Genomic DNA, 250,959 nt, shown 5'->3' with positions numbered 1-250,959 from the left:
CAATCAGAGGCAATGTTCCCGGAAAACGGGTACGAAAAAAATCACATACTCTTACAACACACACTGTCGCACACTTACAACACACGCTGTCGCAAACTGAAAACGTGGCGACGTCACATCTGAATGTGCCGTAATACAATGAGTAAGGGCGCAATCAGTACTTAACACCCCCACTCGCTCTTAGCTCATTGGATTACATGGAAAACAAAACAACAACAAAAAATAAGGCGTCTTCTTTACCTTGACAATGAGAACACACTCTTTGAACCTCTAATTGTCAAACATGTCTTGAACAAACCTCTTTAGCTTTAGCTTCGTGGCTGGCTTTGTCATTACATCAGCTGTGGGTGAGAATGTCTCCTCGTAGTCAGTTCCTGATTTCTGACTGTAGCCTTTTGCTACGAATCTCGCCTAGTACTTATCAGATCCATCAATGTCACACTTGAGTGTGTAGACCCATCTACCCCCCCACTGCCAGTTTATCTGGTGGCAACTGGGTGAGGCTGAAGGTCTCGTTCTCCTCCAGTGATTACTTGGGTTGCGTACGTCTCTCATCTTGACATCATTCAGTAAAATCATGCACTCACCGGATTGTGTCTGTGGCTTTGTGAGTGTCCTCGCCATATATACTGGCGTGGTGGCAGCGTTTAACGAATTTACGCTCTTGATGTTGAAGATTATTACTGCGGGAGTCCGGCGTAGTCATACTCTTGTGAGTCACACTGTAGATCATCTCTGCTGTTTAACACGAACCGGGAAGCTATCGCTGACATGGCTAACGTGCACAGAGCACCGAAGCAGTGGTGCCTAACGAAAATAGAGACTTTTGAAAACTGGCGTCAGAATCTTCTCTACAAACTGTCGCTAGATAATGAGTTTGCTCTGTAATGAATGAAAGGTCACGTGTTTAACTTGACCTACTCACGGGTGTACGTGCAGTGCGTGTGACGTATACAGGAAGGAGACGCGCATGTTATGAAGGTTGTATGTCGGATGAACGCTAGTAAAAGCTACACAGTTAAGAACCTACGAAGTCGGCTCGTTCTTGAATTATTCTTATGTCAGTAAGACAAGGCGTCTACGGACATTACATGGTGTCAGAATAGTCTGTGTATCTGAACACGAGCGGTCATGCCGAAGTTTAATCCGCCGAGTGAATTCAAGTTTGACTGCCCCGTTGAATGGCCGGAGTGGAGACAACGGTTTTCGCGCTTCAGGCTCGCGACAAAGCTGGATAAAGACGACGGGGAGATTCAAGTGAGTTCGCTGATTTATGCAATGGGCAGCGAGGCTGAAAAGATATTCAGCTCGTTTGACTTCGCGGCGGAGGGTGATAAAGTGGACTATGATATCGTACTGAAAAAGTTCGACGACTACTTTATTCCCCGCCGTAACATCATACATGAGAGGGCGTGCTTCTATCAACGTAGCCAGCAGCCAGGAGAGACAGCGGAGATGTACATCCGGACATTGTATGAGCTGTCTGAACACTGTGAGTTTGGAGACAAGAGGGATGAACATATCAGAGATCGTCTGGTAGTGGGCATAAAAGATAAGGTGCTCTCCCGTCAGTTCCAGCTCACAGCGGACCTTACTCTGGTGAAAGTCATTGAACAAGTGCGCCAGGCGGAGGCAATAACAAAGCAGCTCAGCCTCCAAGCTAACCAACCAGAGGCCCAGAGCAGCGCTACGGAGATGGTGCTTCTCATGATGATGTTGCAGCGCACATTGATGCCATCGTGTGCCAGGTGCCTGCCACACCTCAAAGGATGCAGGAGATAAAACAGAGCACGGATGGGGATCTGCAGCTCCAGACAGTGTTGGGCTTCATCAGACACGGCTGGCCTGAGTATGTCGATAAAGTGCCGGAGACAGTCAGAGACTTTTATCAGGTGAGAGGGGAGTTATCTGAGGTAGATGGTTTAGTCATCAGAGGCAGTCGTATCGTCATTCCCACAGAGATGAGGGAGGTGATCTTAGACAGAATACACGACGGGCACCAGGGGATAGCTAAGTGCAGAGAGAGAGCTAGCCAGTCAGTGTGGTGGCCCAAAATGACAGAGCACATTACAACAAAGATACAGCAATGTCAATTCTGCAGAGAACACAAGAACACACAGAGAAAAGAGCCTTTAATGTCAAGTGAGCTCCCATCCAGACCATGGCAGAAAGTTGGCATAGACCTGTGTGAGTACAAAAAGCAAAACTACTTGATAGTGTCTGACTATTATTCCAGGTTTTTGGAGATCCTAAATCTACCAACAACTACTAGCAGTCAGGTTGTAGCTAGGCTGAAGGCTACATTTGCACGTTTTGGTATCCCTGAAATTGTAGTTAGCGATAATGGGCCACAGCTAGTTTCAGAAGAGATGAGGAGGTTCAGTGAGGATTATGATTTCATCCATGTGACTTCAAGCCCACACTACCCCCAGAGTAATGGACAGGCAGAGAGGGCTGTTCAGATAGCCAAAAGCATATTAAGGCAGGAAGACCCTCTCCTCGCCCTGTTGACATACAGAGCTACACCCTCTTCTTCCACTGGAGCCAGTCCAGCGGAATTGCTCATGGGTAGGAGACTCAGAACCACCTTACCCACATTGCAGCATAACCTGAAACCGGCCTGGCCTAAAGAGGAACTGATCAAAACCGCTGACGCCGCAGCCAAATCGAGGCAGGCTTTCTACTACAACCGCAGGAACGGCGTGCGGACACTGCGCCCACTGAACTCGGGTGACGCAGTACTCACCAAACCTGATGGACAGAAAACATGGACAATGCCAGCAGTTGTTCACAGTCAGAGCTCCACTCCCAGATCCTACATAGTGGAGACAGCTCAAGGTGAACATTACAGAAGGAACAGGCGCCACCTGTTGGCCACACCCAAAACACTCACCTTTGTCAGCAGGGATCCTGACCATGTCACTCCAGGGGAGAGTGGAAACATGGATGAGTCCCGAGCAGCAGAAATGCCAACTTCCACACCATATGTTACTCGCTCTGGCAGGGTGAGCAAGCCTGCAATCCGGCTGGATTTGTGAGGCGTATGGACTTGTGTACTGTGGGGGATTTTTTATTTTTTGTGTGAAAAGGGGGGTGATATACAGGTTAGAAAATCATCTTAGAGGGGGAGATGTAATGAATGAAAGGTCACGTGTTTAACTTGACCTACTCACGGGTGTACGTGCAGTGCGTGTGACGTATACAGGAAGGAGACGCGCATGTTATGAAGGTTGTATGTCGGATGAACGCTAGTAAAAGCTACACAGTTAAGAACCTACGAAGTCGGCTCGTTCTTGAATTATTCTTATGTCAGTAAGACAAGGCGTCTACGGACATTACATGCTCCTTTTCTTGTTGAGGGCGTGCACTGGGAGAAAAAGTCTAAAGAGTCTGCGTTCAGTGGTTTCACGGACGATGGTGACGAAGTCTCAGTCGGCTCTGAGACGTACCAGACAGCAAAAGGTTAATATGCTGGAGTTAATGCAGGGGCAAATAGCCAATTATTGCCCAGTCGTCTCACGCAACGTCTGAAATTCCACATCTGTAGCTTACATGTGGCAGACTATTCGGATGCACTATGGATTCCAGTCTAGGGGTGCTCACTTTATAGACTTTGCAGCAATCACACTGGAGGCAAATTAGAGATCAGAGGGCCTGTTTCAGAGGCTTATGGCCTTTGTGGAGGATAATTTACTTTGTAAAGATTCTACTATTACTCATTTAGGCGCGTCTGTGACTGAAGATGAGGAGGTCACTCCCATTGTAGAAAATGTCATTGTCCTCACTTGGCTCCGCCTCACATACTGTGACCTACCAAAGCTGGCGAAGCAACATTATGGCACAGAGTTACGGTCACGCACATTGGCCTCAATGAAACCTGAGATTTCCCAGGCGCTTGACTTCTTGCTGGAAGAATTGCGGGCTTCTGAGGATGCGAGAGCCATGTGTGCAGCTGTGTCTGTTTTGCCCCGGCCCAAACAGGTCCTCGTACTAAGAACAAGGAGGTCCTGTCCACTGTGCAAGGAGGTGCGGAGACCCGACAACCACTTCTTAAGCAAGTGCCCATTTCTGCCACCTCAAGATAAGAGTGTTTATTGCTAAAGCCAGGCAGGTGGCTGAGGCACCAGACGACACGGGGGGTGAGCCAGATGACTGTGAGGGTGACATCACAGCCATACCCAGTCTCATGCAGCGTGTGCTTATTCCGCAGTCACCATACCTCAACGTTTTCCATGACCACACCCCCGTGAGGCTCACCATTGACAGTGGTGCCACAGGCAACATGATGAGAGCCTCATGTGCAACCAGACTGGGGGTCAGAGTTACCAGCAACACACAATCTGCCCATCAGGCTGATGGCTCTTCTCTCTTAAGAGTGGTGGGGGAAACACGCACACAGTTTAATAGAGATGGGCACAGCCTTTATTTTGAGGGCCTTGTAGTTGAAAATCTGTACTCTGATATCCTGGCTGGCATTCTCTTCATGGAGAAGAACGATGTCTCTATTTGACCAGTGAAACACCAGGTGTGTGTCCAGGAGGACATGTATCAGTATGGCTCCTGTCAGACACCCATGGACAAGCATGCTGTTCGTGGGCCCATGTCCTACGAGCCCGCGCCAGAACCACAGTGTGGCCTTGTGAATATATAAAGCTTGAGCTTCCTACTGAGCTCCGTGATGTCGACGGTGAACTGGCTGTGGAACCACACGTGGGGACACTACGTGGAGTAGACACTGCCCCCTGCTGGCCTGCTCCATCCTTGATGACCAGTGTATCAGGGAAGATTTGTGTTCCCAATCTCACAAATGAACCTCAGTATGTGAGAAAAAATGACCATGTGTGCCACGTTCGCAAAACCTTTGTCCCCGAGTACTGCGACAATTCAAAGACGTCCCCTCTCCCACTTAACGTTGTCGCTCCACCAAGATCCACACCTTTCTCCGGAGAAATTAGGCTAGACCCAGACAATATTATGCCATCTGACATAAGGAACAAAATTCAGCTACTGCACAAAGACATTGACGAGGTGTTTGACCCACGCTTCAAGGGGTACAATGGCGCCATCGGTCCGTTCCATGCAAAAGTGAATATGGGTCCTTTTCAACCACCGCAGCACAAGGGTAGAGTTCCCCAGTACTCAAGAGGCCAGTTGCAGGAGCTCCAGGCCCAGTCTGACACCACGGAACAGATGGATGTCTGCTTATGTGTGTGTGTGTGGAGTATGTCAACCCAACGTTCCTTGTAAAAAAAACAAATGGGGGTTTTCGCCTTGTCACTGCCTTTGCAGACGTGGGCAGGCATAGTAAGCCCCAGCCTTCTCTCATGCCGAACATCGACTCCACCCTGAGGATGATAGCCCAGTGGAAATACATTGTTGCAACTGACCTCACCAAGGCATTCTACCAGATACCATTACCCAAACTCAATGAAATACTGTGGGGTGGTAAAACCTTTCAAGGGTGTTCGTATATGTTTGATGCACCATGGGCATGCCTGGCTCAGAAACTGCCCTAGAGGAGCTAACATATTGGGTCTTTGGTGAACTCCTGGAACAGGGTAAAGTGGCCAAGGTCACGGATGATTTGTACTGCAGGGCAAATATGCTTGAAGATCTGCTTAGTGTCTGGAAGCGAGTGTTGTCAGCACTGCGACATTGTGGACTCAACTTATCGGCTGCAAAGACAGTTGTTGCCCCTCAACAAACAAACATCCTGGGCTGGTTGTGGTGTCATGGGACCATCCAGACCAGTCCCCACCGTGTTGCTGCATTAGCTGCATGCTCCCCTCCTAATAACGTGGCTGGCCTTCGATTATTCATTGGTGCATACAAGGTGCTTGCCCGTGTGATTAAGGGCTATGCATCCGTCCTGGCCCCACTGTATGATGTCATTGCTGGCCGTGAGTCAAAGGATGCAATAATGTGGTCAGATCAACTTCTGTTTGCCTTAAATAATGCACGGAAAGCCCTGGCCACTAACCACTCAATCACATTGCCTCAAACAGAGGACCAGCCCTGGATCGTCACTGATGGCACAGTCAGGGAGCCTGGTCTAGGAGCCACACTTTATATCACTCGTCAAGATTCAATGAAAGTTGCAGGCTACTTTAGCGCTAAACTCAGCAAGAACCAGTCGATTTGGCTACCATGTGAGGTAGAGGTCCTCTGTATTGCTGCTGCACTGAAGCACTTTAGCTCATACATAGTAATCCAGTCCTCAAAGAAAGCCTGTGTGTTAACAGACAGCAAGCCTTGCGTACATGCCTTTGAAAAGCTATGCAGAGCAGAGTTCTCAGCTAGCCCCTGTGCAACTACCTTTCTGTCTACAGCCAGTAGGTTTCCAGTCTCCGTTCGGCATGTAGCTGGTGCAGCGATATTGCCTTCTGATTTTGCCAGTCACAATGCTCCCGACTGTGACAATATCACCTGCCAGATCTGCACTTTTGTCTGCACCTTTATGGAGTCTGTTGTACGCCAGGTTACGACTGAGGGCATTCTTTAGGGGTCCCAAAAACTCCCCTTTACCAACAGATCAGCATACTTGGCTATACCGACTGAGTGCTCTGACCTCCAAAGGGCATGTGCTCACCTCTGCCAAGGCACCCGCCACTCAAAGAAGCTAACTAACATATGTGATGTTAAACATTACCTGAATGTAGCCACATTATCCAACGATAGTCTTTTGGTGGTGCATCGCCATACCCCCTTTGCTTCCTCAGCTGACTATCATAATTCCAAGGTTGGTCCTAGATGGCCTCCTTATGTCCCTTCATATAAAACTTGATCACCCTATAGCTGGCCAGCTGCGATTGGTTGTGCAATGCTATTTTTATGCTCTAGACATGGATGCTGCCATCCAATGTGTCACTGAGGGTTGTCACCAGTGTGCTGCACTTAAAGTCTCTGCCTTTGTGGTGGACCGGCCTTTGCAGCGTGTTTCAGGTTCTGTTACTGTTCTATCTATTAGTGCCTTATGCTCTGTGCCTTTTGTAATGTTTGTGTTATGCTCGCGCACCAGAACCTGACCCGTGTGGCGAAACCCAAGACAGACAGACACGAGATGACTTCCAAGTCTACAAAGGGGGGTTTTATTGTGGGAGGGAAATGTATGGTGAAAAAAGGCGTTCTGTTAGTGGGATGTGTGAATAAACTATGTGTGGTGTCCCGTGGTTTGCGTGTATAACTATGTGTGAGTGTTTTTAGCCAATGTGTGGTGCGGTATGTAAATGACCAGGAGGTGTTGAAGAAATGTGCGTGCACCTGGCGAGAAAGTCCAGTCCGTGATCCAAGAGGGGTTGTCCGAGAAAGTCCAGGTCCGAGATCCGGGAAGTCGAGTCCGAAAGGAGGGGTCCAGGTAGAGGGACAAGGGGGGAGATCGCAGGAGAGGTCCGGGGAGAAACGTGAAGGTCGCTGGGGACGAGGGAGACGCGGGGAGCCGTGGAAATCGCGGAGGGAGAGTCTTGGGAGGAAACAGAGACACGAAGATAGACACTGGGGAATAAACAGAAAGCAAGGAACGCTGGAGGGCTTATCAGAACTTCACCGCAGGGTTCAGTACGTCGAAGCACTGAGAGACGTTCTGGGAGGCTTCTTGTAGAAGGCTGCCTGATTGCCACAGGTGTGCCTGATGGATGATGGCAAACACCTGGTGCAGTGCAGCGCTCGTCTCAGAGCGCGAGCCGAGCGCTCGGATGTTTCCGGCACGTCCGAGCTGGGGGAGTGGCTTGAACGTGCCGGGGATGCAGCTCGGGGCGGTGTAACCACAACAGTTTGTGCCCTTAGTGGCTTTTTTCTACACTGTTTTTGAGTTGCCGTATGGTTGTTATGGGTGGGTTTGGTTGTACTGGAAATGAGGGCGATGCCAGGAATGTATTGTGTACTTCCGGGTTACTTGGGTTGTGTATGTCTCTCTCTTGTTACTTTGACGTCATTCAGTAACATCATCTATGCACTTACCGAATCATGTCTGTGGCTTTGTGAGTGTCCTCACCTTACACTGGCGCGGCACTTAACAGCGTACACTATATTGCTCTGTTTGTGCTGGGGACCCGATCCTTGGGGTGTACCAATTTCTGGTGCAGCGTGTTTTGGGGTTTGAAAGCAACCGAGATGCATTTGGAAAATATACGTCTCAACCGTTCCGACACTCCCGCCGCATACGGAATCACTACTGGTTTATGCTTAGGCAGCTGTTGTCCTTTTCCTCTCTTCGATTGGCTGGTGCACTGTTTGGGCATCTTCCTGGCTTTGACAAATGCTCAGTTAGGATAACCACACTTACCCAGGACCTGTTTAATGTGGGATATCTCCCCTTTGGTCCACCCCAAGGATTGGGTCCCCCAGTACAAACAGCAATATAGTGTATGCTGTTAAGCGCTGGGAGCTTGCCGTGACAGATCCTCCATCATGGGTGTCCGGGTGGTGTGGCGGGCTTTTCCGTTGCCTACCAACACGAGGATTGCCAGTTCGAATCCCCGTGTTACCCCCGGCTTGGTCAGGCGTCCCTACAGACACAATTGGCCATGTCTGCGCCCGGGTGGAAAGCTGGATGTGGGTATGTGTTCTGGTCACTGCACTAGCCCCTCCTCTGGTTGGCCTGTTCAGGGGGGTAACTGGGGGGAATAGTGTGATCCTCCCACGCGCTATGTCCCCCTGGCGAAACTCCTCACTGTCAGGTGAAAAGAAGGAAGCACTTTGTGTGTGTGTGCTAGAGCTGTGTGTCGGAGCTGCTGACATATTAAAAAATAACCCAAAAATTTGGCTGATTACAATATCATTGCGCCGTTGAAGGCCCACTGCCAGACCCCGCAGTTCGCTTGTGATTTAATGTGTGTTTCCATATTCCTTAGTCCCTTCCTCACAACGTAGTGTCCAAATTTGTCAACATCCTTCAACAATTTCATGTGGAGATGATGGCACGTGTGACCATTGGAGGCCTTCAGGGTGTGAACCGGGGTATGTCAGGGGTGCATCCTTGCTCCAGTTCTTTACAACATCTTCCTCCTGTGTGTGACATTGTTGCTCCACGAGGAAATCGGGAAGGACAGTGGGTTTACTGTGGACTTCAGACTAGATGGAAACCTATTCAACATCTGTAGGCTCCAAGCGGTCACAAAAATGACATCTGAGCACATCATCGAGCTTCGGTACGAAGATGACTGTGCAGTTGTGGCCCTCACATTAGAGGCACTGCAAGCTACCCTTGCAGCAAGGGCGAATGGTAGGCTGGGTCTCTCTATAAACGTGGCAAAGACTGAAGTAGTATGCCAGTGGGCATCTACTCCTCCATCATATTCACCAACTTTCACCATCTCCGATAAACCACTCACAACAGTGGAATCCTTCAAATACCTGGGCAGCTTCCTCTCTGACGACTGCAGCATCGACAGGGAGATACAAAACCAGATTAAGTAAGCATCATCCTCTTTTTGGCAGACTTAGGAGAAGGATCTTTCAAAACAAACATCTCCACCTCCACATCAAAATATCTGTCTACTTGGCAGTTGTCATCACGATTCTCCTCTACAGCTGTGAGGCGTGGACCCTGTACATCCACCACCTCAGGATGCTTGAGACTTTCCACATCAGATGCCTACAATGCATCCTGAGGATAACCTGGTGTGACCGAGTGCCCCATACTGAAATACTCTGCAAGACCAACTGCATCAGCATGGAGGCTACCATCACCCAGCACCAACTTCGCAGGCTCGGTCATGTCATCAGGATGCCAAAGGAGCGCTTACCACATAAAGTGCTGTATGGCCAGCTACATCTTGGCTGCTGCTTGACAGGGGGCCAGAAATGGTACAAAGACCAACTGAAGACCATCATAAAAAAGTGCGGCCTGAACCCGAGCTGGCTGGAGGACACTGCTGCCCCATGTTCCATCTGGCGGCAGCTCTGTCAACAAGGGGTGCAAAAGCTCAAGGAGGACCGAGGTGATTGACAGACCAGGAGACGTCTAAAGAGACATGAAGCCAGTACCACACCTACACCCCCAGTCAGTGCTCTCACCTGTTCTGTCTGTGGCAAACTGTGTGGATCGCGGATTGAGCTTTACAGCCATAAGAAGACTCACAAGTAACAGAAGCAGGATTGTCATCGTCAGACACAATGGACATCCTTAAGTAAGCAAGTGTCCAAATGCCACTGGAACAGCCTAGGACCAGAGCCATGTGACCACCATCAACATGTAGACCTGACAGGAGGACAGACTACACATACACACAAGAGAGAATCACATCATACCATTCACATACCTGGGAGAAGAGACAAAAAAACAAAACAAAACACACACACAGTCACACATCTGAGTGAGAAGCATATAACATTGAAACAGGGTAACAAAATTATATGGATTTATAAGCTATATAAAACGAAAATGTGATGAGGGGGATGCCAAGCAGTATCCAGATGGCGACCACCATCACCATGGAGATCTGGGAGGAGGAGACACTGCACATGCACACAAGGGAGACTCACATCACACACACACACACACACACACACACACACACACACACACATATATATATATATATATATATATATATATATATATATATATATATATAGCGTTTTTTTCCGAAACCGTCAATGGTGTTATAAGTGCTCAACTAATGAGGAGCGGAATATCAACACATAGTAGCTCAATTAAATTAAGTGTAGTTGAGAAGGGGTAGGAAAAAATAAGTGTATACGTCCTCCTACTCCTTTTCGAACTGTAACAAGTAATCTGATGTGGATTATCTGTATGTTATAGCCTGCTTGCTTACATGTTCGAAATAAACCATCATTAATACATTCAGTGGCTCTATTATGGCGTGCACCGCTAGGGGCCGCTAGACAAAAAAAAAGAAGAAGCAGCGCCGACATTTGTTCCGGGTCAAATTGTGTTTCCATCCAACTGTGGAAAATGTGGCATAGTGCTAGCAGAGAGGGAAGTTGAATGATCCACTAATGAGTTATTAGTGTCATTGCTCGTTATCTCTTAAAACGACGTTTGACAACAGTTACCGATGGCTGGTTTACCGCCAGGAGACCCGCAGTTGGTCTCTATGATCGTCAGCCATTTAAAAACGCAGGGTCTGTTCGACCAGTTCAGGAGGGAATGCCTAGCAGACGTGGACACAAAGGTAACCTGATAATCGTGTTGTAGTCAGTATAAATATGTTTTGTTTAAACACGAATTATCAAACGTAAGGTGCTTCAATACACATATACGAGTTATGTCATTTATAGCTGTCGTAATAATCGAAGGCAGTGCTCAGCATAGTTGTACACTTATTTAAAAAGGCGTTGTGAAAAAACTGTTTATTGTGAACCCTGACACTGATAAATAACTAAACGTGTGTGCGAAAATAAACCGAGTACCTCCATGTAATAATAATATATTTTATTTGTATAGTGCTTTTTAGGGTGCTCAAAGACGTTTTACATAAGATAAAAACCATCAAAGCAATACACCAAAAACACGTAACACAACGTTAATCATACATTAGAGCAATTCTGAAAAGGTTAATTTTTGATTAATGATTTGAACGTCGCGGGACTCCAGTTGGGTTAAGCGGCTTGGATAATGGATGGATGGATGGATTTGAACGTAGGCAAGATCGGTGCAATCTCTGATGTGTTTGGGGAAGCAGTTCCAGAGGGAGGGGGCAGCTATGGAGAAAGCTCTGTCGCCCCAGGTCCAGTTGGTGCTGTGTGGTGGAGACAGGAGGTTGGCATTGGAGGAGCGAAGGCTGTGGGAAGATGTATGTTAGTGGAGCAGATCTGTGAGGTAGGAGGGGGCCTGGTTTTGGAAGGTTTTGTGATTGAGGAGAAGGACTTTGAATTGAATCTATTGTGGGACAGGGAGCCAGTGGAGTTTCTGGAGGACAGCGGTGATGTGGTCAGGGGAGCGGGAGTGGGTGAGCAGCAGAGTTCTGGAACTTCTGGATGTACTGGAGTTTGTGTAGGAGTTTGGATGATAAGCCAAAGAGAATGTGTTGCAGTAGTCTATTCTGGATGTGATGAAGGCATGGATCAAAAGTTGCAGCAGCAGAGAAGGAGAGTGATGGGTGGAGACGGGCTATGTTTTTTTAGGTGGAAACCAGATTGAAATGGTTCAAACAGGTCGTTGGAGATGAGGTGCTTTGAGTTGGGAGACGACATCACGTTCAAGCATTTTTGACAAAAAGGGGAGATTTGAGATGTGCCAGAAGTTGCTCATGTTATCAGGGTTGAGTCCAGATTTTTTGAGGATGGGGTGAAAGTAGCCAGTTTGAGTGTATGGAGGACTGAACCAGAGCTGAAAGAGGCGTTAATGATTTCCGTGGTGAGTGAGGAGATAGCTGGGAGGCAGTCCTTAATAATATTGGATGGGATTTAATACAGAAGCAGGTTGGTTCATATAGATATGACCTCAACAACTGTTAGCTGTATTCACTTTTGCTACAGCCAGACACGCTAATGCATGTTTAACAGGCCTGATTTAGTTCTCCGGGGTCAGAATATTACTTGTTAGGGTTAAGGTCTGGGTTAGCTCACACCTAGGGGAATTTAGGGCTATTCTGGCATCTTAAAATGTAATCCATGTGTATGAAACTTATTTTTTTGTTGCTGTCTCCGTGATTGAGTCTTATCTGTACATCAGATGTTATTGCCTTTGAGTGTTGTTGTTGTTGTTTTTCCATGTAGATTAAGCGTTTGAAATCCTTTACAGCCGGCTTACTTGAACCTGAAACAAAGAGTGGATAACTTTGTTTCTAATCACCTTTCAAATCACACATGGAGTCCTCATTTGAACAAGAATCAACTGAGAAACAACATCAGACAGCTGGTGCTACAGTAAGTGAAAATTGAGAGCTAAATGAAGTACACCTTGTCAGCCTCGCTTACTGTGTAGAGTCCACCATCAGATTATACCTACACAAATCTGCTTTTTTGATGTTTTTTTTTTCTTTTTAATATCAGTTTATTTGCAATGATCAGATTTTAAAGAGAACTGTGTCTGTTAGGTCTGGAATGCTGGAGCAGGGAGTCGACAGGATTGTAGCTCAGGTGGTGGATCCCAAAATCAACCACATCTTCAGGCCACAGGTGGAGAGGGTGGTCCGTGAATTCCTCTCACCTGGCAGTTGTGGTGAGGAACCTCCTTTCCCACTGGCTTCAGCAGAGATGACACAAGACTGCAGTACTTTTGAGCAAGGTAATGCTGGTGATAAATTTTGTTTTCGCTTCCAACCCGCAGGGGGTCAGATCACGTCATGTATTGCAATGACAGAGCCCCTGAGATGGTAGAGATACATTGGGAATCATGCAAAAAAAAAAAAAAAGAAAAAAATCTTCTCAGTCACACGGACTGCACACCGTTGACATATTTTTGAGCAAGTGTCTATGTTTTTTCTTCTTATCTTCACTTTACGTGGAGCTGCACAGCTCATTAGACAAAGAAACAGCTGGTAAAACTACACAGAAATATTTGTAAATATGTGGTTGACCAACGAGACTGTGGTGTGTAGGAGCAGCAGTGGCTGTGGAGTTAGAGCAGGTCATCTAGTAATGGGAGGGTTGCCAGTTCAATCCCCATCTCTTCCTGGCAAAAATGTCAAGGTGTCCCCTGAGCAAGGCACCTAACTCCTAACTGCTTCCAATGAGTTGGTTGTTACCTTGCATGGTTGACACTGCCATTAGTGAGCAATGATTTTGTAAAGTGTAATATAATGACTGTGGAAAAGATTAAACCACCTATAATCTGTATCAGTCAACCTTTGACACAAATGACATGAAATGAAGAAATTATAGTCATGGTACATGTCTTAAAGAGTCACTTGCATCTGGACAAATGATTTTATCTATGTAAAAATTCAGAACTCTGTATGTAAAATTGCCACACATTTTAAGTCATGTCAATAGAGATGTGAATATTCATTATAACTAGGGTTGTCAAAGTTAACGCTTTAACTTTTGCGATTAATTTTTTAAGATTAATGCATTAGAAAAATAACAATCTACTCGACCTCTGACCCGTCACATCATACAAGTGCCACTTTTGGGATGGACTATTAGAAACAGCCAAGCTCCAATTGGCCCTCTGAAATGATTATTCAAATATAAGCCAAAAGCTGATGGAATGTTTGATATGTTTGATAGAAATATAATTGTATGTACACACTGTGGCAAAGTATTTGCCTTTCATCTAAGTATGGTAAGTTACCGCGAGGTACCACTCTTCCTGCAAGATACGGAATCATCCCGTAATCGGAAACTAAAAGACGTGTTGCCTTGTTCCATATTTTTGAGTATCAATTCAGTGCAAATCTATGGGAGAGAAATATTACAGGTTAGACCAGAGGTTGGCAACCTATAACACATGTGCCCATGGTGGCACGTGAGGCCATTAACACGTGCACATGGAACAATACAATAAAAATATTTTTTAATGCTTTTATGATTAAAAAACATTTTTAATATAAAATTTACCCTAATCCTAATGATGAACTAAGCAAACAATTTGATTTAAAATAATACTGAAATAATTAATTAGTCTCAAAACACACCATTGTTTTTGACACCATGAGCGTGCACACAATTGACGTGATCTATTATACCTCTCCTCCCCCCTCCCTCTGATCTGCAATGAGTGCAGCATTACAGCGGTAGTAAAAACCTAGAATAGCTAGCTAGCTTTTTTTTTTTTTATTATTTAAAAAATATATCTTTTTTTGGGGGGGGGGGTTTTCCCTAATTGTACCTGGCTAATTACCCCACTCTTCCAAGCCGTCCCGGTCACTGCTCCACAACCCCTGCCAATCCGGGCAGGGTTGCAGACCACCACATGCCTCCTTCGACACATATGAAGTCAACAGCTGCTTCCCCTCACCAGACAGTGAGGAGTTTCGCCAGGGGATGTAGCGCATGGGAGGATCACGCCTTTCCCCCCAGTTACCCCTCCCCCCGAACAGGTGCCCCGACCGACCAGAGGAGGCGCCAGTACAGCGACCACAACACACACCCACAACCGGCTTCCCACCAGCAGTCACAGCCAAATGTATCTGTTGGGATGCCTGACCAAGCCGGAGGTAACACGGGGATTCGAACTGGAGATCCCCTTGTTGGTAGGCAACAGAATACACTGCTACGCTACCTGGATGCCCTTTGTTTTTTGTTTTATGTCAAGAACAACTGATGATTTTTCAGCTGTCTTGGAAATTCGGATTTATTTCATGAAAGGACTGAGCTGTGTGCTCTCTCTACTGCAAAAATATTGTGTGTCGAACTTCCAAGTGTAAAACGTCATTTTGAAATAAGGTGCGAGAAAAATTTCAAAGATAAGGCTGACAGGGACACCCTGGTGACTCACCTGGTAGAGCCACATGAGGCTGAGTCCTTACCACAGTGGCTTGGGTTCAAATCTGGCCCGGGCGTGTTGCTGCATGGCATCCTTCCTCTCTACCCTGCCTTTCTTGTCTCTCTTTCAACTATCACTATCAAATAAAGGTGGAAAATACCAAAGGAAAAAAAAAGGCTGATGACGCTGAATCAATTAAGAGGGCAGTGGCCCAGTTCACAAAGCAAAGCAGTGTGTTTACAGCACTGTGCCACCAAAAACCAAGTTTCAGAGTGCAGCTATAAAGTTGCGCAGTGCATTGCTTAAGACTGGGCACCATTCTGCGATGGAGAGTATATAAAGGAGGCTTTCCTCAGCAGTTCGGAGGTTATATTTGATGGGTTACCAAACAAAGACACAATCATCAAGAGGATCAAAGAAATACCAATTTCTGCAAGAGATTTAGAGAGGTGCATTACAGATATGGGTGAAAACATAAGGCACCAGCAAACTCTTGCATTGAAAGATATGTTGGTATCCAGCAAAGCTCTTAACGAGAGTGTGGATGTAAACAACGTTCTATATCTAGCGGCGGTTACCAGATATTGTGACAAACAAGGTTCGCACTGAATTGTTAAGATTGGACTATTTACGTTTCACGGAAACCTGGCAGTCACAGAATGACTTTCTACAGCTAAATTCAGCAACTCTACCGGGATTTGTTTACATTGGCAAACCTAAGTTTTCGGGCAGAAGAGGCGGCCTCGTGCTGATATATTGCGATTGTATAGAACTAACGCCACTCTCTACCTGATCAATCTTCCTTTGAACTGCTGGCTGTTAAGCTCTATTGACCTACACACACCATTATTGCTGCTCTGTACAGACCACCCAAGGCATCGAATATTTTTATCACTGAACTCTAGACAGTTTTAACCACCCTTAGTGCAGTGTCTCCGAATATAATCCTAATGGGGGATTTAAATCTTCATTTTGATAACGCTGACAATATTTTTAATAAATATTTTAAAGCAATGTTAGATTGCTTTGATCTGTCACAATGTCAACTTTACAGCCACTGGTCCTTGACTTAGTTTGCTGTTCTGGCATTGCACCATATAACATCACCTCTGCTGAACTACCCATCTCTGACCATAAAGCTGTTATTCAACATCAACCTACTGCTCAGTAAATCAAGGGTGCACTGTACCATATCATGCCACAACATTAGACATGTTAATCCAGACAGTCTTAGCAGTTTAATTACCCTGAACCCCATTCCTGCTCCCACCTCCTCACTGCCTGATCTTATGAACTACCACAATGATAGTTTATCTTCTGCACTTGATAGTTAAGCCCCCTGAAAGGACGGGTTGTCTCATTTGCCCATACTGCTCCCTGGCACACACCTGAATTACATCAGCTCAAGGCTATAGTTCGGCACATTGAGAGGCTTTGCACCATGACTGGACTTGCTGTTCACAAACAAATGTATTCGGATCATATACAACATTGCAAAAATGCTCTTTCAACAGCTAAAACATCATATTATGCAAATATCAGTACAGGTGAAGGGAATACTAGAACTCTCTTCTCCACAGTGAAAATGTTACTCAACCCTCCTGAAACCAATATGAACAGTAACCTTTTCTAATGAACAATGCTCGCCTTTGAAGTTCTTCAACTCCAAAATTAGTACCATTCATGAGCGGCTGGCCTCTGCTAACATCATTAAGACTGACTTACCATCAGCAAGCGCCATGAAACTGTCCCCATGCACTGTCCTATGTAACTTCAGTCTTCCAACTGAAAATCACATTTTTTTTTTGTTGAAAACTTTATTTTCCAATTTTCAAGTTTTTTTGGAACAGGTATACATGGCACACGAACAACAACAACAACAACAAACATGTAGGAATCCCCCCTCCCCCCCAAGGCTAAAATTTTTTTTTTTAAAAAGGACTATGCAGGGATGTCTTATTCCAATTCCACATAATAACCATATTTTTGAAGACGATATAAAGTTGTACACATATCTATAAGTATTGTTGTTACAACCAGGTAAATAAAAAGTACATTCAATAAAAGGGAAAACCTTCAATAAAGTCTATGAAAGGACTCCAGGTCAAAGTAAAGTTTTTGCGGGTTTTACATATTTTATATCGGAGCTTTTCTAAAGGAAGAAAGGACAGCACCTCCCTAAACCACTGCAAAAATGATGGCGCTTTATTCGACTTCCAGTTAAATAGGATAAGTCTGCGTGCTAGTAATGAGGCAAATGCTAGAGCATTTATTTGCCTGCAAAGTTGTGACCTTACAGTTAGGGGGTGGTATGCCAAAGATGGCTGTGTGAAAATCAGGGTTTATGGTCTGTTTACAGATATGTGAGAATACATTAAATATCTGTCCCCAATAACTGTTGAGGGAGGGGCATGCCCAGAACATGTGTCCCACCGAGGCTGGACTATGGCTGCACCTTGGACAGCCAGGGTCTGTGGTGGGAAAGATTCTGGCAAGCTTGTCCCCCGAGTAGTGAAGACGGTGAAGCACCTTAAACTGAATTAACCCATGTCGTATACACAATGAGGACGTATGTATACGAGTTAAGCTGTCCCGCCATGCCTCTTCAGAAAGCTCTACACCCAAATCTCTCTCCCATGCAGTTTTTGTTTTGTCCCAGGATATCTGTTTCAATCTCTGTATCAGTGTGTAAATTATAGACCCGTTTTTTCCCAAAGGGATCCATCTCTAGAATAACATCTAATTGGCTCCTGGGTGGCAGATACGGAAATGAGGGAAACGCTTTCTTGGCAAAACTACGGATTTGAAGGTATCTAAAAAAATGGGATCTGGGTATGTTATGGTCTTTGGTAAGTGTTTCAAATGAGGTGAATGTTCCATCTTTAAATAGATCACAGAAAAACACCAGTCCATTTCTATTCCAATGTTGAAATGCGTTATCTAACACAGATGACGAGAATAATTGATTATTTGCTACTGGAAAAAGACCGCTAGCATGCTTTAATCCAAAATGCCTCCTAAACTGGAGCCATATCCTAAGTGAAGCTTTAACCACTGGGTTTATTATTTGTATGTTACGATTATGTGGTAATAGAGAGGTGAATATCGGTAAAGGTTTGGATAAGAGTTCCATGTGAACCCAATCTGTACCCTGTTGATTCTTATATGTTGTTTCATTTTCTCATGAATGACGCAGGGTTAGTATTCATAACCTGGTTTATTAACCAACACGACGAGGATGCAATAAGACGACATACGTGTAGCTGGCATCCAGCACCATCGCTTCGCGGGCCCTCACCCGGTAACCTGTATAACTGAGTGTTCCTCAGTACGGTGTCTGCAGTGGCTCAATAAACATCAGCAATAACACAGTCACTGATCTACATCCCCCTTTCTTAGCTCATGCTCATACCATAACAAAACCATGTTGTCAATTATCAATACTTGCTGAATAACATATATTAAATAACTGTTCAATAATCACAGAGTGAGAATTATCAAATGCAAAGAAAACAATTTGCCCTTAATGAATAATATGAAAATAGTTGTCTTAGCAAAGCATATAGTTATACTTTAACACAAAATGAAACGAAACCCAAAGACCTCAATGTCAGCTCTTAGGAAATCAGAGAATTAACTTAAATGAAATAACCTTCAAAATTTTGAGCTGACAAATTGACTCAATCTTTATACTTAGGATTTGGCTTGCTGACACGACCATAGCGTGTTGTGTACAGACTTCCGGTTGTCTTAGCAGGTAGCACAGCTGTAGGTGTTTTCATATGTGACTGTTCAGTGTCCAGCGTGTTGTGTGACACTTTTGTTGGAGTGTGCTGGTTGTTAAGTTCATGTCCACTGTCCTGACATTCACTGTCGTCTGGGTACGGCTGTGCTGGAGCAGGCTCGACAATCGGCAGAATGTGGCGCCTATTTCTCCTGTACAGCTTTCCTTCTGAGTGAATGAGATAGGATCTGGGCTCCTTGCAGATCTCCTTTACCATGCCTGCTCGATTGCAGCCTTGAGGGGTCTGCATTCTGACAACTTGTCCTTCCATCAATGGTTGAAGAGGTCGGCTCGTTCTGTCATAGTACAACTTCTGTGTCAGTCTTTTGCTAAGAAGCTGAGCCTTTACCTCCAGTGGCTTGTACACCTCTGGTTCAAGCAGCTTTCTTGAGACTGGCAAAGTGGTGCATGTTTGCCTTGACATCAGTCTTTGTGCAGGGGATCCAAGTTTTGTGTCACATGGTACATTTCTGAGATTTAACAGATTGAGAAAGACATCACTTCCATCTCTATGAGACTTTTCCATGAGCTGTTTTGCACTGCGAACAGTCCTCTCAGCTAAACCATTAGATTGAGGATACTCTGGGCTGCTCGTGACATGAGTGAAGTCCCAATGTGTAGCAAAGTCCTTAAAGCGCTGACTTGTGAACTGTCTACCATTGTCAGTTATGAGTGTGCGTGATGCCCCATGAACTGAGAAATGTCTTTTGAGTTTGGTGATGACTGTTGCCGATATAGCATCACGGAGCAGATCAATCTCATACCAGCCTGAATATGAGTCTACCAAAACTAGGTACAGCTGATTACGCCGCTCAAGATGTCTGTTGCTACAGTGGACCAGGGAAGATCTGGCACCGGGTGTAGCTGGAGTGGTTCTTTCTGCTGATGTGGTTTTGTGCTGTTACACACTGAGCATGACTGTATTTCTTTGTCGATGTCATCTGTCATTGTAAGCCAGAAAACAATCCCCCTTGCTCTCCGTTTAGTTGCTTCTGCACCAGGATGTCCTCTGTGTACAATGCTAGTGTAGTCTTTTTGTAAAGACTTTGGAATGACAGCCTTTTGACCTTTCATGATAACACCATTTTCAATAGTCAGTTCATCTCTGAAAGGATAATAGGAACGAATAGCATGAGGAAGGCTGGATGGTCTGCTAGGCCATCAATGTCTGATGATGGAGCTGAGAGCCTGCATAGTTGTGTCAGTTGCTGTGTGTTCTTTCAACTCCCAACAGCCGGGAAGAAGAGATGTAGTTGACCGTCATCACATCAAAACTGTCCTCCTCTTCAGCTTCCTGAGCAGTTGAGCTTCTGGGAGCTCGAGACAGTGTGTCTGCCACATACATAACTTGCCGCTTTTGTATACCAGTGTGAGGTCATACTTTTGCAGTCTGAGCATCATCCTTTGCAGTCTTGCTGGAGCTGCATGTATAAGCTTCTTTAGTATGGTGACTAGGGGTTGATGGTTTGTTTCTATGGTCACTGACTTGCCATAGATATAGTCATTGAATTTTGAGCATGCAAAAACTACTGCTAGCAGCTCCTTCTCAATCTGTGCGTATCTAGTTTCAGTGTCAGTTAATGTGCGTGAAGCATAGGCTACAGGTTTTCCTCCCTGCAGACATGCAGCACCAAGTCCATACTGTGAAGCATCGCATGTGAGCGTCACTGGTTTACTGACATTGTAGTATGACAGAACTGGTGGACTAGACACGTGTGTTTTTAGCTGTTCGAAAGCATTTTGCTGCTGCTCGTGCCATGTCCATGCTGTGTCCTTGAGTGTTAGTTGTCGTAGTGGAGCCGTAAGCTCACTAAAGTTGGGAATGAACTTTCCAAGGTAGTTAACCATCCCGAGAAATCGTTGTAAAGCTGGAACATCTGTTGGTGTTGGCATTTCACTGATCGTTTTTTTTTGGAGGGGTCTGCCTTGAGGCCTTCACTGGAGAAAACATGACCAACATAGCTGACCTGGTTCAGCCGGAACCTGCACTTGAGAGGATTGAGTCTCATGTTCACCTCTCTGGCACGGTTAAGCACTTTTCTCAAGTTGCATCATGTTCTTCCACAGTCTTACCACCAATGAGTACGTCATCCACTATAATTGCACAGGGATATCCAGCAAAAATCTGTTCCATGGAGCGCTGGAAGACCTCACTGGCTGAGTTGAGTCCGAAGGGCATTCACAGAAATCTGTAACGACCAAAACTGGTGCTGAAAGTGGTTAACATTGAGGATTTGTGATCAAGAGGAATCTGCCAAAATGAATTTTTTGCATCTAGAACTGAAAATACAGTTGCATTTGACATGTGTGCAGCCACTTCCTCTACAGTGCGCATGGGGTGATGTGGTCTTTTTAGAGCAGAGTTAAGGTCTCTTGGATTTATGCATATTCTGATTTCTTACTTGTCCTTTTTGTGTGTAGCAACCATTGATGACACCCAGTCAGTTGGCTCAGATACTGGGGTGATGACACCTAATTCCTGCATTCTGTTCAATTCAGCTTTGACTCTTGTCTTTCATAGCCATAGGAATGTGATGTGCAGGACGAACAGCAGGTCTCACCTCTGGATCAAGTGTCATGGAGTAAGTCACAGGTAGTTTCCCAAGCTCATCTGAAAAGAGGTCGTTGTATTCAGTCAGTGTAAATTTGCTGCGACAGATCATCATCAGTAGGACCTAACTGATGAACATCTTTGCTGAATGAGACAAGTCCCATCTCTCTACATGCACGTAGACCAAGCAGTGGCAAAACATCCTCATGAACAATGAAGAACGGCAATGTGTGTGTTTGTCCCTCTAGGTGACACTGCAGCCGAACAAGACCAACAGTTTTAATTTTGCTGCCCCCATATGCAACAAGGTTTGTGGGTTTCATATTTACTTCAAATTGATAATTTCTCTCTATCTGTTCAAATGTCCGAATTGACAGGACATTGCACTTAGCACCGGTATCAACTTTCAGCTCAACTGGACTTCCATTTACATGTACAGTAACAAAAGCTTCATCTTTTTCAATTGCGTGTACATCAGGTGAATCAACAGTTTTTTGCAGTGTTGGGCCATCAACATACAATGTATCATCAGCAATATTATCAGCTTGGTCAGGTTCAATCTGGTGAACAGCTCTCCTGAATTTTAGCTTGTTGTGGCCCTGTTGTACAGATCTACAACATCTTTTAAAGTGATTCCATTTTTTACAGGCATTGCACTGTTGACCAAAAGCTGGGCATTTGTCTCTCCTGGCCGCATGACTGCCTCCACAGTTGTTGCAGTTAGCAATGCTCTGTTTGATATATTTTTCTGATCGATTGTCCACTTTGTCTCTATCATGCTTTTTATTCTCATAAATTTAGGTTGGACTGCATCAACATTTGTAGCATAATGCTGTTGTGAGGCTAGTGTCTTGTTGTGCTCTTCCGTCATCTCATGTATTTGACAGAAAGAGACTGCTTTGGCTAGCGTCAAGTCACTATCACGCAATAGCACTTTCCTCAGATTGTCATCATTTATGCCACAGACAAATCTGTCCCGAACGAGCTCTTCACATAGATCTCCAAAGTTGCAGCTTTTTACTTTTATTCTCAAGTCACTGACATATGATTCAGTGGACTCACCAGCCCTCTGATTGCGTGTGTTGAACTTGTGTCTTTCCATTGTAATGTTGGACCGTGGGCTGCATATCTCACGAAACTTTCTTTTCAGGCATTCGGGATCCTCCTTGGATTCAGCGGGAACGAGGACTTGTCCTCCCTCGCCGGGTGCTCTCACTTCTGCTGCATACACAAAAGACCGTTCGCGTTCAATGGCCTCTGGCCCTGCTAAGTTGAGGAGAATGTATGCACGGGTGCGGGCTGGCTTGTCAGAGTGCCGCTGCCGCCGCGACGAAAATGTCATATTCCTGCTCGAAGATCTGCCAGTTTTCACTGATGTTGCCATCAAAGACGAGAGGGTCGGGCCGCCGAAATCCGTCCGCCATGTTCGCTGATTAGCTCCGTAGGCTAGGTGGCTCCGTTGTCCTCGCTAGAAAAAATAAAAAGTATCGGCCGAAAAAATGTGCGTGAAAGTTCCAAAATCTTCCGCTTCTGACACCATGTTTCGTGTTGTCATGAATGACGTAGGGTTAGTACTCATAACGTGGTTTATTAACCAACACGACGAGGATGCAATAAAACGACATACGTGAAGCTGGCATCCAGCACCATCGCTTCGCGGGCCCTCACCCGGTAACCTGTATAACTGAGTGTTCCCCAGTACGGTGTCTGCAGTGGCTCAATAAACATCAGCAATAACAGTCACTGATCTATATAGTCCATGGGCCAGACGATATTTCGGTACACTCAAGGTGGCAAAACTTACTTATAATTTTTGAAAGGATCCATGTCTGTAGATGATATTTTGGTATGATAACCATTCCTGAGTGGCAGCGGTATCACAGTTATCAGCTCATGAATTTAACCACCCGCTAAACTAAATTGCATTTTAGACGCTGGTGCATATCCTGGTTTAGCCTCATGGTCAGGACATTTTTCAATGTTCTATAATATTGTCTTTGGTATCATTTTAAAGGGGACCTTCTTAGCTTTCATTCAAGCCCTGTTGTGGATATTTCTCACAAATATAGAGGTCACTTGAGCTCTTCAACCCGCCAATAACACACATCTTTCTGCAATGTTCGCCTAAACTATATACTTTCTTTTAGCCCTGTGGCATCTAGGAATATCAGGGACACAAAACACAAAAACTGGAATACTCACAGGACTGTAAAGATTCAGGAAATGTATAATATACCCATACTATTTCATTGTGTGAGGTGATTGTGAGCCTTAAATGAGAACTAGACCAAAGCCAGTTAGGTCACAAACTGGTCTCTATACATTTGTTTAAATACACAATCAAAATACATGATAAAAAGGAATACCATAGTGAGGTAATGAACTATTTTGATATTTTAAACAACATTGACATTTACATATACTTAGTCAATGATACATGTAATCCCATATCATTAGTGGGTATATGTAATGGTAATGGGTAGGGTAATGGGTATATGTGAATATGGTTACATTATTGTTATCAAGCTCTGGGTAACCAAGTCCAGAATCAACATCCTGTGCATCAATAGACTACTACCACAGTAATACCATCAGAATCATCACACTGTCATTCATCAAACTGCTCGTTTCTCTCATCATCTGACTCCCCAAGTTCAAAGTCCAGTTCTGGACCATCCTGCTGTTTTTGGTTACTGCAGGTCTGTAACCTGCACATGTCTGTGCATGGAAGTCCATTTGACAGGCACATGCAGCTTGGCATTTTGCATGAATGCACACACTTGCATGTTAGCATTTCCAAGACCACATCTGGTGCAGGTGGGGAGCGCATCCAGTAAATGGCCAGCTTGCCTTCATCGTCTGTCCATCCATACTCAGTAGGGCTTGGCACCACAGGGTTAGCCTGCAGACAGCACTTCCATATTGCTGCCTGATAGTTGGCTCGTTGAACATGCATAAAGAGACAGTCTCTACATGGTGGCAGCTGGCTGGACTCAACCTCTCCCCTTTTGGTGCAGAAGAGCTGGTAACGCAGTTTGTTCACCTCAGCAGTGCTGCTATTAGCAACATACATCCGACAGGTGAACTGCTCAATTTTCTGGAACAGCTCATCACTCACATTCCATGTCTGTCCCAGTTGACTAAAAGTCTCTTGGCAGGAAGTGTGCTTTCTCACTATCTTCAGGGCATTCAGCTTCCCTCGACCAGCGAATGCACTGACAGTGTCGCAGCCTGTGAAGGCATGTAAGCCGATTAGGCTGTCACAGATGCTGTCTCCAAGTGAACTTGCCAGTTTGGTGATGTCGACAAACCGTGTGCGGTTCTGAGTCCCACACTTCTGGTAGATGGGACAGGTGATGTCCTTCTGGAAGCCAAGACAAAGCACCATGACATCAGTGTCCTCAGCTGTGATGATAACTGACTTTGAGCCCGCATTTGCTGCATGCAATGCATGCAGGAGCAGACGGGTGTCAGCTTCTTCATGTGTGGAGTGCAGTTCTGCTGCTTCCTCACACCCATCTTCTGTCAACTTGTAGCAGGTTTCCTCACAGGTCATGTACAACACCTTGCCATGCAGCATAGCTCTGTATCGTGGGAGTTTCCACTCTTCCACCAGAAACTTGATGAGACTGGTCTTGTTGGAGGAACTGCACAGAAATTTTCTCCACTGCTGGACGTGGTGTCCCCCTGCAAGATTCTTGTACTGGAGAGTGATGTCTCCACCCCGGTTCAGTCGTTCAGCATCTTTGATCGAAGTCTGGTGATAGACATCAAAAACAACATCAATCCTCCCACTCTGTGCTCCCTCATGGAGGACCTGGGTCAAGGCTGACTCTGCCACCTGTGCAAAGGCTTTGTTGTTGCCATTCATTTTTTGGACCAGGCTCATCCCATCAATGATGGAAGTAGATGGGATTGGGATGTCTTCTGCAGGAGATGCATTCTTTTCAAGCTCTCTGGCAAGTGCAGCCTTGTTTGTTTTTCGTAAGGACCCATCAGCATTTGCCAGTGCCCATGGTAGTGGGCCCAATGGGTAGGCAAGGACATCCTTCAGATTCACCTTCCTGCTTTCAGCCACCAGGATCATGTGACTGAAAAGGTTTCTATCTGCCTTCAGAACCACATCCTGTGCTTTCTTTCCATGAGCTTGTTTTGTGCTGACATTGGAGAATGTTTTCAGACTTTGCTTGGTCATCTTGTCGTGGAATTTCACAGGTGGTGGGTCTGCATCTAACCTTGTTTGCTGGAATGCTTGGTAGGCCTCTTCTCTTTTCTCAAGAGCTCTCAAGAGATCTATGGTCACATCAGGTGGAGCCATGTTGCCAGTGGAGAGGCTAACCAAATCAATCTCATCGGGGGACATAGGATTGAGCCAGTTATTCTCCATAAGGTCCATGAGAGACTGGACATCTGCTTCATCTCTCTTGATCCTTGGACTCTGTAGATCTGGATGAGACCATTTGCACCTGCCTTGACCTGTCAGGTCTCTCAGCTGTCTGAGGTACATGCTTCTATACTCAGCTGTGAGATAATATTTGGTCACAGCTCCTGGCTTCAAGCTGAATCCCTTTGTCCCTCCAGCTGTTTGGGTGTCTTTGTTCACCGTTTCTTCTATAGCTTGGTCAACAGGGATTCGGCCAAAGGGATTGGTGGAGCCCAGTTGGACTGAGAAGCCTCCTTCCATGAATTCTGTGTACACATCTGGGTGTGTGATGGGCAGCTCAGACATCTGGGCGTAGTAGTAGGGGAGGTAGCGTGCATAATTCATCCTGTCATAAGCAAAGCACCATGGGATCATTGCTCGAATGCTAGCCAAGTGTAGCATCCAGTCTCCCTCTCTGGATGCTCGGATGAGCCCCAACAAGATTTCAACCATGTCCAAATAGGACATCCAGAAGTTTAAGAGGCTGCCGTTTCCACCTCTAAGGAACTCACGGTAGACTTCAAATAGATCCATGATGCGTGTACAAGAGCTGTTCTCGAGGACCTCCTTCAAAGCATGTTGTGAGACTTCTTTCCCAAGGCTGTCAATGGTCTTCAGTGTCTCATTCAGGTGAACCATGTCATTCCTGTGAGTTTCTTCCAACCAGGACAGGAAACCATTCAAGGTCAGTCGCATGAGAGCCTCATACAGGAGCTTGTGTAGTCGCACTGCCCTGTTGTACTTGCGGCCATCCATAACACCAGCAATTGAGCCTTCTGCAATCATGCCAGACTCAATGCAGAGGTCTTTGAGTCCAGCATCTTGGAAACGCTTTCCTATTATTGCCAGCAGTGTGCAGATGGTGTGGAATACCCCAAGCCTAACGATGATATCATGGAACTTGTCATGGTGTTTCCATGTGATCTCGACAGCCTTCGCATACAGGGCTTGGTCAAAGACACAGACAATCTTCCTCAGGCCTAAGCACTGCATGATGCTCAGTGACTGGTTAAGCACCTCGTTGACAGTAGACATTTGTGTCGCTGGAGCATTGATGGTAGGCAGATAGCCTATATTGTCGGGGATGACCGTCATCTCTCCTCGAGTCAGGATGTTGAAGCCTGTCCAGCTGCTGACTGACTGTTCTTCTTGTTGTGACATGCGTGCTAGGACCCAAAGAAGGTTTTTCTCTCTGGCAAGCTTAGTATTGGCTGCAGTATCGGCATCTGACTTTTTGCTTTGTGGTGGCCCTACCCGTTGTCCAGCATTGTAAGTTGGTAACATTGGTGGGGGTCCATCAATGCTTCTCTTCTTTGTTTTGGGAACAGTGGGCATGGGTTGGACAGGAAGTGGGTTGACTGGCTTTGATTGCACAGCAATCCCATTGACTCTGTGAGATGTTCCCTCACCACTGACAGTTTCTTCAAGACGGTCGATATTGTCCCAGGCTACAGTTGTGAATATGCCAGGATGGATGTTAGCTGGAAGGGCAATGCCACTCCCTGATGATGAGAGTTTCTGGAGACACAGGGCAGTGTTGATCTCTTCCATCTGTGAATAGGACACACTGTGACCAAGTCGGTTGAGGATGTTTATCAACTCTACATTTCCTGTCAACGATTTGACACTGAATGGCAGAACAATGTGCTTGGAAGGCTTGGTATTTGCACATGTCACTGCATATACTATGTCATGGCCAAATGACTGCAGAAGGCACTGCACTCTCTGGGATGCATGATCAGGATCATTTGAGCCTGTGAGTAGAGAGTACAGGAAGATAATGAGCGACTCTGGAATGGTAGGACATTCTGCTTCTGGTTTGACTTCAGGCGGCCAGGTTTGAGGAACATCTTGACTTTTAATGTCTGCTCTCAATTTGATGGCTGCTTTGGCTATAACATCTTGTGCACTGACACTTTTCAGGGTCTGCAGCTCCCTTTTGAGAGACTGATTTTCTTTGGCAAGTTCCCTCATCGACAAGTTATCGGGATAGAGGAGGAATTTTCCTTTCTCATCAGGGAATATCTGCAAGGCTCCAGCAAACTCACTCTCCAGGTTTCGCCTTATGTGCTTCTTGGTTGATTCCTTGACTTGGGCAATGCCTTGGGAGTTCATTGAAGCTACCAGTCTAGAAGAGAGATCAGTCATTGTCATCACTTGAGGATTGCCAAAAAGCTCCATCCTGATGAAGAGGAACAGCTCATTGTATGCCTTATTCACAGCAGCTTCATACTGGGCTGCAGCATCATCATCTTCATTGCTGGCAACCTCTCCTTTGGAAACCTCTTCTTTGGTGTAAAGTCTATAGCATGACCTGCGGTAGTGCCCTTCAGCTGCTACAAGGTCTCTACTCACAATGGCAAGGATTCTGCTGTCCCTTTTCTTTGTGGCTTCACTCCTGATCTTTGCATCAGCTCGCAGTTCTCGACACTGCACCAGTACTTCTCTCGTATTCTGTCTCTTGGAATATTTGCTGTTTTTCTGACAAAATATACACTCTGCATCATAAGTCCTAGATGTACTTGGAGCATGTCGAGCTACTCTCTTAGATTGTTTCTTTTCAGCAGAGACACAACTTTTCTTTTCTTTTGCAAGGAGGCCATCAAGAATTTGCTTCATAGTGAAGATACTGCGACACTTTCTGTGGTAGTAGATTGCTGGAATCTGTCCCTCAGGAATGTCTTTTGCCAGTTTCAAAACTGGTGCATGATTTCGTATCTGAGCTGCCCTGAGCAGAGTTCTCCATGAGTCGACACTTTGTAGTGAAACCAGCTTATCTGTATCATCAGAACAGTGGATAATGCACTCCACCCGTGGGCGCTTTGGTATTGGGTAAAAACTTGCTTGTTCACCAGTGGCCATATTCAGTCAGTTTTCACCTGCCACATACAAACAAATACATGTAACTTAGGTGTATGAACACTACTAAAACAAAGTTTACTTTGCTTCACCAGCGTCATATTACCATTATTTATCTTACATAGCCACAAATAGATACATTACCTAGTTGCTATGCAACAGCTGTATTTTGTCCACATGAGGCCGCTAAAATCAACACAAGATGAAAGTTCCTCGTCGCCACTTTAACTAATCATATTAACATATACATTAAAAGAACATGCTAACATTATGGGAAATTAGCTTACAATCTTCTCCAGAGTGAGACAAGAAGATAGATACCAGTTTCCTCTATATGTGTTTAGTAGAAAGCTATCTGGCTGCACGTTAGCCTAGCTTAGCACAATGAATGGAAGTACACAGTACTGGTTATCCTTGGTTGTTGGCCAACTAAGAACTGTCCCAGAGTTTAAGCTAGGCTAATCAGTACCAGGGGTGTTGAAATGCTATATTTGTAAAAATCTGGGCAAATACACAATCGTGAGAGGCACAGAAACAGGTTTCCTGAAAGAAAAATGAAATAGCTGCTCATTTGGAAAGGTTATCATGTATTATTTTACTTCTGTTAGTGTACCAAATAAAATGGCACCAGTGAAGTTGTGTCACCTTGGGTGATATCGATATCTGGTCTGACCCATGGACTAACTGGCTTTGGTCTAGTTAGTTTCTTAGTAATAATGCCCTTCTAATTTAAGGCTCACAATCACCTCACACAATGAAATAGTATGGGTATATTATACATTTCCTGAATCTTTACAGTCCTGTGAGTATTCCAGTTTTTGTGTTTTGTGTCTCTGATATTCCTAGATGCCACAGGGCTAAAAGAAAGTATATAGTTTAGGCGAACATTGCAGAAAGATGTGTGTTATTGACGGGTTGAAGAGCTCAAGTGACCTCTATATTTGTGAGAAATATCCACAACAGGGCTTGAATGAAAGCTAAGAAGGTCCCCTTTAAAATGATACCAAAGACAATATTATAGAACATTGAAAAATGTCCTGACCATGAGGCTAAACCAGGATATGCACCAGCGTCTAAAATGCAATTTACTTTAGGGGGTGGTTAACTTCATGAGCTGATAACTGTGATACAGCTGCCACTCAGGAATGGTTATCATACCAAAATATCATCTACAGACATGGATCCTTTCAAAAATTATAAGTAAGTTTTGCCACCTTGAGTGTACCGAAATAGGAAATTTTGGGCTCTGGCCCATGGACTAATATATGTAAATGCCCAATATAAAAGTTTTACAATGTTCGCAGCCCAGTAGTAACAAATAAAGTTAGACAAGCCCAATCCCCCTGTCTCCTTAGGGACCTCCAAGTATATTTTCTTCATCCTGGGGTTTGAATTGTTCCAGATGAATGATGAAATTAATCTAATTGTTGAAAAGTTGTCTTAGGTATGAATATGGGAATCATTTGAAAAAGATAGAGAAATCTGGGTAAGACTGTCATTTTAACTATATTAATGCGGCCCGCTAATGAAACTGGTAGCATTGACCACTTTTTGAAATCTTGTTTTGTTCATTCTATTAGTGTTTTAAAGTTATGGTTATAAAACCTCCCCATTGTATGGGTGACTTTGATTCCTAAATATGTAAATACATTGTGTTCAAGTTTAAATGGAAAGCTAGAGTAGTCTCTATCAGTGTGGTTAATCGGAAAAAGCAAGCTCTTTGAATAGTGTCACTCCCTCCAGGAATTAGACCAGACCATGAGTTCTCTGCCACAGATGGATTTATTTGTCTACACAGCTTTTCGTCCTCAAATCCACCGCTTTTCATCCTTAAATCCACCGTCAAACTTTAAACATACAAAATGCACAGAACAACAACATATTACTATCACATAGTACAAGCTGTAAAACATAAACATAAATATGCACGATGACGAACAAAAATACAAATAAACATACCTCACTGGCTGCACCAACCTCGAGGGAATGAGTCCACTTAAGTATAAAATCTTTGAAGGAATGAACACAGAAATAAAAACTCCCACCTTTAAATGGAGTACAAAACCTCTTACATCTGTCGACTTCCTAGAGGAAAACTGTGCCACATGGAAAACATCACGTGCAACAACAATATATGTCCCCTGTGCCAACACAAACTGCACACCCAGTTCCCGTGCAGCTCCAATACAAACAAAATCAAAATTCAGGAAAATAAATCATATAATAATGTGAGAAAACAAAATATATCAAATACTGACATAAATAATATTTATGGCAGTTAAACTCCTACCAAATCACAGTTATGTTGATTTCACTTCACAATTTCACCTTCCCATCACACTTTCAGGTCACAAAGTTCAGTTTCATACAATTAACTCAATATCTATGAAAAGAACAACCATGACACTTATTCTGCTTCAAGAAGTAGAACAGTCTTTTGTACAGGTCTATAGACTGGCTTAGTGATACGTTTTCCGTTGTTGTCTAAGGTCGAGTCACTCATTAACAGTTTCACCTTTCTGACTCTTCCATCAGTGCTTGGATACACCTCTGTTATTCTTGCCAATCTCCATTGATTCCGTGGAGAACAGTCCTCACAGAGGATGAAAATGTCGTTAACTTTTGCATTTCTCTTATCCTTTTGCCATATTTGTCTTTGCTGAAGATTAAGGAGGTATTCCTTCTTCCACCTGGTCCAGAATTCATTTGTCAAGAACTGCACCTGACGCCATCTTTTGCGTAGATATAGATCCTGACTCACAAACTGACCAGGAGGGGGCGATATTATGCTGGATTTCATCATGAGGATGTGGTTAGGAGAGAGGGGTTCAAGGCTTGTTGGATCATTCAAGTGCTCTTTAGTCAGCGGTCTGCTATTTATAATAGCCATCACTTCATACAGAAAGGTTCTGAGTGAGCCACTGTCAAGTCTTTTAGCAGACTGTTACTAAGGATTGCTGGTAGAAGACTTCTGATTGTCCTTATTTGTCTTTCCCATATACCTCCCATGTGGCTTGATGATAGAGTGTTCATTATGAACTCACATCCATGTTCTTTCAACTGTTCATGATCCAAATACTTCATTAGATTCATGAACTCTCCCTTTGCGCCTACAAAGTTGGTGCCTTGATTGCACCTCAACTGTCTCACATGTCCACGCTCAACACAAAAATTATTTTGGATGAATGTAACAGCGTTTTGGTTAAATTGATCCTGACCTTCGATGGCTAGATGTTTAAGTCCAAAATTGGCACAGCCGGGTGAGGAGGCTGCTCCAAACACTTGGATTTTCATCCGAAAAATTGACGGCGGAGACACTAGATCACCTTTCTCCTACCATAAGAACCATAGGTAATCTTGGTCTTCAGGTCTTACGTGGATTTGATGAAACATTTGTTCCACGTCGCGCATAACAGCAACTGGGCCCTTGCGAAATCTACAAAGAACTCCCGCCAAGGTGTTTGTGAGCTCTGGCTCAGTGAGGAGGTGGTCATTTAATGATGTGTCTTGGAACCTTGCTGAACAATCGAAGACAACACATATCTCCCCAGGCTTTTGTGGGTGGTATACCCCATGATGGGGAATTTACCAGACTGGTTGATTGTTACGTTCCTCACCTGGGACCTTCTCTGCATCGCCATGGGCGATAATGTCTTCCATGAAGTTCACATAGTCTGAATAGTATTTCTGGTCTCTCTTGAATTTGCGTTCCAAGCCCTTTAGACGCTGAACAGCGCATGACTTATTATTGGGTAGATTTGGTCTGTCTTGTTTGAAAGGTAAGGGCATTTCATAATGACAATCTTCTTTGTGTTTAATCCCATCTATCAGCTTGGTCAAGAAGTGGAGATCTTCCTGAGAGATAGTCGTCTCTTCTCCAACTCTTTCACTGAAATCGGATTCCAGCAGCTTGATTATCTCATCTGGAGAGACCATTTCTTTGATCCGAGTCTTGCAGACGTAGTGAACTTCACCTTTGAGCTTGACTGGTGGTTTGGTTCCGGTTGTGACTTGCCTTACAATGATGAGATGATTTACTCCAATTGCATCACCTTCACATTCACATGGGTCACCACAACTCACTATGCTCCAACCTAAATCGGTTTTCTGGGCAAAAAGTTGGGTTTCCTCCCCACACACAACCTCTCGAGGCATTAGAGCTTGTGAGCAATTATAGCCAATCAGCAGACCAATCTCACATTCCATTTGCGGAGCAATGTGTTCTGCTAGATGCTCCAAATGAGGCCATGCCTTGGCAGTCTCTGGAGTTGGGATGTGTGTCCGATTAGCAGGGATGTATTCACGAGTGTAAACTGTCGGCACTGTGATCTTCTTAGAGGAGAATAGCCCTCTTGTTTGTAGGCCTTTGAGTCTTTTACAGGGTACAATCGTCCCTTTTGATGACATTGTTGACAGTTTCAGCTTCACTTCTTCTGTGTTTGTGTCTAAAACATCTGCCACTTCCTCAAGAATGAATGAGGAGTCACTTTGTGAATCTAGTAGAGCATAGACAAGTACTTCCTTGCTTGAATCACTCTGAGTTGACACATAGACAGGTATTATTGTCGAAGTCTGGGTACTATTGCCGTCTTGTACAACTCTGTTGGATGTGGTTTCATTGGTGACATCCTGTTGTAGTGTTGACTTTGGCTTTTTTTCCTTACTGTTACTTATTTCCTTAAATTGTTCTCTCTTTGGTTCTTGTTCTGGTTTTGAGCGATTTTCATGTAGGCATGTGGGGTGATGCTTTGAGCAGGTGTCACAGACCATCCGGTTACCACAGCTCTTGGAATGATGGTCAGGACTCAAACAGCTGAAACACAGTTTCTCACTCTGAATAAACTTGACTCGGTCAGCAACTGGCTTTTCAATGAATTTGCGACACTTGTGCAAGGGGTGTCCTATCTTCTTACAAAACGCACATATGACTATGTTCCTTTCACTGGTGTTGGTCGTGAAGATCTTGGCACCTACAGTTTGTTTCTTGGAGACGACTACATTTTGACTCTTAACCTTGGCTTTGTCAGGTTCACTTTGCCGTAGTGCATGGTAGGACGTTATAGGATTACACTCAATACTAGCTTCCACCGTTAGGAACGTCACAAAATAACTGAAGTTTGGGAACCTCCGGTATTCCAGTTGGTATAGCGTGGCCTTTCGGTTCCATCTGGTACTCAACCAGTCAGGTAATTGGCAGTCAGTTTCTGATTCTCAGTGACATCACTGAGAACATTTAGACTCCCATTGTGAGCCATGGCAGATTCACAACTGCGTAGAAAATCCACAAACTTTCTTAGATCAGCACTCTCCCATGAGCCTATTTTTGGCCAGGCATGGAATTTGTCTCTGAAGGCTTTGGCAATCACAAAAGGCTCACCATATCGTCCGTTTAGCAGATCCCATGCTGCGTAACACGAATCTTCTGAATCATTCAGAAAATGACCTTCTAAGGCCTCTTTAACTGCTCCTCCAACATATTTCTGAGGGAAGAAGATTTTCTCTGTTGTTGGAATATTTTTCCTCTTAATTAGTGTCTGAAAGGTTGACTTCCAGTGATTAAACTTGAGTGGATCCCCACAAAAGATTGTAGGCTCTGGTATGGGTAGTCTTGTTTCCTGATATAGCCTCAGCCAAAACCTTCACAAGCTCTTCTGCGTCAACCTGTAGCATATTTCTTGGAGCCACATTTTTTGGCGGTTGTGTGTGCTGATATGCAGGGTTCACCTGATTACTTGCTTGTGCAATTGTAGGAAGTTCAGAGTTCTGTGGTTTAAGTTCTTGGTCTGGATAGAACTCATTTTCATCATAGACTTGAAGCCTTGCTCTGGCTGCGTTCAGCTTTTTCATCTCCTCCAAATGCTCAAGCTCTCTTTTCAAATCTTCGACAGACCTTTGTCTTGCAGCATTCTCTTCTTGGTATTTCTTTTAGAGAGCAGCCTCTTGTCTCTCCTTTTCTATCCTACGTTCAAGTCTCTTCCTTTTCTGCTTGAAGATGACGAGTTAATGCAGCTGCTTCTTGTTCTGCAATTATCTGCTTATTCTCAACTTCAAGTCTTTGCAGTTTCTCTTGTTGGCTCACTTGCTCAGCCATAATCTGCAATACAGCTTTTGTAGTTGCATACTTGGCAGCAGCCTCTTGTCTTTTGACTGACGATGTATTAGAGCAAATGGAATTAGCCTTAGAACAATTGGAGGCTAGAGGTGAAACACTAGAACTTGAAGATGCGAACACAGAGCTGGAATCAGGCCAAATCAGCTCTTCCTTTGTTCCTTGAATTTGAGACTGAGCATTTTTTACAACAATGCTGGTGATTGATGTACACTTGTCCAGCTTGCGGCGCATGTCATGAGCTGGGCTATCAATTCTTTGGTAATCATCATAAACACTATTTAGTTCAGAAAATTCCTTTTCAATAGTGTTGATGTGTTCTTGTAGGATGTTACTGGGATCCTGTTTTATCACAGATTTTTTAGCCACCTTAAAGCTTTCCAGCATTCATAAATGCTGTCAAAGCGAAGCAGGAGCCCTTGTGTTTTTCCTTTTTGCAATTCCTTTCCCATTTCTGTTAATGTGCGAGCTCTTTCACTTCTACGAGGCTCTTTGAACTGTACTGCTTGTTGTACAATGTTAAGACTCGTCTGTCTGCTCTGGCTCTGCAGCTTCTTCTGTGGCAGCTGCTCCACACTGAGTCCTCTCACTTGTTTGTGACATTTCAAATTATTTGGAAATTATTTGTAGTCAGTTAACTTGTCTTGCATAAGCAGTGTAGTTAACAAAAATATTTTCACAAAATACTAAAGTGAATCGGCTACACTAAATTAGGTCACTTTTCAAAATACCCTTATAGGAAGGTCAATTATAAATGCTTGAAATTATTACAGTCACTTACAGCTGACGAAGGTCCTTCTGACAACACTTAAATGAACTTGCATAGAAAAATATAAACCCATGTATACAGACATTCCTTCAAAACATCAGCTTACTTAAATGTACACATTTTCCCACATAAATAAATAACCTTTTCCCTTTCCTTCTTTCAATTAAATGACGAATGATCAATAGACCAAGTACCGATAAATCAATTACATCAATGCCCCTTCAAATCTTATGAAACACTGTTAATGTTATTCGGCTTCACACAGTCTCTTGTAGTTTTTCCAATCCATGTGTCACCCTTCAGACATAAACTTTAATGTCTGACTTTTGGACGTTTTCATGAAAAAACTGATAAACTTCTATGTCCTTTACGCTTAACAGTGACTTATCTGTATTCCCGTCTTGACGAGCTGTTGGACACAAGCAGGTCGGGGAACGTTCAAGCGGGTCCGAGTTTGACTGTCACTCCCTCCAGGAATTAGACCAGACCATGAGTTCTCTGCCACAGATGGATTTGTCTACACCACTTTTCGTCCTTAAATCCATCGCTTTTCGTCCTCAAATCCACCGCTTTTCATCCTTAAATCCACTGTCAAACTTTAAACATCCAAATGCACAGAACAACAACATATTACTATCACATAGTACAACCTGTAAAACAAACATAAATATGCACAATGACGAACAAAAATACAAATAAACATACCTCACTGGCTGCACCAACCTCGAGGGAATGAGTCCATTTAAGTATAAATAAATAAAATCTTCGAAGGAATGAACACAGAAATAAAAACTCCCGACTTTAAATGGAGTACAAAACCTCTTACACCTGTCGACTTCCTAGAGGAAAACTGTGCCACATGGAAAACATCACGTGCAACAACAATATATGTCCCCTGTGCAACACAAACTGCACACCCAGTTCCCGTGCAGCTCCAATACAAACAAAATCAAAATTCACGAAAATAAATCATATAGATAATGTGAGAAAACAAAATATATCAAATGCTGACATAAATAATATTTATGGCAGTTAAAATAGTTTATCTTATAACCTGACAGGCGACCAAAGTTATCCAGGGTAAATAATAGTCTTGGTATAGATTCTATTGGGTTGGATATATATAACAACAGGTTATCTGCATAAAGTGATATCTTATGCAATTTACCACCTCGTGAGATACCTTTAATGCCATCCTCTGCCCTAAGAGCCATAGCGAGGGGCTCAATTGCCAAATTTAACAGGTAAGGAGAGAGGCTGCAGCCCTGTCTGCAGCCCCTATGGAGTGAAAAATAATCAGAAATAATATTATTCGTCCACACTGCGGCTGTCGGTGAGCAATACGATATTTTAACCCATGCTAGGAATGAGGAACCAAAGCCAAACCTTTCTAGAACAGCAAATAGATATTGCCATTTGATGCGGTTAAATGCCTTCTCAGCATCTAAAGAAATCACTACTTCTGTCTGTTCTACGGAATGTGGTGTGTACAGTACATTAAATAGGCGGCGCATGTTATAGAATGACTGCCTGCCTGGTATAAAACCAGTTTGATCAGGGTTAACATCCATTGGGACTACAGTTTCAATACGGGTGGCCAAGATTTTTGTAAGGATTTTGTAGTCGCAATTCAACAAGCTCACAGGGCGGTAGGAGCCACACAGTAGGGGATCTTTGTCTTTTTTAAGTAACACTAATATGATTGCCTGCATCATAATTTGGGGTAATTTCTGTTGGTTAAAAATGACCTAATACAACAGGTTAAGTATTGGTGCCAACTTGGTAGCAAATTTTTTATACATTTCAATTGCGAAACCATCTGGACCCGGTGCTTTGTTGCTCTGCATGGATTTAATTGCTTGTATCACTTCCTCTGTTGATATCTCTGCCTATCTGTGCTCTGTCTTCAAGGGCAATTTTTGGTATGGTCAGACTGTCTAAAAAAGTGAAAATATGCGACAAGTCGCTGGGCGGTTTTGAACTTTAAAGGGTAATATAAAATTGTTTAAACTGGTTATTGATGGTGTCAGGGTTGGTAGTCTTTACCCCAGCTGCTGTGCAAATTTCAGAAATAGTGTTAGCGGCTGTGGACTGTCTAACCTGATGGGCTAATAGTTTTCCAGCTTTCTCTCCATGCTCATAAAATGTCTGTTTTGATTTAAAGAATAATTGTTCTGTTTGTTTAATGGAGAGATTGTCGAATTCTGTTTTTAATAATATTTTTTTCTTATAAAGTTCAGGTGTTGGGGAATCAGCATATGAACGGTCCACTTCCGCTATACTATGGGACAGTTCTTTTAGATGTTGTTTATGTTTCTTTCTCTCATGTGCCGTGTATGAGATTATTTGGCCTCTAAGGTAGGCTTTGAGAGCCTCCCAAACAATAGTTAGTGGCATATCCGGAGTATGGTTGAATTCCATAAAGATATCCATCTGCTGGGAGAGAAAATTTTTAAAGGAGTCCCTGGACAGTAATAAAGGATCAAATCGCCAGGTGCATTGGGGTTTAGGGCAGTCTATGAAGCCTATATCTAGATGTACAGGACTATGATCCGAAATAACAATACTATTATATTGGCTCCCCCTAACCATAGGAAGGACCCTACTATCCAGGAGAAAAAAAAATCAATCCTTGAGTAAGAATGGTGCACTGGGGAAAAAAAGGAGTATTGTTTAGTAGTTGGGTTGTTTCTTCTCCAGGGATCAAAAAGAGAGTAGGATTCCATAAATTAATGGATAACAGCACCTGCCTTCGAAATTTTACTATTAAGTCTTGGGTTTGACCTGTCCAAATATGGATGTAATACACAATTAAAATCTCTCCCCAATATTAATCGGTAATTGTTTAAGTCTGGGAGGGCTGCTATGAAACTAGAGAAAAAAAGTGGGTCATCCCAGTTTGGTCCATATACATTTACTAGTGCCACACGTGTACCATACAGGTTACCCATCACTATCACATACCTTCCCATGGGGTCAGAAATAGTCAGTAGTGGAACACATGGGATACCCTTCCTGATCAAGATGGCCATGCCCCGCGTTCTATTCTCATTCCTGGAACAGAAAATTTGTCATATCCAAGCTTTCTTTAGTTTTGTGTGTTCACTTGACCGAAGATGAGTTTCCTGTAAGAACATGACATCAGCTCTCAAAGATTTTAAATGTACAAAAACCCTACTACGCTTTACTGGATTGTGAATTCCCTTTATATTCCAGCTCAAAAAACGAAGATAACCTGTATTTTGAGTGTCAGACATTTTTTCTAAAAATGAAAAGAGAAAAAAACCCAAAAAGTCCCTGCCTACTAACTACAAAACAAAAACAGAGCCTTGAGAACCCAGGCTGATCTACTAATTCCCTAGAGATCGCATCCCCCATTTATAGTATAACATGGCAAATAACCATATAAAAACCCTCTAACAAGCCCTAACCAGGGCGAACAGTGGTCTTGTTAAGATTATATTAAATCAAAAAGTATTTATATACTTAAGAACTATATATCAACACCCATATTAAATAAAAAAGGAAGGAAAATATATCAACACCCGTATAACAGCAGTTATAATACAGTTCCTTTGTATGTAAGTGACATTGACCTGGGTGTTGCCCTAGCAGGCTCTGGCAAGTCACCAAAGCACTGTTACGGGTCTCATAATAATAAGCATCCGTACACACATATACATGCACGCACACGATAATAATAAAACAGAAAAATAGCTTTTTAAATGGGCAGCAGGTATGAAACATTTGTATTAAATGAAAAAGGTAACATTATCTGTGAGTCTCAAATTACAAAAGTTAAAGTAAATAGATAAAGTTAAACTGTAACGTTACCCTGTTGTCTTGGTGTCTTAGCTAGTTACTTCCGCTAGTTGTTGGCACTTAGCAGCTAATATCAATTAGCTGCCAATACCAGTTAGCCACAAATATATTCGAGTTTATCAACATCTTACTGTACATTATCCTGAGGCTATAGATTCTCCCTGATATAATCCATCGCCTTAGATGGGTCTTCGAACCGCTTTTCTTGGCCGGACAATGAAGTGATACGAAGCACCGCCGGGAACAGGATCCCAAACTTGATGCCCTGGCAGCTCCAGAGGAGCCGCTTAGCTTCGGAGAAGGCTGCTCTCTTTTTCGCCACCGCTGTGGTGTAATCCGGGAAAATGCTCACTCTCTTGCCGTGCAGGGTCAACGGAGCTGAACGGGCAGCTTTGCGGAAAACCTCCTCTCTCTCTGAGAAATAGTGAAACTTCACCACAATTATCCTGGTGGGGTTCTCCTTCGTTGGTCGAGTGCCGCAGGCTGCAGTGAGCCTGGTCTAGGGTCGGGGTAAAGCTGAGGCCTAGTAACTCTTGCAGTAGTTTAGCGATGGTAATAGTTGGCTGCTGGCCTCTGCTGGTCTCGAATCCCTCTTTTATCCCGACAATGCGTGCATTACACCGGCATTGTCGTCCCTCCAGATCGTCTACCTTCTGGCGTAGCATAGCGACTTCAGATTTTAGCTGGCCGATGTCCTCCTCCATTTTCGTCGTCTTGTCTGAGTATGTGTTCAGGCCATCCTCCACATCTTTCAGACGGGTCTCTTGTTTCGCCATGCCGTCCTTTATAGAGTCTATTTTTGCATTCAGATCCTCTGTGAATGAATCGATCCGTGCCAAGATCTTGCTCTCGCTGCTCACGATGGCAGCCATCACCCCAGATAGATCTGTAGACTCCTCGTCCGGGGCTTTCACAGAGCCCGAGGCTTTCACAGAGCTCAAGGCTTTAGCGGCCTGGTCACTGCTTGATGTGTTTTTGCCCATCGCGTCTTCTAGATGATTGATATGCAAGTACAGGTTGTGAGTCTGGTGTGCTAGCGGTTAAGTATCATGTGTGTTGAACCTAATTTATCTGTGTTTGATCTGAAAAGTTAAAATATTAATAAAAAGTTCGCCCTGATCAGGAGCTCAATCTAAAGACGTCCTCACATGTTAATGCTCACCAGCGCCCTCCCCCCAAAAATCACATTTTTGAACTTATTACTAAGTCCAATACCTCCATATGTCACTTGGATCCAATTCCCACAACCCTAGTTAAAACATGCCTGCCCGCTCACCTCCCTGATAACCTCCATCATCAACTCCTCTCTGGTCACTGGTACAGTTCCCCATTCACTGGAGGTTGCCATAATCAGACCAACTCTGAAAAAAACTGGTGGCACAGTGGCCCAGTGGTTAGCACTGTTACCTTACAGCAAGAAGTTCCTGGGTTTGAACCCCAGGCCAACATACACTACCGTTCAAAAGTTTGGGATCACATTGAAATGTCCATATTTTTGAAGGAAAAGCACTGTACTTTTCAATGAAGATAACTTTAAACTAGTCTTAACTTTAAAGAAACACACTCTATACATTGCTAATGTGGTAAATGACTATTCTAGCTGCAAATGTCTGGTTTTTGGTGCAATATCTACATAGGTGTATAGAGGCCCATTTCAAGCAACTATCACTCCAGTGTTCTAATGGTACAATGTGTTTGCTCATTGGCTCAGAAGGCTAATTGATGATTAGAAAACCCTTGTGCAATCATGTTCACACATCTGAAAACAGTTTAGCTCGTTACAGAAGCTACAAAACTGACCTTCCTTTGAGCAGATTGAGTTTCTGGAGCATCACATTTGTGGGGTCAATTAAACGCTCAAAATGGCCAGAAAAAGAGAACTTTCATCTGAAACTCGACAGTCTATTCTTGTTCTTAGAAATGAAGGCTATTCCATGCGAGAAATTGCTAAGAAATTGAAGATTTCCTACACCGGTGTGTACTACTCCCTTCAGAGGACAGCACAAACAGGCTCTAACCAGAGTAGAAAAAGAAGTGGGAGGCCGCGTTGCACAACTGAGCAAGAAGATAAGTACATTAGAGTCTCTAGTTTGAGAAACAGACGCCTCACAGGTCCCCAACTGGTATCTTCATTAAATAGTACCCGCAAAACACCAGCGTCAACATCTACAGTGAAGAGGCGGCTGCGGGATTCTGGGCTTCAGGGGCAGAGTGGCAAAGAAAAAGCCATATCTGAGACTGACCAATAAAAGAAAAAGATTAAGATGGGCAAAAGAACACAGACATTGGACAGAGGAAGACTGGAAAAAAGTGTTGTGGACGGATGAATCCAAGTTTGAGGTGTTTGGATCACAAAGAAGAACGTTTGTGAGACGCAGAACAAATGAAAAGATGCTGGAAGAATGCCTGACGCCATCTGTTAAGCATGGTGGAGGTAATGTGATGGTCTGGGGTTGCTTTGGTGCTGGTAAGGTGGGAGATTTGTACAGGGTAAAAGGGATTCTGAATAAGGAAGGCTATCACTCCATTTTGCAACGCCATGCCATACCCAGTGGACAGCGCTTGATTGGAGCCAATTTCATCCTACAACAGGACAATGACCCTAAACACACCTCCAAATTGTGCAAGAACTATTTAGAGCAGAAGCAGGCAGCTGGTATTCTATCGGTAATGGAGTGGCCAGCGCAGTCACCAGATCTGAACCCCATTGAGCTGTTGTGGGAGCAGCTTGACCGTATGGTATGCAAGAAGTGCCCATCCAACCAATCCAACTTGTGGGAGCTGCTTCTGGAAGCGTGGGGTGCAATTTCTCCAGATTACCTCAACAAATTAACAGCTAGAATGCCAAAGGTCTGCAATGCTGTAATTGCTGCAAATGGAGGATTCTTTGACGAAAGCAAAGTTTGATGTAAAAAAAATCTTATTTCAAATACAAATCATTATTTCTAACCTTGTCAATGTCTTGACTCTATTTTCTATTCATTTCACAACATATGGTGGTGAATAAGTGTGACTTTTCATGGAAAACACAAAATTGTTTGGGTGATCCCAAACTTTTGAACGGTAGTGTAGGTCCTAGGTCCTTTCTGTGTGGAGTTTGCATGTTCTCCCCATGTCTGCGTGGGTTTCCTCCGGGTACTCTGGTTTCCTTCCACCATCGAAAAGACAAGCATGTTAGGGTTAATACTCCTGCTTGTGCCCCTGACCAGGGCAATTGAAAGAAGAACTGGAGTTGGTCCTGGGCGCTGCAGCTACCCACTGCTCCTATACAATAGGATGAGTTAAATGCAAAGAACAAATTCTTTGTAAAAATACAATTCGTTGTAAGAATGCAATGACAAAATAAGGTGTCTTTCTTTCTTTAAATTCTAATGATCAAAACAACGACTGGCCTTTATGCAATTTACCATTCATCTCCAAAATCCTTGTGAGGGTAGTTGCATCTCAACTCCAGATCTATCTTGATAACAATAATCTCTTTGAACAATTCCAGTCTGGCTTTTGCCCCAAACATAACACAGAAACAGCCCTGGTTAAGTTCACCAATAACCTTCTTTGTGCAGCCGATTCCAGTCTACTCTCTATCTTAATCCTCCTTGACCTCACCACAGCCTTTGATACTATATCCCATCAGCTCCTCATGGATCGTCTGGCTAGCACTGGAGTTGGGGCACTATGTATCAGTGGTTTACTTCCTACCTTACATTGGACAGGACACATTTTTTTTCTTTTTTTGGGGGGGAGGTTTACCCCCGTTTACTCCCCAATTGTACTTGGCCAATTACCCCACTCTTCTGAGCTGTCCCGGTTGCTGCTCCACCTCCTCTGCTGATCCGGGGAAGGCTGCAGACTACCACATGCCTCCTCCGATACATGTGGAGTCACCAGCCGCTTCTTTTCACCTGACAGTGAGGAGTTTCACCAGGGGGACGTAGCACGTGGTGGGAGGATCACATTACTCCCCCAGTTCCCCCACGCTGAACAGGCACCCCGACCAACCAGAAGAGGCGCTAGTGCAGTGACCAGGATACATACCCACATCCGGCTACCCACCCGCAGACACAGCCAATTGTGTCTGTAGGGATGCCTGACCAAGCCAGGGGTAACACGGGGATTAGAACCGGCGAGCCCCATCTTGGTATGCAATGGAATAGACTGCTACGCTACCTGGACTCCCTGAAAGGACACATTTTGTACAGATTCAGAATTACTGGTCAGAAAGTTCGATAGTTCCTCATGGAGTTCCACGGGGTTCAGTGTTGGGGCCACTCTTGTTTATTACTTACCTCCTCCCTCTTGGCAACATTTTCTGGCACTATGGTATCCATTTCCACTGTTACGCTGATGATACACAGCTTTATGTGTCCACTAAGCCCACTTCTACTCCCCCCCCCCCAGTACCGTCACTGCTTGTCTCTGTTATTTACAGATATGTATGACAAACAATTATCTGAAAATCAGCAGTAGTAATACTAATATTTGCTCACTCCCCATTGCTGGAGCCACCATACCTGTCTTCACACAGGTTAAGAGCCTTGGTGTTATCCTCGATAGTACCCTTTCTTTTTTCAGTCATATAAACAGTGTCTCCCGGATTGACTTTTTTCATCTGCGAAACATCTCTAGACTACACCCTGCTTTAACACAACACTCCACAGAAGTCGTAGTCATTGCTTTGGTCACTTCACGCATTGACTACTGCAGTGCGATCCTGGCAGCCATCTCTCCAACAAACTTATTCACCGACGTCAACCCATCCAGAATTCGGCAGCACGGATTGTTACATGTCCAAAGTCCACTGAACATGTCTCTCCTCTACTGATTCAATTACATTGGCTTCCTGTGTCACAGCAGATTAGCTTTAAAATTTTATTACTAACATTCAAAGCTCTTCATAGCCTGTCCCCAGCTTATCTCACGGACCTCCTTCAGACTTGACACTCCCTCTTGTTCCCTGCAGTCTTCATCAGCAGGTCTATTGGCACTCCCAGCCATCAACCTCAGCACAGTGGGTGCTAGGGCTTTCTCCTATGCTGCACCCAAACTTTGGATCTCTCTTCCCCATCACACCCGCACACTGGGCTCTATTACAGAATTCAAAACTGCTCTTAAAACCCACCTTTTTAAGCTAGCTTACTCACTTAACTGCATCAACGTCATCTTGATTTAACTCCTTGATGAGTAGGCTCTGTTGCTTATTGTGTTTTATTGTTGATTGTACTGATTTTTTTACTGCTTTGTTTTTTTATTTTATATGATTTAAGGTGACTGTGTTATGAAAGGCACCACTAAATAAAAATGTATTACTATTATTATTAGATTGAATTAATTTTCTTTCGAGCTTTTCATACATTTGAACAAATAAAGTATGTGTGTGTGTGTGTGTGTGTGTGTGGAGCGCAGATCTTTTGACATGCAGAATCTATGTGGGGAGACAAGCAGCAGCAGTAAATAAATAAATAGATAAATGCTCATTTGGAAAATGAACTGGCACTCGGGTCTGTGATATTATTTATTTATTTATTTTAACTTTGTAAAGAGCACAGAACATCCAAAAGGTTTCTGGCCCCTGGGTTCGACTATTAAGACAGGGCGATTTGTATGAGATCGATGGAAACCCTCCTGTTCTGTTATCCCTCAGCCTGTTATGTTCCACTACAGCGACGCAAGATTTAAAAATGGCAACCCGTAAGCGTATTCCACTGGGGAAAAAAAAGAGATTACAAAAATACATTAGGGAATCGGGAAAATGTTTACCAGTGGCTGGGATGCATGAGTGCCATTGTTGTCTCCTTGACGTGATACCATACCGTATGGTATGGATAGGACTTCCCACAACCAAATATGTGTGTATTTTTATGTTGCATCTTAAGATAAGTCTAATACTGAAGGATAATGCAGGTATAAGAGCAAGACTCCTCATTTTGGACAAAATAAGCATTGTGGAATAATCAAATATTTGTTATAGGGCCACAGTAGTCAGACCTCCTCAGTCTAAGGTCATATAGTAAACACATCTTATATGTTTCAGTTTGATTATTCAAAGCCACTGAGCAAAACTGTTAGTAAAGGTCAACCTCATAATTTTTGTGAATCTTCTGTGAATAAAAACAAACATACCTTTCCTCTGTAATGTATCTTCTTTTTACATGTTTACAGCACTATAATTTCATTAGTTCATTTAAAGGTAATGACACATCTGCCAAAAATGTTTTTAATTGTAATTAAACAAGATTAATAAATGAGATTAATCACAATCGGCCATGTGTTTAATTAGTTTTTTTTAATTGATAGACAGCCTTAATTATAACATTATTTTTATGTCTTCCCAGCCTCATTATCTACCCCAGCCACCAGCACAGCCAGTGATGCCATGTCCATCCTGGATACCATAAGCTCCCTCAACCAGGAGGCCAGCTCCAGGGCCAGCTCTGGTGCAGAGAAGGGCCGGAAGGCCCAAGCATCAGAGGAGCCCATGCAGATAGTGGAGGAGGGTGAACAGGATATGAGTCTACTTGATGAGGAAAGCAGCAACCAAGAGGGGAGGACACTGCAAGAGATGGAGGAAGCAAAACTGATGTTTGAGGTCCAAGCCATAGGGCTGAAGGCAGAGGACACTCAGGAACCAATGGACTTAACAAACGAGGGGACGACCGAGGAGGTGAAGATGGAAGAAGAGGAGCTCGGTTCTCAAGAGCAGGTGGAAGAGAGCAAAGACAAGCAAGGTAGCAAAGCATCAGGAAAACCAATGGAGGAGAAGCAGGATGATGAACAACTGAAATCTCCCAATCAGATCAGACAGAGGGCCAGAGAAAGGCTAAAGGAGGGTAAGCTGCTGTACATTTTTGTATTTGTCCTTTACAAGTAAAACAGCGTATCTGTAAGTGTGCTCAGCCTAAATGCACAAATATTTTGAAAAATAGCGCTAAAGTCCAATAAAGGTATGAGCTAATCATATATTTCAAGCACAGAGATACAGAAAATTCAAAATATTACCATCGAAACTGACCTTTCCTAGTTTATTAGACCGTAAACAGGATGGAGTGTAGGGTCTACAGATGTTTCACTGGACTGGTAATATTAGTACATCCCAGAGATGGGGACTCGAGTTTGCGACTTGGACTCAAGTTGCACACACAGCGACTTGAGACTTGACTTGAAACTCGTCCTCAAAACACTTGAGACTCAACTTGGACTCAAGATTTGGGACTCGTGAACAATCTCTATTTTATTCTTTAATTTTTGGCGCATTAACATTAAGGAAATGTCTGACGAGCTGAATGTCATTCCGTCCCTTATTATCATGCATAACTTTAAGCATGCGTGTGGCCACAGATGACTGTAAGCTGCAGCAACAGCACTGTGACCATGGCAAGCACACTTGCAGCTTAGTGCTACACAATTAATATAATTGCAATCACGATGTCAGCCTGTGCAATTATATAACCGCAAAAGACTGCAATTTAATTAAATAATAAAATGTGCTCATGTGAACGTCTGTTTGTGTGAAGTCTGCATATCTACGCCCATAATTGAGAGATGACCAATCAATCTCTGTTGAGGCAGTGAAGCATGTGCTGTCTACAGTCACATAACTATACAGTGTGCTGTGTGCAGACCAGAAAGAAAGAAAAAATGGATACCAATGACAATGAGCAGTTTCCATCCACAGTCCAAAGACATATAGGTCAGGTGAATCGGTTGTAGTAAATTGTCCCTAGGTATGAATGTGTGTGTGTGTGTGTGTGTGTGTGTGTGTGTGTGTGTGTGTGTGTGTGTGTGTGTGTGTGTGTGTGTGTGAGCGCCCTGTGATGGCCTGGCAGCCTGTCCAGGGTATCTCCCCGCCTACCGCCCAATGACTGCTGGGATAGGCTCCAGCATCCCTGAGAGCAGGATAAGTGGTTTGGATGATAGATGACAACGAACAGGTTAATGCTGATTAACTGATGGCAAAAAAAAAACACAACCTCTGTTATATGGCGACATTTTGGATTCAAGCTCAGCGATATTGAGCAGAAAGAGGTTTTGTGTAAAACATGCAAAATGAAAGTTGCTACATGTCGCGACAATACAACAAATTTGTATTATTTGTATATGTAATGACCACAGATGACGAGACTCGCTAGCCCTTGGCTAACAGGTCTTACCCTTTAATTGACTGATTAGCGCAGTCGCCCGTGGTCCGAGCTATCCGGGTTCGATTCCTGGCTGCCCCTGAATTCGCTACATTTATGTATAAATTTGTTTATTCTATTGCAATCGCAGAAAGAAAGCAACAAGAATGTAGACCGCGGCTTATCTGTCAAGGCTGAGCTCATTCACTACATCCAGGTGTCCTCTGATGAAGAAGTGGACTACCTGGATTTCTGGAAAAGGCATGCAAAGGTCTTCCCAAGGCTCTATATTGTGGCTATAAGAGTGCTCGCTGTTCCAGCCACCAGTGCACCAGTGGAGAGGATATTTAGTCACGGAGGCCTTATAATGCGACCTCATCGAGCCAGGCTTAGTGCAACGACACTGTCAAACGTGATCTTTTTGAAATGTAACCATTTGAAATGTAACCATGTTTTTTGGCCCATACCCAATGTATTAAGAGAAGAAGGTCAACCAATCTGATCTTATTGCAGTCTTTACCATTGTAATTGTTTTATTTTAATTTATATTTTATTATTTTTAAATGTTTTGTTCTTGGCAAATTATGTGTCGTAGGCATTGAGATGTTTAAGAGAGATGGCAGTGGAGTTTTTAACTAGATTGTTTAACACAATCTTGGAAAGTGAGAGGATGCCTGAGGAGTGGAGAAGAAGCATACTGGTACCAGTTTTCAAGAACAAGAGTGATGTGCAGAACTGTAGCAACTACAGAGGTATAAAGTTGATCAGCCACAGCATGATGATATGGGAAAGAGTAATAGAAGCTATGTTAACAGGAGAGGTGACGATTAGCGAGCAGGAGTATGGTTTCATACCACGAAAGAGCACCACTGATCCAATGTTTGCTTTGAGAATGTTGATTGAGAAATATAGAGAAGGCCAGAAGGAGTTACATTGTGTCTTTAGAGAAAGCATATGACAGGGTGCCGAGAGACGAGGTGTGGTATTGTGTGAGGAAGTCAGGAGTTGCAGGGAAGTATGTAGTAGTGGTGCAGGATATGTATGAAGGAAGTGTGACAATGGTGAGGTGTGCTGTTGGAATGACAGATGGGTTCAAGGTGGAGGTGGGATTACATCAAGGATCGGCTCTGAGCCCTTTCTTGTTTGCAATGGTGATGGACAGGCTGACGGTCGAGATCAGGCAGGAGTCTCCATGGACTATGATGTTTGCGGATGACATTGTGATCTGAAGCAAGAGTAGGGTGCAGGTTGAGGAGAGCCTGGAGAGGTGGAGGTATGCCCTGGAGAGAAGAGGAATGAAAGTCAGTAGGAGCAAGACGGAATACCTATGCATGAATGAGAGGGAGGACAGTGGAATAGTGAAGATGCAAGGAGTAGAGGTGATGAAGTTGTATGACTTTAAATACTTGGGGTCAACTGTCCAAAGTAACAGGGAGTGCAGGCAGGGTGGAGTGGGTGGAGAAGAGTGTCAGGAGGGATTTGCGACAGAGGGGTACCAGCAAGAGTGAAAGGGAAGGTTTACAAGATGGTTGTGAGACCAGCTATGTTATATGGTTTGGAGACAGTGGCACTGACGAAAAGACAGGAGGCGGAGCTGGAGGTGGCAGAGTTGAAGATGCTAAGATTTGCATTGGGAGTGACGAAGAAGGACAGGATTAAGAACGATTGTATTAGAGGGACCGCTCAGGTTGGACAGTTTGGAGACAAAACAAGAGAGGCAAGATTGAGATGGCTTGGACATGTGTGGAGGAGAGCTGCTGGGGGTATATCGGGAGAAGGATGCTGAATATTGAGCTGCCAGGGAAGAGGAAAAGAGGAAGGCCAAAGAGGAGGTTTATGGATGTGGTGAGGGAGGAAATGTAGGTAGCTGGTGTGAGAGATGAAGATGCAGACGACGGGAAGAAATGGAAACGGATGATCCACTGTGGCGACCCCTAATGGGGGCGCCGAAAGTAGTAGTAGGTAGTAGTAGTTTTTGTTGCACCATGGTTTGGATTAGTTCACTTTCAGTTCAGAATTTTTCATCAAAATTTAAACACTGAAAAATGTTAAGCATGAGAAGGTTGTGCTATCCAGCCAATAAGTAAATTACTGATAATTGAAGTTCTTTGGTAATTGGTGCTCAACACAGACAAACAACACCATGATCCTGGTGTGCAAAACAAGAAATAACAAAAACGTTGCAAAATACAGTTATTAACTTTAACGGAAAGCTTTCATTGTGTGTTTTTTTTATATTGCATCACAATAGCCTGTTTAAAGTGATCATATACCAAACAACTAATCAATGCTGATACTGTATGCTATTAGATAAAGGAGTGAAGATAATGCAGTACATGCTTTGAATTCCTTAGATATAGCAATGCAGTGTTCTAAGCAGACTGGATGGCATGCAGCAGTTGATAGAATGCTCATTACAACCGTAAGAGACTTGAGATTTGACTTGGACTTGTTACCAAAGACTTGAGACTTGACTTGGACCTGAAAGACTTGAGACTTGAGTTGGACTCTAGCTCAAAGACTTGAGACTTGACTTGGACTTGCATAAAATGACTTGTGAGCGTCTCTGGTACAACCTAGCTCGTATTTTCAAGCCTAATCAAATGAGAGTTTAATTTACTCCAAAACTCAATCCATGTACAAAGCCACTTTGTTAGTGTAAGCACATTACCAATTGTCAACACGTACAGTCCCTTTCATTTTACAGCAATTTGCAGCTTTGTTGAGGGAGGTAATTTATTACATGTCTCCCCTCCTGCAGAGTACTCTTTAGAGGACTCTGACTTGGAAGGCCTGAGTGACATCACAGTGAGCTCTGTCCACACCAGCGATCTGTCATCATTTGAGGAAGAAACTGACGATGAGCAGCCACCCTCTGATTCTTCAGATGACTGCGAGTTTTCAACAGATGGTAAGTGCAGATTGATGGAAGTTTTAAATTAACATCCTGTCTTAACATTACTGCCCCATCCTCATAAGATTCTGAATGATGTCCCATAAAACAGGGTCAATCTTTTTTTTCCCTGTCTGTGTATGAACCATAGGAGAGAGAGCAGAGAAGAAGCAAGCCAGTGGAGACACAGGAGAGGAGGAAAAGGAGTGCAAGCCTCGCCGCAAGGCATACGTCCACAAGCCCTTCCTCTACTCCCGTTACTATAGTGATTCAGATGATGAGGTTACCGTAGAAGAGCGTCGCAGATCTGCAGTGAGTGATTCAGGCTTGCCTATTTACCGAACAGCAGCTACTGTAGAGAAGCTAATGAATGCTGGCCTTTGAGGCACGCATAGCTGAATCGGATTTTTTTCCCCCTCAAAATTGAGTTAAAAATGAACTCAAAGCTAATACATACTTTAGTTCTACTTTTGGCTGCTTCCATTAGGGGTCGCCACCGTGGATTATCCGTTTCCATCTCTTACTGTCCTCTGCATCTTCCTCTATCACGCCAGCCCACCTGCATGTCCTCCCTCACCACATCCATAAATTTCCTTGGCCTTCCTCTTCTCTTCTTCCCTGGCAGCTCCATATTCAGCATCCTTCTCCCAATATACCCAGCATCTCTCCTCCACACATGTCCAAACCATCTCAATCTTGCCTCTCTTGCTTTGTCTCCAAACCGTCCAACCTGAGCTCTCCCTCTAATATACTCATTCCTAATCTTGTCCTTTTGTCACTCCCAATGAAAATCTTAGCATCTTCAACTCTGCCACCTCCAGTTCCGCCCGTCTTTTCATCAGTGCCACCATCTCCAAATCATACAACATAACTGGTCTGACTACCATCTTTTAAGCCTTCCCCTTCACTCTTGCTGGTACCCTTCTGTTGCAAATCACACCTGACACTGTTCTCCAATCATTCCACCTTGCCTGCACTCTCTTCTTCACCTCTCTTCTGCACTTCCCGTTACTTTGAACAGGTGACCCCAAGTATTTAAACTCATTGACCTTCATCACCTCTACTCCTTGCATCTTCACCATTCCACTGTCCTGCCTCTCATTCACGCATATGTATTCCGTCTTGCTCCTACTGACTTTAATTCCTCTTCTCTACAGTGCATACCTCCACCTCTCCAGGTTCTCCTCAACCTGCACCCTATTCTCACTACAGATCACAATGTCATCCGCGAACATCATAGTCCATGGAGACTCCTGCCTGACGTCATCCGTAAACCTGTCCATCACCATTGCAAACAAGAAAGGGCTCAGACCCAATCCTTGATGTAATCCCACCTCCACGTTGAACCTATCCGTCATTCCTACCGCACACCTTACCACTGCTACACTGGCTTCACACATATCCTGCACCACTCTAACATACTTCTCTGCCACTCCCAACTTCCTCATACAATACCACACCTCCTCTCTTGGCACCCTAGCATATGCTTTCTCTAAAACCATAAAGACACAATGTAACTACTTCTGACCTTCTCTATACTTCTCCATCAACATTCCCAAAGCAAACATTGCATCTATAGTCCTCTTTCATGGCATGAAACCATACTGCTGCTCGCTAATCATCACCTCTACCCTTAATCTAGCTTCCAGTACTCTTTCCCATATCTTCATGCTGTGGTTGATCAACTTTATACCTTTGTAGTTACTACAGCTCTGCACATCACCCTTATTCTTGAAAATCAGTACCAGTATGCTCCTTCTCCACTCGTCAGGCATCCTCTCACTTTACAAGATTGTATTAAACAATCTAGTTAAAAGCTCCACTGCCACCTTGTCTAAACACCTCCATGCCTCCACAGGTATGTCATCTGGACCAACCACCTTTCCACTCTTCATCCTCTTCATAGCTGCCCTCACTTCCTCCTTGCTAATCCACCGCACCTCCTGATTCACTATCCCCACATCATCCAATCTTCTCTCTCTCTGTCATTTTCTCCATTCATGAGCCCCTCAAAGTACTCCTTCGATGTTCTCAACACACTCTCCTTGCTTGTCAGCACATTTCCATCTCTATCCTTTACCACCCTAACCTGCTGCACATCCTTCCAAGCTCGGTCCGTCTGTCTAGCCAATTGACCCTTCGCTAAGGCCCGCCCCCCTTAGTTACTGTTGCTAAGTCCGTCAAGCTTTAACATTATTTTACGGTTAATAAAAGTAATTACTTACCTTGGAGCAGACAAAGCTGTGTTTTTTGTTGATCTTCAGGGGTTCAACTGGATTCTAGGACGTCCACATAGCTTTATCCACAGCCTACACTTTTCAGGGTTTGATTTTGGTTTTGGAAAGGGAAAAAAAACCCATACATATCCTTCCAACCTCCCCAGGTAACAAGTGTCACTGTTACAAGTGCCCCAGGCATAACATTTAACCATAACGAGCTAAAAGTCCACAAAACCAGCTCGAAAATGAAGAAAATCTGAAACTTTTGCATCGGAGTCAATGGAGCGCCGCCATGAAAGTGTCGGACCTCTGTCCTATGCTGTACTGTGACTGGCCAGTCTGCATTTCGGGGCGTGGCTTACCGAAGGGTCAATTGGTACAAGTCCTTTTCTCCTTCCTTAGTGTCCAACCTCTCATACAACACCATATGCCTTTTCCTTTGCCACCTCTCTCTTTACTTTAGACCGCATCTCCTTGTATTCTGTCTACATTCTTCATCTCTCTGACTATTCCACTTCTTCTTTGCCAACCTCTTTCTCTGTATACTTTGCTGTACTTCCCCATTCCACCACCAAGTCTCCTTGTCTGCCTTCATCTGTCCAGATGAGACAACAAGTACCTTTGTAGCTGTCTCCCTCACTATTTCTGCAGTGGTTGCCCAGCCATCTCTTCACTACCACCCAGTGCCTGTCTTAACTCCTCCCTGAACTCCACACAACAGTCTTCCTTCTTCAACTTCTACCATTTGATCCTTGGCTCTGCCTTCACTCTCTTCCTCTTCATGGTCTCCAAAGTCATCCTATAGACCACCATCCAATGCTGGTTAGCTATGTTTCTCCCCTGTCACCACCTTGCAGTCTCCAGTTCCTTTCAGATCGTGCCTCCTGCATAAAATATAGTCCACCTGTGTGCACCTTCCTCTACTCTTATATGTCACCCTGTGTTCCTCTCTCTTCTTGAAATATGTATTCACCACAGTCATTTCCATTATTTTTGCAAAATCCACCACCATCTGTCCTTCCACATTCCTCTCCTTGACACCTACCCATCACCTCCTCATCACCCTTGTTCCCTTCACCAACATGTCCATTGAAGTCCACTGCAATCACCACTCTTTCCTCCTTGGGTACACTCTCTACCACTTCATCCAACTCACTCCAGAATTCTTCTTTCTCTTCCATCTCCCACCCAACTTGCGAAGCATATGCGCTGATAACATTCATCATCAAACCTTTGATTTCTAGTTTCATACTACTCATAACTCTGTCCAACACTCTCTTCACCTCCAACACACTCTTGACTAGGGATGCCCCCCGAAGCCCGGTTCTAAACGGGAACCGGTTCTAAATTAGTAAAAACTGGAGCATTTTTAAGATCCGACGTTTTCAGTTCTGCTATCGGTAGTCGGTAGGTACTCGAGAAATCATGGAGTGAGATTTATATTGTGGCAATTGTGTTTTTCGAGGAATTTAAACGTCGCAAACATAATCTTGTTTGCTGTTTTCTCCATCTCTCTGTCTCTCTCTCTTACTGCGCGAGGGGCGGGGCTGTGTTGTGCTCCACACACTCGCTCACACACGCACAGACAGCTCTGCTCAAGTGCTCATCATGGCGGAGAGAACCAAACGTTCAAACGTTTGGGTATATTTTTCAAAAGTCGATGACAACAACGCTCGTTGCCACAAGTGCAACAAATCATTTGCCAGTAAGGGTGGCAATACAAGCAATCTGTCGAAACATCTTTTGTCGAAACATGGTATTAATCTGCAGAAACGCGGCGTTTTCGACTGCTTTGCTCGTAGTGTTCCATCCACGTCCACTGCAGGTAAGCTGTATGAGCCATAGATACGGAGTTAGCTAGGCTAATAACGAATTATTACGAATAGGCCAATAAATAAAATATAATTGCTTAGCTAATTGTTTAGCTACAAATATATAAGCCATAGATACGGAGTTAGCTAGGCTAGTAGCCGGAGACACTATAAGTCAGGAGAGATCACGACTCCTGCCGGAGAAGGCAGATATGTTGATTTTTCTGCAGAAGAACTGTTAGGATAATGTTCTAGGTTCTTGTTTGTTTGAACTTCCGTTAGCCTTTTGCTGTAAAAATTTATTTTTAATATATATATTTTTTTTCTTTATCTTTAGCTACTTTTATTTTTTATCTTATTTGTTGTTGTTGAATGCTGATTATAAAGTCTATAATTCAGACGCATTTAAAACATTGCTGCTGCTGTTGCTGCTGAATAAATAATATTTGTTTATATTTATATAAAGTTATATAATAGAATAATAAAGCAATGTCGATTCTGTTCTTAATTGAGTGCCTTTTTTCTTGCATAACAATCAAAAAGAATCGATAAGAGTATCGATAAAGTACCGAACCGATAAGCAGTACCGATAAGAGTAGTAGTATCAATAAAATCCTAACGATACCCATCCCTACTCTTGACATATTCTTCTTTCAGAATTACCCCTACCCCATTTCTCCTCCTATCCGCACCATAGTAGAAGAGTTTGAAACCAACTCCAGTGCTCCTGGCTTTACTTCCCTTCCACCTGATCTCTTATACAAACAGTATCTACCTTCTTTCTCTGCATCATATCAGCCTCTCTCCCTTTACCAGTCATAGTGCCAACATTCAACGTTTTTCTTTCCCTCCCTTTACTAGTCATAGTGCCAAAATTCAAAGTTCTGACTCTCACCTCCACACTCCTACCCTTCCTCCTCTCGCTGCCTCTGGATGTCCCTTCCCCTTCTCCTTCGCCCAACAGTAGCATAGTTTCCATTGACACCCTGCTGGCCAACAGTACTGGTGGTGATTGTTGGTAACCCGGGCTTTGACTGATCCGGTATGGAAATCTGATTTATGATCCGCATATTTGATTTGGCAAAGGTTTTACACTGGATGCCCTTTCTGATGCAACCCTCCCTATTTATCTGGGTATGGAACCGACACTAAGAATGCACTGGCTTGTGCATCCTCAGTGGCTGGGCCAGTATATACTCTACCTGATTTTAATAACACATTATTTTTACGATTTTGTTTCAGCTACTGTATTCCCAATTTGAGGACATTGTTGTCGTCTTCTAATTTAATTTGATTCTATTTGATAGGTACAAGAGAGCAATCCTGACTACATCATTTCACAGCGTGTGTCATTGCCTTTTTCACTTTGTTTTACAACACCTTTATCTGAGCTACCCAGACAGTTTAATCAAAGGCAAAGTAATGTGGATTATGTGTTTCAAAAAGGTCAAATGAATTGAACAAGGGAAAATGATTGAGCCATTCAATTTAGTTTTTCTACATTTTGTGGCAAGAGAGAAGCAGAGTGAGGTTCAGTTTAAGAAGGCAGCTTAGTGACATGGATACACGTATTAGATAAACACAAGAAAGACTGGTTAGGTGAGGATTATTGTTGTGGGAAAGTATACAGTGTATGAGAGAAAAAGTCTTTTTTTCCTCCAAGATACAACTTATTCTTGGAGGCAAACCAACACAGATCTTGTTATTAAATATTATTAAACCATTTAAATTAGAGTCCTTTATTATGATTTTTGTTTTTTATGTATAAAAAAATGAATATTTTTTTTTGCTTCTTGTTGTCCTCTTAGGCAAAAGACAAAGAGGAGAGACTGCTGAAGAGACAGCAGAACAGAGAGCGTATGGAAGAGAAACGCAGACAGAAGGCGACACAAGCTGAAGCACAAGGTACTTGTCGGTTGCTCTCTGCTCCTTTTCATTTCTCTACTATACAAGATGTTAGATTCAGAGGGAGTGTCTCATTGACTAAATGTTCTTAAGTACATACAAATATACGTATGTTTGTATATACTTAACATTTATTATATTTGTATGTAAAATCTGGATTTTAAATCTTGCTCATGACCTATGTTGCAGATCAATCCATCTCTCCTTCCCATCTTTTTGACACTCTTCCGTGTATGATGCACTGGATGTTGCAGATCAATCCATCTCTCCTTCCCACCTTTTTGACACTCTTCCGTGTATGATGCACTGGAAAGCAGATGTGACCTGAGAATAACCTTGGTCTAAGTATTGAATTAGCAATTAATTACTTTGTCATATCTTACATAGATCTGAATAAACAAAGGGGCGACTCTCCAGGGCTGGACAGCCCACAGGCCAAGGAGGCTCGCAAAGAAAGGAAAGTTCTTGAGAAAAAAATGGCTCTCAACAGGAAGAGGAAACTAGACTCAAGGTGTGTATCCTCAGTTGCAGACTTTGATTTATGTGTCTGCTGCTGAGTACAAGCTTAAGTTCATCATTGTGTGCAATATACCATATTATGTTTCATTTATATTATTTCCCTTCAGGAAAGAAGCAGATGTTCTAAGCAAAAAGAAAGGCGATCCAGGAGGAGAGGGCTCCAAGAAGGCAGTAAGTGAAAACAACCATAATCGAATAAAGCAGTTTTGTACTACAGTTAAATAGCTTGTAATTAAAATCTTTTTTTCTGTTAAAACATGAACATTTTGTTTGGCTGGCCCTTATTTAGGAAATGAAATCAGCAATCTCAAAGACCCAGCTACCAAAGCTGATCAGGAAAGTATCAGAAACATCATTATCCAGTGAGAGACACCGAAGGCAGAGCGGCAGTGTCTCTGAGGATTCCAGCGACCTGAAGAAACTGACTGACAAAATCCGAACTCACTCCTTCATCTTGGAGTTGGAACAGGGCTCCCAGGAATCCCTGAGACAGCGTTCACTTGGAAAATTTGACCGCCCACCACGCAAGGAATTGCATTCTAAGGAGCGCAAAGAGAAAGAACGCAGCCTGTCAGATGAACGCGCCAAACTTAAACAAAGGCCGGAGAAAAAAGGTGAATCCCAAGTGGAGGACTCTCAGCAGAAGGAAGGCAACAGTGTAAAAGCCACCTTTCTTGAGGAGCGAGGTGAGAAGAAAGCCAAGGTCAAAGGGGATAAGAAGATGCCAGGAACCCCAAGAGAAGGAAGGTTGTCTATGTCAGATGGCATGAATAATGAGGGTGGTCAGAAAGACACCACAGCCAAAAAGGGAAAGGCTCCATTTGTGGATGCTGCCAAAGCAGAGAAGGATAAGGAGAAAGAAAAAGACAAAATGCGAGAAAAGGATAGAGTCAAAGACAAAGAAAAGGAAAAGAGCAAAGGAGAGAAGACTTCAGCTAAAAGTGAACCCAAGCTCCCGCTACGTTCAGACTTTACTGGCTCCCTTGAGGACAGGTCAGATGTGGAGCCTGGACCAGATGGTGGCAAGAAAAAGGATAAACACCCCAAGGAAGTCTTGAAAAGATTAAAGAGCCACTCCGAAGACAGGCAAGGGGATAAGCCCAAAATGAAGTCTGATAGCAAAGACAATGAGAGGGAGAAAACCAAAGCTGACCAAGAAGGTCAGAAACCAGGCAAATCTGGCTCTGAAATGGACAAAGATCTGAGAAGGTCCAAATCCACAGAGAAAGGAAGACCCCTGGACAAACCCAAACCAAAATCCCGGGAGGAAGCGAAGACTCCGTCCTCATCAAAGACGGATAAGAAAGCTCAGAGTTCGGAAATCAAAATCAAAGATGTGTCAATTAGCAAACATGAGGCAGCAAAGGAGAAGAAAAAAGAGGGGAACATGAAGGAGCTCAAAAAGGCCTCAGAGGAGAAAGAAAAATCACAAGATTCCTCACAAGAGAAATCCGAGATGAAAAATGCAAGAAAGAAGCTGGAGAAGAGAGATAAAACCTCTGAGAAAAAAGATGAGAGCCATGAAGACAGGAAAGTGTCCAGAGGAGACGACAAATCTGACAAGTCTGAAAAGTCTTCAAGGTCTTCTTTTTCCCCCTCTCTTGAGGCAGAAGAGCCCCACAAGAAGCCAGTTTTTCCTCAAGACGTGAGCACTGACTCTGATCCCATCACTGCCACGATTACCACGTCCTTCTCCGACGATACCTACGACGCATTAAGTGACATCACTCCTGAACCGGAGGACGGTGAGACCGAGTTGCGACTCAGTGAGCTGGAGTCACGCCCCTTACCCAGCGAGGCGGATGCTCTTCTGACTCTTATGGACATCTGCACTTCGGCAGATGCAAGACTGCCCCAGGATGGCGGTCCAGAGATTGTGAACCCTGAGATGACTCTTCAGGATGCTGACATGAAGATGAAAGAAGCAGCGCTGACTCTGCTCTCTATGGACCCGGACAGTACACTATCCCCTAGTTTAATCACACCAGATGCCAGGGAGGATCCAGAGGTGAACCTGCCTGCCCAGCAAGCAGTAGATGCCACCACAGCTGTGGAGGCAGAGCAGTGTGCTTCTGAGAATGTGAATTCAGAGGTTGAAATCAAGCCACTGACTGCTGACTTGCCACCAGTTGAGTATCAGCAGATTGACCAGCATGTTGATGAAAAACCAAACCCAGCAGGTAAGTGAGAAAGCTTTGATAAAAATAAATTTGAATTGCTAGAGACCAGCCAATGTATCATTACTAAAAGGATGAAACCTGTTGTCTTCACAGATGCATCGGACAAAAATGAGAAAGAACAAAATGATTCAGAGGTGCTAACATCAGCTCTTCAGGTAAAAATGAATGGCACATGTTCAGTGTTGTCAGACTCTTTTTTTCAATAGTTTATTGGAAGGTGTTCAAAAAAACATACAAATACAATGAAAATTATTGTCCCCCCATATTTTGGTAGCCCCCCAGCCCCCTCCCACCCAACACCCATTATTGATGGAAAAAAAACCAAAACATTAATTACAGTAATAACAATTATAAGATAAATCAGAAACTACAAAATACCAATAAAATAGGTTAGAGAGCTTTATATCAACAAGATGTATTCAATCGTACCACATTCAGGAACATAAAGTGTAGAGCACCGTGTACTTACAAATGAACTGTTAACAGTCATTTCTGTTTACACAAGTCATGCTTTATGATGTCATACATTTTAGTGACTGGGGAAAAACATATCTCATATGCCATAAGTATAGCAGTCTACACTGATACACAGCATCCAATTAAAATTAAGACATATAATACAAATAATACAAGTGGTCTTAATCATAGGGAAGCACTGTCAGATGGTCAAAATAAGATGAGAGGGGCTGCCAGGTAAAGTAAAATTTCTGGGCTGATCCGTGAATGGCAAATTAAATTTTTTCTAGTTTAAGGATAATTATCATGTCCTCTATCAGGGATGATGACAAAGGGGGTGCAGGGGACTTCCAAAGTAGTATCCTTCTGCGAGCAAGAAGAGAACTGAAAGCGATAATGTTTAGCTGCATCAATGTGAAGTTTTCAACTAAGTCTGGCACTCCAAAAATAGCTATCCCTTCACCAGGTAGGACCTTCACTCCAATGACTTAAGAAATTATTTAAAAAAAGGAGGACCAGAAACTTATCAATTTAGGGCATGACCAGAACATGTGTGTTAGGTTAGCTGGGGATTGTGCACAGTGGTCACATTTGTCATCTACTTCAGGGTCAAATTTTGAAATTTTAAATTTAGAGAGATGAAGTCGATGTAGAACCTTAAACTGGATTAGACTCAGACAGGCACAGGTGGAAGAGAAGTTGACACATGCAGTGGCCCTCTCCCACCAGTCATCATCAATCTCTGTACCCAACTCTTTCTCCCAGGCACTCTTAATACAGCTAAGAGTATGGTCTGTGAAAGATATAATTTGGTTATAGATCTGTGAGATAAGTCCTCTAGGTGTGAGAGGGGTTTCAAGGAGTGTGTCCATGCCAGATTTGGGTGGTAAAATTGGAATAAATAACTATTACAAATAGACACTAGCAGGGAGGAATTTCAAAATTTCAAATGCTGATGGGTGGGATGCTGGATGTGGGTATATGTCTTGGTCGCTACACTAGTGCCTCCTCTGGTCGGTTGGGGCGCCTGTTCGGGAGAGGAGGAACTGGGGAATAGCGTGATCCTCCCACGCGCTACGTCCCCCTGGCGAATCTCCTCACTGTCAGGTGAAAAAAGCAGCTGGCAACTCCACATGTATCAGAGGAAGCATGTGATAGTCTGCAGCCTTCCCTGGATTGGCAGAGGGGGTGGAGCAGCAACTGGGAAGGCTCTGAAGATTGGGGTAATTGGCCAAATTCAATTGGGGAGAAAAATGCTGACAGAATTGTGTACAAATTTTAAGTATGGATGTATGTCGAGAGGAGGATGACGGTAAGGGGGTGCAAACAACAGCTCGAAGGGAAGATGAACAGTAGTCAGCCTCCATATGGCACCAGAACATTTCTGGATGATGTAGCCAAAAAATTATCTTTTGGATGTTTGCTGCCCAATAATAAAACAAAGTTTGGAAAACCTAAGACCTCTTTTGACCTATTTCTCTAAAGCAGAGATTTATTTATGCGTAAAACACGGCTCCTCCATATAATGGTTGAGATCAAGCTGTCAACTGGGGAAAAAAATTTTGGGCAGAAAAAGAGGCTAACGCATAAGATGAAGTCAGTGCAAAACATCCATTTTCACACATTGAACTCTGGTAGTTAAAGACAAAGGAATGACCTTCCAACTCTGAGGGTCAAAGTTTCCACTTTTTCCATGAGGGTTGTAAAATTCTCTTTATGTAGAGATTTAATGGAATGAGTGTTTTTTATACCCAGGTATTTAAAACTAGTTTTAGAAAAATGAAAAGGAAGTTCATCTTGGTTGATTATCAATGCAAAGTTGTTAATCGGAAAACATTCACTCTTTGTGAAATTTCATTTATATCCAGGAAGAAAGCGCCAAAGTTTTTCAATACATCTAATATTTCTTGTTCACAGGCAACAGGGTCAGTGACATATAATAGGTCATCTGCGTATAAGGACAAATGATGTTCAATACCCCAACGATGAATGCCGCTAATCAATGGGGATGCTTTTAGAGCTATGGAGAGGAGTTCAATGGCTAAAGCGAATAAAAGAGGAGATAGGGGGCAGCCTTAACAGGTTCCTCATGAGCGGGGGAAGTATGGAGAATGTAATTGGTACAGATGCAAGCCCATGGCGAGGAATAGAGAAGGCGGACCACTGAGGTGAAATTTTCCCCAAAACAAAATTTTTTCAAGACGGCGAATAAATAACCCCATTCCACCCTGTCGAATGCTTTTTCTGCATCTAATACGATAACTACCTCTGCCGCATCTGATGGAGATGCAGAATGAATAAATAACATTTAGGAGCCAACGTACATTAGAAAAAGAGTGGCAGCCTTTCATAAAACCTATCTGGTCCTCTGAAATAATATCCACTAAAACAGTATCCAATCGGCTTGCTAGCATTTTTGCCAGTATTTTAACATCCACGTTCAAAAGCGAAATAGGACGGTAGGAGGCACAGTTTGTAGGTTCCTTGCTGGGTTTTAATAAAAGTGAGATTGATGCTTGGGTCAATGTTGGTGGCAAAGAGCCTATAGATTTGGCATCGTCAAACATTTCCAAAAGAAGAAGGGCTAGTTTATTTGAAATGTAAAAAAATAAACTCATTAGGGTACCCATCGGGTCCTGGGGATTTGCCATTTTGCATACTTTGAATAGAGCTTACCACTTCTTCCAATAAGAAAGGTTCTAACACAGTAAAGAGTGACTTGATCGCTTCCTGAGCTGCATAAATACCATACGAGCAAACAGCTATAAGCCTGATCATCACAGATAAGATCTTTTCAGGCAATACAGGTTGCTTACTGAATGTTATCTTTGCTATCTTATTACAACGAGTAGTCTCAGTGGTAATTTCATAATAAACATAATCTCAGTGTGTGTTGGCCCTGTGAAGGCCCTCGCGGTCTGTCCAGGGTGTCTCCTCGTCTTCCGCCCAGTGACTGCTGGGATAGGCTCCAGCATCCCCGCAACCCTGAGAGCTGGATAAGCGGTTTGGATAGTGGATGGCTGTTTAACTCCAGATTTAATTCTGTACTAACAGTAGGAGTTTCTAAGTTATTAAGAAAACTATTCATGGATGTTATGTCACTAGGGGCTTCTGATGTACACAGGCTGATGTAGTAAGATGAAAATGTATTATTAATGATAGCAGAGTCTGAAGTAAAATGTTTTTTTTTTTTTTGGATTTTTTCCCCCTTTTCTCCCCAATTGTACCTGTCCAATTACCCCACTCTTACGAGCCATCCCGGTCACTGCTCCACCTCCTCTGCCGATCCGGTGAGGGCTGCAGACTAGCACATGCCTCCTCCGATACATGTGGAGCCGCTAGCCGCTTCTTTTCACCTGACAGTGAGGAGTTTGCCAGGGGGATGTAGCGCATGGGAGGATCACGCTATTCCCCAGTTCCTCCTCCCCATCTGAACAGGCGCCCCGACCGACCAGAGGAGGCACTAGTGCAGTGACACGGACCCATACCCACATCCGGCTTCCCACCCGCAGACACGACCAGTTGTGTCTGTAAGGACACCTGACCAAGCTGGAGGTAACACGGGGATTTAAACTGACAATCCCCGTGTTGATAGGCAACGGAATAGACCGCTACGCCACCCGGACACCCCCATACTTATATTTTTAACATGATATCAGTATTTAATTTTTAAGATATCACGGTTATGGTCAATACCTGTATATCACAACACCCCTAGGTATTTAGCAGGAATACCTACCTTTTCTAAGATGTTGCCATTTTGTGCTAAATCCTAATTTCTTGGTGTAGGATGATTCAACTATCTCAAATGTACCTCACATCCCTTTTGATGGGGAAAATACCATTGATGCTGAAATAACTATTGAACCAAAGCCTGTTACCAAATTGACACCACTCAATGAAAGAGAAGGTAAGAATTTTCTCATGCTTCTTCCTTTTTTGTTTAATATTTTTCATAAAGAGCTGTAATTCAGATCCACAAATCCAAATTGACCTGCAATTTTTATGGTTATTCCTTGTTACTGTATAACTGGAGGTTATTGCTTTGATGAAATGACATTAATGAGACATTCTTTGTCATGAAAAGTAGAACTTTCATTCACAATGCCAACATTTGAATTGGAAAGACATTTTCTGTGCATTTACTTGTCTGTCCTTCAGCTACAGATGATGCATTTGAAACCAAGGAAGCCAAAGAAATCATTGAAAGCACAGAAGTCATTGTTTATAACATACAATCTGAGCAACAGACAAAAATTGGTGAGACAGTGTCCAGCAAATAAAGTCAGTCATTGACAAAAATGAAAGCTGTGGTTGAGAACCAACAGCAATCTGTCTCTTTTGACCAATTTTCTTATCTTGTGAACCTTGATTTAGATGAAGTCAAGTCAGATGTTGGCGTGATGGAGACAAGTACCCAGGTGAGTTGCCATTCTTATTACTCAGCATCGCTTTAGCAGTTTTGAATCAAAAGTTTACATTACGTTTTAAGCATGTAGGGATGACATCTGTGATCTGTTTTTGAACAACAGGTTGTTGAGACGGAAGAGGACAACCAGGTTAAGATGGACATTGATAACTTAAGTAAGTGGCTAATTGATTTTTCATTGTGTAGTACCAAAATTTGCAGAATCTGGAGGACTTCCTGCCGACATTGTCCTAACTTGGTCAACATAATTTTTCTGCATGTTGGATATCATTCAAACAAATAATCAATAGCTTCCTAACAGAATTAGTCTTTTAATCTATCTGTCTCTTCACTAATAGATGAGGTTCACAATCAAACACAGGACAAAGGAAATGTTTCACAAGAAGGGTGTGATCCACAAAACGTAAGGGCTTAAGTTTTAACGTACTCAACACCAATTATTCCCAAGCCAGCTGCACCTTCTCTTTCGTCGCTCATACATTCATTCTTACTTTTATCTTTCTTTATCAAATCTGTCCGTCCAATAATCTGTTTCAACTATATTTCTATCCGTATTGTCTGTCTATCGATTTATCTTGTCTATCTTTACCTTCTGTCTTGGGATGTCCATCAATTATTTTCAGATTGAATCTGATGATCCTGACATGCCTGAGGAGGTCAGAGAAACTAAACTCGTACGTCAGTCTACACTAGTCAAACAAACAAGTGAGTCATGTGACCTCTTTTGTAACCTCCACAGTTCAATTTAACTGACTGCTACAGCTGCTGTGTTTAGTCATGTAGTATAACTATTAGCCCTTTGAAAACGGACCTCCCTGCCGCCTGCGGACCTGCTGGCCACTTGGGCAGCCCACGAAGACCTGAAGAAATATTTCTATTGCAGATGAAATTATCAAAACGCCTTTGCACTCTGCTGATAAAAATGCATATTTCAAAGACTAAAAAATGTACACTACCGTTCAAAAGTTTGGGATCACCCAAACAATTTTGTGTTTTCCATGAAAAGTCACACTTATTCACCACCATATGTTGTGAAATGAATAGAAAATAGAGTCAAGACATTGACAAGGTTAGAAATAATGATTTGTATTTGAAATAAGATTTTTTTTACATCAAACTTTGCTTTCGTCAAAGAATCCTCCATTTGCAGCAATTACAGCATTGCAGACCTTTGGCATTCTAGCTGTTAATTTGTTGAGGTAATCTGGAGAAATTGCACCCCACGCTTCCAGAAGCAGCTCCCACAAGTTGGATTGGTTGGATGGGCACTTCTTTGAGCAGATTGAGTTTCTGGAGCATCACATTTGTGGGGTCAATTAAACGCTCAAAATGGCCAGAAAAAGAGAACTTTCATCTGAAACTCGACAGTCTATTGTTGTTCTTAGAAATGAAGGCTATTCCATGCGAGAAATTGCTAAGAAATTGAAGATTTCCTACACCGGTGTGTACTACTCCCTTCAGAGGACAGCACAAACAGGCTCTAACCAGAGTAGAAAAAGAAGTGGGAGGCCGCGTTGCACAACTGAGCAAGAAGATAAGTACATTAGAGTCTCTAGTTTGAGAAACAGACGCCTCACAGGTCCCCAACTGGCATCTTCATTAAATAGTACCTGTTAGAGCCTGTTTGTGCTGTCCTCTGAAGGGAGTAGTACACACCGGTGTAGGAAATCTTCAATTTCTTAGCAATTTCTCGCATGGAATAGCCTTCATTTCTAAGAACAACAATAGACTGTCGAGTTTCAGATGAAAGTTCTCTTTTTCTGGCCATTTTGAGCGTTTAATTGACCCCACAAATGTGATGCTCCAGAAACTCAATCTGCTCAAAGAAGTGCCCATCCAACCAATCCAACTTGTGGGAGCTGCTTCTGGAAGCGTGGGGTGCAATTTCTCCAGATTACCTCAACAAATTAACAGCTAGAATGCCAAAGGTCTGCAATGCTGTAATTGCTGCAAATGGAGGATTCTTTGACGAAAGCAAAGTTTGATGTAAAAAAAATCTTATTTCAAATACAAATCATTATTTCTAACCTTCTCAATGTCTTGACTCTATTTTCTATTCATTTCACAACATATGGTGGTGAATAAGTGTGACTTTTCATGGAAAACACGAAATTGTTTGGGTGATCCCAAACTTTTGAACGGTAGTGTACATAGTTCAAAAACTTATGGAGGGTTAAAAATATTTTGTTCAATTTTATACATTCAGAATTCACAGAAAGTTCAGTCAGTTCATCTGGACACAATGTTTATTGGGAGAAACGTTTCATCACTTATCTAAGTGACTTCTTCAGTCTCAACTGACTGGCGGTATCCCCCAGCGTTATAAATAGCACAGTTGCATAATGACCGAAAACAACAATCAGTTTCATATGCAAATTCCCATGACCATTAACTGAAGTTATAATGGCCATATATACTGTTTAGAGGATTTGGGAATAGTTGCAATTACAGCATTGTAAGATGGAGACAGATGTATTCTTACCTCCCCCCTTGGTTCAGGGATGGCCGTTCCCTCTTCGCATAGATGGCCTCTTTGACTCCCCATTCAAACCAGCGTTCTTCCCTATCAAGGATGTGCACATCCTCATCCTTGCCTCGATTATTGAGCATGCACCAATGCATTCAGAATTGTTTTGGATCAATATTTTTGGTGTTTATCTGGTAAAATTTGATGAAAAAAACATTCGATTTTGGATTTTTAAAAAAATTTAGAACACAATTTTAATACTTTTATCAGTTATTATGGTTTATTGACTTACATAACCTTTAGATTAGGTTGTACAGATTTTTGGGATATGAAGTATTTGAAGATATTCCAAAAAATTACATCCATCACAGTAAGCAAAATTACCAATGTAGACACTGGCGGACTATTTCTATTGAGTTAAATGGTCTAAGATCAACTATTAGTTTTATTCCAAAATGTTATACTTTATTAAAGTCTTGGTATACTCTAAAGATATTAGGTGCATTGGCTGTAAATCAGGTTGGGGTTTAGGTATACTATTATTTATTTTCTACCATGAGTTTTTAATATCAGAAACGGTGATATTTTAGGTGATCAAAAGAAGTTTGGTTTTAAATGTTGAACAATTGAACACTGTCGAATAATTTTTTCAGTAAGTGGATACAGAGTGCTTTAGCTTGAATCCGTTTGTTTTATTTATTTATGTTTTTATTTATTTATTTTTCCTGTTTGACATTCTTGTTTTTTGTTGGCATTTGTTAAAAGTTGAATTATTGTTGGATGGATTTTATCTTTCAGGTAGTGCCTCTGATTCAGACAGACATGATGATGAAAAGGTATCTGACCTGTCGGAAAAGGTAACTGTTGCAGATTTTCTTTAGAACTCCACAAAGCCTGTTAAAAAAGCCTGTTTGTGTGGGTGGCACGGTGGCCCAGTGGTTAACGCTGTCGGCACACAGCAAGGAGGTCCTGGGTTCGAACCCCGGGGTTATTCAACCTTGGGGGTCATCCCAGGTCCTTTCTGTGTGGAGTTTGCATGTTCTCCCCGTGTCTGCGCCGGGTTTTCTCCGAGTGCACCGGTTTACCCCACCATCAAAAGAAACATGCATGTTAGGGTTAATACTCTGTGCCCCTGACCAAGGCAATGGGAAAACAACTGGAGTTGGTCCCTGGGTGCAGCATGAAGGTGGCAACCCACTGCTCCTAGCTACACAAATCACAGCTAGGATGGGTTAATTTGCAGTAAATGAATTTCACCAAGGGGATTGATAAAGGAAACTTAAAAGTGAAGTGGCAAATGGTTATGTTATGTAAAGTGAGACCACAAAGTAAAATTATATTGACAGCTTCCTTTATTGATACCGCTCTTGTTTTCCAGGAGGAGAAAACAGAGGGAAGAGCAACCCGCAAACGAAAGCATTCCAGTCAGAAAGCTGCAACGACCAATGACTCTGGTAATGTTGTTAAAATTCATGTTCCCCTTCTCATATCTATATTTGAATATGTTCATCCTAAAATGAGACATGTGCTTTTTCATTTAAACTTGATAACTGCCATGTATACCAAAATAAAAGCTATTTTTGTCCTGATAGTTAGCTTAAGCCTTAGGTCACATAATCGGTTGTCATTTTTAACAGTGACGTAATGAACATGATGTGACTTTTTCCTTGAATGGACTTAAACCATTTTGATTCACATTCTGGTTTTCAACCTCTTAGTTATCAAGGGAAGGTCTGTTGGCCATGTAGGCTCTTTCGCCACCAATATTCCACTTAACTAGTTATGCATATTCACACCTGAGAGTTGGCCCGTACAACCACAGCCTTTAACTGTCAGCAATTGAAGCAGTTTTAGGTAAAGTGGCCTTGCCTCAGGTACCTTGTAATAAGATGATGACAAAGAAAAAAGTGTTTCCAATTCACCTCTCCAGATTTCAACTGGCAACCTTTTGGTTACCAGCGTACATCTCTGACCTTCAGGCAGTTTGCTTTCTCTTATTGAAATCATTAATAGGCTTCCATACTCATGTCATTGGCATGGTGTGAAAGACGGGCACAACAGCTCTCTGACATGTTTATTTGTGTGAAATTGTATTTGATTTCTTAAATGGATCAGGTGAGGAGAAGGATGACAAGGAGAGCCAAGAGCAGCCATCTGCTGAGGTCAGTGGAGCTTGTTATCCCTATTCTCATGAGAAAAACAAATGAGTTGTTTTTTCTTTTTTTGTTTTATAATCCTAATTTTACGTGGTTGTTAATGTGATTGTGATTGGTCAACAAAACTTGTTCAAACCTATTTTATAACTTCAAAAATGGACATAGTAGCTTTGAGAGAGAATCTTAGTAGTTGGTGCTGCAGTTTCACAGCAAGAAGGTGCAATGCTGAATCCCTGCTTTCTGTGTTAACTCTATATATTCTACCCTGGTTCACATGAGTTTACCTCAGTTACTCTGGTTTCATCTCTCAGTCCAAAAACATGCAGATTAGTTAGTTGTATTGGAGAATCCAAACTGCATAGTTATGAACAGTGTGTCAGTGATTGTGTGTTTGTGCCCTGTGATGGACTTGTGACATGTCGAGCACAAGCAAGACATTGAAAACATGTTCTTGATCCGATTTGATAGAGTTTGTTTTGCCATCTTGTTGCTTGCTCAGACCATTGTTTTGTCTTTCTTAAGGAGACAGATTGGGAGAACATTCAGGAAGCCAAAACGCCACGCAGGGGACGATCATCATCCAAAACCACTGAGGTGGAAGAGGACCAACCTAAAGGGCCTGAGAAGTCAGAGGAGACTCCTACCCGCCGGGGTAGATGCACAGGAGCCCAGGTCAAAGATACTGCGGCTGGTAGGCTGGTCTCTTTAAGTTAGGCACAAGGGTACCTACATAGGTAGGCAAAGTATTGAAAATGAGTGAGACATTTGTCACATCTCTTTGAAGAAAAGTTATGGAAATATGTGTCTTTTCAGTCCCCCAAAACACATTTGTAGATACAAATTTCAAAAAAATGTGATGAATTTATTCTGATCAGTTATAGTGAAAACTGTGCTTATATCCTTACATATCACATCAATAACGGTAGGTTGACACAAAAATTGGTATATTGTCTTAACTTCAGGTAAAAAGAAAGATGAAAAGGATGAAGCGAAAGAAGAGAAACCCTCATTAGGGCAACAAGAAGTATGTTATCCCCTTGTTGTTCTATTATACTATTATTCATAAATGTGTGTCTTTGTGTGTGTGTGTGTGTGTGTGTGTGTGTCTGTACATACATGTGTTTTTTTTCCCAAAGTGAGTATGATATTCTACTATTACTTTGTTAGAGCATGTACATTGGTCCACATTCCTGAGTTATGTGCTAATATTAACTGGTGGGCTATTTGTTTAGCTGTGGTCCCCAGGCCTAAAGATTGAAATACTTTAAAAACAAATTTTTTTATATGTCATTGTGGCCATGAGCTTAGCAGTGACAATATATTTACATGCTTTGTCTTATGTAATTTTCACAACCTCCCACTCCACAGACAGAAAAAGAGGAGAATGGTCAGAGGAAAGACGGTTGGCAACGAAGCCAGGCCAGGTCACCGTCTCCACAACCAGAGGGAATCACAGATGCAGCAAGCTCCAAGTCCAAAGAGAGCACTAATTCAAGTGAGTTCATTTTCAATTTCATGGAAGTCCATAGCAGGGTGAGGGCCTGGTGCCTGACAGTCTATACACTTATCTCTCATAGATAGCTTCCAATCCAAACTGTACATTTTTGATCATCTGTAAACTAAATCTTAGTTGTATGTGCGAATTGTATGTTGGTTAGCTTCTCGTGATTATAGTTATGCTATCAACTCTTTTGCTGTGCCTGTAGTATAATTAGCAACTTGACTAGACCACTTAAGGACATTGTTGGTTCATGTTTGTCATTGTGAAAGATGACATACTAAAGTTATTTTGCGATTTTTGTTCAATCATATCTCCATTCTAGGTGAACCCTCTCTGAAGCGGAAGCAGTCAGATGAGGTGGAGGAATCAGTTGAGGTGAGATTTAACCTCATTGCAGATAAAAAATTAGACTGACTTGGACTGCTCTTGCTCCATTTCAGCCAGATATCCCTCCTCTTGGATATTGATGCCAAAGTGGAACAGTATTTATATCTTTAAATCTTTGCATTGGTATTTTTGATACTATTTAGTTGATGTTATCTTACAGGAGACTCAGGCCAAGGAGGTGGTGGAAGACAAGGAAAACACTCAGCAAGAACAAGAAGAGAGGCAACCCAGTGAAGACCATGGTCGGGGAAAGACACACACACACACACACACACACACAGACACACACACACTACTGAATTAGACAGATAGATAAGATTTTTCATTAGGTTTACTACTGTATTGGACATTTACAGATTAAAAAAACCATTATCATATCTTTACTACACAATCTGGGTACATATTACTTCATATAAACAATGAATGGAATTTCGTTAATATGAGATTTTTGGATGGGTCTGTAATCCTACATTACACGTGTGTGTATGTGTCTCACACACACACACACACACACACACACACACACATGAACACATGGAGCAGTTTTCCACTAATCGGGGTGAGCGTGGATTTACCTTTTGACCCTGATTACACCCCCCCTCCACACATGTTTTCTTACAGCCAACCTGTCAGAAGACCCAGAGGGAAAAGAGGACTGCTCCAGTGAGAACAAAACTGATAACGTATGTTATTGTTATAGAAAATAATTGGAATAATTGAGTAAAAAGAATAGTTCTGTACTTGCTAAGTGGCAGCTTTTTTAAAATAAATTATTGTTCATCTGCCAAGGATGAGGAGGACCAGGGAATGGCTCCAAAGAAACCAAGCCGTAGAGGCAGACCCTCAAAGGGAGCAGCAGCTTCAACCACTGAGGATTCAGGTAATGTTCTGGTTACATACTCGACAGTAACACGTTCAATTTAGCTGTTTACAGACAAATAGATGGAGATCCTCAGCAAATCAAAACAGTGACACATTACTAAACACCCCATGACAGCATTGCATGCAGTGTTCAGACTATTTTTCTGTTTACATGATTATTCATCTGTTCTGCCCCTATCTACATTAATTTGATGCCTTTCCCTTGTTGACCTACATAAGTCAATTAAGTGTTTAAAAGCATATATGCATACACACATGTACATGTAGGGACCGGCACTGTCTGTGGACTACAGTACCCATAGCTCCCTGCTCAGCCTCACTGGTGATCATCATTATCAGGTCGAGTATCCTGGAATGGCTCTGACCCTCTCACGCCATCCGTCTCTATCATCCATAGCAGCTGGAAAATCATCAGATGGACATCCTGTGTCGTTGACAAGTTGATTGATGTAATTTCTTGCAGGCCTTCCCACACATGTCTTTCCACGTTTGGGTGACCAAAGCAGAGTGTTGCTTGCAAGTTCTTCCTTGTTCCTCCAGCAATGACCAGCAAATTGCACCCTTCATTCTCGGATAGTGTTTGATATGGCGGGTATATTGCCATAGAGACACTTCTTTGTAGGTTGCTTCTTCCAGGATACATTTAGTGCAGCACGCAGCATTCTGGTGATAGCCCCATCAAGTTTGGATTCAAGCCGTTTAGTAAGGGTCCAAGAAGATGATCCATAAGTGAGAATGGACTCAATTATTGCTCAAAAAAACTCCCGCTTCAGTTTGTCTGGTAACGTGGACTTTCAAATGATGTTAAGTCCCTTACTGGCACCCCAAGCCTTTCCAATTCGGAGCTGCACATCTCTTTTGGTGGATTTGATGTCGCTTCCCAAGTAAATGAATTCCGAGACAGATTTGATGTTATGGCCATCTGATGAGGAGATGATTCCTTCTTGGTTGTAGCTGGTGAATCAGTTTTCCTAGCCCAATTTCTCACCTTATACTGTAATCACATTGGTTATAGTCATACTGTATCCAGTGACGCAATTTCGCCCTTAAAATAGTGGCAGAATTGAAATTCGCTCTCTCGCTGTGGACCGTGCACACCACACACATCTAGAGATACCCTCTCCAGCAGAAGAACAAAGGACCACGTGTCTTCACATTACCACGGTTTTATTGGAAGATAACCTAGTCCTGTTCATCCATTAATCAGCTGTTATAACCGGTTAATTTTTACTGCGAGCCACGCAGTTTTTTTTTTTTTTGGATTTTTTTTTTTTTTTTTTTTACAGAAAGAAGGCAACTGGATTCCTTTTGCTTTCTTAAACGTCAGTGCAGTTGTAACTTTGACTCCTTCGGCATCATCAGACTATCAGAGCATGGGGGATCTTTTCAGCCAACAGGCTGTAAAGAAAAAGAGACTTTGTTTCCCATGGAGCCGCCCCTCACCGCTGGATCCGACACAGGATGCACTGCTGATGGCTGTGGACAAGCAATCTCAAATAAGGCTGGTACCTGGGCATAGTTAGTCTTAACGGTGTAGTTGCAGAGTTAATTTAATAGTTGGTTTAATCATCTCACATGAGAAAAGTGTTGTTAGTGGAGATGATCCCTGATCTAGATACACACTGTGATTCATGTAGGGAGTGTTACATAGGCCAATTGTTAGTTTTTTTTTAATTTTAACTTTTCTTTTGTTTGAATCTTCCCGGGTTACTTGAAAAAAGTTTTATTGAAAACATACATTTGTCAGACCACTTCTTTATTCAATTTACGGCCTCCTTACTGGAACATCCTCACGTTCCTCCACAAAGGGTCTCCTTCCAGTCCGTTACACCAACCCAGCTCTCTTATGGGTTTTTGGCTTCTATGACTCCTCATAACGAATTCTCCTCACTCCCTGTCAACGAGGCTACAGACACACTCTGTTCCCCACTAGCCTCCTCTCTTAACAATCTCTGCCCTCTAGCGTCCAAACCTGCTCATAATGCCCCCCTAGTCCATGGCTCACTGAGGTCATCAGAGAGCACAGGGCGGGGCTCAGAGCGGGAGAGTGAAAATGGTGTAAAACCAGAGTCCACTGACCTCAGTGACTATCAGCGTCTCCTAGCATGATTCTCTACCAGCTTAAAAACAGCTAAGACCACTTACTATCAGAACAAGATCTGTGGTGCGACTACTACTACTACTACTACTTCTTTCGGCTGCTCCCATTAGGGGTTGCGACAGCAGATCATCCGTTTCCATTTCTTCCTGTCCTCTGCATTTTCCTCTGTCACACCAGCCACCTGCATGTCCTCTCACACCAGATCCATAAACCTCCTCTTTGGCCTTCCTCTTTTCCTGTTCCCTGGCAGCTCCATATTCAGCATCCTTCTCCCACTATAACCAGCATCTCTCCTCCACACATGTCCAAGCCATCTCAATCTTGCCTCTCTTGCTTTGTCTCCAAACCATCCAACCTGAGCTCTCCCTTTAATATACTCATTCCCAATCTTGTCCTTCTTTGTCACTCCCAATGAAAATCTTAGCATCTTCAATTCTGCCACCTCCAGCTCTGCCTCCTGTCTCTTCGTCAGTGCCACTGTCTCCAAACCATATAACATAGCTAGTCTCACAATCATCTAGTAAACCTTCCCTTTAACTCTTGCTGTTACCCTTCTGTCGCAAATCACTCCTGACATTCTTCTCCACCCTGCCTGCACTCTCTTCTTCACCTCTCTTCTTCACTTCCCATTGCTTTGGAAAGTTATAGATCACAATGTCATCCGCGAACATCATAGTCCATGGAGACTCCTGCCTGATCTCGATCGTCAGCCTGTCCATCACCATTGCAAACAGGAAAGGGCTCAGAGCCGATCCTTGATGTAATCCCACCTCCACCTTGAACCCATCTGTCATTCCAACCGCACACCTCACCACTGTCACACTTCCCTCATACATATCCTGCACCCCTCCTACATACTTCTCTGCAACTCCCGACTTCCTCATACAATACCACACCTCCTCTCTCGGCACCCTATCATATGCCTTCTCTAAATCCACAAAGACACAATGCAACTCCTTCTGGCCTTCTCTATACTTCTCAGTCAACATTCTCAAAGGAAGCATCGCATCTGTAGTGCTCTTTCGTGACATGAAACCATACCGCTGCATGCTAATCGTCACCTCACCTAGGTTCTATTACTCTTTCCCATATCATCATGCTGTGGCTGATCAACTTTATACCTCTGTAGTTGCTACAGTTCTGCACATCGCCCTTATTCTTGAAAATCGGTACCAGTATGCTTCTGCTCCACTCCTCAGGCATCCTCTCACTCTGCAAGATTGTGTTAAACAATCTAGTAAAAAACTCCACTGCCATCTCTCCTAAACCGCTCCATGCCTCCACAGGTATTTCATCAGGACTAACTGCCTTACCACTCTTCATCCACTTCATACAGGGGCGGCTCTAGAGAAATCTTCATGGCGTGGCAAGAGGGTGGCATAGAGACTTTGAGGGGTGGCAGAAATATATATATGCTGATTTAATTGCAAACGATCACTTATATCCGTATTTGCTTGGAAAAGCCCCCAAATTGAGATATTTGAACTCAAAAACATTATGGTGGCACAATTAAAACATTGAATAGAAATAGCTGAAGTTAGCATTAGAAATCTTTTTTTTTTTTCTTGTTTTCTTAACCAAATCTTTAGAAATTTTTAGATGTTCCCAAACTAAAACTGATAAAAGGATGAGGACAAAACCAACAAAATTGAGAAACTAAAAGTTAAGGCCACCTTTAATCTCTCTGCAGCGTAAAAACTAGGCAAAAGCAGCAAAAACCCATTATTGCACTATATATAAAAAAAGCTGACTTGCCTATCCCCAAAGTTCTTTCTTTTGCACTATTAGTTGCACTATTATTTGATGACCCCAGCAGGGGTCATCAAATTTATGCATGACTGCTGCAATAGGTCTGTTAAACTAGTAAATCTCATTTGTATTCATAGCCTACACTATGTAGCCACATATTTAGTGTTACCAACAAACCAAAATATCCAGTGTTTAACCAGTAATGCTGACTGCACAGCAAAAATCATTTTTTCCGAGCTTCAATTCGAAAATATAAAATTGCAACCTCTCAGGTAACTTGCTAAGCTTTGAATTGACAGACATTGCATTGCTATGTAACTTTTTGTTTAGGAAGAGTGATTTAAGTGCTGTGTAAACTGGGTGCTTTTGTATAACTTAATACACTTATATGACTAGTCCACAGAATGAGCAGTTCCAGAGATGCTGGTAACGTTAGCTGCCTGCCCCAAAACCAGAGACACTCAGAAGCACTGGTGGATATTTACGTTAGTTTTAGTCAGGTTTAATCCATCCCAGAAACACGAGTTATTATTACCAAACAAAACACGCTTCAACAAAACGACTCCACCACTATCCTTCTGCAGCGGTTCTGTAACATAATGTTGTTACCGTACACACACAGTTAAGTTGGCACAGTTAGCTTGGTTGCAAACGTGGCTAATGGCTAACAGTTAGCTAGCAAACGTGGTGAAAGACTCACTTGAAACCGTGGCTTGTCTCGCAAGCAAACACTTTATGTGGGCTTCGGCACCACTAGTGTTACACTTTTATGATTTCTCTAATTTCTTAATAAATCATGTATAGTAGTATTACTGTATGGTCTGCCGAGTCTGACTGCTGTTCTCCTTCCCCTCATCATTTTCTGCAAGCCAAGTCGAGCAGCCCCTGTTGAGGGAGGATCGGGTTGCCCCAAAGTAGAATCAAGGAGTAGCGTCATGTCTTGGTGCATTCACTTGCACGCGGACATCAGAGTTTCGCTCTTGCTTCCTCTTCTTTGGGGACTTTCGCTCTTTCCAGCCAGCCACAACTTTTCATATATGTTTTTTTGAATTAGATTGTTCGGAACTGGGGTGGCAGCTGGGGTGGCAAGGCATTTTCTAGGGGTGGCAGCTGCCCCCCCATGTCATCCAGGTAAAGCTGCCCCTGTCTTCATAGCTGCCCTCACTTCCTCCTTGTTAATCCACCGAACTTCCTGATTCACTATCCTGATGTCATTCAACTTCTCTCTCTCTCATTTTCTTCATTCATCAGCCCCTCAAAGTACTCCTTCCACCTTCTCACTCCCCTCACTTGTCAGCACATTTCCATCTCTATCCTTAATTGCTCTTACCTGCTGCATATCCTTCCCGTGATCTTCACAGATCACGGGGATGCTCGAAAAACGTTTTTTGCTTTTAACTCACTCCTCAATCCACTGCCTCCTCCGACCTCCACTCTGCTCACTCCTGACATGTTCGCCTCATACTTTACTGATAACGTTTCTGCCGTCAGTAACCAGTTCTCTGAGCCTGACCAACTCTGTCTTCCACTGCCAGCTAACAGTGCCTTACTCACCTCATTCTCCCCCCTGACCAGGGAGGAAGTCTCCAAACTTCTGCTGGACTCTCATCTCACTACCTGTCTGTTGGACTTGATATCATCCAATCTCCAACAGACCATTTACCCTGCACTTAACCTCACAGTCACACACATCATCAACTCCTCACTTACAACAGGTGTGTTCCCCACTGTATTAAGCAAGCTCGGGTCACCCCGCTGCTCAAAAAACCTACACTCAACCCAGCCCAGGTTGAAAACTACAGACTGGTTTCACTCCCTACCCTTTCTTTCAAAAATACTTGAGCGCACGGTCTTTAACCAAGTCTCTGAATTCCTTTCTGAGAACAATCTGTATGATCCGAATCAGTCTGGCTTTAAGCGGGGTTACTCTACCGAGACTGCACTCCTGTCTGTAATAGAGTCACTGCATTTGGCTAGAGCTGCTGGTCAGTCCTCAGCTTTATTGTTGCTAGATCTGTCAGCTGCCTTTGACATGGTTAACCATCAAATCCTCCTCTCCACACTCACTGAGCTTGGTATCTCAGGATCTGCCCTCTGCTGGTTCATGTCCTACCTCTTAGGGAGATCTTTTAGAATATCTTGGAGGGGAGAAGTGTTCAAACCGCACAGCTTATCCACAGGGGTACCTGAAGGGTTAGTGCTTGGTCCATTTTGCTTCTCAATATACACCGCCTCACTTGGTGCAATCATTCACTCCCTTGGTTTCTCATACTATTCCTATGCTGATGATACCCAGCTTTTCCTATCATTCCCGCCAGATGACCTCACAGTCATGGCACGGATATCATCATGCCTTGCTGATATCTCTGCATGGATGGTAGAACGCCACCTTCAGCTTAACCTATCTAAGACTGAGCTCCTTGTCATCCCAGCCAGTCCATCCTCACAACAGCAGATAACTATCCAGCTCAGATCAACCCAAATCATGTCTACAAAGTCTGCTCGAAACCTGGGTGTCATGATTGATGACCAACTAACCTTTAAGGTTCATGTGGCCTCGATTGCTTGGTCATGCCAATTTGCTCTGTACAACATCAGGAAAATTAGACCCTACCTGTCTGAGCATGCAGCACAAATCCTGGTACAGGTTGTTGTTATATCGCACATTGACTACTACAACTCCTTACTGGCAGGTTACCCTGCATGTACTTTAAAACCATTGCAAATGATTCAGAACGTGGCAACTTGTCTGGTCTTCAACCAACCCAGAACAGCACATCACCCTGCTGTTCATATCCCTCCACGGGCTCCCAGTTGCTGCCCGCATCAAATTCAAAACCTTAAAGAGATACTTGCATCAAAATCCGACTTTTCCTGTTGTTAATCGATGTAAGGAGTGTGGATGTGATCGATGAGACAAATAGTAGCCCTAAAATCACATTTATGGCCAGACGAGAGATATCGGCGGCCAAGTAACTGATTTCCAGCTGGCGAAAATGTGGTAACTTGCCGCGTCACGAATTACCATTAGCATAGAGGGCGTGTCCATAGCGGGACGCTATAAAAGCGGAGACGCACCCTTTTGGCTCAAAGGAATACGGCTGTATTGGCTGAGCAATATATTCGTGAGGCGAGTAGTCAACTTCCACTGAGAAAGAGGAATCGTCTTCCACATCCTCAACCTCAAAGCTGCTGTTGGTGGTCACGTCGCTCGCCTTTTTTTTTTTTTTTTTGTAAAGTGACGACAGAGCAGGAAGGGGGCTGTCACCAGTGAATTTCTCATTTTTCTACAGCAAGCAGCAAGCGGTTTAGCCCAGTGTTTAGCCACCCAGCCACACCCACACAACCACCCTGAATTTCAGTAGCCGATAGCTATGAGATCATAAAACCAAACCTACCTTTCGGTTGTAATTCAAACCACCTGTGTGGTTAGTGAGATGACTGAGAGTGGAGTCGTTATCAGGAATATCTATACTGCTGTTTCCCCATTGTCAGTTCCCTCTACCAGAATCACATTGTCGGGTGTTCTGCCGTTTATCTACAATGAACTGTTGGAAAATGAGATGTGGAGGTTTGGTAAATTTGCCAGTGCTTTCAAAACTGTCAATGTTGGATGTACAGATCTGAAGATAAAACATGTTCATTTACTCAGGAGACAGGTATTTAGAATAGAATAGAATAGAACTTTGTTATTGTACAAGTACAATGACATTTCAAAGTGCAGTTCTTATCAGTGCAAAGATCAGTATAAAAAGAATTAAAAACATAAAACACACACACATTAATTTCTACATTCTACTGGACACCAAAATATTGCACAAAAAGTCAGGAATCAAGACTTGGCAGCATTTGGTGCGGTTATGGCTCAGGGGTTAGAAACTGTTCTTTAGTCTGTTTGTCCGAGCTCTTATTGTCCTGTAACGTCTGCCCGAGGACAGCAGTTCAAACAGATGGTGTCCTGGGTGGGATGGGTCCTTGAGGATGCCATCGGCTTTTTTGAGGCAGCGGGAACTGTATAGGTCTTCCCGTTGTTAATCGATATAAGGAGTGTGGATGTGATCGATGAGACAAATGGTAGCCCTAAAATCATATTTTTTGCCAGACGAGAGATATCGGCGGCCAAGTAACTGATTTCCAGTTGGCGAAAATGTGGTAACTTGCCGCGTCACGAATTACCATTAGCATAGAGGGCGTGTCCATAGCGGGACGCTATAAGAGCGGAGACGCACCCTTTTGGCTCAAAGGAATACGGCTGTATTGGCTGAGCAATATATTCGTGAGGCGAGTAGTCAACTTCCACTGAGAAAGAGGAATCGTCTTCCACATCCTCAACCTCAAAGCTGCTGTTGGTGGTCACGTCGCTCGCCTTTTTTTTTTTTTTTTTTTGTAAAGTGACGACAGAGCAGGAAGGGGGCTGTCACCAGTGAATTTCTCATTTTTCTACAGCAAGCGGTTTAGCCCCAGTGTTTAGCCACCCAGACACCCACACAACCACCCTGAATTTCAGTAGCCAATAGCTATGAAATCATAAAACCACACCTACCTTTCGGTTGTAATTCAAACCAATCGGGTTAAAAATGTGCTCGGAAACAGCATGAAAGTTTCTCTTTAATTCTCGTTGCTATTCATATTTATATTCAGCAACTAAAACGCTCCTGCCTACCTGAACTCTACACTCAGTTCCGCTCACTACACTCTGCCAATGAAAGGCGCCTGGCACTTCTGCCATAACGGGGCCCTAAGTCACGAGCCAAACTCTTTTCTTCTGTAGTTCCCCGTTGGTGGAACAAGTTAGCAAACTCCATTCGATCCACTGAGTCCCTCTCCATCTTTAAGAAGAAGCTAAAGATCTAGCTCTTTCTAGAACACCTCCAAAAAAAAGAAGTTTTTTTTTTCATTTCTATGCACCCTGTGCATTGCCTTTGTGCACTGCCTGTTGACTTCTATGTCCTATCGTACTTGAACCTAGTTTTTTGGCACTTGTTTGCATTATCGCCTCCTGACTAGATCCTTGCTTGTGTTGTATTAACTCTCACCTGTACGTCGCTTTGGATAAAGCGTCTGCAAAATGAAATTGTAAATTGCAAATCTTTTCAGCCAACAGGCTGTGAAGAAAAAGAAACTGTTTCCGCGCTTCACTGCTGGATTGAACACAGATTGCAATGCTGATCGTCGTGGACAAGTGATCTCAAATAAGGCTGCTATCTGGGCATAGTTAGTCTTAACGGTGTAGTTGCAGTTAGTTTAATAGTTTATCTAATTATCTCATGTTGCTAGAAGAAATCATCCGTGATCTAGATACACACTGTTATTCACGTAGGAAATATTACAGACCGATTGTAATTTTTTAAAACTTTTCTTTTGTTTGAATCTTCTTGGGTTACTTGAGAAAAGTACTATTGATTGAATTCATTTTGCTATTCTGTTGCGCACACTGAACCAAATAGAGTTTGATAGACAGACCGTTTACCTTTCTTTTGTTTGTTTGCTAATTTGATTTTTGTTTCTTTGTTTACAAAATTATTTTCAGGTAGATTGTGCACATGCGCTGCCCTCTCTCTCTCTTTCTCTGCACTGCATGCAGGGAGGTTGGGTGTGTGAGCATGAGTGAGGGTGCTGAATGTGAGGTTGGCGTGGAGTTTGAATTGTTTGCTGTATTTTTTTTCCAGGTTTTCCGCTGTATTTTTCATCTGTCCTATATGCATGATCAGATAAACTTTAATACTTTTTACTGTTTGGTGATTTTGTCAGGTTGTTTTTAGGAGGGATGGCGTCCTAAAATGGCCTCCATCCATCCGTCACGGGATTCGGGTAGTACCGCTGGAGTCCAGCGTGATGTTAGAGGAGGTTTTGTTGGCTGTAAGAGAGCATGTTGATCATGGCAATCTACTGTTTGCTTCCAGTATGAACAAGGCTGTGGTGATATTTTTGCAGGAGGAGTATCATGTTAGTGAGATGATTGAGAGTGGAGTCATTATTAGGAATATCTATACTGCTGTTTCCCCATTGTCGGTTCCCTCTACCAGAATCACATTGTTGGGTGTTCTGCCGTTTATCTACAATGAACTGTTGGAAAATGAGCAGTGGAGGTTTAGTAAATTTGCCAGTGCTTTCAAAACTGTCAATGTCGGATGTACAGATCTGAAGATAAAACATGTTCAGTCACTCAGGAGACAGGTATTTAGAATAGAATAGAACTTTGTCATTGTACAAGTACAATGACATTTGAAAGTGCAGTTCTTATCAGTGCAAAAATCAGTATAAAAAGAATTGAAAACATAAAACACACATTAATTTCTACATTCTACTGGACACCAACATATTGCACAAAAAGTCAGGAATCAAGACTTAGCGGCATTTAGTACGGTTATGGCTCGGGGATAGAAACTGTTCTTTAGTTTGTTTGTCCAAGCTCTAATTGTCCTGTAACGTCTGCCCGAGGGCAGCAGTTCAAACAGATGTCTTGGGTGGGATGGGTCCTTGAGGATGCCATGGGCATTTTTGAGGCAGCGGGAACTGTATAGGTCTTCCAGGGAGGGGAGTGGGCGTCCGATAATCTTCTGAGCGGTGGCGATGACCCTCTGGAGCGCTTTCCTCTCCGCTACTGTGCAGCTGTCAAACCAGACACAGATGCAGTAGGTCAGTATGCTCTCTATGGAGCAGCGGTAGAAGGACAGCAGTGAGGTGGTAAGGTGGTTCTTCTTGAGGATCCTCAGGCAGTAGAGTCTCTGCTGTGCCTTCTTAACCAGCGCTGTGGTGTTAACGTTCCAGGTTAGGCCCTCCTCTATGTGTATGCCCAGAAACCGGAAGGCCGAGACACTCTCCACACAGTCCCCGCCGATGAAAAGGGGATCATTATCCATTTTTTTATGTTCTTGGACTCTCCAACACAAGTTTCGAGGTTTCCTTTGTACATGGTATATGCTAGTTCGGGGCAGTTGAAATGTTTTGAGTGGCAATGTTGGCCATATGCTGCTCACATGTCCGCATAGACAGCAAGCGGAGGCAAACACCGCAGATGCTAATGTTACACTTCTCTGGCTTGAGAACATGTATACAGATAAGTATTCCTGTTAAACAGGATAAAAAGAAATAATTAGGCAATGCAGTGTTTCCTGGTTCAGCGTTCCTCAGCATTGTTTATTCGTATTCATCATATTTTGTTGAATATGTCCTCTTTATTTCAATAAATCATCAATCAAGCATATTACATGTAGTAGCAGGTTCATTCATTATCTTTACAAATGAGTAACGTAAGCATCAGGCATTAACTAGCCTACTATATAGTCATCTAGTGCAGTGTTTCTCAAACTTTTTTCAGCCAAGGCACCCTTTTTAAGTGCCTAAAATCTCAAGGCACCCCAGTGTAAAAATATAGCTAAAAACGACACTGCATCCCTCTATTAGAGCAAATATCCTTTTTTATTTTTAGGGGACGGCGTGTATCAATGAACAGATAGGCAGACAGATAATAAGGTGGGTAAAGAGATAACATCCCTCCAGAATAAAAAATAAAGTGTCAAAATAAGTCCTTCAAACTGCCATCCCCCTTCCCAGCATAATGAAGTGACAGGAACTTCACACAAAGAAATGGCAGGAACACTCCCATCTGTACTCTTCCATCCAGCCTCTGTACACACACACACACACACACACAGAGACACACCCACACACAACCCGCATTTAAAAAGTGAGATAGGCCTACATGTGCACATGAACACACACTCACGCACAAATATGCCACAACTGAGAGCCAGGAGTGCATAGGGGAGAGAGAGAGGCCGAGAGGGGGCGTGACTCACCATCAATGAGAGACATGGGCCTGGGAAGACGCACAAAGCTGCCCTATCCTGGCAGGGATGGATGAGAGGCAGACACGTAGATCCTGGTCCACAGTCCTTAGTCGCTCCCTGTACCTGTTCTTGATGTACGTCAGGCTTGAAAAACTCAGTTCACATAGATAGGTTGTGGAGAAGGGTAGTAGAATAGCAACAGCGCATCTTGAAGCCAATGGGTACTCGTTTCCCACTGATATCCAAAAGCTGTCCAGTTCCACATCACAAAATCTCATTTTCAAAGTGCGATCTTCCCTGATCTCCATCAGTTGTTCCTGTATTGAAAGTGAGCAGTCCTTTGCACTTTCCATTGCACGTGCACTCCAAGGATCACGGACCCAGTCAAACTCAGCATATGACTCAGAGGGAAAATACTGATTGAATCGCTCGTCAAGAGTGGTCAGATGCTGGGCTATTACGCCTGACAATGTGGTGTTGTTTGTATGCATATTGCACAGGGGAAACATATCCAGCCTGCCCTGGTTTACAAAGGAACGCCAGAGTGCGCGCTTGGACCTGAAGCCGCGTAGTTTGTCAGATGAGGAGAGGAGGGTTTCTTGTCTACCTTGCATTTTGATATTCAGCTCGTTTATGTGCTTAAATATGTCAGCCATATACGCGAGTTTTGCGCACCACTGCTCGTCTGCGAGTAGCTCTGCAAATGCAGGTTTCTCGTCTATCACGAAGGCCCTCAATTCTTCTCTTAACTCGTACACTCGGGTCAAAACTTTACCCCGTGAAAGCCAGCGGACAGCCGTGTGTAACAACAAGCTTTGATGCTCTGCTCCCATTTCCTCGCAAAGAATGGAAAAGAGGCGGCTCTTTAACGGGCGCGCCTTGATGTAATTAACCATGTCCACTGCTTTGTTCAGTACGTCGGAAAGTTCTTTTGGTAGCGTCTTAGCAACAAGTGCCTCTCGGTGAAGGAAGCAGTGGGTTGTTCGTATATCAGGGTTTTGCGCTTTGGCCCTGGTATTGAAACCTTTGGCACTGCCCGTCATTGCAGCTGCGCCGTCGGTGCAAATACTGATACAGTTCTTCCAGCTCAAACCACCCTTGTCAAGATACTCAGTTGTCACACGGAAGATTTCTTCTCCTGTAGTGTTGTTGGGGAGCAGTTTGCAAAATAAAAAGTTCTCTCTAATACGGCCCCCATCAACAAAGCAAACATTTGCTAAAAGCTGAGCGTGCCCGCTCACATCAGTTGACTCGTCGAGTTGTAAGGAGAAATGTCCACTGGCCTTGATTTTATCCAAAACGACATCTTCAATATCGGCAGACATGCTATTGATTCGCCTCGCTATTGTGCAGTCTGACAGCGGGACCTTGGCTACTTCTTTGGCAGCTTGTGGGCCAAGCATTTTGGTAACGATTGCCGTGCAAGCAGGTATTATGACGGACTCTGCGATTGTGTGGGGCTTCTTGGCTTTCGCTACTATTTCTGCTACGAGGTAGCTGGCCTCCAGAGCCTTCTCGGATACTTTGGCAGCTTTACACATGACTTTCTCTTGCCGCGGGAGAGGGCATGCATCATCGGTACTAATGAAGCCAAGTGCAATGTAGCTGTCGTGGTATCGCAAAATCTTTGTCTTTGTCTTTTTAGCCTTGCCCTTGCTAGTAGCCTTGCCCTTACTAACATTAGCATCTCCCGGTGGTACGACGGGTGCAGACGACTCCGAACTGGAGGATAAAAGCCGGTTGTTGCTAGAAGAAGGCTCCGGTTCACTGTCAGTGTCTGTTTAAGTATCCCCATCTGTTGGAGCTTCTGGTGGGACTTTTCTTTTTAGGAAACGATCCATGGCTTGGTTTTGGGTTTTAGCGGCATCAAAATGTCAGGACGTGTAAAATGATAACAACGATGCCCTGACCTTACGTGATCGCGCACTGCACTGACCCGTATGTAACGTGGGAGGGGAAATGGGCACGCGAGACAGTTTCTCATGAGTATGTAGGCTATTTATTTATCTGAAATGAATTTATTTATCCATTTATTTATTCATCCATTCATTTATTCAGTAACATTTTGTAAAATAAATTAGTATTTTAATTTTTGATAATTGATCTGAAAAATGTTAGATTTGCAAATTTTTTCACGGCACCCCTGACGCTGTCAGACGGCATACCAGGGTGCCGCGGCATACAGTTTGAGAAACGCTGATCTAGTGACTGAACTGTCATCGGTCCCTGCGTGACCTAAAACCAACGTAAAATCACCGGAGCACTTTTTCTAGCTACAATAAATAGCATCCATAGCATAGATAGGCTATATGAACGTCTGAGCTTCAGATTAGCTAAACCGTTTTCCTTACACAACTCAATGCAATAGTATACACAAATAAAGAATAATAAAACCGTATAAATCATAAGGGGAAATGTACTGGAATCAAGGCTATATAAAATATCTGTAAATCCTACCGCGAGCTAGCTACTAGCCATATTCACGTTAGCTAACGTTACGTTACATGACAGAAATTTATATCCTCCCAAAAAATATATTTACACAATAATCACTCTTACAAAATCGATCTGGTAATATTCACACAAGGGTAAATCAACATGTGTATAATAGATATATCAACTTGAACCGTTACAAACCTGTTAAACAGGATAAAAAGAAATAATTAGGCAATGCAGCGTTTCCTGGTTCAGCGTTCATACGCCCATTTCACGCCGCGGCCATCTTGGATTAAATAAAAAACCAAGTGGTGGGAATTTAGCCACGCCCCCTTCTTACTCAATCGGAAATCAATGCTGCTGGGGCCAGCAGCAAACATGGTTTGGACTACCAACCTCGAGCACCTACCGTCATTTACCACAATATGAAAACTAAGCTGGATCTTTTCTTTTTCGAGTACTTTCTGCCTCTCCTGTGCCAGTGAGGAGAGAGACACACACAGGGCTGTATTCAAAGAAGCTGTTTAATCACAATAAAATAAAAAATACGATTTATTTCATTTTTATCCTGTACATTCAATATTCATACATTAGATTGTCCCATCTGCAATATTTTCATTCTTTGTCCTTTAACTTTAACAAAAATGTTGGTTCATTTTAAACTAAAATATGTTCGGTCAACTGTCATTCTGTTGTAGCCATAAGCTGGAACTCGCTACCAACTCAAATCATCAATTGTTTACTAAACTAAGATAGTGGTTGCTCATCTCAAGGTGTGGGCTAAAAAATGGGACTGTACTGAAATGAAGTTAAATATGTTTCAATCTATCTAAGGTTTGTGTGCACTATTTTCTTGTCAGCTGAATTTAACAAAGGTTTAAAACAGTGGTCCCTGAAAATTTGTTAGGAGAGCACACACAGTCCACAGTTGGTTGACTGTTCCACTTAGAGAAAGGGGTATGACTCCATCAAAAATGTGGTACTCCTTTATGCGTCTCATTGACCGTTCAACGTGTATTCTCAAGCCAGCAATACTCTGTGTGTCTGTGAGCTCATCACAGCTAAACTGTCCACTTGGGCCTAAAAATGCAGGGATGACAAGTTTTACGTCTATTTCATCGAGCAGGTCTTTGATAAGGAAGCCCTTATCGGCCATGACCTCATCACCTGACTCTACGAGGTCCAGAACACCTGACCTCTTAGTTATCTCCTTACAAGAAATACATCCTGTGTATAGATTACATACCAGGCTTACTGACCCTGAGGGAGTGATCCCAATTAGGGATTTCAGTGTAATGTTACATTTATAATGGGAGTATGTCATGGTGTTCAAAACCTTCCAACTACCTGTCTCGATGCGGATCTCTGTGCAGTCTAGTATCAAGACTGTAAAGCTAGGAAGAGTGCTTTGAGGGTGTGGTATCCTTAAAACCAGTGTAAAACCTGATCAGATTGGGTGCACACTGGAAGCGTTCTAGACCAAAACGCTCACTTTTTAGCTTTTTATTTTCGTCCTCCAGGAAAGCGATGCGTTTCTTTACTGCGTCAAGCTGGTCTTCCACAGAAAGCGGCTTCACGTCGTAGTCATGATCAGGTAGAGTTGCCCAAACCTCACTGGACACATGAGGATCTGTCATACATGTGGGAAGCAATATAAATCCACACATTTTCCTGTTATCAAGATGATGTGTCAGAACAGAGCTATCCACTATTGAAAGATTAGTGAATATATATATATATATATATATATATATATATATATATATATATATTATACAATGCAGTAATCTACATGTTTGAAAAATTGTATTGTACTGATCGTAACAACTCACCTATCTCCCTCATGTTCCTCTTCATGTTCCTCTTCATCTTCTTCCGCTATCAAGTCACCAATGCGACTACAAAAAGGAGGAAACATTATTCCGCGTCAAACTTCTGTCTCCCTTCTAATGTTTTAGTCACAGTGAAACTGGTCACCCCAATATTATTTAACTGGCTGTACATGGTGCAACCTCTGCAGCTCAATGCATACAGTAACGTTAAATGTACATGCAACCTCTGCAGCTCAATGCATACAGTAGGCCTACATGTACATAATGTCTGTTGCAATAATAGCAGGAGGAGTAAACATTTAGCCATATGGCATCTTAATGTGTCAGTTGAATTTAGGATGGTACACAACAGTACGACATGTTGCTTCCGGCAGTGTTTTCAATGAAGTAAGAAGGGGCGTGGCTAAGTTCCCACCGCTTGGTTTTTTTTATAATCCAAGATGGCCGCGGCGTGAAATGGGCGTATTGAAAGGAAACCGCGAAGGTCCGTCAGTCCCTGGGGGGACAAAAGCACCACACTGCCACCTCCTGGCGAGGCTGAAACCTTACCAGTCCCTGTATTACAGCAAAGGGAGTATTATTGCCATAATGGCTCACAGTGGAATAATAAGCATATTATTAATATAATAATGATATAACCAAAGAAAATAAATAACATAACAACATACATTACATGTGACCACACATATTGTGGGCATCACACTAACATCCCACCCACCGATAATATCTCCAGGGCGGGGAGAGGAGAACGTTGTCAGTCTGAGGAAAAGCTTGCTCCACCGGTTGCAGTTGAGGAAGTAGGCTCTCAGTCTATGGCCTCGGAGCCGGGGGGGCAGAGATTACAGAAACACTCGCATCTGAACAGGTGGCTGCATCCAGCAGCTCGGCAGGGACTGAGGATGTACTCAGTGGTGAGGAACAGATTGTGAAGGGAGGAGGTAGGCCTACTGAAGGGAATACTGAAAGTGTAGAGAAGATTCCCAGTAGCCCAATAATAGGTGAGACTGAGGACATGGATTACCATTTGGAGTCTGATAGTGTGTCAGCTGGTGAAACATCAAACCGCAGCACAGATCTGTATTCTTTTGAGGACATAAATGTTTTTTTGGATGAAACTTTTTGGAAGTCAGTAAAATAAAAGATTATTTTAATAATACAGAGAAGTTCATTAGGATTGTTGGTCATCTGCTGAAGCTGGTTGTTTTTGAGCTGCTTGATGAGAGAAAAATGTTTTCCCCTGAAACACATCACAGCCTTGAGAAAGGCAGCAAAGGGGAAAACTGTAAGGACAAAAGTTGTGAAATAAATTGTGATCGTGCATCACAGGGTGCTTCATTATTTTCTGGTTCATGCTGGTCTGTTTCTGTCTCTTATGTTTAGCTCTGTTCTACCCATTTTCTGCATGGGCTCAGGGTTGGATCTTTTAACATTAATGGTGGGAGGGGCAGACTTAAAAGGACTTTAGTGGCTGAGGTTGTGAAGCAGAAAAAGATAGATGTGGTTTTTCTGTGGGAAACTCAGTGACCAAACTAATGCGATAGACTGGGAGGCGGTGGTGGGAGGGGTCATATGCACTCAGCCATGGCACCAACTTTAGTGGAGGGGGGAGGGGGGTAGCAGTGTTACTATCTAAAAGAACTTATCCAAGAATTGTATTATCTGTGGAGTTAGTTAAGGGGAGGTGTCTGATTGTAAGGATAGAAATTGAAGGGTGCCTTTTCTGTTTGGTCAGTGTATATGCCCCATATACACTGACCAAATACCCCATATACACTGACCATATACACCGACCAGGGGGCTGACAGATTAGCCTTTCTCAGTGTTTTGAGGGATGAGCTGCAGATGTATGGTCCGGAGCAGCTGATCATAGGTGGAGATTGGAACTGCACCATTGATTTCTCCATGGACAGGACAAGTGAGGAACCACACATTCAGTCATCTGGTAGCTTAGGCAGAATAGTTAATAAAATTTACTAGATGCATGGAGGTTGAAATGCCCTACTGCTAGACAGTAAACATGGGTCAGGGTGAGCAATAACAGAGTGAGTGCAGCCAGGCTGGATAGGTTCTACATTTCACAGTCACTTGCATCCAGTCTAGTTAGTAGCTCCATTACTCCAGTTGTTAAGGGATTTTTTTTTCTTTCTGGGAATTGTTCCTTATCCGATGCAAGGGTCTAAGGACGGGATGTTGTGTTGCTGTAAAGCCCCTTGAGGCAAATTTGTAATTTGTGACATTGGGCTATACAAATAAAATTGACTTGACTTGACTTGGCTTCACTGATCACCATCTCATCATCACTGTACGTTTGCTAATTTCTCCTGAGCAAAAAGTTAGGTCATATTGGCATTTAAACAACAAGTTGCTGCAGGATAGTGCTTTCTGTCGGGGCGTTGAACAATTTTGGGTCTGCTGGCAAAGTAAAAAAGCTAATTTTGATTCGCTGAGGCGGTGGTGGGAAGTGGGTAAGGCACAGACTTGCGTCTTCTGTCAAAAGTATACAGTATACATCTCACTCCACTGCTAGAATTAAAGCAACAGTCCATGAGCTGGAGGACAGTATTAAGAACATTGAGCGTGCTTTGAATAGTAATCCAGACTTTGCTGCTGATTGCCTGCTGCAAGAAAAAAGACGGGAGCTCAGGATTTTCATGCAGGAGAGAGTGAAAGGAGCCCTCGTGAGGTCTCATTTCCTCAACACCGAAGACATGGGTGCTCCAAGCTCATTTTTCTTCAGTTAGGAGAAGACTGTTGCCATGAGCAAGCTGATAACATCCCTAAAGCTTCTCGGTGGCAGGATGACAACTGATCCAAAGAAAATGAGGAGTCATGCTGTGGCTTTTTACTCTTCTCTCTTTGGAGCAGAGCAGTGTGATCAGGGCAGTGCTGCAGAGCTGCTTCCTCAGCTCAGTCCTGAGGAAAAGGCAAACCTGGACAGAGAACTCAGCTTGGAGGAGTTTACTGTAGCTGTTGGTCAGATGGCTTTGGGATGGGCTCCAGGAATAGATGGGCTCACCACTGACTTTTACAAGTGTTTCTTGTGTTCAGTTGGCCCTGACCTGCATGAAGTACTCTTGGAATGCTCCCATACAGGGATGATGCCTGTCTCTTTTAAGGGCAGTTCTCTCCTTGCTCCCTAAAAAAGGAGATTAGCATTGCTGATAAACTGGAGGCCGGTGGCCCTTTTATGCTCAGACTATAAAGTGCTTTCCAGAGCACTGTCAAACAGACTAAGAGAATATCAGGAATCGGGAACAATCAGGAACGATTTATTTGTCATTTTATCTTATGTACTGTGTACTCAAAAGAAATGAAATTCAGTTTCCCCCAGCCCACAGCAGTGCAACACAAAAGACAAAAACACATATCCAAAAACCTCCAAAAACACCACCAAAAACATGCAAAAACAGAAAAAAGCAAACACAAACAGCCAACAACACAGTCCACCCAGTTCAACACAGTCCAAAAACTCCACCGTCCAGAGAACGAATGCCAGCCAAGATGACTGTCAGAACTGCTGGTCTGCATGGGCTAGCAGTTAGCCTAGCCTGCCTCGCCTCCGCGTCCCATCAGACCGCCCTTGGTGTTACCCCCTCAGGCGCAGCGCCAGGCAGGGCTGTGATCCCTGGGCCCATCGGACACAGCAGACCAGGCTCCCTCAGCTGATCCAACACTAGCTCTCCAGCCGGACACCCTCAACACACCTCTCCCGCACTCCATATGATGACACAAATGCAGACACAGACAAAAACACTGCACAGTCAACGCGAGGCGAGGCCGCCACCAGACTGCCTCGGTATTTCCTCTCTGGCAGGGCCGTGGGCTAGCAGTTAGCTTAGTCCACCTCACCTCCACGTCCCATCAGACCGCCCCCAGTGTTTCCCCCTCAGGCCCACAGGATACAGCAGACCAAGCTTTCCCAGCTAATCCAGTGCCAGCTCTCCCAGCCAAGCGAAATCAACGATCAAAATAAAAACTTCTCATGATGGCACAAACTTAGCTGCAGACGTAGACGTGGACAAAGACACTGCGTAATCAGCACTGGGTGAGGCTGCTGCAAATGCGAGTCCGCGCCGCCATCTGAAATGTGCCACCAGATACATAGTCTTCATACAGCGTCTTCATATGTCTTCCATACATCTTCCAGATGTATCTGGCGGCCTCTTCGTACATAATCTTCATACCGCATCTTCATACATCTTCATACGTCTTCCAGATGTATCTGGCAGCATCTTCATACATGATCTTCATATGGCATCTTCATGTATCTTCATACATTTTCCAGATACATCTTCCAGATATAACAAGTATATCTGGATATACTTGTTCATATGGACCTAACATACTGTGTTAGGGCAGAACAATAATGGACAATCTTTTTCGAGATGTGATTGACCTATGAAAACTTTATGATCTTGACATTAGTATTCATTCTCGCCTTAGATCAAGAAAAAGCATTTGACAGGGTGGACTATGGGTATTTGTTTTCAGTACTTAAGGCTTTTGGTTTTGGTGACCATTTTGTGTCATGGGTGGGGTTATTGTACAATGGTTCTGAGCATTTGGTGAAGGTTGGGAGAGGGTTGAGCCAGCTAATCCCTGTGCAGAGGGGGATTAGGCAGGGTTGTCCCATCTCAGGGCAGCTTTACAGTCTGGCTGTTGAACCTTTGCTGTGCAGGCTGAGAAGCTATCTCAGCGGGCTTTCACTGTCAGGCACACAACACAACCTACCTTTGATAGTTTCTGCCTATGCGGGTGATTTAAACATGTTTGTCAGGGATCAGGGGGATGTGGAGGCACTAAAGAACAGTCTGGGCTTATATCAGCAAAAGTAAAATGGGCAAAAAGTGAGACCTTACAGGTAGGACAATGGAGAGAGAGGGCAGCACCCAGTTTGCCTGGAGGTCTGCAGTGGGGGAGAAGAGGGATAAAGGGGTTGGGGGTATTTTTCGGCTAAGAGGATTATCAGGCAGAATTGAGTGGGTGTGATGGAGAAAGTGTGTGCCAAGTTGTCTAAATGGAAATTGTTGCTACCCAAGCTGTCGTATATGGGTCGGTTTGGTTGCCAATATCTTGGTTGCCTCGATGCTGTGGGACAGACTGATTGTTCTACCTCCAGTAACAGGCCTGATTGAAAACTTTCAGTGGGCCATAGTGGACTTTTTCTGGTCAGGGCAGCACTGGATCCGAGCCCCTGCCTTATTCCCTTGCCAGTGGAAGAAGGAGGACAGGGTCTTGTGGACATTACCTCTCGAATGATGGCCTTTAGGCTGAAGACTGCACAGAGACTGCTTTACCACTGTAGTGTGCGGTGGCTAGACACAGCCAAGCTCATCCGGTAGACAGCTGGTCATCTTGGCTACTGTAAGCAACTGTTTCTGCTGAGGCTGGAGGCAGCTCTCACAGGCCTTTCTACGCCTCTGTCCTGGAAGATCCTGAAGGCCTCCAGGGAGCCTGCTGCTATGGCTGGTCTGTGGCTGTTTGAGGAGCCACTGTTTTGCAACAGCTTAATTCAGGCCTGGACCCTGTCCTCAGCCAGCATAAGATCTTCTCAGAAGGAGGCCAGATGTGTGAAACAGGGACATCTGCTGATACCCGCGGGGACCCTGCAACAATGCACCAAAATCAGACCCAGGTTGTTGAGTCATATTATTGAGGATGTGTGTGCATCACTTCCAGAGTACCTGAGGATATTTATGATGGAGAACCGTGAGCTAACTGGCCATTGGGAGGAGGATGTGGTTTATAGCTTTACAGTTGATTGTCTCTCCTAATGTTGGGAAGTGGCAGGAGGTAGAGGGCCGACTTCTTTCTTTCAAGATCCCACGACTGGACAAGTTTGAGTACCTGGGAAAAAGGCAACTTACATACTGTGTGTGAAGGTGAGGCACTTTCAGTCTCTGCAGGCCATGAAAGTGTCGAGGTGGTCTGAGTTTATTGGCCCAGGCTTTTCCCCGAAAGCCTTCTGGCAGTTCCTGTACAAGCTATTGGTTGAAAAACGGTCAGCTGACCTCCAGTGGAGGATTGTGCATGGAGCGATAGCCACAAACAGATACAGAGCACACCTGGATCCTGATCAAAGGGAGGTGTGTCTATTTTGTTCACAGTATGAAACTCTAATGCATTTGTCCAGTGTCCTAAGTTGGTGGGTGTGTTTGCTTTGTTAAGGGGCTGGTTTTTGGGCTTGGGGGAGGCGTTTTCTTTTCAGTTATTTGTATATGGTCTCAAGTACTTAGCCAGGCAGAAAAGTATGCACAAACTTATAAATTTCATATCAGCTACTGCCAAATTAGCCATCTGGCTGAGCCGTAAGAAACGGGCCCGGGCGGTGGGCTGGCTGGACCCTGTGCAGGTTCTTATAGGACTGCTGAAGGCTTGGCTCAGGGTGGAGTATGCCTACTACAAAATGGTAGACAATTTAGAGGTGTTCAGCCTTAAATGGGCAATAGGGGGAGTATTGTGCTCAGTGGAAGATTGTGAAGAGCTCATTTTCTTTTTCTAATTTGTGTAACAAGGGAAAGTCCTGGCTGTATTGTTGGCGAATGTTCTATTTATTTCCCTCTTCACTTTCACTATTGTAGTTGATGTCCTTTTGTCAATATACGAATTGTAGTTCTAATTATGGGTTTTGTAAATCTCTCTCTCATTCTGTCTCTAAGACACTCTCCCACTCACTCTCTCATTCTGTCTCTGTCATATAGGTCTATCCTTCTCTTTCTCTCTCTCTCTCTCCAATGTTTATCCTTCTGCGGGGCAATAGAAAAAAACTATAATTTTGCAGTGTGGATGATTTGAAAACCTGTTTGTTGTTATAAATACTCTGAACTACTCAATGAGACATTTTCTGAAACTGCTTTTCGTTTTATAAACTGGATTACAATAAGATGAATAAATTTGAATATCAGCTGTTGGACTGGAATGTCAACTAAATAAATGTACTTTTGAAAATCAAATCTCTCTCACTCTCTTTCTCTCTCTCTGTCTCTCTCTGTGTCTGACCTCCCTTTGTTCTTTTAGCGCCATTTCCTCGCCGTGTGCGACAGTACTCACACACACACACACATACACACACGCGCGCGCATCCGCGTGCTCCCACTTCAGTACACACATACAAACACACACACACCCACATATACGTATATATATATATATATATATATACAGGAAAAAAGATTTTTATATATTGCAGTACAGGCCTGTTTTGTGCATCTCACATTCATCAGCTGCTACTGTTTTATTTACATATATATACACTACCGTTCAAAAGTTTGGGATCACCCAAACAATTTTGTGTTTTCCATGAAAAGTCACACTTATTCACCACCATATGTTGTGAAATGAATAGAAAATAGAGTCAAGACATTGACAAGGTTAGAAATAATGATTTGTATTTGAAATAAGATTTTTTTTACATCAAACTTTGCTTTCGTCAAAGAATCCTCCATTTGCAGCAATTACAGCATTGCAGACCTTTGGCATTCTAGCTGTTAATTTGTTGAGGTAATCTGGAGAAATTGCACCCCACGCTTCCAGAAGCAGCTCCCACAAGTTGGATTGGTTGGATGGGCACTTCTTGCGTACCGTACGGTCAAGCTGCTCCCACAACAGCTCAATGGGGTTCAGATCTGGTGACTGCGCTGGCCACTCCATTACCGATAGAATACCAGCTGCCTGCTTCTGCTCTAAATAGTTCTTGCACAATTTGGAGGTGTGTTTAGGGTCATTGTCCTGTTGTAGGATGAAATTGGCTCCAATCAAGCGCTGTCCACTGGGTATGGCATGGCGTTGCAAAATGGAGTGATAGCCTTCCTTATTCAGAATCCCTTTTACCCTGTACAAATCTCCCACCTTACCAGCACCAAAGCAACCCCAGACCATCACATTACCTCCACCATGCTTAACAGATGGCGTCAGGCATTCGTCCAGCATCTTTTCATTTGTTCTGCGTCTCACAAACGTTCTTCTTTGTGATCCAAACACCTCAAACTTGGATTCATCCGTCCACAACACTTTTTTCCAGTCTTCCTCTGTCCAATGTATGTGTTCTTTTGCCCATCTTAATCTTTTTCTTTTATTGGTCAGTCTCAGATATGGCTTTTTCTTTGCCACTCTGCCCTGAAGCCCAGAATCCCGCAGCCACCTCTTCACTGTAGATGTTGACACTGGTGTTTTGCGGGTACTATTTAATGAAGATGCCAGTTGGGGACCTGTGAGGCGTCTGTTTCTCAAACTAGAGACTCTAATGTACTTATCTTCTTGCTCAGTTGTGCAACGCGGCCTCCCACTTCTTTTTCTACTCTGGTTAGAGCCTGTTTGTGCTGTCCTCTGAAGGGAGTAGTACACACCGGTGTAGGAAATCTTCAATTTCTTAGCAATTTCTCGCATGGAATAGCCTTCATTTCTAAGAACAAGAATAGACTGTCGAGTTTCAGATGAAAGTTGTCTTTTTCTGGCCATTTTGAGCGTTTAATTGACCCCACAAATGTGATGCTCCAGAAACTCAATCTGCTCAAAGGAAGGTCAGTTTTGTAGCTTCTGTAACGAGCTAAACTGTTTTCAGATGTGTGAACATGATTGCACAAGGGTTTTCTAATCATCAATTAGCCTTCTGAGCCAATGAGCAAACACATTGTACCATTAGAACACTGGAGTGATAGTTGCTTGAAATGGGCCTCTATACACCTATGTAGATATTGCACCAAAAACCAGACATTTGCAGCTAGAATAGTCATTTACCACATTAGCAATGTATAGAGTGTATTTCTTTAAAGTTAAGACTAGTTTAAAGTTATCTTCATTGAAAAGTACAGTGCTTTTCCTTCAAAAATATGGACATTTCAATGTGATCCCAAACTTTTGAACGGTAGTGTATATTTTCACAAAGATATATATATATATACACACACACACACTCCCACGTGCACCCTTACTTTCAGTGCACACACACACACACTAGTCACACAGCCTCACTACCTCGTATCATCCTTTGGCCTTTTCCAATGTTGCTTGTTATAGAATGTACCTGATTAGTCTTAGTTTATACTTAGTGTTGATTAACATAAGTCGATTTATTCTTTTGATTGATTGTTCTAATAAATGGTTTTCACTGAAGTAAGTAGTTGTCCTGCCTGTTTTATGACAGCATTTACTGAAGCCATCCTCTGCCAAGTAAAGTACTCCAGTTGGTGCAACATTGATTATTCCATCAATTTGAATGGTTCAATTATACATTTTGGGGCAACTGAAATTAATGGTTAATGAGTTTTTGAGACTGATTTGATTATTCCACAAATTTAGTAGTTTAAGAGCATCCGGGTTGTGTAGCCGTGTACTCCGTTGCCTACCAACACGGGGATCGCCAGTTTGAATCCCTGTGTTACCTCCGGCTTGGTTGGGCATCCCTACAGACACAATTGGCCGTGTCTGTGGGTGGGAAACTGGATGTCTGTGTGTCCTGGTCACTGCACAAGTGCCTCCTCTGGTCGGTTGGGGCGCCTGTTCGGGAGGGAGGGGGAACTGGGGAGAATAGCGTGATCCTCCCACGTGCTACGTCCCCCTGGCGAAACTCCTCACTGTCAGGTGAGGTGCTCCACCGGGTGGAACAGTGACCGGGACGGCTTGGAAGAGTGGGGTAATCGGCCAGATACAATTGGGGAGAAAAAGGGGGAAATCCCCCCCCCAAAAAAAAAATTTAGTAGTTTAATTGTAATATATTAAACACCAAAGTTATTATTAAATTTATGAGAATGATTTGATAACCTTGTTGCACCATATATATATATATATATATATATATATATATATATATATATATATATATATATATAACCATTAATGTAGGCTGATCACAACAAAGGTTGTAATTGAGTGTGTGTTTACATACGATGGGTTATGATGGCTCCTGTGAGAATGATGCAGATGAAAAACAAATCAGCTCTTGGTAGCTAAAATCAGATAATGACAGACTGATAAATGTTGATACAAGAAGCAAATGGAAAATCAAGCCCATATTGGATACATCCCATAATGACTTTTTCAGTTTGGCCTTAATGTAGCTTATGCACCATACAACAATGAAGTTGGGCCTTTCTTCTGCTTTCATTTTCTTGGTTACCACAAAAATGTTTTGTTTTGTTCTCCTCACAGAAGAGAAGAAAGACAATAGGTCAGATGAGAAAGAGAGCGAGCAGAACAATGAGGAGGAGGATGATGAGAAGGAAGAAGAGGACACCAAGACCAGAACGACGACGCGGTCAGCGTCTCGTCTGGAGGCGGAGAGGTGATTTTTACAGGATACACAAAGTCATATGGATAACTTATTGTAGGTTCTTATTGATGTAATGCTCATTACAATACTGACATTGATTAATAATAATATAAAGAAAAATACACTGGTCAGTGCAACCCATGGATGATGATGTTCGCGGATGACATTGTGATTTGTAGCGAGAGTAGGGTGCAGGTTGAGGAGAGCCTGGAGAAGTGGAGGTATGCACTGGAGAAGAGGAATGAAAGTCAGTAGGAGCAAGATGGAATCTCTATGTGTGAATGAGAGGGAGGACAGTGGAGTGGTCAGCATGCAAGTAGTGGAGGTGACGAAGGCATATGAGTTTAAATACTTGGGGTCAACTGTCCAAAGTAACGGGGAGTGCAGTAGAGAGGTGAAGAAGAGGGTGCAGGCAGGGTGGAGTGGGTGGAGAAGAGTGTCAGGAGTGATTAGCGACAGAAGGGTACCAGCAAGAGTTAAAGGGAAGGTTTACAGGATGGTTGTGAGACCAGCTATGTTATATGGTTTGGAGACAGTGGCACTGACGAAAAGACAGGAGGCGGAGCTGGAGGTGGCAGAGTTGAAGATGCTAAGATTTTCACTGGGAGTGACAAAGAAGGACAAGATTAGGAATGAGTATATTAGAGGGACCGCTCAAGTTGGACAGTTTGGAGACAAAGCAAGAGAGGCAAGATTGAGATGGCTTGGACATGTGTGGAGGAGAGATGCTGGTTATAGTGGGAGAAGGATGCTGAATATGGAGCTGCCAAGGAACAGGAAAAGAGGAAGGCCAAAGAGGAGGTTTATGGATGTGGTGAGAGAAGACATGCAGGTGGCTGGTGTGACAGAGGAAGATGCAGAGGACAGGAAGAAATGGAAATGGATGATCTGCTGTGGCGACCCCTAACGGGAGCAGCCAAAAGTAGTAGTAGTAGTAGTAGACACTGGTCAGTGCAATAAAGGCTGCTCAGCTGCGCAAAATGCAAATACAAAAGCAATACATGACACAGTTTCATATGCAAACTGAACAGTTTAACTGCAGTAGGAATAACCAAGTCCCAGGTTTCTGTGCTGTTTTGAGTTTCATCATTCAGACCCACAGAGCATCATCGGTGTCACGTTCAGTTAAATTATGGAGGCTGAGATTTAGTACTGAAGTAACAACTGTTGTTTCTTTTATGTTTTTGTTTCTTTTAGAAATAAGCCAAGTAAACCTTCCACCCGGGCAAGCAGACAGAACGGGAAAGAGGAGGCCACGGTTGGCACACGGTAAGTTTATTTCTGTGAGTTACAGTAAGACCTTGTTTACCTGAAGTTGATACTTTGTGATCCGACTGGTGTGCCACACAGTCTTAAAGTAGAAATTTCAACAAAAATGTGTTTCAGCTTCATTACTTTGCAGATGTAGACACATCTGTCTATCTTTATGTGTATATATATATATATATAACATTTTATTTTTAGTATTTTTGTTTTTTTCTCCGATGTTTTCAATTATTAGCTGTCAAGATCAAGGAAAATGCAAACCCTATGACATCATTGGATTGCTTTGCCTAACATGGCTGAGAGAAAACTTTATTGACAGTAGTCTGCCATACCCCATATTAAACATCTGGAATCATTAAAAAAAAAGAAAAGATGTTTCTTATAGGTATGTGAACATTACTGGCCATTAAATTGTCCTTCAACCATATGAGGCAATGCAACTAGATGATGTAATGTGATTGCATTTCCTTTTAGCTTGTGAACAAGGTATTGGTCCAGTTTTTCAGTTATGCAAACTAGATATTGAAAAAAAGGAGACATGATAATATATTCTATTTTGTATAGATAAATACATTAATTGTGCATAAATGTTAAATATCATAGCATTCATATGACCATACATTGTATTTTACATTGCTTATATGTGCATGCTTTACATGTTAATGAAGCTTTGATGCTGTATTTCAGTATGAATCAGTCTTGCAGACATCTTCTTCACGCTAACATCCTCCATACCTGTGAGGAAGAATAAAATCAGCTCTATGTGCATCTTTATTAATGTGCAGTTAGTTCACATGTAATGCAGAAGTGCTTGTTAGAGAGATTTTTATTAATAACTTTAGTTTAGTGCCTCAACGTGACACCTTAAACTTGCAGTGTCAAATCTACTGACACTCAGTCCTTGTTGTCCTCCGTAGCGGAACGAGGGGCCAGGCAGGAGCAACGAAGGGAGGTCGTAAACGGGAGGCCAGCCCTCCTGCAGTGCGCACTCGGGGGGCACAGAAATCAGAGGAGCCCCCTTCCAAGAGAGCCAAACGCTGAAAAACCTGATCGCAGCAGACTAATTTCTGCAGTTACTTTCCCCAGCAGTGGACTGCTTTTCCCACTCAGTTACCCAAGATCATCCCCACCACCACCTGTGTTATATTGCTGTTGTGAAAGTCTTCTTTTAATGTCAAAGTCATACTGGTGATCAAAATGGAAACCCATTTCTACTTGAAGGTGAACCCCTTCGTTTATTTTTGTATGAATTAGCAAGTCTCACCCTTCAATCTGCAAGTTAGCTCATAGAACTAGAGCGAGTTGGTGTTCACTAACTGGTTATTTTAGAAAGCCCTGTATGGTATTATACACTTTACCTGAGTGCTTGGGCCTGCACCTGACAGTTTGTGTAGCAACCCCTCTGAATACCCTATACTACACAACGCCCATATGGTTTTGATCAGGCTGCTTTCATCCTTTCATTTATTCAGTAATAACTACTGAACTAGGGTATTTGGGGCCAATCAAAGGCCTTATGTGTAGTTAAACTGCATTTAAGGAGAGGTTGAGTTGAGATTAACTGTTGCTCAGAAGCTGACTTGCTTCGATCAAGACCGTTTTACCTTCGCAAGTAGATCTGTTATTCATTGAAATGTTTTTTTCTACATCTAACTTGTAAATCCGCGCACATGTATATATAGACATTAGTGTGAATCACATGGCTGTCATTGTGAACGTAATTATTCATTCTGTGAATGTAATGGAGGCATTATCCTCCCTCTATTTTAAAGTTTTGATTTTTATACTCAATTAGCCATAAAGTGATTTTTTTTAATGTTTTTGCTTTTGTAACGTCATTGCAGTATGGAAAATCAGTATTGCTCATGGGGAAAAGAAAACCAGACATGTATGTAAGCGTAAATACATCCACATGCTTTTATTCTGTATAAACCACGCCTGTTCCTGAAGTACTGCTCCTCATTGTTTTAAGTAGCACGTTACAGCCAAAGTAGTTCTTGGTACCGTGTTAGAGCTAAATGTTGTTTGCTTAATGGTGCTGAACGACTTACCCTAATGCTCTTATCTGTTAACATAAAAAAATGTACATCTGTACATCCATTTTATACTTCATTGCTTGTATTAGTTTTTGCTTCTTAAAATAGTCAATATAGTAATTTCTATTTTTGTAACAAGATGACCAGGCTGTGGTGACAGTATGGAAAGCAAATGAAAGCTTTGAAAATGAGTATTGTTGATGGTTCTGAGTTTTGTGTGTGTGTGTGTTTTTTTGTTTTTTTTAATATTTCTCACTTTATATGACTGGTGATGAGTATAATCAGTAACTCAGAGTTTACAAGTGTATATCCAGCATGTACTAGAAACAAATGACAATTTCTTATATCTTTAACATGACCATTAAGCCAAATGTTCCACAGGAACACCCAAAATACTGTGATTCTGTTTGGCAAGCGTGAAAACACTGAGGGAGTGTATTATTCACAAAATGAAATAGTTTGCTGAACTGAGTATATGGATTTTTATTGATTTGCCCCTGTTATGTCTCAAATGCTATCGCTTCCATTTCTTCTTAAATGGGTGTGCTGTCTGTGATGTGTAAATAGCAAAGACACGAACCAATCCCTTCAGAGCAGGCGAGAGGAGAGGACATTTCTGCCTGCTAATGGAGGATAAAACTGACAAACTAAGAATGAAATATTCCACTGTCATTAACATGTTAGGGGACTTAAATCGCTGCACCTGAGCTCACAGGGTTCACTAAAGCGTGGAGAACAGGCTGTGGCGAGCCCAGGTCGTCTGAGAGAGGCAGGTTGGAAGTTTTCCGACCATTCCTGTGGAGTGCTAAATTTGATTCTTTTAAGGTGCTCTCCTCAGGTATTTCCTGGTACTGGAAACCAGGCCCTAAATATTAGTCTCACACTTCTTATTTCAAGGTTTGGATCAGTTTCTGTTTAGCCACTGTGTGCTTGGCAGACAAACAGCACTCCTTTCAGTGTCTGATACCATTGCAGGGACCTGCGGCTGTCATTTTGGTCATTTTTTACTGTGATGCTGCATATTGTGTTTTTAATGAAGTCAAAAAAACAATTTTATTATTTATTTTAGTTCCACTGAGCAGGTATGTACAAGCCAGCTGTATCAGCTATCCTTTTGTCTGAGAGACAACTAGCATGTATATGTATGCTATAGAGAACAGCGGGGTGTTTGTCTGTAACTTTGAAGCTGCTTATTTGGCACAGGGTAACCAGACACCGACTTAAGAAGATAATAATGACATTCAGTTGTGTGGTAGAGGAAGTGGCAGTACATGCTACCAACTTCCTGAAACTGTCCTAACAGATAACTGTCGGTCAACACTGTCGACGGTTATGTTTGGGCCACTTCAGGTGTCAAGAGGGGTGTACTGTAATATGGACTAGTTCAATGGCTGCCATGAAGTTTAAAGCTCTGCATCTCACCAAGGTCTCCAGCGGCACCATGTCTCAAAGTGGGCAGAGTAAAGGCCAGCATGCGATGTAACGCCTTGTGCTTGACTTGTAAAAATGAAATAAATGCATCACAATAAGGTTCAAAAATGACATTCACAAAGCACAAAAAATGTCAGAATCAAAATAGCAACTCAATATCCCTCATAGCTGCTGCAAAGCAAACGATCAAAAACAAAAGAAAGGGGGAAAAAAGCTCTGACAAAAAATAAAAAATGACGGAGACAATTGAGATCTACTCTGCATGGCAACTGTGGCACATTAACAGTCCCATGAGCCCCGGCACACAGCCGCCGACAGTCGGAGCGACCGCCTCCCCCGGTTGCTACATAGCGCACACCTGAGGGGTCAGTCGTCCTCGACGACCCCATCACCCAAGACATAGTCCCTCAAATGTCCAAGGGGCGATGGGCGGTGGCAGGCAGTGCGTGTTCCCCGGCGTTGGTCCTCCTGGCCTCCAGCTGGCGGTGGAGCAGCGGTGCATTGGAGCATCAGATCGGGATGGAAAACCTCCGGTCTCTGGCGGGCTTCGTCTTTGGCACGCCAGATTTTCTAAACGCCAAAGGGTCTGCTCAATGTCCCGCTCCAGTCTCTGGAGCTCCCTCGCCATTCTTTCGCTCAATCCCACTTCTGACACCGATGTTGCAAGTCGGCGTGGAAGAATGGAGAGATCGAGATCTCTCTCGTGTCCCATACACCGCACGACCCCGAGGGTGCTATATAATCTTAAGGACGTGAGATCCGCGTACTTCTCTGAACTAATATCAATAAATAACCACAATCCTAAAGTTCTTTTTAGGGTAATTGATTCTGTTATTAATGGTCTCTCCACTTCACTTTTTGAACCCGATGTTGAGTTGTCTGAAAAATTTCTCACTCATTTTGTAAATAAGGTGGAGAATATCAGGTCCCAAATCCAGCCAGGCTCTTGCATGCATTCCATTCCCCATGTTAATTCTGCCTCTTTTACCCACTTTCAACCAACTGCAATTTCAGTGTTAGAGAGTACAGTCTCCATTATGAACTCCTCCTCCTCCTGCATCGTAGACATCATTCCCAGCTGCTCAAGGAAGTATTTTTCAACTATCAACTAGTCTGCAAATTCTTAATAATTCTCTGGCCTCTAGTTCTTTTCCAGACAGCCCCCCCCCCCAATTTTTCTCAACAATTGTATCCGGCCAATTACCCCACTCTTCCGAGCCGTCCCGATCTCTACTCCAGCCCATCTGCCGATCTGGGGAAGGCTGCAGACTACCACATGCCTCTTCCGATACATGTGAAGTCACCAGCTGCTTCTTTTCACCTGACAGTGAGGAGTTTCGCCAGGGGGACGTAGCACGTGGGAGGATCACGCTATTCCCCCCAGCCCCCCCCCCGAACAGGTGCCCCGACCGACCAGGAGGCGGTAGTGCAACGACCAGGACACATACACATACCCACATCCGGCTTCCCACCCGCAGACAAGACCAATTGTGTCTGTAAGACGCCCGACCAAGCCGGAGGTAACGCAGGGATTCGAACCGCCGATCCCTTTGTTGGTAGGCAACGGAATAGACAGTTCCAGACAGTTTTAAGCATGCCATTGTTCACCCATTGCTGAAGAAACCTAATTTAAATCCCCTGTTCCTAAGTAACTACAGACCCATCTCCAAATTGTCTTTTCTATCCAAGGTTCTGGAGAGAGTAATTTCTTCTCAGTTGATTTCTTTTATGAACACTAATAGTGTTTTTAACAGTTTTCAGTCTGGTTTTACAGCGCTTCATAGTACCGAGCTCTAATTAAGGTAACTAATTACCTACTACTGACTGGAGACAGAGGTGACTGCTCGATTTTAGTTCTTTTAGAGTTAAATGCTGCCTTTGACACAGTCGACCACAACTTCCTCTTACGTCACTTAGAGCAGGGATTGGCAATATGATCCAGAACGGGCCAGTGTGTATGCAGGTCTTTGTTCCAACCAAGCAGTTAGCAGTTACACACCTGAGTCTACAAATCAAGGTCCTTGGCAAAGACTATTGGTTGGCTAATAGAATCAGGTGTGTAACTGCTTGGTTGGAACAAAGACCTGCACCCACACCGGCCTTTTCTGGGTCATGTTGCCTATCCCTTGCTTAGAGACTTGGGTTGGCGTCGAGGGCTTGGTTCTTAGCTTATTATGCTCTTACCTCACCAACAGAACTTTTTCTATTGTTCTGAGTAACTCTACTTCCTCGATGGCTCAGTTGACTTGTGGTGTCCGCCAAGGCTCAGATCTTGCCCCCTTCTCTTTTCTATATACATGCTGCCCCTTGGCCAGGTCATTCAAAATCATGATGTGCTTAAACTCCGCCCAACCTGACCTCCAACCCTTGTTTGTACTTGTCACTCAGAAAGGTCAGCTCATGAAAATTAATGAGGAATAGACCACTCCCTCGCAGTTGTCGAGATGATAAAGGTATAATAAAAACACAATATTAGTCATTTGTGAATGATAATAGATATGATATAACATGTCTATTATACCATGCTCAAGGTTTTTAGACATGAAAAGATAAGTTTTATTACTGATTTTGGTCCCATTTTTAGACACTAAAGTTGTTTTCTTCTCGGATTTGGTTGTAAGAGATTGTCATTATCAACCACAATCAGTCCTTCCCCTCCCACTATTTTTCAATCTTGAATGTGAAGAACTCCTTTCATCCTTCCATTAGGCAAGTTATGAAAATCAGAGCCCATGTTTGCCCTTCAACTACATTTGTATATTATTTGCATATTTGTATATAGATATTCATCAGTGTGTACCTTCTGTGTACTCCTGGGATTTTTTACTTTTTTAATTTCATTCCTGTTTATTTGTGTTCTTCTTTTTGTTGCACAATTTTGGAATTGCCAATAAGCATTTCACTGCACTTGTACGTGACATGGGTGACAAATAAACCTTTGAATCTTGAATTCTTTGAACCCACCTGTTCGGGTCATTTGCATGACTCCCTAAAACCCAGGTGTGTTTGATAGTTTCGAACTTGTGTCCATTTGGATTCTGAAATACGCCGTTCCATGCATGAAGCCAACTACCTGCCTGCTAGACGTGCTACCTCTGGACTCCTCCAGACTCTGGAGGTCCTGGTGTCTGTCCCGTCTCATTAATAGCTCAGTAGCTACTGATACTTTTTGCTCCTGCTTCACGCACATGTTTGTATGACCCCTCCTTAAAAAGTCAGCCTACATCCTGTAGACCCTGTAAACCACTCATTAGTTGGTTTAGTTGTATGGGATATGAGATTTTGCATTAGTGCTGACATGAAGACATAGAGAACGCCAACTTTCATAATCCGTGCACGGGCCTCACATCTCTTTTACATCCCCTGTCAAGTAAGTGTGGCTATCAAAATTCAGGGCAATTTAGTGATTGTCTCACCAAGATGGACATACAACAACGAGTGGTAGGAATATGTAGATGTGTATGGTCACACTGTTAACGGTTTCTAGGGAATGACTCTGGGACCCTCTTGTCATGGGACAGTTTCCCTATAATCCAAACCAATCTGCCGCCTGACATAGTTTATCACAGGGAGAACTGTGGAGAGATGCGGTTTCACACAACTGTCAAACAGAATGGAGGACCTATCAGATTTGAGCCGAGGGGAGCCATACCAGGCCGTCTGGGATGAGGGCCTCCACATGGGGAGTGGTCTTTCCTCTTCTGGGGATTTGGCCGAGGCGACTGGCACTGAATATAATGGCTTCCCATTCAGCCACTCCTCTCACAGCACATAAAAGTTAACAGGTGTTAAACGTCAGAAGTGTTTCATATGAGAGTCACAGAAATAAAGACAGGCAGCAGGGAGGGGTAGCGGCTTAACTTTTACTTTTTTCTTTTTCATTCTTTTGCAGTATTAAAATAATCTTGTGGCTGAGGTAAAAGTTGAGGCCACTCACTGACTGACTGGATTGACTTGTGGTGTCGAAAGGCTGCAACAAAAGCATGCCAGAGAAAACCCTGAGATGTGAATGTTTAGTGACCAGTACTTTGTTATTAAAGTCTCGTTATTGTGTATCAGCATACTAGTATGTAAGTGTATACAGCACAAATGTAAAGACTTTCATTTAGTGCTATATAGCCCCCCTCTCTCTCTAACCCCCTCACTCCCTCTCTCTCTTTAACTCTCTCTCTCCCTCTAAGTTGCTCTCTCTCTCTAACCCCCTCTCTCTAACCCCCCCTCCAACTCTCTCCCTCTCTCTCTCTAGCCCTCTCAAATTCAGATTCAAATTCAAATGGCTTTATTGGCATGACGTAACACTGTACATAGTATTGCTACTCTCTCTCTCCCTCTAAGTTTCCTTCTCCCTCTCTTTGTCTCTCTCTCTCTCTTTTTCTCTCTCTTTCTCACTCCCTCTCTCTAACTCCCCCCTCTCTCCCTCTCTCTCTGTATCTAACGCTCCCTCTCTCTAACTCTCTCTCTCTGTAATGTATATCAATATATCCATATATTGAGAAAAATTCACGTCACCTCTTCATTGCTTGATTTTTCCCAGTTTAACAATATCCTCTTTAAGGACCTCGTTTTGTAAGCAAAGATTTTGATGTAGATGATGCCCAGAATAATATGCAGTACTTCAAAAGCATTGTAACTGTCTGCGTGGTTTTTATTTACACGGCCATAGTTGTTGCAGTTGTAAAATGGAGTATCTCAGATGGGTACCACGCAGTCAAATGAGAGTCTTTACACATCTGTGAAGGGGGTGGGGGGAGGTCCGGCGGCACCTCTGCCCCACGTGCGACATACACCAGGGCTCATCTTTATGAGACAGCTTAAAGCACTACAGTCAGCGTCGTCCACTTTAAAGCCTGAAAAGTAGAGGCCCATAATATCTCAAGAATTTCTAAATGGTACTTGGGGTTTTCACGAGCGTGTCAACTCGTAACCTATACGCACGCACCACAACTGGTCGTTTCAAATCGGACTTTGCACCCACGTGAAGGGCCCGCTCTTCGGAAGGACGTCTTTATTTAGGCGAGAGTAATAGTCACACAGCACACTGCCCTTCAACAGCAGAAGCCGTTTAAGACCCGAAAATAAATTATATATCATGTCCATGGCTATCTCCACAAATTGGACCGTAACAGGGGGCTAAACCCCTTCCTGCGCGCGCGTACACGCGCACACATAACAACACCCGTCTCGGGCTCCCGTTCTTCGTGGTCCCGGTAATGTAGCCGGCGCTGAGATGTTTTGATCGGCTTCCAAGAGGATGAGGGCCTTTCGACCGACCGCTCCCTCCTCGTCTCTGGGTTCCACAGTATTAAGTGAGCTGTCCCAACAGTTCTTCCATTTAGTGGTTCATCGCATGCGAGGATAATTTTTCTCTGGGAATGGAAAAAAAAGAGAAAGAGATTTGGGGGCGTTCTATCGTTACTTGTGGGACTAAAACGCATACTTAAGACTAGTATAGTACCCCATCTCCTTTCCCCCTCCAGTTTTTCCCCCCTTTTTTTCCCAGCGCTGAGGGTGATTAAGGGTGCTATCATGGTGAATCTTGCATTCGATGGGAAATTTAGAGGACAGCTCTTTGGGGGCGTTTATTGCAAATGGCTTCTGGCAGTGCCGTCTCATGTATTGCTCCATCTGAACACAATTTGGCAGCCATTCTTGCATCAGACTGGGGGTGGGGTGGGGGACTGGCATGCTGTGAGCCTCCTTTCCTCATACCGACACGCAAAGGCTGGAGGCCTGTCATAAACACGCCATGTAGCGGAGGAGGGGAAACAGAGACGTTACCATGGCTGCATCAAGCAGAATTTCTGTTTCAAACATAGTATAGCGTTAATGTCATGAGGCAGGAGGAAAAGGCACCACCATTACCTTTATCATCTTTATCACCGAGTACTGGGCAGGGGCTGGGAATCTCTCCCTCCGACAGTATGGACACATAGGAGAAAATGTGTGAATGTTGGTAAACAATCCCTTTACTCCCTTCCTCGTATAAGGAAAAGCTCATAACCAGCTTGATGCAACAAAAAAAATACAATAGGGTTCCACCAGCTTCGCTGCTTGGACCCCTAAAAAGTCATGTAAACAGTGAGCTACATGGGATATATCCCTCTCACCCTGTTCTGTGAAGCACTTTGTAACCTTGTTCAGAAAAGTGCTGCATAAATAAAGTTTATTATTATCATTTCCCCTATTTGGTCATCCTAAATATGCAGATACCTTGAGATTATTTGCATTTCCTTAGTACGCGCAGCCATTTTTAAGGATGTTGCCTCGTATCTTTGTGTGTGTGTGTGTGTGTGTGTGTGTGTGTGTGTGTGTGTGTGTGTGTGTGTGTGTGTGTTTTTAAGTGAGCACCCCTGCAAGTCAAATTCCTTGCATATGCAAACTTATATGGCAAAGCAGTAAAACCTGACACGATGCATCTGATCACACACATTCATTGTTCGATTTAAACTTTATTTAACCAGGAAAGCCACGTTGAGATTAAAAACCTCCTTTCCAGCTGCAGCTAAAACAGGCAGCAAAAAAACAGCAAAATATCGTAACGTAAAAATCATAAAAAAACAGATAAATGAAAAAAACAACCGGGGTGGAGCTGAATTAATTAAAGGAGCTGTATCCTGCAGATATAACAGCTCTCTCGCTCTCTCTCTCTCTCTCTCTCTCTCTCTCTCTCTCTCTCTCTCTCTCTCTCTCTCTCTCTCTCTCTCTCTCTCTCTCTCTCTCTCTCTCTTTCTCTCTCGCTCTCATCCAGCAGAGGGACCCTCGTGTACACTTGGCATCAGGATGATCCTGCAGATGTCATTTTCATCGTGATGTTGAATATGAACAACACCTATAGTATGTATTCATGCTGTAGGTAGGGACCCTTTTCCTTTTGGTATATGGCGACACATTGGTCTATTTGCCATTAGCCTTTTCAGTTCCTGATGGCCTCCCTGCACGTTTGCATTTGCACATGTAAAGGACGGCGTGGCTTGTGATGTCTGTAAAGGTATTTGCAGTGATTTGGCTGGATTCTTTTTTTTACCTGTTTGAGTTTTCTAATCTGTCTGTTTTTAACCTGTTTTCAACCAACCAAAGGCAAATCTCCACATCTGTAATATGCATTTTTTTTAAAAACATCAAATGGCATTTACATACAAAGACTGTGGAAAAACAATGAAATAATTTGTCAAATCAAATGATGCAGAACCTGTGGCACAACGAAACGTGTACTTTCTATAAAATTGAGACTTAGTTTTACTCAACTGTATCCCGAGAGAGAGATGATCAATTCTGCATGGATCTGCAGGCTCCAATCACATGCAACCATGAGCTGGTTTATTTTGACACTTCCAGTCACTCAGCACCAGCTTATCGCTGCTGCTGTTTATATGTTTCCTCCCACTTGCAGCTACTCACTGTGTCCAGCCTCCCGGGCCCAATGGGCTTATCAAAACACAGTGGGGCACATGGGGCTCTGCTGGACACCACATCATGTCAGACCACTCCGCCAGCTGTTTTGCTTCTTTCTCACTTTTCCAGACACTTGGTATAATCTTTGTTGCTATCCCAGATTTGACGTATCACACGATAATATTCCACTTATGTGTGTGCGTATGTGAGCGTGCGTGCGTGTGTTTCCCATTTAATTTGTATAGGCTGTTAGTACATTGTGTCATTGCACGTGCTGTGTTTCCCCTCCCGTGAATGTTACTGGTTACACGTGCACTGGTGCACAACATGCACACAGACCCTGCTCGCGCGCAGGCTGCCGTTTCACAATGCGTGTGCTTAATATACATCTACTCTGCTCGAGCCATGTTTCCATTTCTCTCTTCTCTTCCGTTTAATCTATTTTGATTCTTCCACGGTTTAACCTGCTCCCGCACTGCTCATGTCCATCTTCCCCCGTATCGGCACCAGTGAAAGCTTCGTCTGATCTAGAAACAATTCACCAAGGTGATCACGGGCCAGCAGTGTTGTATGAGAAGACATAAATGGCTGTTTTCTCTCCATGTGGAGTCTAGTAAGGGAGAGAGGCCAAAGCTATTTCTTCACAGCACCAATAACAAAGCCAGGTACCACCACCATGAAGTCCATGGACAGTCGAGACCTGCACAGCAGTCAGCCGTTTGTCTTATTCCCTCCTAGATGACACTGCATGGTCCACATGACACAAATGCAAAACAGACAAACAAATAAATAAATAATGATAATAATAATTCACCATCATTCAATTAAGTAATGACCCTGTTAGACTGTAATTCAGATTTAGCTAGTTGACATTGTAGAAACAAATACCAGCAGCTGGAGAAAAAAAAACAATGAAAGAAAGAAAGGATTTTACAGCCGTAGAAACAGGTAGGTATAACTCTGGGCTATCTAAAGCATTTCCTCTGTTTCTGAATATCAGCTTCCACTCTTAACCCAATCACACTTTCTCTGCAAAACTCAAAAACAACTCCATGTACAACATACAAACAAGAAACGGACATGTCATGTATAAAGGTATAGTGTGTACATGTAGATGGACACTGAGTAGTTTTAGAGTATATATATATATATACATATATAATATTTATCCGCTGTGTGCTGCAGTGGGAGAGAAACGCAAGGTGTCATAAGTCACATGACAAGCTGGTCTGTTCAGCGGCCACTAGATGGTATAATGTATGCATGCAACAGGTTTATCACATGCATGCTGCTATCTGCAGCAGTCAGGGTGACCGTTATGCAGCTGGCCACACACAACCCTGCATTACTTTCTCTATCGTGGTTGATCACGATACAGCAACACGTTTAGTCCAACACAGGATTCACTTGACCCTGTCTGTCAACCAGGACTCTGAAAATGCATCAACATTCACGGCACCTATGTCTAATATATAATATAATATATATTGTATATATATATATGTGTGTGTGTGTGTGTGTGTGTGTGTGTGTGTGTGTGTGTGTGTGTGTTAATTTGCTGGCGTTCGCTGTAGTGACGCTGCTTTTAGATAAATCACAGTCATATATAGTACTTTTTTTGTAGAGGGGAACTGAGATGGAAAATGATTTGGGGAAGAAGAAAACAAGATGGTGTTTTCAAATATTTTCTTTTTAATCCCAACAAAGTTTGACGAGCATCAGAGTCAAGCGCTTTGAGTGGCAGCTGCAGCTAGAAAAGCGCTACAGAAAATGTATCTTGAAGGTCAGCCCATCCTAACAGTGACTTATGGTCGGTGTGGGTCAGGCCTTATAACCCAACAACCCCCCCTCCCCAAAAAAAGAAAACTGAAATAACGATGACATGGTTGTTTATTTGATGTAAATCAGCTCAGGCTCACGCCCTGTTTACCATCGCATGGACGTATTGGGGAACAGCAAACTCACAACAAGAATAAATCTCTTATGAGTCCATTTTCACATTTTCAAGAATTAATAGTTAATTAATAATAATAATAATGATAACAATATTAAATAACAAATAACTTGTTATATTTTGTTTGCCAAATGAACCAAGTTAATAGCCTGATGATACTAATATACATAATACCGCAAACAACAATCATACTACCAATAATAATAATGATAATAATAATAATAACGGTTATGCTCAACCATAAATTATATTACCATGTATAACTTGTTTTTTGTTTTTTTTTTGCTTCGGTATTCGTCATTAGCTACTCTGTTTAATTAAATTATCCATAGTGAATTAATAATACAAGCTGATCCTATCAATTATAGACAATTATATAAAAACCAGTTGGGCAAAACGACTCGGTCAACGAGGAGAGTTAACCCACATATGTCCTAATATATACAATATACCATATATTAAATTAATTAAGGATGAACGAAAACATTTAAACATGTTTATTACAAATATGCATATAAGACTTGACCCTACAACTTGATTATTATTATTATTATTATTGTAATGGATAGGCTTGTGCAAAACCAGTTTCCCAGGAACATGTACAATAAGCCGTATGTTGGGTCAGTAGAATAAGACCTGTCGCCTTAGACATAAAGCCATTCATGTAGGAGACTAGTTATAACAATAGGCGATGTCCATGTAAATACTGGTGATGTTTGGACCACACATTAAGTTAACTGGTACCCGTTAACAGTCGAGTACAGCTGAAAATGATGTGCGCAAGAACTTGAACAACGACAAAAGGCCATGAGCCCGATCCAAACCTATACGACTGCCAACACAGATTTGTGCCCCCAGACCCGCTCCAAAAACCCACAGCGAAACGAGACAGAATAATTCCCATTCCGATCACATCAGCCCCATATTTATGGCTATCATGGATCAACACCGCGTCAGGAGAACACGCGTTTCCATTTGCCTTTTAACCTTGGCGCGCACACGAGCTTACCTGGTGATGATTCATAGCGCGATCCAGTCAAGAAACGATAAATGAGCACTTACACGTGCCTTTATGTTGTGGCTTAATGAAATCTCAATTGGGTTCAGGCCCGTTTGCTCATCTCAATCTGACGCCATTGGTTTGCTTCCCAGGTGATACAAACGAAAAGAAAAAAGTGCATCATTTTACGCATTACGCGCTGGCTGTCTGTCAGCCCTGTTTGGCTGGTGAGGGGTTAACACGTTTTTAAGAAGACATTTATTGCCCTGCCATGCCTCGAGTGGGACGTCGCTTACAGTGGCCAATCATGGAGGAGTTTTCCTCTCCTTTCAGCCAATCGGGAAGGGAGAGGAGTCCCTGTCAGTCACAGGTGAGGGTGGATTGTAGGACTTTGTGAAAAGGGCAGGAAACGGGAACGAGCCTGGGCTGATGGCAGAGCTATGCAGAGGAGAAGAAGCATCGTTTCTCGGGATATGCGAGAAAATTCCATCGCTCCTCCGGCGGGAATGCAATTAAAGACCAACACCGGAGGAGAAACAACGGCAATCGCAGCGTTTGGCGGGAAATGAAATGTGGATGAAGTGACGCCGCTCCACATCCCGGCTAGTTAATCTTATTCACTTGAAGACGAACAACTTCGCTTTTGAAAATGGCCGTTCGCGGCAACGCGTTGATGCCATTCTCAATTCAAGCAATTCTGAACAAAAAAGAGGAGAGCAGACACTTGTCAGACTTGGATATGTGCTTTTCCAAAACCGCGTGTTGGAAAATATTCGGAAAAGTGAATAACGCCTCGGCGGACTTTCCCGCGGCTTGCAGAAGCGACGGGGGGACGCGGGAGTCCGGCGACCCGAAAAGCTACGACTCGGACTCGGGTCTCAGCGAGGACAATGACAGCAAGACGCTGGCCGTTTGCAAGTCAGAGAAAGACGGAGACCCTGCCTCAGACGTGCTGGAGGAGAGTCTGCAGGAGGAAACAGACCACGAATCTGGAGCTGTAGAGAATCACGCAAAGGGGCTCAGCGACTGCGAACCCACCGTTTCGGGTAAGAGGATTTTGAGACAGTTGGAAACCATATCACAATAGGTCCACGACTCTCAGTAGCCTGTCATTTGTACGTTTTAACAAACGCACTGACAACGTATTAACCGTATACGCTTCCACGACGACCATTTCGGACGTCGCGAGCGGTTTTACGCACCAATTAGCCCCGATTAACGTTTATGAATGCACGCATTTTTCGCCAGCCTTTGCTTTGTCCATTTGTTATCTACAAGCCTATAACACTTTCTTTTTTTTTTTAAACGTCATCTCGATATCTTGATGGGGTTGTTTGACTTGTCAGCATTGTGCGCGGTGGAATAATTTGTGTTTGCGCAGACACGACTTCCCACTGGAGTCAAGTTCTACATGTTATGAGAAGTTGTGAAAGACAGTCCATTACGGTCTACCATAGAGCTGGAGAAAACTTAACCCCCCCCCCCCACACACACACACACACGCACACACACACACACACATATAAAGGCTATATATCTATCTTGTCTCCTTCCTCGGCTCGTTTCAGACTCCAACCACGCGGACGAGGCGAGCTGTGAGAAAGGTTCCGACCAGCCCAAACAGAGGAAGAAACGGTCGCGGGCCGCCTTCTCCCACGCACAGGTCTTCGAGCTCGAACGGCGCTTCAACCACCAGCGGTACCTGTCCGGGCCCGAGAGGGCGGACCTGGCGGCGTCGCTGAAGCTGACAGAGACCCAGGTCAAGATATGGTTTCAGAACCGCCGGTACAAAACGAAACGTCGTCAGATGGCGGCCGACCTGATGGCGTCGGCACCGACAGCCAAGAAAGTGGCGGTGAAGGTTTTGGTCCGCGATGACCAGAGACAGTACAACCCCGGGGAGCTGCTGCGGCCCCCGCTGCTCTCCCTCCAGCCCTCCTACTATTATCCTTACGCCTACTGCCTTCCGGCGTGGACGCTCTCCGCCTGCGCTGGGAACCAATGACAGTCTCGTGGTCCTCGTGTATTTATTTGTGTTTTCCAGGAAATCAAAGCAATTCCTCTGTATGAGTCATACGAAGAAAATAAAGGGAGGAGGAGTAGGAGGGGGGTGGGGTGGGGGGCTGAGTGGACTGATACCAGCTCAATGTCACCAACTGAACTGCCTCATGGTATTTTCTAGACTTCAAAATATCACATTTGTTGTTTTAGTGCTGACACTTCAGGCCGTTGTTGCAGAATAACGTGTTGGGGCCTCGGTGACATGCGTCTTCCTACCTCTGCAGTGATTGGACCATTTTGCATATAGGCTACTCCGTTTAAATTTTTTTTCAAGTGACTTAACTTTTGTTACAGTTTATTTCCCCTTTTTTTTTTGCTAACGGTAAGCTATTTTCAGCACTTTTGAGCATATAGTGTGAGCATGTACATTATCTGTCTAAAAAGAAAAGAAAAGAAAAAAATCCAGGTTTGTTGTTGTTGTTGTTGTTGTATTCTCGACATGAAAGGTGGCCGTGGCAGTAGCAGGCAAACAAAATCCTTCATAACTTCTTTTTGAAATGTACCCTTTTTTCTATTGTGTAAATTGTTGATTGTCTAGATCGAAAACCAACATTAAAACATATCAGGCCTTATATAAAATTGGATGCCATCTTGTTTTAACATTTGATTATAGGCTACAACGTTAAATAGTATAGGCTTGCCCACTCATGTTTCCTTCTCATTTGGCATTGCAATAACAATATATACAGGCCTGCTGCTCTATCTGTAATGGGATGCCACACTTTGACGAAAACGAAAAAGTGAGGTAGCGCATTAATCCAGAATTAGACTGAGCTAAGTTTTTTAACATGTACATTTATAATAACATTTCTATCTCACACAGTCTGCGTAAAAATGCATTACTTCTGCACATATCTTTTTTTTAATCAAACATTTTGTCAATTTGAGCAAGGTCTAGGGATAATTCTTCTCTTCTGGAGTAAGCTTGACCACATCTTATGGACTTTTTAAAACTTCCTGAATAGAAAATATGAAGAAAATAAAAAAAATACAGCCTATGCGCATATGATAAAATATGTAAAATGAATCCAGAGAGCAGCAGTAAGCTGTGGACGCTTCACTGTCTTCATCTCTCTACCTTGATGTATTGCTCCTCTCCCTTGCACTTGGCCCAGTTTGCAGCTAAGTTGTCATTTAAGGCCACTATATGGCTTTCCTTTCCAAACACAACCTGTCAAACAATGATTAATAGCTCTGTGAATCCCAGACAGGGTAAACTGACAGGTACCTTAGGGGTGTATGTCAACACAACGAGAGGACTACTGGAGGGTTAAGGAGGCCTAAGTCCCATATACTGGCATAGGGGAGGAAAAAATATCCGTATTGCGGGGCTGTTGGTGAACTCATTGGATGACACAATGGACAACAGAGGTACTTAGATAACAACAAAATACCAGTTTAAAACCTTATTTTCCTTCTAAGGGGGTGATATTATAGCCCTTCTGCTCTTGCCAAGGTGAACGGGATGTTCGCTGCCAAACAAGGCCATGAACCGATGACTGTCTAATGGGCAGCAGGCGGTAGCTGACTGTACAGACTGGGCTTGTCTTCACACATAGGGGTGACATGGAGGATGTCTGAACCTGGATGACATTCACTCGTGTAGCTGTAAGAACCAGAAGCTTGCAATCAAAGACTACGCCTGGAGACTTCACCTATAAAAAGATCAGCTTTGAAAATGAGCAAAGACGTCGAGATTTGTGGACAATGAAGCCATCAAGAAAAATCTTGGGTTATATTGTAGTGATATGTTTACAATGCTCTTAACCGGATCTATAGAGTTTGGGTTAATCAACATCCCGTCTTGCAATTCTCCTAAAATGAGCATATATATATATATGCACGTACCTTAAAATCTGAGCTCCTACAGATGCTGGTACCACCCCATCCATCCTCCTCCATCCCTATACTCAAGGCCTCTGTGAGGGACAATGATGCTCTCCGGCGGAGCTTAAAGAACTGAGGGACACTGAAGACTGGACCCGTCCCACATGCATCCCTGACACGACGTGTCCCCCTTTTCATACCTGCATGTACAAAGATATCTGATATAGAGAGAAATATCCCGGGAGCTTTTCTTTTCATCCCCGTGATCGTTGAAATGCAAACACCCCCATTGGTGTGCATTAACCCCATTCCACTGTCAGCCTATACTCTTGACTCGTTTGCATGCAGCTCGGTGGGAAAAACTGCCTTCTAACCTTATAATAATGTGCAGTGCCGGAATTAGACATGTAAATGGGTATGCGCACATTTCAGAGGTGACTTACCCCCTGAGACACCACATTTCAAATGAAACTCCTAATTTTAACACGTAAGAGAATATCTCGATCTCTTTAGCTTTTGTGCGAGCCCTTCACGCGCCATCGTTACGCGCCACGATGGGAACGCCTGAAGACGTATCTCACGGCATTGAATAAAAAAAAACCCCACTCACATCTTAACTAAAAAAAAAAGTCACAATATAGTTTCAAGCCCACTTTAAACCTTGTCTTAACAGACATAATATAGCCTCATATCCGTTTTTAAACATTGTCCTGAACCGTGGCCTTTTCTCTCATTCTACAAACACTGCGCGCACTCCCCGCTGCGCGTAAAACAAAAAACAACTTATGTTGGCATTTTCATCATCAATCAGCGATTCCCTATATAGCTCATTACCTCAATCCCACACTCGTATGAACAACAACTCACTGTCATTTCTCTCACCGTTCCTCAGTTTATTGCTCGACAACCAACAACACTTGTAAGTCCGCACGGATCTTCGTGATCTTGTGCGTCACGCACGATTCTGCCAAATGCACCTGACGTATATAATGAGCCGTAATCACGGACATTATTTTCTCTCGCCGAGACACGTTCCAGTTGTTGTTCTAGATCACGTTGCAGCATTAATGATAGAAAATTGACATTTATTACCACATTCTTTGACATTTTATCCACAGGCCACATGACTCCGTAATAGGCATAAATGATTGTATATATATAGCGTCCCGACTTATAATTGAATTAAAGGCTATCCAGACAAAGCACAATAGCAGAAGAGCCAGTGCTGTCGTGTCAACGAGAGTCTCCGCTTGCCCTCAGCAATAAATAATGATGCATGCCGGGAAGAGCCGACCGCGACGATGAGATTCATCCTGTGCAAGGCGGTTAAAATCAGACAGCGCTCATTTAATCCAAGATAAAGTAGGCTGGAGAGGACCAAGTGGTTCTTCTTAGTGTCAGAAACACCTTGTAAAGGGCTTGTTCTGCGCGGTGTACGTTATATACAGCTGCGTAGCTCATTAGGTGAGGACGCGGCTTCCCCGCCGGAGATCGGGGGTTTAAACCCCGGTTGGGGCGAGGCTCCGGTAACGGTCCGTGGCCAAGTCTCTTAATGCTTTACAAGCTAACTACCTGTCAGATACACGACGCTTTGGATAAAAGTGTCCGCTAATTGTGAAGTGTAATTATAAATCCGATCCCTCGTTATTCATTGAGGCCAATCTGAAAATAAAAAGTAATCATCATACGAGAGCAGGTTCTTGCTCATTTTGTCACACTTGATCTTAATGAATTGAAGCCCATGTTAATGTGTTGGGTTTTAAGGCGGTGTCCTCAGACGGCAGACTGTTGCCATGTATGAAGCCACAAAGACTATGGGTCCATAAAGAAAGCACCGAACTCATGTCCATTGTGACGCCTACAGACATCTCAAAATTGTATGACAATATCACACCATCTGTATTTAATCTATTCTCATATATATATATATATATATATACATATATATATACATAAATATGTACAAATGATTTGAACTTCCTTGGGGGTAAATAAAAAAAAGCCTGTTCTGTTTAAAGTAGCAGGACACGGTATCGGTAAGTTGTTTCAGTGGAAAATACAGATAGATTGAGGGAAAGTATTAAAATTTTGCTCAAGCAAAGTAACATCAGGCCTACCCTGATGTGTGTGTATTTTGAAGCCTGGTTGATCAAATTGAAATGAATAATAAAAAAAAAAAACATCGGGGGTAAACTTGAAGAAAAACTCAATTTATCACGAGCCCAAATAATAGACAATGATATTCCCTTGTATATAAAAACGAAATTTTCCAAATGAAAAAGAAAAAAGAAAAAAGAGATTAGGTTAGAGCTAACGCACCGGAATGGACTTCTAGTCTCAGTAACAGAGCTCCGGATCTCTGTATAGACCTGCCCGTTAGCTACTGTTAATTACTAGTACAGTGTAGGCCTGTGTACACGGAATCAACTTAAGTCACTGTTTGTCATTATGTCACATTTATTTTGCCCTACTTGGTAAACTGTTTGACGGCGATCACACACTCCAACATATCCCCACGTGTTATTGTTCACCTTCATTTTCTATAGACTCCGGCTTCACACTTCTTGATTATACATGAGAATAACGTATACAGGCAGCCACGGTAGACACGTTATTAGCTAAACGAGGCAGTCTTCATTATGAACAGGCCTTCCAACACATCCGCCATTTAACAGGCTGCCTGCCGCGCGACCGTAACACACATTCACATAACAGCAACAGGCGGAATAAGACAGTTGGAAGGTGTTATGTATGTAATTTCGTTGCACTATATATATTTTTTTCTCTGCGTAACTGCGCATTGATACCTGTTGTGATGTGGGCTATTGTAACCTTTGAGTGAGCAGACATCAAAGCAAGCCAGACCATTAGTCTGAATTAGAAGCATCAGTTTCATCAGCGACATACACATTTTGGTTTTTATTTTAGCTATTTGTGAAACTTTTTCTCTTTTATTTTCACTTCGCACATTTTCTGAATGTGACCTGGTTTCTGACATTGTCCACACTCTGTCTACACCGACAGTCAGCTGGAGTGTGTGAGAGTAATAAGAATGTACACGATAGAAGGCTCCCGTCAATTTTGGACATTGGTCTCCTTCACATTTAAGACACCGTCAACGATTTTCACGTTGCGTTGAGTGTGAAGTGTGGCTTTCATGTTTTGGGCCATGTACGTCGAACACAGATTGCAGCGATTTTGCAACGATTGGCGACAAAACTCGTCTCTTGCTGAGTCTTTTTGTCCAGTTGGGAAGTTGTCAATCGCACCCTCATACAGATTTTGGACTATACTGACCTGACACTCATTGCCACCTGCTTCAAAGTGGTCCAGGTGCGAATTCCTCCTCATCCCCGCATGTAGCTGCACACCATGTTCCTTCCTTGGCAATAAAAGGATTGTGAAAGATGAGGCCCACGACACAACGTTTCATTTTTTGAAAATACTAGAAACTCAGTGCAGCTACACACAACCACAACGCCAGCTACACTGCACAACGTGTGGACGATAATCTGAAAAAAAAATTCCTCCCTGATTTGAATAAAATACAGGCCTACGTTTAAAATCTATAGAGGCATAAAACCATACAGGTTATTTATTACCAAATGACAGCCCCCGCGATTGCTCTTTTTATGATCAACCGCGCAAATGCAAGTCATGTTATTTTCCTTTTCTTGTTTTTGCTCAGAAAAGGTTTTGGGTAGAACCATGTTCATAGCATAATAGGCTACTTTTATATTTAAAGATAAACAGATCAGCCAAAGAAGTCTGGTGACGTAAAGAGTCATTTCTTTACACATCTATGTGTGAAGAAGCTTTTCGGGGGGAAAAATGTGTTTCTGAGCAATAACAAATTTAAGCATGTTAAGCTTTTTTATTTTAATGCCCAGTCATTGATTATTCCACTGAATAGCAAGGCTATGATACAGGTTATACTGTAGATTTTTGATGAGTGGATTTCCCCTCTTGCAGAAGTTTTATTCCATTCACCATAGCCTATACATTTATTTTACAAGTTCTTAGCCTAGAGACAGAACACGTATTTAACTCAATTTTACCGGTTAATAGGGGCCTGTCAAAAATGTCATTTAAGAGCACGTGTTTAATTCCCATATTCGACATTGTGCTGATCTAAATCTGATTTGGCGCTGTCACTGCAGAGAAATATCTAAAGTTTTGAAGAAAATAGGCCCGTGTTGTTCATTATAGCCTATTAACAAAAACTGGATTTCAATTTGCCAGTGTGGGCAACGTTTGGTAAATCAATGTGAACTCCAGAAAAGCAGCCTAAAATGATTGCCGTAGACTACTGTAACTGCAGGTTCCTGAAAATGGACAGCAGTTCCACATAAGTGAAGTAAGCTAAAAATCAGCTGAAATGTTAACTGACTTCTGAAAACACCACGCTTCTCGTTACAGTTGTAAGAAAATTGCATTTAGTAACACTTTTCACCCTATTTACAGGTGAGATAATTTTCTGGTGCAAAAAGAATACTTAGCCTCAATGTCAGCTAGGAGGTAGGCTTGTCTTAGGCTACTCTTCATGACAAATTAGATTGTCCTGAATTCTTAACAGTCTATCTATGGATATGGATAACATTCAGTCTGATGTCGATCTAAGGTCACAAAATTGTTTCTACAAAGCCTGCGCTAGTGCCAATATGCCTACATATTTGTACACATATGCCTTTTTTTACATACATATTTTATTTTCATGGCTTGCAGTCCGCATGAGAGTTTTTTTCTTTAAAAAAGCAAATACTGCCAATAATTAATTAATTAATTAATTAAATAGATCTATGCCAGTCAAAGAAAACCCCATTCAAACAGCGCAGCCTATTCTTTGATACGTTTGGCTGTACAACATCCACAACGTCACAGAGAGGTCTACAATAAACACAACATATTTTCTAATTGACACGACATATTTCCAAATGACCCATTTATATGAAGTTATGTTTCCGTTGCAGCGATCGCGTTGTTAAAGTCAACTTTGACCCCTTGTTACCATGGCAACGGAACGCGTCACACGTAGGACGCGTCCATAGCGTCCCTGTCATCCAAATTATTCTCTTTTTTCGTTAAAGTCAAAGTTTGACGATAGATTTCGTACTAATTGCATACTCGAACGCCACACCATAGTTATTTGCCTTGCACCCCGGTGAATACCCGCCTGTCGCTGGAAAGTGATGCATTTTTATCGGGCTGTCAATGGACCAAACCAAGCAGGAGCCTAGAGTCAAAATGGCGTCGGTTTGCCCATTCTGTCTAGATGTAACCTATCTGATTAACTAGATAAAATCAAATAGCCTGTGTCTATTTTTCGCAGAGTGATCGGTTTTTTTTTCTACTATAGAAACACTGTCGGAACATAGGTTAACGACATGTCGGACTCAGAGGAGGAAAGTCAGGACCGGCAACTTAAAATAGTGATAATCGGAGACGGTGCATCTGGGAAGGTGAGGACGCAGCACACACGCAACGCTACCGAAAATCGAGACTTAGTTTTAAATCTAGAAATTCTGCTGTTATATCCGCCCGTCACTGATGCCACTGCCTTGAAATGTACACCAAACATTCGCGTCGCTGGCTAATGCTGACCGCATAGTTAGCCGCGGTGACCAATGCTAGCTAAATTCTCTGGTTTTAGCTAACGTCGCCCATGGCGTGTTTACACCGAAAGTAACGTTGTAATAAAACTCCCACCGTATCCATCAACACCACTCCACTATCTTACGGTTAAACTGTGGAGAGTTGAAACTACCGAGCGTCGCTCTTATCCATCTATTTTTTCTATGTAATTGGTGCAGCGTACACCGAAATCTGCGCAAACGTGGAGGTTTGGCGTTTTCTCGTGTTGTTAATGCTGATGGCTAGTGTCTTTCTTTTACATGTGGACGTGTGGTCGACTCATAGTTTGGTTAATTCTTTGGGGAAGAAAGTGACATAAGACTGTGGAGCACGAGGCTTTTCAAAGGGAGCACAACGACCGTCGGCTACGATAGAAGAGACGAGACTGAGAATGGGGAACTGTTTCATGCAAATAGTAGTAATTTTGAAGCACAAGAAAAGAACTGGCTGAACCCTCCTTTTGTGAACTGGACAGTCCCAGCAGTTGTTCACAGCTGGGTGGAGTAAGCCCTAAGAGCCATATTAATTTTCTAATGCGCAATATGTAAACAAAGTTATTGTATCAGAGTCAAGTATTCATCCGTCATAGTCATGTGCATTTAGATGCAATGGAGTTGGGAGTAATGGGCGTCCGTCCTCGATCCCCCTTCGGCCAACATTTCCCCCTCATTGCAATGAAATATTCTCAACAGGTATTTATATTGTCATTGTTCCTGTAATACAACCACCATCTGGTCACTGCTTACATTTTGTACCAAGATATTTTTCTTGAAGTTTCCCATGCTGATCGGCATTTATGTGGAAGAGCCCCTGATATTTTGTAAATGCATGAAACACTTTAAGTATATTTACAGCTATCACCTAGGGGAGGAGACGTTATTAAGTACATTTACAGCTATCACCCAGGGGAGGAGACATTGAGACCGAGGAAAAATGCTTGTTTGGACAAATAGGATTGATATTGGGTCGATGAATTGTGATTTTTGTCAGGTGTTGAGTGAGAGCCCCCCTGTGGATGTTATTAATTTTTAGTGTGAGGAGAATAGATGGGGAATAGGGGGTAGGGGACCGTGTATGGTGTGGTAAGCCAAGCTGACAGCAAACTTTATATCATGTGTTTATCCCTCCAGTTGAAAACAAGGCTACCTGGCATTTCCAGTTTTGAACTTTATCCCGACATTAACAAGCCAGTCCTTTTACTGGCTCAAATGAACTTGTGCTTAAAAACATCATTAATCTATTCAAATCTGGTTTGCTATTGTTATCATAACTGATGCGTTGGTGACCCAAAGTATGAACACGTCTGAACAACCAAATTTTCAGAATTGAGGAAAAAATGTTTTTCTTTTATAATGTTAACACTATTTTATGGGAAAAATGTAAACATGTACAGCAAATAGTTTTAGCAGCATGGACTGAAAATTGCATCTTTTCTAATATGTTCAGAATTAAATGTAGTATTCATCCAATATAATAATCTCTAGTGAAGCAGCAAACCTAAATGCATGAAAAATAATATGGATAGGATGAAGAAAAAAAAAAAAGACAACCAAATGGTACAATCCAAGGAGTCACTCCTACTATACTCTCATAAAAATGTACTGTTTGGTTATCAGTTTTATTTTCAAAGGAGAGTGAGTGTGAAATCCTTTGCCAAAGAATAAAAAGATATAATGTTGTAAAAGTGTAGTAACATTCCTTTATAGTTAAAGTACAAAATCTGTACTAAAAGTCAAAGTATCAATCTTGTAGATTCTGGTTGCGTTCTCTTTTGGCATGCCCTTTCCCAGAAGTCATTTCCAAAGCCCTGACTAGTCAGTCCACCACAACACGGGAACACATGGCATCTGCTGGGCCCATCCTCTCTGGTGGACCAGCCACTGCTGGGGACATCACACATTACTACCTGCACTACGCTTGGCACTTGGTGGGAATGTCGCCACAGACAGATTTGCATTTCTCTGTATCACTGCAAATGCAAATGCCTCCATCGGTGGCTGATAAGCTGAATCGTCATTGTGTCACAGACATTTATACAAGTTCAAATCTTTGAGACGCTTTACTTAAAATATAGGCTTAATGTTTGAGTCAATTTGATCCATCAAGAGGCCAATTGGAGAGAATTACTGTACATCTGTAATTTGATTATGTCACAAAGGCAGTATAATGGATTTAAATATGGTGCAAGTCCAATCTTTTAAACCTATTAAAGCCACTCAGCCATTGCATTCACTATTGAAGGGCTCTCCTCTAGTACTTTGATGAGTTGTATGGTTAAATGTTACAGTGCACTTTATTGGTTGACCCTTATGCTTTGATCCTGAAGAAATGTAGGAATATTATGCTTCTATTATCTTGTCTTTTTACTGGGACCTGCAAAAGTGTTAGAGCATCAAATTATTACTATGGGTCTACAGTATGTAGAGATATGAATCTGTGTTGAGGGCCAAGGCTAAAATAATTTGAGACAAGATTTATTTTCTGACATCCCTCCCTGGGGTCTGTTGTCACAGTTGATGTTACAACAAGCAATCAGTTAGTTTAAACCTGCCAACAGACATTTTCAGTTTGTTATTAAAGGAGAGCCAGCCTGTTTGATACTCAAATTAATCCATCCAGCAAGAATTTAAACATTTTGTGAGGTTTTCTATCAACCTTATATGATTTCTGAACATTTCGGGGCTGCTGCTGCTTGTCAACAAACAAGACCGAATTTCCACTGCACAATACCAAATATGATGATTTATTTGAAAAAAGGCTAAAGGTTGCTTATCCTGACTCTTGTAGCTGATGCCTGTTTTCTGCTGGTGTGCCCCTCTTCTACCCAAGGCCTCCCAAATGCATTTGGTTAGGGATCCAGGCATCATCTATAAAAGTTAGAAACTTGCAATTTTCTAATTTTATGGAGCACAAAAACACAGATCTTCTCTTATGAATCCTTAACTTGGAATGAGCACCGACTCTCCTGGGATTGTTTGTGTTTTCTTATTAAGCTATATTAGATATTTGTGAGTTGGTCTGCTCCTATAGTACGCTGTTGCTTGAGACCCCCAAGGATGCTCTCAGGGACACCTGGTGGTCCACTGACTTTTGACAACCAATGTGATAACTAACAGAGGGGAAAAAAGAGAGGCAAAAGATGAAAAAGTATGATATAAGTACGTGTATATGTTGGTACACATCTTGTTACTTAGAGCCTAATCTAGGATATTCAGTGAGTTCATCAAAAGCCTTTGAAAATATCCACGTGCACCAGGCCAAACCTACATTCACGACAGTGAATGTTTTTCCTCAGTCACATCACATGCATGTTTGCAGCAAAGCAAGCAGGTTGTCATGACAATACAGCCATGGTTCTTCTTCACTGCATCTTTGAATCCCTGAATGAATGAGTTCAAATGTAAGGCAGTGTTTTTAAGTGCCTTTCAGCTTCACCGTCCCCTCTCGAAGCTAATCTCTCCGTGCCATGGGGGAGAAGGAACAAGCCCAGTGGTAACGGTCAGACGCAATGAGAAAAATGAATGTTCTCATTCTGGAAAGTCGACATTTTCTTTAGGGGGACTGAGAACACACACAACTCAGTTCCCAGTAGATGCGCTACATTAATAACCCTACTCACACTGCTGCCAGGTGTCAGCTCGTCACTGTCTGAATGACTTACCTGCTTGTCTGTTTCGGGAAAGAAAGCAGGAACCCTGCCTCCCATTTTGAGTAGGAACCACTGACTGACATCTTGAATGCTGTTTCCCCCCTTATTAATGTCAATTTGCTCTGCAAATTGCAATCGGATCAGTTTTTCTTGGACACCATTTTTGGTGGTATTTTCGCTTGTGGTTTGTTACTCATTCAGAAATATAGGGAGGTGTTTGAAGGCTTGTCCACCTGAGCAAGATGTTTTTAAAATATGGAGGCTCACATTTTAGCCAAACTTTTAAGCCGCCAGGCCTAGCCTACACACAGGTCTATTTATCAACCATAGTTTTAGGTAACTCAGCTCCCCCTAAGTAGTGGCTGTCCTCTTTCCTATAGGATAGCTATGCATGCTGATTCAGAACCTTTTAGTAGTTACTGTATGCCAGTGACATCGTATTTTGCAGGAGAGCTCTTCGTCTCATCACTATTTCATGACGGCAGAACGGTAATGTTTAAACATGTCATCTATCAAGTTGGAGGAAAAAAAGGATAATTTTTGATACCTTACTGCAGGAATGCAGGCTTTTTCATATTTGTGTTGCGCAATGGGGTCATAGACAGTTTGCCTTTTTTCCCCTCTCTCTCTTTCTCTCTCCCTCTCTTCTTCTCTCTCACTTGTTATTAATATTTTTTTCAGTAGAACTTCCCTCATTTCCCGGCATTGGTATCATTTGTGACCCTGTGCTGTTCTCTATTGGAGTGTCAGGATTACGCCAGCTTTTACATCCACTGGTTAGTTCCAATTGTATGGTGGAAAAAAAGGACTACGAAGAGGGAAGAGAGCCAAGCTACTGGTATGCCAAGACAAATGGCCGACTGGGCCAACATGAGCATGTGGAATACATTTTTGCTGTCCAAGCTAGTTATTCCTGTGTTGTCAGTGATTGTTTGGGCTACTTAAATGGATGATTTTCTAGTTGTTGCGTCAGTCACCTCGAGTAATTTTTCAATCACTCTCGAGCCTGTGACACGCTCTGCACACTGAAATTTGAAAAGTCTACGGTTTGTTGAACTTTAAAAAGCATAATGTGACTAAACCTTCGTACCGCATCTCTAAGGAGAGGCTCATCAAGGAAACCATTAGGTTTCCCATAGGTTAAACTTAAACATTCAATATGTTGGAATTTGATTCCAAGATTACTTTTGCAGATCCTTACTGGGATAAACTCAAGGGTGTAATATCAAAGGTGACAGCTCCAACAACAAATCTGTCTTGAAAAAAACAAATATGTCTTTTACTTAATTTTGTGAGATTTACGATAAAGCTAAGCCTAATTGTATAACATTGTGCCATCTCTGATGGAAAGTTATTTGATAGAAATTCAGTCTTTCATTTCGATTATTAGACTAAACCCGAGAACACTTCTTAATGTGAGTAGAAGTAGACTGTGGCAGAGGTCCCAAAGAGATGTTCTGTAGATTGAAACTAAGAATTCTTTTCAAATCCTCTAGCCTTGAGTGACTGTCAAGTAGCACATTAAATGCATTTGCTGCCACATGAGGGCCACGGGAGTCCCACTGTTTCACGTCTCTGCTATGTTTATGTAAGCACACTGCTCTAAAGATAGCTAATAGACATCCAGCACTTCACTTTTTTTCTAATCCTCATCCATCAAAATGAATTAAACTTGGCATGTCGAGTCTGCATAGTGAGTTCCCATGGATTTCTGAAGGGCCCCAAACATGCAAAAAAAAAAAAAAATCCTCTTTTATTTTTTTTTCTCCGATTGTCACTGTGACGGTGAGTAATGGAGTTTTGTAATTTGTGGCAATTATTGGGTCTTTGTTCTGGAGACATGTCACATACAGACACGCTGGCTTTTGTAATTCATATTGACTTTTACTGTTACAGCGTCACTGAGATGCTGCGGAGGGATTTTATACAAATCATTTTTGTGTACTTTCCACTTTTCCAACCCTGAACTTTATTTTAATAAAGTTTTTGATGTCCAAAAAAAATTGATTACTTATGGTGAAACTGCCATCTTAGAGAGCACACTTGTGAGATTACATTACCTATAAGTTATTATTGTCATATGATTGAATGTACCCTTGTACTGTTGGAACAGGTTTGAAAAGAAAATATTGGAAAAAAATTACCGGAAAGGCTTTGCTTGGGAATGGTTGAGTTTGAACAAAACAAAAGACTTTCTTTGATATTCAGCGCAATTAGTAGGTTGTGGATTCTGCCCAGCAACAGACTATCGTAACTACTCAAATGTTTTTTCTCTAAAAGGAATTTTTCAGCCTCCTGTGGTGTGACTAATGCACTTGGCCATGTTGCTGTTTTATCTGTCCATTCTAGAATTTGTGTGTGTACGCATGTGTGTGCATATTTGTGTTTTATGTGCATGCTGTGCCAATACCGTTCGTAAAACTAGACTACGAAAGGTTTTAGACAGTCCCTTTTTTTTGCTTATGCTTCAAACAACACATTTTTAGTCATGCTAAATGCCACTGTTGGTTTTTGGCACTAATTCTCTCTCTCCCTTTCCCTTTGTTTCAGACATCACTCGCCACCAGGTTTGCACAGGAGGCTTTCGGGAAGCAGTATAAACAAACGATCGGCCTGGATTTCTTTCTTAAGAGAATAACCCTTCCAGGTGAGACACCTTCATAATCCTTTGGGAGTGCTAGCTTGTTCTGCGATCTGCTACGGACACGCGTCCTGCATAAGCATGCAGCAGCAGTATCTAGACTTGTTAATACAGTGAATTACTGAGGGGAGGTATAGGACAAGATCATGTGTTGACAGGTTAGCATGACTATTTGTAACTTAATTAATACTGCATGATGAAATTTGATTTATGTTCTTATGTGTTTAAAAGAGCTGGAGAGTCCATTTAAAATCTTAAGTCTAAATCATGTGGTCCATTGATTTATTTTTTTTCCCCAACTTTGAATATTTTTATGATTTCATATGGTTTTCAACCCTAATTTTATTTCTGGTGTTTTCTAGTGCTACTTCATAGATTAGTCTGCCATGCTGAAATTTTCCTAGTGTCTTTGAGTAGAACAATTGGGCTAGTTCTTCAGGTGAACTTGAGAAATTGAATATGTCTTATTTGGTAACGCCACATTGTAGAGAGTCTGCCACTTCTCAGACTTATTCACTCTGAAAGCTCTTCTCTCTAGAGCAAACAGCAACCTTTTTTTTCTCTCCGCACAAGGCCAATGGACAGCTTATGTCCAAACGGGCAAGCCTCGCTCATAATTCTGTGGGCACAGTACAGAGTAAATACATTTAACATTTTATATTCATATCGTTGATCCTGAGGTTCAACTGATCTTTGTCCTGCACCACATAAAACATTCATGTTCGTATTTGTTTATGTTCAAGCCACAGAAATAAAGCCATGCTCTGTATCCCCCTCAGATCTGTAAAATAAATGTTTATTGACTAATGCTATATTTAGACTAAAGCACTCCGTTTTGACTTCCTACCATATGAAATGGGGATTTTCAGCATTTCAAATTACATTTCTAAAGCTCTGCCAAGGCTTAAGCTCCAAAAATCTGCAAAGTGCCTCCATTCTTTCATTACTAATAAAACACCATTAAGCAAGGGCAAAATAACTGCTAAAGGTAAAAGCTATGCTGATTTGTGAGCTGGCCCTAATATTCTATTTTGATTTTGTTTCAGTTTCAGCTTATGGGACTTACATGAACTAAACCTCCAGAATGCTCTGATGGAGTCAAAATGTTATTGGGTAATCATAAGCACTTTGCAGGAACTCTTACAAATGCTGTAAATTTTAGAACTTGTGTTTCCAGAATGTTTTTTTTCTGCAACATGTGCTGATCTTTGGCATGTTAAATTTGTAACAACCTTTTGTTTTAAATTAGCCTACATCTGTATCGTTATTGCAGCTATAACACTGGTTCAGCACCACAGTTGTTAAATGGTCCATATTCTGGGGAATTGGGTGTTGATGAGCTGATGAAGAAGAGGGTGGATATGCGAGCTGGGTGGTCCAGACCTTCGTTAACACCCCCACCCTGTCTTATACTGGAGAGGTTGCGTGGGTCTCGGGGTCTCCGTGGGGCTGTAAGGGTCTCTCGGCAATGGAGGAGAGTAGCCTATAGCCAGCGTTGGCCCCTCTCACCGTGAAGGCCCAGCTTGTCAAACTTAATGTACATTTTCCAACGCCGGGAGAGCTGAGGCGAGGCCGATTGGCACACAACCCCCTCCTCTGTGTGTGCTTTTTATAACAATACCTCTTCCAGATGTCTGTGCCAAACCAATGAGCTTGGGGTTGAGGGCAGTGTGCAGTGTGTGTGTGTGTGTGTGTGTGTGTGTGTGTGTGGGTGGGGGGGGTCTACTGAAGGTGGAACTGAACTTGATAAATTCTTTTGGACTTGAAACCTTTTGGAAGAAGTTGTATCTCAATCGACTCCACCTCACACCCTAGGGGTTACTGTCTTTTTTTTCTTTTTTTTTTAATAATCGCTTTAACTTTTTTCACTTCATTTATTTATATATGTATTCATTCATGTGATTCAACAGTTCCTACCACGTTCACCATACAAGACGGGGGCTTGTGTAACGTTAATAAAGTGGACGTCCGAGCACGGACGGCCCGAGGGAGATCACTTTATGTGACACAGAGGGCCTGTTCCTCACTGCCCTGTTCGTTGTAGCTTCACACTGACACTGTATAGTCTGGATGTAGTCACTGTGAACCTCAGCGTTTCCTCTCCCAGCCCTTTCTTAAAAGAGAGACATGACTCGTCCAGTTGTGTCCACAGTGAATGCACGCTCTGCTCCCGATCGCCTTTCCAGCTCAGCACAGGGCCCTCATCGCCACCAGCATAAACTCCTCACTGTCTGCTACCCCCCATCCCCCACCCCCCGCCTCAGGCCCAGTCCTCCTCTTCTTCTCCCCTTTTTTTCCCCCCTCAACCACCCCTTTCATTTTCCAGAGGAAGAAAATATTTATTTGGATTTGGGTTTTTGTGCATGTCTTTTTCTCTCTTTCACTCACTTTCTCTTTCCACAGAAATGAGGACAAGACTCTTCTTTTCCTCTTATTTTGTGTTTAATTATTGCCATTTTCCTTAACAGCACATAATTCTCCTCGCTTTCCTCAACTTGGCAGTAGACGACACAATGCAAACAGCTCTTCCCAGGCTAATAAGTGCTTTTTTTTCTGCCAGGGTATTGAGAATGTTTAAATTAGAGGGTAAGCATACCTATTCATCCCCTCATTCTGTGGGCTTGGATATTCTTGGATGTGAGGTGTGGGTGACCTGCCAGGCGAGAGCGGTTAGCATGAAAGATTAATTTCTGATTTATTGTTTCCAATATGTATGCGAACAATGCCAGCTCATATTATGGAAATCCCTTACCCAAAATGTGGGCATTGGTTATGGCTCACTCGTGCCCCCCCCCTTGCATTACGAGCTTTGTTTAAACAAATGGCTAAATGTTTAAGGAGGACAAAAAACTTCCGAAATGGAAAACCCTCACAAATTGCAGCAATATTAGGTTTTGGTCTCTTTTTGGGATTTTTTATTTTTTTTATTTCAATATTTCTTACTGTACTGTAGGTTATCATCATGCACAAAAACACTGCTTATGACAGAGGATCATTATCTCTTTATATATTTCAATCAGTGCAATCCTTTTTTAATAATATTGTTCACTGGAGAGATTGGCCTGTTTAACTCTTTCCTTTTTTTTTTTTCTTCTTCTTCATAGGCAATTTGAACGTGACTCTGCAGGTGTGGGACATTGGAGGTCAAACTTTAGGAGGGAAAATGCTGGATAAATACGTATACGGAGCTCATGTAAGGTTAAAAGAAGCATGCGTGCACCCACACACTCGCACCATCCTCCATTGCCACTTTTTGTTGCGATAGTCACACCAACATACGAAGCACATAGACTCTGGTCCTTGCTGCGGCTTCTACACAGCTTGCAAATTCAGATATTTCTTCTTCCAGCACCAGAGAGAGAAGCAAATAAGAACTTACTCTATTCAGTGGAAATTGTCTCCATTGTGTTGAAGTTATTTGGGTGAGTGCCATTGAACAAAAAGACAGCCTAAACAGAGTGGAATGCTGTTGCCAAAAAAACTTTTTAAAAATGCCTCGCATCTGTCTCTGTCTCCATCAGCGTCAGGAAGGGCAGGATATTTGCTAATGTGTAAACCATCTGCTGCAGGAGCTTGTCATAATGGTGAAAATCTTGGCACATGCCTGTTGTCTGAATGGGTTTCCATTTAAATAGGTCTGTATTGGTGAATGTGGTGTGGCCTATCATTAGAGTCGGAGGAGCTCCATTCAGAACCTGCCACTCCTTTCCTCTGGGGCCATATGATAATAAACTATCATTTGAAATTACGGTGGAGCCCACAAATCAAAGAGAGCTTTGAAATATCTACATGTCTTTTCTTTTTGCAAATCTTTCTGCATTTTGCCCTTGTGTTGTTCATAACAACTACAACCTAACAAGCGTTCATAATTCGGCATGCTCGAGTAACCTCACCTCTCGTTCATTTAATTCCCTGCGGAAAAATGAACAACGCACTAATTAAAATTACAGCCTGAGCTCTGTGCAAACACTGCAATTTGTGTGGATAGGAGTTTGTTTGTACATGTGAACACTGGGCAACATCCACAGATGTTGCTACAGGCTACCGATACCGCTCACTTCCAGAGGTTCTCAAAGCTGCGCTTGTTTGGAACGGTGGCCAAAGAGCCGGTTGGTTGGGAACCACAGTCCTTTATCTGTTGCAGAAATAAATTAAATGGTACAACGCTGCCTCTTAGGTGAATGGGAAATAATTATCAGCCACTGGCTGTGTACAGGTAAAGTTCGGGTGTGTCTGGTTTGGCTACTCTGCCAAGCACCATTGTAGGTAATAAACTGTCATTTGCTGGTTTTATTCTGTTCCAAAGAGCTAGCTGGATCATAAAATAGTGAAAGTGGCAGGATAATTTAGCAATTTACAAAAAGGAGAGAAAAAAGAACATTTTCCCGCTCTGGTTGTATATGTGCATAGCATGTGTAATTACATACACATCAGTGATGTCTGCAGTACCTCCTCCTTGGCTGTACGACAGTGAAATGTCGTACATCAATGCCACAGTACAACAGTTTGCTGAGGGAGTTTCTCACCAGCACATTGTGGAACTATCTCAGCCATTGCTCAGCACACCAAGGTCTGTAATCAATCATGGCCGTTTGGAGAGACGGGGCGTAATTGTCAGAGACGCGAGCTGTCGTCACCATCCTTGTGTGTTGTGACACTGTGTATCCCCTAAACAGGAAAGAACAGACATCCCTCCAGCATAAAAACAATCCTGTTTCATCAGGAAATCAAAGTGGAGAACTTGAGCTTAACTTGCATTCAAGATCAGTCCTTTCGAAATGGGGAAAAAATTGCATCGGCGATAGCTGTTTCCTGTCCTGTCTGATAATTCGGCTGGATTTGTGCGTTTGGCTCTTGTATCTTATGTTTACTCCTTGATTAATTCATGTGTACACAAAACCAATTCTTTCTAGTCTGGGTGCTTTCAGCAGACACGGTTCTCACTCTGTCGCGTGAATGCTTCCTTAATCCTGACAATGTTAAGGATTACATAGGGAGGAGGAGAGCAGTGTCTATCCAGCAGTCCCTTATTCATCAGCCTAGAATGTAGATAACCCATCCTAATACACACACACACACACACACACACATGCACACATAGAGTTTACTCTGAGGACAAAGCTGTGAACTCCTTGCATGTAGGCTATGCTAGACCACTAGATGCATGTTAAAGTGCTTCGTCGTGAATTTGCAAAGAGTGACATAGATCATAATGATGTTGAATGTGTGTGTATGTGTTTGTGCCCCTTATATAACCAAGAAGAGAAGCAGTGCCACCTGCTGCTTGCTCACGCGTTATATTTTTTAACTCCTGTTTTTAAACAGAGTGAAAAAATCTTCATAGCGTAGGTGTAAATATTCCTATGTAGATGGAGGTGAATGTTTGCCACTTGAACGCGAGTCAGATGGTGAACAGTGTATTTGACATGGCTTCTCCATCCTTATCCGATGCAGGGGGTTCTCCTGGTGTATGACATCACCAACCACCAGAGCTATGAGAACCTGGAGGACTGGTTCAGCATGGTCAAGAAGGCCAACGAGGAGTCTGACATCCAGCCTGTTGTCTCATTGGTAGGGAACAAGAGTGAGTATTTTGCACAAAACATACTAACGCAGACACTTACACATACACACAAAGGTTTGTCTCTCATCAGTTCATGAAAGCACATAGAGACTTGAAGGGGAGCAGCACGACAACAATTTGTATCTTCTTTTTTTTTTAAACCTTTCATAAACCCTTTTATGAACACCATAAACTCTTACTTGGCTATTGCTTATATTATTTTTGCCATCAACATTTTTATATATCATATATTGAATGAGACTTGATTTAATGTAAATTTTTGTGGTTTCTTTTTACATATACTGATTATGTTGAGATTATTTGGGTTTATTTTCCTTTTTTATGACTCGACATTGATGTATTTATTTCAATTCATATGTGACTGTGCTTGTGTGTGGAGGAGTGTGTGTTTGGTGGGATCAGACATGCAGGTCAGGGCTCAAGGTAATTGCCCCGCTTTTAATTAATAAAAAATGGAGAAAGGTCTCCTCTGCAGTGGGAACGCAGATGTTTGTGTGCGCCTTGGAGGCGGTGATGATGGTGATTTAAGATCCCTGAGCTAGCGGGCCCAGGGCACTGCTTATCTGTGCCCCCCCCGCCTCCAACTCCTACCTCTACCCAACTTGCCTGAACCCGCCTCCCTGGTCATTACCCCCTGCCTGCCCCTGTCCCTGTCCTGATTCGTTGGGTAAGGAAAGGAGAGGAATGGGAAGATAACCAGACAACTCCCTCATCTTTTCTCTGCTCCACCCATTTGCCCATCTCTAAGGAAAAAAAGAAAAAGAAAAAAGAGAGAGACTAATAATGACGACTGTTTCTAAACAGCCCCTTGATAGATGTGGAGTCGCGCCCGCTGACATGGTATTATGAAAAGTGTGTGTGTGTGTGTGAAACGGCTGTCTCCCTTGTGCCAGTGATGGACGGTCGGCAGAGTGGTGCCTACACACAGGAAGCTCCCGCTAATGTTACCCGGCATGGGATACATAGGTCATGGCTTAATTCGCCTGTCGAGAGCGGGATTCTCTCGCCCTCATGTCCGCCGCATCTCCTAATGCGCTGGCTTTAACGGTGGGCGCCTCCGTATTTAGGCTAGTGTCCTGGGTGTGTGGATGAGTGTGTGTACTGTAATAGTTAAGTAATAAACATCCCGCTGTCAGCCCCCACCGTCCGCAACCCCCCCCCCCCCCCCCACCGACGGCTGTGTTGCTGAGAATCGTCTGAGTTAGTGTTCTCTGCTCCAAAAGGCTGAAAAAAAAGAAAAACAGAATCCCACACAGATTGCCCTACCAGGAGCAATCAATTACCGTGCAAGACTTTATGAATCCCTGAACCCTCTCACGGACTCTTTTTTTTTTTTTTCCATCAGGGGGCATGAAGTGAGACTTAGTCTCGCAATCGAATGGGATTTACCGACACACGATTCTTTTTCAGCTTTTACTTCTTTCCCTCCATCCTCCCTTTGTCAGTCTTGTGTTAAGGCACCTTTAACGATTTTCTGTATCACAGCACTTACATCTATAAAAAAAAAATCAAATAGGGTGCCAAGCACCCATTTACAATGAGTTAAGCCTTAGAATACACAGCATTCTTGGAGGGGGTGGGCAGTGTTGAGGTTTTCTTTTTAAAAGGTTCCCATGAAGTTGGACTAAACGAGGCAACGCTTTGGCCGTGTTTGCAAGTGAAACTAAAATAGAGCTAAAGGCATAACTAAGAGCTTACAAAAACACTTATCTGCTCAGTACAGATTTATGTCTGTGTGAGGGCTCGTCCCTGGGGAGATTTCCTTCTCTTGACCACTCATGATTTTCAGTGTTGTTTTCACTAACGGTTATTATTTGTTCACTCTTTGCACATCCCCCCTCAGTGTGCTCAGAAGGTCATGGGGCAAGAAGAGGTTGTAGGTGGCCTGGGCACTGCAATGCCCTCCTAAAGTACTGGTTGCAACATAAAATACTAATCCACACAAATGAAAGTATTGCACTTCAAACACCGAAAGACTGGCCACAATCAAATGCAAACCTATTGGTCTTAATTTATGTCTGCTGCAGAGTACAGTCAAACTGGGATATCCAGAAGTTCCCCTCGCATGATTCCTACTAATGTGAACACACTCCTCACTATCCGCTGTACAGTAATTGAGCATATGGACCCAACTGGTTCATTAACAATGCTGTCCCCTCCTCTGCTTACCCTGGCCAGACTGCCCTCCTGTGCCGTGTCAGGGGTAGGGAACAACCTTCCCTTTCTTCAGCTAACCATGGCCGACTGAGGTTAAGTGTGCTTGTTAAGCCCCTGTGCGCTGCACAAGCCCCTTGCCCAGCACATGCTGCCCAGGGTCTCCCTTTAAATAATGGCACCACTTGTAACAATTCGGAGAGGAAGCCAATGAAATATTTTATTGAAGGCGCACATGTGTGTGTATACAATTGCAAGAGTGCACATACAAACACACTCACACACAGAAACAAGCATGCGAACACTTGCGCACTTGGGTAGAGAGCAGTGCGCTCACGGAGGGTGGGTTTTTCTGGGAACACATGGGTAATGGAAGAATGCTAAGCTCTTGGTCTGTCTAAACATACTATAACTGTTTATTACAGCGCAGCCCAGTGTAACACCGTGTGGTACACAGTATCCTCTCAAGAGAAATGTTGGCTCGGTGTGCAGTTGACCCCCACCCACCCACCCCCGAAACACTTGAATGTTTCGTTCTTCTTAGCAGCCAATACAAGTGCTGTGTGTTTTTAAAAGGGGATTTAAAGGATAAATTCTGTTGTTCTCTGCTTAACAACAGTGCATTTGACCTATTTCTTGAATGTTTGTTTCATGGACCACAGATTTGGCTCAAGTCACAGAAAAAGTCTACCCATTTTGCAACCTTTGTGCAGACATTGTGCATCACTTTTTTCTTTTATTGGCCTACTGGAGTTTTTTTCCCGCTCTCAGATCTCAATGCTTGTAAATATTAGAATTATCATTACTGGTTAAATAGAATATTCTTTTTATTAGAGCGTAAATCTTTTCATAGCTATTGTGGCTGTGTGCCGTTTTCTCATTCTGCAGCATATCGGACCTATTTTGGTTTTATTAAGAGGGATCACAGGACCTTCACTCACTCCACACCCGTCTCCCTCCTGCTTGCTAGCTCTGTCTCCCTCAGGAACTCCGAAGCATCCATCATGGTCTCCCACAGCCCTTATTTGGGTGACTTAAATGGGTTCAGTTCTCTTAACCTCTCCTCATCACTCATGGCTTTTTACGCGGAGGTTCTGATGCTTTTCACCTCTGCCGATCCACTTCTGCCTGCCATGGGAAACATTCCTCCTCTGCCAGGAGATAAAAACTCCTTGCGCAGGGAGAGCTTGTACACTCTCTGTCCACCGTCTATTCTCGTTCGCTTGCTCTCGCTGTTTCTTTTTCCCTTTCTCTCATCCCCTGCCTCTCTCTATCTCGCTCCATCTCTCAAACACACTCGCATATTCATTTTCATCCCGGTGCAAACACTGGCTCTTTTCACTTGCACACTCAGACCTACTCTTGCTGCTTATCTCTCACATGTTTGGGTTAACACTTTCTGCTGTCCCTGCCTTTACTTACAGTAATGTCTTTTCATTGGCTCTGTGTCCCTGTTGTGTTAGACAACATGCGCTTGTTTGCCTTCTGCATGCTACGGCAGATCTCACCACATACTGCTCGTTGCCTCTTGCACTTCTCTCACCCGTCATTTCTGGCTTGAGAAACATTTAAACGCAACGTGGATCTTTCCTAACTCTTGGTGCTGTGGAAGCAGGCTCTTGCCACCAACATTGCGGGTCTCAAGTTGTTTGCCCTCCTGGCAAGGCCAAGGGCGGAGTTGAAGCTTTCTCCCTACTTCCAGCTTACCCCCACCCCCAACCCAGCCCCTGTAAAGCTGCCACAGTTCCTGTCTGTTCAGTGTAGGCCTGCACATTTCTTAATAGAGAGATGCTCAGAAGTCCAGGAGCGCGGAGGAGCTCAATGCGCTTCTGTTTTTGGTTTAGCCCAAAAATGTTTTTCCTGGCTCAGCCCGCTCGTACTTAGGTCCTCTTACAACAAACTAAAAGGTCCTAATTGCCCCCAAGGGAAAGGTTTAGCCACAATAGACATGTGGTGGGACAAAAGCCCAGTACTCATTCCCCGGCACCATCCCCACCACTACCACCCCTCCCCAGATAGATGGGATGCACACGTCAGCAGTGTCTGTGTTGCACTGTGTGGGTAGGGCGACCACAGGTTAGATGCCGTAAAAATTTTTACACACAGTATATAGGGCCAGTAAGGCATGGCGCACGGTTGGGTAAAGATTTGGAATGTTTACAGTATACAGCGAATCCAGTGTTTCTTGCTTCTTTTCACATTTTATAATGGGGAAACGAGTGTCAGAATGGATATGTGCTCCCACTTCTTTGAGGAACCCCTTCAACTGTATCGTGCTGTCTTTCTGTGGGTCCGTGGAGGATGGCAAGGAGCGGTTCGGGTTACGCTGAGTCTGTGAAGGGATGACAGATGAGTTACAGCTGTGCTAGACTGTGACTGATAAGCTAGACATCGATGGAAAAATATAGTTGCCCAATTCAGTTTTGAGTCATTTGCAAATATGTCATATTGTTTGTTTTAGCCTTAATGTAGCAAATGGGTGTGGTTTGCCACATGAGATAGCACAGCGAGTGCCAATCCCAGGAAAGTATATGAAAGCTTGCTCAACTTTTCTGTGATTGACGACTTCTTTGGTAACATCTAAATTGTGCCTGATGTGGCAAACCTCACCAATCTGATACTCACTAAACTGATACAAACTAAACACTAACCATTTAAATGTAACTACTGTTTGACCTAGGTCTAGTCCTTGTCCCCCTCTCTCTTGACTGTGGTGCCTGTAGAAACATGGAAAGTCCTCATTCATTTTAGCCATCCATAAAGCAAATATTGTTGCACATGCAGTAGATGATCAGTCTTCGGATGCCTTCTTGTGTGGTAAGTCATGGGCCATTTGAATTGCACAGCACAGCTTAGCCACCTGACCTGACTGCAGCCTGGAACCCTCATCACACTCAGGCTGTGTTGTATTCCTCTGCTTGCTCCACAACATTGATATGGAGGAATTCCTGGAAGGGGCCTTGCCAACTAGGGGCCGGATTAAAGCTCGATTGATCTGGATCCGCACTATTTTATAATCCCATATGAACGATGCATAAGAAACTGTGGGGGGGGGGTCATCTCCCCCTAGTGTTTGTATCAAAATCCGCAGTTTTTTTTTGGTTTTTTTTTGTGAAACATTACATCACTATCTTTCACCCTGTGCCTGGTGTGGGATTTCATTTGGGATGGTGCTTAGGCAGGCGGCCACTGGTGAAACATCTTGAATATGTACTTTCCAGGTCACAGTTGACTGCTATGGCAGTATTCAGGCCGGCCTCAAGGCATCGATGGCTCTCAGGAAGACATTGTAATTATGAACCGAGTCAAAGCGATGTGACACGTCTAATTACGAAGGCTCCCCTGCGCTCCCGTGTGATTATTATGGCTGGTAGTTAAGCTGCCGGCCCACGGTGGCGTGTATTACTGCTCGCCCATAAAAGTCCACTTAGTTTAACAGCGACAGGAGAGCTCGGAGGACACGGCCAGTGAAACCCCGGGCAGCGTCTTGTGCGGTCGGCTCAGAACTGGGCCTTTTGTTCACTTTTCATGAGTCCTGGGAGCCTGTTAACCCAGCTGGCGAGGCCCGCAGCCCCATGTTTAACTGTGGCACTGACAGTCTCCCTCCACAGCCAGCGGTGCTACTGCTGGACGCTCGCTGTTTTACATTGGCTCGCCGGGGAGGAAGACCATGCTCAATGTTGCTTTACAGGCAGCTGTGGAGTATCTGATTATGTTTTAAAGTGTGTGAGTGCAAGTGTGCGAGGGAGCATGAGTGTCTGCCTGTGAGCACGGTTGTGCATTTGTCTGCACGTGCATTTTTACAAAGAACGGTCAGGTGACAAGATGAGCTGTGATCAATGAGCTGTCGACAGAACACTTCTGACCTAGTGGAAAGCTAGTCCCCTGACGGTCCCAGCCCGCTTCAGGCCACCGGGGCAGGGGCACCGGAGCACAAAGAGCACTCTGTCTCTGTCAGGATGCCCCTGAGGAGTCCTGCACAGGCCCCGCTCACCACTCACCTCCAAAACACCGAGCTGCAGCACTTCATGTCGGCCTGTAAGCACTCGAAGTCTTCAAAACAAAAAGAAAAAGTAATGTTGTTATGTAGCCGCCCCAAAACTTTAATACGGACATAATTTCTGTTACCACAGACGATAGTGTTGCAATGGAGCCAGACCTTTTCTGCGATTATTAGTCTTCATGATTTGCTGAAGATTGCTGATAAATCATACAAATGAGCGACTTGAAATTAATATTGACGTCATTATTGGCTCTGCTAGGGGCAAACGTATTCATGAATTATTTTTCTTCACAAGAAAGCTTTTGCATTAAATTTAGCTGTTCTAGTCCCCTGAAAATAAACATTGCGTACTGTAAACAATACCTTCACTGTTAAAGTCTAATAAAAATGTACTAGAGTAGGGTTTCCATTCCCTGCTTACTTCATGACTCCTGAATGACTGCACAGTGTCCTATGAGTCTTGATAACACAATAAACAAATAGCTTATTCTCTAATGTATATGGTAATTCCTGACCAAGGACAAAATTAAACTAGGAGCTAGGCTTTAGCCCTTATCGAAGTTGGTTAGCAGTTGTTGTTTGCTTTTATGTTGCCTGTGTATGATTTGCCAGGGAGACCAAATGCAAGGCCAGATGCAAGGCCCAAAGAAGCAAAAACCTGCCTGTTTCAACCCCCCAGCTTTAATGAGCTGTTTCCATATTATGGAAACCAGTTGGACCTGAATCGTTTCAATGTTACATTAATGCACACAGTAATGTCCTTTTATTGGGCCACTTCAAGCTTTAAAACTTCATTCAGTGTCTAAATTGATCAAACTTCACAGTTAGATTGATTCATGTTACATGCATTCATTGATTTTTGTGAGGCTGTAAATGTGTCTTCATCTGTGGTTCTTGATGGTTGAAGATTAAATAAAATGTCAGGGGCAATTAACCTGGTTTAGTTCTCAAATTTGGCGGAAAATCAGGAAAAACATTAACAACAGATTCAATCTCTTTAAAACTCCCTCCATCATTAAAATGTGCCCCAACTATACACAGCAAAAACTTGCATGCAAGACTCAGGTTATTTCAAACATTTTATGAAACTGAAGTTCATAAATGTAAACACATCAGCTGAAATTGATTTATTAGGCACTTCTCTATCAATTTAACATCATTTCAGCTACAAATATACCTTGGTTGGTCAGAGATACACCCCTAAACACAAGGTGGGGTCATGATACAGAATAACGAGTCAGTATCTGGTGTGACCACCTTTTGCCTCATACAGTGCAAAACATCTCCTTCACAGAGTTGATCAAGTTGTTTATTGTGGCTTGTAGAATGTCGTCCCACTCCTCAATTGCTGTGCCAACTTGTTTGATATTGGCAGGAACTGGGGTGGCGCAGTGGTTAGCCCAGTCACCTCACAGCATAAAGATCATGGGTTCGAGCCCCGGGGTAGTCCAACCTTGGGGGTCATCCCAGGTTATTCTCTGTGTGGAGTTTGCATGTTCTCCCCCGTATCTGAATGTGTTTCCCCCGGGTGCTGCGGTTTCCTCCCACAGTCCAAAGACATGTAGGTCAGGTGAATCGGCTGTACTAAATTGTCCCCAGGCGTGTGTGCGTGCGTGCGTGTGTGCGTGCTACCTGTGATGGCCTGGCAGCCTGTCCAGGGTGTCTCCCCACCTGCCGCCCAATGACTGCTGGGATAGGCTTCAGCATCCCCGCGGCCCTGAGAGCAGGATAAGCGGTTTGGATAATGGATGGATGGATGGCGGGAACTGGTACACACTGTTGTATGGGCCGGTCCAGAACATCCGAAGCATGCTCAATGGGTGACATGTCTGGTCGGTGTGCAGGATGTGGAAGAACTGGAACATTTTCAGCTACCAGATATTCAGTGCAGATCCTTACAACATGGGCAAACACAAACGTGTTGCGTTTTAAGTTTTTTTTTTTAAATAAAAATATACACACAGTTTTAAAGGCTATGTAGTGTCTTGTTGCCTGTGGTTGGTCGAGATTACATTCTCAGTGCTTGTGAAGAGATATGTGTGTGTGTGTGTGTGTGTGTGTTGTTGTTTTTTCTGTCACAACTGGAAAAAATATCGATATGTAATGTGAATCCAGTAGTGTGCTTACGCATGGACATATATAAAAGTTCTGACATGCAAAAAGAAAGAGGTCAGAGTGGTGTTTGTGTGTGTGAGATGGAGCTGAGTTGTATGCATGCATGGACACTGTTTTAATACTAAATATTTCTTAGCATGGCTCTGACTATGATCTAGATTGTGATATTGTCTAGCTCCTTTTGAATCCCCTGTTAATTGTGCCACTATTGATGATGCATCCCATGTGTACCTACAATAATTGCACTTGACATGAAACTGCAGTCTTGGCTATGATATGTTCACTGTTCAGTATTCTAAAGATGCCTGTATGTTGACACACTGATGTGCCTGCTGATTACAAACAATTTTTGTAAGTTGCTTTGTATAAAAGCATTGGCTAAGTAGTAAGAAAACGTAAAGTATAAATATTGTGGGCTGAACACTGTGTGGCCTTTTCTGACATCTCCAAGGTGGATTTTTTCAGTTTAATGAAATGACAGTGAAGATGCGAAGCTTACATTTGTATGGTTAAATTTCAAAACTGCATAACCTTCCCTACATTAGAGACCCTGTCTGCTATTCACTGTCAGAGGGCAAGCACTAGGTATAACCTGAAAGTTAGAAAAGGCTGGGCTTGAAACTGAAAGGTTGGTTGAAACCTCAGAACAGGTTGGGATAATGTAGATGGGCAACGGGAATGGCCAGCTCTCTCCTCTGCTCCAAAAGGTACTATTGAGGTGCCCTTGAGCATTACAACCCCAGCCCACCCCAACCTCACAGTGGACCTAATCGCTGTCCAATAGTAGAGGGATAGACTGTTGTTCTACTGGGCAGCTCCACACATCAGTGTTTGTAACTGTGGGAATGTGAAGCATGGCTGTAAAAAAAAAGAAAAGGCAAAACATGTACATTAAGTTGCCTTTCTCCGTATAAATAGATAAAAAAAAGTCGCAGCTTAATAATGGTAATTCTGTAGGTAATTGAGTGAAATCCTCTATGGAAATACAAATAAAAGATACAGTTCAGGGTGAACAGTTTGTGTAGACATGGAGGACGCTTGGAGTTGCATTGAGAATCTTTTCCTTCATGGCGCCTGAAACAGTTCTTGGTTGTCGATGGAAGGGAGGGAACCCTACTAACGGGGTCTATAAAGGATAGGCTGAGGTAATGTTAGAAGTGATAGTTTCTCCCTTGGGGTTGATTAGGCTAAAGCCTGTAACTTTCACTGGAGGAGCACGACCCCTTAGAGCCCCTAGTCCTAGACCTCCACCCACCCACTCACACACACACATACACACATACACACACCATAGCCGTCACCACCATTCCTACAACTCACACACGATCACACACAGAAAAACGCAAACCATACACACTCAGCTCAATGTGCACTCCCAAATGCACCAACTGCTATTTAGTTTAAATGAGGCCGTCTGCAATTAACTGTGTTATGTCAAGCTTATTTTTCTGGCTGCTGCTCGCTCAATAAACTGTTGGTCCTCAGTGGTCGGCTCAGTGGAACAGTAACCAGGTCCCTGTGTTATCAGTGTGTTGTTTTAAAAATTGCATAGCGCAGGACGGTGTTGCCCCGTGTAGAGAATTGAGACCACTGTTGCTCCTTAAGAACATCTGCAGATGAACAGTAAAGTCTGTGCCTAGCAGATAATATGTTTAGCTGTTGCACAGGAAACTTCACTGCCCTCTGAGCAGTCTACCCAAAAGTTTTGTCAGTCATTTGAATTTAAATATTGTAATTTGTTCCAATGTCAGGGAGGGTAACATGACATATTTTAACAAATAAGAGCTGGCAGTGGTTGATTTAAATAAAAAATGACAAACAAGAAAGTAAAAAAAAAAAGAAAAGAAAAAAAGACGGTGATTCAGTCAGCTTATAACCACCTATTTTCCCAGGAAAGAGTTGGGCGGGGGTAATCCGAATATCCACTGAGATGTTTCCTTTCACCGTGTTATTACATTGACATCCCAACAGACGGCACCTATTGTTTTCTCAAAATAGAGATATTCTGCACATTTCTGTTAAGTTTTTTTTTTTGTGCGGGTTCATTGTTTTGCTTAACAAGTCAACACCATAACAAATTAACTGGCTCCCTATGGTAAAAGTGTGATTTATCCAACAGATATCAATCTCCAGCTGTTGTCTTGAAATTCACCACAGCGACAGGCAGACCTTTTAACTAAACACTTGTGGCTGACCGGAGTGACGGAGGGCCATCGGTCTTGACGAGTGATGAGCCTCTCCGCTATCTCTATGCGCTCGTAGGCCTAAACAGTTTATTTCGTGTTTGCAGTCACTTCCTAGGGGTAGTTAAGCTGATGTACAGTTTGACAGAAATGGAGGGAAACCAGGTCATCGGAGGAAGATGGTTTCGACCTGATAAGTAGAAATGGGTACATTAGGGAGAAAAATGTAGCAAAACGCTAAAACTGTGGGATTAACTCTTGTATTTAGTTTACACAGACAGATGCCACATGTTGCTAAAATCTATTGCATCAGAGTTTAGGGCGAGATTTTATTTTGTTTATAAAAAAAAACTTTAATAGTTTTTCCGTCCAAGAACGTTTTGAATGTTTCGCTTCTATTTATGGTTCTGTGATTTGTATTTATGATTTACTATACATGCTTAGCGGGCTGCTATTTTAAGCAACTTTTGGAATCAGTAATCGATTTTTCTAAACAGAATATTTAGGCTGCCTCAGATCCCTCAACACTTGATCATTTGTTTTTTCTTTCTTTCTTTTTTTTTTTTTTTGCATTGCACTTCCTCCGCAGCCTAGTTTTATAGAGCTCCCCTTGCACCTTGACGCACGTACCCGTGGAGAGGATCAACTTTTGCTTACATGTTTGTTATGGCAGGGCAGAGAAACCTTACTCGCTCGCCCACATCATGGGTTTTTACTTGGTGAAACCTGCCACTCTTCCTCCGCTCCCGAGGCGGCGTGTTAATGTTGGCTAATCTGACTGTGACACATGATTGATAACCCCTCCCAAGTGTGCAGGATCCAAAGGATTAGCACTGTTTACTTCTAGTAGCATGCAGGGTACCTCGGCTCTTAATGACTGGAATTAATAACCTGCTGACGCCTATGAGACAGCTATGTTTACGTATGGGCCGAGACGTGATGGTCTGCTCTGGACGTAAAAGTGTCCGCCCTTGACCAGAAAGGTTTGTGTTTACAAGTCACTTACGGTGATGGTAATGTTCTTTTTTGGCCTCAAGAATGTCACCAAATCTGTTGTTGTTTTCTTTTTTTGTCTCCCTTGTGTGGTCTTTTGCATTTTTGGTTCATATGGCTTGCTAAGATATTAGAACTGGAATACAGAGGTGTTTACATTGCTCCCTTGCACCGCATTTCTCTCACTTTCTGCCTCTCTCTCCCCTTCACTCCCTGCCCCACACACATACACACACTCACCCACCAAGGGGCATGAGAACTGGTTAGAGCCCTGACAGTTTGAATGAAGCCTCACACAAAGGGGAAAACTCGGTGGGGGTGGGTGGGGTGTGTGGGAGGCGCAAAAGAAACGAAACACCGTACAGTAGCTCGACCTCTTCCAGCTCCCATAGATGTGCACACACTAGATACTGGGCGTGGCTGCCTTGCCGCACAAAGCTAGAAATAAAGAGGGAAGCTATTGCTTTTCAGTAGCGAGACCCCTTAGGTGACCCCCCCCCCTCTGCTGACCCCAGGATGACCCCATACTGGCGAAGGAAAGGAGTAAATGCGGCCGGTGTCACCACACAGGAGTCAAATGCGCAAGCGAGGTGGCCACAAAGGCAAGAATAGGAGAGGCCGTCATTGTGCGCTTGCAGTAAATCAACGTGGCGGTGACAGACCTGGTTCTTGGGCCCATGTATTCAGCTTAAAGGCCTGCCTCAGTATGCTTCAATAACTCAATTTGCTTACCCTGGCAAGGCTCAGTTACGGAGAGTAGCCTGAAGTCTTCGGGTCATCTGTGTATTGTGCATTAAAAATCTTTCCCCAGCTGAGTTTGTTTGTCTATCTCGGGTCAAGTAGAGGTAAAGGTGTGTGGCTTCAGGGTGCAGCTGTGGCATCAGTTTATGTGATAGAATGTTACACAAATCCTGTATGTTAGTGTGGAATGGAGGCCTGAGGCCATTGAATTGATAATTTTCACCCCCAAATCCCATGGATGACCTCCTTAGAAGAGTAACAGTAGCACTTAATCAATGAGCACAGAAGCTAAACATGACGGACACCTAACAGTGGAATGAAGTTTATTCCACAGGCTTCATGTTATACTTTTGACAAGTTGTACACTAGACAGACCCTGTCCATCTTAACTCAGGCGTAAACTGTTATCTTTTTTTGTTTAGATCTAGAAATGTGCCTGTTAACCCCTGCCTGCGCCCTGAATAACCCCATGTGAGTCCTGTCCCATCCACGTACATTTTTTTCTGATGTGTCACACTGCGTTTCATCCACAGTCGACCTGGAGCATATGAGGACGGTGAAAGTTGACAAACACCAGCGCTTCTGCCAAGAGAACAGCCTCATCAGTCAGTTCGTATCAGCCAAGACGGGCGACTCGGTTAGTATCACCTGACTGGGATGAGTTACATCAGTAGTCATCATAAAATGTTGACTCCACAAGTGACACACTGTATGTAAAATTGTCCAATAGCATTTTGAGTTTGCAAGGGGAGCTAAGTAAAAAGTGACTTTGATAAAAAAAAATCTGACCTTATGGTCCCCTGTCTCTGCTCTGTCCATTTTCGTCCTCTTTCCTCTTACTGGCCTCAGGTGTTCCTTTGTTTCCAAAGGCTGGCTGCTGAGATTCTGGGTGTGAAGCTCAACAAGGCGGAGATAGAACAGTCCCAGGTGAGCCATAAGGGTATCAAGCTTGTTTTCTCAAATTTCAGAGTCTGACGTGCCGGTTCTCTCAAGCCCTATCACAGCTTTTTAAGTCCTCTTTGCTTGTAACTGCTCTTAAAAATTAACTGTAACTGCAAAACAAATGTTGATAATAAGTACATTGGCTGGCCATTTTTCCCCTTCTACTAGTTGCTCTGAAAAGTAATAAACAGTATTTAGGGATCCCTGTCTGCCTAAAATTGTAACTGACTTTATAAAATGCTGAAAAGGAAATAATGAATATCCATCTGCTCTTGAGGCTCTGCTCCAAACGTAATTCACAACGTGAAGCCCTAAACCTAGGGGGGGTCAAAGGGAGTGTGTTAGCTGTGGTCAGCAGAGGTCACCACATGCTATAAAGGACCTTTTGTTGTGTAAACACCGGCTTGTTATGTCTGACTCCTGCGATGGTCTACCTGCCACTGACACTCCCCATCTGTAAGTAGACCCACATTGACCACGTTAGTGCGTGAAGCCTGAGGCCAAAGGTAGGGCGTTTTAAGGGTGAGAAGGTTAGGCTCGGCCCTCTGATTTATTGGGCTTATCTCCCGCTGTCTTAAGCTGAACTGGGAGTCTCTGCTCACCAACCAGGCCACGTTACCCAGTGGTGGCAGCTGTGGGATTTACAGGGTCACCTCCCACAGAAGCATTAATCCTAGGCCTGATATGACCGCTTGGAGCCAAGCTGGCTGGGCACCGGCTGATGAGTCCAGGGTCCATGGAGAGGTCAGAACCCCCAGAGAAGGGAGAGACGTCGGGCAAGGACTAGACACATTCTCAAGCCCTACTCCCATCACCAATCCTGCTGCTATCCACTAATGAATGCGTTCATCCCCTTTCCTCTTTGTCACCTCCCTTGATGGCTTCCTCAATAAAGCCAAGTGCCTTAATCCAGACCAATCACGCAGGGTGAGTGGCTTGCTGGATGCATGGCTGCCAGTCAAGGAGAAGGGTCAAGACCAGTTGACAGGAAAAGAGAGAAGCTCAACACAATTTTCATTGAATTAATTGTAATTAATAATACACATACAATACAGATATTCTAGTACATTTCCAGGGAAAGAACATTATAACGTTCACAGGATGTATACTTGGCACAAAAAGTAAGGAAATTTGTGTTTGTTAGATTATTTCTTTGTTGTAACAATGCTTCTTGGTAATAAATCTTATACTGTTGGAAAGCCTGTTTATTTCCCTTTTAAATGGTGCCACATTTGTAAGGAACATGCATTTATGGGATGAGTAGCGGAGTAGCTGAGTATGTGGGTTGCGCCCATGAAAAATTTGCCAAATCTTCTCTGCCAATGCCAAACAGCTTATTTTGCTGTTGCTATTGACTCTTGTTTTGAGCTTCTGGTAACCCAGGTGCTGACAATCAGGTGCCTGATATAAGATTTATTGCCAAGAAGCATTGTTACAACAAAGAAATAATCTACCAAACACAAATTTCCTTACTTTTTGTGCTAAGTTTATTTTAATTTCACTGTGGTTGCCCAGAGAAAAATGTCTTCCGCAGCTCAAAGCAGTACATGGAAGAAAGGCAGTGAAGCTGATGAAAGTGTCTAAATTGCAAAGTAAAGCACTTTTTTGTTTTGGTTTATTGGTTTATTTTTTATTTATTTTTTGGTCATTGGTTTTCAATTGAGATGTATAACCAAGTAAAAAAGATAATTTCGCTAGTGGTATTCTACCAACCTTTCCCTGTGGAATCACCTAAACATCTTCCCACATCTCATTTTTCTTTCCAGATTTGAGGGAGGAGGTTTCTGTATTGCTTGTGATGTTAAGGCATGACATAATGTCTTAGTTTTGTGGATGTTGAGATGAGGATTTGAGCGGGTCATGGCTCCGGGTCTAGTTGGGGGGCCAGTGATGCCTCATTATCAGTTGTCAGGTTTAGAGGGCTGAACATGAGGGTCGCAACCCTTAACGAGATCATATCTGCCTGGGAGCCCTCTCCATCATGGTCCTGTGTCTGGCAGATCAGATAGCGGGGGCCGCTGATCACTCACCGACTCCGACACCAGGCTTCGGCAGCTCATTAATCAGACAACCAACCAAGGCCCGGGTCTCCACCATGTGGTCTGCTCCGTGCTGGTTTCCCAGTCAAGAGACTACGACTCTCAATTTAATAGGATCTTCGGACTATTCTGGAGTCCATCATGAAGTCATTTCAGAAAATATGCTAGTCAGCGGTAGGAAGCCTGCACACTATCAAAAATCAACGAGAGGCTTTTTTTTATAGCCCATTTGTTTGTTTAGCTGGCTACAGTATAGCAGACATTACAGTCAGGCAGTCATCTTAAGTGCATCTTCGTTCTACTCAAAAAATACACTCTGTAATGAATTTGGATCATAACTACGGTAGTCGTATCTTAGATAATGGAAACTATTTGTAATACTTAGATATATCTCTGAAAACTGGAGAAAAATGATGTGTTGGCAGCAAGATGCATTTTTATGTCTCATAAAAAGACATAAACTTAATGTATTAGAGATGGAGACCAGGGTCAGCCACCATTGGTCTGCTGGATAGCCTCAATTCTAATGACTTTACAGGAAGGATGATCCTAACCCTCCTTTGAGAAGATTTGATCTGTTAACGCATGAGTTCAGATTTGGTTTTAACTCGTTCGTGTAAAAATCATGCTGCTGAGGATGGCTTGCCTGGTCTACACTAGCTGTGCAAGATGACATCAAGCCATATTTGTCTTGTAACAATTCACCAGACCGTTAAACCATATACATCTCATGCTGTGATTATTTTTTGTCAGTTTGTGTCTCACATTTCTATTTTATTTCTTTCACTCTCTGACCCTCTCCCCTTCCTGTCCTGTCATTTCTCCTAACCCTGTGTTGCCTTGATCTCCTTTACCTTATTTCTGCCCCTCATACCTCTGTCTTTGTCCTTCTACCTCTCGATCTGTCTTTACTCAATCTTTTTCTTTCAAAATTTCCTACCCCTCCATCTCTTGGCTGGTCTGATTGGGGGGCCTGTGCTCAGAAGATTGTGAAAGCTGAGCTGGTGAACTACCCACAGGATGAAGGCCCAGTTAGACAAGAGGCCACTCAGCAAAGCAAAATATGTTCTGTTCAATAGTTGAAGTATGTCTGCATACATAGAGATATATTTGACTCTACTCTACATGCCAAAAGTATGTGGACACCCGAACATGACATCCATATGTGCTTGTTGAACGTCACATTCAAAAACCATAGGCATTAATATGGAGTTGCCCCCCCCCCCTTTACTGCTATAACAGCTTCCACTCTTCTGGGAAGGCTTTCCATGGGATTTTGAAACATGGCTGTGGGCATCCATTGCCATTTAGCCACAAGAACCTTAGTGAGATCGGGCACTGATGCTGGGCGAGAAGGCCTGCCTCGCAGTTGGCGTTCCATGAGACTGCCAGACAGAGAAGAGTGATTCATCACTCCAGAGAACGTGTTCCCACTGCTTCAGAGTCCAATAGTGGTGTGCTTTACACCACTCCAGCCAACGCTTGGCATTGTGCATGGTGATCTTAGGCTTGTGTGCGGCTGCTCGGCCATGGAAACCCATTTCATGAAGCTCCAGACAAACAGTTCTTGTGTGGACATTGTTGCTTCCACAGGCAGTTTGTAACTCGGTAATGAATATTGTGACCGAGGACAGACTATTTTTACACACTTAAGCACTCTGCAATCCCATTCTGTGAGCTTGTGTGTTCTACTGCTTCACAGCTGAGCTGTTGTTGCTCCGAGATGTTTCAATTCACAATAGCAGCACTTAAAGTTGACCAAGGCAGGTCTAGCAGAGCAGAAATTCGACCAATTGACTTGCTGAAAAGGTGGCATCCTATAGCAGTGCCATGTTCAACTTCCACTGAGCTCCTCATTAGGACCCATTTACTCTCAATGTTTGTCTATAGCGGCTGCTTGGCTGTATGCTTGATTTTATCATCTACCAGCAATGGATGTGGCTGAAATCGCCAAATTCACTCATTACAAGGGGTGTCCACATATTTTTGGTCTTATAGTGTATCTGTTAGTCTTGTGCATAAACATTAGTTTTGTAAACTACTTTAAAAGTAGTCACAGTAGACGGGTACTGTCATGGTAATTGTAGTGATTGTGGCTTGTCTTAGAGTAAAATAGAACCGTAGCAGGCTTCTGCTGTAGTAGTTTAACCACAGAGATGAGGCCAGCAACATAACTCAACATTTAAGCTGTATGTTAAACTGTCAAAGGAATCCAAACTATTTCAGCGGGCAGTTTGAGTGCAGTTCAATGAAAACTTGATGGCAGTCTCTTCCAAGTGGTATCAGAAGTGACCCCAGTTTGACTTCCATCTTACTCATGATTGGCTTTAAGGCAGGGGTGAAATGACAAGTAGATACTCACTTTCTTGATCTTATTTGACCAAAATTTGTGTTAAAAGGCATTAAAGCAAGTTATTTTGATTTTTAGAATATACTCTCACTCTTGAACAAACAGGAAGGCTGAAGATTTTTTAGAGGACTGCATTTGGCCCATGGGCCACACACTGGTACGGTATCTTCCAGTCCTAAAAAAGTAAAAAAAAAGTCACATTTTGATATCTTTATTTTATGTCCAAGCTAGTCTTGAATGCTGTATAGAATAGCATTTCAAGACTTAAATCTAGTTTTAGAGGTCTTTAAAACATTGCTGTCTCTCAGTATGTCATTTGGGTGAGAAAAACAAACCAGTCACACTGGCCCGTATGCTGATACAGCTATGATTTTAAATTTCACATTCTTTGCATTTAGGAAATTGGTCCTGTAGTGAACTCTAACTGACATTATAAAAGACCTTAAAATGTTGATCTTGATAAAGTTTGCAGCCGCCCTATTCTTGGCCCTGAGATAGTGAAAAAGCAGCACAGTCTGATGAAGGATAACTACAGAGTAATTTTAGTACTTACCAGTAGTAACAAACCATATGTAGACTTGGCCATTTGTTCTTGCTGTGGCAGCCTTTTAATTCTCCCTGTGTTTGTCTGTGTTTCCAGCGTGTGGTGAAGGCAGACATTGTGAACTACAGTCAGGACCTTGCAGCCAGAACAGTCAACCCCCCACGCAGCTCAATGTGTGTGGTGCAGTGACCCCACCATTTCACCTTGTCACATCCCTTGTCCCTGGAGGACACACACACACACACACACACACACACACACACACACACACACACACACACACACACACACACACACACACACACACACACACACACACACACACACACACACACACACACACACTGAACTCAGTTCAGTTAAACTTCAGTCAGTATTCTTTATTATTAGATGGTTTGATGGGTCCCTGGGCCAAATACTGAAAGGTATAAAGACCCTAATGTGTTCTCTGTATCTGTATTTAAGTTAAAAGGGCGAGGAATAGATCAGACTGAATATCAGAAGGTCCAGTTTTCTAGGCTCAGGTCTATAGTTATACATATTAAGCATGAAGGATTACTTGGGTTGCATATCGACATGAAATGGAACCTCATTTTCTTCGAGTTTACACACAGCTGTCATTATGTTGTTGTTATGCATCATGATCGATGGCATAAGGGGAAATTTGTCCGGTTATTTACCACCACCCTCCTCCTCCATCTCTGTAAGTGACCATTTGATTGTGTATTGTTATTAAGCTAGTTTCTCTTGCAGAAAGAAGACAGATCAGTCACTGTGGTTAAATATTTTTATATTCATATTTTCTTCTGATTGCATTGTTAGGATATCTTCTGTTCATTGTTTTAAGATGCCATAGTATATTAGTAAAGGTGTCGCTGCTCTCCCCTGTCAAGGTCACCGGTCCTGGAAACGGGGGGTGGGATTTAAGGGTGGGGGAGTGTATGAGGCTTAAAAATGCAAAGTTGTGAATCTAAGGGACCCTCTCATAGCTTTAGCCTAATAGATACACAATCTGCTGATGGCTTCCATATCTATGATGCTCCCTAGTTTTCTAAGAGGGGAATAGGTGTTACAGAATCTGACAGAAATGTATTTCTATTTTTCATTTCCTAATTAGCGGCTTGCTCTAGCAGTGCTGTGATATAAACTGAGTTGTGCTAATTTACATAGACTTTTTTTCAGCAACTTAAAGATTTGGCCATTTCAATTTAAACCCAACATTATGACACTTATAAAGATGTTGCTCTATATTCTGGGGCTATATTTACATTAATTAAAGTGTTTTGATTGGCATCACGTTTCTCCAGATTCTACCTTGCATTTTGTCTGCGTTCAATACAATGTTTTAGGTGTATGTTTTCAATTTATGTGCAATTCGAGGCGAAGTTTCATGGCAGGGGACCATGCCAGCGCAATCTTAGAATTTATTATGATAGACAAATGTGAGATAAAGAGAGGTTGAGCAGCTGAAATGTACAGTGGGTTATATTAATATAGCCTTATTCAACTGTCAGTAACTAAATACAGCTTTGCACTGAAGAACAGCTATGGCACGTTAGGTGCTTCAGAGGATCTTAATTTTGACCAAATAGGGCGAATAATAGCCTATATTCTCCTTTGTGTATCTGAAGGGTAATGATATAGTTTCATTAGGTTAAACAGAATTTGTCAAACTATTGTTTTGATCACTGATGTACTGATGATGTCAATACTGTAGTGCAACAAAGCACCACAAACTACGCCACAAATGGTGGCATGGTTGGTGTCCGCCTTATGTGTAAAGTATGTAATTGTACAGTAAATGCCATCCACATTGTTTCGTGAAAGATCTTAATTTCTAAGCTACTCTGTTTCAATGGGATGTCAAGAGCTCCTCTCATTGGTCACAAAAGGCTCAGTGTACACCCATGTCATGTAAATGAAATGCAAAATCTACAGTAAGAATGTAAATTTTAAAATGGGTATCTAGTGGACTTTGTTCAGTGGCAGAGATTGGTGTTTGTAAATAAAAATGCTACTTTGGGGAAAAACTTGTGCCTTTGTTACTTCAGAACCCATTTTAGGACATGTGCAGCTGATGTTGAACAGTAATTCACTGTTATTAGATAATTTCATTGCATTAGAACTGCAAGAGCCAATTTAAGTTTTGAGTATATTGGCTTACCAAAAACACCAGATCTTTCAATGTGCACACAACCCTCATTACTCAGCTTGTGTTAGCTATGGCTTTGTCCTAAGTGAAAAGCATAATCTGCACAGGCCTAGGTTTCATTGCCATATTTCACCCCCGGACGGCATAAAAAATAGTGGAGCAGGCCCTCGAGGTGCTCGGCGAGTGGAGGTTGATGAAGCGGGCCTATAGCCGATGAGGGCATGGCAGATTAAGGATCCATGTGTTGAAATATAAGAACTGAAACTTGACCGCCCCACAGATCCCCTGCTATACAGACTAAGATAAGTCTCCAAAAGCTAATGAGGCACCTGGCTTTTGTTCTCTAAATCTTCACTGAAACGGGCCCTAAATCCACTCTCGACAGATGATACAAATGCCTTTATATGTAAATGGTTGTAAGCTGTTATTAATCACTTAAATAGTTCAACCTTTTGTTGCCCCCCCCCCCCCAAAAAAAATCAAACAAACGAAAACTAAGACGTTTGGTTTTGAGTTTAAGCTTTCTACTGTGTCAGTGTCACTGCCCCCCGTTAAGAAGGATTAAGTGCGGCTCAGCCACAGCGACAAAACGGGGCGATCGGTATCTTTACGGGAAATACCGTAAATGTATTTTACCGTCGTCAAGGTGTTGTTAAACGTCTCTAGATGTCGTGTTGCAGAGCCACACAGCTGGCGTCATTCCAGCACACGTGCATGGTTTCGCTTGAGTGGATGTCTTTGAGGTCGTCTCCGCAGATTTTTCTCTCTCCCTTTTTTTTTTTTTGTCCAGAGCTGTCACCGACACTGACAGGCGAGACTTGCCCTTGGCTTTGCTGCTGTTTAGACAGGTGTTTTTGTAAAGCAAACAACTCCAGCCTGATTCCAGCTTATACACTCACAACACCAACATTCCCCTTAAAATGCGAGGAGAGAATATTATTGCATGAATAACGCTCGGGAAGGGTAAGGCTTTGACAGACTGCATATAGATGTCGAGGGGGATTTGTGTCAAAATGAATTTGTCTGCCTGTTTCCTCAATAGTCTCCTTGTGAATGATTTTTTAACTTGGGTGGTTTTGTGTTTGCTTATTCACCGCTTCTGTGCAAACACCAATGAGACCGAAAGTGCAAATAGACAAAAAGCATGATGTATATAAAGGGAAACAATCACGACTGTCAATTTTGTTTCTCTGCCGATGTGTTGTAGGGATAACGCTCCATTAGCAGCCATAGTACTGAGCAGTCCTTTGTGTGTCTCTGGGATGCCGCTGAAATTGCGTCCCCCCTGATGACGTCACTGGCGGACGATCCACGAATGTGAAAACTTGCTTCCTGGGTTTCCGATAGGCCGGTTTGGATAATGGATGGATGGATGCATTGTATAGGAAAATTTGGATATCAGAGCTGCATACGGCTGTATCAGAAAATCGCATTTTCTTACACAGTGCTGCCTATCGGCAAACTAGGAAATACATTTTCACGTTCATGGATTATCTGACAGTGACGTCACCAGTGGACGCAATTTCAGCGGCATTTCAAAGACGCACGAAGGACTGCTGGGTGGCGCGGTCGCCTCACAGCAAGAAGGTTCTGGGTTCGAGCCCCGGGGTAGTCCAACCTTGGGGTTCGTCCCGGGTCGTCCTCTGTGTGGAGTTTGCATGTTCTCCCCGTGTCTGCGTGGGTTTCCTCCGGGTGCTCCGGTTTCCTCCCACAGTTCAAAGACATGTAGGTCAGGTGTCAGGTAAATCGGCCATACTAAATTGCCCCTAGGTATTGTGTGTGTGTGTGTGTGAGTGTGTGTGTGTGTGTGTGCGTGTGTGTATGTATGTCGGCCCTGTGTGATGGCCTAGCGGCCTGCCCAGGGTGTCTCCCCGCCTGCCACCCAATGACTGCTGGGATAGGCTCCAGCATCCCCGCCACCCTGAGAGCAGGATAAGCAGTTTGGACAATGGATGGATGGACAAAGGACTGCTAGAAGTGGTGTGTTTAAATGTTGAAAATTGTGATGTTTTCTGTTTAACACTATGCCACACGAGGGCCTGTATAAAAAAAAAGCTGATCTTTTTTTAACCTAAATTCTCTTATCGTTAGGAGTCAAACCGAGTGATGGGTAGCAGAATCTTTTAAACTGATTTAGTACTGAGCAAGCTCGCCTCAGCTGACAGCTCTGCACCAAACTGCAATGTCATCCTTTAGTGCAATAGCGCGCACCAAATGATGTCCACGTAAGGAGCTCATTTCTAGCACTTAGCAGGATCAAAATGATTTGAGAAGTTTCAGAAATAAACTTTCCATTATAAAAAGTCAACCCCAGTACCGTCAGTCAGCGCAATGAAAGACCTTTTCTGCATTTCCTTTTTTGCGGTCTTCCTCCAACTCTCGTGCTTCCACTTTTGTCCTTTCGCAGTAACTCCCTCCCCGCAGGATTACATAGCGAGGCCTGTGCTCTTGTGCAAATTTGTAATTTGTGATATTGGGCTATAGAAGTAAAATTGACTTGTGCTCAGGGGTAGAAATGGATTGATAGCTATATAATGCAATGAAAAAAATTGTGGCCAAGGCTGCTTCGACTCCTCTTAGAACATTCGGAGCCTGTCAGTGCCAAAGAAGAGCTTATTTAGATGATATTATTTGGCGAACGCTGTTGTGAAGGATCACAACCCAGCTTGTTGTTGTGCAGCAGTCGACTGACCCGAGCCTGCTCAATATTGAAACCGTTCAAAAGATTCTGCAAACCGTCACTCGGTTTGACTCCTGACAATAGGAAAACAGGGCTAAGGTTGAAAAATACTGGAGTTTTCCTTTAAGACAACTATTTTGTAGCCCACATGAAATCAAAACATTTCTTGGCTCCAAAGTGCTGTCCCTCTAACACTGCACTTTAGACCCATATTTCCACGAAATTCAGAGGGCATAAGTTTTTCTCCGCTCCCTTTTATTCCCTCTTTCCTATTCTTCCCTCTCCGTCTGCATTTCTCATTGGCGAGACCCTGTGATGACAGTCTTAAAAACCACACACGACAAGTCATTAAGAGCCCTATGGTTGAGGCCAGTTTTTTTTCTTTCTTCTTTTCTTTTCTCCTTTCTTCTCGTGGGCAGAGCGGGGCCAACACCCGACCGATTATTACCCACTCACCCTCTTCCGTTTTCCACCTGTGCAGAGTGCCAGACCCACAGCGTTGAGGGAGCAGGGAGGACTGAGTCAACCCCTCTGATGGGCTCCAGTCCCCGGCTCCCAGGTCCCCACACTGGCTCCCATTCTCCACTGCGGCACACTGGGCTGGCCGACAGGAAGGGGAGTGACAGGCAAGGCAAGACAGGGCCCACGCTCTGACATAACTGGCACCGAGTCCACTGCCAAGAGCCCGACCTACTTCAGAGGATTGCCCTTGTCTGTTGTCTGTGTGTGTGTGTGTGTGTGTGTGTGTGTGTGCGCGCGCGCGCGCGCGTGTGCACTGCAGTGTCTGTCGGGAGACTGCGCACACGGGACTCTGCCCGTCTCGGTTGCAGACCGTTGATATTTGGCTTGTTTAGACAGACTGGACTGTCCTCGGAGGTGCCGGGTTTGTGCTCCAGCTGAGAAGCGCATGATTTATTTTAAGGGCAAGGATGTGGGCAATCAGAAGGGTCATATTTATAGTCAGTTGGTCTGCTGAGAAGACATGCCAGTAAAAGCACAGATTCCAAAAAGAGGCACGGGCGACAGAGAGCTAAAAGGCTCCCTCTCTTCAGAGGGTATGGATGAATGCAGTTTTCAGTGGGTTGTAATGAATAGCACCTAAAAGACAGGGCAGCTCCTGTATCAGAGTTTGGATCCAATGTATTGAGGGCAACAATGAGAAAGAATTAACAAAGCAAAGGCCCCTTTACATGTATGGCATTCAAACATAGTGGGATTATAGCATATATATGAAAACAGGTAAAACTGTACAGATGGGATCTGCTTTTCTTTGAACTAATATATCATTTGTGTTTTTCTGCGTGTGTGCGTGTGTGTGTGTGTGTGTGTGTGTGTGTGTGTGTGTGTGTGTGTGTGTGTGTGTGTGTGTGTGTGTGTGTGTGTGTGTGTGTGTGTGTACCAGGTCTTTCTATCCTAATGGAGACATTTGGTCCCCATTAGAATAGAAAGACCTGAAACCACCTACCCTGGGGACATTTTATGGGTCCCCATGAGGAAAAGGGTCTATTTCAGGGTTAGGACTTGGGTTTAGAGTTGGGGTTAGAATTAGGATTAGGTTAAGGTTAGGGTAAGGGTTAAGGTTAGCCACGTAGTTATGATGGTTAGGGTTAAGGCCTAGGGAATGAATGTTGTCAATGAGGGGTCCCCACAAGAATAGAGAGACATGGTGTGTGTGTGTGTGTGTGTGTGTGTGTGTGTGTGTGTGTGTGTGTGTGTGTGTGTGTGTGTGTGTGTGTGTGTGTACCAGGTTTTTCTATCCTAATGGGAACATTTGATCCCCATTACAATAGAAAGACCTGAAACCACCTACATTGTGGGGACATTTTATGGGTCCCCATGAGGAAAAATGTCTATTTTCAGGTTAGGACTTGGTTTTAGGGTTAAAGTTAGATTAGGATTAGGTTAAAGTTAGGGTAAAGGGTTAAGGTTAGGCACCCTGAGAGCAGGATAAGCGGTTTGGATAATGGATGTAGTTATGATGGTTAAGGTTAGGGTTAAGGGCTAGGGAATTAATGTAGTCAATGAAGGGTCCCCACTAGTATAGAGAGACATGCTGTGTGTGTGTGTGTGTGTGTGTGTTTGTCTGTGTGTGCATGTGGCTCTTGAGGACATTGTGTCTCTTGGGGGCCTGTGATTAATGAACGTGGCCTTTTCTTCACTGTAGCTGAGGGCTCTCATTACTCTACAGGCCTGTGTGGATTGTGCACTTGATAAAAGATCTCCTCTACCAGATAAAACCACAATGATATCATCATATAAAAATGACAGATACACCTGGGCACTTATCCACTTCTCAGCACCTTGAATCCAGCCTTTGCCATGTCTCAACAAAGAGACGGTCGCTGGGCGGGACCGGGGTTGGGTGTCAGCACTTAGCCCATCAGATGGAAGCTAAATACACATAAAAGAGTTAATACGTGCGGTGAAAACATCCGGAGAGAGGCAGATTACATAGTCATTACTCAAAGCTGCCCGTCTCTGTCTCCTTTTCTTTGTGATTCCTCCCTCATTGTTCCCCACAAATACTCGGGATCCAAAACCCGATACGAGGGCCTTTGAGTTTTTTAAGTGCCATTCATTATAACCCACTGAAAATAGCGTTCATCCAAAGATGACGCTTTGTGGCTTTTCAAAAGGCTACTTAGGAGATACTGCGGTGGCTTTTAGACACCAGAAAGTGTGACTGTATTCTGAAACACTCGGCAACAGTTACTCTTGAGGTTGGAAAAGTTTAGTCCCGGGATTAGTTTTTCATGCTTACAGAGAGAGAGAGAAAAAAAATGGTCATAACCCAAAATGAACCCTCAGATCCAGGCGGGGCATGCCGATAGGGATGCCCCGTCTGCGTGCTGATTGGCTACTCTAATCGTATCACGTGTCAAAGGTGACAGGATGCAACTTTCAAAATGACTCGTGCATGGTGAAGCCCATAAAAATTCGACACGAGGGCGACATGTTGGACAAGTCTGTTTACCGATATCGGCGAGTGACAGCTTCAGGCGTCAAACTGTCTCCGAGGACCGCCTCTTAAACTCGGAGAACGTGTTGAAGATGTGCAGTCTGTCTACGTCTGTATCCCTGACAGCAGGAGGTGAGGGACACGGATCCTGCCAACAGCTGTTAAGGGGAATGTTTTGTTTAGACCGGCACAGAAACTTCATATTTATCTGAAGCATTATGATCAGCAAGATAAGGAAGAATTGTATTTTCAGCGCTGAGGAAATTAAGATGTCAACAGCTCTGACAATTATACGCAATCATGCTCCGCTTTGACGCACACATAATACTGTAACGGTCGCGGATGAATAGGCTCGCTTAGGCCTTAGCTAATGGGTCGCACCCTCTAGTCGAGTGATTATCGTTGTCGCCTGCGATGCGGGAGCCCCAGGTTCGCGTCCTGGCTGTGGCGGACGGGAATCCCTAAGGAAGGGGGCAACGTGACGATCACGGATGAATAGGCTCGCTTAGCCCTTGACTAACAGGTCGGACCCTTTAGTCGAGTGGTTATCGTTGTCGCCTGTGGAGCGAAAGATACGGGCTCGCGCCCCGGCTGTGGCGGTGCTCCGGATTGCCCCCCTGAATTCGCTACAATACAGTAACCAATTCATATACGGTGACATTTTTTTTGTATTCTGTAGTTTAACCCATACAGAATAAAGAAATGAAAGGGGGCGTCCGGGTGGTGTAGCTGTCTATTTCTTTGTCTACCAACCCGGGGATCGTCAGTTCGAATCCCCGTGTTACCTCCGGCTTAGGTCGGGCGTCCCTACAGACACAATTGGCCGTGTCTGCGGGTGGGAAGCCGGATGTGGGTATGTGTCCTGGTCGCTGCACTAGCGCCTCCTCTGGTCGGTCGGGGTGCCTGTTCAGGTGGGAGGGGGATCTGGTAGGAATAGCGTGATCTTCCCACGCGCTACGTCCCCCTGGTGAAACTCCTCACTGTCAGGTGAAAAGAAGCGGCTGGCGGCTGGCTCCACATGTATCGGAGGAAGCATGTGGTAGTCTGCAGCCCTCCTCAGACCGGCAGAGGGGGTGGAGCAGCGACCGATACAGAACTGTATTACACACTATGCCTCAAATAACACTCTGAATACTAAACCCAGGAAATCCAGATTACATACACAACCAATGACTAATACTATAAGTGCTGGGTAATGAAACAATCTGTCAGGTTTATCTCGGTTACAAATATAAAATGTTGAGTGTTTGATGTGTGCAGCATGCGTTCATTACCAGTGCTCAGGTAAACCGCAGAACAATGCCCCCCCCCCCATTCGATGTCTTGCCGAAGGACACTTAAGCAGGGCAGATGCTTGCAGGCATGGGACACTTGACTTAGCTTTAAGGAAAAAAACAACACTTAAAGCAACGTGATGGACTTGAATAAAAGCACAGCACTCTGAAATGACCTTAAATGGTTGAATATACCGATGCTTCTTCAGATATTCTGAAGAGATGTGTTCGGACAGTGTTTTGCACGTCTTGCTAGTAGTGATCGACAATGTTCTCTCACAGCACCCTGACCCCCTCACATTGAGAATAGCAAGAGCGGTGCGTTGGAAAATGTAGCGGCCACATATTGAGCCGCACAAAACCATTGACATAATGCGAGGTGACGTTAGCATTCCTTTCTCTGTCCAACACAATGTGGGCAGTGTGGAAAACCTGGATCGCGTGATTTCACTTTTTCAGAGTATCCATCACAGCCTCACAAACCCTGCAGGTCTCACCTACAGAACCACAGCGCCATTAATCAAAACCAGCCCTTCTCTGGGCGTCTGAGGTCATCAGAAGAGAAGAGGAAATTTTTGATGGAAATAAAAGTGCCGGTCCTGCCCCTCAAGGTTCACCCGTCTCCCAAACCCATGGAGTAGATTTGGAGTTTGTGGACAAGCTGTGTGGCGAACAAGGCCGAGTTGTTCGCGTCTGATTTAAGGGCTGCTTTTGTCACGACACGAGCCAACGAAGGACTCATGCTTTCTTTGGCTGTTTAGTCCAGTTCCATTTTCTTGACCCGCATTGAAAGTCCACCAAAACTTAATAACTCTTTAATGTTTTCCCACTTTGAAAGCGGCCTACGTCTGGAGAGAGCGCGGCCACTTTCAGTTGTGCATCAAGACTCTTTTCTCTTCGCCATCCCAGACATATGAAAGCACTTACAGGCGGCTTCTAATTCACGGTGATCTATCACGGCGTTTTAATCGAGACATCGGGCCATTACACAGTGCGATGACATTGCCTGTGCGCGGGTTAGCCGCGAGCTGGCCCACGTAATTTTGGAAAGGGACGTGCCGCGGAGGAGAGCGACACAAGAGCACGGAGGGAAGGAGGGCGGGGTTGGATTCCCGTGTGCAGGCTGCTGTGTGAAGTGTCTGGTGATTGCCAGGCTGTTGCGGGGATGCTGCCGGACAGGGAGGTGAGACGTAGGTTAATTACTGTACTGTGAGGGGAGGAGGTGAGATGCCTTACACGGCCCTTTGTGCCCCTGCAGTCTTGGGTTTCCAACGCGGGGAGGTGAGAGCAAAAGGGTGGTGGCGGTGATGCCAAAGGGTTAGACTGCACGGGCCAAGTCCTTCCCGAGGTCACCCCATCGATCATGGATGACAGAGCGGAGCCGCGGGTCGCCAGGTGAAAAACACACGTTTGTAGTTCACCATTGCGCCGCTCCAAGCGCGCATGTGCAAACAAACTCGCCCTTTTCCAAGACTTGGGACAAGTTTGCATTTTCCCTTTCTCTTTCATACCCCCCCCCTCTCTCTCTCTCTCTCACACACACACACACACACACAGCAACACGCTCCAAAGTGATCCTCTTGCATGTTTGCTTTATTCCTAATGCAGAACCTGCGACTGTGGAAGCTCCTCGTTATTTTCACAGCGGAGAGCCGCAGAGGGGACCTCTTGATTTACGACCCCTGAAACCCGTCTCTATAGGTAAATCAGCAAAATCACGAAATGCCGTCAGTTAACTTTCAGTATCAGAGCACCAGTTAAAGGTGTATATGTCTTGAAACCAGCATGTTGTCATGGCTGTGTCTCGGTTTATTTTTTTGCCCTTAAATAAAGTGAGGTGTTTTCGGAGTTCATTAAGTGAATGAACAGGTGTTTCCCCCCCTCAAGTCTTTACACACTGCTAATGAGCCTCCTTAAGTGTGTTTAAATTATTAGGCCCATTAAAGACGGGAAATGTACAAAAAGCTGAACACACAAAGACATTAGGTGTGTGTACGCCACATGCCCCGCTAACTTGTACAATGTCCAGTTTTCACATGTGATTCTTAACCCAAATTCAGCCAGCTCTCTCTGAAAAGTTTAGTGTTTTAAAAGACTAATAATGTCATTAGTGATGAATCTCTCTCTCTCTCCCCCTCCCACTCTCTCTCTCTCTCTCTCTCTCGCTCTCTCTCCTTTAACCCTCTCTCTCTCCGTCTCCCCCCCCCCACAAAAAAAAGAAAAGAAAAAAAAAGGCAAAGTTGAAATAATGATGTTTTTTCTACTGAAAATTGAGTCGGGTCACATTCACGTAATTAACCCCTTTATTAATGTAGTGCTAATGAATAAAAATAGGCTGGTGGATGTTTTTCAGGAGAGTTTCAGCAATTCGGAGGGCAAAAAGAAAAGGGAAAAATAAACATATTTGCAATGAACTTAATTTGATGTTTGTCTTTGGGTAAAATACTGAAGTACTGATGTTGTCCATTGAGATCCAAGCCAGACAGGATTATTATTGCATAGGTTAAAATATTTACCACAAGAGCTGCTTGTGTGTGCAGCGTGAAGTGACTCTATGCCTGCAATAGAAAGCCCATTAACCCTGGTTGCTCCAGCAGTTCTGCTCAATGGGAGTGAGCTACAATAGAAGGCCAAAGGGAGAGTTTCTGAGAAAGCCTCAAAATATTTTACACAGCTGAAACCTGTTTTCTTTGGTCATTTCTTAATAAAATAAGCTTAAGATTGATCCTAATCTTAAAAATAGAAATATTTTCTTCATGCAATTGATCACTGAAACATACAGTTAACGCAGAAAAAAGCCCTAAAAAAATCCAGAATTGCACCTTAGAAACCTTCCCGCTTCCTCAGGGGAAACGCGAGACATTTTCTGTAACAAGTCCACTAAGCTGGACACACAAACAAAAAGATAGCGACTGAGGACCCATGGTCGCCACTTCATCAGCATCAGTACAGTGTCTTAATAATTCATTGCAGCCATCGTTGTCTCGTGAAAAAAGAGAAACTGTGTGGCGCTCTGGGAGGAAAAACCTGATCTGTCCCCCTAACAAGGGGTAAGTGTGAATATGACAAAGCTTCCCATCTGACACCCTACCCAACAAACAGCCATCTGTCATCATTATAAGTGGGGTGTGATGTGCTGCACTTAAGAGGCACCTTGAATCTTTTATGCTCCACAACCAATTAAGCTGGGCCAATTATCTTCTGAATTATTGAGTCAAATTTGGAAACCCAATCACTTATTCATAAACTGAATGACGATAATATTTCCTAAGTCCATCGTCCATATTCCATATAAGGAGTCTCTCAGGAAAAGTTGGAGGGTACCTCCCAAAGTATTTCTGCACTCATTTACTAATTCATGCACTTTGGCAAGCTTATGTTGTCTTCTTGTCAGCCCAGCGCCAATGTATTCCCCCATCAGAGCAGCCAAGTCTTTGCTTATTCATATTCCTGGCTTTGAACAATAGGAACCTCTCCATACCCCATAACAGATAATCCTCTCAATGCAAAAGTCACCTGTCTCAGGTGTATCGTGGGGGAGAATGTCAGCTGAAACACTATCACCATGATGGACCCTACAAAAAATTATCTTCTTCCTCTTTTGTTCATTTGACAGGACTAACAGCAATTTTGACAGGTGGTGCAATTATTTTTCCCACCATTATGTGCTGGTGTTTGGAAATTAAACCATGTGACAGGGGATTCGATGACATGTAATATGTATTTTAACAGGAGTCATTAATATCTGCGGTATCTGGTGACTAATCCGAAAACTGGCACAATGAGGGAGCGTTGAAGGTGTGGGTATTGCCTGGCGGCTCAATATCCATCCCCTTGTATTTGTCCTCATCCTTCCTCTCTTCCGAGCAAATTCCCAAGAGAGCTCTCAGAGGGAAATAAACCTCCGCTGGGAGGAATGTGACTCTCGGCCAGCTCAAGGAGTCTGATTATGCCCTGAGACAAATTTCAACATGAGTAGGAGAGGCATGAAAAACAGCTCAGAATGGCTGTGTTTGTTTTGCTCTGGTGTACAGACACTGGTTTATAGTTATTGTAAACTGGTTGTTGGTTGAAAACCATTATTTTAAACTTCTACGTTGATGGTTGATTATTGTATTCCAATAGATCCATCATGATAACTAGTATTTGACAAATTTACGACTGGCCTTTTTTTCTCCAAAATCCCATTTATGTACACCTGAGCTCACCCACAGTGGAAAAGAAGTTCTTCATTCATTCAGCACTGGAAAAAAAAACCCAATTCATTAAACTTTGCAGTGGAACCATATTAGTAGATTTTAATATGAGCTCTCGTATCTCCCATCCATCTTGGTATCTAAAGCATCTGTAGACAACTTTTCAACCCCCCCCCCCCCCAGGGTTTCCATTTATTAGCAGCCTGGCTACTGTCCAAAGCAAGAAACAACCATAAGAATCCTAATTTGAACTAGAAACCCTGATCTAAGTGCTATGATAAAGACAGAGCAAAACATCCAGTAGTATTAATAAATAGGTAGCTTGTGTTACTTACTGATCCAGTAGAAAGAATGCCAACCGAATGTCGGTTTGGAAACATCAAGTCCTGATTGTTGTATCAAACTCTGTTTACCTGTCGAGATCTGTTTTCCCCTAGCCAGAGTTTGATACAACACCAGGATGCTTGATTAACCTTAACTTAACCTCAGCCTAACCCTAACCTTAATCTAACTTCAACCTAACCCTTAGCTTAACCTAATCATAACTGATAGGTAACCTGTTTCCATGCAAACGCTTTCGTCTGGCTAGGGGGAAACAGATCTCAACAGGGAAACAGAGTTCGATACCACTCCGGAGCTCACTCCATCGAGTGAATGCCCGTCTGAGGTTCACTCTTGTTTTAGCTCTATTTCTATCACTCTCCCTCTTTGCCTTCTTTCCCTCCTCTGTCAACGGGGTTCTTTTTCTCTTGCCAGATAGAGTTTCCACTGTCACTACAGTTGTTCCACCATCTGCCATTTACGCTACTGGGGATAGCTACCAATAGCTACCGGGGAAAACAAAAGTGCTATCCTCTTCCTGTTTTGGTTGTGGAATGGTTGACGCACTTCCGCTGTGTTGTAAATCGAGCCTTTAATTTCCCATGAGATCCTACTTAGTGGCAGAATTGCATAGTGGAAGCAAGGCTTATAAGGATCCAATCTAAATGCCTATGGTTTCATTATTCTGTAGCCATTACACCGTGCAATCAACATTTACTTCATAATGATAAATTAAAGCAAAAAAGTTGTCTACTGCCGCTTTAACTATCCCAACACAAGAAAAGAACAAAACTGGATTTTTCCAAATAATTCTTTTGGGGATGGAGCCACAGTATAACAACAAAAGTTAACAGCTAACATTTTGCAACAAGTGTGACTTTCTACAGTGGCCCCATTAGCACACCATACGCCTTCTGAATTATGTACAAGACTACTGTTCATATGTTATGTTTACAGATGCAGCCACATCCCCTGACATAAGACGTAAGGTATCACAGATCTTCCGTCAGACTCCCTTTGTATGTCAGCCTATCCAATGGCAGCAACCCACCAGCTGTGAAAAGGGCTGGCCCGTCCAGGCCTGAGCGACGGCCCGGGAAGGTTAATATTTGATGAGGGACTTGGGATGATCCAAAGGTTGGCCTCTCAGAGTGTCTGAAGCAGGGAACACCCAAGCCCTGCACTATTGTTGCCCTCGCACCCCGTCCAGCTCTGCTATTCATAGACTGAAGGATAGGGTTCAGCTCTCCTACTCCCAGAGTTTCACCGTAGAGAAGAACACAATGAAGTCAGAACAACAAAGGCAGCCACGCTCTTCTCATCACTACTGCCTGAACTGCACCGCAACAGGATCGCTATGTAGCATGATGGAAAGATTAAACAGAGAAAAGGCTCATCCTGGTTTGATATCATTATTACTTTGTGTTAAAGCCAATTTCAAATCTCATTAACCTAATGTATTATGTATCTACACATCCCTTATCAAATAAATACATAATTCAAATCTTGAATTTGCACTGACTCATACATCACCCTATGGTTACCACTGCAAGGACAAGCAAGCTGAACGTTACTGAGATATCGCCTTTGTTTTGAATGAAATGTGCAGGCAATCTGTCATCAATGTGTTTTCACTGGTGCTTAACTGCTTCTGAGTGATCCAGTGTTTGCTCAATCTGGAGACGTCCTCGTCCACACCATCTTTCCTCCATTTTACATTCAAGACAATGGCAATAGACAGCGTGGCTCTAAGTGTGGCGCTTAGTGAGGAAAACCGTATGACAACAGATAGTTAACACCTTTTGTATGGTGTTGTTGTGGGCTTAGGTGTGGGGTACAGTAATTGAATGTGTGGTATGTGAAAGACAAAGAATGGTGTCTGAACCATGTTTTTCAGAGAGATAAAGGAGAAACAAGTACCAAGGCTTGCATGGATGATGTTAAGCTAACTGAGTTAATGTTTGCGTTTTCTATTTTTTGGAACTAGAGTACTAACAAGACACCAGAATCACTTTGATTGCCAAGTACCATACACAAACTGGGCCTTGTTTGTTTCTTTCTACAACAACTTGACATCTTGCAGAATTTTGCAGTTCACACGCTGGTACAAACACAACAGGACCTCACATGCAATGCAAGAGGGACAGAGCAAGTCATGCCACAAATGTCAGAAAACAATATGCCTTGCCCTGTCTATGAGTTTTTTTTTTTTTTTTGTAAATGCTTGCAAAGACAAGACTATTTGCGTGGAGGAGTCACAATACATTGTCAGCCGATGATAAAGGCTTCTCAGGAGCTAATGCGTAGTGATAGGGATTCACCTGACCCCCGAGAACGGGATGAAATATACAGTATCACGTATCCTGCAGGTGTCTCACCCTGGGTCAGTGTGAATCCATGGGATTTAGCACAGGACTTAAGAGGTGCACTACCAGCTCTGGCAGTGAGCCTAAAGGAATCAACAGCCATAGCTTTTTTTTTAAATGACTGTCAAGGTATCTACGAGGGACTTTTTTTTTTTTTTGGCAGTTTGGAAAGAAACATTGAAACTGATCCTACACTTTCCATTTTTCTTCACAGCTCTTAATCCATAAACCATCCCTAACCAGGCCCATCTGGCAGCTGGTCACCTCCTCTCCTCCTCCCTCCTGCTTCTATTACATTTAGGCCTGGAGGAGATGGACTGGCGAGAGATTCTTGACTTCTCCTCTGCGTCCGTCCTTCCCCTGGCTTGTCTGTCTTTTCTTGGTCATCGTTTCTTATTCTGGAGTTGATGGAAGGGTGGCCTATTGGTTACAGAAACTGCAGATGTGGGTACCATTGGGAGGGATATGCAAAGAGTCAAATTCCTAATAACAGTGGGTGATACAGTGATTGCTCTGAAACCATTTCTCTCTCTCTCTCTCTCTCTCTCTCTCTCTCTCTCTCTCTCTCTCTCTCTCTCTCTCTCTCTCTCTCTCTCTCTCTCTCTCCCCAGCTGTCTCTTTCTTACTATACATCTCTCTTTCTGCCTCTCTTCCACCATTTTGAACAGTCAAATTCAGTAAAGAGTGACTGAGTTAATCTGCCGTTCGAGCACACCCTGCTCATATTCCCTTTACACTTTCCAGAATACATTACTTTACCCAAATATACTTTCAATGTAATATTACATTTTGTTTTAAAGCTTTTGCTGACTGGCACATTGCCAAAAGTGTTCCCAGGTCTCTATTTTGATCCTGCACTGTCAAATGGTAAGTAAACTGATCCTGTATGGAGAGTTATATAATGTTTCAGTTTCAAAAAGAAGGAGCGAAAAATCCTCCCAGTAAACACAAGGCGGCCTGAGGAGGAGAATTCACCACAGCTACAGGAAAAATGATAACATTGACACAGAAACCATGAGATTTCATAAGCTGCCCACACGCATTGCAGAGGCACACAGCATGTTTTCAGGTGCCCACTTATTTTTCTCATCAGGTTTCCTCCCTTCTTCGCCCAGGAAACATGCGAGGAGAGCTGCCGCTTTCTCCTCAGCGCCCTAGCAAAGCCACAACACAAACAGCGGCGGCCATATCAGGCCCTAGCTGCCGACATGTCTGCTCAGCGGCATATTTATTTAAACCTGCCGCTGGCCCTGGCGGTGCGACGCAGGCCTCGCCGGGGGCCTCCCCGGCTTGTTTGAGAATCCATTCACACCTGCGCATTAAATTACTGACACTAATGTTACTAGTAATGCTTGGACCGGCTCCCATTTTTGAACCCATAAACCTGCAGGAGCCAAGAAATATTGGAAACGTTGAGGGGGAAAAAATAAAAGAGCTGCATTGGTGGACAGATTCAGGCGTGATACAGGGGGGTATTTTGTTAGATAAGCACAACCCTGTCAAATGCTTTGTTTTTGTTGTCTAGCTCTACAAATGTTTGTGTCTGACAGCATTTCTTTTTTTGCCACACCAGGTATGGAGGAATAATAATAATATATGCTATCATCATGCATGTGTGGGCATTAGCAGTTGAGCTAATATTTAGCCTATATTTTCATTGTCAGAGGGTGAGGATGACATGAACGTGAGTGTAGAGGCATTTTGGGCCGAGTGCTTTCAATAAGGCACCCGACCCGACGCTTGTTCACCGGGCTGACAGTAAAACACAGGACACTGTCCCCCCAGGGAGGGGGAGTGGGGGGTGGATGGTGGGGGGAGGGGGTTGTGGCACATTGTTTGACTGTTACCTGGTTGCTAAGGAGTCAATGGCTTTTGAACTTGAGAGGTGCGGAGGCATGAACACCTGTGCAACCCCCCCCCTCTCAGAAAGCGCCTGGATACCTTTCACCTTGTCTCACTCTGCAGCACTCACCAAGAGGCCGAGAAGAAAAGACGAGCGCGCCGAGAAAGGAAAGTATCCGAGAGACGTCTCCCGAGCTGTCAGTCTGGGGTCGGAGGTCAAAGGTCGGCACGGAGGGGGTATGTCAGGTGTTAAGTGGAGCAGACAGGCCCATGGAGGGCTTGTTAAATGCTTACCTGGGGACCTGCGGCCAGGTGGGAGCACAATGCGCCAGGGGTTTACTCCAGGCTCACACAAACAGGATGGGGTTCAAAAGACCAGAGGAAACATATAGCTGGAATGGTGAAAGGTGGTATTATTACAGTGTTAGTCAATACCATGAAGAGAGAGTGGGCTCGAAAGGGGACGTTCAGCCAAAAACGGGGGAGAAACTGTAGTAAATTAAAACAGAAAAAAGCAGCAAATCAAAACGAATTTCCTACTAGGTGCATATTCTTATATTTCCATATAAGAATATGATTAACTCGAGTGATATAGTGCCTAGTACACACACACACACACACACATATATATATGTAGTGAGGTAAAACTCTGACCTGGTTTTAAAAAGTAGTTTTAGGCAGTCGGGATGCAGTTACCTACTCTCTGGTGTCAAAATCCCTTTGCACAATATACCCCGAGTTTAGATAACAAAGGAATCACATTTAAAAGGTTAAACATGGCATCAGGACACTAATCCGTAGCGTCGCATCTGACATGCGATCGTCTGAGTAAACAACCGGGATCCAATTTAATTAGAATGCAGGCTATAACAGGCCTATAACCTTTTATACCACCATCTTCCATACTGGATCGTTGATAACCGAGAATTGTCCTTGTGGCCGGTGAAAAGGCTTATTTGTTTAGTGTCGTGTGTGTCTCCCTAAGCCCAGAGACAAGGCCAGACAATGCTAATGATGATCTGTGAACGTCGACCGAGGCTGATGAGGATGGTGGGGGCGGGCAGGTGGGGGGTCGGGGGTGGTGGTGTGTGGGGGTCCTCTTCAGTGAGGTGTGTCCCATCGTGGGTATTGTGTGAACGTGGCATTGAGCTGTCTATCCATCTGTCTATTATTTATTGATGCCCCCACCAGTGTCCATTGTCCCGCGGGCGCAGCATGGAAACGCACACGGCTGAAGCGAAGTGAGAAGGCGACGCCTCACGCCGAGTCCGGCGTCCGGAGACACGTGCACACAACAACGGTGGAAAAAAAAACGAAAAAAAGTATGCAGATTTTTATGCTTAGCTTAATGACAGTGTGTGAGGAGGCAATTCCTTGAAAAAACTGTCAATATACAGAATGAACGAACAGCAACAACAAAAAAGTAGACCTGCGAACGTGTGCTCGGAAGAACACAAACTTTGAACGAAGTCTACCACATTGACATCATGGGAAAAACGGCAACTGACCACATTTCACTGACTCCCTCCGCCGTGTAGAGCTGGGTCAATATGCAAACCTTTTCACGGTTAATTATTGTAGCCTACCAAATCCCGATAAACAGATATGTTTACACATCCGAGAATACAGCGTGCATCCGTAAGTTTCGACTCATGTCGGGTGAGTATATATTTGACAGTCAGTGTGTTAGAGATCTGTGATTGACAGCTCTGCTCGAAAACTTCCCTGACATCAGGAAACCCAGCCACTGACGCTGCACGCGGGCCAAAACAAACGCTAACTATTATTTGCGATTGGACCCAGCTGTGTTAGTACCAACCAGCTGATCTGAGAACACTCGAGTTGCTCCCGGCTGCAGGTAAACCACAAGTCATATGGTTCAATTTTTATCTGACGTCCTCCTCCCCCCTTTCTCTACCCCTAAATGTTTCCAATCGTCCGATCCACGTGTACGTCGAGGTTGGCTAGGCTAAGTGAGCGGCTGTTGTCGGTGTGATTGCGGCCTTGCTCTTTAAGTTCTTCAAACCAGGAAATGTTTAAACGGGGCTAATTAGCCGCTGTTCCTTGCAGTGCTCCGCTCTGGCAGCTCCTCATTGTGGGCTGATCTGACAGGGGCCGTGCCCTCTGGACTCCTCCGTATCAATTATGGGGCCCTCTCACTGTTAGCCATTTTGGAGACATTAGACGAGCCCAGTCTCGAATTTGCCCCTCGACGTTTTACGTCGTGGTCTTTGGACTTCGAAAATGAGGACAAACAGGCTTGTCTTTATTAGGGTGGCATTTGGTCCAAACCTCCAAGTTAGGGGAGTTTTCAATACAAATTATATACACTTATTTATCAAACCAGTGGATCTCAGTCGGGTTCTCGAGTACCACTAGTACTGGTTTCTGCACTAGTGTTCATTACATTAACCTGTTGTTCCAGGTCTAAAACCTCCCTGGTTGGAGGCTGGAACAACAGGTGAATGTCATGAACTGTCCAGCAGAATAGAAAACCAGCATTTCTGGTGATGCTTTGAGAACCTGCTTGAGATCCACTATATGAAATAATGCAAATCTAGGGAGACAGTGAAATACTAAATCTAAACGTCAAGGAGGACAAGTTAATAATGTGGTGGAGCTGGTGGGCTCTCTATATTGAAGAAAAACAAAGTGAAGGCTCCCTGTGGTCCACATTAAGGCGACATGGTTGTTTTATGCCCCACGCAAAGAGATCACACTCCCCCTGCTGCCTCTCCCCTGTAAACACAGATTACCAACCCCTGTGAACGGGTCATGTCTAGATGGTAACCCTAGATTTGCAAAACTCTCGCGCGATTCTTAACCCAGCCTAAACCCAACCTTAACCCAACATTTACCTTGCGCATGTGCGAGAGTTTCACAAGTCCGGGGTTACCATCTAGGCAAGAGCCTGTGAACGGTCAGCGTCCATAATTAGGAACCAATTGGTTTACAGCTCAGGTCAGATTGTGAACTGAGTGTGTATATCTGCCATTTACACAACGATGTCATAGGCTTCAGTCTGTGTAAAAATATTTTATACAATCTTAAAATCATTTAATTTTAGAATAAAATTATCATCTGTAAAAGTTGTCATCTGTAAAATTGTTTTTAATAAAGTCTTTTTTAATAATTTTTGTTAATAAAGTCTCATAAAAAAGACCAAAATCTGAGCAAGATCTTCCTCTTGAAATTGGTGAATTTTTTTGGATAGAAATAATCTTGACTTATTTTCACAGTTGACATGGTATGGGTGATGGATCAGAAATTAATTATTTTGTGTGTCAAAATTAAAATTGATGAATGTAATTTTCATCTAAGAATGGCAATAAGTAGGATCGTGTTTATCGCACCAAACAATATTTTGTTTCTTTGAACAAAGACGAGGTTAAATCACATTAAGTTGTCTGAATTTAAAGTCCGCATTGATTCTCCATTTCACCATATTTGCTTTACCGTGGTAATCAAAACCTTTTAATATCTGAAATATTAACAGCTTTTGAATTTTGAAGTTCACTCTCTGTAATTGATGAAATTGACACTTGCTGTGCTGATGCAATGGCTCGTTTTAAAAATACATCGTGCTGAAGTTATTCAGATTTTTAATTTGGCCTTGCAAAAAAAAGTGTGCCTCAAATTATCTAAAATGTAAGATCAACAAGAGGCAGACACATGTCACCCCTTCACCAATTATCATTAATAAGAGTCATCTTTTGAGGCAGAGGGTTAGGAACAAAAACCTTCCACCCTGGCTCCTCAGCGATGAAATCAAGTTGCCATTGGAGCGTCTGCCTAAATCCCACACAGTTTAAAAAAAAATAGAAGAGAGAGAGAGAGAGGGCAAAAAAGATCGTTTTGAGTTCAGAGTGCCACATAACATTCAATTACAATTTAGCAGAGCAGCCTCTATTAGGTGGTGTCCATTTCATGGTTTGCAGCGGGAGATCATGACCCTCCTTCTCTGTAAGCCTCTGACAGGTGCTTGTTAAACATGATTTAAAAAAGTACAACCAAACATAAAGATTAAGTCCAATACAAAACACACCTGGCAGACACAATCTCCACATCATCCCTTTACTGGACTTTGTCACATGCATGCTCTCTCTCTCTCTCTCTCTCTCTCTCTCTCTCTCTCTCTCTCTCTCTCTCTCTCTCTCTCTCTCTCTCTCTCTCTCTCTCTCTGTCTCGCTCACCCTCTCACTCACACACATACGCACACACACAGTGGAAATTCAAGCTGACAGTCAACATTTCAAATAGATATATTTCTCCGTCTTTTTGTTTTAAGATATTAAAGTAATTTCTATAATTGTTTGAAACAAGTCCACTTTTCCTAATTCCCATCTGTGTCCTTGACAACGGGGTCACAGCCGAGCCCCCTCTCAGCAGCTGCACCAGATGGTGAAGAGAGAAGTGAAAGAAAATGGGGGAGGGGGGCAGAGAAAGGAGGGAGAGAGGACCTCTGTCAATGTCAATTGGAGAATTAGAGTTATTTTCCTGTCCTTTTGAGTCGGCTTTACCTGTCCACTACCCCGGCAGACAAGCTCAATACCTTTAGGCAATAAAAGTGAATGGGAGGGGTTGGGTGAAGAAAAATCCCGACCTGAGGAAAAAAAAAAATCATTTGAACTCCTATTTGTGCGGAGCCCTTTGGCAAATTAGGGGGTGTTAGGGAGGAGGCCTTGTCCAAACACAGACGAATGAGACGACTATCCCCGTCAGCGTTGCAAAAACAGGAGTCAAGAGCAAATAAAACAGATTGATGAAAGCTTAACAAAGGGAGCTGCTCATAGCATTTGAACGACGTAAAAAGCCAGGAAATGGTCACCTGTTCTCATACAAGTCCCTCCTGATCTAACACAAACACTGGCTGCTTTTGGTATTTGGAAAGTAAGAATGCCTCAGCTTTGTTTTGAATTGTTATATTTGTTGGTGGTGGATTTTGAACATTAGTAGAAAACTGGCCCGAAATTTGCAGTACACGTATACATTACAGCTAATCAGTTTATACGGTAGGAGATCAATGAAAATGTTTTGAGGTACATTGTTATTTTATTGATAATGAAGATATTGTCGGAGTTGAGACCACAAGAAGTCATCAAGGTCTGTTCTTTTTTTCCCCCTTAGGTTGTCTGTCCCGCGCCATTGCATCGGGTGAAAGCGGCATGGTCTTTGTACGGCAGGCACTCTCTGAGACAGCACTTGGGGGCCTTACAAGAATGGGACGATAATGGTGTAAGTAGGTGTCAGAAAATATTCCGTAAATAAACACAGCGCGGCTAACTCGAAACATTCGGCGCACACACCCGTTAAATTGGGCCCTTAAAACAACACTGACGCTGTTTCAGTCAGCCCACAGGCAAGGCAAACCAGAATAGTGTGCTCTCTCCAGTGACAAAGCACTTGAAAGGTAACATAATAGGGGCGAGCTCGCGGAGATATTGCAGACTACACAGTGGGTATACGTAAGACATTCTTCAGCCATTCTCTCCTGTCGGGGTCCTCTCACTGAAAATTGCTGCTCAGTGCTAAGAGCTAAATCTGGTTCTTATCTCGCAGAAAGGCAAATATAACCAAACAAGTGCAGGGGGAAAAAAAGTGGGCACTGGTTTTGCACGTGCTCGGTCCCAATAGAAGCATGAAAAATAAGCAGCCGCTGCACTGACGACATCCACAGGGCTCCACTGGGCATTCCTGAAAAGGCCTAGGCACTCCTGCAACGGCTTCGGCGTCACGTTTAGTAAGAAGAGACTTGAGAAACGGTTAGCGTTTCATGCTTGGTTTAGAGTTGACTTTGTTTGTGTAAATGAAATGATGTGCAGTGTCTATAATAATTTCTCGTTAATATATATTCCCTTGATGTAGCGTTGTGTATAAAAATGAGCATGAAACTCACTTGAGGTTGAGTTAAAACTAGGCCTCTGGTCTCTACTTCACTATGTCTGTCTATTTCTCTGTCTTGTCTGTCTGTCTGTCTCTGTCTGTCTGTCTGTCTGTCTGTCTGTCTGTCTGTCTGTCTGTCTGTCTGTCTGTCTGTCTGTCTCTCTCACACACACACACACACACACACACACACACACACACACACACACACACACACACACACACACACACATATACACTGCGGCAGCTTGTCATAGTCCATTACAGAGGCAATCAGCCAATGTCTTCTCCTCAGCACCTGGCAAAAGGCACCTCCATTCATCACTACATCTTTTCTACTTGTAGAGCTGTCCCTATTATTAGTGTTAACACAAGGCCAGAGGACATGTGGGGAAACAGGCCTGGCAGTGGTTAAAAAGCCCAAATGTCAGAATACGACAAGCTGCCAGCTGCCGGCTGCTTTGATATGCTGAGGTTTGATGATGCTTATTTGATCGTTTCATTAGAAAATTTGGTCTAGGTGTCAAAGAGGTTCCCTGTGTCTGTGCCGGTGCTATTAGGCTCAATTATAGCTGCCAGAGAGAGGGAGAGAACTGGGCTGGCTGTGTGCACCGCATTCAGAGTGGCCTTAAAGAGCCACTGAGAGAGTCACAGAAATTGCTATTCATAACACTTAATGGCTTATGAATTAAGTTTTCCTTCTAATTATTCATAATCACACACAGACACACACACACACAGACACACACACACACACACACACACACACGATTGAGGCGCATGCTTGTGCAATGAAAAACAAAAATTAAAGTAATCACATATTTGGATTGGGGAAAATTGATACGACAGATTTTCAAGGAACAAAGAGTTCATAGTCTCAGCATGATCTGATCAAGTGGTATTGATCATTTTGATCCTTTGATGAGTATAATCTTTGAAACATTGATAACTTGAAAAACAAAGATATGCATTTTTATATTTTAAAATGCTTACCATCAATTCCATTGAAAAAACAACAGTGTAATGCATTCTGAATTAATATATTGTATTTTTTTTCTGTACAAAATCATTCCTGGTAATTTTTGTCCTGTAGTTAGATCTATTAATAATATTTATACCCCAAGAGGAATACCAGTCAGGGCCATATTAACATTTCAAATGTCCATTTTCAAAATTGCCTGTATGACGTATGCGCATATATGTGCAATTTTTTTCTCTTTTCGGAACCACTTACAGATTAGATGTAATAGACATGCCGGGAAATGTGTAGCCAAAGGAATGTCGACCACATGTTCAAAAATAAATAGGCCTGTGAGAATTGAAACAAGCACCCATAAGGTTAATCAAACCTAATTTCTTCATGCTTTCTCCGTTTCGGTTCGCCAGCGTTTTCCCTGTCATGTTATTATTCTAGCTTTCTTCTAGGCAACAGTTATCCAGCCATAACTAGGCCCTGCCAGGCTGAATTAGCTGTAGACTGATGTGGAACAGCGTGAATGTGTGTATTTCTCACCTTTTCACGTAACGCTTTGCATTTATTCGAAAACGGCACTCCGGCAAATGCGCGGGGGAAATTAACTAATGAGAAAAATGGTGCCGAGGCGGATTTTGACTTGCTGGTGGCTTCGCGTTACACAAAATACCTTTCTGCTTATGCTGTGCTTCTGCGGTCAGTGTGGTGTTAGAGAAATTCTCCTCATCTGGAGTGAGTCTGTTTTCTAATGTGATTAATTGAGTCGCCAGAACAAAAGGAATAAGAGGTTAAGAAAAGAAGTGAAGTCTAACCCTTTTCCTCTGGGTTTCTGCTGCACTCAGGGTGGCGTCTTTGGCATGGCACGGGCCCAGAGACAGAGTGTTAAACCTCTCAGGCTTGTGGGGGGAGAAATGACAGGATGCCTTCAAGCCCCCCTCTGTTCTTCTAATGGACTCCTCCGTCGACACGGCGAGGGGAGAAACATCATAAGTTCATATTCCCCACATGAGACCTTTTTTTTTTTTTAAACCCACTCCCCTTCAGTGGTGTTTCCTTTCAGGCTCCTCAATGGCCACGTCTCTTTCACCCGAAAGAATCAGAGTCCTATCAGTGAAATCAAAGGCGATTACACAGCTCACTAGTCATTTAGGATTTCTGCGGCCGTGGTAAGTATGTAATGCAGGCCGCAGCCCCAAAGTCTCTGTTTATTCAGTGAAAGTGCTCTGTAATTTATTTAAAATAATCTATTTTAACAAATAAAGAGGTCATTGAGTGAGCACATTGCTGCAGGCACACATTTAAATACCTCTTTAAGAGTCTGACTGGCTGACAGGCTGCCGAGCTGGCTCGACTCAGCGGTGGACACAGGCCTCCAAACAAAGTGATTCAACAAAAAATTTGAGGTACGAGATTGCAAGTCGTTGATCTCTGGTGATACAGCCAACAAAAAACACTCGAGCTGAACTTTATTTCCTCCATATCTTCTAATTGAGATGGAGATGTTTAATTCGGTTCCAGGGGGCCTGTTTTGAAGGGGGTGGGGGTTGGGGGGGGTGGTTACGTGGAGTAAAGGAGTAAGGACGGATGGGTTTACAAGGAAACCCTCTCAGTGATTTTTTCCCTCCTTTTTCGAAGGGCTTGAAATAGGGCTGTTTTTTGTTTTTTTCCTGCATGCCAGCACATCTCCTTGCTCTCTGTGGTAGCGTCAGCCACTCAGGTGCACTGTATCTACATTATGTCTGTCTTTCTGATGGGATCTGACTGCACCACAGAGCTGGACGCATCAAAGGAAGTCCAAGACTGGAGGCCAGCGCGACTGCAAGAGGCCCAGTCATATGAGCGGAGCCAAAGCACTTTGCTTTATTTGGACTTGTTTGGGCTTATTTGTTTGTACACCACACGGCTTCATACTTGGCGACTTGCAGAGCACAGACCCCCCCCCCCCCCCGACCCCCAATTTGAAATACCAACAGTAAAAGGGGGGATGTTTATTTAAGGATGTGGAACAACTTATTTACATCACTAAATCATATATATTATAGTTCTCTGCCATTTTTTTCAAACAATAGTTCCATCAATGTCTCTGTAAAGTTTTTTTTTTTTAAACTTGATAGAGGTGGAGGTTTTCCATGCCGCATTTTTGGCATAAACATCTTGGATGGTGTGTATGTGGAACACTGGCAGACTCACACCAATGAATGAAATTCACTCAGTGAATGTGTGAGGTTCAACAACTAACAAAGTGGCTAATTTCTAAGCATATACACAGAGGGGGAATGAAGAACACTGACATTTCACCAAACTTCTTTGCAAAAACATCACTGGGCCATGACTGGCATCTGGGGCTATAAGTGGTTGGTGTGAAGTGAACCTCTTCTGTTCTGGCCAAAGAAAACCCAGTTTAGTGTAACCACCATTTCCTAGAGCAACCTAAAATCTAGGGGAGAAGTTGCTCAAGATGTTGTCATTCCATTTTATTGGTTATCTTTACATATATGGATCTAAACTGCATCATCTGACAAATACATATAAGTTGGTGCTCAAATCATCAACACAGCCAATTTTTCCAAGGTTCCTCTCATTGTTGCTCATCTGTGCTATCTGCAAGTTCATCCTCCTGCCTGATCTTCACAGGTAATATCTGTCTAATGAACAGTGAATAGCACTGTCTGTACTGGCTAACATTGTGGTTAGGGTCAGCAAGTTGGGGTGAGGCTGATGGATTACTTTACTAATGATTTTGGCCTAGGAGTGAGCTTGTTTTAAAAGGCAGACATTCGGCCGGTCAGTTTGAGTTTCATACGATGTTATGGATTGGTGGGGTCGAGCATGGAGCGCCTCCCCAACAGCCAAGCGCAGCGCTTGATTATTTAATGTTCTTGTTTTACAAACCAGTCTTAATCTGCAGAGCAAAGAAACAAGAAATTCAATCAGCTCAGCTAATTTTTAAAGACTTAGCTTTACCCCCCCCCCCCCAATAAACACAATGAATGGTTGGACCGAATGGTAGGTGATTTCACTCCTACTGTCCGGGCGTCCTGCTGCTGTAAAATAATATTCTGATCCAGATTCGAGATGTTTGCATGTACTGTACCACCAGTGGAGGATGTGCCCTGTGACTGAGCCCACCCAGACTGTTCTGTTTTAAAGGAGCATGCCCTCAATCTCCCATCGGGGACAACAAGTTCCTGTGTCCACATATCAAGCGAGCCTGTCACTCACAGCGGGGGAGAAAGGGCTCTGTCTTGGGGTCGACACTTATGTTCTCCAGCTAAGAAAGCAAGACTCTTTCTCTCATAAGACATGCAGCGGCTCAACATAGCATCCTTTGTCTTGCGTCTATAAAGGCAAGAGATGAGGAACTCAGAGATGAGCAAAGGGGATTTTCAATGACTGATGATTTTAATGCACGTGATCATTTTTGTTAAAAATGGCCTTCGCTCCTTTTGTAAAACTCGGATTTCCAGTAGTGTCCTTTTGAATATAGGATTATGTCCATGAACTTTCACAACTTGTCTGAATGGTGTCCTCAAATTCACACCAAGTTATGTGTAAGCTCTGCATAAATACACAATCACAGTTTTGCACTTACTCAACTACAAACTTAAGTGCAGTTTGGCTAAGAGAAACCTCAATAGCATGAACAGAACATAATAAGCTGCCAGTCTTTGTATTTGATGTTGATATGAGGCAGGTGGGAACCTGCCTACACCGTGTAAAGATGATGTAATGAATTGTATTTGCTTCAGTGAAGGGCAGCGGGTCTGTTGCCAATTTGTCCATCCAACTTTGAACCTGTAATTGAGTTACCCAGGATTAGCTTGAGCAACAGTCCTAATATGAGTTGCAAAGAGATAAAAGAGCCAGAGAGAGGGAGAGAGAGAGACAAAGAGAGAAAGGGGGGGATATCGGGATCGACACATGTTTAGACTAGTGTCACCTCTCACCGTAATTTGGCACATGGGGCTATGTGCTTCTTCTGGTGTTAGGTTTCTTTTAAGTGGCTAATGCCTGCGGTGGGTGATCACCCATGGGGGACAAGAGAGGTCAGTGTTTTGGGTGGAACGTGTGGAGAAGGTGTGGGGGATCTTCCTGTCATTCACGGCTCATTCCACTGAGCCTTAGTGACCTTTGACCCCTGCTACCACCAACAGCCAACAACCTCAACCTCATCCTCATCCTCACCATCACCACTACTGAGAGGACAGCGTAAAGGCTCTGGGGGAAAAAAATGCAAGTGTTAAGTTATTTGGTCTTGTACCCAGTCTTCCATAAAATGTGAAAAAAACTGTGACTCTAATGGAAATCAAAGCGATGCGAGATGTTTCTGTCAACTGGCAATATGTTAGAATGAGAAATATCACTTCAATGTCTCTGAAGACAATTCCGGCAACTAGCTGAGTTGTACTGGCAAAATGAAATAGGATTTCAAGACTGGGAAAAAAAAGGACTAGATGACTCGTTGGGATGGTAATTTTTTTTCTCCAGTGTGTGGGCCCAGAAATGTGCTCCTCTTGTTTCCAGGGGTGCTAGAATTCATGTCACCCCCGCAGACTGTTCACATTAGTCATCTGAGGTACACAAGAGAGGTTAAGATAACGTCCAAAGTGGAAAAAATTGGGCAGTTAACTTCGGACTGATCCTAACCAGGGCTGCCAGCTATTGGTCACCTGGGGCATCCAATGCCTGCCACTCACAGCCCTCTTTCCTCTTCACTTTCCATCCCATTTATTTCTTCACTCCCCCCCCCCCCCCCATGTATAGCTTTGCGCAACTGTAGTGAGGACCTTCAATCAGCCTCATGATGACAAAACCTCTCCGTTTCCATGCTCCTCATCCTCTTACCAGTGAGTATCCTCCTTCATCACACACTCACGCACACACACACACACACACACACACACACACACACACACACACACACACACACACACACACACACACACACACATCCATCTACACGCGCACACACACACATAAACACACATGCACATAAACACACAAACACACACGTACGCACACTTAGGCACACTTTGCCCAACTGGCAGCCATCTGTTGATAATTATTGCCCAGTCTCAGCAGAGAACTTGTGATATTCAATATTTCCTCAGCACTTGAACAAATAAGCTATAATAACTGCAAGGTACTTGACCACAGGAGTAGAGGAGATGTGCAGCATGAAAGGAACTGTGTGCACTTTGGGCAAAGCTGTGTTGTTAAACTTTCCATAGAATTTTAACCTCGGCATATGAAAAAAATATATAGATCCACCACCCACCGACCCCGAAACCACAAAAACTTAAACAGCGAACAAACATTATAAATCATGGCTTAAAAGGAGATATAAATAGTTATACATACATACAAACACCACACACACACACATAGACACACAAACATGTACATAGACATACATATTTGAATAAGTGCATGCATAGTCATACACATACTTGCATACACACTTGCATAAATGCATACATACATAAACACAGAAAGTTGATGCGCTCGGAGGTGTTGCAGAACTGCAGAGCATCAAGAGACATTCACAGCACACTCATTAACGTCCTTCACAAAGCTGCCTTTGTGACCTGCCAGACCCTTGGCTACTCTCCCCTTCTCCCCCCCTCGCTCGCTCTCGCTCTCTCTCTCTCTCTCTCTCTCTCTCTCTCTCTCTCTCTCTCTCTCTCTCTCTCTCTCTCTCTCTCTCTCCCCCCTCTCTCTCCCTCTATTTCTCTTTCTCTCTCTCTTGCCTCCCTCTCTTTCTCTCTCCCTCTCTCTCTGTCTGTCTGCCTCTCACTTTCTCTAACCCAGACATGCATGCACACAAACACCCCCCCCACACACACACACACGCTTGTGCATATGTATACCATGTGCATCTATGTGCACATAAGGATATTTCCAAGCCCACTGAGAAAACACATAAGTACCAAATGGGATTGAAGTTTCAATATACCTACCTTACTTTCCTTTTTTTCCATTTAAATAAGGAGAGGCTTTACGTGTGAAGGAAGTCATGCAGCCCTACAATGGTTATGCTTGTTATTGTTATTGCCGCCAAGAGCAAGTGGAGGGGAACCACTTGTAATGCAGTTTTGAGTTGTTAGATGAGGAAAAGTGAGAGTTAATGCATTTGATTACACTAATGTCTTGAATGTGCATTTGTCACACAGACATGTTTATAATTCTTCACATTTTATCAAGGCAACTTTTAGCTTTTAGAAACAGTTTCCATTGTTCATTTGATGTGGTTTCTCCATGTTTTAATTGCTGATATTTTGGCTGCAAAGAGAACACTTTCCCCTCCTAGGTTGTAATAATGTATGATCAATGCCTGAAAGTGGGTGCTCTTTCTCAACTATCATTTGCAGTAATCTAAAAACGTTTCTGCTGTATTAGATGTGTACCGTAGACAGGCGTAGGAGCCAGACAGGAGAGGTAAAGGACGACAAGCACAAAAGGACTGGATTTCATCCTGCGATGTTGTGGGTACATGTTTACCTCTGCGTACAGAAGGATTCATTTGTCCTAAGGGAAAAAGAACATGGTAATTTCAAGCCACAATCCTCATGATTTACATGCAAACAAACATTTTTGATACTTCTATCACTGACGTATCAAAGACAATTGATAATCTGTGAAAATACAAATCATAAATACTTTTGGGCTTGCTGATTTAAATGATTACAGTTGGGTACGAATTAACAACACATTGCATCTTACTTTGTCAAAATTGCACCCAAATACAGATGAATACTACAGCTAGTGATGAGTTTGGAAAGGAAGTGAGGTTGTGGCTGATAAGTGGATACAGCAGACTAGGCTTGTAGAAGACCTTTACCAACAGATGCAATAACAACAATCGCTAAACATCCAATAGCTGTTATAACATCAATAACATCACTGTGGCAGCATGGTGGCACAGTGGTTAGCACTGTCGCCTCACAGCAAGAAGGTCCTGGGCTCAACCCCGGGTTTTCCAACCTTGGGGTCATCCCAGGTCGTCCTCTGTGTGGAGTCTGCATGTTCTCCCTGTGTCTGTGGTGGGTTTTCTCTGGGTCCTCCGGTTTCCCCCACTATCAAAAGAAACATGCGTGTTAGGGTTTATACTCCTGTCTGTGCCCCTGACCGAGACGTGGCAAGATGAACTGGAGTTGGTCCCCGGGTGCTGCACGGCGGCTGCCCACTGCTCCTAGCTACATAGCTAGGATGGGTTAAAAGCAGAGTGTAATTTCCCTACGGGGATCAATAAAGTATCTCAAAAAAAAAAAAGCAAAAAAAAAGAAACTAGCACTCCGCTTGACACAACAGCTGTTTCATTTCAAATAGGTCTCAGGATTTCGGTGTGGTCAAACAACAATGCCCTTACCAGTAACATAAGTGTTGGTCAGTTAAACAAAAATGTCAGTCCTCAATTTTCAGATTTTTTTTTCTCTCTCTCAAAAGAGTGAGCAGTACGGTTTAACTGTATTTATTTAGTGGGAGAGTTTGAAAGCTGATCGATAGATAAAGGAGAGAAAGTTCCCAGTGGGATTTCCAGATTCAGTGTGCACAGCCACCGGACACTGTCTGAGTACACAGAGGAGTAACTTTACCAGTCATATTTTTTTTCTTTTTTAAAATTCTTCCACCTTTTTCTTCGCAATTGTACTTTGCAAATTACCCCACTCTTCTGAGCCGTCCCAGTCATTGCTCCACCCCCTCTGCCGATCTGGGGAGGGCTGCAGACTACCACATGCCTCCCCCGATACATGTGGAGTCAGTCGCCAGCTGATTCTTTTCACCTGACAGTGAGGAATTTCACCAGGGGGATGTAGCATGTGGGAGGATCACGCTGTTCCCCCCAGTTCCCCCTCCCCCCTGAACAGGCACCCTGACCGACCAGAGGAGGCGCTAGTGCAGTGACCAGGACACATACCCACATCCGGCTTCCCACCCGCAGACACGGCCAATTGTGTCTGTAGGGACGCCCAACCAAGCCAGAGGTAATAGGGGTATTTGAGCCGTTGATCCCTGTGTTGGTAGGCAACAGAATAGACTGCCATGCCACGTGGATGCCCTAACATTACCAGTAATATTAATTTTTAGATGCAAAGCACCTAAAAAAAGATTTTGAGTTCCCCCCATCAATCATCATTGAGGATTATACTGTAAATGTATCACAAAATGCAAGTTGTAAGATGTTAAAGACTTTTTTAAAGTACCATTATAATCATAATTGGTAAGAAATATGGCAAAATATATTCTTGCTTCACCCCACCACTATTCTCCATAGTCTCTTGCTTGTATTCTATCACTTGGTATTATTTACCCATGTGATTTCATTTGAGGTAATATTTCACAGAAACTTTGTCAGAGATGTGAGTTGGATGTGCTCTTTCACCTTTAACATGCTCAAACAAATCAATGTTTTTTTTCCTTTTTTGACTTATCCCCCTTTTTCTCCCCAATTGTATCCAGCTAATTACCTCACTCTTCCGAGCCGTCCCGGTCGCTGCTTCACCCCCTTTGCCAATCTGGGGTGGGCTGCAGACTACCACATGCCTCCTCCAATACATGTGGAGTCACCAGCCGCTTCTTTTCACCTGACAGTGAGGAGTTTCGCCAGGGGGCTGTAGCATGTGAGAGGATCACGCTATTCCCCCCAGTTCCCCCCCTCCCCGAACAGGCGCCCCAACTGACCAGAGGAGGTGCTAGTGCAGCGACCAGGACACATACCCACATCTGGCTTCCCACCCGCAGACACGGCCAATTGTGTCTGTAGGGACGCCCGACCAAGCTGGAGGTAACATGGGGATTCGAACTGCCAGTCGCTACCCGGATGCCCACAAATCAATATTTTAAGTGTTTCTGATGTGTCAGCTTGCTTTTCTGTGTTGGTTATCTCTGTTGCAGTGGTGCAAAAGCATCTATTCTACAATGTCAATGTTAAGCATGTACTCAGGACATTATGAAAACGGTATGTAATGTTAGCATGGTAGACCAGCTATCCTGTGGAGTTAGTCTAAAATGGCTCCACACCTCAAATGAGGACACACCAGGATGAGGATGGAGAGAGACATGTCCACAGTTCTCTCCCTCAGCTAAAGACTCTGACGTCTGTATTTTCAAAATTTTTAACCCTTGGTACGTTTATTTGTCTTTGTTTTAATGAAGTGACTGTTGTGCCTTCAACTATCATCCTTGTCCCTGGCTGTGGCACAGTTTTGATAAAATTTGTTACTCAATTGAAAATACGTAGTCAATGCTAGGCCTGCTTTCAAATACAAACTTTATACAATGATCTTCTATCGTTCTTTTCACAAGAAAGCCATACAACAGTTGTGCTTTGCATCCGTGACACCATGTCATTGTTTTCTAATATCTTAGCCAGATTTGAACTCGTGCATCAGTCATGTGGGGGTAAGCGACCCTGGGCAGAAGTTGGTTAGAGCTAGCTATATTTTGAAAACGATACTGCGCAAGAATCCGCCCCCTCACGTCTACCCAAGGGCCTTATGGATGCACGAACTGATTGACAGTAAGTAGGGACCAATGGAGATGCTGGCTTGCAAAGAACTCTCCTGATTGGCTTATAAGCAGCGGGTACAGAGAAAGTCTTTTGTTGCTGTTCACAGCATCTTGGGCAGCCACAGAAACCAGATTTTTTTTCTCAGCACATCTACTTACTTGATAGCTCGATGAAGAGTTTGACCAAATATTAGAAAAAAGTATTCTATATTAAAATCATCAATCGCCATTTTAATATATCAGTGTATTTTGTTATACTCTAAAAGGGATGATATATATGGTATATATATCAAGTGTTGTCTGAATATGGGTAGTTGTATTGGTGTTACATCGGGCATCCGTAAACATTTGAATGACTCATTTTAACTTGGAATTCAGTTCAAATCGAACAGCTTTTCATACCGCCGGCATAATGCAGCTGCAGAAATGACTTTACCATACGCTCCCAAGAACTGCTTCCTGCCTGCCCACAGATGAAAGTTAGCGACCCTCTCAGGTTTCATCAGCTGCTGGGACTAGCTGAGGTAGTGAGGCTTGTTTCACTTCCAGCAGATGAGTGGAGAGGCGTAGGGAAGAGGTCAGCCGCGCACCGGGGACTCCCCCAACAGCCGCCTGCCAAGGACCACCAAGGTGATGTGTAGATGGACCGGTGGGCTGCATTCTTATTCCCTCTCCCTGAGGGTGAGAGAGAGAGAGAGACAGAGACAGAGACAGAGCGAGACAGAGGAAGAGAGACAGAGAGAGAGGACAGAGGGGTTTGGAGGGAGGGTAGATGCTCTGTTTCACTTTATTTTGGAGTTTATACAAGGCGTCTGTGGCGAAGGTGTGTGGAGACATCTTCATGCAATCGTGCAATTTACATTCAATATGGCCACTGTGCATGCCAAGGAGAGCTTGGCGTCGGAGTGTGTGAGATTCCATAAAGGCATATTTGTTGAATACGGCTCGGGGAAAAATGCCACCGAGGCAAGAGCTTAAAACTGTTGGGGAACAACCTCCGTGATGGATGATAGGGGAATAAGTATATGGGCTGAGGGGGAAACTTCTAATTACAAGAAGGGAGGCGCATGCTTATTTGTCCCAAGGGGGAGCTCTCAGAATCCTGGCCTCATGAATTGAATAGTGTGGTGAGGGGTTTAGGGACGGACCAGAAGTGGCACCTTTGCCAACCGCAGCATACAGCCTGCCTCTCCTCCTCTCACCACATGCAATTGCCCCTGCCACGTGCTGTGACCCATCACATAATCAAGTCCTTCTCGTTGCTTTACATGAAAAAAAGGCATGGATCTGAGCAACACCCCATGCATGTGTGTATGCACGCACACATGCAAGCAGGCGCACTCGCACGTACGCACGCACGCACGCACGCACGCACGCACGCACGCACACACCCACCCTGCCCTCATTTATTGCTTTATAAAAAGACTTTTGGTCAGGTTTTTGCATCTTTAAATTCAGCAGGCTGGTTCTCCCCCACATAGTGCTCCATTCATCATGGGCTGGTGTAGGGAGACCTACTGCTCTTACATTTCCTGCACTTGGAGTGGCAGCGATCCAGAAGTTGGCATATGTGTTTAAAAAACCCCCAGCAAAAATGAATTATTTCCTGACATTTTGTTGCTTTTCTTGGTAATTTTTTTCTTTGCAGTTGGTTACCTTTCTAGCATTGGGGGGGTTGGGGTGTCCGCAGATGTCTTTGTTTGGTTACAAACTGATTTATCAGTTTTAATCCTCCCGACTTCCTCTCGGGTCAAGAGGCCCCTGCAGTGTCCAAACTGCTCTCTGCAAGCTTATAGGCCTTGGTGGTGAATCTAGTGCCTGTAAGGCATAACTCTTTCTGTCAAAACAGAGAGGGAGCCGATGCCTCTTGGCCATGCATTCCCACACTACACAACTCCAAAGATTTAAGAGGTTTATTTGTTTATTTATTCTAGTGATCACATTTCAACATTTACTTGCAAGCATTTTAGAAGATTGACTACATTATTGGTTTGAATAATGTGATCTAAGTATAAGTTGTAATAAAAGTCAAAACCCTTTCATGGGGTTAATATTTTAGAAACCAGAGTAGCACTTTCATATAGGTTTGGGTATTTTTTTTTATTTACCTTTAACAGTAGAGCATGGGAGGGTGCTAATACCTAGGTCTAAAGTTATCACATTATCGCTGCATGGCTGCTTGCTGTAGAGGACTTGATACTTGAAATAAAAATGTTGGACGTTCTCCTCGCCGGCTCGAACAACTTCTTGAAGTCGGCTGTTGTCCAGCAGCTACATGTAGTCACTTCAAGGTTTGTGTTACAGTACATATTGACATTTAAAGTTATGTTTTGAAATATTGGCCAATCATATATTTTTACAAGACAAATGTGAGCCTCATTGAGTGGTTCTGTTTTTGGTGAAATGAAAACACGAGGAGATGGTCATTTACAGTAATGTTTTTTTCTAGCGGACATTGCTGAGTGTACATACTGTAGACATGAAAATGAACTTAAGCCTTTTGAAAAAGGAAAAAAATGAGACTGAAAAGGGAGCTTTTGATAGAATGAAATGCGCCCAGCTGTGAGCTGGACCCGACACATGTGATGTATAAATAAACTTGCATCTCAAGCCAAGTTTTCAACAGACCACTGGTTAAACGGAGGGTTTTATTTCATATTAGAAATTCCACATAGATACTGAGATATCAAACCTTATAGTACGACCTTATAAATCCTTTAATTGTTTTAAGGCTTGGCACCTTAACACTCATCCATCAACCTCTCCCTAGTGTTGAGTTGGTATGTCAGTAAAATTTTTTTATGTTTGCTTGTTGTTTTTTTTTAATAAGGAGAAGTAAGGTTGACCTTAACATGCTAAGTGCAATAAATGGACAGTACCCTTCAGTCACAGATGTATTGTCAATTGCCTTGTTAGAATAGTGTTAGACTGGTAAATTTGAAGGTGGTAGAGCATCATGGTGCTTGCTTTCATTGTATTGGGTATTTTAGAGGTGGCAGGAGGGCCTGGTGGTTGGTGAGGTTTTCTTCCAACAGTGTGGCCTCATTCAACACTTCATGCAGCCATACTTGTGGAAGTGTCCTTGAGAGCTGACTTCAGACTTTATTAAAATCTCAGGGCACACCATATAAACAACATTAGAATAACAACACAAATACTAAATGCTGTAAAAAAAAATTGCATGACACTATAAAAAAAATCCTACAAGAAACATGCTCATCCATGCACGAACTCATAAAGAGCTCCAAAGGGAGGTGCGGTATGCGGTAAAGTGCTCAGTCTGCTTTCAAGTTGTTTTATAAATTGATAACTGAGGGAACAAAAGAACATTTCAATGTTTGTTTTGATCAATGGCAATCAGATGAGGATACCAAAGATCAAACTAACAGATATTAGCATTGTTTTGTGAGATCCTTGACCCCCTACTTGCTCCAGGGGTCATTGGATTAACTGGCTGACCCTGCTCAGTGGCCAGAGGGCCAAAAGTTAATTTCCCTCCTAGGAGAGCTATACAGCATATTGAATAAATAGTTATTTTTTGCATTTCTGCAGGATACTCTTGAACTCTAAGCATACACATGGCTTCCTATTACTACTCGCTCATTTAGTATTAACATTATTATGTGTACAGGTGCTCCAGCTAATCTACTGAATAATTGAATGTGTTTGTTTTTCTTGCCCTCTAATTATGCAGTTATTCATTTGCGTATTTGCATGAAAAGGTTAAGTAAGCGGGATAGAAGTAACATTTAAAGGCTTTTTGCTATTGCCGATTTGGAATATGTACCCAAACTCTTGACCATCATACACATTAAAATGTTTTCTTTTTCTGCGCAGTCAATCATGTGCTCTGACATACAAAAATAGACCGGGACACTTAGCAAAGAAAACGTCATTTATAACACGCTTTGCTGCATATATTACCCGTATTCAACAGACACTTTTGAATGTCATGGGGCTGCTGCAAGAGGCACTTGAGAGAATGTTTGCTTTAATTAATGAAATGTAAATGGCCATTAAAATTAACACTTCAATTATCTTTGGAAACAGTGCTTGCCTCATGTGGGTTCAGCTACTTTTTTAGAGTGGGGTTCTGTATGGAAGCAAAAAAAAAAAAAAAAAAAAAAAGGGGGGGGTCAACTTGGCGGAGAAAATATTCAGCAACATGAAAGGGTGTTAAGAGCATTGCCCTTGGTGAAGTGGTGCGTTGGGAGACTTTTCTCTCGTTTACTCTCAGCTGGCCACCTTTTAAGAGTGATAGAACGCAGGTTTCCTCTCCCATTCATAGGCTGTGAGTCTTGGACGCTGTGTACAACGTGAAATATTTGTGTGGGAACATCATCACGGCTTGAATATATTGGCAATGGCAATAGGGTATAAGGGCTTCCCTATTTGTGCCATGAGATGAGAAGACCTTTTTTTTTTCCTCTGGCGCCGGAGGCCCTATGAACCGTGAGTTGATTACATGGGCATCTCATGTTCTTGCTGACATTCGCCATGTTTGTATAATGGTCTCTAGTTTCCTTGACAGTGTCATAGAGACGATGATGGTTGTTTTACTCTGGAGCACCACAAGGCAAAGATGTGGCGTGTCATTGGCTCAGCTTGGTGTAGTTGTGTGGTGAACGTGGGAGTTGGCGTGTAGTGTTTTATGTATATATATCACACATACCAGCTGCCTAACTACCAAAGGGTCAGTAAAATACTCATCAAAATGTAAAAAAAAAATAATGCTGTGTTCAGAGATTGATGAGTGATAATGTCTGTTCTGGGGTCACGTGTGCAGGACAAGGATCAGGACCCCCCCCCCCCCCCATCGACTTTCTCTCGTGTATCGCTCTTCCAACCACCCTACTGTTTGAATGGAAAAAGACAGAAAAATAATGGGGGGGGGATTAAACAAGATATTAGATTATATACGAAAAAAACACAATATGGTGAAGGAAGGTGATACTACTGAGTAGCCACAGTAGTGCCTGTAAAAAAAGTCTTCTGGCTCATTGGCATTGATCCTATAGTATGTTATTTTGTAAGGTGGGCCATTATTGGTGGTTAATACCACCCTGCCCCCAAGGTGAATCCCTTGAAAACCTCATCAGGTCTGATCGGCTCTTTCAACCCCATGTCAGTCTGCGAAGAATGGATGATATTGTCCAATGTTATTCGTCGTCCGACAGAAACACTATTGTGTGTTGCTATACCATGACGCTGTATAGATTTCACTGCAGAATAAAGCCCTTTGAAGTGTTTGGGGGACAATTTATATGGACCCTTTTGCTTTAGTATGGTAAAATAACTCACATTTATGCACACTGATCGCAGTGGTCGGGATTTTAATGAGGGACACATTTTGAATTCCATAAATCATTTAGACATTATGCTGAAGTAATATGACATCTAATGATTGTTGCTAAAGCACTGTACATGACAATGAACGTCGTGTCTCAAAAGCCAACCGACAGTTCCTCTGTTGTTCAGCCGCCTGTGTCTGTGCATGGAAAAAAATGTATGACATTTATTAGCCAACTTCATTTTTTCCACATGCAAGATACGAATCCGTGCAAAGGAAAGAGAAAGGAATATCCAAAAGCCCTAACATGTTGTATTTATTTGAATAATGGGAAATAACAGTGTGGCAAGGCTCTTGCCACTGGAGGGTTTGAGATGAAGGAAGGACACGGTTTTCGGCTGAACACAGGCTTTTATTTACAATGTCTTTCTTGCACGGGCCAGTGCACTCAGGTGCTGGAGCTGCCTTGCTCTCTCTATTTGGTCCGGCGTGTGGCTCCTCTTTCTCAGTTTTTGCCGTACCGTGTTCTGGCAGTGTCTGTTTCCGTGTCAGCATCAGCCAGTCCAGGACCCAGCTTCACTGCGGTATATAAACATAGATTGTTAATTAGTCACACCTGAGGCTGATCACTAAGTAGCCTCCCTACTAACAGGAACATCTGCTCCCCTGCAACCCACACCCCGGCTTTCCGCTTCCAGCCGACGCTGAACCACACCCCACTACCAGACACCCCCACCGCCCGACTTAGGCCGGTACAACATCCGGCCGACAGTCAACCCCACAGTTCTCTCCTGATACCTGCCTTAGTGTATGGAGTTGTGCTTTCAGGTCCAGGACATATTGGACTTCGTTTTTACTGGTGCTCGGACCGCTCTTCCAGTTTTCTTTTTTTTTTGGACCCCCCTCCCCCCTTTTCTCCCCAGTTGTACCTGACCAATTACCCCTCTCTTCTGAGTCATCCCAGTCACTGCTCCACCCCTCTGCTGATCCGGGGAGGGCTGCAGACTACCACATGCCTCCTCCGATACATGTGGAGTCACCAGCTGCTTCTTTTCACCTGACAGTGAGGAGTTTCACCAGGGAGACATAGCACATTGGAGGATTATGCCGACCAAGCCGGAGGTAAAACAGGGATTCGAACTTGTGATTTCCGTGTTGGTAGGCAACAGAATAGACCACTACACTACCCGGATCCCCCCCCCCCAGTTTTCTTTAATTAGGTCCAACACACCTCTCGGCGTTTTGCCAAACAGCAACTTGAAGGGGGAAAACCTGGTGGAGGCCAGGGGCACCTCCCCTACTGCAAATAACAGAGGATCCAACCATTTATCCCAATTACAGCCATCTTCGTGTACGAATGTATGAATCATGTTTTTGATAATTTTATTAAATCCCTCCATGAGCCTGTCGGTTTGGGGGTGATGCACACTCGTGTGGATGGATTTTATGCCCACTAACTCGTATAGTTCGGGTTGTGTGTGTGACATAAATGACATGGCCTGGTCCGTCAGAATCTCTTTGGGGATTCCGATGTAGGAGATTACATAAAACAGTGCCTGCACAACCCTTTTAGCTGAGATGCTGTGCAATGGCATGGCTTTGGGATAGCGCGTTGCATAATCCACTATGACTAACACAAAGTGGTATCCCCCTGCGCTCTGGTCTAATGGCCCGACAAGGTCCATACCAATACACTCAAACAGGACCTCAATCAATGGTAATGGGCACAATGGCACTTTTGGGGTGGCCGGTAGAGTTACCAATTGACATTCGTGGCAAGACTCACACTACCGATGTATGTCAACGTGAACCCCCGGCCAGTAGAATCGAGCCATAATCCGGTCGAGTGTTTTATTATTTCTGAGGTGACCTGCCATGGGGTTGTGATGAGTTACATGGAAGATCAGTTCCCTATGGCCCTTTGGCACTAACAACTGAGTGGTTTCTATCCCTGACTGAGTGTCGCGACTCACTCAATATAACCGGTTTCTAATGAGTGCGAAATAAGGAGTGATAGCGATGTTTGGGTGCACCTGTTGACCATGAATGGTCATTACACAGTCAAAGGCAAAGCGCAGTGTGTCATCCCAAGTTTGCTCAATGGGGAAGTCCTCCATTTGGGCTGACCTCCAGAGACATTGTCAACTACCCCTTGCTTGACTCAGATGAGCTCGCATCACCACTTAGTACCATACACCACTCACACCACCCTGGCTGTTGCTCTCGTGGCCCTGGCGCAGTGGTCATCTTCGGGAGGGTGATCTGGGGCTGATGTGATGGGGAAGTGGCCAGATCACCCCAGCGGGCACCCGGAGAGGAGCGCAACAGGTCCCTCAGGAGAGCCTGGTCTTCAGCCTGCTGAGCAGACATTTCCTGCAGGGCTTGCATCTGACCATGCAGGGCCTGCATCTGCTCGTGCTGCATATGGGCTTGGCTCTTCTGGAAGTCGGTGATCCAGTTGAGGGCTCGCCCTAGCGGAGACTCTGTCCCTTGACTTGTTTTATGATCCATCTCACCTCGTATGGGCCACCACTGGGCTGTTGCCACTAGAGGGTTCGAGATGAAGGAAGGACATGGCTTTTGGCTGAACATAGGCTGTTATTTACAATGTCTCTCTTGCACTGGCCAGTGCGCTCAATTGCTGGAGCTGCCTCACTGTCTCTATTCAGCACGGTGTGTGGCTCCTCTTTCTCTGTTTTTGCCGTAATGTGTTCCACCGGTGTCTGTTTCCGTGTCAGCATCAGTCAGTCCAGGACCCAGCTTCATTACGGTTTATTAGCATAGATTTTTAATTAGTCACACCTGAGGCTGACAACTAATCAGCCTCCCTGCTAACAGAAGTGTTTGTTCTTCTGCGACCCACACCCCCTTTCTCCGCTTCCAGCCGACGCTAAACAACACCTCACTACCACACATGACTTTCACATAGGGCACAAAAAGCTAATCCTCTTTATTAAAGTGATTCATTATGAGGAACAGTCATGCTGGATGTAGAAAAGCATGAACTGAAAAACAAAAAGATGAAGAAAAGGACATTGACATTTTTTTTGATGACAAGGAAATGTTATATCCTGACCCCTCTGTGGACCATATTTTATTCATGATGAGAAAAAGAAGGAAGAAGAAGAAGGGAGGGGGGGAGTGTTGCTTTCTCATGTACCGGGGCGGGGAGTCAAACTTTCCCTATATGTTCTGTTCAGTGGTTATTTATCACCCTCGATGGTGGGCTCAGGCACACAGGAAGTGAAGTGTAAGTGCAACAGGAAGTGGAGAAGGTGGACAGTCTGATCCCCAGCGTGTAAATCAAACTTCTTTTATGAGTGCGGCCACCCTAGAAGATGAAGTGCTCTTGTTGTGAGAGAAAACAGGGGAGGCGTACACATGTCATAACATTGACACCTAGGAGGGGGTCGGCTGGGAGCTGTCCTAAACACCTTCCCCAGGCCATGGCTCCCATGTGCCCTCTTGGCCTGAAAACCCCGCTGCCCCCTCAACCCTAAAAACCCCTAAAAGTCATCCTCCTCTTCTCTTACGCTCTCTCTCTCTTACTCTCTCTCCCACTGTTTCTTTTCCTCTCTCTCACAAAATCTAGCACACTTGCTCTCTGTCATACACATACATAGCAAACACACCAAGACACACACACATCGTTACAAAAACACATATGCACATTTACACACACAAATACACACTGTCTTTCTCTGACACACACACACACACTCTCTCTCTCTCTCTCTCTCTCTCTCTCTCTCTCTCTCTCTCTCTCTCTCTCCTTCTGACAGACACATAATAGACCTAGTTAAACACTGACAAACTCACATAGGCTTACATTTTCTTCTTCCATCTTGTCCATTCGGTTAGGTTCCTCCGCCTCCTTCTCTGCACCTCTGCCTCGTTCGGTCACTTACTGCGTCTTTAAGAGCAGTGCCCAGCTTCTGTCCACCTAAACTCTTTCTCAAACAATAAACACAAGGTCTAGGTGGTCCTGTCAGAGGCGCTGTCCTCGTAGAATAACCAGCTACCACAGGAATCTCTTCCTCCGCTCTCTCCGGATGGCCGACACACTCACATGTTCACTCAAAGTGACACACACACACACACACACGGTGAGCTGCATTGCCAAAGCCCCTTAGATTATTTTGCTGCAAATGTCACCGTGCAAATGGCTGATAATTGGATTTGGGGCGCTGATTTGGGGGTGATATGATTACACTGTTGAATTAAACCCAATGCTTATCCCCGGTTACGCTGTCAGAACTCATCGGTTATCCACACATTTAAGGTGGTTGCTTTGGGAGAAGTGTGAAGGTGGTGTAAGCTGTAGTTATGCAGATCCACGGGGATATTTTTTTGAAATATTGTGTGTGAAAAGGGCTCGCCCCTGAAATCCACTAAGCTACATTATATGGGAATTCTGCTGGTCTGTCGAATGACCTAATGGTCGTGTCAATAGTGTGCGTGTGCGTTGGTGGCGACACGGGGCCTTGTGGGAACGCCTCACTATTTGTGTGGAAACAGTTTGTCACGTTTCATTAGTGACATTGCTCCACTTTGTTCGGAGCACGCACAGGTTTGCGTTTATTCCCAATGCGGCTCTGCCGGTATTTGGACAAATATTGCAGACACACTTTATTAATTGACCTTTTCATTGTAGGTTACCCTTGAACGGCGCGCTCTCGGACACTGTTGTTTTCATCACCGTTCGCAACACGGCCCGGGTGATTTAGTGTTGTTGTGGCTAATCTAATTGCAAGTGGACCAGAAGTGTTTCGCAGGAAGCCCTGTGTTTACCTCAAGTGTGTGACAGGAGCCGGGGAGATGGCGGCTATAATGGGGTTTATTTACGTTCACACTCACTTACACAGCCCAGCGTCTGGCAGCCGGGCTCGGGGGGGGACACGTTCTTACCGGGAGACGTCATGGTGCTGCTGCAAACAGCAACTGTGTTCTCGGCACCTCAGGGTCAGTCAGAGGGATTATTCAAATTGAATAACCAGGTCATGGAATAAATGTGAGATCATAGTCGGACGTTGTTCGGATACGGCCTTCACAAAATCAACACCCTCGGTCTGAAACAGTTGACTAAGTTTATGCGTTGCAGCCAACAGTTTGGATTTTGTGTGCTGCCATTCATAAATTACATTCAGGGTTGTTGCTTTGCATGTAAGGGTTCGTCATTAACTATTCTATTTAGCTATTGTATTTCAGATATAGTATTAGGCCCGATTATATGTAGAAAATTACAGTTAGAATAAAGATCGAATGGACTAAAAATGGCACATTTTCACCGTAAAGAAGCAAATTGAATTGCACTGAAATGAAATTTCTGGCAGAGTTCTGTAAATACTTGGAAAAAAAGGCTTTTCCTCCCTATTGTTTTGCTTGCGTGATATCATGCATTCTTGGTTATTTTTGTAACGTTTATTGTTGCTTTATGTCATTCTTCAGCTTCGCTTATGCCAAAGAGGACTCCTTTTGCCATTGCTTTTATGGAATAAAGGTTGAAAGGCTAAAATTTATGAATGAAAAACAGTAAAGTTAGTAAATTAGTAATATGAGTAATATTAGCGCTGACTGAATCCTACTTATTATTCTTAATATTGATATTCACACAAAATTTGAGTACTTAGAGTTCTTCAAATGGGTTCACATTTGCATTTTAAAGTTATTAAATGCAACCAGTCGTGAAAATTTCGCACTATTGAAATCAACTTACTAATGCATAAAATCAGTTTATTGATGCATAACATTCCTGAACCTGTTAAAACTGAAAATATATATCACTGCACTAAGAAATGACTAATTATGGCGTTATTAATTTCATTTCGACAAACATATGTTGTTCCCCAGACTTGACGTGAGTTAGAAATAGACTCCCATAGACCAACAGTATTTGAATTTGAAGCAACCAGTATATTTGGAGTTACTGTATATTTATGCTGGACTGTTTGGCTTGGCATCTCTTTGCTGATAATTTATGATACTCCTGATGTCAATCTGCCATCACCTTCCTCATAAAAGGTCCCAAAATCATGAATATATTCTTTAGATGGCAAGAAATGCTCGTTATGAGTTAGGCTGGAGTCTATCTTTTTCACAGTTGACTGGATATTTGGGAAAGAATCAATGTGTCTCAGAGCAAGTTAGTGAATTTATATACTTGGGAGTGTCTCCATGACTAGCACTGTGGCCAAGTGTGGGACACACACCGTACCAAAACGGAAACCAATTGGTGTCAGGAAAACAGTATTAATTGCAAAAACACCAGATGTGGACTTCTTCTCCTGCAGTAATTCAGCATCATGAAATCCTATCCCACCCTGAAGCATTCAAACATACGCTGGAGCCCGTTAGCTAGTCAAGAGCGCAGAAAGCAAAACAAAACAAGCGAAAAAGTAATGCAGAAGAAGAAAAAAAAAAGGAAAACAAAAATCAGTTAGTCAGTAACGACCCTTAAAGGATTTTTTTAAAAATTCCTAAACAAAAGCAAATGGACCCAAAGTGTGTATGTTTGTGGCTGACATTATTTGAGTTTGTTTTGTTCTCCATGATTCCCTTTATTTCCCTTCTTTTGAAGAACACGAGGTACTTAAATCTTGGAAATGAGTGTAGGTACTCCCAAAAGAATTAACTTTCCCATTTGTAGCAAGGGCAGTTAAATTAAATTAAATTAGTTTCATACAGTATAGGGCTGCCCATTTCATCTGTGGTTAATGTACCGGCGTAATGTCACTCAATCTGATGAGGGGGAAAAAATGTTTAAAATTGCACATAACTTGACTTCAGGCGAAATTTACGAGATTTTTCTTCATTATCCATTTCATGTCATTAAATGCACTTAAAAGCCTCTTTTTCTAAAGGCCAAAACTAATTGTAATTTCTCTAATCTTGCGATGATGGCTTGGCACGATGTGAGTTGGGCGTTACAGCTTATTTCTAGAGGACTTTCAGTCAGAATATCCTCTATGGAAGCGAATGAGAGATGAGGTTGGAAAGAGGTAAGGTCACTGAATGTTTCATTATATCTAATGTTGCCTTCCCTGAAGCGCTCTCCAAAGTAAGCGAGCCGTATGAGCCGGGGCCGAAACGCTCAACCCCCTTGTGACCACTTGGAGCAAAGCAGCTCCCCGCTTTCTTTTTTTCACCCTCAAATGAGAGCCTCTGCATGGATTATGTGTTTGAACACAGTGGCGCTTTTTATTTGACTGGATTTCGTTTGCATGTTTGAAAGCGCAGCATTTCGCTCGGAGAAGGGGGCTCGGCATGATTAAAACCCGGTGCAATATTTTCTAGGATGATAAACAGGCAAAGTGCAAGGAATATTTTCATAAGCCACACCGCCATCGCAAACACATTCAGGTGGGAGACCGATAATGTGTTGTGTGGCTCATTTCCACAGAAATATTCCCCAATCATTGTGGTTATTGGGTTCTGAATCTAGAACGATCTCCATTTATAGGATGAGGGGATACATATCTCTATGAATTAAGTTAACACTGAACCCAGCTACCAGTTGGACAGGATTAAAATAATACTGTCTGGACGAGAAGCAGTTTTAAAGCATTTCTGCTCTGTTACAGTCGCACTTCGACTCCCTCTAAAAATTAAGAATGATCCTCTAACATTTTACGACTTTTAATAACAGTGAATTATTACACACACCGCTCTGTGTGCATGCGTGTGCATGTGTTTATGTGTGTGTGTGTAGCCACAGTGCACAGCCGGCTGCTGGGTCTTTGAATTGCCCTTGCCGGCATGTGCGAGGACTTAGTGAGTCAACCTCCCAAACATCTGTTGAATATTAGGGGCAATAACAGCTGGGCGGACCTCAAACATGGTCACCCACTTCACCTCACTGTGTGTCTGAGGATAACCCCGGCCCGCCTCACACTCCAGATGACAAGTGCCCATCCACTGGCCCTGCTGAGATCTGGGGCCAGCCGATGAGCCTGGCTCAAACAGTCGGCATCCCCCCCCCTTTTTTTCCCTTTCTTTCCCCTCCCTTTTCTCTCTCTCTCTCTCTCTCTCTCTCTCTCTCTCTCTCTCTCTCTCTCTCTCTCTCTCTCTCTCTCTCTCTCTCTCTCTCTCTCTCTCTCTCTCTCTCTCTGTGTCTCTCTCTCTCTGTTTCTCTGTGTGTGACTTTCTCTATCTGAGCATGGGAGCTTAGTGGGTGGCATGCAGTGATTTCTCCACGATAGTGTCCCGCCGCGTTTGATTCCCTGTAACGTGTCAGCTTGTTGAAATAAATGTTGGCTGTCCATCAAACTCTTCTCCTGTGGCGTCTCTTTTGAAAGAGGGAGAGACTGAGCGAAAAGGAGGTCAGCTGGACAGCCACATGCTGAGGTCATGATTCTACAAAGTTTTTCTTTTTTCTGTTTTCTTTTTTTTGTAATACTCCAGTAGCAGAGGTTGCAGTAGTTCAATGCATTAGCAATTTGAATCGAACCGAACTGAATCCAACCTGATTCGAAACTGAAAAATGAAAACTAAAAATTGATTTAATTTATTAGTATTTATAATTGCATGTTCACTGCAGATGTGTTACGGTAACACTTTGAAATAAGATCATGACCAAAAAAAAAAAGCAAGAAAAAAAAAGCCATGCACTGCATTGAAATGCCACTAGTGTCAGTCTTTATGACCCTGTGATTAGTGTTTTTATGTGGGCAGGGAGGTCTGCAGGTTGGTCAAGGTAAACTTGTCACACTGAGGGGCTCTTGTGGGCTTTCGGGGAGAGAAGGAGACTACTGTGAAGACGAATAAGAGGAGGTCTCAGAAAATAAACAGAGACAGGGTGACCTCTTCTGGATGCATTTGCCCCCTACATTGCAGGGGCGCTTATCCATTGGGACTCATAAAGAAGTAAAAGTGAAAGAAAAAAATAGCTTAAATTCCCTGATTTCCAACATTAAAACGCAGTGTCAGTGTCATCTGGGCAACAGATTCAGTAAATACTCCCATTTCACCTAGTTGACTAGAAAGATCCCATCTCATAGAGAGCAATGAAGTAAGACTGAAGCAGTGAAGACAGGAAAGCCTCGCTGTGTGACTGGCTGCTCTGTCCAGTTCATATTTTAGCTTGCTTATTTGCTACTGATGGCCAAATTTAGCTTTACATGGGACACCAAGTCATATCCACTGAACAAAAGAGTAAACATTTTAAAGATTACATTGATATCACTGTTACACTTTTTTTTTAAATTTTACTAGCAGGCTAGTATTCAGGGCTTTGGATTGTGGAAAAAAATACGAACATGATAAAAGAAAAGATTATGCAGTCAATATTTTTTACCACTAATTATAGACATTGTGAATTGAAACCTCCTCTATGGCAAGTTCTCTATATAAATAAAAAAAAATGCTCGCAGAATAGATATGATTCCTTCTAAATCTGCTCAAACTATATTTGCCCAGAGACCGTTAATGCCGTTAGACGATATCCATCGAGAGAAGTGGTCCTGGCCTCGGTATGACGGAGGTCCTGTTCTCTGGGAGATGCAGCTGACCCTTAACGTCCTGCATGGTGAGATGGCGTTACCAGCGCCATGTGTTACGCGTTTAACACATTCTTTAGCTTCCAGCCTCTAGGCTCACCCAGCTAGCTGGTCTCTGTCCGGCACATGTACCCTGGCTTTGATGCCCCGCACAGTCAATAAGAACGACGGTGAAGAGGCCCGAGGGAGGAGACCCATCATCTTTTTTCAGGCCGTACAACCATATTCAGCCTACCTATTTTAAAGGTAGCAATAATTTAAGTACAGAATATTTATTTTTCCTAATATTCCTAAATACAATACAATACAATATTCCTGCACTATAAATACAATATTCCTAAATATAGTGGAAATTATTCTTTCTATACACACACACACACACACATACACACACATATATATATATATATATATATGGAACACATTGAAATACTGATTTTTATAAATGAAATATGTCAATAATATATATATATGCATATATATGCATGCATATATAACAGGCTCTAACCAGAGTAGAAAAAGAAGTGGGAGGCCGCGTTGCACAACTGAGCAAGAAGATAAGTACATTAGAGTCTCTAGTTTGAGAAACAGACGCCTCACAGGTCCCCAACTGGCATCTTCATTAAATAGTACCTGTTAGAGCCTGTTTGTGCTGTCCTCTGAAGGGAGTAGTACACACCGGTGTAGGAAATCTTCAATTTCTTAGCAATTTCTCGCATGGAATAGCCTTCATTTCTAAGAACAAGAATAGACTGTCGAGTTTCAGATGAAAGTTCTCTTTTTCTGGCCATTTTGAGCGTTTAATTGACCCCACAAATGTGATGCTCCAGAAACTCAATCTGCTCAAAGAAGTGCCCATCCAACCAATCCAACTTGTGGGAGCTGCTTCTGGAAGCGTGGGGTGCAATTTCTCCAGATTACCTCAACAAATTAACAGCTAGAATGCCAAAGGTCTGCAATGCTGTAATTGCTGCAAATGGAGGATTCTTTGACGAAAGCAAAGTTTGATGTAAAAAAAATCTTATTTCAAATACAAATCATTATTTCTAACCTTGTCAATGTCTTGACTCTATTTTCTATTCATTTCACAACATATGGTGGTGAATAAGTGTGACTTTTCATGGAAAACACGAAATTGTTTGGGTGATCCCAAACTTTTGAACGGTAGTGTATATATATATATATATATATATATATATATATATATATATATATATATATATATATATATATATATATATATATATATTATCTGTGTGTGCATGTTCTCTAAAAATTAATTATTTCTTTAACATTTGATAAATTTATGATACGGTTAAATATGACACACTGCTCTTTGTGTATATATATGCGCTATGCTGTGTGTGTGTCTGTGTGTGTGTGTGTGTGTGTGTGTGTGTGTGTGTGTGTGTGTGTGTGTGTGTGTGTTTGAGTTTCTATGTGGTTCAGGTTGGAATTTGGCTGAGGTTGTTATTCTAATAAGATTTTTTTGGGAGACTACATAAAACAGCATGTTCATAAAAGTTCTGGCTTTAGACTTTGGACCTTGGCAGAACTATGTATTATTACTATGGCTATCTTGACATTTTAAGACTCTTTGTTACTTTGGAAACAAGAGTCCAGTTGTTTGCCCATGATTTTCTGTGACTTCTTTGTGTCTTAATGGTCCTTAATGACAGCTAGGCAGCCCTATCGCCTCCAAAGGAGCTACACTGCTTCATCACACCCTAAGAGATGACATTGACTCATATGTCAGTAAGGCCAGTGCATTCAGCAGGCGGTGAAAACCCCTTCAGCCATCTGCCCCGCGAGGGGAAGCTCAGTCTTGGTGTGAATGACTTCTTCAAACGGGTTTAAGTGGCAGCACACTGGGTGACTGGAGAAAGTTTTTAGTGATCCACAAAAGAAAGAATGAGACTTCCAGAGACTCAGAGCGGATGAGCTGGCTTTAGGTGGAAAATAAAATATCTTGAGCTGAAAAAGGCAAAGAAAACTGCTCTAGATAGAAAACGTTAATGACCTGAGGTTTCTTCCTATTTTTTCTCCCTGTTAAAGGTTTTCTTTTTAGGGATTTGTTCCTTATCTGATGTGAGGGTCTAAGGACAGGATGTTGTGTTGCTGTAAAGCCCTTTGATGCAAATTTGTGATATTGGGCTATACAAATAAAATTGACTTGACTTGACTTGACCTGAGACAGAATGAAAGTCCTTAGTTGAAAATAGCAAGGTAAATACATTTTGCTCTCTTGAACAAAGCTTGTTTCTTTGCCAAATGTACAATGCACATTACCAATACTAATTGTTAAATAATTTCTTCTGTTTACCATGTGACTTGCTACTGGGGCCATCGCTGTAGCTTACAAGCTAATAAGATGTAATTTTTTTTAATGTGGCCATTGTTTCAGTCGCCATCGATCAGACATGCCTCTTTTTATGATTGCCATGCTGCTTCGTTTTAGGCACATAGTGGCTATTTGAGTCCATAAAACTCTTTTAGCAGTGATACGGTGAATCAGATTTCATTTCATAAATCATTACTTTCAGCCCCCGCAGTTTAATTTGCAATGCTGGCAAAACATTTTGGAGATATAATGAAGTTAGAGAAGCTGAAGGACAAGTAAAATGGAAAATATGAAATGAGTGCCATTAAATTTAAAAGAAAAAAAAATGGCTCCAACGTGAGCTATATTGGGAGAGAAGTACATTTCTGGATGGGATTGCACCGAATGACGCACATACAGGCGGAGGATTAATGAAACTTCAAAAGTGTTTTTCTTCATGATGCATCATTATGAAGCAGTGAATCTGTCAGCAGGAGAATCCATGTGCTTTGGTCACTGAGCTGGCTCTGCCATTACCACAGGCCCACTGTGGGCTCCTTCACATCCCCGTACCGCCAGTGCACAGCCTCTATTGGAGAGCAGCGTGTCAGTACCAAGCTCAAACAAAAGGTCCGATTATTTATGCTTAAGACTTTTACTGCTTCCAAAACAGTGATTTCTTGGATAGGTTATTATCAAATGTTCGGTGTAAATGATAGTTATATGTCACGTCAAGTAGTGAATTGTCAGTTTGTAAATGATGAAATCAAGGCTGTCTTCCAAACCAAAACAAGGCTCAAAATACAAGTATATGACTTCTGCCTGCTTCATCCAGTGATAGTTGGTGAGCAGTCAGGTGCTGCTTGTGTGTGTGTGTGTGTGTGTGTGTGTTTGATTTGGCTCATATGTTCAGGTATGGCCACTTGTTTTGACTTGTATTAACATGTTTCTGCCTGACAAGGCCAACATGGTCCTGAGTATATACTCAACCACAGTGTGTTTGAAAAGGATTCTGTATTTAAAACTGCCAAAGTCCACCAGCAAGTCTATGTGCATTCACCTGCTGTATAACTCGTTCAAGAATTACGTTATATTTCATATTTGCAATTCACCACCACCCAAACACTGCCGATTCTGGCCACGTCTGAGCGCCAGCTCTCTCGGTTACCCACTAAGTGCTTCAATAAAAGCTCTTCTGCTGGCCTTGCAGCTTACAGAGCTATTGCAGCTGCCAATCACGGTGGCTCTAATTGTATGGAAGCTAATCAACATGAGTATTAATCTCTTGTGAAAACAGCAGACTAATTGCTATCAAAGGAGAATGTTGAGATCAGTCAGTGTCAATGTTTGCATGGGATGCCTTATCCAAACAGCGGCATAGCGTACTCCGGATAAAGTTAGTTCAGTTTCTTTTTATCATTCTCCATGTTAACCATCCTTCAATAAAGACATCTTTAATATGTTTAGATTCTGCTGAAACAGAGTGGTATTATATCTAAATTTAACCAGACAGTGCTTCTACTTGGAGAAGTCGGCAGAGGTTGGCTTATTTTTTCAGGTGCTTGTACTTTGCAGGACGGTGAGCCACAACCTTGGATGGTCCCTCAGTTGTGGACCTGCGCTCAGTCCAGAGCAAAGACTTCTAGGAAGGCTGTGTGTTGGCAGGTTTTTAGCGATGGATGGTGGATAATGATGCAGAGATTAATCATGTCATGCTCTGCTGATGCTCTCATGGTGTAGGCTGCTGGAGAGAGCGGTGGATGATATGGAAGTTTCCATAGTTCCCATGTACGCATATGGACTCCTCATTTAAGGTGGCTCATTAACATCTAGAATATCAACAAATGGGGTATTCGTGAAGGTGCAGCATGGTCTCCTGGTTTCCAACACTTAGGTTGACGTCAGCATTTATGAATTTTTTTGGATGTATTGCTGCTTATCAGCACTACAACATTAATTGAAAAAGCAAGTGAAGGGGTTGGTATCTTACTCAAGTAAGCTGCAACATACGAAGCTGGTTTTGTATTATTCATACACATATCTGCATTTTTTTTAAAATCCACATTATTTCTTGTGCATGATTAGCTAAAAACATCTCTTCATTTCTGTATATTTTCTCTCTGTTGGTACAAGATATTGATGCACTATGGTGCATCTGTTTTAATCTGTGAATCTAAAGATGATGATTGTTTTCATACTTATTTTCACCCATGCAAGTGTAGGTTGGTCTCTTCCTTATAGTAGTTGTGACCATTTGTGTGTTTCTGAGTTTCCTGAATTATACAACACAACTTTTATCACACAATAAGAGCAATTCCCAATACCTTCCTTTGTTCTCAACTCCTGTACATTGTACCAGTTAACTGGTATAGCTCATTCTCTTCAGTGTGGATGAATTCTCTTCAGCTAACTAGTCGGTGAGTGGCTGGATTAATGTCTTGAATTACTTGCTTTCCCGTCACTTGCACGGAGCGCAACACAGCTCAGATCACTCGTCATCTGTTGCTAGTTTTACAGTAATCTACATACACTAGATTAGCATTTGCTCTACTGGGAGTTTTGCGTAGCATAGTGGGTTTCCCGAGAATGGTGGCAAAAAAAAGAAAGAAAAAAAGTCAGCGGCAGCTCTGTAAGGTGAAACTGCCTTATTAATGAGAGAGGTCAGAAGAGAACGGCCAGACTTAATCAAGCTAAAAGGAAGGACACACAAGTATGCAAATAGCTCAGTACAACAGTGATGTGCAGAGGGGCAGCACTGAATGTGCAACTTATCAAACCTTGAAGTGGGTGAGCTAAAGCAGCAGAAGACCTCTCCTGACAGCTAACAACAAGAAGACAAGGGTTTGGTGGGCACACATTCCCCAAAACCTTCCTTCATCCTTCAGATGAGACGTTAAACCGAGGTCCTGACTCACTGTGGTCATTAAAGATCCCATGGCACTTGTCACAAAGAGTAGGAGGTTCCCCACTGTCCTGGCAAAATTCCCAACCTGGCTCTCTCCATCTGGCCACCTAATCATCCCCCTGTGTAATTGGCTCATTGATTCCTCCCTCTCCACCTCAAGCTGATGTGTAGGGAGGGTTCTAGTTTAAAATGGCTGCTGTGCATCACCCAGATCGGTACTACACATTGGTGGTGGTTGAAGTGAAGTTCCTCCCTTCACTGTGAAGTGCTTTGGGTATCTAGATAAAGCGCTATAGAAATATCATCTCATCTCATCATCAGTCGCTTCTCTGGGGTCGGGTCGCAGTGGCAGCAAGCTAAGTAGGGCACTCCAGACGTCCCTCTCCTCAGCAACGCCCTCCAGCTCCTCCTGGGGGATTCCAAGGCGTTCCCAGGCCCGATTGGACATGTAGCCCCTCCAGCGAGTTCTGGGTCTACCTCAGGGTCTCCTCCCAGTTGGACTATATACATTGGCTATATTAAAAAAAAATATGTAATCCGTTATTATTATTATTATTATTATTATTATACCACTGGACAACTGAAAAGTGAAAAATCATCATCAGGTCCAATAAATCTTGGTTTCTGTTGTGACATGTCAATGGTTGGGTCAGAGTCTGGCATTGACAGCATGAGTCCATTGATCCATCCTGCCTTGCGCCAAAGACACAAGCTGCTGTTGGTGAGTGTAATGGTGTGGGGAATGTATTATTGCCATACTAGGCCCCTTAATATCAACTGACTATTATTGAATTCCGCAGTTTATCTACATATAAGCAACCCTGGCGACCATGTACGGGGTGCACATGATCAGTCTGCCCTTTTCAAATTGTAAAACCAGTGTGTGGTAGTGTGCATCATCTCAGCATGTTTCCTATAACAGAACAATGACTTCAGTTGAGTCCAATGACATGCGAAGACCTCAAATCTGAATCGATGGATCGCCTTTGGGCTGAAGTTACCATGGACCCAAGCCCCTTTGTGAAACTTTTTTTTTGTGGATCACCCCCCCCCTTTTTCTGCCCAATTGTACCCGTCCAATTAACCCACTCTTTCGCTCTTCCGAGCCATCCCAGTCACTGCTCCACCTTCTCTGCTGATCCGGGGAGGGCTGCAGACTACCGAATGCCTCCTCCGATACATGTTGCGTCACCAGCTGCTTCTTTTCACCTGACATTGAGGAGTTTCACCAGGGGGACATAGCATGTGGGAGGATCATGCTATTCTCCCCAGTTCCCCCTTCCCCCTGAACAGGTGCCCTGACCAACCAGAGGAGGCACTACGTAGTGCAGCGACTAGGACACATACCCACATCTGGCTTCCCACCCGCAGACACGGCCAGTTGTGTCTGTAGGGATGCCCGACCAAGCCGGAGGTATATTGGTAGGCAACGGAATAGACCGCTACGCTACCTGTACGCCCCCCCTCCCTTTGTGAAACACTTAAGCCCAATTTATACTCCAAATGTCAGCTAGCAGACAGATGTCTCTCGACAATTTTGACATCATGAGAGACACTTTTTGTGTTGCCCAGGGCTGTTGTGTACACGACACATTTTCTTATGTCGCAGACTCGCGCACATTATGTCGCTTAGCTGTGATGGGATAGTTGGATTGAAGGGACGAGGTGTTCGAGCGTTGCCATAGTTTTGCTTGAGAGCATTGTTTACATTACGCGCGCTCATTCATAAAAAGAACACTTGCTACTGTTTACAACACAGCGCATGACGCGAAACGTTTCCATAGATACCAGGAGACAGTCAGCGACATTGCGACAAGCATAAATGCAACAACTCGAGAGACACTTTTTTGTCTGCTGAGAGACATTTGTCTGCTAGCCGACATTTGGAGCATAAATTAGGCTTTATAGCACTTTGTTGAAACCATGCCAAAAATAATGTAGGGTGTTCTGGAGGAAAAAGGATGTCCTACCTGGCACTAGATAGATGTATCTTATTAACTGGCCACTGAGTGTATATCCTGCTGATGGAAAAACCCCATTTTCCCACAGAGCTCATTTTAGGATGCTGGATGCTGGATCATGGACATTTAATCTGTTGAGGGAGATGTTTTTCCCTCATTCAACAGTTTCTCTCAAAAACATCTGCTTCAAAAACTGTGCACAGACTATTTAAGACATCTCGAGGTATTCACCAATTCTGTCTTATTTTGGATTCATTCATTGATACCATCAAAATGTAAGAGTGGTACAGATGTGTTGTACGTGAATACACACAACAGTCCTGTTTTTCAACCACATCCTTTGAAGATGAAGAAGTCAAGCCAAGTCAAGCCAATTTAATTGCATAGCCCAATATCACAAATTACAAATTTGCCCTAAGGGGCTTTACAGCAACACAACATCTTGTTCTTAGACCCTCACATCAGATAAGGAACAACTCCCTAAAAAAACAACCCTTTAACAGGGATAAGAATAGGAAGAAACCTCAGGGAGAGCAACGGAGGAGGGATCTCTCCCAAGATAGACAATGTGCAATGGATTTTGTGTTTACACAATTTACATAATACAACATTATTGTTATTGTTGCTTTTCTCCCCTCTTTTTCTCCCCAATTGTACTTGGCCAATTACCCTGTTTTCCAAGCCGTCTCGGTCAATGCTCCACCCACTCTGCCGATCTGGGGAGGGCTGCAGACTACCACATGCCTCCTCCGATACATGTGGAGTCACCAGCCACTTCTTTTCATTTGACAGTGAGGCGTGTCAGGAGGGGGACGTAGCGCATGGGAGGATCACGCTATTTCCTCCAGTTCCCCCTCCCCCCTGAACAGGCGCCCCGACTGACCAGAGGAGGCGCTAGTGCAGCAACCAGGACACATACCCATATCCGGCTTCCCACCCGCAGACACGGGCAATTGTGTTTGTGGGGACGCCCAACCAAGCCGGAGGTAACATCGGGATTCGAACCGGCGATCCCCGTGTTGGTAGGCAACGGAATAGACCGCTAACCGGATGCCATAATACATTATTAAGATTGTTATTATTATTATTATTATTATTATTACTAACATTATTATCATTAGGTCCAACATTAGTCTCAGGAAAGGACTAGTTTCAATATCGGAAAAAGTGAATAAAAAACAAAGTTTATGCTCCAGCATCCCCACGACCCTGAGAGCAGGATAAGTGGTTTGGATAATGGATGGATGGATGGATAAATGAATGAATATAATAAGGCCTACACATTAGCACTCAATAGTTATATTTAGATTCTTTAGATAAGATTATGAACTTAACAAGTACAAGTACTAAAAATGCTGCTGGCAGAAGTTTTTGCAACGTTATGTTAATATTATTACATCTACTGAATATGCAAGAGTGCAGCGCTAGTGAGGCTTTTCTGTACTAGATACAGTAGGTGTGCTTTGGATTATCTAAATGTGATTATGCGGTGTCATTGTGTTTAATGTGATGCAGAAATGCTGTTGGTGGCTCAAATGAATTGATACCAAGAAGATCCTACTCGTGATAATCATTTCCTTTTAATCAATTCTTAGAAAATCCACTTTGCATTGCAATCAAGTATTAGTGCACATGCAAATAGGATTAAACAGGGTAAAGCACACCTACTGCATCTGGTGCAGACAAAACTCACTTACACTGCACTCTTGCATATTCAGTACATGTAGTTATAAAAACTTTTAAACTCGTTAAGCTATTTTTTCTCCTATTTTGCATGTGACGGCCGAGGAGAAAAAGAAACATCACACCTGACCTAATTTGTACGATGTTCCTCTTTCTTTTCTCTCTGTCCTGCCCTTCCCCATGTCCGTCTCCCCGCTGTGCGTCCAGCGAGCCCTTCAAACAAACAACACAGCCCTCTAAACAAACGGCCGTACCACCCAGCCCTCGGCTCTTTCACTAAGGTAAACAGCCAGATACTCGCCAAGCAGCGTTACAGGAGTGAAGGCAGGCTGAAAATGCTACTTTGCTGCTGTTATCTTTGGGAGGCACTGCTGTGTGTTCCTATCCATCTGGCTGCACGGAGGAGAGGAAAATAAACAGAGGAGGATGTGATACAGTAGGAAAAAAGAGTGAGTGAGAGAAAGAGAGGTTATAAACGTGCTCGCTCGCTCACACACACACACACACACACACACACACACACACACACACACACACACACACACACACACACACACACACACACACACACACACACACACACGAATAAAACACTGGGCCCTGTGTGGGGTAGTTAAACCTATTATTGAAAACTCTGGCCTTAAATGTTTGCAACCGAGATATGTTTATTCACTCCTATTTTTATCTGTATTTATTTCTTCTGTTGCTCTGTTAAGTCTTTTGTGACGGAGCTGGTTTGTTAAAAGTGCTTTATAAATAAATCAGTTGGATCTGTACTCGAATTTGCTATTCTGAACAGTTATGTACAGTGCAGCTGTAATCCTGGGAGTGGGTCAGTCATTGATGTAAATCACTTTATGTGGCACACACAGTTTCGGCATACACATTACCCCTGCCTTTATTACTATGTCACATCGTATCTATTTGACTCACTGTGGGGACACAAACAACACAAACAAATAATTATGTGCACATAGTATTATGTACTCTGGATATATAGGATGTGTTCAAATGTAGTAGTATACGACACGCGAAATGAGGGCAGCAGAGGGCAAAGTATAAACACACAAAATGAGCAGGATTTAATAGATAATGACGAGAGATGGAGTAGATGCCAGAGGAAATGTAGAGAGAGCGATGTGGAGAGTACGGGGAATATAAGATGTCAAAACTTTACACTTTTCCTAGAAATCGCTGCAGGAGGGAATTACGAAAAGAGCGCATCAAACAGAAGAGCATATGGGCAGTAAAATGCTTAAAATCGGGGAAAACTCATAGTTCCCAAAATAAAAGGTACAAAACAGTCAAAGGTAAGATGAAAAAAGAATGAAGAATGGAAGAATAGTAATGAGAGGCGAGACTGTGACAGGGTGGGGGGAAAAGGGAGAATTTTAGAATGGGCAAGATATGACAACGAATGGAGAGAAACAGACGGCAATATAGATGGAGGGAGAGGGGCAGAGAGATAGAGAGAGAGATGGAGATGGAGAGAGAGAGGCAGTGTCGGGAGCAAGGAGAGAAAGCGAGCACGAGAGCCCCGGTGTGGCGGTGTGTTTGTACAGCTGAACACAAGCTGAAGAAGCCCAGGCCCCTCTCTCACACTCCATTAGGCCCTAAGCTCCACGGAGCGCTGCACTCAACACATAAACAGCCTCCTGAAACACCTCCGGGATGCATGGGAGGACGGGAGGGCTGAAGGCTGGCCGGCAAGAAACAACGACCGCCTATTCACATCAGGCAACAATGCCTCCAAATTGCAGGCAGAGACTTTTTGAGATGAGGGACGGAGATCGAGGTGGCTGGCAAAACGCTTGAGGCCTAATTTGCAGAAGTTACTCATGCTCTTATGCCTCAGGCCAAATCCAAAGCCAAACTTCTGATGGATGAGATGCAGTGTTGATGTCAGAGTTACTGCAGCTCTAGGCATTGATTCTACCTGTTTTCTCCCCCGTTTACCTTCTGCCACTGCCCCTGATGCCATTCTAATGCTTGTTACCTTCAATTCTCATCCTTTTAAGGGATTTCACTGATGAAATCTATGGCTGAGGCATCTTGATCAGGGACGTTTTTTTAGTAGTGAGTCTGTTTGGTGACTGTCGTCCCTCTTCTCTCCAATGGAGACACTCACACAGACTCAGCCAGAGTTTCCAAAGGAAATGGAAAGTAGGCAACTCCTCTCTTATGTTTGGATCCAGCTTGTGTGTGTGTGTGTGTGTGTGTGTGTGTGTGTGTGTGTGTGTGTGTGTGTGTGTGTGTGTGTGCGTGCATATGTGTGCGTGCATGCGTGTGCGTGCGTGCATGTGTGTGTGTGTCAAATGTATGTTCATGTGAAGCAAGAAAACCATGTAATTTTTGTATCTGTTGTATATTTGTGTGCGAGAGATTCTGTGACGCCTCATAGATTTTTGACCTGACATGGTTGTAATTAACGTCATATTCTGGAGTCAGATGTTGATGTTGGCTTTGTGGCGAGGAGGACATCTTAAACCGCTCACAGCTATGACAATTTCACATCTAAAGGCAGTTAAAAGGGCTGCGACAGGCATGTCGTGAGGGGTGACAATATTCAACGAATTGGGGGTTAGCCCAAACCCAGCGAGCAGACAAGGAGAATCATATTTGGTAAAGTTATTAGGCATTATTTCATGGTTAAACAATTTTGAGTGCAATGCAGTGTGGCATCTGAGCTTTTTTGTTGAGCAAAACCAGTGGAAGGTACTGAGAGAATCCATAATGTGTTGTCATGCATACAGTATGAACTCGCATGTTTGCAGACACATGGAAATAAACAAATGCACAAAAAAAAATACACACAGAACATTCATGCAGACATGCACATGCACTCCCCCTACATGCACATGGACCATATGGGGCACACACTTGACTTAAGTGACTACATACACTGTATACACAGTGTCCAGTTGTTTAAACATGGCATATGTTTGAGTACACACACAAACTCTCTTTGGACATTTGCACTTATAAGCCTCCTCATAGCGTCGTTCAACATGGCAGCCAACATACATTGATGTAAGAGGGTCTTGGGTGTCTGTATTGACTTTGTGATAGCACTGCACCGCTTAGTGTGGTGACATTTCAAACAACTAAGTCAGTATTTGAATTGGATGTCGAACCCTTTGAGTCTTTCCATCTGCATCATAGCGCTCAACTGTGATCCCAGTTGGCGTTTTCCTTGATGAGGGATGGTCATGTTTTTCGTGACGGCGGTGAACCCTTCACTCTCCCGGCCCGTTTCTGGCCCGAGTCAAGCCTGGCCTCCGAAATGCAGACCTGCCGGAGCCATATGCACCACGCCTTCCTCCACCCCTCTTCATCTTCCCCTTCCTCTTCCCGTCCCCGGACACCCAGCTGGGCTCTCCTGCATCAAGGTCAAGTGATGTGAGGGAACAGATAACTCTTCGGGTCGTTGTGTTTGGAGAGACTAAACACTCGCCGTGGGGAATGTCATTGTTTTGGAGATCTTGGGTGAGGGTTTTTATGTACTCAGCTGCTCCCTGGCTGCTGCGCGGCGGCACTGTTGGGAGTCCGTACACGTACAGGATTCCAGTTCCACGCCGTTTGCTCCTACTCTACATGGTCAGGGCCCATGCCACACACAAAGAGGAAAAGCAGGGATGTAATGACTGATACAAGAAATACATGTATATTTTCTTCCCCGGGATTATTATAGCTGTCTGTCAGTCTTGCTCTCTTGCGTTCTCTTCTCACAAACCCTTCCGATCTGTTTTCCTCTGTGGTGATTCTTGGTCTAGCCCTTGGCTTGTGTCTGGTAACAGATCTGCAATTTAAGTGGTAAACCAGTGGCATATTTGGAATATTTAGAAATACTATACACAAACTGTATAATTTTTCTTTCATCCCACCCTACTACAGGTCATCCATATGTCATAACATAATGCAAAGTAGCCACTTATTACAGTATTAACTAAATGAAAATACGAATGTTCTTAGTTTCATATGCATGTGATTAGAATAGAATATCATAAACCTTAAGTGTACACATGATGTACAATATTGTCTTTAGCCTGATCCCAAATATGATTAATCTTCACATGTCATCAAATTGAAGGTGGTGCAAGTACAAATAATAGCGGTGCATTTCTCAAGGTCTTTAGTCAGTTTGTAGCTCTTTTCATATCCAGAATGAGAAAGGAGGTGCCATTTCCAGCCTTTGTCAATAAAGCATAACCTCAGTAGCCTTCAGAAGAGCTTGATGACAGTGACTTATTATCAGCTATCATAAACACCCCAAGTGCCTCTTTCAGCATGCTAGGTATCATATTTTGAGGTATTCCATTAAGGAACTGGCACCCTCTCATTCTTTACAGACATGTCACATCCGCAAGGAACCACAAATCTATCACTGAATGGAGACATTCTCTATACGGGACCCGTATTAACACACTAAAATTGCCCGATTTGTTATGCCTGTACTTGCAGGTAAAGCCACCGCTATATTTGCCATTAGAGTCAAACACAGCCGCCAACAGACTTCTTTGGTATTGTAGCTGGCTTGATTTATGTTGACCCTTTGGCATGGCAAATACATATATGTTCTAAGTGTGTGCAGGGCATGCAAGGTATGTGTATCAGCGCCTTGGTTTCAGGTGGAGAGGCACCAAATCCACACCTGCAGATGTGTGTCTGAGCAAATTTATGAGCCTCTCCCTATGAAATCTAACAGGTACAGAGAGATGGGCCCTCTGGAATTTTCTTTGTTTCTGCCTGAGCAGAAACAAAGGCTTCAGTGACCGAAAAAGGGCCTCGGTCATTAAAAGCCAACGGGATGGCAGCTGGATTGAAGTCGCTGTATGATGGAGATGTCTGTGACACCCAGACCACTTGACCCCACACTTTACCCTCCTCCAGCAGTGCACGCATGTACGCACACATAGAGACACACACACACACACACACACACACACACACACACACACATATACAACCAAACATGCACATCCACACACACTCACACACATGTACCCTCAGCTCTGATGCACAGCCATGATGAGGGGATAGCACTTGCGAGGCCTGGGCAGCCAGAGAGATGTGATGTGCTGCGGCACCATGACAAGGAGAGTGATTTAAACTGTCACTGAAGTGTGACCGCCAGAGAGATGACTGTTTTCCAGGGCTGTTATTGGAGTCTTTCAGCTCTCAAGACGCTGCAGCGAGGACCACACAGAAGAATGGCTCGTCTCCATCAGCCATCTGATGATGAAGCAGGACGTGGTGTATTTTCATACAGCTCTCCATAAAGACACAAGCTGGGAGAGCTGTAAAAAGGGGAGTGCGGAAAGACAATCTGCTGGAAATAAAGTGAAATAGCGGAAAGAGAGAGAGAACGAGGTTGAAACGCGCCGCCTCCCTGCCGATAAGTTGTGAAAAAGGGCCAGAGCACTTTCTGCCCTTAACTTAGTAAGCGTGCTTGTTCAAACGTGCACGTTTTTTTCATGACAGGTTTTTTGGTTGGCTGGAAATGACGTTCGTTTCATGGAAATGTCAAGATGAATTGAGTCCCCTCTGATCACCTGACACACAAGTCTAAGTTAGAGTCACAGCATGCTACAATTTACAAATATTTTCCAGCCTTGCCGATCAACACTTGAAAGATGAGATGAGAGGTGAATGAGCTCTCAACAGCAAGGATCCATGGAGCAAGGGTTGGAACTATAGACATGTGGAATTCTGTGGCCGCTGAGTTGAAGAACTTTATTGACCGAACACTGACCGAGTACTGTATGCTGTTTCTTTTTTGCAATTTTTTCTGTAGTTTTTTTTTCTTTTCTTTCCCCTTTTTTTCTTTTCTCGTTTGTGGGTGGGTTTTTGTTTGCATTATTGTTCATTTGTGTGTCTTGTTTAAAAAATGATAAAATAAAAAATATTTGATCACAAAAAAGATGAGAGGTGAATGAGAAAATATGCTCAATTGGACTTCCTTTTTTAAATCCAGTGGTTATGCGCTATAAGTTAAAATGCACCCCTATGAGCCAGCACCTTCCACTTCTTCTATGGATTAATGATCCATGTTGGGAAAAAGTGCTTAGTGGAGTGTGGAGCATAAATCCGGTCTTTTAAGTAGTCTAGAATGGCGGCTGAAGGTTCACAGGACAAAAAATAGGGCCGTGATTTACTATCCATGCATTATAATTCAACTAAGAAAAAGTGACAGGAAGAACGCAGCCTGAGTGTTTTATCTTTACAAAGGGTACATAAACCCTTTGAAAACCCATTTGCAAATACACTGTTTAAACTAGCTGACCCACCTCAACACTTGAGGTAATTCTGATACTTGCACAAGCAAACATTTGCATTTGCTGAAGCACACAACTGGAAAATGGCACCTAATGAAGTGGTTGGTCGCTTCGGTGATGTTACGTTTACCTGGGTTGCACCTTCAACCCAATTTACCTGAACCATATGTTAATCTATAGTTTTTATTTGCAATTTCAAGACAAGTGAATCCTACCTTATCCTGATGTAAGATCACATTTTTGTGCATCCAGGTAGCATAGCAATCTATTCCGTTGCCTACCAACATGGGGATCACCGGTTCAAATCCCCGTGTTACCCCTGGCTTGGTCGGGCGTCCCTACCGACACAATTGGCCGTGTCTGCAGGTGGGAAGTCAGATGTGGGTACGTGTCCTGGTCGCTGCACTAGCGCCTCCTCTGGTCGGTCTGGGCGTCTGTTCGGGGGGGAGGGGGAACTGGGGGGAATAGTGTGATCCTCCTACACGCTACGTCCCCCTGGTGAAACTCCTCGCCGTCAGGTGAAAAGAAGCAGCTGGCGACTCCACATGTATCGGAGGAGACGTGGTAGTCTGCAGCCCTCCCCGGATCGGCAGAGGGGGTGGAGCAGAGACCGGGACAGCTCAGAAGAGTTGGGTAATTGTCCTAGTACAATTGGGAGAAAAGGGTGAAAATCCCCCCCCCCCCCCAAAAAGATAAAGTTTTTGTTATCTTACATCAAGCTAAGTAATCTGCCATGCAACTTGGCTGCATGCAAATTAAGATAGCTGCCTTGCAGCTTTCAGCTTCATCACATGCATCTTAAAACTCAACAATTTATGGCTTTACCAAGTATAACAGGCCTAACTTAGCTGAGAACAACTGAAAAAGTAGTCAAGATGTTATCTTGTACCAGAAATCAACCCATGTGGATACAGATTTGTGCAAGAGCTATGGTGTATATGATGTACACAGGGGCAAGACATATTATTTCTATTACTCATTTTTTTTTCACTGTGGAAAATATTAATTTGTGAGTAGGAAAATAATCTTTATTGTAATAACTATGTGATATCTTTATTTTAAGCTGACCTACATACTTTTCTTCAATTGCTTTGATGCAGACTATGGTGGCAGGCATGACGGCTTAGTGGTTAGCACTGTTGTTTCATAGCAAGAGGGTCCCGCGAGAGACCCCAACCGTTCTTGGTAAACTTCTTACTCTCCTGTGTTTTACAGCTATCCTCCTTTTACAGGTACTGTAAAACGATCTTTTACAGTCCGTAGACATGCACGTCAGGTGAATCAAAGAGTCTAGTTTGCTCGTGCGTGCGTGTGTGTGTGTGTGTGTGTGTGTGTGTGTGTGTGTGTGTGTGTGTGTGTGTGTGTGTGTGTGTGTTTGCATGTAGCAAGGTTATTAAAGTTAGCTAAACTAAAATTAGTTGTGAAAAAACATTTTAGTTAACTGAAATAAAAATAAAGACTAGACTTTAGACAAAAAACAAAACAAAAACTAACTGAAAAGACATTGTGTACTTACAAAACTAACTAAAATAAAATAAACTTAAACAGAAAATGCCTCAATTTGGTCAAATTTGTCAACACAGCAAGCATCAGGAGACATTGGTGCATGTGTTTATTGAGAGTGGGATGTCTACATGACTGTCAAGTCAAGTCAAGTCAGTTTTATTTGTATAGCCCAATATCACAAACTACAAATTTGATTGTGAGTCAGTTGCCTCCACAAAGTGTTGTGTTTGTATTGTGATACCTATTCTGAACGTCTTAAATCTTGCCTCTGACAAATACCCCCCGTATTATAAAAAAACAAAACAAAAACTAAAACTAATAAAAAATAAACTAAAGCTAAACATTTTAAGCAATAAAAACTAAAATGAAACGAGCAAACCCACTCTGGAAACTAACTGAACGTAAACTGAATTGAAAACAAAAATGAAAAATTGGCTCTGGAATGGACTGTGGCAGCCTGTCCTCCATGTCACCTTGCTGGGCATAGAGAGTGAATGCATATTGTATTATGTTGGATATATCCTTCTTTCTATTCATCTAGCTCTCCAGTGATCAAGTTACCACACTGTCTAATACGATGAAAAGAGATACCATTATATTTCAAATTTCAACTAAGCGGGCTTGAAAATGTGTCATTGACAGTGTAGGATTCCCAGGACAAGGCCCACGGCACTTGTCAACAGCCATTACAATATGCAATATACATTGCAATATGCATTAGATTTATATTTCGTTTCACCTTTAACCCGCAAAAGTTTTTTTTTTTGCAGTGGGATGTCACTGACATAATTATGGCCCAGAAAAAGCATGCTCTGCTTACTGTAGGTGTCATGTGTATGCACAGACTGCCGAGTGTTAAGTGATGATTGCACAGTCAAATAGCACGTAAATGTTTCAGATTCCTCAGTGAATTCCTTGAGAAGGAGCAAAAAACATAACAGCGTAGTTAATTTAGCATCAAGAACAGGTCTCATTGCAAGTAACCCTGAAAACCGTGACAGCAGATGTTCACCAGGGCCTCAGCAGCTGGGCGAGGAACACCGAAGTGATGTTAAGGGGAGGGGGCACATTGAAAGATACCACCGTGGATTGGAGTCAGCACACTTGATCCGTGAATTTAAAGGCTGAAAAACTGAATACCACCCACCAAATACCACACACAGCTGTGCTGCCGTGGGTGAGCCGCTAGTCCTTGCGTTAAGATGTACAGAGAATGCTGGAGCCCCCCCAACATGCTCTCGCTCCCAGAGCGATAACAGATGGCAATACGGGAGTCATTTCGCAAGTCCGGTCGGCTCCTAATCCAGCGTGAGTTTATGTGTTGGTGTTGAATTTGTGCAACCCTTCACACCGCACAGTTTGAAGAGGTGGAGGGGCTGGGGACGCTAAGTGGTCTAATCTCCTCTTTGTCTGCTGTGCTTTAATGGAATCTGATCTGGCTGTTGTGTGTGCACAGCCCAGATAGGAAGACCTCATAGCAGTGTTTCTATTTGCATGGTCCTGTGACAATCTTTTACTGGAAAGCCTACCAAGTGTGGGATTCTGTGTTTGGCTCGCAAATAACACGGATCCTCGTGTCACCCCAAGCATGACCATGTATTCAACATCATGTCGGGGAGATGACAACATCGCGGCCGTCTCACTCCCGTATGAGCCGGGGGTGTGTGTGGTGTGTGTCTGTGTTTACGAGCTACACGGATCTCTATGTACAGGCAGTTTAATCCAAGATTCATTTGCACTCAGTGTGCTGCTGGGGTAGTTATTCCTCAGCAGGTGTCTCTCAGTGAAGTAATTCAGTACATTAATATTCAAAACAAAACATTAACAAAAGATAAAATGCAAAACTTTAATAATTTTCCATCAAATGGTTACCTAGTCTGTAGATATGTAACTCCAAAGTTTTCATTTTAACATTCACATCTGCAGATCTATTGTACTGTAGTACAAGTATATATAGACACGTGCATTATTAACGCCGAGTCATTTGGGACACAAATAAAACCCGGTAAGGTGTTGATTGTTCTGCACCTAAAATAGTTTGTTATTAATGGATAGCGGGGACACGAATTTTACTAAAATACTGTATTTAAAATACTACAGTGCAAGTAAAGTTTAACCTTACCTCTACACAGGACCAGAAAATACTACAATGGAAATATCCCATGTTGGGAAATATTTCCAATTTAAGAACTAATTTAGTCTCAGAGTCACTCTTTTAAACTTTTTTTAATCTTAACACCAGTGAAGAATACTGCCAATTAGTTCAGACAATTTCACTCATTCCCACACCGATGCTGTTTTTTTTGCCATATTAAAATAAAAAAATGACATATATCCACGATTCACAATAGAGAAATACAATGAGTAAGAAGTGGCGTGAGTCTACCGAAGCAGACATTCGACTGCGGGATGTTTACACAGAATAAGTCATGGTCATTATCTGGGTGGGTCTACTTGTACATCAGTGAAAGACCGATGCATTTCTTTCACAATTTTACTGTTAACAAAGATGTGCGCAAATGAAAGTTGCAATGGCCTACACTCCCACCATGAGCCATGTTGGTGTACGGAAGAGCCGAGGGGAAGAGTTAGTCATCGGCTCCACAGAAGAAGAGATCTGGCCGCTGAAACCAGGCTTGATTTTAGAAATCAGCTGAAACAACAGTCGGGTGCCGAATGGCCCTTTGTGTTGATGGATCACATTTAGCAAGCGCCATGATAAATGAACGCGGTGATGAATGGTGTTAAATTTCACTATGATCAGTTGCGGATCAGCTCTGGTGCTGTGAATTACCTCACGTTTTTGGGGGACAAATATTATCTTTTCAAAGTGGAATGCTTACAGAGGATGGGCAGAGGAGCCTCTCTCCTGCAGCTCCTCGCTCACGGTGTTTTCTCTCACGAGGAACTGCAGCTCTTTGTTAGCAGAGCAAGCCGAGTCGAACACTGAATGATTTCATGTTGTTAAAACTCTGTGTGGTCAGAGAGGAGTATTTTCGTAGACGTGGGTGAAAGGTTTAAAGCCAATTTCAGATTTTAAAAAAGACAACATGTGGCGAAGGGTTGGGGTAGGGTAAGGAGAGTAGATGGGATAGATCCGTAAAGACCCTTGTGTGTTGTGTGAGGCATCCAAAGAGGAAGAGCCGAGGGGTCATATTGTAACGCCTCCTCTCTTTATTGGCAACTTCCTTTCAGAAAGACATGAGGTAGGTAACCCCTATGGCCTGCTGCAAACTGACAAAATTCAGGGCTCTTTTTTCTGCAACTGCCCTCTGAAGTTGAGAAGAAGGGGTTTATAAAGTTGTTTTTTTCAGTGAAAATGTCAAAGGGCCATAAATTGTCTTTCAACAGTATCTAACAGCTTAAAATGAGAAAACTAGGAAGCTGTAATACTTACTGCACCAAAACACTGATTTATGAAAGCTATTGTGGTTGCAGTGTGTGGAAAAAACATAAATTTCATCTTGCAGTACTCAATGTTTTCGATTCAAAACACAAAGCAAAGTGAAATTGAAAACGTGACACTTAAATGATGATGAAACTATCATAAAATGAATAATACTGATTTGGGCTATAGGTGAAACCGTAAAGTACCTGTGGGAACAGTCTGTTAACATCCATATAATATTTTGTAGTTTCATAATTTTGTTCATTGATTATTGTATTGATTAATGGATGTCATGCATGCTACATGCCCAGTACATATAAACGTATTCTGCACCATACATGCATACCAGTGCATGTACAGCTAACACATTCCCAAACAAACTCGGGTATTATTTCAAGAAGGTACATTGATCAAAGTACACAATATACTTCTTTAGCTATTAATATTCAAGGATATTGGTCATAGCAGACAAGACATTGAAAATGTCCTTTCTCTTTTACAAGCATGTGCATTCAAGTAATGCTTTCCGTTATCTGTTCATACCCTTCTCATTTCATCTTTCCACACTTTCACTTGTCAGTGCCTTGCTTCAATAGACATTACATAAAATAATGCAATTACCCCATCCAACGGAGACAACCGGAGATCATTGAATTACTTTTTGTTGTCATATGCACAAAACTTGAGGATCTATTGCATATCAAGAGGTACATAGGAAGAATATATAAAGAGCTATGACACAAGGAAGTGCAGCTTGTGCCATATAGTCTTTAATTTATACTCTGCTCTATGACTGAGTATATACATTCTTGGTGGTTAGTTGTCATTCTAAACCAGTGTGACCCGAATGAGCTAGTAGGTAGGGGCCAAGTGTCTTGTACAAGGACATTTCAGCAAACTTGTGACCTTACATTTATGGTGCGATCATAATGACGTATAATAATGATAATGACTGGTGACCTTGCTGCCTCAATCTGGGGCCAAAAGCAATTTTGGGTAGTTAAAATATGCCTTCTCATTTTATATCATGTTATTTGAACCCTTTTCAGATTAAAAAAAGGGACAGCATTTGAAAATTTCATATTTACGTTTTAGTCTGTCAAAGACGATTGTATTCACTTCAGGGGTCGGACAGGGCTTTCGAGAGGATTTATTATGACAACGTTGGTCTATGTATTAGAGTCACAGCAGGTCTGTGCTGTAGGTTACTACTCTGTCCACTAGAGGGCGCCAAAGCATCATGATTAATTCATGACCTCACAGGACAACAACAGCAGTCCGATGGAAAAAGGCTACTTGAATATCCCTTCTGATATACTGTTTAGTATTAAATTTAGTTTTATTTTAAGTAAAGTTGAATGAGTCTGGAGCAGTTTATTTACTGGTTCAGCGTCAAACTGTAAACATTTCAGGGGAAATTGCTGCCGATCACATGATTGGATTTCCCATAAAACAAGCTGCTTTGAACAGGCAGTAAAATAAACAGCCCTTAAGTCCATTAATCCTACTCATTATGGAGGTATTCTTTATACAGATGGTTTGGTTTCCTGCTTTCTTCACACGAGCTTTTTTCCCCCTTCACTTTCCAAATGTTATTTTCAAAACATTTAGTCTTATGTTGGGTTTCAGCTAGCTTATAATCTTGGGAGGAGTGTTTTACCGTCAGAAGCGGAAGCCCATGACTGAACTCAAGTTTAAACATGCACAAAACCCTTTAAGTAAAATAGAAAAGTGAAGACATGTAAGCCTGAAGGGTTATGCGCTCTCCAGAAAGTCGATGGTCCTTAGAGGTGAAGCACACAGTCTGGCTTGAGGCTAAGATGAAGTTATACGACACGTTAGACATTAATTTAGTGTTGGAAATACCAATAATCCTCCTCTCACTATTTCTACAAGTACTGGCTCCCATTACTATTACAGTACCCTACTACTATATCATAATAATGACAAAAAATTGTGCTACTACTGATAGTGTTGTAGTCAAGACCGCACCAACCGAGACCAAGACATTATCGAGACTAGAGAGTATCGAGACCGAGACAAGACCAAGACATTTGGAGGTCGAGACCAAGACAAGACCAAGACATTTGGAGGTCGAGACCGAGACAAGACCAAGACTGTATATATCAAAGAAAAATCACAACAAAACAGAACAAATGACCAGTATCTTTTTCTTTAATCAAGTTTGCTTTTACATAAATGCAACAGCAACATTTCTTTTCAGCAAGGTATTTTTTAATAATTTTCTTGAACATTTTGTCTTTTGGTGCTTTGCCAGCTATTTTGACTCATTTTCAAGCAATTAAGTCTTTTTTTTGTTTATATCTTGCAAGAAGATGTTAATCTGAATTTGTTGAATTATTGTGCCTAAGTGTAAACAGATAAATACATCATCTGAAATAAGATACACTTTCTTTTAGTTTTTGCACGAGTCTTATAAAAGACATGTAGATTTCCAAAGAAGCAAAAAAGTGAGCACACTCACAGAAAAAGAAAAAACAACTTAGGTGCACGGCTATGAAGAACTTTCACAACAACAGAGAAGGCCAGACAATGTCCTTTTTATAAGTATTAATTCTCCTAGGCAGCCATAACAACTTTGCTTCATAAAATTAAAGCATAAATTAACTAGGAATAATTTAACTGAAAATTGTGGCATGCCAAGCATGAACAACATGTGTAAAACCCTTAAAAGTCTGAGCTCAACACTAAGAATACACTCACAAAGGGGTGGTTGTGAAAGACCTCAAAGGTCCCATTTCTGGGCCAGGGTTAGGGTGAGATGGGAGGATCCTGCATGGCTCTAGGGATGAGGAGGTTAAACAAAAGCTTGGTTGCACTTCAGAAAAATTAGAGCCTGAAGCATTTTGTGACCTAAACGGGCTCGGTGGGGCCTCATGATGATGCCTCCTCTACTAAATACCCTCTCAACTGGTGCAGAGGACGCTGGAACTGACAACACCTTCAGTGCCAAGTTGTGGAGTTGTGAGAATCTGTCATGGTTTTTGTCCCAGAAGACAAGTGCATCATCAGTTTCAGTATTCTGTATGGCATCAAAGTATTTACTTATCTGTGCCCTGATACTTGTATCTTGGCCTGTGCTGCGCTTTTTATGAGCCTTGTAACGAGAAAGAAGGCGTGAGCATTTGACTGGAGGTGAATCACCAGGTGACTCTTCATTTCTGGCTCCGTAGTCCATTGCTCTACCTTCACAGTCCAAGTTTTCAACCTCAGCGATCAAAGTGTCTGAAAAACACAAGCAAATGGAAAAAACAAAAAACAAAAACAGGTTAGATTAAAGGATATACAGTGTCTGCAGGTATCAAATAAAACTGCTCTCACAATATTTTTCTCTTGATGTAAAATGTATGTGTGTATACCTGTCAGTGTTTTCTTCAGCTCATCTCTAAACTTCATGAGTGGCATTGCATTTAGCCCATTAGTAACATCCAGATCCACCCAGCTTAATCCAAACTGTGGATCAAGCATTGTAGCTAAAAAATACACATTATGGCTGGAAGGTTCCTGTCCCCCACTGTCTTTAGTCATATTTGTTTTGCCAAAGATTCCACTGAATCTTTTAATCAGAGACTGATGGAGGGCCTTTACTAATGGCCAACACTGTACTCGTGTCTCTCCCATCTTCACAAGGTGTGTATGCAGGTCCAGAACAGTCAGAACAACCATGCTAATGGTAACGGATTTCTCTCCCTCTGTCAGGTCTGTTGCCTCTGAGAATTGTGCGAGAACTGAAGTCAGCTCTTTAAGCTGGTTCCACTCACGAGTGCTGAATACCACTTCTTCATAGTCCTTGCTGCACATTTCAGTCAGAGCTTTATGGTCCAGAGCTGTGAGGGCCTGCACTTGTTTGAAAGTGCTGTTCCAGCGAGTGTTGTTTGCAGCAGGAATAGTCTTCGTAGAGTCAAATGCAGCCTCAAATTTGTCTTTGAACTGTGAGCTGCTGTGTAACAGAGTTAAGAAGCGTGATGTTTTGGCAATGCTGCGAGAGATGGCTTTAACTTCCTTCATGCCGTCATTCACAACTAACTGCAGGGAGTGAGCAAAACAAGAAAGACGCCCACCTGATGACCAGAGTAGCTCTGTGTCCTCCACAGAATTCATGTCCTCCCACAGGTGCTCATCATCTAGATTCTCCTCCTCACTCTCACTGTCATCTGACTGCTGTTGTGGCATCTGAACTTTAAAAGCACACTTCATATTGGCAGCATTGTCTGTGACAATATAACTTATCTTCTGACGGATACCACATTCGTCGGTGATCTCCTCAAAGGCAGAAGAAATTCGCTCTCCACTATGTTTGCCTGTGAAACGTCTATAGTCCAGCAAGTAGGATTCAAGGGCATAGGATTCATTTGACTTGTTGCACACATGAGCAGGTACTCCGAGGAAGGAAAGCAGTCTACGATCAGACCAGATATCAGTAGTTAAGGACACTGTTGAGCTTTTCTCCAGCTTCTCAAGAACAGTCTCCTTAACTTTCTTTACCAAAACTGGTATGTGTTTCTCACAAATTGTTCTCCTAGAGATTGGTGTGTACTTGTTATCTACAATCTCAATAAAGTGTTTAAAATGTTCATTTTCCACAAGGGACAGTGGCAGGCAACACCCAATTATCAAATTTTTGACAATGGCATCGCTGATGGCTTGCTGCCTTGGGGAATGGAGACTGTAGATCTGCACTTTCTGGGCAAAGGATGCCATAGTTGGCTGTGTAGCATCTGCCTGTTGTCCAGCCTTGTACTCCAGGAATCTGAAATTGAGGAGGAATTAAAATGATTAAGTCCCACCAATACCAAGAGAGAATTCTCAGAAGATTCAAACGTTACATCTCTAACAGGCATGTGCTTAGTGCAAACAAGCAACAAATTATAGAAGCCAGAGAGACATCATGCATCACTATATAGTCAATATATATTCACTTTTGTAAAATGAATGAAATCAAATGTCACTTTAAATTACTGCTTTTAAACAAGCTTTTACATTTTTTAGCATTACCCTTACTGAGTTTTTATTGTCTTAAATGTGCTTTTTAATGTTTTTTTACAATATTTTTTATCAAACAAATTAGATTAACTGTACTCATTCAGTGTTATTGACTTTGAACTAGCTAGCACAGCGTTAGCTTTCTGTCTCATTGTTGAGCCAAACGATCTAATTTCTGCAGCCGAAGCACCAACATGGAGGAAACTGTAGACTAGAAATATCTCCCGATGGTCGCATCTAAAGTTCAACCCATTTACTGCATTTACTGGTGTAGTGAAAAACGTTTGCATTGCATAAGAACCTCCCAAGTAACGCCTGGGGGCTCGACTAATTTCTGGCACCTGGGGGCTCGACTAATACCTGGTGCCTGGGGGCTCGAATAATACCTGGCGCCTGGGGGCTCGACTAATACCTGGCGGGTTCATTGTTTGTTATTCTGTTATCTTGCGTTTGACAATGCTATGCAAGCTAACTTGGCTGTAATATACACTCGGTGCTCTGAAAGTTAGCAAAAAAATGATCGTGGGAAGAAAAGAGCTCATTTTGGCTCAATGTCTTAGGATGGGGTGTTGAAATTTTCAGATTTTAACTTTACCAGTGTAGCTAATTTAACGGTTAATTTACCTGTCTTTATGCTTCCTCTCAATGTGCCGATAAAAGCTTGACGTTGTCCCGGCGGTTTCTGTGAGTTGTGCACCGCAGAATTTGCACACTGCAGAGTGTTTTCGCTTGCATGTCCTTTTACAGATAAAGTCCTTATGGTTTTGGAAACCAAACTTAATGATGGTTGAGTTTGCCGACATTTTTCATGGCGGGTTTCCCGGGGGCGCAGCGTCTCCAGTCGTCTTGATCCACCCTGTACAGGGGGCGTGTCACTCCGGGTGTCACAAAGAGTGTGTGACACCGGGAAGGCGGCAGCTGCATTCTTCTTTTCTCTGTTATCACAGTGCTGGCCCGGCCCGGTCTCGACCGGTCTTGATCAAAAATCCCGAGATCGCCCAGTCCGAGACCGAGACAAGATCGAGTAAAAATGCCTTCGATTCCGAGACGAGACCGAGACCCTTAAAAAGTGGTCTCGAGACCAAGACCGATCTCGAGTACTACAGCACTAACTACTGATACCACCACTAAACTAGTAATAGCATGATGATAATAATAATAGTAATAATAATAGTAATTATAATAATGATGACTATAAGAAAGCAGAAAAAGAAGAAAGGATGTTGCACTTTTTCTTTAAATAATAAAAACTGTTGTCAAATAAAAGTTTCATGAGCAACTAATCCTATTCCTAATAAACCTCATTAAATTAACATTAGAATCAGTTGAACTAAAAAAACCTATCATAATATAAAATGATATCCTATTCCTAATGAAACCATCAGATGTAATACAGCCAAGAGGTGCATGTGGCTTGCCGTGCAGCAGTACAGTCACAGTTTGAAGGGAGAGCGTTTGCGTGCTGCCATATGTCGTCTCAGATCAAACCGCATCCTTTGAAAAAAGATTGAATCCAATGGCTGCTTTGGAACGGGGAAGGATGCTTGGAGGATGGATACAATATTTTTTGATAGCTTCTGCATGCATTTCTGGATCCAAGTAGCAGATCTTTTTTTTGTATGTCTGTTTCTGTTTGCCTACCTGCAGCTCCTATCACTGCGCAACAAACTATGTACCATCCAAATAACACAACAATCCTGTACGAATGACCTCACACCAATTAGGTGTACTTTTGCAGCAAGGTAAGTTCTGGTTTGATACTAAAGTGCCCATTGGCACCTGGGTATGGAGAGACTTTTTACATACAAATAAAATGTGACCTGGTAGACGCAAGCAATCAAATACAGAGAGTGATCATCAGATTAAGACAGCGCATTTAACAACTAAACCCAAATGAGACCATCTCAAAGCTTCCTCTCCTCTCAGCTAGCCTCAGGCAAGGAGTTGCCAGGAGTTGAGAGAGAAGAGAGAGACAGAGAGAGAGCGAGAGAGAGAGAGCAGCTGGAGTAAATGTCTGCGATAACAGATTACACTGACTAATCCAGCGCTATGGTCCTGTTTTGAATCATCAGCCGTATCCATTTAGATAAAGAGCACGGTTCATGGTATCTTTTCTGAATAACAGTTGGGGTTCAAGGGTGTGTATTTCTTGGGGATATTCTTCACTGAGCATCTTAATCTTCACACCCTTATTTTTATTACATGTGATGAGCGCTTCTTGTGCTAACTGACATTTGGCTGCTCAGTTGGAAGCGAAAGCGTGACGACGGCGTGTTTTGAATTTAACAGTGAACAGCTTGTCCTAGTGAAAGACAGTCGTTTCAAAGAGGATAGCCGAGTGTTTTAGAGAAAAGTAACGTTGGGTAAGGAGAAAATTCTTGTTAGGGTTTGCACCCGACCCCAAGAGCACAAACACAGAAGGCACAATATAGCGGGACCAACAGGCTAATTTATTGAAGAGAAAACTCAGGAAGTCCACTTTCACCAGGAAACGCGAAGTCCACCTTTAAGCCGGGAACCGTGGAGTCGCCCTTTAATCCGGGAACAGTGGAGTCGGCCCTTAATCCAGGCAGGAGGGGGGGGGGGGTAAACAGGAGGATACCAAAGGAGAACGGAAAATCACAGCAACGCTGGAGTGAAGAAATCCTCTTCGTAAACGGAAAGCAGCGCACAGGGGAAGGGGAGCAACGAGGAAGGTCCAACAGAGAAATCTCCAGGGAAGATCCAGGTAAGTAAACAAACTTCGATGAGCAGGACAAGCACAAGTACTCTCCCAGGGAACGGCACGAACTGGCAACAAGCGGAGAGTGACACAGCCAGATATAGGGAGGTGATTGCCAACAGGTGAGTGGAGGGGTAACGAGGAAACAGGCATCAGGTGGAGTTGGCAGAGCTCCGGGTACGCTTACACTGCAGAGCGGGTGTGGAGCGGGGAGACGTTGAGCCTTGGCCAAGGTTACACTGCAGAGCGGGTGTGGAGCGGCGAGACGTAACAGTACCCCCCCCTCTACGGGAGCCACCTGGCGACTGACCTGGCGCCCCCGGGTGGGCACGGTAGAAGTCGGCGAGGAGAGAGGGATCCATAATGAGCTTCCGCGAAATCCAGCTGCGCTCCTCAGGTCCATAACCTGCCCAGTCCGCGAGATACTGGAACCCGCGGCCGCAGCGCCGGACTTTAAGCAGCCGGCGGACCTTCCATTGAGGATGACCATCTACAAATTCCGGAGGCGGAGGCTCAGGAACCGGGGGCATAAGAGGACTGCTGGAGACGGGCTTAACTCGAGAGACGTGGAAGACAGGATGAATGTGCATGGAGGAAGGCAGCTTCAGCCGAACAGCTGCCGGGCTCAGGACTTTCTGGACTTCAAAAGGACCAATGAAGCGGGGCGAGAGTTTCTTGTCGGTTGTCTGGAGGGGAACGTCCTTCGTGGACAGCCAGACCCTCTGTCCCTTCTTGTACTCCGGCGCAGGGGTACGTCGCCGGTCAGCCCCTCTGCGAGCGCGCTCCCCAGCCTTGAGCAGTGCTGTCCGGATGGTCCTCCAGACACGCTGACAGCGTCGCAAGTGGAGCTGTACGGAGGGAACGGCCACTTCATCCTGCTGTGGGTCGAACAGGGGAGGTTGATACCCCAGGGATGCCTCGAATGGAGAAAGTCCAGATGCAGAGCTGACCAGGGACTTGGTGGCGTACTCTACCCACGGTAGGTAGTCACTCCAGGTGGAGGGCTTGCCGTTACATACACAACGCAACGCTGTCTCCATGCTCTGGTTTGCCCTCTCGGTCTGACCATTTGTTTGGGGGTGGTAGCCCGAAGACAGACTTACTGTGGCTCCGATGCCTTTACAAAATGCACGCCACACTTGTGAGGTGAACTGAGGACCTCTATCGGAGACTACATCTGATGGCAGGCCATGAAGCCGGAAGACATGTTGCATCAAGAGGTCCGCGGTCTCAGCAGCCGAAGGAAGTTTGGGAAGGGCTATCAGATGGACGCCCTTGCTGAAACGGTCTATGACGGTGAGAACCAGTGTTTCCCCGAGAAGGTGGTAGTCCGGAAACGAAATCCAAAGCCACGTGAGACCAGGGGCGGCTAGGGATAGGGAGTGGCTGCAACAGACCAGATGGCGCCTGGTGAGAGGCCTTGCTGCGGGCGCAAACAGTGCAGGCCGCTACAAAGCTCTTGACATCCTCCCGCATAGTTGGCCACCAGAAGCGCCGAGCGATGAACGACTGGGTACGACTAACTCCTGGGTGACAGGAGAAACGACTGCTATGACCCCACTGAAGAACTCGAGACCGAACAGCATCTGGGACGAAGAGGCGACGGGGTGGCACGTTACTCGGAGCGGGTTGAGCACGTTGGGCAGTGCGAACAGCCGACTCAAGACCAAAAGTGACCACACCGACCACTCTAGCCGCAGGGAGGATGGGTTCAGGGTCTTCAAACGCGCCTTCCTTCGGGTGTAGCCGAGACAGGATGTCAGCCTTTACGTTGCGTGTCCCAGGACGGTAAGTCAGAACATAGTTGAAACGACTAAGGAAGCCAGCCCACCGAGCCTGACGACTGTTGAGACGTTTGGCTGCCCTCAGGTGAGTCAAGTTCTTGTGGTCCGTCCAGATGAGAAACGGGTGCTCAGCGCCCTCGAGCCAGTGGCGCCATTCCTCCAGAGCAGCCACTACAGCCAGTAACTCCCGGTTTCCAACGTCATAATTCTGCTCGGCCGGCAGAAATCGGCGGGAGAAAAAGGCGCAAGGATGGAGTTTCTGGTCCTCAGCCGACCGCTGGGAGAGCACCCCCCCCTACGCCTGAATCCGAGGCATCAACCTCTACCACGAATTGTCTCTTGGGGTCAGGATGGAGCAGCACTGAGGCCGAGGTGAACCTTGTCTTGAGGACTTGGAAAGCAGAGCTGGCAGCAGGAGACCAGATGAAGGGTTTGGCTGGGGAGGTCAACGCAGTAAGCGGTTCTGCCAGCTGGCTGTAGTTGCGAATGAATCTCCGGTAGAAATTTGCGAACCCTAGAAAACTCTGCAGCTCCTTACGGTTGGTAGGTTCCGGCCAGTCCACCACTGTCTGGACCTTGCGGGGATCTGCTCTGGTCCGTCCCTTCTCTACGATGAATCCCAAGTAATCCACAGAGGGGGAGTGAAACAGGCACTTCTCCGCCTTGACGTAGAGTTGGTTCTGGAGGAGGCGCTCCAGTACCCTGCGAACATGCTGGACGTGTTCCTCAAGAGACTGGGAGAAAATGAGGATGTCGTCCAGGTAAACGACGACAAACACATCCAACATGTCACGGAGTACGTCGTTCATAAACGCCTGAAACACTGCTGGTGCGTTTGTGAGTCCGAACGGCATCACCAAGTACTCATAGTGGCCTCGGGGTGTTTTGAAGGCGGTCTTCCACTCATCGCCTTCCCTGATTCGCACGAGGTGGTAAGCGCTCCTCAGGTCTAGCTTGGTGAAGATGGTCGCCTGTGAGAGAGGCTCAAAAGTCGAACTCAGAAGTGGAAGCGGGTACTTGTTCTTAATGGTGATTGCGTTCAGTTCCCGGTAGTCAATACAAGGTCGAAGTCCCCCGTCCTTCTTCTTCACAAAAAAGAACCCTGCAGCAACAGAGGAAGACGAGGGCTTGATGAGACCTGCAGCAAGGGACTCGGTGATGTACTCATCCATGGTCGCCTTCTCAGGGAGTGACAAGTTGTAGAGGCGGCTACTGGGAAGAGTAGCCCCAGGACGGAGATCAATGGCGCAATCATACGGGCGGTGAGGCGGGAGTGACTTAGCACGGGTCTTGCTAAATACCTCACCAAGGTCATGATACACAGGGGGCACGGAGGAGAGATCAGGAGGCAGGGGAGTAGGCGAGCTCAAAGGCGTAGCACTAGGAGCTGCACGAAGGCATTGGGCATGGCAAGTAGAGCCCCATCCAAGGACTGTGCCTGTGGACCAAGAGATGTGGGGTTCATGGTGTCTGAGCCAGGGGCGTCCCAAGATAACTGGATTAAGCGGGGAACGTATGATGTAAAATTGCATTGTCTCTGTGTGGTTACCTGCAACGGTGAGAGTAACGGGGACGGTCCGCTGTGTGATACAGGCTAATCTCCGGTCATCCAAGGCAAACGCATCAATGGGGGTCCCAAGAGACTCAAGGGGAATGTCTGCCTGCGAGGCAAAGTCAAGGTCCATAAAACTATCATCTGCTCCGGAATCAATCAGGGCTCCAAGGGAAAGTCTCTGGCCCGCCCAGACTAAGGCAATAGGAACAAGATGGCCGCGAGATTCGGACCCACGGGAGAAGGAAAGGCGGCTTACTAGGATCTCCCTTGGTCCTGGTAAGCCTAATCTTTTGGCCGTGAGGGACAGTCGCGGAGTCGGTGCCCCTTAAAACCACAGTACAGGCAAAGACCTGCCTTGAATCGGCTCTCCCGTTCAGCAGGAGTAAGTCTAGCACGTCCTACCTCCATCCGCTCTTCTACATCCCCAGGTGGCGTTGTCGCGAAAGAGTCAGAGGAGGGATTGGCCGGGGAAACAGGAACAGCGGTTTGGTCTGACGCAGAGGTAGTTCTGGGATTGAAGGAAGTTCCACGCAAGGCCTTCTCACGCTTTCTCTCCCGGATACGTCCATCAATGCGGATAGCGAGAGCAATGAGGTCATCCAGAGATGAGGGTTCTTCTCGGGTAGCAAGTTGATCCTTCACCGCCTCGCTCAATCCTCTACGAAAAGTGGCACGCAGGGCCTGGTCATTCCATCCGCTCTCAGCGGCAGCCAGGCGGAAGTCGACGGAGTAATCTGTGACGCTGGCGCCGCCCTGCTGGATGTTATTCAGTCGTGAGTCAGAATCCCGACCGCTTACCGGATGGTGGAAAACCTTACGTAGCTCTGCGACAAAGTCTCTATAAGAGTTACAGTAGCTGGCCCCCATGGACCAAGAAGACGTAGCCCACTGCGCTGCTCGACCACTGAGCAGGTTGGTCACGTAAGCGATCTTAACAGCATCACTGGAGAACACGGTGGGCTGGTGTGTGAAAACAAGCTCACACTGCATAATGAAGGTAGAGCAAGTTTCAAAGTTACCGTCAAATGGGCGTGGACTGGTAATGATGGTTCCACGGGGTAAATAAACAGGAACCGGAGGATCTACTGGAGCGGCGGCCACAGGGGGCGCACTTGCTGGCGGTACAGGCTGGTTCAGCTGCTGGTTGGCAAGAGCTGCTGAAATGGTCTGCAGTTGTTGCATGATCTCTGCCTGCTGACTCGCCATCGCCGCCTGCTGGACAGCTAAAGCTTCCACAGAAGCTTGCAGGGGTTGAACTTGAGACTGGAGACCCTGCACAGCAACCGAAGCCTCTTGTAATTGCTGGGAATGGGCGTTGGTAATCTGAATTTGTTTTACTAGGGCTGCTTGCACCGGATTGGCTGTGGGTGTGCCGTCTGTGCTGGCTGGGGTCGTCATGGCCAGTTCGTACTGTTAGGGTTTGCACCCGACCCCAAGAGCACAAACACAGAAGGCACAATATAGCGGGACCAACAGGCTAATTTATTGAAGAGAAAACTCAGGAAGTCCACTTTCACCAGGAAACGCGAAGTCCACCTTTAAGCCGGGAACCGTGGAGTCGCCCTTTAATCCGTGAACAGTGGAGTCGGCCCTTAATCCAGGCAGGAGGGGGGGGGGGGTAAACAGGAGGATACCAAAGGAGAACGGAAAATCACAGCAACGCTGGAGTGAAGAAATCCTCTTCGTAAACGGAAAGCAGCGCACAGGGGAAGGGGAGCAACGAGGAAGGTCCAACAGAGAAATCTCCAGGGAAGATCCAGGTAAGTAAACAAACTTCGATGAGCAGGACAAGCACAAGTACTCTCCCAGGGAACGGCACGAACTGGCAACAAGCTGAGAGTGACAGCCAGATATAGGGAGGTGATTGCCAACAGGTGAGTGGAGGGGTAACGAGGAAACAGGCATCAGGTGGAGTTGGCAGAGCTCCGGGTACGCTTACACTGCAGAGCGGGTGTGGAGCGGGGAGACGTTGAGCCTTGGCCAAGGTTACACTGCAGAGCGGGTGTGGAGCGGCGAGACGTAACAATTCTGGCTTTTTTCACATTGGGAAGTCCATGCTATTGAATTTGGGTCACTCAAAGACTTTGCAAACTAAGCCAAAATTACAGTGATAATATTTGACTCTTATTTTGAAAAGGCGTAACTGTGTCCAGCAGCGTTTGGACTACGGGTAAGGCACTATAAAAGAAACATGCTGGTTTTCCATGAGCGTCCATCGACCTACGGAGGCTCTCACCTTCTGTCCCTTGTAGAAATGACACGGTGTGTTTACCCTATAGGCCTTTGTGACTCATGCCAGGACAACCTCCGTGTTGTACGGTTTTCATCCATTTCAAATAGTAAGGTCACACAATGTGGACATGCCTGCCCAAACACTCTGGACCAAAGCATCCGATAAGCCCATTTGGCTGTAATACATTCCAGTGCATCACCATCTGTAAAAAGCTGCTAAACATCTTTGAAATGATGTGAATTCACATATTTGGACAGAAAGTCCTTGCACTATATTTGCTGGTGGAAGCTTTAAGCGAGCATTTGATAAACCACTCTGTAGATGTATTGCAGATGATGTGGTGGGGGAAAAAAAACATCGGCATGGGATGGATGTGGCTGTTGGTTCCCAGTCTCACCAATAGGTTCGATACTTTACCTTCTGCGGCTTGCTTTACTATTTCATTGCCCCATGGAGCTGGCTGCTGCAGCTGCTTTGCTCTCATAGAAACCACATTTAATTTATCAGCAAGTTCCTTCAGTTCCCTTCCAGTCACAGTTCACTCGCTGTAAGGTAGGCTTTCATGTATTCACACACTTTGTAAATATTCATCAGGACAACAAGCCCTGGGCTCTTCTCAACCTTGTGATGATATTTTCCAGAACTCCTATTGTTGTCACATGCAGAGATCAGATAACTGAAACTTATTTTGCGTCGATGCATTTGATATTGTGATTGGGGACTATTTTTCTCTTTGTCTCCCATCTCGGAAGGAATTAGGTTTCAGGGAATTTTCATGAAACACCGTTTAAGCGGTGCCGATAAGGCATCCTTTGGACAGAGATAAGAGCCTATCCACACACATTATTGATCTTCCCCTGACCTGTTTGTGTAAGAAAAGCTTGAAGGGGCAAAGCACTTGTCAAACAGGGGAGCTTCACCATAGGGAAAAGAGGTGGAAACAGAATTCAAGTGGGAAAAAAAGGCAAAGAATATACAATGAAGAGGAGAGAGGAGTGCAAAAGGTGGGTGAAAACAATGAGAAAGAGAGAATAACAGACTATATTTGTGTTCTTTGGTCTCTGTAAAGCTCTTTGTGATGGACATGTTTGTTAAAAGCACTATATTTAGCCTGGCTGAAAATTAACTCCATTCAAGTGAGCGGAGTGCCGCTTTATTCTTTTCACTCTTTCATTGTTAATAATACAACCCGTTGAAGGGGGTAGCGAGCCGGCTTACCCGGCCGAAATGTGAAACACTGATCATCCTGTTCAATGGCACACATCAGCTGGCAGGTGCAGATATTGGAAACAATTGTTTTCTTCTTCTTTTTTTTTTTCATTGCTTGAGCCAAAAAAAGGTGTTTGAGAATGCTACTGGGATCGGTTGATAGTGAATGAGATTCGAGGGTATTACAATTTGCACCCTGCAAACTGACATCTGTTCGTGAGGTGGTTAATGACTACTCCTGTGCCCTTTGTGTTTGTACACATTTCAGAAACATACGTTTTCTTTTGGTGGTGGTGGTGGTGGTGGTGCCCCCCCCTTTTCCCCTTTTCTCCCCAATTGTATTCGGCCAATTACCCCATTCTTCCGAGCTGTCCCGGTTGCTGCTCCACTCCCTCTGCCGATCTGGGAAGGGCTGCAGACTACCACATGCCTCCTCCGATACATGTGGAGCCACTTCTTTTCACCTGACAGGAGTTTCACCAGGGAGACATAGCGCATGTGAGGATCACGCTATTCCCCCTAGTTCCCCCTCCCCCCCGAACAGGTGCCCCGACCGACCAGAGGAGGCGCTAGTGCAGCGACCAGGACACATACCCACATCCAGCGTCCCGCCCGCTGACACGGCCAATTGTTTCTGTAGGGACGCTCGACCAAGCCGGAGGTAACATGGGGATTCAAACCAGCAATCCTGTGTTGGTAGGCAACGGAATAGACCGCCATGCTATCCAGACACCCAGAAACGTACATTTTCAACGCATACATTTGTTCACATCATTATGGCCAGGTGGCCCCAAAGTTAGAGAGATCAGCTCTCTGTCATAATAGAAAGGCCCTGGGTTTTAATTCCTGCACAAACCCATTTGTAAGCTATAAACAACTGCATGGTCCGCTTTAGCAAGACACTGAACATGAATCTCCAATGGTCAGCCGTCCAACAACGACACTGGCCAAATGCTTGAAAGTTAAAACAAAAAGTAAATCCGAATGACAAATGACTGTGTTTCAACATAGCTGGACGAGTGAAGCTCATTTGTTGTTTCATCCCATCCAAAACGGGCTGCAAGCCTGCTGCACATGACAATGAACTGGCCCGTGGCTATCGCGGGAGCTGGGGGGAAGCGTTGTCGTGTAGTGGCACACTGACAGTGCACCCTTGCTGCGTGCTAGATGGCATACGCACACTGGGGGCCGATGCACATGACCTTCTGCTATCAGAACAGACACGCTCATTTATCACCGCAACCTTGAATCATTGTTTTACTCAGCTTGAACCCTCCCGCTTCTGTTCCCGCAAAAAATAGAATTGGTGTTTTTTTTGGGAATCCCCCCCCCCCATTTGAGGCATGAGAGGATTCAGGTAGCAGAGCTACTTGAAACACTCTCACTCTCACTCATTCACTCTCTCTCTCTCTCTCTCTCTCTCTCTCTCTCTCTCTCTCTCTCTCTCTCTCGCCCTCTCTCTCTCTTTGGACATCCTGAGTTTACCACCTCTGTTACGGACCGCAGTAAAATCCTCTCTCGTGTACCTTCCAAATAATGTGCTTCTATTTTCTCTCCTTCCCTTTTATTTGGTTTCCTTTATCCAGCTGCATGCTGAAACAGAAGGCTAGTTGGCCCAGAAGGGCCCCTTTTTGCATTGTCTTGAGGAGATTGGATTATTTATGATGCAGGGCTGGAGCTCATAAACCTGATGGGAATCCTTGAGTTGTGTCCTGTGTTTGTGTATTAGGGTGACCATAATGTTGGAGTGTGTGTTCCAGTTGTGTGCACAAACATGCGTGCATTGTGCGATTGCAGCTGTGTATATGTAGATGTGAGAAGAGTATGCACTGTGTCTGTGTCTGTGTGTGTGTGTGTGTGTCCACACGTACAGCATTGTGTCGTTCGTCCTAGACAAAGGATTGGAAAGGTCCTCAGACGCTGGCGTGAGCTCCCAGATCACTCCCTGCTTCACAGATATTATTTTGGACAGCTGCCAAAATAAAGAAGAAAACAGACCACTGGGGTTACAGTAATGATCTGAAGTATATATGTGAAATTGCGTGGTTGGTAGTTGCTCTCCTTTTTTTTTTGTGAAGCACCCCATGAACCTGGCTTCTAACTTGGTCACAAACTGACATTTAGTCTCATTTAGCTGTACCATCTGTGTGGATTCGAGGGGGATGGGGGTCACGATCGCTTCAAAAATATCTGAGTTTGTTGTAAGATAATTATTTTTCTTTTTTCTTTAAATTAACATCAATCTTGTTTATTAGATAATCAATATTGTGTTGATTTTGCAATACATATACTAAAATTGAAATGATACAAAGATTAGCTTGGCCCCTGCGCAAGGATGACATGCAAATTTGTGAAGCGTTCCCCACTTTTTTTTCTTTTTTCTTTTTTGCAGCACGGTGGCCCAGTGGTTAGCACTGTTGCCTCACAGCAAGAAGGTCCTGGGTTCGAACCCCAGGGTTGTCCAACCTTTGGGGTCATCCCAGGTCATCCTCTGTGTAGAGTTTGCATATTCTCCCGTGTCTGCAGTGGGTTTTCTCCGGGTGCTCCGGTTTCCCCCACCATCAAAAAGACATGCATGTTAGGGTTAACACTCCTGTCTGTGCCCCTGACTGAGGCACAGCAAGAGGAGCTGAAGTTGGTCCCCGGGTGCTGCACGGCAGCTGCCCACTGCTCCTAGCTACACAACTAGGATGGGTTAAATGCAGAGAGGAATTTCCCCATTTTTTTTCAAGATTTATCTTTTTTCGGCATTTTCTGCTTTATTTTAACAGTGACAGTAGAGAGAGGCAGGGGAGAGAGAGGGGATGACATGCAACAAAGGGCCTGGGCCGGATTCGAACCCAGGCCGCTGCGGTAAGGACTCAGCCTTATATGTGGTACACTACCAGGTGAGCAACCGGGGTGCCCCTAATTAACATCGATCTTTTAATAAAAGTTTTGAAATGTTTCTGATACATAAGCATGCCTTTCTGCATTGTTGGTTAGCTAAAAACATGGGTCAGACAAGCTGACTTTAGCTCTGTTGCAGCGGTGCAAAAGCATTTATACTTTATTGTCAATGCAAATGATGCGTATTGTTAGCCACTCAATAAGGAATGTGTGGTCGACCTACTTCCAAAGACTAACTTAAGACAATGAGCTTATGTTTTTCTGTTAACAAAGTCACGTGCTTCCCATCCGTGTCACTTGTCAGCTGAAAGGCATTGTTGGTAAAGAGTTAATACCTGGTGTGAATTGAAGCCATGGCACCTTATGGTAGATAAGTGGGAGAAAAAAGGTGCTCAGGTGATCTGGCCTTTGACAAATTCCTGCACACGTTAGCATTTGTTTGTGTCACCTCGTTCTGTCAATTGCACTTTGATGGGTAAAATGAAGCAAATAAAAAAACAAAAAAAAAAAACCCCCAGCAGCTTCCGTGTTAGCCAACCGGATGGATAACTATTACACTTATTTCCCCTTCAATCCTGAGTGACAGACAAACCGTCCTTCAACCAGTCACAACCACTTCCTCTGTAAAATGCTCCGGTTTGCACACATGATTCACTCCACTCCAGCATCCTCTGAAAATGCAGAAATGATACTCAAGGTTGTGTTTTGGCATGTAAAATGAAAAGGTTTATTGGTTGTCGGGACAGACAAAGTAGCTAGGGGCAGACGATAGAGTGAGCAAGAGCCAGAGAGAGAGAGGAGTGATGAATAGTCCAACTTCCTACAGGAGAAAGGGCTGATTAATGGGCGTCCACTCGGCAAAACACACCAGCTGTGAGGGGAGATAAGTACCAATAGAAAGAGCAAATTACTGTCTGTACTGTAATAATTAACCTCAGAGACCAGAAGACACAGGAAGTACAGATTCCCTCCGAAACAGCCATGCTTCCTCTGCCTTGTGCCACCACTTTCCAGGAGAACCCCCCGCCCCCCCAAAAAGCAAAAAAACCCAAAACAAACACAAACAAAAAGTGTCTGTCTAGATTCCAATCCCTGTTTGAGCTCCAGGATTTACTGTCTTTTTTCTTCCATGGTTGGCTGAGCTGTTCACAAAGATGTATGAGCAAATTATACTGGCTGGAGTTTTTCTTTTTCTTTTTTTCTTTTTTGGAAAGGGAGGAGCCCATTGTGGAAATGACTGTCAACTCCGTGCTGCCACGCTCATCCTCAGTGGAGAATGGGTATATCCAAACAGTCCTCAGTGAGATATACAGACCGGAGAAATTGCTTGTCTCACGGTAGGTGGGGAAAACACACAAATAAGCAAACTTTGTAAGTGTTTTGGACGCGCGTACTTGATCAGCTGGAGGGATTTTAAACTTTAGATCCAGTTGGAAGAGCTCTTGAGGGAGCTCTTAGTGTGAAGGATTTGGTAAGCGTTTTCTTCTGTAAAATTTAATTCTCTGTGGACGGGCGTGTGGAGTGTGGCGTTTTTGAAGGTAATTGAAGGGCATGTGGAAAATACAAGCAAAGTACCCCGATGCTCAACTTGGGGGGAAAAAAAAAAAGAAAATGAAAAAGTAAGGCGGAAAGCATTCCACCTGCTTGAACCGCTCACCGTGAATGTTCGTAATTATTCCTCATGCCTCAAGCTCCCACTCGTTTTAAAACCATAAGCCCGCGAACCCCTCCACCCTCACACCCCCTGGCCGAGCTAGACTAAAGTTAGTCTTTGATAACAGCTAATGACTGTTGCCATAAATTGTTCAACCATAATATTATTTGAACCAGACCTGATTAGAAACATGTGCCAGAGTGTTTAAATGTCAGAACGATTTATGGGTTCCTCCATGATGACCTTTCTCCTCCAGTGTGCTCAGCCATGGCTTACATCTTTCAATCAGACGCCCCAGTGAGAGTGTGAGGTTTTTTTTTAAATATAGATATATATATTTTTATTTATTTATATTTTCATCTTAGTGCCGGAAACACTCAAAAGCACAACTGAGTTATATCCTGCACCACTTGCTCACTCCTTGTGCATACTAGGTGCGAGCACACATGAACATGCCTACGTACACATAAGTACACATAAGATCTGCTCAGACCCTAGAGACTTTTAAATCTTGGTTAAAGACCTACCTCTTCTCACTGGCATTCAATTCAAGTTGAGCTTGACACCGTGATTTTATTGTGGAAATATGCTTTTACTCATAAGTTTTATTGTTTACATTTTAATTTCTTTATTTTATTATGTCTTCTTTACATATATCTTTATATTCATATGTGTCACTTATTTTATATTGTATTTTAAGCTTGTGCAGCACTTTGGTTCAACTGTGGTTGTCTTAAAAGTGCTATGTAAATAAACTTGACTTGACATGCATCTACATATTAGGGGACATAGAAATACTTCGGGTGTGTTCACATTATGAACTTTGGAAACACATTTATTTTTTTTGTCACTGTCTAGCATGTGTCTGGAAACACAATACCCAGAGGTGCTGCTGACCCTATCGAAGTTATTGCCACATACCGGTGTTTTAGAGGACTGTTGAATTCCTCTCTTTAAAACAACCTGGACGCAGGGCTATGCCGAATTGCGCATGGTGAACATTTTCCAGGATGTAATAAAACAAAGATACATCCATCCTCTCAAAGGTTTTATTAGAATTCTTTGGTAAATTGCACAAACCCAATCATGAAAGATAAATGGCAGAGAATTAATGTTTGCTTCCCTGGATCAAAATACCACGCTGTGTGCCTAATAAGAATTAAATGCCACTCTATGTGCCATTAACAACCATGAAAAGCTCTCGGTTCAAACCATCTGTGCACATGTGTGCGTGTATATATTGATGAAGTAAACGGTCGTGTGCTTTGCATACGCTTGCTGTATTGCAGATAGATATAGGTAAATGTTACGGTAAAATGTTTTTTGTTCTAACAGTGCAATTACTGGCCTTTTCTATCAACCCCACTTTGCCAAAATTTCAGTCAAGCACAATGCAAAAAAAAAAAGGAAACAAAAAAATAAAGGAAAAATGAAATAAAATCTATCAAGTTAAAAACCAGGCACAGTGGAGAGAGATATCACTATTTTACAGTGTAGAACTGGCCTTGGGGAAAAAAACCCCAAAAAACTAAAGTTATTTGCATTGGATTTTCCAACATTGCTTTGGTGATGAAACCACAGTCGCACTCACCAAGTGTACTTTCATGTGGAAACAACACGACCACAATGTAGGCATATTTCCGATATGAAATAGCTTGGGAGTATTCACCAGAAAGGAAGCAAGGGTGAATAATCATAATTGCGGTCTTTATATTCTGGGGGTTATCTGGCAATAACATGCACCAGTTTAACCTCAGGGAGGCTGTGATGTAAAGTAGAACAGTGTGCATATTATAAGGATGGATGCTTGATGTGGCGCAGGCCTCTTCGAATTTCTCCCAGCCTGACCTTTACTCGAGACCACCAACCTCTCCTTCCTACGCATTTTTCCTCTGCGTTTAGAGAGATAATCACATCACAAACGCGTGTCCGGCACTTTGCATACAGGTTTCTTTTGACTCACACTGGTGGCACACATATGTGATAAATGATAGACCTCGTTTCACTTTACGAGCCGACCACGAGATTACAGGGCCCGCAGACTTCCCCTGACATCCCCAACTTCTTTTGGAGAAGTTTTGATCTGGGGTGGGGGGTAAGGGGGGTGTTGAGTTTTCTCCATTGGGCCCCATTACCTCAGATTGTGTGTGTGTGTGTGCATGTGTGTGTGTGCGTGTGTGTGTGTGTGTGTGTGTGTGTGTGTGTGTGTGTGTGTGTGTGTGTGCGTGCGTGCGTGTGTGTGTGTGTGTGTGTGTGTGTGTGTGTGTGTGTGTGTGTGTGTGTGTGTGTGTGTGTGTGTGTGTGTGTGTGTGTAAGAGTGTGCAAGAGTGTGCAATGATGGGGTGGGCTCTCCTCTTCCCACTGGTTCCCTTACGGTCCCCTCATATTAATGGCAGCCTCTGAACAGCTGCCTTAGCAGGAGGGGAATAGATTTCGGCAATGCCCCAGCAATTCTCAACAGTGTTCTGTCAGGAAAAAGGCACAAGGCAAATGGAGACAGAGAAAGGCATTAAAACTAAAAATAATCCCAGCAGTTTCCTCCCACAGTTAGGCATTTGAAATTGGGCTTCGACCCAGCATGAAGTGAGGATGACTTTGAAAAATTTTGCAACTGAAGTACAACAGATCACTCTACGGCAAAAATACTGTCGACCACCGCACTTGTGTTTTTTTTTTGTCTTTTCTTTTTGTTCCTGTATCCCAGCCGCCGTTGTGATCACAGCAAAACGCGGAGGCGTACGCTGGTGCGAGGAGTTGTTTTGGCGGGGCAGGCAGAAGTTGGAGCTTTTAACGGCGAGGCGGAGGCTAGGTGGAGAGATGTCCCTTTGTTTGTTTAAAGGGCACGGGAATCGATGGCCCCGTTATTTGAGGCATGGCTCTGACCTCTCGTGGTGGCACCTGTATCAATCACCGACGGACTTCGTTCTCTGCCTCAGCGCTCGTCACATTTGTCTCCTCCGGTCCGAGCCGGGAATGGAGGCTGTCTATCTACTCTCAAATGCCGGTCTGCACTTCATGCCAGCTGTCAGCCTGTACCAACTAATGAATAAACAATGGTAACATCCCATATGAGCAATACTTATGGAGAAACCTATTGAAGGAAAAATAGATTGAGCTGGAAAAAAATGAGTATTTTGCTGCGCAACCAAAACGGAGAGAAAAAAATACTCGGTGATAGTCGATTGAATAAATATGAATTAATGGCTGTCTGACATCAGAGCAGCTCGCCATATCTACCTCCCTTCCAAAATGAGATTTTAGGGATCTGAGTGAGCTAGATTTACTGAGGTTAAAGCTGAAATCTGGGATTTTCCCCCATCGATTAAAGGCTATTTTGTCAATCTGGACCATGCAGTCCAGTTGCATGCATAATACTAATTGATGTCTTTACTACTGTTGGAGACACTCTGCAGAAACTGCTGTGGAAATTTGTGACCGGGTAAGATGAACACTAGTGCAATGGCAAACTCATTCCTACTTGAACAGGAAGCAAGGATTAAAACCTGATGACGACGTGGAGATGCTTCTGTTGGGACGGTAATCTACCAATTCTACAATCAATATTACAGTGCAACAGTGTTCCCATATAGTTTGTTGTAGTTTGTAGCACATGACTAGCTTTGGTCCAATGAAGCAGGTTTTATGACGATGGGAACTGTTTACTGCTGAGCTGATGGCACACAAATGACAATGGCTGCAACACCGTGTTTGTCGTTGTCTCTGCAGGAGGGAGGGACAGACCGGGAAAATCCTGGATTTCATCTTTTACCTTATTGTTTTTTTTTGGGACCCCCCCCCCTTTTTTCCAGCCCAATTGTATCCGGCCAATTACCCCCACACTTCCGAGCTGTCCCAGTCGCTGCTCCACCCCCTCTGCCGATGTGGGGAGGGCTGCAGACTACCACATGTCTCCTCTGATACATGTGGAGTCACCAGCTGCTTCTTTTCACCTGACAGTGAGGAGTTTCACCAGGGGGATGTAGCATGTGGGAGGATCACGCTATTCCTCCCAGTTCCGCCCCCCCCGAACAGGCGCCCTGACCAACCAGAGGAGGCGCTAGTGCAGCGACCAGGACACACACCCACATCTGCCTTCCCACCCGCAGACACGGCCAATTGTGTCTGTAGGGACGCCAGACCAAGCCGGAGGTAACACGGGGATTCAAACTGGTGATCCCTATGTTGGTAGGCAACAGAATAGACCGCGACGTTACCCGGATGCCCTATTTTACTCATTTCTGTCATGGGAAATACCCACTAAGAATTCATTGATAGCATTGAATAAAAATCAAATTCCCACAAAATCTGAAAGGCTTTTATTGATTTGTCTCCATTATTAAGGTGGGAAGACCCACAGATTATCAAGTTGATGTGACTGGTTCAGACAGATGTGACTGGTTCGGGCTTTTGGGGGCATGGGAGTTGGTGGATGGGTGAGGATAATATTCCATGAAATTAGATAGTATATTTCCTGTCACATTGGTTTAGCTCGCTCAGATTTGTTCAGAAATCAGTTGAAGTATTTTAAGTAGATTATGTTGTTTATATGGTCTTCAGTGACAGATGCATCAAACTAAAAGAAATGAAGCGCCCAAAGAAAATCACAGTCTAGAATATTTTTCATTCTGCATATGAGTCCCAATTCCTCTTTTGACTGAATGGTGAATGCTTTTGGAGGAAGAATGGATGAGGACAACTCATGCAAGTCGCATCAAAATTAGAATTTCAAAGAAAAGGCTTTCCTTCACAATTGTCTGAAACTTTCACAGCCCACTTTGACACCACAAAAAAAAAAAAAAAAAAACCCACTGAATATGTATTACCATACACCTGAAATGGCTCCCCTCAAAACCTTTTTTTTTTTCTTAAGGAAAAAAAGAGAGAAGAAAGAAAGGAAAGTTGCATTCAGAAGGAGTTGTCTGAGAGACAGTGTGGTGCGAGTGTGTGCTTGTTCACTGTTGTAACAGCCACATCTCTGTTTTGATGGATTGGCTCGTGGTTAATCTGTATGTATGACCAACGTTTATGAGGCCACATTGTAATCACCCAGCCATTTCTCAGAGATCTAGGACTCCTGTCTTGTGCCGAAAGAGAGGGATGATTCCCATTATCAAGTAATTAGTCTTGTTGTCACCGCCGGACCTTGACAGTGAATCCACCAGCCAAATTTCCAAAGGGATTTGGGTGCTCGCTAGTCCTGAATCATAATCAGCATTGCCTTTATTTTCCAAGGACGACACTTCCAAACTGTTTCACATGCAGAAATAAAAGACAAGTCGCCTATGGACTTGAAATTAGCATGCAAAATGGAGGCTATTTTGGCATTAAATGCTGTCAAATATGCCCAGTCCCTATGTATGCTCTGGTTTTATTAATACTTATTCCCTCCTAAAAGTATCAAGACTGACCAAAATTGCCAGAAGGGTCATAGCTGCACATACTAGTTCCACATCACACATACACCTTACCGATCATCAGGTGCTTGGATACAACTAATTGCCACTTGTGGCCATATTTTCTCATTAATATTGGTATCAACTCAAACTGCCGGACAGCTAGATCATTTATTTTGATAACACTGATATTTTCAGTCAGTCCATACTATTGGAAGAGAAAGGAAGTCCTTTGACCACAAGACCTTTGACCACAAGAACTCTAAACCTGTCAAAATATTTTGTAAAGGAGATCAGTTAAGTGTATTTTGCAAACTAGACTTTACATTGTTAAAGTATAGTAAAAACCTGGCTGATCTGTATTCCTGTAAGGTGAAGGAGAGACTCTAAATTGCCCATATGTAAGAATCGGATTGTGAATCTTTCTGTGCATGTGTGCTGGGAATGTACTGCTGACCTGGCCAGGGTTTTTCTCTGACTTCTGCCCAAAGCATGCTGGGATAGACTTTCATATTTGCAAAGACAGGACTGAGACGTCCGTGAGTGACATTCAAACAACCTTAATTATGAGGTTTGTGTTTCACAAAGCTCCACAATCCTTACTTACACAGCACACAGCCAGAGATGAATCAAACCTGAAATAATGTGAATGGGTCCACACCCAAATACTGAAGTTGTTCCTCTGACTATGGATGAGCATGAACCCCCGGAATCGTAGACGTTGTAATTTGAATTGAGTCTTTGAAATCAAAACATTGTCTTCTTTTTTTTTATCACCACCCCTCCCCTTTTCTTCCAATTGTATCTGGGCAATTACCCCACTCTTCCGAGCCATCCCGGTCTCTGCTCCACCCCCTCTGCCGAGCCGGGGAGGGCTGCAGACTACCACATGCCTCTTCTGATACATGTGGAGTCGCCAGCCGCTTCTTTTCACTGGACAGAGGAGTTTCGCCAGGGGGACATAGCGCATGGGAGGCTCATGCTATTCCCCCCAGTTCCCCCTCCCCCCCGAACAGGCGCCCCGACCGACCAGAGGAGGCACTAGTGCAGCGACCAGGACACATACCCACATCCGGCTTCCCACCCGCAGACACAGCCAATTGTGTCTGTAGGGATGCCCGACCAAGCCGAAGGTAAAACGGGGATTCGAACCGGCGAGCCCTGTGTTGGTGGGCAACAGAATAGTCTGCCACACCACGCGGATGCCCCTGAAATATTGTCTTCTTCGAACAAAAAAGTATTATTAGCATGAAATGAAAACACTTTTCTTCCCATTTGAGTTACACTGTAATCATGCCTAATGAGCACCCAATTTTTTTTAGGACGCAGTAAAAGACCTTCGTGTTATCGCTATGAAGAAGATTTTTTTTTTCACTGCAGTGTCAGCAAGCAGACTTTTCCCCCTCCTACCAATTCTCACTGCGGACGGTGTGCTCCATATCTTGGCTGCAAGTGGCTATAATTGCAACATTTTGAGGAGTTATATTTGAGGTAATGCTTCTCCGAAGGTTAAACTGTTTCCCCAGAGTGTCGTCACACATAAGGTTTTTGCAAAAAGGAATTTTACAGTTAATGCACCTCTGTAATTCTTGTATTGATTTCAAGTTGACTGTTCTCTCTGAGACAAAATCCATCTGCTGGTTAATGAGTGTGCTCGAGTTGCAAATGAGGTCATTTTACTGTGTTATCTATGTCAGTGATGTCATCTGTAAAAAAAACAAAAAAACAAAAAACAAAACGGTAAATGGCCAAGTTTTAGATTTGTCTGTTCAGACGGATATACACAAAACTCTGGACTCGAGATAAACCTGAGGTGCAATACTGATATGTAGTCAACGAGTATCCATTTAGAGCAGGAAACTGGTGTTACCTATTGTATTCAGCCGAGCTTTGCTGCGGTGATGTTTTTGTACGTCTGTTCCACATAAAAAGAGGCAGTTTTGCCATGTGTAGAGGCAGTTTTAAACATATAGTGCCACAGTGAGAATCAAAGCCACTTTGAGCCGACATACTGTATTTGAACACATAGCTCATTCTCAAAGCATTTGCCTTCTGCAGAAGCGGTGTGTGTGAGGCACTGCGGCCTTGAGGTGAAAGAGAAAAGAGCTCGGTTGCTGTAACCGTCTTCCATTGCGTTTACTTGATCCACATCAAAATTCCAGTCGCAGTGAAAAGTTCAACTTTCAACTTGACAAGTAGCTTAGTATTGGCGTTGCGTTCCCAACCCGCCAGCAAGTCTCTGGCCCAGATTTATGACTCTCCTTGTGTTCTTTATCGTCTTAGACAGACAAAATAATTTAGAGATAACAAAGCAATGAAGCCTGCTTGATGCCACGAATCAATAGCGTTGGTAACGACATGCTGCATTTGTGTGTTTGTGTGTGTGTGTTTGTGTGTGTGTGTGTGTGTGTGTGTGTGTGTGTGTGTGTGTGTGTGTGTGTGTGTATGTGTGAGGGGGAGATCATCGATTCCCAATACCTTGTGTATGACTCACTACAGTCACTTCCGCTGGTCGTCCTCACCTGTCTCTCTCTGATCCTCTCTCTTGTTGCCACTCTATCCATGAAGCCTTGTCCTTTTTCATTACTTGGCTTGGATTTTTTTTTGTTTGTTTGTTTGTAAATCGTCAAAAGTGGCAGCCTAGGGGCCATTCACATCTTCATATCTATGTGTCCATCAATAGTCCTTTGGCATACTCTAGTGTTTGCTTACTTCAGCGAGTTAACCAGTGTGATGCTACTAATGTGAAGAGACAGTGGCTTCACACATCGATAGATTTCATAGCTGTTAACTGCCATCGGTGGAGAAGGGACAACATGTAAATAAGACAATGTTATTAAGGGATGTGTAATCTTTTGATCCCCCCCCTTTTCTCCCCAATTGTATTTAATTGCCCCACTCTTCTGAGCCGTCCCGGTCCTGCTCCACCCCCTCTGCTGATCTAGGGAGGGCTGCAGACTACCACATGCCTCCTCCGATACATGTGGAGTCACCAGCCGCTTCTTTTCACCTGACAGTGAGCCAGAGGTAACATGGGGATTCAAACCAGCGATCCCAGTGTTGGTAGGCAACGGAATAGACCACTACACTATCAGGATGCCCAGCTTTGGATTTTTATTTGGATTAACGTTGCATTTTGTTAAGTGTGAACAGGGTAGAGCGTTATGGTTTATTCTGTATGTATTTACACTGTTTCTCACTATTTGCTGTGTGTTTGATATATAGTACAGCCTGCATGAAATACATGATATAAACGAGGAGAGTCGTGGTATGTCGATATATTACATGACTCTTTCCTATCTATTGGAATATTTCTGCAATATATTTCCCCTTATTTTTCTTGTATATTTTATTGTGTCCTACTTTAATGTCTTGCTAGTGTTCTTTCTCTTGATCTCTGTGAATGTATGTTGTCTTCCTAATGCCTCTATCAATTATTAATGGTTTGTCTGGATTTTAATCTTTTATGTATTAAAAGTCAATTTGCAGGGGAACAAGAATGCATTAAACACCCACAGTTCCTCATTCCACCTCTTTAGAAGGAGATGAATTGAGTGCAAGCTGAACTTTCACCAGAAACGACAAAAAAAGAAAAGAAAAGAAGTAGTTCATCTAAAACACAAGCTGAAGGTTAATGTCTTGGTTCAATTAGACATGTAATGTACCTTTACAAAAAGTTGCTAGGTAGACCTAAAGAAAATTCAGAAGCATGATGTATGCGAATCAGAAATCAATCTCTGATCCTTCACATGTCTGAATGGTCTGAATGACACCTGCAGAAAATAAATAGATAAACAAACAAACCAACATTTATTTATTTGACCCCCCCTTTTTTATCTTCTCCCCAATTGTATCCGGCCAATTACCCCACTCTTTTGAGCCGTCGCAGTTGCTGCTCCACCCTCTCTGCCGATCCGGGGAGAGCTACAGACTACCACATGCCTCGTCCGATACATGTGGAGTCACCAGCCGCTTCTTTTCACCTGACAGTGCAGTGAGGAGTTTCGCTAGGGGGACATAGTGCGTGGGAAGATCACGGTATTCCCCCCAGTTCCCCCTCCCCCCTGAACAGGCGCCCCGGCTGACCAGAGGAGGCGCTAGTGCAGTGACCAGGACACATAGCCACGTCCGGCTTTAGTAAGCAATAGAATAGACCGCTATGCTACCTGGACACCCAGAAAATAAATATTTCATATACATGTACGCATGGAAACACGCTAGACCTCCTGTTTTCATTTGGAGGATATTTCAACAGCAAGACTCTTGTACCAACTGACAAGGTGCACATTGGCAAAGGTGCTTGATGTTTGCATCGTGTTCATCCCAAAAAAACAAACCCAGCAAATTCTATCCAAGCTTTTACATGTAGATGTTTGAATTCAGCAAAGTTGCTGTGTATCTTATTTGACATAGGAATGAAATGTTGTCTCCCTTTAAATGAAACAAAACTCGCTGCAGCGATCAAAGGCACAACTATGTTGTCTTTAGTGAGAAAGGGAGAGACTGATCACCATGATGACAGAAGAAAGTCAGAGGAAAGAAATTGGGCCTTATCACAGCGGGGGACTCCAGAAAATCTCTCAGGGTGTGTTGGCGGAGAATGTCAAGAGAGATTATGTTTGTAAAAATTTCCCCACCCGTTTGTACTGCCTAACCTGACCAGTGCTTCTTTCTTTCCTTCTTTCTTTCCGTCTTTCTTGCTACAATCCTATGCAAAGTTACAAGTCTGTTCTAAGTTGAAGACTTTATTATGTGATGAATTCTAATAAGCACTAATAACACTGGTTGGTGGTGGAGGTGGGTCGAGCAAATTTGATATCGTGCAAGTTGTCATCAGGCTGTTTATGAAAAGAAATGCCGTATTAATGTGATTGCATTGTGATCGTTTCTAATTCTGTCCCACGGCTGCTGCTGTATTGCGCGGGATCTGACAGATGGTGACCGAATGGGAAAAGACATGAAAGAACATTTTATTCAGGTTTTACCCAGTGACAGTTTCTAAATTAAATTCTCTCTGAATACAAAGTTCCAAAGTTTGGAGCTATCCAATGTAATTGAATCAAGTGCAACTGGACTTGGTATATATCCGTGAAGACGTTTCGCCTCTCATCCAAGAGGCTTCCTCAGTTCGTGTCTTTCTGACTAGACGACATTCGGGTTTACAGGAAACCTACACACACAGACCAATGTCTACTTTTCGACTCACACCACCCTCTGGAACACAAACTGAGCGTCATCAGAACTCCGCAACACA

At 43.5% G+C, this 250,959-nt stretch overlaps 3 protein-coding genes and 1 non-coding gene across 6 annotated transcripts; all 4 read left to right on the top strand.

Moving 5' to 3' along the window:
* Positions 1-10,914: 10,914 nt before the first annotated feature.
* bod1l1 (biorientation of chromosomes in cell division 1-like 1) lies at positions 10,915-101,505 on the top strand. Its single transcript, XM_056284159.1, has 30 exons — positions 10,915-11,135; positions 12,707-12,831; positions 13,002-13,192; positions 45,984-46,478; positions 50,527-50,676; positions 50,810-50,970; positions 56,497-56,593; positions 56,981-57,104; positions 57,220-57,283; positions 57,402-59,292; positions 59,386-59,447; positions 63,538-63,658; positions 63,910-64,008; positions 64,126-64,169; positions 64,281-64,332; positions 64,516-64,580; positions 64,801-64,882; positions 67,443-67,501; positions 68,023-68,098; positions 68,760-68,806; positions 69,323-69,491; positions 69,763-69,824; positions 70,169-70,295; positions 70,624-70,676; positions 70,849-70,930; positions 71,310-71,371; positions 71,478-71,568; positions 97,628-97,760; positions 98,946-99,017; positions 99,932-101,505. Exons 1-30 carry the CDS (start codon positions 11,019-11,021, stop codon positions 100,053-100,055), a joined length of 5,097 nt encoding a protein of 1,698 aa, XP_056140134.1. The 5' UTR covers positions 10,915-11,018; the 3' UTR covers positions 100,056-101,505.
* Positions 101,506-113,257: 11,752 nt separating this feature from the next.
* Positions 113,258-114,901, top strand: nkx3-2 (NK3 homeobox 2). The gene is made up of 2 exons (XM_056293143.1): positions 113,258-113,873; positions 114,396-114,901. Exons 1-2 carry the CDS (start codon positions 113,477-113,479, stop codon positions 114,830-114,832), a joined length of 834 nt encoding a protein of 277 aa, XP_056149118.1. The 5' UTR covers positions 113,258-113,476; the 3' UTR covers positions 114,833-114,901.
* A 7,058-nt stretch (positions 114,902-121,959) lies between these two features.
* Positions 121,960-167,200, top strand: rab28 (RAB28, member RAS oncogene family). Of its 3 annotated transcripts, XM_056287873.1 has the most exons (8): positions 121,960-122,174; positions 128,546-128,642; positions 131,741-131,829; positions 134,091-134,220; positions 146,943-147,046; positions 147,259-147,336; positions 162,958-163,050; positions 166,824-167,200. In XM_056287873.1, exons 1-7 carry the CDS (start codon positions 122,100-122,102, stop codon positions 163,033-163,035), a joined length of 651 nt encoding a protein of 216 aa, XP_056143848.1. In that variant the 5' UTR covers positions 121,960-122,099; the 3' UTR covers positions 163,036-163,050; positions 166,824-167,200. The 3 variants fall into 3 exon arrangements, with proteins under 3 accessions (XP_056143848.1, XP_056143840.1, XP_056143833.1); XM_056287865.1 differs by lacking the exon at positions 166,824-167,200 and having other exon boundaries at positions 162,958-163,064; XM_056287858.1 differs by lacking the exons at positions 162,958-163,050; positions 166,824-167,200 and adding an exon at positions 152,381-154,306.
* A 70,836-nt stretch (positions 167,201-238,036) lies between these two features.
* Positions 238,037-238,139, top strand: LOC130127642 (U6 spliceosomal RNA). Its single transcript, XR_008811839.1, has one exon. It is a non-coding gene; the product is annotated as a U6 spliceosomal RNA (small nuclear RNA).
* Positions 238,140-250,959: the final 12,820 nt, after the last annotated feature.

The sequence above is a fragment of the Lampris incognitus genome, chromosome 1, assembly GCF_029633865.1.
Source record: "Lampris incognitus isolate fLamInc1 chromosome 1, fLamInc1.hap2, whole genome shotgun sequence".
Lineage (NCBI taxonomy): Eukaryota > Metazoa > Chordata > Actinopteri > Lampriformes > Lampridae > Lampris > Lampris incognitus.
This window is presented reverse-complemented; position numbering and strand designations above follow the sequence as displayed.

Bases quoted from the DNA above. Each gene is read 5' to 3' on its own strand.
- rab28 (XM_056287858.1), top strand. From the start codon at position 122,100: ATGTCGGACTCAGAGGAGGAAAGTCAGGACCGGCAACTTAAAATAGTG. The intron at 134,221-146,942 runs GTGAGTATTTTG...TTTCATCCACAG, and splicing joins CTCATTGGTAGGGAACAAGA to TCGACCTGGAGCATATGAGG. The intron at 147,047-147,258 runs GTTAGTATCACC...TACTGGCCTCAG, and splicing joins CAGCCAAGACGGGCGACTCG to GTGTTCCTTTGTTTCCAAAG.
- bod1l1 (XM_056284159.1), top strand. From the start codon at position 11,019: ATGGCTGGTTTACCGCCAGGAGACCCGCAGTTGGTCTCTATGATCGTC. The intron at 56,594-56,980 runs GTACTTGTCGGT...TATCTTACATAG, and splicing joins GACACAAGCTGAAGCACAAG to ATCTGAATAAACAAAGGGGC. The intron at 68,807-69,322 runs GTCAGTGGAGCT...GTCTTTCTTAAG, and splicing joins AAGAGCAGCCATCTGCTGAG to GAGACAGATTGGGAGAACAT.
- nkx3-2 (XM_056293143.1), top strand. From the start codon at position 113,477: ATGGCCGTTCGCGGCAACGCGTTGATGCCATTCTCAATTCAAGCAATT. The intron at 113,874-114,395 runs GTAAGAGGATTT...GGCTCGTTTCAG, and splicing joins CTGCGAACCCACCGTTTCGG to ACTCCAACCACGCGGACGAG.